The sequence below is a fragment of the Tubulanus polymorphus genome, chromosome 5, assembly GCF_964204645.1.
Source record: "Tubulanus polymorphus chromosome 5, tnTubPoly1.2, whole genome shotgun sequence".
Taxonomy (NCBI): domain Eukaryota; kingdom Metazoa; phylum Nemertea; class Palaeonemertea; order Tubulaniformes; family Tubulanidae; genus Tubulanus; species Tubulanus polymorphus.
In genome coordinates this window covers 1,487,150-1,728,630 of record NC_134029.1, presented here as the reverse complement: position 1 = coordinate 1,728,630, position 241,481 = coordinate 1,487,150, and the positions used below count along the sequence as shown (strand labels likewise).

General features: G+C 37.1%; 35 protein-coding genes and 3 non-coding genes across 51 annotated transcripts; 20 read left to right on the top strand and 18 right to left on the bottom strand.

Moving 5' to 3' along the window:
- The first annotated feature begins 6,773 nt into the window (after window positions 1-6,773).
- On the top strand, window positions 6,774-12,247 carry LOC141906516 (serine/threonine-protein kinase ULK3-like). Of its 3 annotated transcripts, none has more exons than XM_074795844.1 (16): window positions 6,774-6,925; window positions 7,022-7,165; window positions 7,269-7,389; window positions 7,505-7,609; window positions 7,684-7,827; window positions 7,906-7,988; window positions 8,064-8,219; window positions 8,354-8,459; window positions 8,560-8,600; window positions 9,086-9,191; window positions 9,274-9,341; window positions 9,446-9,521; window positions 9,639-9,679; window positions 9,783-9,909; window positions 10,024-10,064; window positions 12,075-12,247. In XM_074795844.1, exons 1-15 carry the CDS (start codon window positions 6,854-6,856, stop codon window positions 10,041-10,043), a joined length of 1,410 nt encoding a protein of 469 aa, XP_074651945.1. In that variant the 5' UTR covers window positions 6,774-6,853; the 3' UTR covers window positions 10,044-10,064; window positions 12,075-12,247. The 3 variants fall into 3 exon arrangements, with proteins under 3 accessions (XP_074651945.1, XP_074651943.1, XP_074651946.1); XM_074795842.1 differs by having other exon boundaries at window positions 7,245-7,389; XM_074795845.1 differs by having other exon boundaries at window positions 6,814-6,925; window positions 7,005-7,165; window positions 7,245-7,389.
- A 1,158-nt stretch (window positions 12,248-13,405) lies between these two features.
- On the top strand, window positions 13,406-13,487 carry Trnas-cga (transfer RNA serine (anticodon CGA)). The gene has a single exon. It is a non-coding gene; the product is annotated as a tRNA-Ser (tRNA).
- Window positions 13,488-15,836: 2,349 nt separating this feature from the next.
- Window positions 15,837-16,409, top strand: LOC141905304 (growth arrest-specific protein 1-like). The gene has a single exon (XM_074794140.1). The coding sequence runs from the start codon at window positions 15,837-15,839 to the stop codon at window positions 16,407-16,409; it is 573 nt and encodes a 190-aa protein (XP_074650241.1).
- A 4,753-nt stretch (window positions 16,410-21,162) lies between these two features.
- On the top strand, window positions 21,163-24,430 carry LOC141906520 (uncharacterized). Its single transcript, XM_074795849.1, has 2 exons — window positions 21,163-21,268; window positions 22,513-24,430. Exons 1-2 carry the CDS (start codon window positions 21,176-21,178, stop codon window positions 23,533-23,535), a joined length of 1,116 nt encoding a protein of 371 aa, XP_074651950.1. The 5' UTR covers window positions 21,163-21,175; the 3' UTR covers window positions 23,536-24,430.
- Window positions 24,344-25,818, bottom strand: LOC141906529 (anaphase-promoting complex subunit 10-like). The gene is made up of 3 exons (XM_074795860.1): window positions 25,636-25,818; window positions 25,100-25,262; window positions 24,344-24,885 (listed from the first exon to the last, which is right to left on the bottom strand). Exons 1-3 carry the CDS (start codon window positions 25,748-25,750, stop codon window positions 24,606-24,608), a joined length of 558 nt encoding a protein of 185 aa, XP_074651961.1. The 5' UTR covers window positions 25,751-25,818; the 3' UTR covers window positions 24,344-24,605.
- A 122-nt stretch (window positions 25,819-25,940) lies between these two features.
- On the top strand, window positions 25,941-28,334 carry LOC141906511 (xaa-Pro aminopeptidase 3-like). The gene is made up of 7 exons (XM_074795838.1): window positions 25,941-26,020; window positions 26,225-26,964; window positions 27,158-27,245; window positions 27,327-27,461; window positions 27,664-27,851; window positions 27,938-28,058; window positions 28,139-28,334. The coding sequence occupies exons 1-7, from the start codon at window positions 25,948-25,950 to the stop codon at window positions 28,297-28,299; spliced, it is 1,506 nt and encodes a 501-aa protein (XP_074651939.1). The 5' UTR covers window positions 25,941-25,947; the 3' UTR covers window positions 28,300-28,334.
- Window positions 28,335-28,446: 112 nt separating this feature from the next.
- Window positions 28,447-32,076, bottom strand: LOC141906510 (amidophosphoribosyltransferase-like). Its single transcript, XM_074795837.1, has 11 exons — window positions 31,892-32,076; window positions 31,269-31,405; window positions 31,018-31,151; window positions 30,761-30,873; window positions 30,409-30,551; window positions 30,196-30,315; window positions 29,985-30,116; window positions 29,635-29,762; window positions 29,332-29,553; window positions 29,135-29,255; window positions 28,447-28,941 (listed from the first exon to the last, which is right to left on the bottom strand). The coding sequence occupies exons 1-11, from the start codon at window positions 32,014-32,016 to the stop codon at window positions 28,802-28,804; spliced, it is 1,515 nt and encodes a 504-aa protein (XP_074651938.1). The 5' UTR covers window positions 32,017-32,076; the 3' UTR covers window positions 28,447-28,801.
- Window positions 32,077-32,260: 184 nt separating this feature from the next.
- On the top strand, window positions 32,261-35,094 carry LOC141906518 (multifunctional protein ADE2-like). The gene is made up of 8 exons (XM_074795847.1): window positions 32,261-32,387; window positions 32,571-32,765; window positions 33,051-33,229; window positions 33,301-33,508; window positions 33,735-33,904; window positions 34,034-34,211; window positions 34,295-34,453; window positions 34,705-35,094. Exons 1-8 carry the CDS (start codon window positions 32,378-32,380, stop codon window positions 34,899-34,901), a joined length of 1,296 nt encoding a protein of 431 aa, XP_074651948.1. The 5' UTR covers window positions 32,261-32,377; the 3' UTR covers window positions 34,902-35,094.
- A 993-nt stretch (window positions 35,095-36,087) lies between these two features.
- LOC141906503 (serine/threonine-protein kinase DCLK1-like) lies at window positions 36,088-46,167 on the bottom strand. The gene is made up of 14 exons (XM_074795828.1): window positions 46,062-46,167; window positions 45,173-45,875; window positions 43,335-43,431; window positions 41,616-41,735; window positions 39,625-39,707; window positions 39,464-39,539; window positions 38,948-39,111; window positions 38,738-38,857; window positions 38,371-38,517; window positions 38,068-38,279; window positions 37,890-37,986; window positions 37,726-37,806; window positions 37,549-37,659; window positions 36,088-37,465 (listed from the first exon to the last, which is right to left on the bottom strand). The coding sequence occupies exons 2-14, from the start codon at window positions 45,851-45,853 to the stop codon at window positions 37,370-37,372; spliced, it is 2,085 nt and encodes a 694-aa protein (XP_074651929.1). The 5' UTR covers window positions 45,854-45,875; window positions 46,062-46,167; the 3' UTR covers window positions 36,088-37,369.
- Window positions 46,168-47,030: 863 nt separating this feature from the next.
- LOC141906496 (uncharacterized) lies at window positions 47,031-57,126 on the bottom strand. The gene is made up of 9 exons (XM_074795816.1): window positions 56,006-57,126; window positions 55,414-55,910; window positions 55,178-55,315; window positions 55,034-55,092; window positions 52,307-54,947; window positions 52,049-52,158; window positions 51,427-51,523; window positions 51,240-51,351; window positions 47,031-51,153 (listed from the first exon to the last, which is right to left on the bottom strand). Exons 1-9 carry the CDS (start codon window positions 57,084-57,086, stop codon window positions 47,771-47,773), a joined length of 8,118 nt encoding a protein of 2,705 aa, XP_074651917.1. The 5' UTR covers window positions 57,087-57,126; the 3' UTR covers window positions 47,031-47,770.
- Window positions 57,127-63,076: 5,950 nt separating this feature from the next.
- Window positions 63,077-64,570, bottom strand: LOC141906530 (malignant T-cell-amplified sequence 1-like). The gene is made up of 7 exons (XM_074795861.1): window positions 64,448-64,570; window positions 64,250-64,351; window positions 63,991-64,143; window positions 63,732-63,832; window positions 63,516-63,649; window positions 63,319-63,386; window positions 63,077-63,216 (listed from the first exon to the last, which is right to left on the bottom strand). The coding sequence occupies exons 2-7, from the start codon at window positions 64,258-64,260 to the stop codon at window positions 63,135-63,137; spliced, it is 549 nt and encodes a 182-aa protein (XP_074651962.1). The 5' UTR covers window positions 64,261-64,351; window positions 64,448-64,570; the 3' UTR covers window positions 63,077-63,134.
- LOC141906523 (sodium/bile acid cotransporter 7-B-like) lies at window positions 64,452-67,100 on the top strand. 2 transcript variants are annotated; one of them, XM_074795853.1, is made up of 11 exons: window positions 64,452-64,944; window positions 65,052-65,134; window positions 65,208-65,344; window positions 65,427-65,502; window positions 65,582-65,620; window positions 65,700-65,735; window positions 65,815-65,963; window positions 66,045-66,157; window positions 66,439-66,564; window positions 66,872-66,940; window positions 67,016-67,100. In XM_074795853.1, exons 1-10 carry the CDS (start codon window positions 64,851-64,853, stop codon window positions 66,919-66,921), a joined length of 903 nt encoding a protein of 300 aa, XP_074651954.1. In that variant the 5' UTR covers window positions 64,452-64,850; the 3' UTR covers window positions 66,922-66,940; window positions 67,016-67,100. The 2 variants fall into 2 exon arrangements, with proteins under 2 accessions (XP_074651954.1, XP_074651953.1); XM_074795852.1 differs by having other exon boundaries at window positions 66,790-66,940.
- Window positions 67,101-67,454: 354 nt separating this feature from the next.
- Window positions 67,455-78,234, top strand: LOC141906499 (cytoplasmic FMR1-interacting protein 2-like). 3 transcript variants are annotated; one of them, XM_074795823.1, is made up of 28 exons: window positions 67,455-67,544; window positions 68,032-68,297; window positions 68,472-68,549; window positions 68,682-68,783; window positions 68,866-69,047; window positions 69,143-69,368; window positions 69,794-69,937; window positions 70,099-70,302; window positions 70,528-70,644; window positions 70,728-70,805; window positions 70,898-71,112; window positions 71,206-71,353; window positions 71,438-71,588; window positions 71,751-71,907; window positions 72,019-72,115; window positions 72,199-72,275; window positions 72,421-72,529; window positions 72,611-72,730; window positions 72,812-73,011; window positions 73,103-73,190; window positions 73,383-73,526; window positions 73,611-73,701; window positions 73,933-74,063; window positions 74,139-74,217; window positions 74,491-74,606; window positions 75,200-75,447; window positions 75,748-75,883; window positions 76,771-78,234. In XM_074795823.1, the coding sequence occupies exons 2-28, from the start codon at window positions 68,088-68,090 to the stop codon at window positions 76,936-76,938; spliced, it is 3,816 nt and encodes a 1,271-aa protein (XP_074651924.1). In that variant the 5' UTR covers window positions 67,455-67,544; window positions 68,032-68,087; the 3' UTR covers window positions 76,939-78,234. The 3 variants fall into 3 exon arrangements, with proteins under 3 accessions (XP_074651924.1, XP_074651923.1, XP_074651925.1); XM_074795822.1 differs by having other exon boundaries at window positions 75,748-75,895; XM_074795824.1 differs by lacking the exons at window positions 75,748-75,883; window positions 76,771-78,234 and adding an exon at window positions 74,685-74,702 and having other exon boundaries at window positions 75,200-75,300.
- Window positions 78,235-78,527: 293 nt separating this feature from the next.
- Window positions 78,528-81,299, bottom strand: LOC141906509 (glutamyl-tRNA(Gln) amidotransferase subunit B, mitochondrial-like). The gene is made up of 12 exons (XM_074795836.1): window positions 81,185-81,299; window positions 80,828-80,981; window positions 80,632-80,745; window positions 80,307-80,502; window positions 80,107-80,229; window positions 79,912-80,025; window positions 79,746-79,830; window positions 79,435-79,669; window positions 79,196-79,335; window positions 79,037-79,115; window positions 78,818-78,952; window positions 78,528-78,742 (listed from the first exon to the last, which is right to left on the bottom strand). Exons 1-12 carry the CDS (start codon window positions 81,289-81,291, stop codon window positions 78,614-78,616), a joined length of 1,611 nt encoding a protein of 536 aa, XP_074651937.1. The 5' UTR covers window positions 81,292-81,299; the 3' UTR covers window positions 78,528-78,613.
- Window positions 81,300-81,409: 110 nt separating this feature from the next.
- LOC141906517 (snurportin-1-like) lies at window positions 81,410-84,567 on the bottom strand. The gene is made up of 9 exons (XM_074795846.1): window positions 84,489-84,567; window positions 84,151-84,322; window positions 83,588-83,726; window positions 83,392-83,496; window positions 83,054-83,156; window positions 82,807-82,904; window positions 82,649-82,726; window positions 82,423-82,503; window positions 81,410-82,344 (listed from the first exon to the last, which is right to left on the bottom strand). Exons 2-9 carry the CDS (start codon window positions 84,309-84,311, stop codon window positions 81,727-81,729), a joined length of 1,383 nt encoding a protein of 460 aa, XP_074651947.1. The 5' UTR covers window positions 84,312-84,322; window positions 84,489-84,567; the 3' UTR covers window positions 81,410-81,726.
- A 335-nt stretch (window positions 84,568-84,902) lies between these two features.
- Window positions 84,903-88,333, bottom strand: LOC141906506 (uncharacterized). The gene is made up of 10 exons (XM_074795832.1): window positions 88,029-88,333; window positions 87,827-87,938; window positions 87,558-87,684; window positions 87,241-87,477; window positions 86,656-87,033; window positions 86,187-86,336; window positions 86,018-86,110; window positions 85,783-85,942; window positions 85,576-85,698; window positions 84,903-85,485 (listed from the first exon to the last, which is right to left on the bottom strand). The coding sequence occupies exons 1-10, from the start codon at window positions 88,057-88,059 to the stop codon at window positions 85,085-85,087; spliced, it is 1,812 nt and encodes a 603-aa protein (XP_074651933.1). The 5' UTR covers window positions 88,060-88,333; the 3' UTR covers window positions 84,903-85,084.
- A 627-nt stretch (window positions 88,334-88,960) lies between these two features.
- Window positions 88,961-93,531, top strand: LOC141906504 (ankyrin repeat and LEM domain-containing protein 2-like). Its single transcript, XM_074795829.1, has 9 exons — window positions 88,961-89,181; window positions 89,268-89,404; window positions 89,489-89,674; window positions 90,053-90,241; window positions 90,553-90,909; window positions 91,185-91,297; window positions 91,418-92,062; window positions 92,539-92,670; window positions 92,756-93,531. The coding sequence occupies exons 1-9, from the start codon at window positions 89,103-89,105 to the stop codon at window positions 92,889-92,891; spliced, it is 1,974 nt and encodes a 657-aa protein (XP_074651930.1). The 5' UTR covers window positions 88,961-89,102; the 3' UTR covers window positions 92,892-93,531.
- A 373-nt stretch (window positions 93,532-93,904) lies between these two features.
- Window positions 93,905-106,308, top strand: LOC141906514 (RING finger protein 150-like). The gene is made up of 6 exons (XM_074795840.1): window positions 93,905-94,561; window positions 99,296-99,549; window positions 100,751-100,822; window positions 101,907-101,989; window positions 102,314-102,410; window positions 102,941-106,308. Exons 1-6 carry the CDS (start codon window positions 94,048-94,050, stop codon window positions 103,373-103,375), a joined length of 1,455 nt encoding a protein of 484 aa, XP_074651941.1. The 5' UTR covers window positions 93,905-94,047; the 3' UTR covers window positions 103,376-106,308.
- Window positions 106,309-106,949: 641 nt separating this feature from the next.
- On the bottom strand, window positions 106,950-109,440 carry LOC141906528 (UPF0462 protein C4orf33 homolog). Its single transcript, XM_074795859.1, has 6 exons — window positions 109,318-109,440; window positions 108,885-109,081; window positions 108,720-108,777; window positions 108,586-108,637; window positions 108,277-108,467; window positions 106,950-108,039 (listed from the first exon to the last, which is right to left on the bottom strand). Exons 1-6 carry the CDS (start codon window positions 109,323-109,325, stop codon window positions 107,949-107,951), a joined length of 597 nt encoding a protein of 198 aa, XP_074651960.1. The 5' UTR covers window positions 109,326-109,440; the 3' UTR covers window positions 106,950-107,948.
- Window positions 109,441-109,552: 112 nt separating this feature from the next.
- Window positions 109,553-123,294, top strand: LOC141906507 (uncharacterized). Of its 2 annotated transcripts, XM_074795834.1 has the most exons (9): window positions 109,553-109,661; window positions 112,036-112,138; window positions 112,355-112,568; window positions 112,973-113,129; window positions 119,088-119,216; window positions 119,304-119,433; window positions 119,582-119,703; window positions 120,197-121,036; window positions 121,515-123,294. In XM_074795834.1, the coding sequence occupies exons 2-9, from the start codon at window positions 112,063-112,065 to the stop codon at window positions 121,629-121,631; spliced, it is 1,785 nt and encodes a 594-aa protein (XP_074651935.1). In that variant the 5' UTR covers window positions 109,553-109,661; window positions 112,036-112,062; the 3' UTR covers window positions 121,632-123,294. The 2 variants fall into 2 exon arrangements, with proteins under 2 accessions (XP_074651935.1, XP_074651934.1); XM_074795833.1 differs by lacking the exons at window positions 109,553-109,661; window positions 112,036-112,138; window positions 112,355-112,568; window positions 112,973-113,129 and adding an exon at window positions 113,793-114,606.
- A 580-nt stretch (window positions 123,295-123,874) lies between these two features.
- Window positions 123,875-134,245, bottom strand: LOC141905302 (multidrug and toxin extrusion protein 1-like). Its single transcript, XM_074794138.1, has 21 exons — window positions 134,189-134,245; window positions 132,625-133,926; window positions 131,371-131,506; window positions 130,541-130,656; window positions 130,318-130,419; window positions 130,156-130,224; window positions 129,875-129,923; window positions 129,665-129,764; window positions 129,531-129,573; window positions 129,401-129,445; window positions 129,221-129,318; window positions 128,983-129,080; window positions 128,588-128,701; window positions 128,091-128,158; window positions 127,520-127,628; window positions 127,353-127,428; window positions 127,196-127,268; window positions 126,987-127,119; window positions 126,797-126,891; window positions 126,584-126,662; window positions 123,875-124,204 (listed from the first exon to the last, which is right to left on the bottom strand). Exons 2-21 carry the CDS (start codon window positions 133,903-133,905, stop codon window positions 123,915-123,917), a joined length of 3,174 nt encoding a protein of 1,057 aa, XP_074650239.1. The 5' UTR covers window positions 133,906-133,926; window positions 134,189-134,245; the 3' UTR covers window positions 123,875-123,914.
- On the top strand, window positions 131,827-131,899 carry Trnar-ucg (transfer RNA arginine (anticodon UCG)). The gene has a single exon. It is a non-coding gene; the product is annotated as a tRNA-Arg (tRNA).
- A 1,466-nt stretch (window positions 134,246-135,711) lies between the features above and the next one.
- Window positions 135,712-139,729, bottom strand: LOC141906505 (protein Lines homolog 1-like). The gene is made up of 9 exons (XM_074795830.1): window positions 139,636-139,729; window positions 139,115-139,156; window positions 138,875-139,026; window positions 138,667-138,785; window positions 138,503-138,586; window positions 138,295-138,418; window positions 137,417-137,995; window positions 137,021-137,204; window positions 135,712-136,528 (listed from the first exon to the last, which is right to left on the bottom strand). Exons 3-9 carry the CDS (start codon window positions 138,978-138,980, stop codon window positions 135,907-135,909), a joined length of 1,818 nt encoding a protein of 605 aa, XP_074651931.1. The 5' UTR covers window positions 138,981-139,026; window positions 139,115-139,156; window positions 139,636-139,729; the 3' UTR covers window positions 135,712-135,906.
- A 1,438-nt stretch (window positions 139,730-141,167) lies between these two features.
- LOC141906524 (G kinase-anchoring protein 1-like) lies at window positions 141,168-144,541 on the top strand. 2 transcript variants are annotated; one of them, XR_012619349.1, is made up of 11 exons: window positions 141,168-141,423; window positions 141,545-141,628; window positions 141,719-141,796; window positions 142,003-142,168; window positions 142,306-142,424; window positions 142,501-142,602; window positions 142,673-142,736; window positions 143,015-143,085; window positions 143,165-143,242; window positions 143,324-143,790; window positions 143,992-144,541. XR_012619349.1 is itself a non-coding variant. In XM_074795854.1 (10 exons), the coding sequence occupies exons 1-10, from the start codon at window positions 141,202-141,204 to the stop codon at window positions 143,369-143,371; spliced, it is 1,032 nt and encodes a 343-aa protein (XP_074651955.1). In that variant the 5' UTR covers window positions 141,168-141,201; the 3' UTR covers window positions 143,372-144,540. The 2 variants fall into 2 exon arrangements, 1 of the variants encoding a protein (XP_074651955.1); XM_074795854.1 differs by having other exon boundaries at window positions 143,324-144,540.
- Window positions 144,542-144,793: 252 nt separating this feature from the next.
- LOC141906512 (cytochrome P450 4c3-like) lies at window positions 144,794-149,200 on the bottom strand. Its single transcript, XM_074795839.1, has 11 exons — window positions 148,970-149,200; window positions 148,630-148,828; window positions 148,030-148,223; window positions 147,589-147,658; window positions 147,228-147,354; window positions 146,976-147,140; window positions 146,593-146,695; window positions 146,270-146,337; window positions 146,129-146,195; window positions 145,743-145,922; window positions 144,794-145,500 (listed from the first exon to the last, which is right to left on the bottom strand). Exons 1-11 carry the CDS (start codon window positions 149,127-149,129, stop codon window positions 145,337-145,339), a joined length of 1,497 nt encoding a protein of 498 aa, XP_074651940.1. The 5' UTR covers window positions 149,130-149,200; the 3' UTR covers window positions 144,794-145,336.
- Window positions 149,201-149,393: 193 nt separating this feature from the next.
- LOC141906515 (WD repeat-containing protein 41-like) lies at window positions 149,394-156,119 on the top strand. The gene is made up of 13 exons (XM_074795841.1): window positions 149,394-149,498; window positions 149,748-149,938; window positions 152,608-152,769; window positions 153,393-153,521; window positions 153,792-153,854; window positions 153,936-154,050; window positions 154,123-154,188; window positions 154,271-154,390; window positions 154,676-154,830; window positions 154,903-155,027; window positions 155,261-155,386; window positions 155,661-155,820; window positions 155,903-156,119. The coding sequence occupies exons 2-13, from the start codon at window positions 149,789-149,791 to the stop codon at window positions 155,972-155,974; spliced, it is 1,443 nt and encodes a 480-aa protein (XP_074651942.1). The 5' UTR covers window positions 149,394-149,498; window positions 149,748-149,788; the 3' UTR covers window positions 155,975-156,119.
- LOC141906519 (beta-1,3-galactosyltransferase 5-like) lies at window positions 149,972-152,172 on the bottom strand. The gene is made up of 2 exons (XM_074795848.1): window positions 152,026-152,172; window positions 149,972-151,559 (listed from the first exon to the last, which is right to left on the bottom strand). The coding sequence occupies exons 1-2, from the start codon at window positions 152,090-152,092 to the stop codon at window positions 150,340-150,342; spliced, it is 1,287 nt and encodes a 428-aa protein (XP_074651949.1). The 5' UTR covers window positions 152,093-152,172; the 3' UTR covers window positions 149,972-150,339.
- A 303-nt stretch (window positions 156,120-156,422) lies between the features above and the next one.
- Window positions 156,423-161,735, top strand: LOC141906527 (large ribosomal subunit protein uL24m-like). Its single transcript, XM_074795858.1, has 6 exons — window positions 156,423-156,559; window positions 156,701-156,964; window positions 160,722-160,817; window positions 161,022-161,128; window positions 161,208-161,344; window positions 161,573-161,735. The coding sequence occupies exons 2-6, from the start codon at window positions 156,701-156,703 to the stop codon at window positions 161,707-161,709; spliced, it is 741 nt and encodes a 246-aa protein (XP_074651959.1). The 5' UTR covers window positions 156,423-156,559; the 3' UTR covers window positions 161,710-161,735.
- On the bottom strand, window positions 157,244-159,714 carry LOC141906521 (uncharacterized). 2 transcript variants are annotated; one of them, XM_074795851.1, is made up of 2 exons: window positions 159,604-159,714; window positions 157,244-158,747 (listed from the first exon to the last, which is right to left on the bottom strand). In XM_074795851.1, the coding sequence occupies exon 2, from the start codon at window positions 158,725-158,727 to the stop codon at window positions 157,654-157,656; it is 1,074 nt and encodes a 357-aa protein (XP_074651952.1). In that variant the 5' UTR covers window positions 158,728-158,747; window positions 159,604-159,714; the 3' UTR covers window positions 157,244-157,653. The 2 variants fall into 2 exon arrangements, with proteins under 2 accessions (XP_074651952.1, XP_074651951.1); XM_074795850.1 differs by lacking the exon at window positions 159,604-159,714 and adding an exon at window positions 158,999-159,122.
- A 135-nt stretch (window positions 161,736-161,870) lies between the features above and the next one.
- LOC141906526 (TM2 domain-containing protein 3-like) lies at window positions 161,871-169,076 on the bottom strand. Its single transcript, XM_074795857.1, has 5 exons — window positions 169,000-169,076; window positions 163,126-163,442; window positions 162,886-163,045; window positions 162,387-162,462; window positions 161,871-162,310 (listed from the first exon to the last, which is right to left on the bottom strand). The coding sequence occupies exons 1-5, from the start codon at window positions 169,052-169,054 to the stop codon at window positions 162,142-162,144; spliced, it is 777 nt and encodes a 258-aa protein (XP_074651958.1). The 5' UTR covers window positions 169,055-169,076; the 3' UTR covers window positions 161,871-162,141.
- On the top strand, window positions 164,143-166,583 carry LOC141906525 (2-acylglycerol O-acyltransferase 1-like). The gene is made up of 4 exons (XM_074795856.1): window positions 164,143-164,718; window positions 165,159-165,333; window positions 165,609-165,790; window positions 166,372-166,583. Exons 1-4 carry the CDS (start codon window positions 164,250-164,252, stop codon window positions 166,524-166,526), a joined length of 981 nt encoding a protein of 326 aa, XP_074651957.1. The 5' UTR covers window positions 164,143-164,249; the 3' UTR covers window positions 166,527-166,583.
- Window positions 169,077-172,492: 3,416 nt separating the features above from the next.
- LOC141906501 (kinesin-like protein KIF13A) lies at window positions 172,493-180,195 on the bottom strand. Its single transcript, XM_074795827.1, has 20 exons — window positions 180,029-180,195; window positions 179,655-179,771; window positions 179,523-179,570; window positions 179,230-179,313; window positions 178,572-178,634; window positions 178,422-178,496; window positions 178,259-178,338; window positions 177,764-177,883; window positions 177,149-177,386; window positions 176,871-177,008; window positions 176,695-176,802; window positions 176,479-176,583; window positions 175,876-175,965; window positions 175,700-175,796; window positions 175,385-175,527; window positions 175,142-175,303; window positions 174,962-175,063; window positions 174,785-174,889; window positions 174,147-174,297; window positions 172,493-173,310 (listed from the first exon to the last, which is right to left on the bottom strand). The coding sequence occupies exons 1-20, from the start codon at window positions 180,029-180,031 to the stop codon at window positions 173,237-173,239; spliced, it is 2,103 nt and encodes a 700-aa protein (XP_074651928.1). The 5' UTR covers window positions 180,032-180,195; the 3' UTR covers window positions 172,493-173,236.
- Window positions 180,196-180,354: 159 nt separating this feature from the next.
- On the top strand, window positions 180,355-194,148 carry LOC141906498 (multidrug resistance-associated protein 1-like). Of its 2 annotated transcripts, none has more exons than XM_074795821.1 (29): window positions 180,355-180,497; window positions 181,000-181,176; window positions 181,954-182,079; window positions 182,569-182,706; window positions 182,800-182,919; window positions 183,176-183,237; window positions 183,334-183,471; window positions 183,874-184,206; window positions 184,302-184,479; window positions 184,853-185,107; window positions 185,207-185,272; window positions 185,459-185,596; window positions 186,769-186,909; window positions 187,078-187,229; window positions 187,320-187,446; window positions 187,559-187,735; window positions 188,096-188,263; window positions 188,602-188,791; window positions 188,877-188,982; window positions 189,195-189,327; window positions 189,401-189,635; window positions 189,876-190,186; window positions 190,595-190,794; window positions 190,999-191,125; window positions 191,208-191,309; window positions 191,478-191,624; window positions 192,034-192,359; window positions 192,724-192,918; window positions 193,230-194,148. In XM_074795821.1, the coding sequence occupies exons 1-29, from the start codon at window positions 180,462-180,464 to the stop codon at window positions 193,339-193,341; spliced, it is 4,716 nt and encodes a 1,571-aa protein (XP_074651922.1). In that variant the 5' UTR covers window positions 180,355-180,461; the 3' UTR covers window positions 193,342-194,148. The 2 variants fall into 2 exon arrangements, with proteins under 2 accessions (XP_074651922.1, XP_074651921.1); XM_074795820.1 differs by lacking the exon at window positions 186,769-186,909 and adding an exon at window positions 185,985-186,131.
- A 238-nt stretch (window positions 194,149-194,386) lies between these two features.
- Window positions 194,387-197,706, bottom strand: LOC141905892 (uncharacterized). Its single transcript, XM_074794975.1, has 4 exons — window positions 197,598-197,706; window positions 197,050-197,222; window positions 196,462-196,580; window positions 194,387-195,942 (listed from the first exon to the last, which is right to left on the bottom strand). The coding sequence occupies exons 2-4, from the start codon at window positions 197,106-197,108 to the stop codon at window positions 194,651-194,653; spliced, it is 1,470 nt and encodes a 489-aa protein (XP_074651076.1). The 5' UTR covers window positions 197,109-197,222; window positions 197,598-197,706; the 3' UTR covers window positions 194,387-194,650.
- A 1,867-nt stretch (window positions 197,707-199,573) lies between these two features.
- LOC141905300 (transcription factor AP-4-like) lies at window positions 199,574-209,746 on the top strand. Its single transcript, XM_074794136.1, has 6 exons — window positions 199,574-199,793; window positions 202,425-202,593; window positions 203,575-203,734; window positions 204,120-204,279; window positions 204,331-204,412; window positions 204,681-209,746. Exons 1-6 carry the CDS (start codon window positions 199,693-199,695, stop codon window positions 205,182-205,184), a joined length of 1,176 nt encoding a protein of 391 aa, XP_074650237.1. The 5' UTR covers window positions 199,574-199,692; the 3' UTR covers window positions 205,185-209,746.
- On the top strand, window positions 200,426-200,498 carry Trnak-uuu (transfer RNA lysine (anticodon UUU)). The gene has a single exon. It is a non-coding gene; the product is annotated as a tRNA-Lys (tRNA).
- A 6,160-nt stretch (window positions 209,747-215,906) lies between the features above and the next one.
- On the top strand, window positions 215,907-220,696 carry LOC141905914 (uncharacterized). Its single transcript, XM_074795017.1, has 2 exons — window positions 215,907-216,642; window positions 220,373-220,696. The coding sequence occupies exons 1-2, from the start codon at window positions 216,028-216,030 to the stop codon at window positions 220,523-220,525; spliced, it is 768 nt and encodes a 255-aa protein (XP_074651118.1). The 5' UTR covers window positions 215,907-216,027; the 3' UTR covers window positions 220,526-220,696.
- A 2,844-nt stretch (window positions 220,697-223,540) lies between these two features.
- Window positions 223,541-234,596, bottom strand: LOC141905787 (uncharacterized). 5 transcript variants are annotated; one of them, XM_074794815.1, is made up of 15 exons: window positions 234,360-234,596; window positions 233,033-233,146; window positions 232,136-232,303; window positions 230,725-230,903; window positions 230,380-230,482; window positions 229,377-229,522; window positions 228,925-229,068; window positions 228,754-228,835; window positions 228,505-228,630; window positions 227,182-227,386; window positions 227,000-227,064; window positions 226,515-226,692; window positions 225,966-226,197; window positions 225,507-225,635; window positions 223,541-225,028 (listed from the first exon to the last, which is right to left on the bottom strand). In XM_074794815.1, the coding sequence occupies exons 1-15, from the start codon at window positions 234,459-234,461 to the stop codon at window positions 224,185-224,187; spliced, it is 2,817 nt and encodes a 938-aa protein (XP_074650916.1). In that variant the 5' UTR covers window positions 234,462-234,596; the 3' UTR covers window positions 223,541-224,184. The 5 variants fall into 5 exon arrangements, with proteins under 5 accessions (XP_074650916.1, XP_074650917.1, XP_074650918.1 ...); XM_074794816.1 differs by lacking the exon at window positions 228,505-228,630; XM_074794817.1 differs by lacking the exon at window positions 232,136-232,303.
- Window positions 234,597-241,481: the final 6,885 nt, after the last annotated feature.

Sequence of the window (241,481 nt, the reverse complement as noted above, 5' to 3'; positions counted from 1 at the left end):
TCACTTCAAATTTAGCTATCAGTGATACCAGTGTCAATAGAATGATAAGGAACTAGAAAAAATGAAGTGCCTTTTTTGAAATAAAAACAGGACATGTCCGAGTACAATTCTAATGATTTATCAGTTTCAATCTGGTCTAATTCAAGGCCACTAGTGTGAACTTATTTATGTAGTAGTTATTTTATGTAATGTTCTGCATAAATGGTTCGATTTCAATCAATTTACCTTCATTCAAATTTTGAATATATTTTTACCGTTGATTTGTTTGTACTCGTATTAGACGGAAGTCCTTTATACACTCAATGGCACTTTTTCAAAATATAGTAATTTTGAGGTAAAATTCATATTGATGATTCAATATCATTTATTTAAGGCTGTTTTATGTTTTTTTGTGTAGAGTTCTGTTAATATCATTAGGTTAGAGATAAAATAAATGAGTGGCGAGGTGTCGTTTTGGGACTTCTCCGAGTACAAATTTACAATCCAACATTTCACCATTCTTTATTTGTTAAGTCAGTGTAACCGGTCAAAAAGGACCACCGCGAACTCATTCATGTCTTATACATAATGGTTTGCCTCATTCAATTTAACACATGTTTCTATTTTCAGCGTGCTCGTATTAGATGAAAGTCCCGATTCATTTGTGGCATTCTCTCCACTCTCATTTGCATAATCATTATATTTGTTTTAATCACATGTATTCAATTCACATGTATCTGAATGTCATCAGTTAAAATGTGAAAGAGTTTCTCAAAATTATTTGGTGATTTCTATGTTTGTTTGGTGCTGCTGCTTCTGGTGCTGCTGCTGCTGCGCTACTCCTTAAGTTTGAATTCAGAAAACCAGACAAATAATTTTTGAGAGATGAAACCTGCATGAATAATGATTGTCGCTATTTCATCTGTAACTTGAAATACAAAATTACTGTATCACTTAACATTGAGTTTTTCATTTTGACGGAAAAACTTCAATTATGTTTTTTCTATTTGACGGAAAAAACTCATTAGAATTTTTGTGTTTTTCTTATTGACTGAAAACCACTGTAGTATATCGAGAATTTCAAAGCCAGTCCTCTGATAATATCATCCATGAAAAAGAATTTGAGAAACCTTTGATGTGAAATTATGAATGTTAGTTGCTAATTACTGTGTCACTTCTATCAGTATTTTGACATATCATCAATTAGTAGATATTGATATATCAAGTGTAGTCAGTGAATCTTTGTTACTAGATTCTCAATATCAAGAGTTTTGACAATATTTGAAATGTCTTCTTACTGAAGGCTCAATCTTTGTTTGTAGAATCTCAATTTCAAAAAGAGTCATTTCAAGATCGCTTTCAATCAAAGCTTTACTTTTTGATGACATGTTGATATTTTCATATGATTTACTGATATTTAGTGCACACTGGTTTAAAAGTTCTGGATTTCCAGTAAAAGTGTTCTGTCACATTTTGTGCCTCTTGAAATGCATTAATAAGAAGTTGGTTTCATCCATGAGACTGTAATTACTTATCACAATGAGTTGTGTTTGACTTGACACTTGGCCACTTGTGGTAGCCACGCATTCAGCCTTATCAGAAACAAAGAGTAGACCATTCCTGAGCAATAGGTGGTGCTACCATCCTCTCACTCTCTCCCAAAATCACTTAAACCATACAATCAGAGCTTTGGGTAAGTGTGCGGAGATGATGGTGTCCGAGCAATAGGTGGCGCTACCAGCCTTCCTATAGCTCTTAAATCTCAAAAACTCCCCTAAAACTAAAAATACATTAAACTTTGATCAGAGCATCGGGTAAGTGCACAGAGACTATGGTGCCTGAGCAATAATAGGTGGCGCTACCAGCCTTCCTATAGCTCCCAACTCTCAGTGCTAAAGGTAGGATGGTGACGAGCGATAGGTGGCGTTACCAGTCGCCTAGAACTCGCACATCCACCTTTTAGTACTGTCTATTCCTATCAGAGCGCAGAGACTAAAAGGCCTGAGCAATAGGTGGCGTAACCAGTCTCTCTATTAGCTCCCAACTTAACAAACTCCAATTAGTCCTTTTCCCGCCTAATCAAAGAAAATCGTCTTAGAATAGACAGCCCCGAAAAATGTCAAAAGAAAATCAAAACTCCTCGGACAATGAGGTTCAGTAGGATCTCAATGTCTTTTTAAAGACACTGCGGACTTTGTATAAAATCAACGTTAACTGATCTTGTATCAGAGAAATCTACGTTAATGATCACTGTCTTAAATAGTGATTAACTAACGCTACTAATACTAATCAATCGGGGGGTTTATTGACAATGACTGATCAAATAATACAATTATTGCAATTGTAAACGACAAGGACGGATTTTAACTTCTCCATGTAAAATAATAAGATGTTTGAATGGATTGTACACCTCAAAAATATCATTTCTTTCCAGCTGAATGTTTCAAAATGAAGCCATGAGATGAGTTGACCAGACAATAACTGATGACGAATATCGCAGCTGTGATGACAACAGAAAATCCCAAAATGTAACCAGCAGAGTTCCAGATGGTAAGCAGAGTTGCAGTGATGTTCAGTAATGGCAGAATTGAGTTTAGGAGCAGCAGAGACAATAGTGTAACCACAATTAGATGGAAAGAAGGTTATCGGTTTCTAGTTAATTCTATGGTAAGAAATTTCGATTTCATTATTAGATTAAATGTTTTATCCAAGCAGTGATATCTCATCAAATTATACAGTACTTTTACAAACAATTTTATTGAGTCATTGTGCATCATCATTTTTAGAGTTCGACAGTGGAGAGTCTACTACCAGCCGAGAGTCTACTACCAGCCGAGAGTCTACTACCAGCCGAGAGTCTACTACCAGCCGAGAGTCTACTACCAGCCGAGAGTCTACCACCAGCCGAGAGTCTACCACCAGCCGAGAGTCTACCACCAGCCGAGAGTCTACTACCAGCCGAGAGTCTACTACCAGCCGAGAGTCTACTACCAGCCGAGAGTCTACCACCAGCCGAGAGTCTACCACCAGCCGAGAGTCTACCACCAGCCGAGAGTCTACTACCAGTCGAGAGTCTACTACCAGCCGAGAGTCTACCGCCAGCCGCGAGTCTACCGCCAGCTGAGAGTCTACCGCCAGCCGAGAGTTTACTACCAGCCAAGAGTCTACTAACCAGCAACAATCGAAGGAGCAGCAAAGTTAACAAACAATATATCGCGGGATTAGCCTAGTTTACAAACATTATATCTAAGGAGCAGCAGAGGTTATGAACTATATTTCCAAGGAGCAGCAGTGATCAGTGAACAATTGTTTAGTATAGTGCGCATTTCTAAAAAGGGGCCCCAAAATTCACAATGAAAAAGATGCAGTATGATGCAAATGGAGGTGGTGTAAGGTAGGCGTGATTGTAATACGTGTATTTGTTGGTCATGTGTGAATCTGTGTGTGAATCTGTGTGTAAATCTGTGTGTGAATTTGTGTGTTATGTATGAGTCCTATTTGCATCATCTGGTATCTTTTTCTAGTGAAATCAAAATAAGTTTTCCTTTCATTCATAAAACGTCTCCCCTTAAACTATTCAATTCACTTTCATCAATATTTTACTTGATCTTTTAAGTGTTTATTTAAGCATCCTAGGCACAAAGCGCAAAGCGTATTAACAAACCCTTTTATTTTTTTAAACTAACAAGCCCGGTGGTGGTAGCACGATAGGATGAGCGTAATAAACGATTAAAGATCAAGTTTCCTTTAAACCCCCTCTCCCATTCACTTAATGTGAATATTCATTGTTTTGTGGATGATGGAAAATTTAGAAAAAAAAAAAATTGTAATAATTTTTAATTAAAAGAAAAATTATGTAAAACTTAGTTTCTCAAGTAGTAATAATATCAATGTAGAAAAAAATGAAAAAAAATATATAAAACTTAGTTTTTCAAGTAGTAATAATAATAATGTAGAAAAATGAATTAAATTAGTTATAAATTGTTTACCTTGCGCTTTCCAGAGTGAACTTAGCGTTGAGGGTTGTCTCTGGTTTTAGTGCGGAGGATTTTAGTAGGATGGCACGCAGAATTCAGGAAACTGAGCAGTTTTCTTTGCGGTTGTCCTCAACTAAGTGTTATACCATACACTCTTCGATTTTGGAGTCAGTGTTTTTTTAATGGACGACTTGTATCTAGTTTTTCGCGCCCATGGTTTAATTAAACTTTTTTCAATAGATAATGTAATATTTGACGATTCATAGAATACCGATTCGGTAAATACCCTGTTGGAAATAGAGAGGGGCAGTTTATAATTGACTGAGGATAATGTCGTCTGCAGTGTACGAGCCTCCAGTCGGTCAGGACCTTGACCGTGATGTTATTTCAGCATTCTATCAGCTCAACTACAGATAAACAATTAAACACTTAAAACTTAAATACACAATGAAATACAAACACTGAAAACACAAAAATACTTAAACAAAAAACAACTACTTAAGATATGATAGAATGTTGGATACTTCATGGAATATAATTAAGTTTCATCAAGTTTAATTTGATAATAATGACTTCAATACAATCAAGTTTCCTCTTATACTGTTTTCAAAGTTGGGTATTTCGGTGTTTTTGGTTTTTTATGAGTCGTGTTAATAAGGAATTAGTGTTTTTAGCTGCAATACTTTCTAATTTGCCGATTAAAATTGTTGTTACCTGAAACATTATGCTGAAAAATAAATTCCACTGTACAATTATCTTATATTGTTAGAGAATTATTGAATTGATTATAAGTTAGAAGTGTTTTTCCGATATATGAAATACCGCTTTCTGTTGAAAATGGAAGAGCAGTCTCTGGCAACTGAGGACTGTACGTACGGTAAGCAGTGACTTGGATCTCTTTGTGTCAATCGCTTAGAAGCATTCTATGGACTCAATTAATGAATAACAAACACTAAACCAAATAAAATCAAACACACAATTAAAAAAAATCCATCAACTTCAAAAATGAATGATTGATATCATAGAATGCTCGATTGATGATTTGATTAAGATAGTCTGTCATTGTTAATAAAGATCAAGAGGGTCATTTCTTGATCTTGAAATTCTCGCATCAGATTTGTGGTATTTCCTGAATCGGAGACATTGTTCGTATTGTAGCGTACTACGCTGTATTCTAAGTAGTATTTGTGTGAATCATAGTATCAAATGATACAATTTGTATAATGAAACATTTAATTAAAGTTATTAAAGTAAGTTGAAAATATCTTTGTTTAATATAACATTTTTAAAGTTGTAATTGTAGTTTTCACTAAGAGGGTCGGATGTTGGGTGGAGTCTAGTATCAATACTTTTTTGTATGATGTAACACTTTAAGTAAAGTAAGTTATGAAAGTTTAGTTAGTGTTTAGTAGTATTTGTTTAAGTCTGATGTTTTTATAAAGAGCGTCAAATGTCTTTTTTGATTTTATTATCAATACATGTATAATTATTTTAATGATCTAATACTTTGTTAGTTGAATTTATCTTATCATTTGTTGTTGATTAATTTGATTAGTCTTGATTTTATTACAGTGATTTATCGAGTGTCCGGCTCTGTTTGTTTGTTTTCTTCAAAGCGAGTTTTACTTATGATATTGGTTTAAACCTGATGTTTTTGATAATAAAATCCTGTTCAAGTGCTTGTAGTTGTTTCATATCGACCAATTGACTTGGCCAGTAATTTGGGCAAGAGTCCATTCCCCACTGACCACGTATTAGATAGAATCTTTTATAATTGAATCTCCTCAAAAGAGATGAACACTGATGAGATTAATACAAGATCAATCTACAGCCTATCAACCCGTCGGCCTAAACCCTGCCAACCCTCTCAGCCTGTACCCTCTCAGCCGTAACCCTGCCAACCCTCTCGGCCTGAACCCTGCCAACCCTCTTAGCCGGCCTGACTGGAAGTGGATGTATTTGTTAATATCCATCAGAGATCACATTTATTGTTGCACAAGATCCCCTCAACAATTCTAATTATTTTCCATTGAAGTGTTGTTTCCCTAAACTTAACCACATTACATGAAGTTAAAGACATCAACGGACACAAAAAAGCTACAACTAAAATACTTCGTGTTTTATGGTCATGTGTTTCTGTAAACTGGTTTTCTTCCATATACCAACACCATGGAAATGGTTTATAGCGTAATTACATCTTTTCAACATGTTACTTCTAGTAAGATAACTCTGCTAAGGCAATCATTCCAAATCCACAGTCACAAATGTAATCGTTGGCGTAATACGATTTGAAACTGAGGATGTGTTGTCGTCTGCAGTGTACGAGCCTCCAGTCGGTCAGGACCTGACCGTGATGTTATTTCAGCATTCTATCAGCTCAACTACACATAAACAAACACTTAAAATGTGCATAAATGAATATAGTTATGAAGTAAAAACGGGATATATTTTTCTTTCAAACTGGTTGCACTGCCCTCAGATGAATACTTCAAAATAACCTGTAAATTTGTGGGTACTTTGCCGGTATTGTGTATAAATTTAGACAATAAATTAAAAGAATTAGAATTAAATAGATATTTATTTCACATTAACATACCGGTACTTGAAATTATATCATTCAGGTTTTACACGCCGTATCGGGCTTAAAAACGTGGTCCGTTCGATGCGAACATATATCTTCGTTCCGCGTAAAGTACATATAGTCTGCATTCTACTCGGGGCTTGTAACACCATATCAGATATGGCATGACAAGCCCCGAGGCCTGTGACGCCATGTTCTGCTGATTCTTAAGATTGACTTCACTCGTCAAATCTGACAATTGAACCCGGAAGTAAATGGATTAATACGTACAAAATGTCAAAAATATTGATAATTGACTCATAATTTCACTTTAACGATGAAAGATTACGTCTTTGCAGAAAAGCTCGGTTCAGGGACTTACGCTACAGTTTACAAAGCGTTTAGAAAGGTTAGAAATTACTGTCATTCGATTCAGAAAAACTCACTTCGTGAGTCCCGATCAATTCAATGACAATGTACACGATTAGTTGATCTATGTTTTCAGGATCTATCCAGAAGAGAAGTCGTCGCTGTAAAATGCGTCGAAAAAAGTAGCCTTACGAAATCATCAACTGAAAATTTGTTGACAGAAATCGAAATCCTGAAAAAATTAAAACATGCGAATATCGTACAGCTCATTGACTTTCAGGTACCTTTTAATTCTAGACCACCTGTGAACACAATCTTATTTCTTACGTTCGTTTGATAACCTTTTTTAAAAATCTAAGATGAATTTTCTACCTGTTTTTCAGTGGGATGATAAGTATATTTATTTGATAATGGAGTATTGTAGCGGAGGTGATTTATCGAAGTTCATTCGATTAAAAAGAGCTCTCCCTGAACATCTAGTCAAACGTTTTTTACAACAGTTAGGTACGCAACACAGTCCCCCGGGGCGGTGTGGGTCAGATACAATGGAAATATTCTTACATTGTATTCAAATTTTTCGCTTAAATTGTAACGTAAAGTTTTTGATTTAATCTTACAGCTTTAGCGATGCAGTTTTTAAGATCTGAAAACATATCACACATGGATTTAAAACCACAGAATATATTATTATTATCAACTGACCAACCTGTTCTCAAATTAGCTGGTAAGATTTGATCTCACATACCTGCGAATGTTCCTAAATTCTGGTTTAATATGCTGTGCCGGTTTTTGTTTCAGATTTTGGATTTGCTCAATATCTATGCGATGATATGGAAACTCATACTTTGCGTGGATCTCCGCTTTACATGGCTCCAGAAATTATAGTTAAACGACAGTATAATCCTAAAGCTGATCTCTGGTCTATCGGTGTTCTTATGTACGGTAAGCACTTCTTTATCCACTGAGATTCATTATTTATTTTGAATTTCTCTTAAAGCGATTTCAAATTATAATTCTTAGAATGTTTATTTGGAAGAGCTCCATTTGCGTCGAAAACATATAAAGAATTACAAGAAAAAGTTCTGGATTCAAAGCCAATCGAGGTAAAGAACAATCCATGAAAAAGGAAATTTTGAAATATGAATTATTGAGTAGGTAATAATAGTTTATTTCGATAGATTCCAGTAGGCATTGAGATAACAGATAACTGCCGAGATTTAGTTCTACGATTACTTCAACGAGATCCTGATGTTAGAATTGATTTTGATGATTTCTTTCAACATCCTTTTATCAACCTCGATTGTCTCCCATCGGCCTTCTCTTTCTCAAAAGCGGTAAGTTGATGATCTAGTATGATAGATGGCAGCCAAGTTTTATACTGACTTGTTTAGTCTAGTTATTTACTATAAGGTACCAATTGGTAGAAACTTCAATTATTCCCTCAGCTTTTGTTTAATATTCTATTCAGGCATCTATCGTTGGAGATGCCGTGAAAAAGGATTTGGAAAAAAATTACAAAGAAGCTCATCAACTTTATGTTGAAGCCTTAGAACATTTTGTGGCAGCTATTCATCGTAAGTTGTCTGCAGTTTTAATCATATCTTAATCACGATGCTGAAATGCCTCCAGCTAACTACAGTTCAACGTATATTCAAAACTGATTGTTTTTTTTAGATGAAACCGACCCACTGAAAAAGAACGCTCTGAGACAAAAGGTTAGAATAAAAAACGCGAATTTGATATCGTATTATGTTGTAAATTAATCAGACAAAAATCTCATGAAAAAAAACCCCAGAAAATCAAAATTGCTCACAAAATCCTACGCATTGCACCCCCTCGAGCACTGCTGGGTTTTCATCAATTTCCTGATGGAATTATAGTTGAGAAACACTGCAGTAAGATGATGTAGTTTTGAGCCAGCAGGCATATTTTATTAGATGTGTTCACAATCTGAATTAATTCACCCACCTCTTAATTAACTGACATTTATCGAAATTTTACACGCTGCTCCGAAGGATGCACGTCTCTAAATGATTATCATCCAGACACAATCAAATGAATTTGTTTGTGTCGTATAAACATGATTCTAAATTGTTGATGCCGTAGACGTTTATTATTATTGTAATTCAGATTTGAAATAGTGCGCTGTTTGATTGAATTAAGTTCGGTCCGTTAAACAGTAGATGTTAATTATTTCCAGGTGAAAGAGTATATGACTAGAGCTGAACAGATTAAACAAAGTTTAAGACCTGAGTTGAAGCGAACTCCATCGAGAGGTCTTTACACGTGCGATTTAGAGGAATTAGGTAGAAATATTCACGAAAATACTTTTTAAGAAAGTAGAAGAAAAAACGTTTCATATCATATAAGATTTGTTTTTATTTGAAGTGAGTCTTTCGAAGGGAAATGAAGATTTAGAGAGCGGTCTTTTAAGGGTAAAAAAAGCGATGTATCAGGTATTCACAGCACGATCATAATTAAGATTCAATTATCACATTCAATCAGCTCAACCAAAAACAGTCATGAGATTTGAGATAATTGATTTCGTCTCGAATTCTAGGAGGAACTAGACAATTTTCGCGAAGCTGAAAAACTGTACGAATTAGCTTTGGATAAACTGATTAAAGTTATACAAGGTAAAAATATAACCAACGCAAAACTTTGGTATAGTCGCACATATCTCATTGAAGTCGAATTAAACATTCTTTTCCATGTGAACCGTAGATGGCTGAATCATATTTGAATTTTTTCAGTGGAACCTAAAGGAAGGCGCAAAGATTTGTTACATAATGAGGTATAGAGGTCTTTATGAATGACATCCAAAATGCATTAAGACTAGTCTTTTTGAATTTTTGATGGCATCAATTCATCATTTCAATGTGGTTTCTAATTTCTAGATCAGTAGATGGATGACTCGAGCTGAAGGCATCAAATCATATTTATCCGTGATCAACGTTGAAAAGAAATCCTGTTTATCCGAGAAAGAAGAAGCAGCTCAAGAAGAGGAGCAAAATCGATTCATCAGTAAGTTTTAAAATCTGTTTGAATCCATCATCAAAATATGTGGATTTATTTTCCTTTTCTGCAGGGTTTTTACCGGTATCTAAAATTTCATATTTGTTTTTTAATGTTTTATAGAACAATGCAGTATTCAATGAAAGACAATGGGAAGAGCTAAGGTAAAAAAAGGCACAAAGTATCGGTAAAAATTACAATGTTAAAAGCAGTTGAAATATGTGCTGATAGATTCTCTAATAACATCGTCGCTGTTTAAAGCTTGGTGTAATTTGAATTCAAGAGTTGCATGCGTGTATATAGAGTAAAACCTCCTCGTTGTATAAAACAATTCACCGGATATGACACGGGTAGATCCAGGGACCACTGTTGATGGTAGCACAACCTATGAAAGAAGGGGCATAATCCATGAAAATTTAGAAAATTGAGTGCTTCTCGGTGCAATTTCCATACAGTAATAAGATGAAATAGAGCACAAAAATTAAGCGACGGTAAGCGCGTTATGGTGCAACCGTCTGATTGGCGTCTGTATAACGAACATATCCTATACATTCATCACACATAAGCCTTTGAAAATAGAATTAATTTCTACACTGGATTCAACAAATTATCGGTTAAAACGAATAGATTTTCTGGTGCCCTGATGTTCGTTATAACGAGGTTCCGCTGTAGCTCTGGTATCTCTTGCACTCCAATGCTTTCGCTCTCTCTCTCTGTTTCTCCCTGTATTATGTGTCTCCTGTGTTTTTCTTAAATTTGTAACCTTCAAAAGCCAGAGTTTCCTTACGCAAACACGGTGGTGTCTGTATTTGTTTTGCTGCAGGTGAAATCAGCTTTTATTCCGCTGTGAAAATGTCAATATCAGCAGCGCGACCAGTGACGTCGAGAGCTGCTTTTGTCGTATTTCATCAGTCTCAAATGCTTCGTCTCATACACAATTCCCCGGTGTAGAATGGAGCACTAAAAACTAAACATGATATTTTTAATCTGACAACAGTTTGTTGGTTGAAACTTATACCATTTACAGCCAACAACCGATATACTGCGCCCACCTCAGTGATTGGGATTTCGGCGGTATAGGGGTACGTTTTCCTGGCGTTATAAGCTAGGTGACAGTTTTTCGGGAGGCGGTATATCGAGGGATGAATCTTCACATTCATTACATAATGAAGAACTTGTCGTTGCTGCCGAGATCCATCCTCATTGCTGTCGAGTTTACCTCGCGAATCTCTGAGTGGAAACACCAAACCATGTTCTATTTCTGATTGATCGGTTGATAAATTTCAAATCGCTGTAAACAGACGCGAGAGAAACCTCAAAATGAATCGGTGTATCGTTTTTATTGAGTGAAAAGTATAAATAATTTTGAGTGGAAAATCAGATCGCGTTACGAGAATAAACACGGGATAGTCGAGTCGAATGTTTTTCAGTGTTTTATCTTGTCGGTTACTCTGATTAGGACCACTTCAGTATATTCTTGACTTTTCAGGCGTAGTGATGATGTTTTATCATCAGTCTCCGCGATGGCTCTGAACCTGATCCTTTAAATACTCTAAACGCCGCCTTCGCGTCGTCAGTTCTAAGATTTCGTATGACACTTCATCGAGGCACCGGATACAAATGATTTGCTTGATTAATAATAATGGTTCATGTATCGGGCGAGGGGATGTTGGTGGCTGCTACGGACTAGGATTTTTGGTTTTTCCCACCAAACCTTCTCAATCATATGGTCGACCAGGGGCGGTTCCAAGGGGAGGGTGTAGGGGTAGCGCATCCCCTCCTAAAAATGTAAAGTTGCCCTGAAATTTGACAGGAAAGCGAAAAATATTAAACCGATCAAAAAAAGTTCTAAAAAATGAGTTAATGTTTTCTGATGAGCTTTCTTTTCTGGTGGCCTTTTAATTATATGTTATGCCCTATTTTTGGGTGTACCCCACCCTTTAGATCCACCTTTGCTTTTTAATGATTTGATGCTTTTTAAACAGTTAAAGAGTCCATGAATCAATATATTGTAGAGATTATAGGTTTATTGTTAAATCATCTGTTAATAGAAAATACGCACATGACGTCACCAAGCGCAAACCGCTATTAACTGAGGTTAAAAGCTATGCAATTGACGGCCAAGTTCAGAATGCGCGCTGAATTATTCGTAAACGGGTTTTTCTGTTTTGTAGGTGCCGTTTGCCGAGTCAGCAGATAAGAACATCAAAACGGAGAAATAAAAAGAAGTTCAAAAATGCATTTAAGACTTCACACAGGACGGAATATCATCATCATCATCATCCCGATCATCGATTGACGCAAAATCCTGTCTCGCGTGTTTTAATACAGATACAGAACTGACGACGAGGAGGAGGAGGAGGAGAAGGAGGAGGAGGAGGAGGAGGAGGAGGAGGAGGAGGGGGGGAGGAGGAGGGGGGAGGAGGGAGGAGGAGGAGGAGGAGGAGGAGAAGGAGGAGGAGGAGGAGGAGGGGGGAGGAGGAGGGGGGGGAGGGGGGAGGAGGAGGAGGAGGAGGAGGAGGGGGGAGGAGGAGGGGGGAGGAGGGGGGAGGAGGAGGAGGAGGAGGAGGAGGAGGAGGAGGAGGAGATAATAACGGTTTATTGAAAGTTACGTGCAATATTTCATGTACCGGTATCTCTTAAGTATAGATTAAATCATTATTTTCACTAATTTATTAATCAAGTAATTAATTAATATACGTAAATACGCTCTGGGCATTGTTAATAAGTTAGTTCTAAAATACATGTATTTCTATACACAAATCATTGCTGCGGTCAGTAACGGTGACAAAGTTTTATTTCATGTTCATATAAATCAACGATGCACTATATCTTACCGTGCTATTATGTAAAATATCAAATTTTTGTTGCGAGAAAATACATTTTATTTATTTAAGATACACGATCGTTTGTCTTATAGCATACATTCAAAGCCGCAGAAACATGGTGCACAGCTACTAGTATCTGATTTTCTTTTACCCAGACATGTACAAGTCTTCCTCTCAAATACGTAAAACAAAGACGGGAACTGTAGGTGGGGTCTAACTATCTTATCAAATGACCCTGACTTTTCCATGGTGTTAAGCCTTTCTACAAAATTCCGACTAAAGAAGTGAACGTTGACTTTCCTGATTTCCAGGTAGCCTATGTACGGTAAGTGTCCACTGTAAGATGTGCATTGGGATCGGGGGCGTTATATATATAGCGAGCTTCTCGAGGTTTTGCGTGGAATATCCGCTCAGAATACAGTACAATGTAGAAAGGTTTCCGATGTCCCTGGATGTCTGAAATAAATCGACTGATGGTGACTGCGACATTAGTGAGTGAGCAGGAAGTGCATAATCAGGGAGTTGGTGAAATGCGATCAACCGTCTTAATGAACGTCACAAATTATCTAATCATCATACGAAGAAAGATCCGAATTAACTTCGTTACCACGATCACTGACAATTATCGCTAAGTTAAAAAAATTCAAATTTGGGCTCTAATTTGAACCTCGTGTATAGCTGCGATGGCCGAGTGGTTAAGGCGTTGGACTCGAAATCCAATGGGATATTCCCGCGTAGGTTCGAACCCTACTCGCAGCGTGTTGCTTTTGACACACATTATAGCTATATATCTCCCATTTCTAGGGCTTCTTTTATTCGAGAACATAACTATAAATGCCTTGTAATGCCACGTTCTTACCAATCATATCTCAATTATGAATCACTTATACAATACTACCAATACAATTATTTCATTATCTCGAGTAACCCGATCTGCAACGAATCGAATAGCTTAGAAATAATAGCATTTGACGGCGGCTGAGTTTTACGCTGAAAGTACTTCCTATTAGTTTCCCTTTTCCAAATTTCGTCGCAGAAACAACGCGCTATTATTGTTGTTCAATCTGCAACAACCTGGGTGATAGAAATGTAATAGGATACGTTAGATAGGCGGTTACCATACATCCACACCTCATGTACAATCAGCCATTCATTGGGAATAATCGAAAAAAACTACATTATTCATGATAGAAAGCAAAAAATGAAATATCAAAGCTACGCGATGTCACCATCCTGATACCATGATACTTTTTGGCATGCCGTTTTGAAATTGAGAAAATTCGCATAATTTGCGAGATTCTAGATGTTACGTTTCTCCAGTCCAAACTCTTGCATATTTTTCAGACCGATGATACCTATAGTCAAAAACCTACAATGACGTCCGGGGCTCAATTACATCCTCGCTGACCGAGTCTCATTTCCGCCTAAATTCCTTATGATGATCATCCACGTGTCGGATCGGGGATGACCTTGTCGTCGTCAGAGGCCCGACAATTAGCGCGCAGATTGAGTCTCCTGTTCGGAAGTTATCTTTAGTCTATCGCTAATGACTAACCGGAATTTCGTCCGATAAATCATCATTTGTCTGGATTTATGACGCGATCTACGTGTTTCACATCAGATCTTTCTTCCCGACCTCTTTTTTTACTATTATTACATTCACGTCACAGTTTTTGGACATTTTCGTAATCAATACTCATAAGACTAATAAGAATTTGTAGTTGTATAGGTTAAAGTTGACAATCTTACTTCGATTTGATTACGGCATACGTAGAATCATGATTTTAAGTCGAGTCAGTTTTATAGTTCCGACGACGGCTTCTTGAGACTGGTGATTTTGAAACAATATCAAACATAGAGCAATACAATATTCTACAATTTAAATGCAGTATAAACATCATTATGTGCATCATTGCAGAAGTGAATTAAAACAACAAAGAAGTGGGTTATAAAAATCAAATACCGCATTCGAAGAATGTAGCTACATTTGGAAACTCGCTGTCAACCTGACAGATGCACTTAGGTATTTAAACTAAACCAGTGATTGGCTTTTTTCAAAAGATGAACGTGTAAAATATGTCTCCGATATAGACCGGCTGCTTTCTATTCGTCTGGATCACGTCAAATGGGTATTAGGCAATAAAAAGTGGTCTCATGAAAGGATAGAGTATAATAAAGAGGCTGGATGGATGTAGATGGCGGGACATGCGGCGCAAGGAGATTTAATATAAAAGTAGGGGGGATGTAAAGTGAAATCACCTGTGCGCGGTACGAGCTCTCAGGATGGTGACAGTGTGTCGTATGGCTGCACCCGATGAAAGGTTAGTGTTGATTATTTATCGCAAACGAATGTTAAGTGTTTTATCAGTAATCTTCAATATACACAACCGTAGCCTGTCATTCAACATTATATACGTTATTGGCAGCCTCTTATAAACGAATGAAAATTGCTCTGGTTTTTACCTTGCTGCCGAGAGGAGTGTGCTGTATTAGTGTCGACCGGTTCGATATAGCCAAGTTTTTCACTAACTATTCAACGTTTTTCTCTCCCCAGCATATAATGAATAGCCAAGTCTAGAATCAAGCAACGCGCATTCCTAAAGATCTATGTCACCCGGGTACAGCGGAAAGAAAAGGCAACCGCTGCTCCTTTAGAACGCATAAAATTAGGGAAATATTATATTGACGGATGGGATAGGAAGTTGGAAGATTTATCTTCGATTTACAGCTGGTTGGCAGGCTGGAACGTTCGTTTGAAAACCAGTTTGTGAGATGTGATGCTGTGGAAGTTCCGTTCGTTATAAAGTCTGTGTTGCATTTTTAGCTTCACTATTCTTTACACGTTTTTGTGTAGCACATCAGACGGATACGTTTACATAGTCGGCTCATTCATAAACTTAAGTTCTTGAACTGGTGATACTTGAGACGAGAGGCGATATGTGTGTAAGTGTATATCAAATAGATTTGATTCTTTGTTGTTTTTGTTGTTTGACGTACGTATCAATGGTTAAAAGCATATCGTGTATGGAAGCTACGAGAAACTGTCAAATTCAAATCGGTTGCGGAATAGCTTTGCATCATTTTCGTACATTTTGTAATTTAGAGTCTATGGACGGTTGTACGACTCAATGTCGCGAAGTTTTGTTGTCGCTTTTAACTTCGGGAGGTCAAGCTAATGATATGATGCATTGTACGTGCGACGGAGATGCGTATTGTATCAGACAACGCCTTGCAGTCGAACCGTGCAGAGACCAGGTTCTCTCCGCGATTAACAGCGTAAAAGATCCGCAATCTATACTCAAATGTTCGCTAGCTAAACTAATTTGCGAAGCGGACACGTCATGTCTCACCGCCCTGAGATACTATTCCGATCTTTGCGTTGATATGTTTAAAGGAAACCGATGTTCGAAAGAGTGCAATAATAGCTTGACGGTTCTTCATCAGCAAAAACAAGCTCAGAAATTGACGACTTGTACCTGCGATAAACAGACGAACTACGAGAACGATTGCGAAACGGTACGACGCAACACGATGCGTTTATGCTTGAATAACAACGCAAGTTCATACACGAAACATCAGTGGTTTAATACTTCTAATCAGGCGATAGTTATTAATGCACGACTGGCGGCCTTCCTTGCTTTGATCGTTTCTATCATACATTTGTGTAACCAGTTCAAATGACAATGACGTCACGCGCACATGATCTAACGAAAATATATCGGTAAAAATCAGCAAGAACAACAAGAATTCAAATTTTTAAATCTAGATCACCCACACATTTTTGAAGCCATGTCGTAAAAATGGTGTGTTCCCATAACTGGAGATTGTGAAAATGAAGTGTCTTGACCACGGATTGCTGACAATCAGTAGATTAGCTGACGATCAGTAATCAGCTGACCATCAGTGATCAGCTGGCCACCAGTAATCTGGTGGCCATCAGTCTTCAGCTGACCATCAGTAATCGCAGCTCGTTAAGGTGAATTAATGATTTGCTAAACTCCGCTAGGAAGGAAGACTCCACCATTAGATTCTGACTGCTTTCGTCGTAAGGTTTAATGGAATATCAACATTTTCACGACTTCGTGCAATCATCATCCGACCGGGTGAGAATGATTACTGATGAGAAGAACGAACATAGTCCAGATGTTAAACGTATGGTTGATGATCGGTTATATAGTCTCTACTATAGAGCAGCAAACAGCGACTCTTTTTGAAGCATAACAATTATATTCATATGTCGATGTCCCTTCCCTTCCCATATACATTGATCAATTTACATTCGATGTATTTGTAGATATGTAATTAGATTCAATCAGGGTTTTCTTGATACGATACGTATATTGAATATATTGTGATATACAATATACATTCCAGCAAAAATACAGCGACACCTGCAGCAAAAAACTGACACTAAAATCAGTCCCCTGATTGTTTCTAGAATATATTATTATTATGTATTATATATCATGCGAGTGTTCTGTGATTTTTATTCTAAACAGTCAGAGTGAGGATTAAGTGGAATTATAGGGACCGTTTATAAAGTACGTGTAAAAGTAAGATGTACGCGAGGTATCGTGTTCATGGGGAGCAAGGGCTTGATTTCACACCCTCCACCGATGGATATCAATTTTACGTACTTTATGAAGGCCTCTTATGGTTAATGTGAATATTATAGCTATCAAGTCACTTGATCGAGTTGTTTTTGTTTTCATCATGAATTCGTGAAAATAACAGCGTATTTATAAATGTCAGATAAAATGCCATATGAAATGTAATTATGATGATTGTTTCTTGTCAGTTTATGTTATTGTAAATTAAATTGAAGATTGTATAGTATGAAAACAATGTTGAAAGATGTTAATCTGAATATAATGTGAAACTGTTCTAATTAATAATAAACCATATCATTATTTGACGTATTTGTATTTAATGTTCGGTGGGTTCTGTGAGTTAATTAAATAATTCAAGGTTTATCTCGACTTGTTATGCAAATTTCAAATATAACCATTATAGGGCCCACCCATGTGAGAGAGTTAACCTAGATAACTAGCCCGAAAATTACTAATTCATTTCAAAATATGAAAGGTCATACAGAATATGTGATGGGGTGATGTCAATAAACCTCTATAGCGGAATTTTGATGCATCGATTACATGTGGACATCAATATGGAAAACATGAAAATACAATCATACTCATGTGGGCAGTTCGAAAACGGATAGTTTCGAAGCAACATGGGAGGGAGATGGTCGACAGTAATACCACAAACAACATGGACAAATAATTTCTATCACAGTAGAAACATGGTATGAAGGGGGTGAATTTTGTTCAGACTCGGTAAAGGTAATTCGTATGACGTCACACGAAAGCCAATTTAAGCAATAACCGTGACGTCAGTGAAAAAGTAGAAGCTTCACAGTTAAACAATACAGATGTAGCAGAACAAACGACACACCAGTAGTAGTGTGGATGAATTAAATGGCACATAATGGCACTGTGTTCGGATTTCTTCATGTGACATATCACAACTTAAGTGTGAACAGTTTTATCAGTGACTGAGGGATTTCACTTCAGAATGAAATGTCCTTTTTGTAATTGTCAATCCAGCGAACTCTCATTGTCTTTATATATTTCTATGTTTCCATTTCATCATATTTTTACATCATGTTTTACATCATATTTATTTTGTTGTTTCTTCGTGTCGAATCACGTCTTCGTGTCAGGTTTGTATATTCCCATACAGGGATTCAAACGGCACCGGTATCATTTTCCTTCACACGTATATCTAAATGTTTTATATGTTTACACATAAGAAAACGTTTTTTAGCGTTGCTTCTTTTCAACGGTAAACGTTGCATTCCAGACTGACTTACATCAGACGCCAGTGAACTAATTATCTATAGCAATTAGACACTTCACAAATTACTGCAAGAGCTTAAAGCACATTACATCTTATAATTATTATTATTTCAGCCGCATTTCCATTATAAATTGATGATGTTCACGTGGATTTATTGTGTGGTCGAGGTGAGTTCGGTATAGCGCCCGAGGAGCAGAGTTTCTCGATAATCATCCGAAATCCTCGATATTCTTTCGGTACGTAAATACTCATTAATACAAACAGGTATAAACAGCTCTGGTCGACTGGGATAACATTTCACATACTGTCATAATGACCGTTATAACGTCACACATTTTGAATGCCACTGCTCGCTTTACTAATGGTAGCATTTTCCGAATCCGAATATGCCAAAGTCAGAATCATATGAAAATACTATTCTTTGATCTCCAAATTTAGAATTCCAAATTTTTCGTGGCCCTTTGGCGTTACGAACAAACTTGGACTGTTTGTTCCTCTTCTATTAAGCCATGCCTTTTTGTAAGTCCGATGCTTTTATGGACCAATTTTTGCAAGATGCAGAATAACCTGTCAAAGAGTCGCTTGAGATGTAATTTCCCCAGTGGTAGGCGTTCGCGCGCCCCCGATGTTGCTCCACTTTCGACAATCTGATTACTGAAGCTCTGAGATCAAATACTATAGGAAACAAACATGTGAAAAACTTGTTCGTCACATTGATTAACAACGCATGACTTCATAATGATGATCTTACACGAAAACATGCTCCGTGCACCGTTTACCGGGAACACCAAAAAAATACTGCGTAGAATGAAACGCGTATCTGGTCTGGATTTTTTTCATGGATGGCTTGAAGCGTCACTGATTCGAATCACTGGTGCGATCGAGCCAGTGCGGGGAAAAATACTGTCAGGTGGCAGACGATGTGGTGGAGGGGACAGCGGTAAGCGAGTGGGTCTATTTCATGTAGATATTAATGTATAATTCGCGGGCCTGAAGCGAGAATCCAACAAAATACTATATAATTATTGCGAAACCATAGAACAGAGTCTCGTTCACCGTTTACTGAAACAGGAAATGACGTGATCTACCGAACCAGACACGCTATTTGCGTCAATTTAACGCGAGAGTCGTCTGAGTGAGAGGTCTCGCAAAAACGGACATCAACACTATCACAATTGAATTACCGCGTCTTTTTGTGATTGTGACATGTGCGTCCACGTCTAAACAAAATAAACCATCATCCAGATCCTTACACGGAAATTTGTGTATTTTATCCACAACCCAAAACGTGATCGTGAATATAAACTAATCTTCTTCATTTTCAACTAAACGTTGTTGCATAATTCAATCAAACTACGGGAGCTACTGGCAGACGCCACATTATTGGGCGTTTAAACGGAAGTCACAGTGACGCGTTTACTGAAATGAAGATTGATGGACGACGGTCATGTGTCCTTCCCCTCGTTAAACTGCGCACCGGCGAAAAGGTAAAGTGTCTTAAACTGTCCCAATAATTCAAACTTTTTGACTCGTAGACTGCACTGAATACTTTTTGTTCTGTTTATACCTTTGACTTCGAGTTAATAAGTAAAAAACCATCACGTATGATGATTAGAATGTTTATTGTCTGACATTCGCAGTTTATCTAAACTTCATCATCTGAGATCATAAATCCTTTATGTGTTTATGATTTCAGATTTCAGCAGCACTGATCAGTTTCGAATCCAAACAAATTTCGTCTATACGTGAATATAGCCATGTATATAAACGAATTTAATAAAGCGAACATCAACTTCCTGTTTCGGTGTCCTTTTGCACAGTGTATCTGTTTTCACGAATAACAAATTACACGCAAAGTACAATTTATAAATACGTAGATTTCAATGAATTTTGATATCATCAGGACATTTTTAGTGTTGTAATTTTTCATCTAATATTTGTAAGAAATTCGCAATTTATATGACGGAAAATGGTAGATTAGTGTGTAATTAACCACAGCGATTAGCCGTCTCTGACTCGCGTCTCTACTAACTTGAATTAATTGATTCATTCATAACTTTGAAGTAAATAGAAATTAAGCAACGACGCCCACGTCAGCCGTATCAATTACTATTTACATGTACTATACACAACGGATCGAGTTTACATCGTGACCCGAGCTGTGTACGAGTAAATATAAACCGCATGACCATTGACTGAAATTCAAATACTTACTTATCATAGCTCTTATCGGCGTGTTCTAAATACAGGACAAACATATCGGCCAATACTAAACACTTAACGGGACCGCGGATACTGTCTATTTTATTCATGAACACTTCTTACCGCCGACGAGTAACCATAGCGTCGAACCCGGGACATCATCACCGAGATTCGAGCCCGTGACTTACAGCGCGTATAGGAGTGTCGACCCAGATAAATATAGCTTCTCTAAGTGTTACACAAGATCAGCTGATGTGATTTAGTACAACTTCTCAAGTGGAGACTAGAGTTTGTTTATTGAGAGCATTTATTCTGACTATACAGCTACAACTACTACTGAGCTTTAGATGCACCAGCGCTGTTCTTGATGATGCTACTTCTCAGCGATGTTCGTCCCGAAATTCAGAATGATTCGTCGACAGAGTTTGGTGATTTTGGTTGTTCTGCTGCTGACGGCAATTGTGACTGTTATATACGTGGTGAGTCTCAAGTTAAAACTGCTCATATAATAATGAGTTTCCCGTTGTAGTTTGATATCACAATGTAACCTTAATGTATCTTGCGCGTAATTAATTTCTATCATGCATATAATACATGCATGTAGTACGTGTACTGGTGGTTTTTTCTTGGTTTAGTCATAATAACCTAAAACTATGTGTGTATATATACATGTACATACTAACTGAGATTAAGAGGCGAAAGTATGTGCGCTTTGCTTCATTATTAACTTAAATCATTCAAAATGTTTAAAAATTAACCTGTATACAATTTCTGCACAGCGAGGGGGAAGAATTTACTTTTCTTTCATATCCGTCTCGGTTGAGGAGTTTTTTACTACACTACGAATTGAAATAATTAGTTTGTTTTAATAGATGTAGGATTGGAGGGAGAGAAAACGAGCTGTTATCATCATATCCGCCATTAATGTAACACAGGAAATCGTGCACTTATATACTATACATATATTATGCATTGTTACAATATCAATCTATTGTTATATTATATCACCAGTAAGATACGTCGCCTCTGTAGAAGCAAACCGTAATCCAAACTAAATATGATCCCCGAGTAGGATTAAGAACTTGAGCCAAGTCAAGAGTCTTTAAATCTATATGCTATGCTCAAAGATTACCAAGGTCGACTCTGCTTCATTTTTACGAGGGTAAAATGAAAAATGAAGCACCGTCCTGGTTATACGAATGGGTGCGGGTGGGGATATGTATGTGTTATACATATATATATATATATATATATATATATATATATATATATATATATATATATATATATATATATATATATATATATATATATATATATATATATATATATATATATATATATATATATATATATATATATATATATATATATATATATATATATATATATATATATACTCTGAAAGATTACGTATATACATATATAATATAACAAAGCTTATACTTCTTCTCAACATCAGAGACTCGACTGTTTAAAAACGCAGAGGTCTCATAAAAACTGATGGAGAAAAATGTATCACCCTCACGGGAATCCAATCAGTGTTGGAAAATGGTTTTTCGAAAGATGTTATCTCTTCGTATTGAATGTTTCAATCATAGAAATGCTAAATGAAGGGATAGTCGACAGTTTATGACTGACATTCTGACTTTGTTTATTCATTCCGATACGTACATGTATGCGTTTTGATGATTATTTATGATGTAAATCTACTTTTTTGCAGGGCAATAAATCGAATCCGAGGAAAAGAAACGAGAGAGGATCTTCAATGATAGAAGAGTTCCGTGTTGATAAACGCGAGTTCATTTATACACAGAAACCGGTTCGTGAAGATACGCGCGTGACAACTCGGAAAATACAGAAAAGAAAACTGACAAATTACTCGATGAAACAAATTCAACCGAATGAATCTGATAATATCACAATCGTGACGGCGTTCTTCGATATCGGTGTCATTTCTAAATGGGGAGGAATCTGGAGATCACCGGAGACTTATAGAAACTGGATGTGGTCATTTAGACGCATTGATAATCCCGTTATCGCCTACTTCGACAGCCCGTATCACGCGTTCCATTTCAAGAAAGTTCGCTCCTATTTACCGAGCAATTTGACTAAGATCGTTATCATGAAGCGTCGATTTCTAAAAAGCTTTTCATTCGAGAATCAGATTCGAAATATAATTCATCGCGCCGATTACTCGACGGCAATTCGACAAACTCTTAAATCTCAATATCCGTGCGTTATGCATTCAAAATACGAACTAATGGAACGAGCCGTTATAAACAACGTTTTTAAAACTGAATATTTTGCGTGGATTGATATCGGATTATTCCGTGATCTCACAGGACAAGATCAGTTTAAATTGGCTTTACCGCCGAATTTCGACGAAACTAGGATATCCTACGATCAGGTTTCAAACGTGACGATGGACGCGACACTTAGTGATATATTCCATAACGCCAGCACGTGGGTCTGCGGTTGTATATTCATAGGAAAACAAGATCTGATGTTGAGATGGACGAGATTGTATATGAAATATGTTCAGATGTTTTTAGATATGGGATACGCGGGTACCGATGAACAAGTGTTATTCGCTATGTATTCAAATAGTATGAAAGTAAAACCGGCTATACGTGTGCAGGCACATCTACCAATCCCGAAATACGGTGCATGGTTTAGTTTAGGGTATTTGTGTAAAGATCAATGGATAAAAACTCATAAGAAAACCAAGCATTTAAATGTTTAATGATAAGAATAGTAACTATTTTGAATCGTTATATCAAAAGAAATTATCGAGTTTCGAGTTTAAAAATGAAAACATTCCTATTTGTTATTTTGCCTGGAAATATAATACATGTCTATAATTGTTTCCCCCGAGTCTTAAACAATTCATTATTCCTGGTTGAAAATGACAGTTATTCGAACCCATTTTCAATTAAAATTCCTTTCAATCAAACTGAAGTTCGTCTTTTCACCAGTAATTACAAACGCAGTCGGAGCTACACTGACTCATTGTGTTTATAGGTGTTTTTCCGGTTTTTTTTTTTAACTGACGTTACGTAACCACGCCATGCATCGTCAGATATAGTTTATCTAGATATTTTGAGAAGCAACTGACGCTCTTCGCGAAGTGTAGAAAAAATCAGTTAGATAAACCGCAGATTAGTGGTTTAAACAATCACAGCGTTGTCAATCAAAACACAACTCAACCGGTTACATGCACTGCGAGATACGTAACGTTGTTATTTCTCTTCCCGACAACAGACGAGTTGAGTACAAACCATATTGTGAAAGTACATTCGCAAAAAATAACACTGATTTTCAAACTCTCTGTGGCGATATGGGTGACAATATTTGGCCCCCTCCCCGACGAAATGTACGCAACCAGATTAAAACCAACTATATACAAATCTAAAAGACAAACCACGAAATAGAGTTAAAATAAAATTGACTTCAACTTTTGATAACTGTTGATTTTGTTTCGTAAAAACAATTGGATTCTCAAGAAACCACCGTCAGGTGTTTATTTCTTGATAAATTTCGTTTCTAATCTTTTGAATTTGTATGTATTGGATTTTCATCTGTTCTCCGTGTTTTTAAGTGTGGCCTATTTCTACTACGATGCTTACGTACTTTATAAATGTCCCTTTATGAACGCAATCCTGCTGCATTTCTTTTATAATCTCAATTTATTGTTAACATATACAACTCATCCATTATCATGTTTAGTGCCAAATTAAATGGATGCTGAGTCAATCCTTGCTTTTATCGACACTTTCTAATAAATAAATATATTTCCATGAATATAAATCTGTTTCATCTTATTGTCGCGTATTGTCTACAATCCACAGTCACTAAATTCGGCATTTTTGCTAGAGACATGTCCTGCACTGGCGAGTGGACTTTAATCTGTCTCATATGCGTATCGCGTCCGTTTTGATGGTTCGATAAAACTGCTATTTGTAACATGAAAGTCCTCAGCGGTTTCGAAGTGACGTCTTTCAGAGGTACGTTCACCCAACCGGACGGTTCGCTTAATTCTACTTGTTCGATTTCGCTGAGATCGTTGAAATGATTTCCAGCTCGAACCGAGATTCTACAAACAAGACAAATTTAAAATGAATCAATGTCATAATCGATAACAGATTTTATTCTGATATAAGGGAGCATCAACTTATCCATCTTCAGTCAATTATTGACTACATATTTCTGGATCCAGGTTAGTTAGAAAATATTTGCAAACATTCTAATCGAATTGATAGACCCTAGATTTACCCCTGGTAAGTGATGACTATATTATTTTAATTTACCTGTTTGGTGTGTAACTTTCATCCGCTTTATAATCCGCGTATATACAAATATCCTGTATTGTAGTTTTCTTTTTGAATTGAATATTAACAAGATGAGGTTGAGGTCCGTCCGATTGCCAGTACGTATCTAATGATTCATCTCTCAACTGATCAACACCAAATCCTACAACACAAAACATCAAATGAAATAAAATGAGGTTTTTCCATCACTTCTCAGTTCATTGGTATCATTGGCATTACTTGGAGCAGATTGTGTGGATGACGGCGACTGATTGCGATGAAGCGATGCTCACTGACATTATTGGAAACAGAATTACAGTCGATTGAAGTTTCAAGTGGAGAGGTCATTTTCAGATTAATTGCCTGTTGGTGTTTTTTCATCATACAGGGATACTGAGGTTGGTCATTGATACTAATTAGTTTTATTCATTCACAATCAATTGTAACAAGTCCCTGTGCTGTGCAGCACACATTGGGACAAGCATTGCCAGCCACTCGTCTCAGACTCAGCAGAGTGAGTAGTTTTAGTTACCAACCTGGTTTACACGAAGATAAAGACCAAACCGCTTGTTTACCAACTTCTCTCAGTTTCCCTTCTCGTTCACCCTTATAAGGATCGATATCTTGACTGCCAGTTATTTTAGTAGCCATCACACACGCGAAAATAACAGCAATTTATCAGAAAATCAGAATTTCTACGTTTAAATTTTTTGTGAAGCAAATATGTTTATCACCGGCTGTAATGATTATCTGAAGTTGGACTGCGGACCGGAAATAAAACAGGATGCATGTACCGGACGCAAGGTCCGTGTCTTAGTCATCTTTCTGTGGAGTCACGTGATTTAAAGATGGCGGCCGCCATGAAATTTTACAAAAAAATTAATTTTTCTGTTTTTACTCGTATTTTACGCAATAAACGGGGTATGTAATAAAATCTGAATATTTCAATAATTAGATCTATCAGATTCAGGGAGGAGGATTTCATATCTTACAGATGCAACTATCAGGAGGCACCTGTCAAATTGAATTGGGCCTACACTAGTTACTAATTAGTACTACTTACTTGTGATCCCTGCGCCTTCGGCTTCAATAATGACTTTAAGTACAATGTGATTTATATTTCAGGTTTAATAACTCCACGTTTTAAATCGACCGTTACCAAACCGATTGAAACAAAGGATTTGAAATATTACGGACAGCCTTCGTTTCAGAGTCACCCGCATTTAATCAGTAAACACGACGACGTAACTCGAGGAATCAGTAAACATGAATTTAAACAAAGACGAAATCTACTCCTGAAACGTATCATCAATAATTCACCGGGTTCCGAACATTTACTGATTCTTCCTTCCGCCCCTAGATACTACATGACTACAAGTGTTCCTTATAAATACAGACAGAATACAGATTTCCTATATTTAAGTGGATTCCTAGAAGCCGATAGTATTCTGGTATTGTACACAAGTAAACAAGGTACGCAGCTTAACGAAGCTATTTTCGTACCTGATAAGAATGAGAGAAGGGAACTGTGGGAAGGAACTATCACTGGACCTCGCGATGCTGTTCAGTTATTAGGAATTGATAACGCTTACGGTATTAAAGATTTCAACAGTTTTTTGATAAGATTCGTGCAAGATTTATCGTCGGACAAATACGTGCTGTGGTACAACGTACAGCAACCGGTAGCAATAAACAGCATCGATGATTTGATTCGCGCCAACAAACATTCAACGATTCAGAATCCGATTCCTCATTTACATCATCTCAGACTCTTCAAATCGAAACCAGAAATTGCATTACTGGAGCAATGTAACAGGATAACGGCAGAAAGCTTTAAACAAGTAATGAAATTTACGAAACCAGGGGTAAGTGATCACTGCAGAGTCCCACTATTTCATTATAATATAGACTAGTCTTGCCTAGGATTTCGCAGGACTGTCCAATTACCGAATTCCTGGGCAGGCCGATACTTTATAATAAATTGAAGTAAAAACTGTGTCCGAGTCTACAAAATGTTTTTAAGTCTCATTAAAATTCAATGATGATTATTTTTTTAAGATGAGTGAAGCACATTTAGATGCTCGTATGGAATATGAATGTAGATTAAGAGGAGCTGATTATCTGGCTTATATTCCTGTAGTGGCAGGTGAGTATATCAATATCTCTTTCTCCCTCTCACAGTGAAATGATGTAACAAACTAACGTGTATTAATTATAATTATTTCAGGTGGAAATCGAGCTTGTACGATTCATTACGTTAGAAATAATCAAATAATGAACGACGGCGAACTGGTTTTAGTCGACGCTGGTGCTGAATACCACGGTTATTGTAGCGATGTTACGAGGACTTGGCCAGTCTCAGGTATACTATTCACCGGGCAATGAAATCACTTCGAGTCAAACTCCTATAAGTCATTATCGAATAAGTCATTATGTTTCTCCATTGTTGTGTCCTACAGTGTTCGTTATATAGACCTCAGCTATAAAAATTATTTGGTTATTGTTTTGATTGTTACATTTACAACGAGCGCGATTTGTACGATTAATATTAATTCTATGTTTAGGCAGATTTTCAGCGGCTCAAAGGGAAATCTATGACGCCGTACTGCGTATTCAGAAAGTGTGTTTAGACATGTGTCAACCTGGATTTACATTAGACAACATTTACCTGATGATGCTCAATCATATTCAATTAGAACTAGAGAAACTAGAATTAATTCCGAATCATCTTTCTAAAGAAAACAAATCGAAGGTATCAAATCAACTCAAATCATTCATCAATTTATCAAAAAGTTTCAAAGACTTCATTTTAAGATGACGTATTCTATTTTTTTCCAGTTGGTCAGAGAGATTTGTCCACATCATGTCGGTCATTATTTCGGGATGGATATCCATGATTCCGGTTCATCATCGCAAACTCTTCCATTTCAACCTGGAATGGCTATCACAGTCGAACCAGGTACAACCTATAGATTCCCTCCACTGTAAAAACTCATCCACTTCAAATTATCGGTAATCATTTCGTTGTATATATTTCAGCTATTTATATACCGGAATCGAGAACTGATTTTCCAACGCGATATCGAGGTATTGGTATACGCATTGAAGACGATGTACTCATTACTTCAGATGGACATATCAATCTAACAGAAAACTGCCCTAAACATCCAGATGAAATAGAATCATTGATGTGTAGCTGAGCTAATTTGTTGTGGCTATAATTAGGTAGTAACAATTTGTCAATAAATGTTTTTAGTTCAGTTAACACCTAGTGTGAATGAGTTTTACTTCGGTTTGAGAAGAGGAATAAGGAGCTTTTTACAATTACTAAGTTCATAGGAATATTTTATTTCATTCATAAAAGCAAATAATCAAAATACTTCATTCTTTACAAAACTCTCAGAAATTTTGTCTTTTCACTCGGATACTTTTTTCAAACAATATTTTATTACAGCTTTCAGCTGAAGAATTTCTAACTCATTATTATTTTACTAAATGTCAAAGACACAATAAAAATCACAATTTGAATACCACGGGTATTTTACTCATTGTTTTTAACAATGATTTGACAGTTTTACAAGTGAACAAGAGTTACATAAATAATAAGTAAGTTACCGAGATATGTACGCGAAATAGAAACGGGGATGAGATGTATATCGACGACACGAAATTCAGATCCAAAATAAGCCATATATACAGAATTCACCAGTCTAACTGCACAGGATAACGTCCAGTTAGACACGCTGTACAATGTCCGATCTTATGTTGATCCAGACCTGCAATCCCCTCTTCAACCGCGGACACTAATCCATCTACTGATAAATACTGCACGCTATCAGCACCTATAATACAAACACATTTCATTATATACCGGTACAATAGAATCCCACAATAAAAAAGAGTCCAAAAGTTTCCTTCATCTTATTATCATTACAACACAGACTCGGAGGGTTTCATCAAGATAACAAACACATTCAGCCTATAAATCTCGAACAGATGATTGAATGAGTAAAACGAGTAAATCGAAAAACTAACCAAGGAATTTCGGGAGACTTTCGAGTGACATCTGATTCGCAATTAGTTCTTCTTTAGTAGGAATATTAATACCCATATAACAGGGATGTGTTATCGGTGGAGACGCAATTCTGATGTGAACCTGATATCGAAAGATTATTTTAAATACATTTTTCTATAGATTTGCTGGAAATTTCAATTAATTTCTAGAAATTCACCTCTTTAGCTCCGGAGTTCTTTAATAATCTGATGATAGGTTGCATCGTGTTTCCTCGAACGATTGAATCGTCGATCAGAATGATTCGTTTATCTTTAAAACCGTCAGTTAAAGCGCCAAATTTCTTGGCGACAGCGAGTTGTCTCAGTCGTTTACTCGGCTGAATAAACGTACGTCCAATGTATCGATTCTTACATAATACTTCAACATACGGAATTCCTGTCTGTGACAAAACAATCAAATATTAATCAGGGAGAAATAATCCCCGACGTGAATTAATGTGTACATTCTTTATGAATCGTACCTGTTGTGAATAACCGAATGCAGCGGGAGTTGCAGACTCTGGTACTGTACTCACTAAATCAGCATCGACCCAGGCTTCGATACCTAACTGACGCCCACATCGTTTACGTACTGTATAAACCATCTGACCTGTAACACAACACAATGGTAAGTTTCTGAAGACGTGTCAAATCATAATTGTATAAAATAAAACCACGAACTATGAAGACAGTAGAAACATTTCGACTCAATTAGTCATTTCCAAAACTGATCTTAGCTCTTCCTCATAATAGTGGGTCTTTTCTTTTATTACACAAAACGTTTATTATCAGTTTAAACTTGAAACAGGACTGAGGAGCACTAGACTCTTACCTTCTAATATAGAGTCAGGTCGCGCAAAATAGACGTATTCAAATATACAAAACGCTGAATATGAATTTTCAACAGGACGAGGAATTATTCCTAATGATTTGATTCCGTACTTTGACACTGCAACAATTTCACCTACAAATGTTTAATGTTTATTAAGTTTCAAATGTAGAAAGAAAACTTAATTCAAATGTGCAAATGACGTAAGTTGTACCCGGTAAAACTTCTCTGTAAAAACGAGCACCAATCGCTTGAAATGAACAGGATTCAGAAGAGATGACCCAACCTTGGTTATAATCAGAATCACTATCACTACTGTCACCACTCCGCGAATCTATAAATTACATGAATCCTCAGTATCATACTAAATTACAATATCTGACCTATCATATTCACAATAATTGGAAAAGAATTCTTAGTATTTTACCTGATAATACAGACAAGTTACTGATAAGAGAACCGATACACAATGGTCTATTACCATACGGATCTCGTACTGCGTATATCGTCTCATCGTGCATTACAACCAGTGAATAAGCTGTAGGAGTTTCATTCATTACTCCACGAATTCTACAAATATAAACATTAGTCACACTACAAAACCTAATTCCACAGCTGTAAGTTAACATTTGATTCTAAAATTAATTAATTCAAAATTAACTAATTAATAACTCCACAGTCAAATTTAATCAAGAACTTTGGAATGGTCAAAAGCATCAGAATTTATAATTGGATGAGTTGTTGAAACTGGTGATGGATAAATTCAGTTGTCGTAGTACCTTGCTGGCCAGTCAACTCCATTAGGTTCACCACAGTCGGGAGACAAGGATAAGAGTTGAGTTAACAATTCACTATCAGTTCCAGTAGATAAACCAACTCCATGCGCTAATACCTATAAATAATACATCTCTAAATCAGAATTAAGCACTATTTTTGTTATTCATATCATTATCTAATTCGTCATCATAAAAATAACAAAATTGGATGCATAGTAATTTTGTGATGATGTTGAATATTTTGACGTTTTAATAAACACCTTTTTTTTGAGTGATTTAGCATTGATTAATTCACCGTTGTGAGCCACTGATATCAGACCGTGTAATGTTTCCACGACAAACGGTTGACAATTGATGGTTTCCGAGCAACCAGATGTAGAGTATCGCGTATGGCCTACAACAACAGAAATATCAACTCTTTAACATGTTACAACTTGATAATTACATTTACAAGTCGTAACTTGTATGTTATATATACATGTACAGCTGCCTATTATAAGATCTAACTCACCTATACCAAGATTGCCTTTTAATTTACAAAGATTATCCTCATTGAATATTTGATTCACTTGTCCCATTCCTTTATGTACGTGAAACTTTGATCCTTTCTTTCCATCAGTTGTCACAATACCGGCACTTTCTTGACCCCTGAAAAATACCATTTATAAATATTTGTATTCAGTTAAGCCTAAGTGACACAAATCCGTGCTTAAGATTATTATGTAATTTGAAATACAAACACCTGTGCTCTAACATGAATATAGGCTATGTATGTATGGAACATACAAATATTATCAATTAGCAAACATTATTTTCAGATTATGAAATAAATTCGTTAATCTGAGTAAGCACATATAGCTTATATGGGGCTATCTCTGGTTGACAAAATCAACAAGCCTGCTCAGGCATAAAATCTTCGATTTTTATTAGCATATCAGCAAAGTGAGAAAACTGAATACCAGCAGATCTTACGCCAAGTAACGCCTCTCCATCGGGAACCTACATACATGGGCAGTAATTATTACACTTGACTATAGGCTCATATATCATCATGTACCAAGTCGATAGTAAACCAAGGAATCAATCATCATGTAAAAATAAAAAAAATTCATCATTTCAAAATCGTATTCGTACCTGTGTTGTAAGCCGACCAAACCCAAGCATATTATATTGGCAACATCCATCTGAGTAGGCCAGTCCCCAGATGAAACACAGCCGAATACACCACAAGCCTCTCGCAGTTCATCGCAGTCGTCCATCGCTCTCAGTACTGTATGTACCCTGAAATCGGCTTTCAGAACTACCGGCAATTCGGCATTTCCGGGAATCCCTAAAGAAAATGTCTAAATCCGCGAAAATATGAATCATTTCATAATGTTTATTTGTTAACAAAATTCAAATTCTCAGCTTACATTGTTATAATTTTCAAGGACTTTGAAAAAATTTTATAAATTGATTACATAAAACAGAAATTAGATTGGAGGTACCGTACGAACTATTTCTGGTGGTGGTAAACACGCCAGGCGCTGCGCTACGGTCACACGTTTTTGCGGCTTGACCAGATTTTCTGTGTTCACTTCAAATTTCGTCCCATTTGCTTCGTTAGAAACCAAATTCACGATGTCTGGAGGTAATTTATTAGATTTTCAAATAGTTCATATCGTATTTCAATAATGACACGTCGTGTTTTATTCGTAATAAGCAATTTTTGTGCAAAATATTTTACAAACTGGCGGTATTGACGCTAGGTGGCAGCAGTAGACGGTATGTAGAAGTTTCGGCGTGCCTAATGTCTCGTCGTTATTTCTTACAGATTACAAAGTCGGTAAAGTTTTAAACGAAGGAAAAACGAAGATAATTCATGAATTACCAGGAACAGCTCACGTACTGATTGAATCCAAAGATCGAATCACAGCAAACAATGCGGCTAAAGTGAATGAATTGGAAGGAAAAGCTGCCATCTCAACTTCAACAACTTGCAAAATTTTCGAAATATTAGAAGCCGCAGGTCAGAATTTTTATTGAATTCATCGGTAAGATTCAAGAATAGGGGACTAGTGGTTAGGATTAGGGTTAGGGTTAGGTTTAGTTCCCTAATCATCATTAATTACTATATACATTACTATCATTATATATCATCATTATCAATTACTAATATTATTACTTAATTGATTACTATCACTACATATATATTGCTATAGTCCCCTATTCTTGAATCGCACCGAATTCATTTCACTAATTAAGTTTACGACCCTTTAAGCAAGATTTAATTTCTATAATTTTCTAACTTCAGGTGTGAAGACTCATCTGATCGCTCGTCATGGAGATAAAGGGATAATAGCCGAATCGTGTGATATGATACCGATAGAATGGGTCACCAGGAGAGTTGCTACTGGATCGTTCTTGAGACGAAATCCCGGAGTGAAAGAAGGATATCGATTCTGTCCACCAAAACTGGAAACTTTCTTCAAGGTAAAAAATGAATGAGAATTTTTTTTTTGAATCTTCCGATTTTTAAGTTTGAATTATTAATTCTACGTTAGGACGATGCTAATGATGACCCCCAATGGTCGAATGAACAATTAATCGAGGCTAAACTCGAGATCGGAGGTCAACTGATCGGTCAACATGAGGTCGATTTGATGGGTCGAATGACCGTTTGCATTTTCGAGATTCTGGAGAAAATTTGGTCCAAGTTGGAATGCAGTTTGATCGATATGAAAATCGAATTTGGTGTCAGCAAGAAAACAGGTTTATACACGTTTCAGAACATTTGTGACTTAAGTTTTCTGAGCGAGGTTTAACAGATCATGGAAAATGAGAAAATTCTGACTGTTCTTAAAAACTCAGGGAAAATATCTTGCGAATTATCAGAATTTTCCAGGAAATATCAGAATTTTAGATCGCCTGATCCTGTAAGAACCCTATCTTAAGGAAGATTTATCATTTCATTAATCTATGCTTGATCTTATTTTAGGTGAAATAGTGTTAGCCGATGTGATTGATAGTGATTCGTGGAGATTGTGGCCATCAGGTGATAAGCGTTTGATGAAAGATAAGCAGGTTTATCGTAATCTAGAAGTGGTGACCCCAGAAGCTTTAGATACTGTGAAACGGAACTTCCAATGGGTGGCCGATAGACTAGAGGTAAAAATTTAATTTCAATCAAGTCTTAAATGATATAAAATAATCTTTTAAACATTATGATTAAAAAAGCTCGATTGAAGTATGCATTGACCTATGAATGAGATAATGGAATTTTGATGTGAATTTCAGACGTTGCCTAGTAAGCCTGGCTGTCGGGCGGTGATATTCATGGGATCACCATCAGACATGGATTACTGCCAGAAGATTGAGAAACAGCTGACTAAATTAGGAGTTCCCTCTGAATTACGTATTTGTTCGGCTCATAAAGAAACATCCGAAACATTGAGACTTCTAGCACAATACGAAGGTCAGTTCGAACTCAAGAAGAAAACTTAAATCTGTTAAATCAATTGCAGTTAGTTTATATGAGTGTATTTGATGTATTTGTAGGTGCTGGAATACCGACAGTATTTATAGCAGTAGCTGGTCGTAGTAACGGATTAGGTCCGGTACTCGCTGGTAACTCCTCCTGGCCAGTCATTAATGCTCCTCCTCTTACTTCTGATTGGGCAGCTGAAGATATCTGGTCATCGCTCAGGTTACCATCAGGTAATTAATTACAATTTACTGTTTATAACTCTAAATGGAATGGATATTATAGACTCATGTTGCCTGTCAAATGCTCCTATTTGCTGTGATCCAGTTTTCAGTGGTGACATAAATTCAAAAGTGATCACAAATCCTAAGTGTCTCGTCGAAAGTTGTTTGATTGGCTATATAGAACGTAGAATAGTCTCATCGATTCTAAACTCTATTTCTGTATTATCTGAATTGATAATTGATGTTGGTGATGATTTCAGGTTTGGGATGTGGAACAGTGATCACTCCGGATGCTGCTGCAACAGCCGCTGCTCAAATCCTTGCTCTCAATGATTGTTTAATCTGGTCGAAAATCCGCGCGAAACAACTTCAAACTTGGCTATCGTTGAAAGAATCTGATCGTGAATTAATGAAGAAAATCAGTGCTGAGAACGGGGCTAATGGTGCTGTTCATTGATAATATCAACCACGTGGAAATAATCGTTTCTAAAATGAAAATAACTAAAAAATTTTGTCTGACTCTGGCTTATTCTGCTGATTAATCTCAAATAATTCTTTAAAAAGATAATGTTGTCAATTAAGCATTTATAAAATGATGATTTGTTCCGAGAACTTTAAATACATGTAGAATTAGATTTTTCCAAATAAAAGTTGAAATTAAATTTTCGAAAACAAGCTTAATCTTAGTCATGGTTTGTAACAAGTCTGTTCAAGTGCTACTTTTTGGAGAAGTTTCAAGGCCCTTTTCCAAGAATCTGACAAGTTTTCGTCGGCATTCATTATTGCGATAAGTGTTGAAATTTATTGGTCACGTGAGATCTCTGATAATCCGGCCCGCTGATCGTTAAATAGTTTGTCCATTACGCCCGTTCAAAGACTCTGGCGAGTGAGTATTATGTTAGTTCACATTTTCCCCGCTATCGTTGTAGATAGGGGCAGCATTAGACGGTCGAGATCTGACCGCTATTTTACTGTGGCGGGCGTTTCAATCGTCAATTGATTCATTAATCAAGACGACTTTCTAAATAGAAATGATTATCAATTTGTTTTCTTAATTTTTGATTTTGGTTAAACAGATTTAGTCGTGTGTACAGGGTTAATCTGTGTCCACATACGTAGGTAATTGTTATGTTTGAAATGACGTGCACATAAAATGTCTATGGGCAATTTGTTATAAAAATGCTACTTTTCTTTTCCGCACTAAAAGTGCTAAAAAGCACTTACTTACTGGTACGGAGAGGACCCTGTCCATCGACGTGCTTTGCAAAATTTTTTTGCTTTGAAAAAAATAACTTCTATTTTAGAAAATATCGTCACATTTGATTGACGTCAAACGTATTGTTCAGACATTCAGACAGATATTAGTCAGTTATATTGGCTAATATTAATATCAGTTCAGCTGTCAAAAACTACGTGCCTACGTCAGTTGCTGGACATCCTCCCTCGGCGGGGATAAAGACTCAGATAAGATTCAGACACGATGGCATAGAGACTGCCATTTCCTGCCGTGGCCGAGTCTCTCGATGCTACCAGGTTCGAAGCCCAGATAGGATGCTATGGGCTATTAGAGAACAAAAGACATTCGTCGCGAACTGGGCAAATCCATCAAGGAAAAAACATAATGAAATTGCTACAACATCGAGTTTATTGGAGTGAAACAACGTAGCTTGTTTTACATAGGCAGCAGTTTACTGAAATTTACACACAATTCGACTGCACTGAAAATGAATCATCCATTGCACAAGACTCAAACATTCACCAATAATCAGAACCTAATCGATACCTTAACCGGTATAGAAATAATCACAGCTGATGAATCAATCTTTGCGATGAAATATGCTCTAATTAAAAACGCTGCACCATCGATCACAATTTTTTAAATGCATAATTAGTTAAATACAATGTAATGAGTTACACTAAAACGACATCTTTGTTTATTTATGGAAGTAATTAAGGAAGCTATAGCTAAAGAGTTCTAACAGGGCAGTGATGAGTTTTATTTACCCAATAACAATCTATTTCACATGAAACATTATAGTCTATTTACACCATTGATGCGCAACGCTTATCATTTTACTCAAAATATTACAGAATATTTTTAAAATCCGTACAAAAAATGACTTGAAGAAGAAAGGCGGGCTACGAGTTCCTCTCATCGCATCGGTGATACATTGTTACTATGTACACTTTCATTGTTGCAATGTAAAATCTTTAAAACAAAATTCATCCATGCGTTATGCGTTATATATGCAAGTATAGAAAAGAGGAAAATATACTAAGTCGAAAAAATATCAATTTGTGTCTCAAAGGCAACACAGTTGTATATTCAAATATACGTATATTTCACAAAAAGCACCTTTTATTTAAAAAGAAGCGTCGTTTAAAAAAGTTTAACTGAGCATTTTCATTTGGGCAATTAATAAATGATATTTAAAATGGCATGCATTGATATTGAAGAGAAGAAAAGAGATAATCTGAAAAAACGCTGAATTCCTCATACATTTATTATATAGACCTATATATCACATTTATTTGATTGTAAAACGACACGAACCCCAAACATGACACCATGCATGAAATATTTACAAATAATGAGTTTCATTGAAAATCCTCCTCGCTGCCAGAAATTCTGTAAGCCATTTTCGACATCATATTGCCAAATGATGGATACGTCTTTAAGCCATTCCTATATGAAAGTCGATGTTTAGAACTATTCTGGCTCACCAAAAGCATCTGCATATATTACACGATGAACAATTAACACGAATATTTACAATTCAGTTAGCGATGACGTAACCCTTGTTTTAGTATTCTTTTTACATGAATATTTTACTGGCGCCTGATCTCAAACAGACTCCGGTAATTGCAGGCAGTGTCTCAGAAAATTATCAGATTTTTGTAGTGTATAAATTATTCATAAATGCTTCAAAAGACCTCATCGGTATCCTGGTCATAGACTGCCACTGGCATTTGGTTCTTCGGCCCTTGAAAAAATCGCGATCCTTTGTCCAAAGCGGTCGACTGAAGTATAAGAAAACGAAAACTTCCGTGTTACAGATCTCAAATAGACTCCGTCATCTATTTTAGGTTTCAAATATACTTACAGCAATAATAGAAACACCGGCTGGTCCTCCGAATTTCCTTTTCCTCTCAAAGTTTGCGGTGATTTTATCGTGAATAGTTTCATGGAAATCATTATCTTGCGCAGTATCATCCTGTAACGAATAGAAAAGTTAGACACTCAGATAGATGAAACCTAGTTCCAAACACACCGTACTTACCGAAACCCAAGGATGTTCTAAAACCTGTCCCGCTGTAAATCGCCTATCTGGATCTACTTGAAGCATGTTTGCGATCAATTCCTGAAATACAGAAACATCGAAATTCTCTTTATACCAAACTGAGTCCCTTATCACAAACTTTCAATGCTGAAAAATTCAAATACCTTGGCAGAGTCAGACATTCCGTTCCAATATGGCTTTCTGAACTCAAATTCTCCAGACATGATCTTCTTGAACAATTCATCCTGATCATTCTTTGTACTACAAAAACAAGGATAATTCATCTGTAATTTCAAGAACCATCAAAAATATCTGTGAATAGTTATCAGAGTTTGGTGCTACCTGACAAATGGTGGAAATCCACACAATAGAATATATGTGATAACTCCTGCTGCCCAAACGTCCACTTTCAATCCATAGCCAGTCTCCTCCAATATTTCTGGAGCCACGTAAGTTGGAGTGCCGCACACAACGTATAAAGGCTCCCTCACTACAGTTGCCAGACCGAAATCACCAAGTTTAAGCGATTTAGTTCCATCTTCATGATCATAAACCTGAAAACAAAAAAGGCAATCACACCAGGAACTCTCGACCGCCGTAGAGCAATTTAACACTCGAGCAAGCATTGTAATTGGATAAACCTACCAATAGGTTTTCGGGTTTGACATCTCTGTGAACGATATTCTGCGAATGTAAATATTTCAAGGCACACGACAAGTTATACAACATTCCACTGGCATCTTTCTCCGTGTATTTAGTAGCTGCGGAAATAGCGTCGAACAAATCACCTCCCTGTAAAATATATCATAAAATATCATCGGAACCACTCTGGGCAGTGGTAGGGCCGTAACAAGTATATATTTGAATTTTGTTTTGGGAGACAGAGAAACCCGAAAAAGGGCAGTTCTAACAAAAATATTTGCAAAAAGGAAATTCTTCCAAAATTTCTGGGCCCTGCTAAATACGGCTCTGATTGGTCTATATTTTCATCAATTCTGTGATGGTAACTTACCCCAACTAGTTCCATGACAAGATACAATTCATTATGAGAGTCAAATTCTTCAATAAGAGTTACAATATTCGAGTGTTGAATTCTTCTTAGAATTGAAACTTCATTTTCGATCATTTTCTCCTGTAGATTATACACAATACACAATGTAACAATCTTATGCAAATCAAGAAATCCGAAAGTCTGAACATTTCTTCAATGATTTACACGCACCTTTCCCTTGCATTTCTTTTTGTCAATAATCTTCAGAGCGAAATCTTTTCCGGTAGATTTCTCTCTGCATTCTTTAACGACTGCGAAATTGCCTTCTCCGATCAACTTCAGTATTTCATACTTCGAAATCAAGGGACTCGGAGTTCCTTCTGATAAAATGCCGTCTAAACAAGATATATGAGGTTGAATTAGGAGACGAGTCTCAAACACTCAAACGGAAAAGTTTTAAAACATTAAAAGCGTATTATAATCTCCATTTTTGGTTTTCAACTGAAGATTTCATTCCTTGAAAATTTATTTTTAGTTGAAAATCGAAAATTCGGGAGTTTCTCATACATTTTGTCGATGTTTTAAAACTATTTGGTTTTTGCTTCGTGGTTTTGATACTCATGAAATCCACCGTTCGGTGAAAGAATTTTGTAAGAAAATATCAATTAACATTTCATATGTTTCTGATGGTGCATATGAATGAAATGTCCTGTTTTGAGTAGATGTGATGGAGAACCGTTAACTTACTGGTGCAGGGATGACCATCAGGAGTTGTACGTTCATCGCTCGTTACTTTATTATTTAATTGCGTCGGACGCTTTACCTGTAAAATGTACGCAAAACTACTTGAGAAAAAGTTGAGAAATAGAGAACTATTACACACTTATTGCATCAAAATTGAAACTGACCCTCATCGGCGACCGAGGACTAGTAAAAGTTCTCCGTACGAATCTAGGTGATGTCGGTGCACTTCTACTAAAATCAAAATTACCTGCAATAAATTCGAGAATCCAGATTATTCTCAACAATCAAACGAACATTAAATTCTAATCAATTCTCATTTAATTATCATATTGCTGGTCATTCGAATGATTGTTCATTACATTAGCGATATAGATAATTAGCTTTAGGCTCATTAGCCTCATCGAATAAAGATAACTGATGTTTACAATCATACTACATCGTTGTTCTCTGATTTTGAGATCTGGAAAATCAATCCATGGCTTTGGCTGAAAAAATGCAGTTAAATCACTGGTAGGGAGAACAAAGAGATTCGACTCAATTAACCTGGTGTACTACAAGGGGATAATAAAACTGAACAACACCACGTGACTGGATCGAAGTTTTGTTCACATCACGAACCAGACTCCAGACAGACGATCCAGACAGTTACCATGGTTACTGCATCCTCACATAACTCGGTATCCTGCAGTTTTCTCCGCTTTCTATAGCTGTCGCCGAATTGAAGCCGGGAGAACGGCGAGAGAATGGATGGATGACTCGGCAACTGAATTCAGCAACAAATGAGAGATTCAGACATAATCATTATTCACTGATTTCCGCAGGATTCAGAGAACATCATGAAAATAAATTGACTCGTTTTATCTATGTATGTCGGTTAAGGACGGACGGTTTGTAAGTCATCACTTTGATATGACATCATTTTCATTCTTAAAAAAAATCAAGCTGAAGTGGCATTCAATTATTAACGGTGCATCATTGTAGATCCTCTGGCGCTGGCCCACATATTCATGATGTTGTGTGTTAGCGAAGGACAATCACATCGTTTTGGAGCTTATGCATTTTGGAACCAATACCGTGGCCGCGCATTTGGAGTCGATCTTGAATGTTTTCCAATCGTTTTGGCATAAAAGATCTGTCAGTGAAAAGAACTCGTACCAAGTCAGGCGGAATCTAAATTGGCTATGGCCCATGGATTTAGTCCACGCTTGACTGGCACTCTATGATCGGCTTGACGCCATATTGAGACTGCGACATCTCTTCAACAGGACTCATCTGCACACTCTTACAACTCACTTTACCGATGCTCATATCATCGTCAGAGATATGTATACTTAATCAATACGTAAACGAGTAGAGATATATCATCCCCGAGGGAGTTTCAGCTACAAACGTCACCAATATTATCATTAGAATATACACTGTTTACTATGAAACATGACTCAGTGATAGGTCATATAATTTAATGCTTGAATTATCCTTGACTCTCACTCTCTCTCCCTTCTCCGAGGACTGTTTAACCCCTACGACACGTCTATGATGTCATCTAGTTTTTCCCGATGGTTTCACGACTGTAGCGGCCCTTACTTACGGCTGAATGCTGGCGCAGTAGTGACTAATCACATCACAACCAGGTCGCAAAGGTCGGAGACATGTTGCATAACAATTTGAATATTTCCCTCGTTGCCCCTTTACTACTCAAATGGTAAACAAACCAATTATTTTCGTAGCTTGAAGTTTGATATTTGAGTTTCAAAAAGTCGATTAGAACTGTGGAATTTATGGAAAAAGTAAATTTTCGAGAGCATCTGTTGAACGACTGAAGGATGTCACACACCACCGCCGCGGTGGAGATTGACTCGTGAACGAACACGGATTCACATTTATCATCGGTTTATAGCTGATAAAATCACGACTGAAGGCGTTTAATATTTACTACATGACCTGAGAATGGCCCCTACTTTGAGTGTAAGAGATGTTTTACGAGCTGATAGTATCTTCCGTTTAACATCTCGCGATGCAATTCCCTAATCTGCGCCATGACGACAGCACGGAATGAGACGAGATTCCTGCGACGACAAAACGGTTTCAGCATCGTCAAAACTCTGTCTCCGTAATAAAAATCTCTATTGCTTCATAAAACGCGTAGATACACTACCTTCATTAAGACTTCTCGAAGATGCAGTCATTTGTCTACGTTGCGCTTTAGGGGATTTATTACCAAGTGTTACTCGATCTTTCTGTGTTCCTGGACGATACGCGCTGACGTATTTCACTTCTGAAAAATCATTAATGAATTCTCTTCAACTCTCGTAATAAATACAAAAAAGGATTTCAGACGATATTGTTATATGCATTCTAAATTATTGGTTATTAGTCAAATCAGTAGTTTTTTTGTACGCATATTATAACAGCAGCATATGGAGTCATTATTCTGTATGAATTGTTCTCACACAACCACTGATGACTCATATACCGCCCTCTCGGAGAACTGCAGATTTTTTTTTATCGGAAACAAATAATAAAAAGGACACGAGATTTAGAATAAATATATGCGTAATAAATGCTGCAGAGTTTGATGAAGGAGGTGTTTGTGTCGCCTCACTGCTTCGATGCTGAACTAACAAATGATCCATCATCAGTAAATTCCGTTTAAAATAATTACTGCTATATTTACTCGGGGTTTTACCTCTACTGATAAGAAACTGATAAATAGAGACCGATCGCTTAGGGATTTAAGAGATTTTAACTATAATCCAGTCAGATCATCCGTTCTTTTTGGATTAATGCAGTTTACAAAATTATCAACGAATTATCAATTTCGAACGAGAATCAGGAAAATTGACAAGATTTTGATTTTCAAATACCATAAATTGGGATTGTGAATAGAGTTGGATGTGTCACCGTTAATGCAGACATATGGCGAATGACACGATGTTTAGATGTTTAGATGTCACTAGAGATATTCTAGATTAAACATAATTGATGTTCGACTCAGAGAAATGTCCAGTAAATAGAACTGGTCAATGACCATCTGTGTCACTCAACACGATATATATTACAATATGAATACTCACTCTTCCATCTACGAAATATATTTTGGATAGAATTTCAATTTTATGGAAAATATAGTCTGAATACGACACTGATTAACAATTGCGGTTTGAAAGGAATTGATTTTGCTCGGTTTTTACAAGACGCGCGTTTTTAAATCAATCTAAAACGATGCGCTCCATATCAACATCAAACACTTTGTGAGCAGAAGATTGAGAAAAGACAATTTTATGAGTAATCCCCTCAGGATATTAGACTAGACTAGAAGAGGAGCAGGAGGTATAGCAAAAATTATATCACATTATGTGATGTATATTGATGAATCATCAACAAATTCAGTTTACACGAAATCTCAGATAATCTGTGTTGATATTGGCTGATTAGAGACGGCGCACTGTCGTGAGGTGTAAGATTCTTGGAAAATCACTGATCAGTATATATCGATCAGTTGATTGATCAGTGGTTAAAATGACTGACTGATTGATCACAGCGGTTATTTTCAGGTTTTCTATAATCAATTCTCATGTGTCAGCGGTAGCTAATCGTCAGTATCGGATGTAATAAACTGTGGCTAACGGTGTTTACAGTAATGACCGGAATTGAAGTGACCAGTGGAGCGGAGCTGGGGCTGGACGCTGAGTCATTGATATTTTACCTACTCAGAACATAGTATGCTCAGATAGTATTCAATTGCATGTATGTTATTCTCAAAACCAATAGTGAAGACATAACATTGTAGAAATCATCTTTGGCTTAATAAAGCGGGGTCACAAAATAAACATTTTTTCTTGTTTGAAGCAATAAGAGACAACATTTTCTTTACCATTATCATCTAGATCGAAGTCATCCAGTGAAAATCTCTCTTGACCGTAAGCGATGAAAACGCTTTCATCTTGGAAAAAATCCATCAGATTCGACACCTGAAAATGGAACATAGCTGATTGAAGAATAAGGTCAAATTCTGATTTAAATCCTAAATTATTCAGTTGAAAACTGAAAGTGGTAAAATGTTTTATGCTTAAAATCGAGAATTCATCATCGAAAGAATATGAAATAATGGCACATATAGCGGTGGCTATAGAAGAGTGCACCAAATTTAAACTTGAGTGTATTTGCTTTTTATAAATAAACGTATGTATCTAATAATGTATAAATATGACGTTTGGAGAGTGCTGTGGGAACCTGTTGGTTTATAGAGGATTACGCATTAAGTCGTCGCATGATTGATCAGTTTTCTGAGCTGAGAGAGGAAGGAGTCATCAAGTGGTTTAATGACTCACCCTCCTATACTACAACAGTGTCACAGGCAGAATACTGAATCACAGATACACCACAAATAATTATATATGTGTAGATGCAATTAGACGACCATTTCTGATGGTATTAGTCGACTTATTCAAAATCTTCAAATATAACTTGCTTAACCCCGAGAAAAAAGAATTTTAATTCTGATCCCGATAGACTTCGAACTTGCATAACCCTGAGGTCTGTAAGGTGACATTGTTTTGCCTTTATTTCCAATTCAATATCAGCCGAAACTAATATAGGCTATATATGTATATATACATATATACAAAAAGTTTTTTCATTTTTTAGTTTTCTCAACATTAGAAATTTAGTCAATGTGAATCTGTCAGTTATTTCTGTGTTTATAAAGAAATAAAGAACTGGTTTACTGCTTCAATACGTCATATTCTTACAGGTTCGTGTGTCTCAATCCATACGTATCTGTGTTCCATTATGGAAATCAATATGATGTGACAAAAACCCTTTTCTCCCATTAGAAAATGTTTAATACAGCGACACAACGTAAGTCAGGTGGCAATTAACGTCCCATATTTCAGAGATACAAAACATTTTACGGTAGAATTAGTAATAATGAGTTCACGACTGGAGGGATAATGTGAAACCCAATGGAGATTATTTCTCAAACGAAAGTGAAAACCATGGTGAAATGTTTTGCCTCGCAATAAGCAAAACCTAGGTTCATTGTTTCACAGATATTTTATATGTTCCCTATGTCTATGAATGTAGATTTGAAATAAGTATTTTTTTTTGGTGCAAAATGTCATTAATCTGTTCAGCAATTGAAAAAGAATGAGAATTCATTAAGCGTTGTAAAATGCTGTCTCTAAATAAGACAAGTAAAAACCATTTCTTGAGAGTGGAAACTAAAAACAGACACGATGTAAATATATTGGATTAACTCTCGAGATTATTGGATTTACAACTAGGATCAGCGAATTAGGCATTGAGAGTGGATTTACAAGACGTAGTAAAATCACTCTTTGATTAGGTTAGCAGTGTCGAATCATGCAATATTCTCTATTCATTTAGTGTTTTATGACCTGGTCCACATTTATGGCTCCGTTTAGCTAAATTCTTTATTTACACTTCAGAAGTCAAGAAATAAAAACTAGATTACGCGTGAAAGCCTGAACCAACAAATCATTATACATAAATTCCGCAAAGTAAAGAGAATTTGATCTATATCTTAAATATACTATAAATACTTCTAAAGCGAGAAGTTTATATTTTCACTTCAGCTTTTGGAACTTCTTATAATTTCAAAATTATGAATCGCTGTAATGAATGCAATCAAAATCTTCGAAAACGTGAGTTCACTACTCTAGTGAATGTCATTATATTTGTTTCACTTACCGGTTTCCCGTCCAAGGTGAATATTTTACGGACGGCTCCCGAATCTAATTTGATCGCGTTTGTGATATCAGTCAGAACTTGGTCGAATGATTTGGCAGTTTTTCTGTTCAGTAGAATTCTGACGGCCTTGCGCGGTTTCATTCCGTTACGAATTACTGTCACTAGTTTAGGTTTAATAACATCTCTACCAAGATCGAAATTATTTTGAGATAACGAAGTTGTGAATCCTTCTTGCGTATCGAAAGTTTTTACATTCGGATTCCAAGTGGGATTCCGGCTTTTTTGATATTCAGCTTTTTTGAATATTTCTCCCGATGCGCAGACGTAACTTTCACCGTCTTCGAGTTGTTCTAAATCCGATATTTTCCTGGTGCCGTCCAAGCTGAACACGGCCCGGACTCCATTCGGTAAAACCACTCTGTTACATAAAGGGCTGGAAGTTAGTTCAGCTAAAAGTGATTCAAATGTTCTGAATCTATCCGGGGACACGGCATAAACGAGTCCTTTATAAAACCGATCTCCGTTTCGGTAAAATCGTACTTTTTTCGCACGTCGCCCGTCGACCACGTTCATCATACTTCTAGCTCTAGCCGGACTGCTCGATCCGTTTCTACTGTAAGATCGTCCATCATCGCTTTGAAAATGTTCGTTCAACCCATAACCGTTAGTTTCAGTTGCCATTTTAGCAGTTACGTTTAAAAACCTGAAATAGAATGACGAATATTTCTAGTTTCGGGTAACGTCCAAATACAGACGGATCCTCTTCGTGTTGAAGGTCTGTTTAAAATACATACATCATCTCTAATTATCTAAAGCCTATTTCAATCAGTGCGAATATTAAATGTTTATATATAAATATCTGTATCAATAAATCAAGTATTATACTGACCGGTAAATGTTTTTTTTTCTATACCATTCAAGACTAGTTTAGTTTCGCTTCAATCTCGTTCACATCGCCTCTCGTTGTCTCAGACAGAACCGAACACTATCGGTCGTGCGACAGTACTGGCGCGACTTGACACAGCACTACAGTCGCGATTCCTGAAATATCCTGCAGATGACGACACTGTACGAATGGATTGCAGCTTACCGCAGTCCTGGACTATCACTGCTTGTGTACATATCTGCAGCTGACCCCGCACCCCAGAGATCAGAAGGCTTTCAAAAAATCATCTGAATTTCATTGAACATTATCTGAAGGATGAGATTGATAACCCAGGTCCACAAGAATCCTCCAAAGCCTCAAAACTCAGCGAAGATAGATATTCTAATTGTCTTGTGTCAGAAGCGGGTCCTCGAATTATATAATTCTGATATATCAGGAAGCAATCGCTAATCTTTTGCATATTATTCTGGTTTTATCTAAGAGAATGATAACACGTGACTCGGGGTAAAATAGGTTGTTTCAACTAAGGAGCCGTTAGTTATAAACAACGTTTTGTTTAGAGTATTGCATTTCGAGTTACTCACCACGGGCAAATGGTGAGCACCTACTGACTAGACACACCAAGCCAGTTCAGTGGTGCAGTGGTTAGTGTTCAGATGTAGTGCTCTGAAGGCCTGGGTTCGAATCCGGCAAAGGAAATGGACTGTAATTAGGGCTTTACGGGCGTGCCTTCTTTTTTTGGAAGGGATATCTATGGCTACAGCTGTCTTCCTGTCACTCAGGTGGGGTTTACATGTATTTCTTTTCCTTCTATCCTCAGTATTGTAGATAAATACATACATCCCTCTTTGTTTTCCTCAGGTTTTGTTAAAGATTCAATAAATCCCCGTTTCCTCGACAAAACAGACAACATAACTCGTACATGAACTTGCATATACAGTGAAAGACTTTATTCTTTTTTTGTGTACAAATACTTATACTCTTACCTGAAATTAATTTACATCATAATATGCGCAAAGATATTGTTTAGAAGCAAATAGGCCGACAAAAATATTTGACATTTCACTAAAAAAATTGGTTTTACTATTACAGTGAAACTCGCGTAGTCTATACCTAGTATATTGAATTGGAAATACAACACATTGGCACTAAAAACAAGACGATAATGTAACGAATTTACATTCGATAACAACTAAAGCGAGTTCAATGCATTCCCAGCAACAAAGCGAATAGCAGCCGACAATAGACAATATCCTTGCACTAACTTTATATATAATACGTCACTTGATGACAAATCTACTATACATGTGATTTATTTACAGATACAAAATCAATCAACTCAATGTTGCTAGTGATGAGATGGCTTCAACAATCAAATCAATCACTACAAATTAAAATGTTAAATATAAACCGCACCTTTTGAGTAAGAGATCGCACACACGCAATGTTGTACAAAGCACACATAGCACACACGCCACTTTCATAAATCTTATACATTGTGCGTGACACACACATACGCACGCACGCACACACGCACGCATAGTCTTGGACAGCGCACATTTACGGCTGCATATATAGTTTATGGAAAAAACATCGATGTTATAATGAATGATGAAATGCATGATTAAAAAAAATCAACGTCTTAAAAAGGAAAACTAAACTTCATATCATTCCATGATTTAAGACAGATTATTTACATCTGTACATCCGGGTTACTCGCCGCCAGTTTCTGGTTCGTCCAACTTTCTAATAAATTTATACAGCTCTTTTACAGTTGGTTGGGACGTTGATGGCGATTGTGACGTAATCGTCACCGACTGAACTGTCGAATCTTTACCAACAGTTTTTGTCACATTTTGTTTCTGCCATGACAGATAGGTTTTAGCGGCATTGATCGCAGTTTGAAGTTGAGATGGAGTCAATGGATCTTTGGAATTATCGCCAATACCATGGATTTTAACTTCAATGGCACATTTGTCCGTTACAACAGTAGCTTTACCTCCATTCTGTTTAACAACTGTGAACGCCGCATCACTTTTAATAGGTCTCATAATTTTGTTACCGACATTTTGTGAATTTGTGGTAGATTTAACAATTTGATTGATAAGTTCAATTTTATCTCTCTTACTTTCTACATACATTTGATCTTTAGCTTCATCAACTACTAAAACATCTCGACGCTTCGTTTCATCCAAAGAGATTGTCTGACCTATGATAGACTTGTCTTCAGACGTTCTTCTAGTAGTAACTAAAGACGGTTTAAATTCTGTTAAGGCAGTAGAATTCCCTACATTGGGCTTAAATCCAATTGGAACTGAAGTAGAAGCGATAACATTTGGCTTAGTTCCAGGAGAAACAGGAATAATGGAAGCCACTATTGTTGGTTTTAACCCAGGAGTACCTACTGTAGATGCCACTACAGATTGCTTCATTACAGAAGTGCCTACAACAGAAGCCACTACAGTTGGCTTTGTTCCAGAAGTACCAGAAGTTGAAGTCACGGTAGAATGCTTCATCCCAGACGTGCTTACAGTAGCAGCAGACATGGCTGACCTAACCCCAGAAGTACCTACAGTAAATGCCACAACAGACTGCTTACTTCCAGAAGTAGCTACAGTAGAAGCCACTACACATGGCTTCATCCCAGGATTACCTGAAGGGGCAACTCCTATAGCCAACTTTGTTGCAGGATTAAATGGAGAAGTAGTCAATACAGACTTTGTTCCAGGAGTAACAGATTTACTTAATGGATTAGGAAGTAAACTCAGTGGTTGCAGCAATAACTGATTTGTTGGACTAGTTGTACTTATGAATACCTTACTCGCAGATGAAGTTGGTGGTTTTACTGGTAATAACAACGACTGCGTCCCAGAAGTTCCAAATGATTTAAATAAGTTTCCTCCCTGCTTTGCAAGATCAGATTTACTGGATGGTTTTCTATCACTTGGAAGAGTCTGCGTCAACTGTAGTATCTGACCGCCCTTCACGACTGCGAGAACCCGAGGGGTAGTAAGCACACTAGCAGATGTTACTGTAGCACCAGTTGATTTAGAAATTGTATTATCCATTGACTGACGATTTATCACCAGATTACCAGTTTCACTTACAGCAATATTACAACCAACAGCATTCTCATCAGTATTTATAGGCGGTTCCGTTACTTTACATCGATCAACATCACCTTCGGTGTCGGGTTTCACATCATCCCTTACAGTTGCCTCAATATTCTTAGTTTGTGAAATGATTTTCTTGATACACTTTTCGGCGATTCTATTCAAATTGTCTTGCAACTGACCACTGCAGATAGAACGAACTTCCTCATCACTTTTACTAGAACATGAAGTATCTTCAGAGGTGCATATCCTATTTTCAGTTTGAGTCAACATTTTATCTGATTTCGTTACCAGCTCAGGAGGTTTGGTATTGGTATGTTCAGCATATTGAGGCGATTTTGTATCAAACGCTGGTGAAGTTTCTTCCACATTATTCGGAACATCTTCTAGGAATGGCTTGGCTACTGCTTCAGCTGTAGACACTGGAGATGTTCCCTCAGCCAATATTTCCTTTGAGAGTAAGGTTTCTGCGTCGGGTGCAGCAGATATCCCGCTTACATCTTCATTCTCAGTGTTAATACTGGCTACAACCTTGTCAATGATTGGTTCTGCAGAGGATTCTGATGTATTCTTGATTAACTCCACCAAACTTTCAGCAGGATTTTCAATAGAAGTTGATACAAGACTCTCTTCTTCAACACTTTCATCATTACTCATATTAATTTCTTCCCAGCAACTAGTTACATCATTGTCAATGACTGGTTCTGCAGCAGGTCCTGATGTATTCTTCAGTAAATGTCCCAAACTTTCAGCAGGATTCCCAAGAGAAGTTGACGCTGTACTTTCATCATTATTCATATTCATTTTTTCCTGAACGCCGCTTACATTCGGTTCTGCAGAAGATTCTGATGTATTCCTCCGTAACTCGTCTGCACTTTCAGCAGGATTTTTAATAGAAGTCGATACCAGACTCTCCTCTCCAACACTTTCATCATTACTTATATTCATTTCTTCCCCGCAACCAGTTACAACGCTGTCAATGTTTGGTTCTGCGGAGGATTCTGATATATTCTTCAGTAACTCGACCGTACTTTTAGCAGGATTTTCGATAGAAGTTAGACTCTCTCCTGCTAGACTCTCTTCTTCAAAACTATCATTATAACTGATATTCAATTCTTTCCCGACACTTGTTTTCACTTGTGCGATATCATAATATTTATTATTTTCACAATTTTCCTCATTACTTTCAATCTGGGTCTCAGAATCCTCTGAACATTCTATCTGAACAGATGATATACTACTGCATTCCTTACTGTTATCAACCACATTCTCACTTGATTCAATAACTTCTGTTAGATCCTCACTTGTGCTACTAGTATCTAGTGGCAGTTCTAGATCTTCAGCTATTGCCGCAAGTGCTGAACTTACAGATTCCAGCTTTCCTTGTTTCAAATCTTCAAGATTGATGTTAAAAATCGATTGACCCTTGGTTTCAGAATCATTCACATCGTTTACTTTACTGCTGGTATCTGGTATAACATCATCAGCATTTACGACATTATCATCATCATCAATATCAACATCATCAGCTACTTTGAAAATCTCTTTCATCACACAGACCTCTTCATCTTCAGGATTTTTAGATAAAGACATTTGAGTTTTAGAAACTATATTGGAGCACAATGAGCCATCAGGTGTGGATTCATTTCTATCAGGGGAAACTGGTATCAGTAACGGTAATGTCATTGATGACACGGGCGGTTGTGTAGAAGGGCGTTTTTCCAGTGGATCTTTCACTAATTGTTCTGTAGGTTGATTACCTGTTGATTTGGCACGAGGTTTAGCAGAAAGCCTTATCTCTGAATTTTCTGAAAATGGTTTCATTACACAATCCAATTTTCCCTGGTTCATCATCTCTTCTTGATATTCTTTGTCGAAGCTATCACTTTTCAACATTTCTAAAGCACAATTACCCAGTATTTCTTTCGTGTATAAGATTGTTTCGGAAAATGTGATTCTTTTGCTGGAATCAGTCTGATCACCTGCAATTGATAAGTTTTCAGAATCTCAGATTTACCTCGAATAAAAGAAATAATGATTAAGTTAAAGGGCATTCAGGAAAATGTACCTATCAAATGTCTTAATTTTGTGACAAGATGTACAGTTGTAATCTTCTGCTTTGCCAATTCTCTCCGCAGCGAGGCATCCTGTAGTTGGAGTTGCTTAACCCTTTTCACAGCCTAAAAAAGAATTCAGTTTGATGAAACTACTTTTAACATTCTAAAAAATAACTACATTTACAACTGAATCAATACCTTCTCCAATAGATTTTGTTTACCACCATTTCTTTCTCCAAGACATTCAGCTAAGTCAGAAAATCTCTTCGCCAAGTCTTTTCTCCTTTCTCGCTCCCTGAAGACAAGAAAAAATTTAAGAATTATAATACCAGTACCGACGACATTCCAATGAAAACATAAACAAAACATGGGTTTTCTAAGCTAACAGAAACAAATAATTACAACAATAAACCCAAAAATGTTGAAAAACTTGGCAACGAAACTAAAAGCAACATGAATAATGTACAGTGAACTTTGCTCAGTGATGGCACAACATAATCTATCAAAGCAATTTTGATCCGTAAGTATTCATTCAAGCAAAATTCCCTGTCATAAATAATTTAATTAGATTGTCAAAATTACCAAATTATCAAAGCTGGATCAATTGGATATCTATAAAAGGAAAAGGATATCAAACACTGTAACCCCAGTCATCTTTCTATATATCAGTGTCACAACTGTGAGTTTAGAGTATTTCCAGTGAGTGACTTGAGTCAAAGAATCAAATCAATTTTATGAGACTAAGGTTCATTAAAGGTGACCATGCTAAAAACTGAAATATACCGTAGGTAAAATAGGTTGGAAACCGAAAATTATTTACCGAAAATTATGTCCCTCTCTTGGATTTTCATCTCGATTACTTTGTGGTACTGATTTGGAAACATGATCTTTGAATACAATTTTTTGGAAACCACCAGACTCTGCGTTGATCTTGCAAAAAACAACCAAATCACAAGGTAAGTAAAATGTAAATAAGCACCAGGACTATGTCAAATTCAATTCAACACCTAACTCATCAAGAAGAATTGATGATTATACAAATTTGCAGCAACATCGTAAATGCCAATGAAAAACTCACCTGGTTTTTGGAAGGTGCATTACCAATGAGAGCAGCTCTGAGATGAGATGAATGTTTCGCATTAGAAAGCGCTTTATCCTTCCCATCATCACTCGAGTTACATATATCCACGTCGGAATCTATATAATCATCAATTGATTTCTCACCAATAGAAGGTGCAGGACTGGCGGAAGTAGCAGATTTTTGTGATAATTTAAGCTTCTTACACGGCGGTGGAAGGCAGCTGCTTTTGACGCTATTTTGTTGATTAAGAACATCGTCATATCTAACAACAACAGTTTTTGGGTTTATTTCCTCATCATAAAGAGATGGTTTTAACCATGGACGTTTCTTTCGTTGGATAACCTGTATAACTTTGTGAAGTGTGCACGAAGATGATACATTAGAGTCAACTGAGGAATCATCTTTAGCAATTTTGACCTCTTCTTTAAACTTCTTAACAAGTGGTTCATTACAGGACTCTTCTAAATCCAAACCTTCAATATCAACATCGATATCCTCAGTCTCATGTGAAACCATCTGCACATACATATCTCGTTGGAAGAATTTTTTAATCTTTTTCTCAAGCACAAGATTCGTATGAACATCAATTGGCATTTCACTTCCAACAGCCGATCCGAGATCATCATCATCAGTAACGAAATGTCGAACTGCCAATTTCTCTTTTCTCTTAGATTTCGTTCCTTTCTGTGGAACAACAGGAGGAGCTGGTTGTGATTCTAAAGTCGCAAATGTTGGTCCAATAAGTGAAATTCTCTTCAACGCACTTCTATTGATAGGCGGCAAAATCGGTTGAAACGTTGCTGGTTTTTGGTTGCCCAAAACTTCATTGCTGATCTGAGAAAGAGCAGAACTTAATGAGTCTCTGGCTGATGTTAATTTCTTTGATTCTTGTTCCTTTCCCATGGCATTACTGTCAACTATCTGGCCACCACAAATCCTAAATCTGTAATTACCCAAATTATCAGCAGCACTGTTGATGTTGTTGGAGGTATTACCGGTACTATTGTTTTCTTGAGAACTGGTATTGAAGAGTTTCTGTGATGCTGACATTGCCGCTGTATTAGATATAGATGAAGCAGACGCAGACGCATCAGAACTGATTGTAGTTGAGGATGACTGAATTGAATGATGAACTAAAGCAAGTCCTTTTACCATATCAGGAGTAAATGTCTTATTGGTGATTTTCTCATCAGGATTCCGAACTTTCACTAAAGCCAGTAAATCATTTACATGTGTCCCCGGTGGTAAGACATTTCCCATTTGCGACTTCAAAACACATTTTATATGAAGAGGCAAATTCACGAACGCCATCGTTTTGATAAATGGCTGATCAGAATTGAGTTGCTGCTGAAGATGGGGCACAAGTGTAGAAGGAACATCATCCACACTCGTCGCTGACGTAGAAGGAGTCGGGAAAAATGAACCTTGCATCGTCAAAAGCTGTTTCTGTTTGTTAAATATTCCAGGTTGAATGAGAGACTTCGTAACAATGTTCAATTTTTTAATTGATTTCCCAGTTGAATCCGATGCATTTGCTGCAGATAAAATATTGAGAGAAGTTGTTGTTGGAGTAGATGTTGTTGTTGGTGTACTGCTAGCAGAGTCGGCTGGTGGAGATAAAGTTTGTTCAAGAGCCTCACTAGATGGATGTGCTTTATCATCTTTACGACCTCTCTCATTAAGCTCTTTTAACAACTCGATGCTAATTTTGATCTGTTTTTCATCATTATTTTCGCCTTCAATCTCTTCTACTTTTTGACTCAAATCCTTCGCATCTTTAATCTTATTTTCCATCTTGATATCTACTTGTTTTCTTTCAGTAGATTTACTATTGTCTACATCCATATTCTCAGGTTTTGTTGGACTGTTGGAATCACATTCATTTTCAAGTGTTGCAGCACCTCCAACTGTGTCATTAGCATCATCATTTTTAGACTTTGGGATATTTGGGCTTTCAGTAGCTGGATATGAGGTTGTTAATTCAGATTTTACACGAAGAGCGCTGTAGCCTATTTTAGCTGATACACTTGTTGCCTCTCGTACTAACAGCCGGATAGCAAACATTTTTTTTGGTAACGTCGAGCGAAGATGAGGTGGAATTTTAGTTGGTTTCACCGATTTAGGGAGCACATCTATGAGATAATTATTGTAACTGATTTTTGCCGTTTGAGGGTAGATCCTTCCGCGAACTTGTTGAGCCACATAGCTAAGAAGGTGAGAGCGTATCTTGTCCCATTGACAGTTACTGAGTATTTCCAGTAAATGAGGTTCGCTATTCATCAATGGTTCCCCAGTCGCTTGTCGTTGCTTCGGTTGTAAAAGCATCATTTGTCTGGAGAATCCAGGTGGTAAATATTCCTTTTTTATTTCACTCTTATTAAAATGATCGGTAAAATCAGAGCTGTTCTCCTCAGAAGACATTTTGATTTCAAGTTCACTGTCAGTTGGTTTTGAAGCCGATATTGCAACGTTATCTTGCACTGGTTCGGATTCTTTTGTTTCTTCTATTACAGTTGACTCTCTCTCCGGCTCCAGTTCAGGCGGATTATCCTCAGTTGCTACTTGTTGTTGCCGATGGTCACGTTTACAACTTCCATCAACTCCATGATTACGACAAGTACATTGCAACACAAAGTCCCTACAAGAGGATAAAATCATTCATAAGGTTGACAGAAAGACAACATTTTCTCAACAGACAATATTATATGCTCATTTATTTTGTACCTTGCTTTACGTCTATAATAATGCACTCTAGCACATGTGTAGTATGATGGATTATCGTCCTGGAAAATAATAAATAATATAACAGCAAAACAATAATAAGCAAAACAATACAAGACTCTTTATTTGTTTGCTGAATACACATACCATAATGGGTTCCTCAATATTTGTAGTTATTTGACTTTTTCTCTGCATTTTTGGCTTGAAACTTGGGGCTTCCATTTCTGTTACCAGGGTTGACATTGTGGAGGTCAATGGTGAAGTCGAAGAACCCTGCGTAAGTAACTACAAAAAAGAAATATTGAATATCTTAAAGATTCCACTTTTGAACCAGCAAAAAAATGGTAAATAGATGAAAATGGAGATCGATTTGTTGATCGTACCTTTTTCTTCTTCCATGAAGCGTGCATTATTTCGTATTTGACCATCTCATCGTAGTAGATGAGATCTCTCTTCTTCGATGTGAGGCGTCGTTCTCGTTTCAATCCAGAATACCGCTGCTGGTCGCCCTCGTCTTCGATACCTTGCGCTTTTCGTTGACATCGCAGGAATCGATCATAATCTTCGCTGTCCTCGTTTTTGTAAGATTGTCGCGGTCGACGCAGATGAGTCGAATCTTTATCCTGAATGTCGTTTGAATTTTCGCCTGTAAATTCTGGATTGAACATGTCGTTTACGTTGCACTTACAACGGAATCGACATTCGCGCTTTGAGCAAACTGAGCCAAATTTCTTCGTAGAACTAGCGAACAAACTGTCACAAATACATCCCAACCTGCAATATTCTTTGTCGCAATTCTCTTTCTTTAAAGGTGGTGGAATGTCTGCGGTCGCTAATGTATTTTCTTCACTTACTTTGCAAACACAACCTGATGAACAACCTGAAAATCAAACCAAATTGGAATTGCCATGAACAAATCGTTTCAATTTTGATTTATTGTACGGTGGTATATTTCATGATAAGATTCAAACTGACCTGGTTTATCACACATCAAGAGATTCAATGGTTCAAGCGAAACTTCCTTTGTTAAATTTGGAGGCGATGGACTCTGGTTGTCGGATATCTCGTTATTACTCTCATCATCACCAGTATGAAAATTGACTGAATTGTCTAATTTCCTTCTTTTGACTGCTTGATGTGCTGACCCCACTGCTGATGGACACTCCAAGGCTGTCAGAGCTTTCATAGACATTGTCTCTGTTAAGGTTACCATTTCCATGCGATCAATGTGCCATAGATTTGGAAATTTATGAGATAAATAATCTGTGACAACTGGTTCAACTACTGGTTCAAGCGCTGGTTCAAGCACTGGTTCAACCAAGGCTTCCACCACAGGTTCGAAAATAGGTTGAACTACAGCTTCAGCACAAGTTACGCTTAGTTGACTTTGTAACTTGGAACGAGCGGATGCAAGTTTTTCCTTGAACATCAAAACATCCTGGAGCTGTTTTTGTTTCTTTTCATCGAGTTCAGTAGAAAGTGTATGAGAAACTACGAGATTGGGTTGATTTTCACTGATTGGTTCTGTGCCATGATCTTGCTCAGCATTGACAATTTCATCGTCAGATAGAATAACATCTTCCGGTAAAATGGGTCTATTATCATCCTCGATTTTGACTCCATCTTTGAGAAAATCAAAAAGCCATCGTGAGGGGGCAAGTGGTTTCTTCACAACCATATCTGAACTGGACACATCATCAGATCTATCATCTTCTACCAGATTTAAATATTTGAATGGCGGATACTTCCTCTGTGCCTTCTTTTCTAGTAACTCTTCAGTTGCTGGTTTTAAACGTGTTTCATACAACTGAAAGGTGTCACCCAGTGAAGAACTATCAATGACTCGATTTTTCCAAGCTTTGACTTTAGTTATCTCAGGATCTTTTCCTTTTGCCGAACCTCTACGTCTTTGTTTACCGGTACTTTTTACAATTTTTTCAAGCTCTTGTATTAGATGTTTCTCATACTTGTGCATTCTCTTTTTATGAACCATATCAGTCTTTTTTATTGTTTTATTAACAAAGTCAAACGTTTTTCTTTTCTTCTTACGGTTCATATATCTACTTATACTGATACTTATGTCTCTTTCACGACCACATAGGTCTCTGTTCTTTTCAATGTTGACATGAGCAGCTAACACATCTTCTGTCGCAAATGACATAAACATCACATCATCAACTAGGTCCAAATCAGGTATAACATTATTCGTGTTTATGAATATATCTTGTCCAACGCAAAAACGAGATGGTGGCTCTACACATTTCATCTTCCTTTGTAGAAGATCAGATTTTAATTCAGCATTTTTTTCCAAATATCTATCCAAGTCTCCACTACTGAATGCACAAACTGGAGCTGGAACTGGTCTTTCGAAAGACTGCAACAACAAAGATTCATCATATTCAGTTTTAACTTTACGAACTGGTGGCATCTCCAATGTCAGCTGTGGAGGTGATTTACTACAATTCATCATATCATTTTGATTAGTTTCATTATCGACTGCATGAAGCGTTGGTGGTTCACTATTATCTGATTCTTCTAACTCTGCTTTCACTTCTTCCTTGATTTTTCCGACGAGTCCTCCACAAGTTTGACACTTACAATGACCAGAACCTGTCAAACTACCAGCATCTGGCACATCAGTTAAGTCAACACATGTCACTGTGCTCGAAACCTCTGTATTTCCATAACTGTCTTCATTTGGTTCAGCTTTTAGAATCACTTTCAACCCACATTGCTCACAATTATCTGAACCACTTAAATCCTGTACAGTTTCAGGCTGGTTGTCTGTTTCCTGATGATGTTCTATGACAGGAGGTCGTAATTCCTCAGGCTCTGATACTGTTGAGTCAACTGATTTATTAGAATTTGTAACATCTGCATGATTCTCAGCTGTAACATTTGTTGAATCATCATTTTCACTGGAAATGTCTTCCTCCTCACTGGAATCAGAGGAACTGGTTTCATCATCTTCATCACCATCACTACTATCATCTTCATCGCTTTCTTTTTCATCCCCATTAATATCAAAATTTTCCGGAACGGGTTGTGAAACTCTAGTTTGCATCCTCTGAATAAGTTTAGCTAGAGGGCCATCCTCATTTGATTTCTTCTGAAAGATGTCTATCACAGGTCCGGGAACTTCATCATTTTGGGAATCATCCAATTTTGTTTGTTCTAAAACATCATCGATAGAACACCGAAGAGATCGTTTACGCATATTATCAACTTCTTCTGCTGAATGATTATTTGATGTCTCCATATCTGATTTCTCACTCATGAAATCACCCCACATGTCATCACCTTCCATAACAGCTGAACTGACATCAGTAGTTGGCACACTAGATATATTGGAAAATGATTTTGAAAGGGAAGGAACGGTTCGTGCACCAATTGACAATGAATCCATACTTTCAATTTCATTACCAGCATGTTCTAGTTCTCCGGGTTCAGACATCAGATCATTTGCGTCCCCAATATCTGATATAGAAGGCGTGCAATCGTTGTCAATATTAAACCCAAATTCTGAAAAATCATCACTAACCCCTTCATATTCACAAGGTTCTTGATCCTGTAAAACAGCGGTGCGGGTTAGTTTCATTTTTACACTTCCCGAACGTCGCTTTTTAGGACTTTTTCTTTTAATGCTCGCAGAACTCATATTACTATTACTGTCACTTTCATCAATTTGCAAAACAGCTTTATAAATCATGTTTTCACAAGATGGCAGCTTCTGTTTACCCTGTCTCATTTTTGGAGACAGATTCAAATGGCGTATTGAATCAATAAGGTTAGATGAATTTTTGGTAACTTTTGGAACAGATCCAGATGGTCTTATTTTAGGATTATTCTTTGATCGTGAAGAACTTGCCATTTCATACACAGTTCCAGGAATTTGCGATTCAATATCCTCGCTTTCCAAAAAATCTAACTTGCGTGAGGTTGGAGAGGCAGATGATCCAAGGCATATGATTGGTACTTTAGGAGATGTTGCCACCTCATTTGGTAAATTCTTCATCAAGTCCTTTACGTTGGAATAAATCCTAACATCACTCTCAGATTTCTGTGCAGTGGTTGATTCATCGGTTGTTGAAATTGTGCAGTTTTTTCCTGGTAAAGACTCAATTTTCTCTAGTGAAATCGTCAAATCCATTGGTTTAAAACCAGGCGGGGTTGAAACAGCAGATCGACGTACCCTGTTCATACCAGTCGATTGACAAGAAACTAATTCTGCATCATTGTCTTTACCTTTAGTGAGACACATAGCTTGATTAGCGTCATTCTTCTTTTTTATGGGTTCACCACAGCAGGCACAATTCTTTTTGCGAGGGGCAGATGTTCGACCAGCCTTTTTTATTCCATATGCAAATGTTTTATAGAAATTCCTAGTACGAGGACTACATTGAAGACTTTTCAGTTTGTCTGGAGTTTTAGGAAGTAAACTGGTCGATACTAGATTTTCTTTTGCTTGAGACTTCATCAGTTTGCTAAGGGAAATATCATCATCGTCATCATCAGGTACTGCTTGAGATTTTAACAGATTGCTAAGGGAGATATCATCATTATCATCATCATCATCATCATAAGATACTGCCTGAGATTTCCTCAGATTGCTAAGGGAGATATCATCATCGTCATCATCAGATACAAGAACTACTTTCTTGGATAATGTTGCTGTATCAGTACCTTGGAAATGATGATTTGGGGAAGTACTGCGAGTTTGTCTCTGACGACTTCCTCGAGTACTGACCATTGAAGTCTGGTCATTTACTGTTTTCTTCAGTTTCACTTCGCATTTTGACATGTTTGTAATAATCGACGGTCCAATTTTCATTGGGGATAAGTTCACAGAACGTCTCGTCGTCAGCTTTTGAGGTTGATTTTCTTCTACTTTAGATTTTGCGAGCTTAACCTTAAGGTTTTTCAGAGCAACTTCAATCTGATTACTTGAAACTGATTTAGCCTTTGCGAGTTTATCAGTGAATTCATCATGCTCAGTTTGCTCATGGTTAACCTCAGTATCTAGTTCTTCTATAATTTCTTTCAGCGATTCTATTGCTGTTGTCTCATTACCGACTGACCTATAATTCTCCTCAATGAACTGTTTACTTCTCGTTTTACGTTTTTGAGCCAATTCTTTATCAGGGCTAGCTTCCTGACCTTCCAGACTAGGAACATTATAACTAGTACTAGGAGATTCACCTACCGTTGTACTGTGAATAGATGGATTTGGTGTAGATTTACGATTCGCACTAGATCTACTTTTAGTAGGACTCACAGAAGGGTAAATATAATCCGAAGATAATGTTTTAGATGGTATTCGTGGTCTCGGGGATCTGGTATTCATCCCTTCATCGGACGTGCTACTGCTAGACACTATCTTCTCATCATTTCCCGGTGATGACGTTTCTTCTTTTGATAATCCTCTAGTTTTCATAGTCAAAAGCCTAAAACAAAAACACAGGAAATTTGTTTGGTCAAAATTGACAATAAGAATATATGTGCGTGTGATTGATGAAACAATTAAGGATGACAGTTATATTAGTGTTCTGGTATAAAACAGCCAATACATAACTATGGTATTCCTATTGCATTTCACAGGAAGTGAAATCTATTTTCAAGATGGCTGCTATTCATCAGAGTTAGATCAAAAAACCTCTGTCATCCTTTTTAAGAGGCATTTGGAATGACACCTATAGGCCCAATTAGAATTCTGATATAATGACTTAAGCCTATAAATAACTGCAGCAGTTCTATCAACAGGAAGTGACAAATTCAAGATGGCTGCTATTGTAATATCTATCATAAACATTATCAAGACCAATGTAAAGAAGCATTAAGAATGACATCTACCAGTAAATTAGAATTCTGATACAACCACTAAAGCCGATCATAACTGTAAGCATAGACAGTGACAAATTCAAGATGGCCGCTATTGTGATATCTATCATAAACATCATCAAGACCAATGTCAAGAAGCATTAAGAATGGCATCTACCAGTAAACTAGAATTCTGATACAAACACTATAGCCGATAAATACATAACTGTAAGCATAGACAGTGACAAATTCAAGATGGCCGCTATTTGTAATCTATCATAAACCTTGTCAACAATCAATACCATCCGTTCGCAAGAAGCATTTAGAATGAAATCTATATATTAGAATTCTGATACAAATGCTAGCCAATTTATTACCGCAGTTATTTCTATAGGCCTAGTAGGAAGTGACAAATTCACAAACATGATCAAAACCAACTTCACCCTTTCTCAATAAGCATTTAGAATGACAATTTTATAGAATGTGTATTAGAATTCTGATTTAAACACACAGCCTTAATTGCTGTCACAGGAAGTGACAAATTCAGACATAGGAAGTTACACATTCATCAGACACAGGAAGTGACAGATTCAAGATGGCTGCTATTTGTACTAACTATCAGAAATCAATAATCTCCAAGAGGGAAAAGAAGGTAGACCTTCCCTGTAGCGCATACTCGTAGACATGACCAGCCCTAATCAGCTAAGACTACATATGACTTGCCTTTAACGACCACAATATTTAAGACTTGACAAATGTGTAATAATAAGACCTACTTGACTAAAAATATTTTCAATGTTTATGGATCATAGGACCTCATAGACCATGATAGGCCTTACATATAGACCAACGAAGCCTAGGCTAACTACAGGTCAGAAGTCTACAAAATATTTCATTTATTCTAAAATCTATTGTATTAGCCTATATGAGTTAATTTAGATGCAACTGTAACCTACATGTTTTATTCAAATCTCAATTAATTTATGAGAATTCTGAATGAATTTCATTAATTCAAAACCAAAATCAAGTTGTTAACGTTACATTTTAATATATAAGTTAATTAAATATCATTCTAAGTAAGAAATATGGACTTTTAAAGGAAATTCTTGTATCCTAATCAGGCAACCTAAATAGGAAACTTCTAAGAGTCTGTTGTCTATTCTACTATTTCATAGCTACAATCATTTTAGGAATGATAATATAATGATATAATGAAATATAATGATTTTCGTTTGAAACAGAATAGTGATGATAGGCAAGACAGCTGCCCCGTGTTAGTGTATACACACTAGATACGGGTCACTCACGTCACAAGTACGCACGCCTCCCGCTCGCCCTCCCTGGAGCCGACCCTTTCTATCTATGCTACCTTGGATTCAGTATTCTTCAAATCAAAGACAAAACGCGCTACAAATCATAATAAATCAACTAACACGTTTAAACGACAACAGATTTTTAATCACATTACATCAGAAAATATTTTCGTATTTTTGAATTTAATGGCGAACGTGCGTTTACGCAGTATCATACGGGTATTACTGGCGGGGTTACGTGCGTGTGCCTCACACACCACGCACACGCCAATTGAAAATCCCTCAATCCGTACAGCATAACGTGTTCAGTATTCGCGCATCAAAACATATCATGGTTCATTCTTACCCTAATTCGATCAGGCGTCGTATATTTATGGGCCATGAAAACGTTCGACAAAGCAGATATGAGACGAGTAAATATTATCCATAAACTTTTAAACGGCCATGTTTTGCTCTCACACGGCGGCGGCAGTATACATACATAGAGCTGACGCAAAACAGGAATTGTGGGTATGCGCGCATTAATACATAAGTGATTAGACTGGTTACCGGTACTCCGCTAACAATGGCTCCAGCGAAACCAGTCTACTACACGTGGTGCCGAACCACTCACTAAACGAGATCGTTGACGACGATATTTTTGAATTTGTTAGATATTAAACGTCATTTCATAGACTTACGGCACAATTGTATCTTATTTTCATCAGATAAAATTTTCAATAGATTAGAAGCCAACGCCAATCAACTTTAACCCTTTTCCCGGCGCTGCCTAACCATTCGTGCGCGAGATTCGAATCCCAGATATCGCGTATTCTACACGTAGCAAATAAATAGGGAAGGGAAATCACGGCGAAATGCTATTTAAAGTTTTATCCAGGTGATAATGAGAAATTCGAAAAATGCAAACAATCATGACATATTTATTTAATGCAAATTTTACATATATAATACAATATTATATTTTAAAGTCCTCGTTATTTCACAGGTGCCATACTCCATAACTGATCATTCAGATAGTGAATATTGTCCACTCCTATTCCTTTATTAGTTGATAAGCTGAAATGATAAAACATCAATGATTTTTTACACTGTAAAAAATTTATTGCCAAAACATTACTAAGTAAAGTTTTTATTGATTTTCAAGGAGTGAAAACTTACATATCTGCTGAAGACATTTTGGTGTATCCAATCCCTAACGCATGTTGCTTGCCTTCTGCCATTACAGCCTGGTTAGGAAATCAGTTAAAGAAGATGAATTCAATGGATTTCTACCTTTAAAATTTTTCTAAACCCACCCCTGACATCACCGTGGAAATAGATAAGATTTAAACCAGTGATAGTTTGATAAAGGATACAACCACACTGTCAGTGGGAACATCAGACATTTTCGCTCCAGGTGAAGTCAAACCAGGACACATTATATTAGCACCACTTAGTACAAACTTTATAGCTCCTTTATCTACCTGCATTAGAGGTAAAATAAATGGATCTGAAAATTAAAATAAACATCTTGACAAAATGAGTTTGGGTGTAAAGGTAAGTTATAAGGCAATGTTAGTCTGAATTCTTACATTTGTGAAGTAATTTTAAAGTTGGCATATAAGGACCGTCTCTTTGTCGGAAAAAGCGAAGTTCTCCACTAGAATTGGCTACTATTTCAATATGATCGCGACTGAAAATAAAGATTTTAGAATATTTTGTAGGATACAGCATCAATTACAGATTTCAAAAGCATTGTTGAAAATAAGTTCTTCAGTAAAAACGGTAGCTGTTTGACCCAAAAAGATCGATCAGGTGTCATCTGTACTTTATGGATGGCCCCATGCTTACCATTTGACAGCTTTCAGAGGTTCCTTTTTAGGTAATATTTCGTCTATGTGATCAGCAATGTTCGGGAACTGCTCCAGAATTTTATTTCTTAATCCTCTTTGGGCAGAGGACTTCATAGCATTCACACTAGTCACATCTGTCTTCTCGTTGAATCTGTAAAACAAAATTAAAACGTATTTCAATGACCGAATACGGATAACGTCGCGCAATAAAAATAATTGACATTTTACTTTAGAATACTTTTCACGAATTAACTTACTTTTTAAACATATTTGATTCAGTTTAGTGCGCTGGTTATAGTATCAGATTAATTCCTTTTTAGTTCATCATCGTATTTCGGTTAGAAAATGCAAATAAACCACTGAAATCGAGATGAAATGGAAGCAGATCGGGAAACAGCTGCAGCTGGAAAATCTGTCCGAGTTAAAATTAGTTTAATTAAAAACAAGCAACATACAGTGGGAATATCTTGAAAACCTGACTATAATAGGATGCATGGAATAAATTAGATGATAAATTTGAAGGAATTAGATGAATATTTAAATGTCGTAAAATCCATGCCGGTGTCAACGTCAGGTCGTTCCTTCCGGTTGTCAGAATCCACGAAATTTCAAACGCGATTTCTATGAATTTTGTAAATTTCACGAATGTGATTAATATAACACGATACGCATTTGTCGCTGATAGTGAATTGTCTTCATTAAGACTCAGTGAAACTAACTAAAGATTATTCAGAAGCTGACAGTGCGTAAAATAGATGCTGGAACTCAACACTCACCCGTCGTACTAATTACCAAGTGTAACCGAAAGACTGATCTGGTCGCTGTTGGCTATCTTCATTTCAGTTGTAATAACGCCAAATGATTCACATCATCAAAAAGAATTGGTTTCTCATTGGAATTGTTTTATCAATTTTGTTAGCTAGATTGTATCCTCCTTTTGGGACTAAGGGAGGTAAGTCAATCACTGACACTGCAACTTACATTACAAGACCTCGGCTCAAGGTTATTTTTTTATTCTCAATATTAAGAAGTTGTTATTTATGTCTGTTGTTTCGATAGGATTCCTGAAACCAGAATGGACTGTCAAGTACTTAGCAGTTTGTATTATATTTTTTAACAGCGGGCTATCCCTGAAAACACAGGTTAGAGATTTTGAAATAAGTGCATTCATAATTCAGGTCTTTCAGCTTCTAATTTGAAAACTTTTATTTTCAGGATTTGAAGAAAGCATTTTTCCAGTATCGTATACATATATTTATACAAGTTTTCACTCTAGTGCTTGTACCAGTTTTCATGTATATATTGGTTTCACTACTTGAAAACAGTCCAATTGAAGACTTGCTGTTAAAAGGGTATATATGCAATGATTTTATTACAGTACAATGTAGTGTACATATTGTACGTGTATGAATTGTGTTCAATGATTCATTTCAGGTTACAAGTTGTATCATGTATGCCACCTCCAGTTTCATCTGCGGTCATTTTAACAAAAGCTATTGGTGGAAATGAGGTAAAATAAATCAATCATGTTGCATCAATGCAAATTATCTATTCATCAAATTTCAAAGTTCTTTTTGTTTTAATTTCAGGCAGCTGCGATATTTAATTCAGCGCTAGGAAGTTTTCTGGTAACTTCAAAATGATCCTTCATTCAATTCTTCGGGCATTTTTGGAAAGTTTATAACTTTATTTATTTGTATTTTTTAGGGAATACTTGTTACTCCTATGCTGCTTTATTTCGTGGTAGGAAAATGAAAATATTTAGTTTTTTGACTCGGTTGAATTTGATAGAAATGTGAATAACTCGTTTCCTGTTTTCTAGCTTGGTTCCGAGACCTCAGTCGGCTTTACTTCTGTATTTATTCAGCTATCGTTAACAGTTCTCATTCCGATATTAGTTGGTCAGTTCTTTCGTAAGCATGTTCGACTTTGGCTGGAAAGAAATCGTATTCCTTTTGGAGAAATAAGCAGGTATCGAATTCTACTTTTCTCTAGATTACACTTTTATCAAACTCGGTGTGAAGAGTCTCAGTTGAATGTTTTATGTTTCAGTGCAATGTTGTTATTGATAATTTACACTACGTTTTGTGATACATTTTCTATGAAAAATAATCTACATCATGTAGAAATAGATGAACTTAGTCTCTTAATCGTGGCCTTTTTAGGTGAGTGCATTTATCATTATCAAATGATTATGTATCATTCGATACATTGCATTGATAGTCAATCATATAATTATTTACCATCAAAGAAGGCCAGCCTATGTACAGATAGCCTCATTAATCTATTCTAGATACTTAATTTCGAAATCATTTTCTTTTGATATACCAAGGGTAAAAAAAAGAAAAAAAAAGGAGTCTGATATGTTTACTCAATGTTTTGACTCTTAAGCTTGGGATTTTATTTGAGTGTTTTATTGAACAGTTATTATTTTCTCTTATTACAGTTGTGATTATTCAAGTAGTTTTATTGCTGTTTACATTCTGGTTGTCATCTCAACCTCTCCTTAGATTTCAACCAGCTGATACAGTCGCTATTCTATTCTGCTCAACGCACAAATCATTGACCTTAGGTCAGTAAGTAATATTGGTAACTTTACAAAGTCTAGTTGGGACGTTCATTATTTTGACGAGTTACAATTAGTAGATTGAATAGGAAATACAAATTCGGACCCAAAAAGATGATTTCAGTGATGTGACGATTTATCCTAATGACGACTTCGCTGAGTTTTTTACTGTAACTGTAATAACATTAATATCAACGTTCTTTCAGTCGTCTATTGACTCATTGTTTTCAGGTATACCGATGTTAAAGATATTGTATAACGGAAAACCAGAGCTATCAGTAATCTCTATACCGTTACTGATTTATCATCCTAGTCAGATTTTACTCGGAGGACTTCTCATTCCGTTCGTTAGAAGTTGGATGAATACAGCAGAAAACTTTAGGTAAAAACTCTCTAACATTCACTAGGATGCTATTCAAGTCTAAGATCAAATAACTTTTCTATTTATATATTTCAGGATACATCGTTTTGCATCGAGACCATCTTACGCCTATTCGAGGAATATATTCAGTGATATTTGAATTGTGTGTTAGTCTAGTACCTAGCCGTTGTTCCTCAAACAAGGAAACCGGAACCGTAACAACAACGACTGGTATTCAGACTAATTGTGTGTATATTTACTGTCAGTATTACTATTAATAAAATAAAACTCTTCCAAGAGAATTACTGTGGTTCTGGTTTGTAAATGTATTGTACGTGGTATAGTTGAATGATTCGCTTATATCATTGAGGAAAGACTGCTGACAAATGGTAAGAGGACAGATTGACTACGCGTGCCAGTCATTGGATCGCCATGGCTCGCCGAGTAACGCGCGCACTCGGTGGGATTTTGTGGGGTTCGAACCCGATCGACGCCGAGCACCAGATGGCGATACCAGCCGATACCCGTATTAATGGAGGAAGGAGTGGTGACAAATAAATCGGAATATACCCAGAAATAATGACTAATTATGCGCCTCTGAGGAGATTCTAGAGTCTATGCATCCGTAAGACATGTTTAACAATCTGATAGTATTTGTTAAGAATCAGTATCTAATCGATAAAATGGCTATAAATGTGTTGAATTGATCGATGTTCGTCGTGGTGTAAAATGATGTTGTTTTTTGATCGATGGAACCTCCTTCATTCATTCTCACTAAACTAGCTCTAATTAACTGATCTGTGTCATCCTAACCATTAATTAATGAGCTGCTTTATTCTGTAATACAACATTCAGAATATCAGCAAGCTGCTAACACATCCACCTAACATTGACATACTGACCCAACACTGTCAATAATTAATGAAGGATGACAGGAGCCAGGAGGGGTCAGGGAAGAGTAGGCCTGTATTGTGCCTCACCCCTCATTCTGCCCATAACCCTGATCCAGCTTAGTACCCCTAATAAACTGAAGTTTTACCAATAATGAGGGTTTTATGCTTTCATACAAAGAATTGTCTTTTTGGGTAATCAATGTCACATTCTATTTTTAGATTAAGTGATGATCTTTCGATAATAGACTATAACTCGCTTTATAATAATAAACGCTATGGCGACTGAGAAAATCACATTACCCGATGCGGTCCAGAACGTGGACGTGTTGGATGAACTTCCATTACCGGATCAGCAGCCCTGTCTCGAGGCGCCATCTACGTCGATCTGTTATTCCTGTAATACGGATACGAACTTCGAAGATAGAAATGCTTTTGTTACGGGAGTGGCGAAATATATAGAAGAAGCCACTGTTCACGCTGACCTGGTATGAATTTATTATCATTAAATGCAAATCTCAATTACGCATTTGTGAGTTAGAAATAAGTTCATTTCCCACGTTGAGTCAAATCTTAACTCACAACTGAGGAACTGGGTCCCGATTTGTAGGCTACAAACCGGAAAAACAGTGACAGATGAATCTTGACTTGTTTGATTTTAGAATGAAATTTTAGAAGAAGGACATGAATATGCAGTGATGCTTTATACGTGGAGATGTTGTTCTAGAGCATTACCTCAGGTAAAAACCACACATTCACAGTAATCTTAGGTCTAGGAGAAATCGAGATCGAATTCTCAAATATTATCTCTAGATTTAATCAAAATTTCAATCACTTTGAACGTGTTGATTGAGTTCTGATTCTAATTTCAGGTGAAATCTAATGAACAACCAAACAGAGTTGAGATTTACGAAAAAATAGTCGAAGTTTTAGATCCTCAGGTTCATAAACTGACAAACTTCATGTATTTCCAGGTATTTGAATTGCCGATTGTTAAAAACTGTCTTTTAGTCGTGATGATATTTCGTTCTATTATTGAATACTTCGTTTTTCTAGAAAAAAGCTAATGAAAGATTCTGTAATGAGGTGAAGCGTCTTTGTCACAAAGAAAAGAAAAATGATTTTGTATCGGAAGCTTACATCGTGACATTAGCGAAATTTCTGAATATGTTCGCCGTGTTGGACGAATTAAAAAACATGAAAGCAAGCGTGAAGAATGATTACGCCGCGTATCGACGGTAGGAGGATATTTCTGCATTCTGTGACAAATTTGTTAATTTGTAGGGAGCCTGTATGAAACTGAGTTCATTTCGTTTTATGTATTTCTCTATAGAGCTGCTCAGTTTCTGAAGGTAATGTCCGATATGCAGGCGATTCAGGAATCTCAAAGTTTATCGATGTTGTTAGCGACACAGAATAAAGTACGCGATTCGTTGAAGGAGAATTTACAGCAGATCACCGGATACGAGGAATTATTAGCCGACATCGTTAATCAATGCGTTATCATGTTCGAAAATAAAATCTATTTGCTCCCCGAAGAGAAACATATGCTAGTCAAGGTACGTGCTATTTATTAAGCGAACTCCTGGTGCTGGTTCCATAGTCGTGACTTAAGTCCAAAAGTGGTCTTAAATCTTAAGACTGGTCTTAAGCTGTTAGATAAGCTATAGAACTAAGATAGTCTTAGACTGGTCTTAAGTCTAAGCCATGACTATGCAACCGGCCCCTGATTCCACAGGTCGTCAAATCTCATTGATACGACGGAGATGGATCTCATGGTACATTTAACCCAAAAACTAAAAAATACTTGATTTTATTAACAATTTATTCTGACAGTTTTGAAATTTTGAATAAATTGTTGAATCATCAACTGCAGGTTTTGGTCATTAACTAAAGAATACTGAGAGCAATATCAGTCTTCAAGTTATTTTCATTTATTTATCTTCGGAAACTCAATTAATGGATTGTGATTTTTGGTGAACAGGTTTTGGGTTTTGCCTGTTTTCTAATGGACGGCGTGCCGCCTAAAGACACGAAGGGTAAAGAAACCACAATCAGAGAAACAAATATCAATAAAATGGACACGAAAAAGAGAATCAACCTCGGACGAATTGATAAGATACTCAAGGTAAAACCCTCAATCGAAATTTTGCCGATTCTTAACTTCATCCCCTTTGTATCCATGTACGTAGGAAAATTGGGCAGTTTTGACCCCCTTCCCAAGGATGAAATGGAATAGATCTAAACAGTTGAATTTGTTGATGAAATTGTGTAATTTCTATTTGACAGCAATTAGAAGTAGTGCCTTTGTTCGGTGACATGCAGATAGCTCCGTTTAACTATATAAAGAAGAGTCCACATTACGACCCGTCAAAATGGCCGGCGTGTTCCGGTAATGCGGCTTCAACTCAGTGTAATCTATTAGAACAAATCGGTTCAATGAGAGAAGAACATACAAGATTCGTCAGTGAATTAGCTCGATATAGTAACGAGGTACGACGCATCAAATTGCTTGAATTAATTCCTCGTTGAATGAAAACACGGTGACCTGGAAAACTCAGGCAATCAGAGAAAAAATTAATAAGGAAAACTTGGAATTTGTATTTACTGTTGGTCACACGTTTCTTCATCAATACTTGATTTATGAAAAAAATTATTCATTGTAACATTATCTGCCCCTGGAAACGGAAATATTAAGATTGAGTTTGATGTTAATAGGTCACTACAACGCAACGAGATTACGCAAGATCGGATGCTGAAAATAAGGAAATCTGTGATTTAGCTCTGAAAGGTTTACAAAATCTATCTCTGTGGACGCTGCAAGTCATGGAAGTTGTGAGTATTCAAAATGTATATTCCTATTGAGATGACAAATATCAGTAATATATAGCAATTAATCTGTACTTACTGGATTGTAGTATTCATGGAAACTAGCCAATCACACGGACCCGCATCAGAATTCTGATTGTCCTCCTGATGCTGAGGAATATGAGAGGGTATGTAACTTACTGATACACCATGTTTTATATAGATAACTGTCTATATGATTGTAGATAGATTAATGAACATTAATGAATTCTGATTGTAGGCGACGAGATATAATTACAGCAGCGAAGAGAAGTTTGCAATGATTGAAGTGATAGCGATGATTAAAGGTTTACAGTTATTGATGCATCGAATGGAAGGAGTTTTCCTCGAATCGATTCATCGTAATATGTTCGCAGAGTTACAAGATTTCGTTCAGTTAACGCTACGCGAACCTCTGCGTAAAGCTATCAAAAAACAGAAAGAAGTCGTACGAAGGTCAGTGAGACAGAAGAGAAAATTTATGAACGTTTCTAGAATTTCATAAACTCTTAGAAAATGAGATTAATATTATATAATGATTATTTGTAGCATAATAATGTCGGTAAAGGATACTTGTGCTGATTGGTTGAGAGGCGTCGAACCGAAAGATGATCCGGCGATGAAAGGAAAGAAAGATCCGGACGATGGATTCAATATTAAAGTACCTCGACGTAATGTCGGTCCTTCGAGTACACAGGTAGGTAGTGTCAATAAACTGAGGGTTGATTGCAGCTCGTCGAGTTTAATTTGAAGTTTGTTGTATATTATTGTTGTTTTGTAGTTATATATGGTGCGTACGATGTTGGAATCCCTAATCGATAAACACTGCGGCAAAAAAACCCTGAGAAAAGACATCGACTTCCAGAATCTCGTCACCATCGATAATTTCCATCGAAATTCATTTTTCTGGAGTTATTTACTGAATTTCAGCGGTAAGTAGTATTACCCCCACACGTGTGCAGTATTCCCCCACACGTGTGCAGTATTCCCCCCACACGTGTGTAGTATTCCCCCCACACGTGTGCCGTACAACTACACAGTTGTATCAGTGAATGATGCCTACGATGTGTGTGGTCTGTATTGAATTATTTCAGAGGTTCTACAGTCGTGTTGTGATTTATCTCAGTTGTGGTATCGTGAATTCTTTCTCGAGATGACTATGGGTAAACGTATACAGTTCCCGATTGAAATGTCGATGCCTTGGATTCTTACCGATCACATACTGGAAACAAGAGAACCTTCAATGATGGAGTAAGTATAATGAGAGAAGGGAGAGCGACGGAGAGAATAGGGTGATATAGAGGAGAGAGGGAGGAGCGGAGAGAAGTATTAAAAACTGTATAATATATTGTATATTTGTAGGTATATTCTCTACCCGTTAGACCTGTATAATGACAGCGCTAATTACGCTTTAACTGTATTCCGTAAACAGTTTCTATTTGATGAAGTTGAAGCTGAGGTTTGTATCGCTAGTAACACCTTTTTCTACCCCCGCGTCGTAGCTGCTGTGCTGTAAATTAATTTACGCTCATTTATTTTCAGGTGAATTTATGTTTTGATCAGTTCGTGTATAAACTCAGCGATCAATTGTTTGCGTATTATAAGCATTTAGCGGGAAGGTGAGATATAAGATTTAGTTGTCAGTTCAGTTTTGCTCTGTTTTACTTACGAGTCAAATTTCAACCAAGAAATGTGGAACCAGATCTTTAATTATGTAGGGTAAATTACTGAATATATTATTGATATCAATTGATCGTTTTATAGCATAATGTTGGATAAAAGATTCAGAGTTGAATGTATGCATTACGGAACGAAAATAAACTTCCCTCCAGCGAATAAATACGAGGCTTTACTGAAACAAAGACATGTTCAGGTCGGTGTTCGAATCTCTTTAATTCATCGAACTACCATCAGGTATAGATGATTAATACTGTGTTTATTATTGTTAATTCAGCTGTTAGGAAGATCAATAGATCTGAATAGACTCATCAGTCAACGAGTTACAGTCGCTTTACAGAAATCATTAGACGTAGCGATCAGCCGGTTTGAATCGGGAGATATCACCGGAATCATGGTCAGTTTTACGATTCATTTTCATTACTGAATCTATACGAACAAACTCAATTTGAAGTAAAATGCGACGTATGTTTTCTAGGAATTGGAAGCCTTAATCGAGTGCAATAAATTAGTTCATAAACTGCTCAGTAAACACCTTACGTTGAATGAATTTGATGGAATGTTTAAAGAGGCGAACCACAACGTTTCCGCTCCTTACGGAAGAATTACCCTTCACGTATTCTGGGAGCTGAATTACGACTTTCTACCGAATTATTGCTATAACATGGCTACAAATAGGTCGGTGTCTCTTCACTGTATGATTCAAACGAATTCTCTGTAAGAAGATACAGAATGTATTCATTAGAAATCTCTTGTGTAATTGATATAGATTTGTGAAGACTCAATATTCATTGAATCAACCAGTACAGCGAGATAGACCTCCTAGTGTATTACCCCATTATCTCTGGGGTACTAAGGTCAGTCTCCACTTGTATTTATTTTATTCAGAAACCACCTAGACCCAGTTCCACAGTGACGAGTTCAATTTGAATCTAGACTCAAATCTTAACTCCTAACTATAGAACTGGGTCCTGGATCTTGTTCTTTACAAACTCACTCAGTGCTCTATGGTGATAGATTTTGCGATATTTTGTTGTATATTTGTACAGGTTTTAACGACGTCGTTCAATACGATATTTAGTTTATATCATCATTTCGTCGGTTATCCTCATATGAGAGCGATGTGTCGAATGTTAGGATATCAGGGAATCGCTGTAGTAATCGAGGAATTATTGAAAGTCGTCAAATCCTTGGTCAGTATTCGGTCGGAGACGAGGACTTAATAATAAATCTATGTCTAGTGAACTAATCTAATGTATATCGTTTCTTTATTTCAGTGTCAGAATACTATAACTCAATATGTACATACATTATCACGAGTGATGCCTAAAACATGTAAATTATTGCGTTATGAATATGGATCACCAGGTATCAATCAATCGCTACAGTTAATGAACAAAAACCACTGTTGATGATTTAACAACAATTTATTCAAACAATTTCGAAATTATAGAATGAATTGTTGTTAAATCAACTACTGTGGGTTTTGCTCATTAATCTGAAATACTGAGATGAACATTATTCTACCACTATATATAGTCTTTATAACGTGGTTCATTAGATTCACTAGTTTGATTTAAACTGTTCGTTTTATCGTAGGGATTCTCGGTTATTTTCACGCTCAACTGAAAGATTTAATCCAATATCCCGACTTGAAAACGGACGTCTTCCAAACATTCAGGGAAATCGGAAATATCATTTTATTCTGTCTCATCGTAGAACAAAACTTGGTAAGCAATCGATCGTATCTCATCATCGTGATGAAATCTCGATTCAGGATTTTCATATTTCGATGTGTTTTTCAGTCATTGGAAGAAGCATCAGATCTGAAACATGCGAATCCTTTCCAGAATATAGTACCGAAACCATACATACCGATGAAAGGTAATAAGAACTCGATTTATCTAACAAGGTGGCCACTGAGCTTGAAAAACTGGAAGACTCGGGGAATCAGAAAATATAGAAAAAGTCTGGGGAAAATCTGACAAAATTTTTGTGGAAAGCTTTTAAAATGAGCTTAAGTGGTTACCATTGTCTACCAGTGTCTAATATTCATGACCAGTAAGGTTTAAACAGATTGATAAGTCATTGACAGGACATGCGTTGAACTGGGTTCTGGTATCCAGTATTCATTGATATCAATTTGTATCTTTAAAGAAGGCGACAATAAAAAAGAAAAGGAACAGGAAATGAAAATGATGATGAAAAGATTAGAAGCGAAATATGCAGCTTTACAAGTCGTACCGGTTATAACTAAACTAGGCACATCTAAGGTAGGAATTTAGAGAATCTATCTTACAAAGTCTGACTTACAACATTTTAAAAATTCAGTTTCTCTTCATTTGAAGCAGTAAATAGGTCACTGTAAGGTATTTCATTGTTTCTGTCAAATATATATTTATTCAAGACATGTTTACTTTATGAAAGAACTTATAGAACAAGAAGAGTTTCTCAATACCTTATTCCTCTACCCGGTACTTATTGCTGAAGTAGCGAGGCTTTTGATCTCCTAAAAATACACAAAATTAAGCATAATTTTGGCATAATCTTCTATTTTTCTTAGGAGCTAAATTTATTCCAAAGCAATTATCAACATCGATAGAATATTAACATTCTTTCTCGAAAGGCAGCAGAGATTTTATGAAGTGTGGCTGATTTTCAGAGGGTGGATGTAAAAGGGATGGCTGACCATCTAAAACGAACCTGTCGTGGAGAACATTGAATTGGCGACCTGTGTCATATGAATAACATTTATTATTTATCATTATTGATGTATTTAAACAAGACTCAAGTAAACCTATATTTGACACAGGTAAAAGAAGTTATTGATTTCGATGTCTGAGATGTGATACGTGTATATTTACAGCAAGCTGATATAGCTGCTGAGGGTGATTTACTCACGAGGGAACGATTGTGCTGCGGTTTATCGATGTTTGAAATAGTTCTAACGAGGATCAAGTCGTATCTGGAGGACGTTGATATGATGATATGGAACGGAGCTCCTCCGTCTAACGGAGTTATGAATATTGATGAATGTACTGAATTTCATCGTCTTTGGAGCGCTATACAGTTTGTGTACTGTATGCCTGTATCGGAAACGCAATTCACTGTCGAGTAAGTATTCATCGTTGAAAGTCAATCTAGGGTGTTTGTTACTAGACAATACTGGATCCTGGGCGTTTAATGCAGATAGCATTCTTTTCAATGACATGCAAGGGACAATCAGATCTTGAAAAAGGTACACTTGTATCCCTGTCAAGTCGAGAACTGGAGACTGTCGAGTCCTGTCCCTGAAAATTTTGGAAATTCAAGCCGCATTTGCTGGGAATTTTAGGGTTCAAATGGGTAGTTTTACCTCAACATTACAACTAAAATCTAGGAGCTCTTACCCAACAGAATGCTGTTCACTTTCAGACAACTATTTGGAGAAGGATTAAACTGGGCTGGCTGTGCTTTAATCGTGCTACTCGGGCAGCAGAGAAGATTTGAAACGTTAGACATATGTTATCATATATTACGCGTAAATCGAGTTGATCAGAAATCTGAGATTGTGAGTGGTATTGTAAGTAACTGTTATAATCATATATATACAGACTATAAGCATGAGTTGATATTGTTCACTGATGTCATGAATATAGTCTGTTTTACATCTTACATCATCACCCCCTACCACCCCCCCCCCACCAGAAACTTACCCTGAACATCCTTGCTTTAATCATTAAATTTTCAATTAAACCTCTAAATCACATTTGGCTTATTCCAACACCGTAGAATCGGCTTAGTTTGGATCACTTGGGAAATCCAGATTAAACATCATGTTTTGCATACACCTGTGTATAGTTGGACGACTGTAGATATCTGGATTAGATGATGTGAATTAAGCGGGTTTCATTCTATTTAATTGAAGCGTTGTTCTTCAGATTGATGATTTGGGATGTAACAGAACCTGGTTGCGTTGACTAATAATTATTCACACAGTTTTCAGATTTTTTGAAGCACTTTACACTATTGTCAATGATCTAGAATGATTGCAGCAACTTGGTACTGTGTTTTATATAACATCACTTTCCTTTATATTGCACTATATCACATTATACCAGTTAGATTCTATTTCTAATCGTGTTTAGTGATGTATTTTAGTTCTATGTTGTAATGCTTGCTTTGCTTATGCTGTAATTAATGATTCAATGATTCTTAGGCAGGTTTTTTTGATCGGAATATGCTCTACCTATTCCGGAATATGATGATCTGTAAACCTGATTGAAGTGCCTGGTCGAGTTTGTAATCCAGAATTGATATTCCGACGCTGAATACATTCTATTGAAACCTGTCTAAGTGAGATTATGTACCCGCTTAATCCGCTGAGCCAAAACCTATTTATAACTATTCTCAAACCTGATCATTCAATCTCTTATTTCATATGTCTCTTTGTTGTAGCCTCTGAAACGTATGGTCGACAGAGTGAGAAAGTTTCAGATTCTCAATAACCAGATTTTTGCCGTGCTAAATAAATTCCTGAAGTCGAGCGAAGCAGATAACGTACCTGTCGAACATGTCAGGTGCTTCCAACCTCCGATGCATCACAGCGGAACCAGTAACGTCTGAATTCATAATTCATCAGTTTAATTTATCTTCTGGGGCTAGTTGCACTGTCAAGGCTTAGATTTAACTAGCTTAGGAGCATCTTAGTTCCATAGCCAATCCAACAGCTTAAGACCAGTCTTAAGATTTAAGACCACTTTTGGACTCAGGAACGACAATGCAACCGGGCCCTGGATCCAGATGCACAATTGTCAGCTTAGTTTGAATCTAAAGTTTAAAATAGTTCATTTTCGATGTTTTTAACCAGTTACTGTAGAACTGTAGAACTGAAGTCTATAGATGTACAGAAATCTATCGTATGAATTTGTTATGAACTATAAAGAATTTCCTGGTCAGAAATATGGTGTTCATTGTGAAGTGAAATATCCTAGCATAATTTAGTCTTTCATCTTATAGATGTTTGATCTGTTGTATCATCATTCAATCATGGATTCTCTTATTACGAATTGTTACTGATTATTGATTAATTATGGCAGCATGGTTTATATAATTATGATTATTAAAACAATCATGTATAGAGAAGAAATCTGTTGTGCGAATCCTGGCCTAATTTCTAGGAAGGTTTTGATCAGTTTGAAAACATTAGAGAAATAGTTTGACAAATGTTCGAAATAGATGCAGAAATTCTGTGTTACCAGAATAAATATAAACTGATCAAGTATTGTCTGATACTACTGAATGAAATGACTGAATCAATTTGCATTTATTTGAACTGTATAATAACGTTGGTTTAATTTAGAACGGCTATTTGTAAATAAAGTTGTAAATATTTAGAACCGTGTGTTGTGTATTGACTCTGCCATTCTCTAGTCAGTAATGAAAGGCACACATACATGTAGTTAATCCTGACTTGTGAAATTTATGCTTTTCTGGGAAAATTTTTTAGGGATTTATTTTTGGAATCATGTAGTTTGAAGTCGACCACATTTTTGCTCTTTTGAAACTTAGATTTAGAACGACCGCTTGAATTTAACGGTATTCGATGCTTTCAACGAAATTTTCTCAAAATTTGAGAGATTTTGAGCAGTCGGGGGAAATTGTTTGTATTGATTGATAGCGAGTGACCTTAGTGTGTGAAACCCTTCCATTACATATTTATACCTGTCAATAATAGTACATTTTAGTCATGAAATCCTTCCCTATCTTTCATGCATGAATACAGTGTTGCTGTGGTCAGATCAGATCTGCCACCAGTATAAAAGGGTTAATCATTTAAATATCCTCCAATCCTATCTTTTGTAACTTGTGTTTTTTTTAATTCATTATTTATAACAATTTGTGTATATATTAAACTTACAGCAAGCAAATAAAAATCCTAAACCCTTAAAATTCAGCCTTTTAAATCCTCGTTTGTTTTTAAAGTTTTTGATGCAATGCTGTCCGGTTGAATGGAGAATATTCCAATTTAGACTTCACGTCACACCCAAGCGACTGACTGAAGTAATTCGTCCCAGTTTGCTGCCCCCATTTCGACTGCCAATGACACACAATGACATGGCCAACAGACCTGACATAGTAAGTGACTTTTGCAAAGTGTAAATGGATACTACATGAATGAACGAACCTGACCGAGGGCTTCACATATTACAAATAATTTATTATCACTTGGTACAAAAAATCTGAAGTAAAGCAATGCTGATATCTCTGTATTTGACCGAAGATGAAATGAATTTTCCCATCAAGTTTGCAACTTGTCTTTGAGGACTTTTATCACATATTGTGGATCAGCTCTAAACTCTGTCGCTTTTTGAGCTTGTCCGATCAAAAAATTAAATGCTTTCGTCTTTCCTTTCTTGAAATCTGTAACCTGACATAAAACGTGTAAGATTAAGAATAAATTCATGAAAATAAGATCAGTCAAATGATAATCAATGTTTCTTACTGCTTTAGTATTTTCTGCAAGAATCTGCTCAATACGTTTTTCAATTTGTTGAGTATCGGTGAGTTTACTCCAGTTTTTAGAAGCGATGATTTCATTCGGAGTTTGATGAGGATTCGACAATAATTCTGCCAATACCTGTTGAAAACAAACATCACTTACAAAATGCAAGACCAGTAACTTGAAAATAAACTCGCACAGTAATAGTTAAGATAATCTTACCATTTTTCCTATCGTCACAGTTATTGATTGTTTCTGGACTAAATTCACTAATTTTCCAAAATTCTCACTGGATATCGTACTGAAATAGAATATAAAAGATCAATTTAATTGTGAACTTCATTCCACATTAAATAATACAGAAACTTGGATGATTCCTACTTTTGAGATAAAGTCCAATCTAATTTGTGCAGTTCAGTTAAAAGGTTCATTGTTAACCAGTTTGCTAATAATTTAGGGTCGCAATGATCTTTGTCTGCATTGAGTATTTCCTCAAAATATTCCAGAAGTCCATCTTCTCCCTGCATTCAATGAATATGATACCAATTTATCAATTCAACAAGTTTATGGAATCAAAACCCTTCTTAGTGAAGTTGGCTACTGATTTGATATGTCCTCACCATAAGAACAACAACTTGATGTCTCGTAATTCCATATTTGTTCATCAGATTTTGTCTCTTAGCCTCCGGTAATTCGGGCAGCGTTTCTTTCAGTTTGTCGATATTTATAGCGTTGATATTCCTCAAATCCTCAGTCATAGTTTGATGATTATAAACTCTCAATGGGGGGAGATTCGGCTCTGGAAGGAAACGGTAGTCTTGGACGCGTTCTTTATCTCTCATAGCAACTGTTATTCTAAAAATAGACCAATTTGACTGAATTCAGAATATTGTATAAGTAATTCTAACCATTGAGCAGTTAAGATATTTACCCAAGTTCGGAGTCAAATGATCGAGTTTGATTGACTATCTCATTTCCAGCTTCTAATTCATCTATTTGTCGTTTTATTTCATAATCTAAATTTCAAATTAAGGAATTAATAAAGTCTTACGTATGTTGTGTCTAAAACTTATATGAGATATAAACCAATGACTTACTGATAGCTTTGTTAATATTCCTAACACTGTTTATATTTTTCACTTCAGTTCTAGTTCCTAACGGTTTCCCGGGTTGATTTATAGAAATATTGGCATCAACTCTTAATGAACCCTCTACAATATAGAGACATTCAAAATATTGTAACAAACAAGTGATAATTAAGAGGATTTAATGAAAGATTTCATTGTTACCACCTTCCATTTTTCCATCACAAGCTCCAATACATTTCAAAACGAGTTGTAACTCTTTGATAAATGCTGACACCTCTTCACCATGATTGAATACAGGATCAGTTACTATTTCCATCAATCCTACACCTGAAATCAAAACATCCCATCAACTCAAATAGTATTCTATCACAACATAAAGGACTCAACTGGGACCGAAATCTCACCAGCTCTATTCAAATCTATCAAACTCTTATTTTCATCCTCATCATGAATACTCTTCCCGCTATCCTGTTCTAACTGTATCTGTTTGATAATGACACGTTTTTTCACCGGATCTTTCCCCGGACTAGTGACAAGGTTATATTCAACCTCTCCATCTACAGCTATTGGCAGCCTCTGTTGCGTTATCTGATAACCCGTCTATTGAGAGAGATAGCGAAAACATTCTATAATAATCAATCGAAGACCTCTAAATACGATAATGTCAAATTTGTTTGGAAAGTCATAAACTCAATGATTTATAAAACGACATATTGAATCGATAGTTACCGGCAGATCAGCGTAGAAATAATGTTTCCTGTCAAATTTAGAAACCAAGTTAACACGACAATTTAAAGCAAATGCCGTCTGAATAGCAGCTTCTACGCAACGTCGATTTAATACCTAAAATACAATCGAAATATGTTCAGAAATATTAGAGTGTTTGAGAATTTTTATTTTTTTTTAAATTGTCAGTTTGACTCACTGGTAGTGTTCCTGGAAGAGATGCATCAAAAAATGATACTTGATTGTTGATTAATTCAGCAAATTCCGTCCCTGATGCAGAAAATAGCTTTGATTCGGACGCAATTTGAGCGTGAACTTCTATACCAATTACACTTTGCCACTTCTTTGATGATCTAATTCAAATAAAAATAATGACAGTTATTCATTTTGTAAAGTTATATCACGCCGGGTACAATTAGACAGCCCGCCTGGAAGGACAAATCTACCCTAACCGGCTGGTGCTGCCACCATTCCGATGAAAATCGAACATATACACGTAATGCACAATTTTAGGTGTTTCAGAATTTTGAATAATCAAACAAATGAGGTCGCATACTTAGCAATTTTTAGAGAATTATCTGAGAATCTTCGAACAGCAAACTTATAACCACATAATACATAATTTGACCATAAATTACGACTCCTTAGCAGACCAGTCGCCATGGCAGATTAGTTCGCCATCTATCGAGAAATACGAAACCTCGCTTACCACACCAACTTCATCTTGCAGCAAACACAATAACAAATCGGCTTGTCGTTAATAACAGACTTTATTTCATTATTATTATAATAAAAATGATCATTCCATTCATCATAACTCTGAACCTTTTATTGAAACAAAAAACAATCCATCAATTTGCAATCCTCTGGACCCTGCATTCCTTAGTTAGTCTAACAGCCTGGACTGTGCAGTCATTCAGATATGTGATACACAAGGATTTCTTGTGAAAATTGAATGGTCATCTGAATGGTTGTGGGTCCAGGGCTACAGACGATAGGACAAAACTCTTGTAAACCTACTGCAGTTAGGGTAGGGTCTACTACAGAGCAAAACATAAAGAACACAATTTGTGGTATTTCACAGAATAATCCGACCATTCAATACGTATCCATACCTGAACCTCTCCCACCTCTACCCCCTTTACCCCCACCACGAGCCATCATTCTAGCGTCTCCTGATCCTGATTGTCCTGCTGTAAACTGTGAAGCTGCATCGAGTGAATAACCACCTGTCCAACCGGTGAAATTATAATCTGTATATACACTATCATACGTGGTAAACTGTTGTTTATTAGTAATAGGCTTACCACGTCCATAAGTCTTACAACTACGAGCTGGTTGAACCCTTCCTTCCATTTTAGCCGGTGTTTGCGTGCTCATATTTTTAGATTTGTTCGCTGTTTTTGTTATTTCTGTTTGTTGAGATTGTTTCTGATTTCCGCTAACTTCCATCGGCTCTTTTTTATTCGCCGATTTCGCTTGTTTTCTCTCGCTGTATTTTCGCTGTTTTTTCTCCTTTTCTTTCGCTTCCTTTTCTTCGAATTTTTTAATAAATTCCGATTGGTTGACGTAGTTACTCGGAATGCGTTTCATCTGTTCGTCAGTCGCAGGTACTCCCAGTATCTCCGGTAACATGTACGGTTTCAACCACAAAACGAGAGGAGTTGAGCCGAACGTATATCGCGCCTTTTTGTGGTAAAATAACAAACCGTCGAGCTGGAAAATTAAGACGAAAACTACTTCAGTTTAAAGGGTTTAACTTCGGAGAAAAATTGAAGCTAGATTGAAACTTACCGCGACTAACATAGGTTGTGCTACTGCCTCAGCCATAGCAGACTTCGTACACGCGATTTGGGGCAAAGCTATAAACTTATACTGAAAATACGCAGACAATCATCATGGTTATAGCAGCTGAATATCTTTCGATCCTTCATTTGGGCGTAGATTGAATTGGGATTTATTTTGCCGGTCTCGGTTCGTCGAAATTTAGGCAAGGTTTTCTGTGAATAGCACAACTTACTGGATTGTATTTTGATTTGACGTCTAATTCGGGATATTCTTCCATTTTCGACAACAACCAGAAAAACCGAAATTCTGTCTAAAAATGTATCGAATTTGATTTCATTTTCACAAGTTTCGCATCAAAATAAAACCGTCTTAAACTGGAAATTAACAAACCTCAGAATCATAAACAGGATGTCCATTCCAACACATCAGATCTAATATATAATACGTCTGAGTGACGTCGTTATAAATACAATCTAAAATCGTGCTCTCTGTAAAATAAAAAAAAATCACTAGAGGTCGTCTTAATAACCGCATCAATTCATCAAGAGCGTAAAAATAGGTCACATCTCCTTAAGATTGTTGCCCCAAACAGATAAAACATAAATTTTTCAACCTCTCAATCAGAACTAATCAATACCTTCTTCTGTATATTTGACACCTTTGCGTTTGCTTCCACCAGGTAAATTAGACGGGAAACTATTTATATACAACCCACTTTTAGCGTAAGCTATCGTTTGACCCTGAAAATAAAAACCCGTTACATTTTTAGAACAGTTTTGAAAAAGTCAAAGAATTAACGAGTATGATAACAGTGTTTTTTTACTGTATTTGGTACCTTATGCTGAATGAAAAGTAAATACTGACTGCTCTTATGCACCTGATATAACACGATTATTCCTCAAATAATTTGGCCTGACATTCTAAAGTTTTTGACCAAAAACCCTTAATAGTTATTACTAGGGGATGAGCACATACTCTGGTAGTTATGACTAGACAACGCTTGCCGATAGGACACATCTCCATAATCCATTCAGTTTCTAGATCCTCGGGTACCTCCACTAGCCATTCAGATAACATCAACTATAAAAATAACGTTTACAATATCATAGTTCAATCTCATATCAACTTATTGAGTAAATTTGACTGTAGATTTTTCTGGTGAAATCTCTACCTGATTTTTATAGTTTTTTCCTGGTCTTGTATGACGTATATAGTTATCCACTTCCATAGAATCATCGTCATGATCGGGCATATCATCCCACTTACCCTGAGCTAGTCTACGTACATGCACCAGGGAATCAAACCTATTCCTACATTAAACAATAGAGATAAGTGAATTCATCTTGAAATTCTTAATCGGTTGCGAAGCAGCCAATGTTCATCCACACATCGGTATGGAACGTCGATACAGTAGGTACAAAATATTGAATATGAACCCTCCACGCTCGGTATATTGCCTGCCGAAGTCTGTGGTTTAGTTTCAAGATCAGATATTTTCACAAATCACATATTGGCGTAAGTATGGTATGCACTGATCAGATCATAAAAGCTTACCATCACCGTGACCAATGTCTAATAAGGCAAATTTACCTTATCATTAGTCTATTTGACAGGTCACAGGTCTGAGACTGAATAATTTCCCAATGCATGCATGCAATTTTAAACATCTTGGACATAGGGTGTGAGGAGAGGAGACCGTCATGTAATGGTGCATGCCTTGATGATGCTACTTACTGTTTTTGTATTTCTAATATACGTTTTCTCCTCTCCTTCTGCGAAGATCCGGTGATTTTAGATTTATATTGTGAATATCTCGGGTGAGGTGCGTTCACATCATTCTCTATATTATTCACTTTAAACGCACCCCCGAACGCGTCAGCTAGTTCATCCATCATGGAACGTTCACCTAGCGAATAAAGTAACTGAACGGATGAAATACAGACTACACATACGATGAAACTTGATAAAAAATCCGAAATTTTCAAGTTTTACACATAAAACACTATTTGACATCGCGAGTAGCATGAAGTAAATTATACCATCTATAAATACAGAACCTTTGTTATATTTACCTTCACTCCAATCTTTATCTAATTAGGCCGGTAGTGTTTTAAAAATTATTTCCTACTAATCACAGCAATTAAATTCAGTTTTATTGCTTCCATCCTAGGTGGCGCTAGGTGACGGCAATAGTTAGTGCGCGCGGCGTTTCACACCGGGTCGAATCCCAATTAATCACCAAATTAAGATAACTTGAGCACTGGTGATATAGGTAGTTCGTTACTTCGACTAATCAAAATATTCTTATCCTTTCTTCTTCGCGGCTTGTTGGAAGAGGTGTTTCGACAAGCACGAGAGAGGATGTGGATACAATCTCCACCCAGTTAGACTCACTACACGTTGCGGAGTGGAAAGAAGGAATTCAAACAACAATGAATTTCAACAAAATGTATAATTTTTTTATTCAAATGTGTCATAGCACACACAATACTAAATTATATTAAGCCTAGTTAGAAAAAATTATATCCTCCACAAACTCTGACACCAATTTATACTATCTACACTACCACTAACAATGGTGTTTCACGGCTTAGTGAGAGACCACTAATACCAATACAGTGTATACTATAAAATTGCAACATCGTAGACAGCCACGTATGCATCATTCTCAGAGGCAGTCATCAGTAAAAACAATACTATCAGATGACAAATTCAGATTGTCATAGAAACCGTTGTTTCTACCGGCGGTCACGTCATCTCCGATTGTGAACGATGATTTCGAGCTGAAATCATCAAACGTATAAACGCCGGGTTCAAGGTCGTAATCATCACTCGAGCAGACAGAATCACCATCACTACCTCGGTAATGGTCACCACGGCCCCCGCTATTTAACGTAGATAATCCTAGAGATAGTGCTGAATATAGATGTTCTCCAAGAGAAGGAGAGGAGTAAGATGTAGATAGTGTACTAGTCACTGGTTTATGTAGTGTTGTATCAGACGGACTGTGACGAATATTAGTTTTAATTCTCTTCATTTCAGCGCAATCATCTATCGTTTTGTATCTCTCTGTAAAATAGAAACAATCAATCTCAGTTCCAGATGATAAAGAGAATGGCTTTTTTCTTAATGCGCAATAATCAATTTTCATACTCTCACCGGCCCAGATCTGTAGAGATTCAACCGCCAATATTCGATTTAGTGAATGTTTTGCTTGTTGATGATTTGAATCTGCTGCTTTTTGATATAACTCTTTAGCAGAGGCGACATCCTCGGGTAAACCTGCAAATAAACATTAACAATCATCGCGTTCTAATGAATTCCGTTTTTCGATTTGAATGACTCGTTTAAGAAGACTCCACTAACCTCCTAATCCTTGCTCGAAATATGAAGCTAAGGTAAACTGAGCATCTGGATGTCCAGCATTCGCAGCTTGTGAGAAATATTTTGCAGCTTTACACAAATTTTCAGCCGTTCCCCAACCATTTTGATAACACAAACCCACATAATACAGTCCATCCTCAACCTAAAAATACATACATCATTCCTCAACATGTTGACGGATATAGAGAATATCTAGAGGAAAGTGGATGAATTTTACCTGCTGTTCAGCAGCTGATAAGAAATTTGGAAATGCTTTTTCATGATCGCAGTAAGGTTCATCTAGATACATTAAACCTAGTTGAACTTTCGCCTGAAAATTGACATTTACTAAAACAATTGAAAATTATTGATAAATTGAATTAGAATCTATTTTCAGAATGACGCACTTGTTTTAAGCCTTTTTCAGCAGCTGAATTCAGTAATGAGTAAATCTCCTCTCGATTGTCGGTTAAAGATTCATTTTTCAATAGAATAGCCAAATTGAACATAGCTTCTTTATGACCTTTCTCTGCAGCTGATCGATAGAAAACCATTGCCTAGAAAATATTCACTCCAGACATATACAAACTTAAGTAAATTACTGTACTGAGTTCCATTATAATAAGACTCGATATCGATCGATCAAGTCAGTGAATTTTCATTACTTAGGTTTATTTGGTAGAAATTTCAATTTCCCTAATTCTCAACTCATTATCCGGTCAACTTGGTACTAACTCTACCCAGTAAAGCTGAGTCAACTGTAGATCTGGGTTAAGTGTAACCCAATGGTAAGGGTTAGTTTGTAATTCTTATAAACATTTAAGTCGAATTCCACCTCAGAACTGTGGAACTGGCTCCTGGAAGACAAAAAATCACCTTTTCAGGATCTACATCAGTTCCTCTTCCGTTCTCTAGCGAAATGCCAAGGTTGAATTCAGCTTTCGCGTATCCTAAACTGGCAGCTTTCTCCCAGCAAGCGATGGCGCTTACGAAATCTTTCGTTTGTGCGTATTTCAAAGCCTCGATATTGTGTTGCATAGCGTTATAATGATTGAATAAACGACCGAGATAATCTATCGCATTTTCGAATTCACTATCAATCCGAGGAGATTGAATTGTTGGCTGCGGTTTTTCTGGAGTAAATCTCGCTCGGATTGCTTCACCGCTGCTGCTGCTGCTCGATGCATGAGTAAACTCAGACGCCCGAGAGTTCGAAGACAGGTCTGAACCAAGATCGGTAACTTTCACAAAACTCTGCAAACAAATTCCACAAATTCATATCACATTTGTTTACTTTGACAATGCAATAAAAATGTTTCAATTATTATTCAGATGACATAAGAATAATTCCAGAAAAGTATCTACATAACAAAGCACATCAAATATCTAAACGAAGAGGCTGTCTGTATATAAGGCTATTGCCTTCTTTGATCGTAAATAATATGACATGATATAACTTACTTCATTTTTGGATTTTTGTTTCAATGTCGCTAAATTCGAATGAGAATCTTCTAAATCGAAACTGTATTCATGATTGTTTGAAGAGTTATCAGTTCTCTGTTGTGGCAGAACCGAGCGCGCTGTTCGATAATTTGGCGAGAAGAAATGATTGTAAAGACACCGGAACTTTTTCTTGCGGTTTTGATCATTTCCATTAGCAATATATGATAGATGGTAACCTAATACTACAACTGCACCCTGAAATATAGAGAACACCATGTTAAGATATAGGGATAGAAAATCAATATATTTGAATGATGCTGTATTTAAATACTTACCCATCCTATGACATCAAATATAGCATTATGATGTTTGAGAGGGTTCCATGTGTTATTAGTATTTCTGTACCATTGCTCTTTTCCTGATGTATTAGTTGAGTAATGACAAACTGCTCTCGTCTCTTGCCTAATATACATAAACAAATATATACATTTGACCTGTGCAAGACTGTGCGAAGATTCGGAAATTTAGCTGTAGCCTAGTATCTAGCTGTTGTTCCTCTGTAGGGGATTGAACAGCGTCTGGTATTCAGACTAGGGATACTGACCCAATTGAATGTTTATCACACTGTTCAGATAACGTAGATTTACAGCTTGTCTTTTCATTCTCATTATGAACCTGTGTAGATCTGGCACTCCAATGTATGTTTTGCCGGACAACTGAAATGGTCAATTTTTGTACAGGCGAATTCCAGCTAAATGATGTCAAATACCAAGCAGTGGCATGATGAATGATAAATAAATTCTTACCTCTAGGGAATGATGTAATTATTCGCCACATGTTTCAGTAGTTTCTAATCAGGTTTGATGTGGAAACTCATACATTCATTAAGCATTTTTCTCATGTAATGTGTAACTCTTCTACATGAGAGACGCCATTTTCTATGAGTGGGGAATCCCAGCTTGTGAGGCGACTCTGGCACGCGTGGCTCGAGAAGTGCGATTTTTTGATAAAACGTTGAAATCTGAAACAGATACACGACTTAAAATACGATAAGCACGATGAATATTGTTGTAATAAATCCCATCAAACCATGTAGAGGTAAAATGGTAACCGGGTGTGTTGTTTGTAGGACAACACTTAGACTGGTTGCCGGTCTCTACATTCACTGCGCAGAATTGGACAGGCGACCAGTCTATACAAGACTAGACTGGTTACCGGTCTAGGACAATCCCGGCACCCGAGTCGATTTAGACTTTGGCATGCGAGTCACGGTGCCAACATCGCAAATTGTTGAAATGTGGAACCATCCGAGTGCCATGATTTTGAAAATGACGCGCATCTTTTTTTAATTCTACTGATAAATTCACTGCATTCCAGTGTCACTACGTTAGTTCTGATGATATAGATTACTATATTCTTTCTAAACATTGACTACTTATAAATTCAAAATATCACTACTGTCCTAATCCTTCACTATCAGCATCAAAAAATAGTAAACACGAATAACCCTTTTCTCTTTTGCCCCTTCCCCATTCCAATCCAGTGGCAGTGGCTTTTTGGGTCTTGCGCGATAAATGTGATAAATTCTGCTGGCCTAACCCTTGGGCCTTTGCCTTGGCCTTGGCCTTGCTTACATTTAAATACTTATTCTACTTTCATTTTCAGTCACTCACTATCAGTATTATTTAATCAGATATGACCGATAATAGGGTCAAGTCGCATTATCATGGATTTCAGAATCAAAACCAACTTCATATTCTTTGGACATATGACATTTGTGTTTTTAGTGTGCCTTTGCTGAGTGAGGATACAAAATTCAAGCCATGTCTCATAAGATTAATTTGAAATAGTCCAGAAAAGTGAAATCATTTGATCTAAAAATGGAGAATGATGGAAAGATAGAAAACTCTGTTTATTATGGGGTCAACATACCTCTGGATGAGCAAAAGTCTAGACCTGGTCAGTAGTAGTATGATTTCAATGATAATTTCATCAGGAAGTTAGAACTTTATCACCAAAGATTAAATGCACGCAATTTTTTACAGAAAGTGAACTGGTTTTCACTGAAATGTCGGAAGTTTTGAAATTCTTGAAAACGGCAAAAGGTTCACGATTTAAAACTTTTAAAACACGAGATGAAGCTCTGAACTTTGCCCTGTCTTCGGCTGAAAGCTTAATTCAGGTAAGAAATCAATCCATTTGAAATGAAAAAGCGGAGTATGTTGTCCATTTCGAAGGTGTTTACTGGTAATTGGTTTGTTTCCAGGAGGATGATTCTGAAAAGAAAGCAAAAGTTTATGATGAGAAATCGCCTTTTAAAGGCCCGAAACCTCAGGATATGACTATTTTGAGGAAACACATTGAGAATGGTGAAATTGATGATGTTTACAGAATCATCTGGAATAATCCAAGATTCCTGATCAGTAGTGGAGATACACCTACAATTCTACAGGTCAGGGTGAAATAAATGGAATTCTTACAGGGTCCAAGAACCCACAGGGGTTCGGGAAGCTGTGTTAAAGTTTAAGAATTTTTATTTCAAACTATCCAGTGTCCATTAACTGCTTATGTTATGAACAAATGTGAAATATCCCGGTATTTTGTGGTGAAGAATGCAAATTGTTAGGATGTGAACTTATGTGAAAATTCCAAGATTTAATCAATCTGAGAAGGTTCAAGCAAGGTTCAAGCAAAGGTTCAAGCAAAGACGCTACATGATTGACGACATTTTTTAGGTTGACATTTCAACGACATTCAACATTTACTTTGAGCCCTTGTACATCCTCACCACAGCTCAAATTTATTGATATTGATGGTTTGTGTTTTTTAGGAAGCGTTCCGCTATAATGCATTACATATTTGTGCCAAAAGTAACAAAGCGAATATTTGTAAAATGATTTTGGAAACATTGCAAGACGATCGGTTCATGAAGTTGATGTATCCCGACGATTCACGCGAAATTCGAACTCAACGACAAAGTTTCATCACCGATCTTTATCTAAATATGCCGGACAAAAAGGTACCGTAATTCTAATCATTCCAAGGGACACTCAAAATGCCGATTTTTTAACCGAAGGCATGAACTACAGAGATGATTTCCTATGGACTATAGCGTGCTCCAGATGAAATATGTAAAAAAATGTTGCTACTCCAATTCAAGCGATGACCACCCATTATCACTTTAACTGCCCCCCGGTATCCAATAAGTACGTCAGATATGATTTATTGGTCCCATCAGATTCAAGGCAAGCATGTAAAGGAAGAGATGTAGACAATATCTGACCTCCTCCATGAATGTATAATGTGCTTCATGAATATTCATTATTTCAGCCTCTGGAAAGTCCACTTCATCTGGCGTGTAAATTTGGTTATTGTGAAGTCGTCGAGGTTCTCTCTTTACATCCGATGATCGATAAAACTACGAGGAATAAATTCAACGAAACTCCGTACGACATCATTCTACAGAGATCTCGAATCAACGATGGAAAATCTGAACTTCGTCGCAAAATCGAGAATATTCTTGACTCGTCTCATTACGTACCGCTTTATCGATCGTACGACGATACAGCTCCTCCGTCTGTCGGTAATCCGTCTGCTGGGTTACCACTGTCTCCTGTCGCCGCTAGCAACCCTAAATATCCAGAATTACACGTGCGAGCATTTGCTGGACCAATGTCTCCTAGTCAGGTAGAGACATTTTTTTATGATGAGTGGCACAATGAACCATTTAGAAATAAAGCAGACTCTCATGATTTAGGTAGGGCGGCCACTGACCTAAAAAATCTGGAAAGCTTGAAAAACTAAGGGAATTCGACAAATTTTACCAAAAACCTGGAAAATTCAGAGAAATTTGTAAATGGGCAGAAAGTGGCCGTCCTGTTAGAGAATATTTGGGGAATATGAGATTTTTAGATTCTGAATTTTTGACATCTGTAAGAATGTAGTGTGTGATAATATTTCAGGCTGAGAAGTTTCAGAATCAGTTATCGCGAGGTCCTTTAGACAGTTCAATACGTCGCAGATATTTCCAATGGAGAAGATCGGATATTGATAAAGGTCTAGAACGTTATGGAAGGTATATTTTAAGGAAGCATTTATGATTCATGAAGTACTGTTTTACACAAGATAAATCGAGCAAATTTACAGTTGTAGTGTGGGCTACTTGGATGAACTTATTTCTGGTTTGTTTTTACAGACAGCTGGCAGAAGACATGAGAGTTCCGTGGAAAGAATACTGGCTGTTTCTGAAAAGCTTCGTCGATTTTAAATCGGAAAATGGACTCGATAAATTAGAGAAGTATCTAGAATCAATCGCCACGACGATTGAGGGACAATGTACTACGCGCATCCATACAGCGCCACCTGGCGACAAATATAGACACAATAACAATAGTTTTGATTTATCGGAAGATGAGGATAATACTTCGTTCAGTCCAGAAATGAGGTCACCGTCGTGTTATACGTGCGTTAATCAGAGTTCAGACTCGAGTTTTGATAGTTTAATCGAGAGAATGGATCAATTGAAATTAAACGATTCTATCGATAACTATGATATCGATAATGATAATGATAATATCGAGGAATGGAAAGACGCCGTCGATAGTTTAGATAATATTCTATGCGATGATGATAGCGATGAGGAGGGCGAGGATGAATTTTATGATAGTCTGTGTGAATTCTCTCAAGATGTTCAGGACAATGTTTATATTTCGACACCTGTGAATAATAAGAATCTGGTGAAGCTACGTATGAATCCAGTTGCATGCTCGACGCCGGACAATCCGCAGACGAAACCGATCCAGTCCATTGGCGCGTCTCAGAAAAAACTATTTATCGAAGGGTAAGGTTTTGATATGTGGCTGTTCAAGCATAAAAAAATTAGCTTATTATCAAGAATGGCTCCTATTTCCGTGGTATCGTAACGAACCCTACAGCAGACTCCGATTGCCTTGCATCCTGTGACACCTATAGATTTTCAAAGGCAATCTGAGAGGGTCGTCATCATATCGACTACAGTAGGAAAACTGTAAACATTTTGATTTCATCATCTATGGCATGCGATTAGTTGAGGCAATCACCCTGAGGCAAACGTAGTCTACTCAGCCCTATAGTCACTTTACTGCCGGGGTGCACACCTCACCTCCAAAAATGTCAACTTGCCCAGACATTTTATGGCAAAATGAAATTTTTTTAACTGATGCCTAAACAAGTTTAAATCTTTTCTCTAATATGCCCTTTTTTGGGCGTGCACCCATTCCTGAATCAGACCCTAGATCCACCTATAAAATATGGAAGATATTTTCATCTTTTTGACAGAAAAACGCCGACTAAACTGGATGTAGATGTGATGAGAGCTGTTCATTTAGAACAAATAACTGCTGACAAATATCCATTCATAGAACGATGGAAGATGAGTGTGACTTCTTACAGCGAACAGGAGATGAATAGGTCAGTAATCATTGTAGACTTTTTATTCTATTTATGACAATAACAGTTTCTTTGAGAGTTAAATCTGTTATATTTTTTCCCACAGTTGGCCGAGTCCTGCTAATGTAAAACGAGCTTTGAGTCGATACAAGGCCACAAATGAACTGGAAACATCTCCGAAGAAGAATTTGATGGAATCTTTTCTTTCTAATGAAGAGGCATCAGTTGGTAGTGAAAGTTGAAGTTGAAGTATCTGGGTTGTTTGACTAGATTCAGTAGTCTCTGGTCCACTTGCCTCAGATTTTCGGAACCAATTAATTATTAGTTCTTGATTAGCTATTTATTGGCGGAGCACATGTTGTCGTCTCTGTGGCAAGCAGCTTCCAGTCAGGGCACTTGATAATCAGAGGGTAAACATAGTTTACTGCACATATACGATTTTAGCTCCAGGGCTGGGTTTCATAGATGTGGCCGAAAAATAGTCCCTGGGAACATTTTAAAATTTGTCAGTTATAACCATGGTTTCTCATTGTTACTATGGTGGTTGTTACCCAAATTGAGGATTTACCCCTAGGGATAACTTTGATACTCAGTCTATGAAACCGAGCCCTGGTGTTTGCTTGTATTAGAAATAATTTCTGCCTAGGATTCACCCACTTGGGACTTTAGTGGGCATGGTATCTTTGGACCCCCAGTTCTTGTCAATGGTTTTTCAACTTATAAGTATTTTATACTGTACTTACTGTAAACCAAGAAGGTGATTCAGATGTGTTACTGGGTCTAATTGTTATCGTTGAATGTTTATCTGATTGGTGCAATGATCAAAAAGCAAATTTGCTTAAATGTCATTTATTACACACATTCTTTTCTAATAAAATGGTTTAGTAGTCAATATTTGAACTAATAGTTTATTCTGATGATTGTTGGGTTGAATGTGGAAATGGATCTTAGTTTACAAGTGGAATACCTGGTATCAATATTATGGTGGCAAGGAATAATCGGGAATAATCACAAAAAGGACATCAGAGTTCCTAATAGATAATTAGACAACAAGTGTTCACTCGAAGGGCTCAGCTTTGAACAGAATTCCATCAAATATGATTCTTTAGTTCTAAGAATAAATATTACATGTTATTCTTGGCCCGATAAGGTGACGTGCCTACAAAATAACCTTCTGGTGGCGCCCTCTACAGGTTACGAGAGGGCCATGAATGAATGCGGTCACGTGGTACAAATGACGTCACGGATCAAAACATATCGTTGTATGTAAAGACGTATCGAGAGATGTCGGGAGTAAAATGAGTCGTGATATTTACTGAGATAGCGCTGTTTATCGGTTTACGAGCGGCGGTAAAGAGGTATCTGTGAATTCAGCAAGGTTTTCAGATTATTTTAAACATGAATTTATTGCGTAGCTTCTGTTCGATGGGTCGATTAATCTTAAATACGTTCACGATCCTGTTTATATCTCATCATACAAGATGGTGGACTTTGATGTTGTGGTGTTTGATGCTGTGGCAGAATTTAGCCGTAGAATTTTATTGTCGCGCTGAGAGTGAAAATATGCCTAAGGAAATAACAGTGGCGCACATCAATATAACGTGGCACGATAGTCAAACGGGCAAAATCACGTACCACGTGCGCAAGGACGGGATATTCGGTACGAATGGTAAATTAGCGGACGATTACGGAATGTTGGTGCACGTTCGTAACGGGAATAAATCGGACGGATGTACACCTCCGAGTAACATCCCGTCGAGCGGACGTTGGATCGCGTTAATCGAACGCGGCGATTGTCGATTTCACGTGAAAATAAACAACGCGGCGAAAATAGCGAACGCTTCGGCTGTGATTATTTACGATAACGTAACGGATCATAGTTTACATAATCCGACCATCATGGAACACGACGGTAAGATTCAACTATTCATTTATCATTTACTGCTTTTTACTTTAGTTTTAGGTTTGGAAGTGGATTTTGAGCCGATGCGGTATTGTTACCCCCCCCCCCCCCCCTCTCCCTATGGATATAAATAGGGAAAGTGCATATGCGCATTTGTACAGGTTAGGATAATGCTGATATTAGGCGTATACTGTAAAATGAATTGGGGTTAGGGAACAATAATTTGCGCTTGACAAAGGTCTATATGATGTGTAATATTTTGTTCTTGTAAACACTATTTTGCCCTGATTGGTTACAGGCATCACAGGATTAGATAATTCGAGAAAGCGTCAAATCAGATTAGTGATAAAATGGGATTTGAACCCAGCATGCAGTACTGTGCGCTAGTGTACTGTTCTACCACTAGACGACAATCAGGGTTCACCCCGCAAATATTTCAGCTCAAAACGGTTAAGCAGAAGATTTGATAAGATTTGTTTATGATTCTGAACCCAGGTCTGACTCCCAGAGTAATACAGACATTTCAAACAGGCCCGTAATTAAAGGTCAGAGCATTTACTTGAATACTAGAATAATGCCCAATCGGCATAATATCCTCTTCCTTAAAGGTTTAACGCAATTTGTCTTTTCATTTTATTGTTTTGTAAAGTATCGCCCCCTTGCGACTTAATCATGCATGAATCAGTACGACATTCAGTTTGTACCCTACTCTATGTATTTGGTTGGTTCCCTTACTGTATACTGCAAACATGTTGGTTCTCCTAGAGGAAGAACCCCCTACTATTTTACATCTTATCCCTCTTTTACGTCCTCTCCCACTCTTAAGTTTCTGATATTTAGTATTTTTGCTATTTCTATTTCATTCGGTTTTCTATCAGAATTACTGCATCAAATGTTTCCCCCTGGAGTCGATGATTATTTTGCTGATTCTTTCAATTATCAAAATCATCGTATTCATTCCACATCTCATAGAGGTGAGTTTATTCAATAGTAGACGCACAGTATACACCGGTAGCCAGGGCCCGGACCAGCGACCGCAGTATACACCGGTAGCCAGGGCCCGGACCAGCGACCGCAGTATACAACGGTAGCCAGGGCCCGGACCAGCGACCGCAGTATACACCGGTAGCCAGGACCCGGACCAGCGACCGCAGTATACACCGGTAGCCAGGGCCCGGACCAGCGACCGCAGTATACACCGGTAGCCAGGGCCCGGACCCGGACCAGCGACCGCAGTATACACCGGTAGCCAGGGCCCGGACCAGCGACCGCAGTATACAACGGTAGCCAGGGCCCGGACCACCGACCGCAGTATACACCGGTAGCCAGGGCCCGGACCAGCGACCGCAGTATACACCGGTAGCCAGGGCCCGGACCAGCGACTGCACTATACAATGGTAGCCAGGGCCCGGACCAGCGACCGCAGTATACACCGGTAGCCAGGGCCCGGACCCGGACCAGCGACCGCAGTATACACCGGTAGCCAGGGCCCGGACCAGCGACCGCAGTATACACCGGTAGCCAGGGCCCGGACCAGCGACCGCAGTATACAACGGTAGCCAGTGCCCGGACCACCGACCGCAGTATACACCGGTAGCCAGGGCCCGGACCAGCGACCGCAGTATACACCGGTAGCCAGGGCCCGGACCAGCGACTGCACTATACAATGGTAGCCAGGGCCCGGACCAGCGACCGCAGTATACACCGGTAGCCAGGGCCCGGACCAGCGACCGCAGTATACACCGGTAGCCAGGGCCCGGACCAGCGACCGCAGTATACACCGGTAGCCAGGGCCCGGACCAGCGACCGCAGTATACACCGGTAGCCAGGGCCCGGACCAGCGACCGCAGTATACACCGGTAGCCAGGGCCCGGACCAGCGACCGCAGTATACACCGGTAGCCAGGGCCCGGACCCGGACCAGCGACCGCAGTATACACCGGTAGCCAGGGCCCGGACCAGCGACCGCAGTATACAATGGTAGCCAGGGCCCGGACCACCGACCGCAGTATACACCAGTAGCCAGGGCCCGGACCAGCGACCGCAGTATACAATGGTAGCCAGGGCCCGGACCACCGACCGCAGTATACACCAGTAGCCAGGGCCCGGACCAGCGACCGCAGTATACACCGGTAGCCAGGGCCCGGACCAGCGACTGCACTATACAATGGTAGCCAGGGCCCGAACCAGCGACCGCAGTATACACCGGTAGCCAGGGCCCGGACCAGCGACCGCAGTATACACCGGTAGCCAGGGCCCGGACCAGCGACCGCAGTATTCACCGGTAGCCAGGGCCCGGACCAGCGACCGCAGTATACACCGGTAGCCAGGGCCCGGACCAGGGACCGCAGTATACACCGGTAGCCAGGGCCCGGACCAGCGACCTGGAATTTAGTTAAAACTGGGCCCTGTATGTCACAGGTTTCCGCGTGGGCAATATTTGATTACCCGTTCAGAACTCCTGAAATTATTGAGTCATTCATTATCGCCTCATCTCTAGCCAGCGCCCACCTGTCTTCAACATCTCTCACAACTTGTATTTAAGGTGCTAATTAGCTTTATTTGAGTTAATTGTAACATGAATATATGCATCAAATCTGTAGGTGAAAAATAACTGTCCCTCCCCAACTGAACAGGCATCATGGAGGTTTAGACAATGATAACTTGAGGAGATCGTATATAGTTGATACTAGAACTGCTACGCCGGAAACCGCTATGTTTCGATGTTCGTTGTTAAATATTTCGGGCTTCAAGTGAAAATTCACGCGTAAAGCAATAGAGCAGCATGCTTCAAACAAAACAATATCAAGATTAATCGTTTTAAAATTCAGCAGATTTTCGCGGGAATGATTCCACGGTTTTTTTTTCTCTTAAGTCGTAGAAAGTACATGAAAATTAGTGGGCAAACAATTTTTTCCTGTCTATTTTGTTGCAGCTATAATATCAGTACGTGGTCGAATGCATATACATCCTAAACTGGGGTCCCAATCTATTTATGGTATGTCTCTTTCGTGTGTATTCGTAACATCATTATTATAGATTCGTGATTTTGTTTCTATCCAGTAGTATTTAAGGACAGCTGTATTATATATAGTTTAACCTACCCCCAAGTTCTCGCTTAATTCAAAGAGAATTATAAATTACCTCCACGAACAATTAGACATTATATTTATATACCCTTCTTGGCGCTTTTCATCGGTCAGTGTTTATTGATGCATGTTTTGTAGTGAATTGATTATATGTTGTTTATTTGGAGCCGCGTGTACTATTTGGGACCCTGGTCCCCCCTCGTGTGTATCCAGCTATATCAACATTCATAAACAGTGTGCTTTGAATAGTAACTTTACTACAAGGGGGTTTTGATTATATAGGGATAATTGAGACTGTTACACGCGTCAAGTGTTCATAACTTACCTCCCTAAGCAGCTACACACTCTACTCTACTAGCCTCGTTGCTTTTAGTTATAGCCGTGATGTAATATTTTCACTCTCTCTACTGTGAACTACTTTCGACGTTGTTTGTTTTTTAACACGAATCTCTACATGACCGTAAACACGTTGTTATTCATTCGTTATATTTAAAAAAAACAAGAGAAATGAATACCGCCGGTAATACCGATATTCATTTCGTAAATAGTTGATAAAACTTTGAAACGAAAAAAATAATGTTTGTTGTTTATGGATGAAGTTCGACCTTCCGTCGGTAATTATTCAATGATAACTATATTTATTGTTTATGTAGGCCCTATAATTTCGCCAGAGTTCTCGCTAGGATCCGAGGGTATGTATAGATTTATGTAAGCCCACTGCAGGACACACTTATCTTCGTTATCTGGAATTTGATTCAGTTATTTTTATTTATAACTGATATAACCTGACTGGTTATCTAAACCGCTGATGATATGATATATTCACGCGGAGTGTGTCCTATGTAAGCTGTTGTTTATTTGTGTGCCTGTATTTCTTTTTGTCGTCAGTTTTTCCACATTTCGGGTTTTATTTCGTCGATACCGTGGACTTGCGACTGCTGCTATTTAGGTAGATATAATTACGTTCAATTATGTTTTTTGAATTCGAAGTTGTTCTTTTAACAGATTTGTAGGTAGAGTTTTTAGTAAGGTTAATGTTGAATTGATAATTCAGTCAGTCAGGAAAGTTGTTAGTGTTTGCTGTTTCTTTGTACAGTGTCAGATATTCTAAGATTCAATAGTGTGTGTTTGTCAGTTGTTGTACGGTCCATCCCCCTCTCTCTTCGTTCCATCCATTCCATTGTTTTTCTATTTTTTTTTTTTATTCCCAGGGAAACGATTGAACAATTTTACAAGCGATATTCCGTTTTGATTCGATTTCATTGATTTGAGATATCTCCAAAGTTTTGGTTAAATTGTCATATTTAAGTTATATTCGAGCTCTCACTCCATGGTGCCTGTATCATCAAAATTGTGACGACGAAATTCGCCCACCTCACTCAAATATGAATTATCTGAATTGTGTCTAGTATTGCCAGGGTTCTCAGGGAATTTCAGATCGCAGAATTCTGACTCTTGTCAGGAAAATAATGGACAAGTCGGGGATTTGAGTCTCTTCATTGTTGTTGTTGCTGGTGAAGAGTGACGCGAGGAACCTCTCGATAAGAAACAACCCTCACCGAGGATATCTTATAATTCATCGATGGAATTTTTGGTTGAATGAAATATTAGAGAATTATGAAATGTATTTAGATTCGTTATTGATATATTTTCAGTGGATGATGTCGTCTCTGTTTTCATCTCGAGAGAATCTGGTTTATTCATGACGAGTGTGATGGCTAATAATACTAAAGTGACAGTTTATATAACGCGTGGTAAATCGCACCCTTTACCTCCGACTAGTATCAATAAGACGTCGGTTTTATTCGTGTCAATTTCGTTCATCGTTCTGATGATTATATCTCTTGCCTGGCTCGTGTTTTACTATATTCAAAGATTCCGGTACGCCCACGCGAAAGAACGACTTTCGGTAAGTTAAACTTCCAATACGTAGTTTGTTTAGGAAACGTGCTTGCAAAATTTACCTGAAAATACTCGGCGTTGCGTCTATGACATGTGTCGATCCAGGAGCAACAGTTTCGAGGTCTTTTTTTAAATATTCCAAAAACTGAATAGATAATTTAAAATGGTGTTCTGGTTCAGTGTCCTTAAGAAAAGAAAATAATTTTCCTGAAATAATTGCACTATTGTTCTAAATACATTAACGATATTTTTGATATTGCCCTTGAAGTCGTTAAGGGCTGCTCTAAGTATTGCGGGTTGTACGTACTTCATGATGAAACACCCTCCCCCCCCCCAAACTCGAGGATTTCTAACGTGTCCTCTAAATAGCAAACTACGATGATTAAAACGCTGCTTCAGTTGTAGCTGCTGCATACAGACAGACAGAGAGCCAGTTGACCGCAGCAGCAGCAGCAGCTATCTATCAGTGTCTACTACTCGTACTACTACAACAGGTTGCGAGAAAATGTGCTATTTTTGTTACCATGGTAACTGGTGTGCCGTCTGTTCGATGAATATATTATTGAGATGATTGTTGAGAGTAAACTGTGTCGCTTCGAGCCTCGATCCTAGTTAGGTAGTTGTATACTATACCCTCTACTTCACAAACAGATCTGGGCACCATTTTAAAGCCCCACTAGCTGTATTTAAGCCCCAGTCAATGTCAGACAAGGGGTTTATCTATGAACTCATGGTGCAGTGAAGAGCTTCAATGATTGAAGCTGGAATTTCTTTATTTTCTCAGTCGATTGACCGATTCGGATCCCCATTTTTGTCAGACATCACGTATTTATACATATATAACTATTTTGCGGTCAAAAATGTGTTTTGGGTTCTTCCCTTCTCAAACCAGTCAGTTACCTAACTTCTACGTGAATTCAGTTAATCATCAATTGATTCGAGCCTCGGAGCTTGTTAGATATAAACACCGAACAGATATACTGTTTTGGGTTGTAAGCGGTGTTCAGAAACTTGAAACTGTGAACAAAAGTCACAAAACGAGCCAGAAAATTGTAACTGATTATTGCTATGGGTTTCGTCTTGCTGTATCTCTTGTTTTCCCAGGAAAAAGTCGAGTAAATTGTGTTGTTCAATATTTCTACATACAGTGTGCAGTATATATATATGTGTGTACATAATTACAGTTAGTTCATATTTTCTTCTTGTAGAGACGACTGGCAAGTGCTGCGAAGAAAGCCATAACTAAAATACCTCTGCGCGCCGTTAAAAATGGAGATAAGGTATTCATGCCGCTGCTGTTCTTACCGAGCATGATGTCACTAGTATACCATTATACCATTATACGTACCCCTCTTACTCCAAACCCCGATAAATACACTTTTTAAAAGTCTAGACTAGCTGCTGCGTATGTGCCGCAATCATATAGCTATCTATACTACATACATGATGATTAGCATATAACATCAATCTACGCGTAAATATCATGATATTTTCTGAGCCTCCATCGATTTCAATAGAGAGAATATTGATATAATCTTTCTGCGATATGCGTACATGTTGGATATATCCTCACACATTCTTCTCATATCTGATAATGATTTCCGATATTTTCGCGAACTGCTTACGCAATCGACAAAAATTCTGCTTTTTGAAATGGATTCATTTAAAAAAAAAAAAACGCGTCCAATAATAAGATGAGTCAAAACATGCGTTTGTGAGTAATAAGCCTATTGAGTTAAGGCCGGGAATGTTCAGTGCTGCAGGTGTGTTCGCTGATCTTTTTTACCTGAATTCAGCAGTAACACTATTCAATAGTAATACAGAGAAGAATATGTGTTTTACCTATAGAGAGTTTTGTAACCAGCTTGAACGAATCAAGTTGAACTCTAGTGCGTCGTGTGCGCGTGCTCTAAAAACTCGAATAAAGGTTATCAAATTTCGGCTTATTTTCAATTAAGAAGACTATCTATGTCATAATGAATGGAGCCTATTGTATCTAGAATGAAATGTTTTAAGAATTTTGGCATGAATCCAGAAGTCGTCATCTCGTGACTGGCTCTCCCATCATACTCTCCTCTCTCATTGGAATTTCAAACACGCGATCCATTCCTACAGACATATTATATCAGCTTTACGCCTTAGCAAATTATTGATTTCTGATCAATCAATTGATCTATGTTAAAAAAAACAGTCCTCTCTCTCTTTCCCTCTCACTTCTCTCACTCTTTATTACATAAATCATATTCAGTAATATTTATATAAATCTCTATAGCGTGTGGTGTAGTTTTCTCACTGTTTTATGTGATATTCAAATGTTGTAGAAATGAATCATCATTGAACGCTTGTATTAAATTATATTTTTAGGAGACAACCCCAGACTTTGATCCATGCGCAGTTTGTATTGAGGGCTATAAAACACATGATGTAGTACGCATATTGCCGTGCAAGTAAGTATGAACGCACTCCTGCTGCCCTCTACTGGTATGATCTAGATTTATTAATTAGACTTTAACCAAAAATACATGAAGAGGTTTGTAATGATAATGTTATTTCCACTAACTCTGTTTCATATTGCATTAATTCAAATGAATCAACTAGGCATCAGTCGACAGGATGATGACCTTGTTTTGAATAGCCTTTAATGGACCAGTTTGTGACCAGTTTGTGGCTCGCTGACCAAGTTCTGGTCAGTCGGTGTCTGTTTATTGGCCTGTCAGACATGTTTGTGCGTTTGTGTTTGGTTTTGATGAAATATTTGTTCATATTTTTAGACATGTATTTCACAAATCTTGCGTCGATCCATGGCTGTTAGAACAGAGAAGTTGTCCTATGTGTAAAATGGATATTTTAAAAGCTTATGGCTTCCATGTAAGTAAATAATGCCCTCAGAATCGAATATCATTTAGAACCAGTTGAGATGTCCTTCAGCATCCCTAACCTAAGTAACACCAGCTGATGAGAGGTGTAGCCAGGATCGGAAAATGTAATAACCGATGTACCAAATGATTTTAAGTAACGAATAGCCAACGATGATGGCGTGCCCCGGGCAACGACCCATCCCTGCCCCGACTGCCCTGGAGTTAGTGTCAGACGTCTCGGTGAGATTTGATTGGTTTTCATGAAATCTTGAGGCAAGCGCTTTTTAGAACGATTGCGAACTCTCCACTTTTAGATAAGTCTGTCAAAACCAGTTGCGCTGGTGAAAGTCAATTGTTCTCATAGTAAAAAATTCATCGCGATGAAGTCTATATTGATTAAACATCCTGGATCCAGTTCCACAGTTGTGTAACTTCATTAGTTCATTTTCAATGAGTTAACTCTAAACTCACAACTGTGGAACTGGGTCGTATATTTGATCCGACGCGTTCATTGACAGTATTGAATTATTCTGTACGCAGGTTAACGGAAGTTGTGAAAGTGTGAATAATCGCGGCAGTAACAATCGAGTTGTGGACGTCGTCGCCGATACGAACGATGTAGAAACAGTAGTCGCAAATACTCAAACGACTCTTACAACTGATCATTCATCGGCGACTCCGACGAGAGCGATGCTCCGAGACAATGACATCATAGACAATGATGATTCCGATACACACATTCAAGTATTACATTTAGAACCTCCCGATATCGAGTGTCACGATACGACGACGCGAGGAGCCGTTTGTTTATTATCCGATCAACCGGACGACGATGAAGAGACCGTTTTAGAAAGCGCGCGTTCGAGCGAATCCGACTACTGTAACGAGATGCAGTCGTTGATGTCGTCGTCGGATACCGGTAACAATGTCGCTGGCATTCACGGACAACAGCAACAAACCTTGTCGAAAGTGTGAAAAATAATTCGCGCGGAAAAAAGCCGGCGGGTTTAACTTACTGCCACGCGAGTGAGGATGAATAATTCACCCGCTGCATCTAGAGTCGCAGAGAATCAGACCTCAGCGTTTAAAGCAACCTTACAGTGTTATTTCGGTGTTATTATTATGTGTTAACGGATTCGAAAAGTAAGATTTACGTTTTAGCGCACTTAAGCCGAGTGTAGGTGAACTAGCGACTGTCAGTGACGCGATCAGTTGTATCTGGTCACAAATGAACGTGATCGCCAGACTAGTCAATCATGAGAAGAGTTAAGGTCGGTTGTGATTGAGAGACAGTTGTGTCGCGTTGCAGAAAGTACAACTCATGTGTAGGGAATTTCCGCAATGATAATGAAAAAATGATATAAAATCCAAAAATGTTTCATGAGGTAGTATTTTATTCGACGTTTCGACTAATAGTCTCGTCAGCGAATAAACTACTACCTCGAGATACATTTTCGGACATGATATGATATTATTTTTTTGTTATTATTGTGAGATTCTCTATAGACTATCGTCACAATGCGGATATAGTGTTTTATCAATGTATTACATGTCAGCGGATCATCGCCGGTGGTCGCGGAGAATATCGCATTGCACCGAGTCGCTGACAGTCACAGGGCTGACCTACATCCGGATTTTCAGAGAGTGATCATCGGTGACCAGTCAAACAAAATAGATGATTGGAATACGCGAACGATGGCGGATAAACAGAGCAGCAGCTGCGGGATCGAAATATATCTCGGTGCGGACTGCTCCAGCGAATTCCTAATTCTTATTTTACTTGGAATATGATTAAAGCTTGTAAAGCATCTATCGCAATTCATTGCGGCTTCGGGTGCAGATAATCATCACTTCAAACTTAAACAACGTAACATTATCGATTAATGAAATCATTCGGCAAATTATTAACCGTATTCCTCGCCATTTCTTCTCGTTACGGTAGAATCATCATTCATCGATTCCTGTTTAAAAGATATCAATCATCGCGATGAAGAACGATAAAAAACGCTGTACTTCGTTCGCTGCATCCCCTTCAATGAAATCATTTTACTAATAATTAGCTTATTCACTTTCATTGCATTTATTAGTATGAAACCGTTAAATCGTTACTACTGACTTTTGCTGCTCAGATTTGAGATGAAAAAAAAACAGGACTCCGTTCCACAGATTTGACTATGAGTTAAATACAGTTAAACTCGAACCTAAATCGTTTATTTGTGACAATCATTATGTTGATGACTTATCAAAATAACGAGTTACAAGTCAAATAATTGAATTAGAAATGCGAATTGGGAGTCCAGAGTGATATGAAGACATATCCCAATGATGACTTACACTTAGACAATTGCATTGTATACACAAATTAGTACTCAAAATACTGAGGACTTTTGTGATGTAATTATCGTAAGTTTGAATGTAATTGAAATTTAACTCGATGCGTTGCGTACTAACTAAACTTGCAAATGTGGAACAGAGTCCTGAACAAACTGGAATAGAAGTCTTAAGTTGATTATTAGTATTTCATTTCAATCTGAATCTGTTTTTGATTTACTGATGTAAATTATGAGACTAGTCCAAAATGACCTGCCATATCTGTTAGACTGTGGAGTATCCAGTCCATGGATAAATCATAAATAGAACCCTAACTTTTAGTTTAACCAGTTCACGACTGGATACATTAATATCGGTAGTTTCTTCAGTAGTATCAGTTGTTTTGCTCCCTATACTTATTTATCCATTTATGAACTTGTATCTCTCTCTCTCTCTCCTCTTTCCGTGTAGAGCTGTGTCAACTTCTTTCTTTTTTATTAAAAAAAAATCTTTAAAGAAAAAACTCTGCCATGAATTCTGTAAAAATGTGTCAGTACAACATTAGTCAGTTTTATCATCATTGTAAATATGTCATTTCATGTTCTGTACAGCTAAATGTATTATTATTACTATTATTAATTATTATTATTAACAGTATGATTGATATTATTATTTTATTATGTGAAAAATAATTTTAACATGCAAGGTATATGAACGAGATAAACGTTGACCTGCTCAAAATGTGCTATAACGAAGAAATTATTTATAATAGTTTAATGTCGACGGAATTGATTTTGTTCAATGCGGCGTATTTCAATTATTCGTTGTTAAAGATTGTTTTCATCGAAAATTCAAATCATGATTAATCTTTTACTCTCATGTGTTCAACTGATGGTTTATTTTAAAAAGAAAAACTTTGAGCAAAGTTTTTGATAATGTGTGTAATCAATGGCAGGTATCAATCCTCAGTCCTGGGCCCATTTTTATAAAAGATTTTACTATTAAATTGACTTAATTTCTTCTTAATTCAATTTATGTTTAATCAATGAAATTGCAAGAATGGTGATAAAGTATTGAAAGTGTGAGGAGGTGTAGACACCAGGGCTCAGTTGCATAGACGTTGGAGCAAAATATCCTTGAAGCATTTTGAAATTTTATCAGTTATTACCATGGTTTTCATTGTTATTATGATGTTTAATTTACCTCTAGGGGTAGCTTTGATACCCAGTCTATGAGACCCGGCCCAGATTGATACCTGTTTTAGGTTCAGCCTTTATTGTTAGTTATGGCTACAATGTAATAGAAATACACTACATCATTCATTCAACGTTGCCCCATTCAATATTACATGTTTACAGTGTATCTCTAATTGTTAATTGGTAATTAATATTTCTAATATATTTATGTTTGAGGTGCCTCTTCATACGACGAGTTCATGTAGAACCTGATTAAACTGCGTAAGAATATTTCCTGATAATGTCCTCCTCTTCCCGAACTGTCCAATCACTGTCTGGACAGTGTTCAAATCATTCATGTTTCATTCTTAAAAACAAATTTTTTTAACACAAAACTAAATTATGTCACGCATCAATACAAATTGTTATATATATACACGTATAGTTGTTATTGTCTGTATCCTACACCTCGCCGGCTGGGACCCTTCTGATCAATTTTTTAGGTAGGTACCGCTAATTCTCCGATCTAATTAATCGAACGGAAATTACCTGAACGTGTTTTTCACAGTCTCTGGCCCGAAGTTCATGATTACAATTTTAAAAATCTATTTCCTGTGTCCGTCTGCGGCGCGAGGAGAGACAGACGACGTCAACCCGTCTGCTTAAACCGACGACGACGACGATGGATGTAGAATCTGTTACCATGGTAACAGTTAACCGATATAGAGTATTATAACGATGGCGTGGAGACATCATCTCACTGATTTACCGCTAATCATTGTGAGTAGCAGCGAGTTAAAACTCGCGTGAAAACTAGAGTGGAGTTTATAGATTCAAACACTGCCTCGTTGATATTCTAAATCGAAAACAATGAGCGCAGATTACGACTGTCTTAGATTACCAGTCTCTCACTCACACCGAGTACAATGAGTAATCTGTGTGTGTCTGTCTGTGTGTCTATTTGACTCCACCCAAATATCAATAATGATATTTATATTCATCACTTAATCGAAATACTGAACAAATCGAATGAATTGACAACATTTCCAAATAGATTATGGATTCATTTTATTGTGAAGAATGCATAAACCGGCACTAGCAATGAGGGTCTTACTGAAATAATAATTCTTCAGTAAATATTATGATGAATTTCGGGACCCGGTTCCACAGTTTTGAGTTAAGATAAGTTCATTATTTTCATTAACTCTGAACTCACAACTGTGGAATTGGATCGAATTGATATTGATTTGTCCAGAAAAGAGACAGATTTATTAAAATGTCGTGCACCTGATCCCAGGATTTGATATTGATAAAAGCTGCTAGACTTTTCACGAAATTCATCTATTTTATTTTACCATTCGGTGGTCACCCTGATTATGCCCGGGAATGAGCTCGTCATTTATGAATTTTTGATTTCATATGGAAAATGAATGAAAATCCTGGGAATATCAACCAAACCATCTGATGTTTATGTGTTAATAATTCATCTTTCAAACGGCAGCAAATTTAGATTACGTAAGAATATGAAATAATATGATTATTAGTGCATGAAGTGATGCACATGTCTCCCATTAGTCAGTAAAACTAGGAAATTTATTACTCTCTTGATAATTGATCAAATCTATTTATTCCGGTATGAAAAATAACTTGCTACAGTTCTGGAAATATTTAACAAATATTTTGTAAATTATGTCTGACAAGTCGTGGTAATTAGCACCGGTATTTTACAGTGTCCTAGAAAACTGACGGTAAACAGTGATTAGTGTTCGTATTATCTCCCAGATGGCAGCACATCCCGATTCTTTACGCAAGATGTGGTTATTCAACGATATTATACAAGACATTCTTATTCGACTAGAAATACACTTCCAAACAAGGACACAGCTGAAAAGTTCAAGGACTCATTAAAGAGCAATAGAACATCGGATAAAACGATTTATCGGATACTAGAAACAAATTTTCTGGTCCCCTGAAGTTTGTTGTAATGAGCTTCCACTGTTATTAATATCCTTCACTTGAATGTCCTCATTTCCTTATTAGTCGATCATTCATTGATGAATTAACTATGTTATATTCTTCCAGTAGTCTGATCGGTTTTGTGTCGAAGGCACCAAATTCTTAAAGTCTATAGACTGGAAATATTCTAACCGATGACTGAAATAAAAAATAAGAAACAAAATATCAGCAGGAGCCAGTCCTAACCATAGTTCACGGTTTGAATTTGATTCACCATTATGGAAATTCAAACTTAACCGTTTTAGGCTGAAACTGGACTTAAGAGTGAAACTTAACATTTGTTGGTCCAGCTCTATTTTTGAATTTTCACAATTCAATTTACTGATTATAATTCATGATTTGGATAAGTTTTCAACGTAATAATGATCTACTTACAAATCTGGCTGTGAAAATAGATCCTTCGGTACCGGATACAACGCTTCATATTGTCTGTTATTTCCACTACCGTAAATCGCGTACGCATTTAACTTGCTGACGTTGGGTGGAAAATAATCAGCTGGTAAAACAGCTTCACCGGACCACTGAGTACCATCTATCCGAGCGGTGTACTTTAAACTGAGCTGATCCTGAAATTAAATCAGTGTCAAACACTAAAAATCAGGATCCACTCAAATTGTAATCAAGAAATGTGGAACCATATCCCAACTTGATAATGTGGACTACAAATGAGAAAAAATTCTTTACCTTAAAACATTTTCTGCATCCATTCAGTAACAGCACTAGATGTTGCCCGTGTCTACAACAACAAAAACGGCTTATAGTATTCATTCATTTACTTGGAAGAAATGAGGTTTTCTCTGACAATGTCGTAAACTTACGGAGAAAGTTCAACTTCCAAATATTTTTCATCATCTCCGAGGAAAAATACTTCAACAACTGAAATCGAAATGAAGAAAAAATGAATATCTTTTCCTGAATAATTGAAGTAGATATTGCATACTGTACCGGTAGTTGATTATTGGTCAAGTGGTCTAATATGATACCTTCATAATCCCAGAGCTGTGGGAAAGGTTCTCCCGGTTCACCATCAGGTCTGGCGGGATCATCGAAGAAAGGAGCTGTGATTTTAATGATCAGCGAACCACTGTTGTTATCTGTCGAAGGTTCTAATGATATTTCAACTCGTTTATCGTGATTAACATCTGTAGAATCCCACTGTTTATCAATTGTAAACTTAAAACTGAAAAGGAAATTATCATTTCCATAATTTCTTACTATTCAAATATACCATTAATCATTTCTTTCGGCAAAACATTAAATAAACATTCAGCGGAGATGAATGCGTTAATTCTGAAAAATAAAATTGATTGAGCGTTTAATTGAAACGGCAGTAAAATGCATTGAATTGAATTGGTCGATATTTTTTGTAATTCTACATCAATTAGAGGAATATAAACATCAATCTATTTTTGCTACCTGCTCATTGTGTGTTTATTTTAACAGGGGCGATGGTTAAAACGCTTGTCAATCGATTTTAAGTCTAAAAAAGAAGTTTAGAGATAATTTTCTTCTTTTCTACGCAAACACGGAAGTAAATTTAGCTATGACTAAAGGTAGTACGTCGGTGGCCGTTTTCGCTATCTTACTCAGCGTGGAATCGAAAGTGACGTGCGCCGAATCAGGGTCAGGGTTATGCGATTTAATATCGATTCGTGTGCATAGAAATGTCAAAACAAACGAACAGATGATTATTTTTTGAATAATGATGGGTCTAACATTAACAGGATCGCACGCGAGAATTACATGTGAAATAAATACAGGTATAGAAACCAAGAAATTAACAACTTGACAAACAATTATTTTCAGGGTTTTAATTTAAAGTGACTTACTACCAATCATTCAATGGTTCATTGATTGATAGACTAAATGGTTGTTTGTCCGTGCGTGCGTTGAAGCACGGACCTAGGTTCAGCCATGGGGAAAACTTTCATTCAATTTAACCATGAATGGGCTCCTCTTGAATATATAGATAATTCTGCATTCCTAAAACGTAGTCCAAAAATTTAGATCTAACAGGTGGATTGCTTCCAAAGTGTTTCTATCCTAGACAGTATTTAACAGCTCAAGCCCTAAACTGCTGAATGCTGAAATAAAACCCTTAGTCCTGATTGTCATCAATGATACCCGAATGACACACATTTTTAATGTATTTTCGTTGTGTATATCATTTAGGGTGTGAACTTACATTGAACTAATGAAACAATGACTGGCTGTATTTTTTAAATTTATTTGTGCTGGGTATATAGATATGTGCTGTTGTGCAGTGGAGTTATTTTGAATATTGGATAGATATGAATTTATTTCAAACACTCTTAACACAGTATATCAGTAAGGATTTGACACACTTTTAGAACCAGGTAGATCTTTTGACGTCAGTAATAAGTGTATAATGATAATGATAATAGTAATAATATTTATTCCATCATCAATTAGGCCTAAAGAGAATATTAAATCACAAATGGAATAGGGCCTACATGGAACTTACAAAATTAGTAAATTGATGACATATGTTTAATTTCAATTAATTGGAACATAGTTTGTAATTAACAATTTACCTAAAACCTAAATGAACATGAACTGTTCATATAGGCCTTCTATAAATGATCAGATTCGCTCTTAGTCAAATCTTTTGGTAGCAGGACCTACTGTGAATGTGAGGAAGGTTATGATTTTCATGGGCCCCGTTTGTTCGTAAATGAAACATTATTCTGGATAGTATTGTTATAATCTATTTGAAGATTTTTAATAAGTAAGAATAGAATATGAATAGGTGTTATCGTAACCTGATACTGCAGCGTGTTATTCAATACAGTATCGTGTTATTCAATACAGTATCTACAGTAATATGTCATGTTTATAATGAACAGTACTGGGTCTATAGTGTAACAGTGTCTCGTACACAGTGATATTCAATTAATTTTTATCACGCAATCTCAATGTTCAGTGAATTCCTAGCAACAACTCACTCCTGTGCGTGGATGTGTGACTGCGTGTAAAATCATGTCTTATTAATACATTCACTGCAACGGTCACTGCTGGTTGCTACAGGTAAATAACCTCATCTATTGCGTAGCTAGAAAATTCATCATTGAAACTATTGGCACTGAACTTTGAAATGAACTTTTTCTTTCTCACATTTTTTGACTGATTAATTTTTTGCTATTCATATTTTCATCAACGATATTAAACCATTAGCATATTTTTGAGGGCTCTTTGATATTTGTCTTACATACAGAATAATAATCAATTCATGATTCTCCAGACATAAAACATGGCACAGTTTTTATTGTAAAGTCCTGTTTGACAGTTGACGTATATTAGAAATAGCGGGGGTTTATTTATTGTATTCATGACTTTCTGAAATTGTTTCGACAGGAGTTCAGTATTATGTGTGAATTCATGCTGATGTAGTTTCAGGGATGAATGAATTACTTTTCACTGGAAAAAACAGTTTTAATCAGGTATTATTTGTTTATAGGTAACCAGGTCTACTACAATCTGTCTGTTCCTGTACTTTTTAAAACAAATGTAGACTAGATAAAGGTTGTTGTGTATGGACTATAGAAACGTATCCTTGAAAAAAGCAAAATCTGATATTTGACTGAAAATCTTTCTCGAAATTCAAAATGTATATTGGGACCTAACATTTGGCTGTTTTCTAACAGCCATCATTGAATGCAATGATGACCATTTATAAGTTGATTATTCAAGCTTTTGAATTTTAAGTGTTTAATTGTCAGATTTCGCTTCAATGAAATAATCTGCACCAAACTGTATATAATTCTGTGACCTGAGTTTTGTATTTCATGTGGTTGTAATTAATTATACCTATGAAAATCTACAAGCTTCTTATAATACGCTATTCAAACTAGAATAAAGATCTAATGTGTTAGGAAAATAACCGAGACAAGAGCCGTCAAATTGACACCATTTTAAATATCCAGAGAATGTTAAATCTATAGTAATTTCTGAAAGAATTTAATCTTGACCTATTATAGAATTACTATATATTCAGTAAGTTGTCGGGAGGCATTCAGCTTAGATCTGCTGTCAATTCTCTGGAAGGAATTGCCTGAAATATTTAGATAAATGCAAAATTATCTATAAATAGTGGGGATTTTTATGTATTTTTAGAAATCGTTTAAATGTAAATAAGGAAAAATGAAAGACAAATTAAGAGTTACGACATCGACGTCATCAGCATCGTCTGCTGATATGATCACGTATGATCAAGAAGGTATGTGTTAGAATATACGAATTAGATGATCATTTTGATTGTGATTGAGAAATTTGCATCTTGTCATTTATTTTAAGTAGCGAGAAATAAACAGATGAATGTATTAAAATTCTATGTTGATGCGAACTTTTATCCGGCCGCGCTGATAATTCTCCTTGTTATCTTTGCATAATGATCTAAATTTCTTTTGGTTTCAACTTTTTTGTTGTTTTTCAGAAGTGGGCGTTCACGAGAAAAGAAAGAAATTTAAAGGATTACGAGGATTACGTCGTTTATTCACGTTTCGTGGTCGTAAATCCCGTTTGCCGAGTAAAGATGATCCGGCGAACGAATCATCACAAATCGTTCCGGTATCCGTCCGTCCGAAATCAACATCGGATCTCATTAAACACGACGATCATAAACAACATTCATTTAAACCATTTTCAAGGTACGAAAACTATTCAAATATTGCTCTATTTTATAATAAACTGAAATCCTATTGTTAAAATGTTAAGATAAAAACTGAAAGTTAATTGATTATTTCGGTTGAAAGATCATTTATTAGCATAGATTTACAGCAGAACCAACACAAACTTCAACAAACTTCAGGAGACCAGAAAATCTGTGCGTTGTCACTATGAAAGAGAATCTGCTTAGATCGGTCATTTTGAATGGTCCTCTGTGTATGAAGTAACTTAAACACTTTCAGTTTGACCCCTGGCTTGCAATTGTATAGTGGCGCACCATAAAGCGTAATGGCAACATGCAGACTCACCCTCAGCCCTCCGGAAAAGAGCTTTCCCATTTTCTAGTTAGTTCATATAAACTAATATGAAATGTTTTTTAATTTAGATTACGTAAATCGAGTAAGAAGCAGCCTACACGGTGTATGTCAGCTGATAGTGTATTTGTATCTACTGCTGCTCAGGTTTCTAACGATCCCGCCGTCATCAATAAACCTAATGAAACTTCTGTCTCAATGGAAACCGTCCATATTCGAACATTCCAGGTTGGTTTTTAATGTGTCTATTTCGAGACATTGTTTTCAGATTCAATGTACGCGAGATTGATGATCTTAACGTTGGTTGTCATAGTTTTCGCGTCAAACGTTAAGCGATATTTCAGGGGAAGTTTTGCTAATCGAAGGTATCTATGATAGACCTGGTTCAATCTCCGGGTTCTTTATAACGTCAATAACATCTCATCGATGAATATTCAGCTGATTTTCAATGAGATGACGATAGACGCCTCTTTAATGACACTGATTTGTCTGAGCTTCAGTCTCCGTTGAAATGAAGAGGTCAATAGTTACGTTCAAACAATAAACTGGTGTTTTACATGACATTAACAGCACTCCACATATTGATATTTTTCCTATGATTCTGAATTTAATGAGAGAGTTAGAGAGAGAGAGAGGGGACGTAAGGGCAGATAGATATTTTGTCTAGACATTCGATGAGAATCTGAGTCATCTTACAAGTTTTCTATATCATAACTTATAGATATCTAAATTCTCTAAATCATGATGAACTAAACATCGATGATGTTTATTGAGTTCAATCGTAGTTTGTATATTAGATTCTGTGTAAATTGTTTGGACGCATAGTTTAACATTCAGGAAGTGATTCGAGGAATTTGATAATATTCGCCACACGGTGTTGGGATAGTTTATATCTGGTACAGCAGCAGCAGCAGTAAGGATGCTGTCATATTTCATCCCGTTTTTATCCTTATTCGTTAATTACGCAAAGAAAACTTCAGCGATTGTTGAGAGTTGTTGAGTTTGATTCAGTGGAAACACAACATATTAATCACTGATCTCTCAATATAACAAAAACTACAGTGAACATTTCTATGGATATGACTGAACGTCATTCCTACAGATGAGGAATTGAGAAACTTTCGAGTTAATGAATGTATGTTTAAACCTTTATCAGGATTAAACATCAAATCGATTTTGGGATTACAGTATTGGATACACATATATTGACATTTTAAGCTGCGTTTAAAAACATCTCTCGTTCACAATGGGCTGCTTATGGTCATCGAAACCGAACCAATACATTCAGGTTCAACAAACTGAATTTCAAGCAACTGGCGTTCAGATTGACGAAGTCCAAGAGACTGAGGTTTTAGAAACAGTGGTCTGTGAAACTGAAGTTCTAGAGAATGAGGTTCAAGAAAAGGTTCGAGGAACTGAGCTTCAACAAACTGGACTTCAGCGAACTGAAGTTCAGGAATCTAAAACTCTAGAAACTGAAGTTCACGAATCTAAAGTTCTGGAAAATGAAGTTCATGAATCTAAAGTTCTAGAAAATGAAGTTCACGAATCTAAATTTCTAGAAAATGAAGTTCACGAATCTAAAGTTCTAGAAACTGAAGTTCACGAATCTAAAGTTCTAGAAACTGAAGTTCACGAATCTAAAGTTCTAGAAACAGAAGTTCTAGAAACTAAGGTTCAGGAAAATGCAGTACAGGGAACTGAGGTAAGAAGTTTTACAGAATATGTAGTAAGTGATAAATTCTTCAGAACTAGACATCTATTGGTTTATAGAATTGAATGTTCATATCATATCAAATCTGAATTAACATCTATGAAGTTTATATTGTGATATGGTATTCATGTAGAACGAGCAAAAAGAATTTAAAAGCTTATACCTGAACTCGGTAATCTGTTGTGCTGAATTTGGTCGTAAATTATTTTTCAAAGATAATTTGTTATGAATATAGGTAGACTGTTCTACTGCCGCTGCTGCTGCTGCTGCTGCTACTGTGAGGCTGGCTGTTATTACTGCTGTAATTATTGTGACAAATCACAGTAAATAAGATTCATGTTAAATATAGATATTATAGGTTAATTATAGAGACTTGACCCAAAATGTCGACATGTCTGACGACGACTACGACAGACGTGTATTTGAATATATTTACTTATCATTTATATGTTTGATATGCAATGTACACACACACACAGGCAATATGAATTCTATACCAGAATTTCAAGTGAGTTGAGTTTTAAGGGTTTAATTGCAAATAATTCTGACACATTTATGATGATTGTTTTTCTAGTATACCGGTTTAACCCAGAGATGAATATTAGATGCAAAAGGCATTGAATTTTGTACAATGGAATTTGTTATTCATTAGATTGTTTATTCAGAGCTACATCTAGACTGCAGCGGTACTTATACTCAAATGGATAAAGTCATCCACAATTCAATATTTGATATATTTCAGCTGGAGTAGAAATTTCTAGAATGTGTATTGAAAATTATGTGGTGATATTGATGATACAAGATGATCTTTGTCCAATTCATCATCACATACCTCACAATCTTATTTCATTTCATTTTATTGTAACTTTGTCCAACTTTGTACAAAGTATAGTGGATCATGTAACACAAAATATGATAGCTGTAATAATGATGATGTAGTGATTTTGTGGTATAGTCGGATACAGAGGTTCAAAAGCTTCTTTCAGGAATTTACGTAGTTTGACCGTATCGAGTATATAAGGTTTGATACAGTGACTGGGTCTAGTTAAACAGAAATATGGTATATCATGAATAGATTTTACTAATCTAGCTGTGAGCTCGTTCTGTCTATTGCTGCATTTGAAATCCTTATTCATTTCACAGGTCAAATCTTTACATAGATTAAACTCGAGTTGATTCCGCTATTTGCTTCAGGCAATATTAACAAGTACAGATGTATGATTGAACTTTGTCTTGATTCAAAATGCCGTTTTTAAAGAGGAAAAATCAATTCAATGCGGTGAATCTTTCATTCAAAGCAAAAGTGTTTTTGTTTTCAATAACAGTTTCGGCTGTGTCAGTTTTAAGGTCTTCGACAGTTCAGGGACAAACAACAATAGTACGTACAATCTTACAGCTTGGAGTAGTACTCCTAGGTAGGCCTACAATATATATTCAATAATTTTCAGTAGAAGTTATTTTACAAATCAATGATTTATGAGTAGGAAGATTTCTTATTAAAAGGAGTATTTGGATTCAGAATTATAAAGTGTTTTTATCATCAGTCCTTTTTTAGTCGTAATTTCATGATTGGAGAAAATGAAAACTTTAAGAAGTGTTACTATCCATCTTTTGTTTACCAGACTTCAAGTATTTTAAGTACATTTATTCAGAGACAGTCAAAATAAACTCATAATCGATCGAATTTCATATAGTTATATAAATTTAGTAATCACTCGACCCTGGGTGTGGCGTCTTTTCATTTAACGGCAGTTTTGTTTCTATGGTAACCACGTGTCACATGATAATCGCTAGTGTTGGTTGCGTGCGTTATAAGGAAACAGAACGCTGAGAAAAACAAGTCGTTTTAACTCATCAAATTCAGGATATATTCTATATAGCGGTGTGGGATATATATATGTATTTCAGTAGATGAAGTTTTCATATTGTTCATTATCTGATAAAGCAGGTATGTACACTGATAACATTCTACTATATTTGATAATCTATTGCAGAAAACCCACAAATTGAAAAACAGGAAAGTTTTAGTCAGTTTTAAATGGAATTAGATTATGCTGTTTTATGTTGTTGATCCAGTTGTTTAGATACTATATTCCGTGTTAGAACTAATTTCAGGGAAGTATTTGTATTTAGTCAGAGGTTGAATATCTGTATATTATCAGACTAGGGAAAATAAAGAAATAATATACATTCTTATCTTATCTCAACAGTGTGATTGTTATATATCGAATAAAATTCTCTATTTTGAATAAACTTTATCTTTGATCAATATTGTAGAACTGACATTAAGCGCTAAGCGTGATCATTTTTAACATTACTGATTGATTGGTAAATATTATTCTCTCAAAAAAACATCCTGTTCGTTTCGATGCGTTAGTTTAGAAAATGATCATCAGGAAATTCCAGACATTTCTCTGAAGTCTGTTCAATATATTTGTATATAACGTCTGTTGTATGACTACAGTCTATCAGTGACAGATGCCACCCAACCCCCAGACAACTAAAGCTTCAATTCCATGAATTCAAATGCTTCGGGCTGTTGATAATTCTTTTTTCACTGAAAACCGACAAAAAGCCCTTGTTTTTTTTTACAGCAGTTTCGCAGCATCATCGAATTTGTCACAATACTCTTTGTTCTTTTGTGCTCCTTATAAACGACTATCCGCGACTATCTTTGTTTCTATGACTACATGCTTTGTTTCTATGAGGAATCTCTTTGTTTCTATGGAGATGATGATGATGATGATGCAATCGTCTGGATAATTTCACGTGCGATGTTGTTAGGTCATTGTTGTCTTTGTGGTGGCGCAGTTTGAAATATGTATAAAACTGTCAATCATTTGTCAGAGAAAACACTTCCAACTTTCTCTTCAGGGATTCATACCATCGTGATAATGATGACAAGAAGCCAGCGATGGATTACTGTAAATTGTCTGTCATTCAGAATGCTTTTAGTTTATTATATGCTGCTACAATACTGTGAAAAGTAGTTTCTACATGGCTAAAATTGGATCTCATTTCGTCTGAAATGAATGATTGTTATGGTATATTTCTCTGAATGGATTTTATTTCTACTGCTGCTGCTGCTGCTGCTGCTGCTGCAACCGGTGCTGCTGCTGGTGCTGGTGTTTTAATGTGTATCTCAGGGATGAGTGAAAACTGCTGTTCATGGTTCATTGATCAATGACTAATATTTCTATGCATAAAAGAAAATATTCTCTCTCGATAAAACACCGGCTCTCTTCCCCCAACTCTTCTCATTCATCTTGTCTATGCCTCTCTCCCTCTCTTCTCTCTCTTCTCTGTTCTCTCTCTGCCTCTCTTCGTTCCCTCCCTGCCTCTCTCTCCTCTCTTCTCACCCAACCGTGCACAATTTCCATCATCAAACATCAAACATCATTCATCAATTTATCGTTGAATTATTTTCATCAGTTTTTCATCAATTTTCAATCAGTCTTTCATTTTTCATTAGTGTCTCATCACATCTACGAGCGTCATTAGCGTATAATCACATCTACAAGCTTCATTACGAGTTTCTAGGCTGATAATTATAGATATTCTTTAGTTTCTGAAGCCCCCTGGTCGATCACTGCGTAAATCGCGCTGTCACTGTTACTGTGAGGGAAATAAGCTGAAATGTCACTGCTGATTATTCTATAGAAAGAATACACTTAAAGTGGATGAATCTGCTGTTTATTTCAGGTATAATTTGATCAGTTTTCAGCAGTCACACTGAACTGTCATTCTAATCATGTAGTTTTTACAGATTATTTGCACGTGACATGTTAAACTATAAAACAGCTTCAGTTTGTTATTGGAATGTATTCCACTGCTCTCTATTCTCCAGCGCTGTTCATGTATTTCTATATACACCGATACCGATCAATAGAATTATTGATTATTGATCGAACAAAAACAACAGCAGATGACATTAAAAAGATTATCATCCGATTAATGCTTAATACACGGTTAATCTATATACAAACATCGGGACACATTCCATTCGCTTGCCGCAGTAACATTTTCAATTGATTAGGGTATACTAATGTGAAATGATGATGGTTTCATGTGAGCCTTTCATATATATGTGTGTGTGTGTTATAGATATTTTAATATGTAGCTTCTCCTTATTAATTAGATACACAGTGAAACTCGCTGCTTAAGTCATTGTAGTCGGGACTAGCAATCGTTATGTTGACAATTTACGTTTAGTAAATTAGATTGGAAATACAAATAGGGAATTTTAAATAGACACGATTTCAGTGACGACTTTTCGAAATGCCAACTCTGTCTTTGTCGAGTTGGACGGTAGATATCAGAATCGGTTGAATAGATCGCGGTTAAGTTTGAACTGTAGGATTGATCGCTATAAATTGATACGCAAATTGTAGGACTGAAAATAGTGACGACTGAAGCAATGTATGTGACGATAATCCATCAGTTGATGAGTTTGTTTTTGGTTCTATTTCTAGGATGAATTATTCAAGAAGATTAAGAATCGAAACAGTTCACAGTCTGAAGAGGATGATGGTTATCCGCAAAGTCCAACGTCGAGTACCCCTACAGCTGATAACAGTTACATCGAACACGCTATAACCATGGTACAGTCAACCTTACTAATTCCTATATACTCATACTTACCACGGTATACGCAAAGTTTACACGGTTTTTCTTTCTTTCAATTACAGTCAAGACGAAATGAATCTGGTTGTGAAAGTTTGAATAGTGTAAATAGTTCAGAGATGGAATACGATTTAACTAGTCGACAACAATCAGGATTCAACCGCAAATCTAAATCTCAATCTATGTCTTCTGTCGGTGAGTTTTGAACTTCTATGGCACGAGATATCATTCTGACTTCGAGATATCATTCTGGACCCAGCAGCCCGTTGCTCAGTCAAGATTTAGATGATTTAAGAACGTATGGGTCTTATGAGTAACATTGATTTTGTTTTATCGATTATAGATTCGTCAGATTTTGAAGGCATCGAACTTTCAGAAAGTTTGGATAGTTCAATACTCAGACATAAAATACAAGTTCGACCGAAATCACGTCGTAAATCGAGTAACATGAGAAGAGCAGCTTCTGTAAGTATTGTTCACTTGTGTAAACAGGAAGCGATCTAGGGGGTGATTCGAGAGCGTCGGACTCCAGCCTTCCCATTGAGCTCATTGCCCTATTTGTCATGATGACAGTGATATGCGAGACTCATCCTCTCAGAAATTTTATCGTTTTTTTAATGTTTTTCTGCAAAGATTTCAAACACTGAGGCGGCGGAATCCCGCTTGCAGCCTTCGACACGACTGCTTTATACCCAGAAGACCCTCGCCATCCAATATTCCTAGATCCCGTAGCTGCCCAAAGATCCTAACTATAAAATATACGGTTGCTGTTATTACTCAGTAAATTGTCTCAACTCTAGTCTGGTTCAGTCAGTCTCGGATCATGTTTGAAAAATCTTATACTATTATGATTTCCAGTGCATCAAGCAGTGATACTTATCAGAAATTTATAATTTTATAATGCATATTTTTTCTTTAATCAGAGAGATTTGTTAAATGTCTAAACTCTATTTTTCAGTTGTCTCAATCTAATTTGGATACATTAGATGAAGAGACTGGGAGCGCGACGGTGACATCAACGGCTAAAATAACACAAGACGCTTCACTGGATGACAGTGTATTCATGAGTAGATCACTGGAGGAAAAGAGAAATCCTGAGGATGAGAAAACAATGACAACGACTCCTCCTCCTCCTCCTGCCGCGAGAGAATCTGTGGAAAAAATGGATGAATCAAATAACAACAAAAACACGGAGAAAATAGCGAAAAATCACAATCAGTTCGTGAAAGCTACGGACAATAAAATAGAGACCGATTCCGAGTCCGTCATCGATGAGCCTAAACGACCGATACGTAAAATTGGGTTACCCGCTTGTTTTCAGCAAGAACGTCAAATAGCGGCTCAACCGATCGAAAAGCCTCGATCTAAAACTGTACCGGTAAACCCAGACGTCGAACCGGAACTGACTGATAGACCTAAGAGTTTCTCCGGACCTGCAACCGCCGCGGCGCCCCCTGTCGTTAAATCATCACCGACGAATCAAATCGATAATAAACCGACGACGACGAAATCATCGTTCAGCGTCGAATCGGGAAATAATAACAACAATGAACCGTCGTGGATCGCGCTCGCTCGTAAAAAACAACCCAGCACCAATAGACGAGATGAGATGATAACGGATTCTTTACAGAACGAACCGAAATTAGAGAATACAGCAGCTACTGCAGCTACCGCAGCTACCGTAGCTCCTCCAGCTGTGAAAGTATCCACGGCAAAATTAGCAGCAAAATTTCAAATGATGTCGACAACCAATCAACCAGCGGCAGCTGTAGTGACGAGAAGAGACGACAAGAAAGAGGTTCGTATTTATTTTCATAAAAAAGAAACGTTTTTAAATGACAATTACCTGGATAAGTTTGATTATTGAAGTAACAACCATTTTAGGTTAAACCCCACGACCCGACCGATTCCAAACTTATGAGTCTGGATTTGACCTCATTGAACTAATTTTAACTCACAACTGCAGAACTGAATTTTGGGCCCCGTTGCATAGTTGAGATTCAAGTCCAAAAGTGATCTTAAAGACTGGTCTCAAATTGTTAGATTGAATATAGAACTAAAATTTTCTTTAAATCTAGTGTAAGGCATGAACTATGGCTGTGTAACTGGATCCTTGACCAGTTCTATAGTTGTAGGTTACTCAACAGTTGAAATCAGTTCATTTCCAGTTTTTTAGCTCCAAGAGTCAAATCTGGACTGCAGGGTCCTGATAACTGTAATATTCACGCACGTGCTGAAATTCTCATATCGTGTCTTTATGTATTTTTTAATTTCAGATTTCATCGGTACCGAAACCTATTCCCAGTAACCTGGAACCCACTGATTCATCTTCATGTAACAATCGTAAAGTTCTGGATTTAGTGAAAAACTATCAGAAATTACAAGTGAACTGAAGGCGACGTATTAAAGTCTGAATTCGCGGAAATACAACTATTTGTGCCCTTAATTTATACGAACTATTGCTGCAATGAAGTGCACTTTTCATTAATTTGCCTTTTATCGTTTTACAGTGAGATACTCTTTCAAGTTAATTAAAGTGATTGTTTATTATCTTCGCTATAAACTAAATTATTTTAACTAATCCATTGTCATTATTATTGATACATTCGTAATCATTTATTTAATCTAGACAATTCAAATCATTGAAAAATGTATGATGTTTTGTTTAACACTGTATTAATGATATATTCTGATTCTAATTCTCATCCAGTTTTTTTGTAATATTTAAATGTCTTTTCTTAGTTATGTTTTAAATTCTAGGAACCATTTCAATCTATAAAGCTATTCATATTTCAAACAGTCTATAACTAAAGTATTGGTTGTAATTTCTAGGATTATTTCTTGGATACGATGGAATTTTCCATCCTAATTTATTCAGATGAATAGGTATTGATTAGATAGAAACATAACCGAGATGTTCTTACATACATGAATGAATTTTTGTTCTTTTCACTTGGGGATACATATTTCACCCTGTTATATTGATAAAGTTGTGATAGAAAACGCTGATCCAAATGCGTTTGAATTGTAAATGAAATGTATGATTGTAAATAGCTATATTTATTTTATGTTGTAAGACGAAGTGCCTGGTTTTATCAGAAATCCTTTCACCCACTTTCACAGATTCCACCAAAATATTTCTTTATGAGCATAATTTCATTGCAATGAGATATCAGAAATGTGATGTATGATTTCAAAGTTTGTTCAATAGGTGACGCAATAGGCAGCAGGGGTTAAAATACCCGTCATTCTTTCCTATTATAGATACATGATTAGATTTTTACCTTCTGAAAAATGGAATTAGTTGATCGGTTCATCTTTACAAACAGACAAGGGTAATATTTCATAAAAACTCAAAATTTTTGCTTTAATTGCTGTTGGTTGCTTCATATTTTCAATTGGGATTACAATTCAAACTTAACAGCTTTAAGCTTTATCGTTTTAATGAAACTGAACCCAGTTGAACTTTACTAGTTACAGATAAACAATAGACTGCAGAAGTGAATATGTCTTATAACGCTAATTCCTGTGTATATAACTAAATTATTACCCGACACAGACTTTAAGAAAAATGGCTTTGTGTGAATTATTACAAACATTTCAATGAAATTTGTATGTAACACATTTTTCTGTAGTGAATTGAATACATTTAACTGGAAAAAAGGTGCTTTTTTGTAAAATATATGGTTTTTGTAGCATAGTGTAAATAGTAAAAGGGTGTCTTCGATACAGGAAACATCCTGTGAAGGTTCACAAGAAAATGAAACAAGTTCGAAAGAAAGATTAGAAAAATCCATGTAAATATTAGAGATTTCAGTTATTTTATAAAGATTCTGGATCACTTTATTGTAATATAACAATTCGATGTGTCTCATCAGGTCCACCATAGATATTGTGATATATTTGGGCATTTTTCACGATCGTATGAAATGAAACAGTGATATCGGTAAGGCCTCAGTATGATCAGGATTTATTATTTGAAGGATGAACTATGGATACTTGTGGCTTTGTAAAATTGCATGTAATAAAATTCACTGTTAATTGTAAGAAAAAATTTAGTGTACGTTTTATGCTATCGTGGTTTGTATTAATGCAATCTATATGCTGCTTATACATCGACGACGTTCTTCAAGTTTCGTCCACACTTCACTTGTGACTTGGAGATATATTTTCAATTGGAAAGGATTTTATCGGCACATTTCACATGTGTTGAGGAGGACATCATCTGCAGTATTATCAATTGGAAAAAAACTACTAACAAGACATTTTGTCAGCGTGTAGTTCATAAATTCGACCAATTATTTCAGACATAGAAAAATAGAATCGCGATGAAATCAACTCGAAAACCTGCATTTTTTAACTGAATGAATATTTTCATAGCCTTACAATGCAATTCGAAGCGTTCGCGGACAACGCCAGACCTGTATCGGGAATCTAACCCCACAGCCTGAAACCTTGGCTTCAAGCGCGACTGGATGATCCGGAACAGGAAATTGTCATTTTCAATTCAACCCGGTGACAAAGTTTCGCCTTAAACCTCAAGTGTCGAGCCAGGGATCCCGTATCTCAAACACAGAGAACAACTATTAAAAACAGTTCATTGCAAATGATAATTTATTATAACGAAAATACATCTTCTTTATGCAATCGGATGAAGCGGCCGCTTGAGAACGATCTTAACTTAGACAATGAGGAAATATAGAATCGGGGTAAGTTCCGTTTGAGAAAGGCTGTACACACTCGACTGGGAATACGATGTGTAAATAAACTCCAATAGCTAATACGACTAGTAAAATGATCAGCAACAAACCACGGCGACATATCAACTCCTGAGTTGTCAACCGATTCTCCGAGTAGTTTATAACGACGCTTTGTTTACGGGTAAACCCACGTGATATTTTCCGTTCGAACTTTTGTTCGTAGTTGGGATTGTAAATGCCAGCGTCGTTACCTTCGGTCAATAACCCTGAAAAAATCGAAATCAAAGAAAACTGAAATATAATACAGCAGACTCGACCAAAACCGATACCGGTCTATCTAAAATCAAAAGAAGCTACACTGTCTTAAAATACATCCGCTTTATCCGGTTTAATTTTTGACTTCATTTCCGTTTATTCTGTGCCTAAACCGATAAACCGTAACGGCTGTTCGCCTATGCTATCTTTGGTGATTCGGCAGAAATACTACCGGTAAAAATGCCACCAGTGATTATGACAGTAGGAAAAAATGCCATCCATGGTTTTAACAAAGACTTTTTACGCTTCTTAGACATTTAAACCAGCAAGGCAGAAAGCTGTCATCGCTGCTTTGCAGCTGTTTTTATCAGTATTATTATTATCTTATTCACACTACAATTTACTGAAAGAAACTAAGGGAAATTTACTCCATACATTTCTGTGTTAGGGTACGTTGTTTAATGTGAATAATACAGTTTGTCAAGAAGCAACATCGACAACTCATGTTCCGTGAATCTCCCAGGTCTTTTTTCGAACAAAATCATCCGTGAAATCGTAGGCGAACCGCATGATGACGTGGCCTTTTTACTCCATTTTATCATATATATATTTCTATTCTTTTTTTCTAAAGAAATTCACGAAAACGGCTCTGACTTCCTTCCCCAGTAAAAGATATATGTAGAAATTCATGCTGTAATTACAGCTTTGCAGAAGTGAAAGTACGGCGTGAAGATTCCCCTGAAGGTTGCTGGGCATCGGAATCAATGACGTCAGTGTAGATGGCAAGGTAGTAACAATAAACGCCCCGGTGACCGTTACTAACATTATAGTCGTCTGGCGTGTTTTGGCCGACTTACTTCCAACGTTGGTATTCGTACCAAAATTACGATTTGCGACTAATTTTATGATAATCGTCAAGTTAAAAACTGCCGTCACTATTATCGGGGCACCGAATAGGTAGATTGCCCCGAAAACAAAGACGATGAAGTTGTGGCTGAATTCTGAATAGTGGCATCCATCGCGTACGGAATAACGCATGAAAATAACACTCTGAAGGCTACAAGCCCCACAGTTGATCAACACCAGTGCAATGACTATAATGCGCGCCATTTTGGGCGTGCAGATTTTTCGGGCGGCAAATGGGAACAACACGACTATTTGTCGCTCGAACCCGATCACAACTACCAGCCACGAACTGCAAAACACGCACAACGAAAAACAGAATTCGTAAAGTGAACAAAGAGCCAAATTGGATAGATCGACAGCTGAGGTTCTGTCGCCCCTAGTCATAGATACATAATACACAACTGGTAATAGGCAAAACCCGATTGACGTTCCGCAGTCGGTAATAGCTAACACGGCTAGATAATTCGAATAAGACAAGTGTCTGAATCGTTTACTGCTCGTCATTATTAAAAAACTTAGAATATTTCCAACAGCTCCTAATACGAATATAATGATAGATGTGACCAGCCAAATACTCGGACTTCCGGGTCGATTCGAGATACTCGTGAGAACTATGGATGAAACATAGGCGGGAAATACGACTGCGACCGTCTCCGTGACAGACGAATTCATCTGGTGCAGAATTCACAATGACTTGAATATCACCTTGATTTAATTAATGACTTCACTAGTGAGGATTGTATAGTTTACCAACTTTACCATTGGTCGACATGTAAAATGAAAATTCATTTCAGTTTTATTAAACGTCCCGATGGAATCATCACAAGTCTATTCAGCGTTTCATTTTAGCTAGTGGAAAATCGATGTGAACACATAACAAGAATATAGCTGTGGAGTTATCATTCAAGATAATAGTGTGTCGAAATAGAATTCACATTTCTTCAATAGACATATACGTTTGTATTCAAAACTGGATCATAGACATTTTTCAGCGTGAACCTGGTCATATAAGTAAAGAAGACTTTGAAAAGTTTGAGAAGTATTTGAACTAAAGCTTTTACTTTCAAAATTGAATTTATCATTGGATGATAATACACGGGAAAGCGTGTATTAGACGATTGTATGGTCATTCGTAGTCGGTGCCTATCATCGGTCACCACAGTCGCTTGTCATTGATAGCGCAATATGGGTCAGCGAAACTTGTGGGCTGCTGATATTAGACTCTTTATTTAGATACGATGTAGCCCGTGCCTGGTTATTTTTCAACACATTTTCATCTATATCCACTGATGTCATCGAGGGATTTCTATGAAAATTGATTTACCTGATATCAAAATACTAAGAAACTCCTAACGCAATTAGTTCTTAATATTACAACTATACACTTAATCAACTTCTGTATATACCTGTATAATCAAACATTCTTGCTGAAAGTCAATAGCATCGAAAACTTTCAATCGTGAGATCTGATGTGATATATTTACCCGTAGTTTCATCCGGTCTAGGATTTTCTCTTTTAAGTGCAGAGTTTGACACCTCTTTAGTTCCAGCTATTTCCTGGGCCTGTAATATTAACAGTCATATCGGATCACTGATTCACTCATTACCAGATTCACTCATTACTGATTCGCTAATTTCTGATTCACACTTTACTTTTATTAGCGGAAAGTGAATTACAATACAAATCACACACGTACTTTTATGACGAAATAATCCCAGTCAGTTCGAATAATGAGTATTGCAAAACTACAAGTTTCTACGAACAATCCGATATTTAAACCGATCCAAATTCCTAGAGAATATGAAAAATTGGAATAAATGCAGGTAACCATTGATGAAACACTCTAACGTTGTAGCGATGAAATTTTAAACGCCTGATTTACAAACCTTGAGATTGTAGATCAGTTAGGAACATGAGAGGGATGCCTGTTGGTAATGCAATAACACAATATGTTATGAAGATGAATACGGCTCCGATTTGTTGCCTTCCACAACCACGCAATATTCCAGCACAAACTCCCTGTAAATATGACAATATACCATTTGTTGGAACTGCTGGTAGTCAAAGGGTTAACAACTAGAAGCATCGGACTTACCTGTATACTGTCCAATATCAAATACGAGGCTACAACAGGCATCAGTACATTAGCCGAATAGTCTATCACCTCACTGAAAAATTCAACGTTGTAAAAATTGTGAGTGTCCATTCTATAGAACTTGTATAGGTTGATGATCGAAGGGTATGAGTTGTACCTATCGTCAGTAAAGATCTTCGGTAATTCATTTCGAAGACTTATTACAACAATACTCATTATTGTAGCAGTTATACCTAAAAAATAAAGGTCAGGATTTGTAAATGTGAGTTTTCCTTTATTAATAAAACTGAAGATAACGAATCAAAGGATAAACGGGCAACTCACATACGATTGAGACAGCGGTTCGTCCAGCTCGTTTGGCAGATAACGCATCGCCTTTTCCGAGAAACTGGCCAATTCTAATACTGGTAGATATAGAAAATCCAAGTGGTATCTGAAATTATATAAATCAGGGCTGATAATATACGATACATGGGAGAGGAGGATTTCTGACAAATAATTCATAGATAAATACGTAGCAAGTTTGGCTTCAATTAGAATAACGAAAACAGAAGAATCAATTAGAGAAATAATTAATCAAGATTTAGTGTGAAATATAATAAATATGAATCACTTGAAATCACAATTTCATTGATGTAGTAATCCCACTACTCAGATTTGACTAAATAGTATTTTAGTTTTGTTACAAATGGAATCCATGTTTTATGATTAATTTGTAAATCAAAAGGATGCATGGTATATGGACGATAAGCGAATAGACCACAGGGGCCGTTTCACAGACTGTGATATACATCAATGAAATATCATTTAAATCTCATATTGTAATCATATAACTAATTAGATTGAAGTGATTCCGTGAAATGTACCCCGGATCAGGTATGCATGGTATACGTACCATCCACGTCAATGTAGCAACTTGAAATAGAATAGACTGCGCATCTAGCTGTACGACGCTTATCACTCCTATTAGAAGACGTTAAATTGTATATCTCAAATTTGTAAGATTCCGAATATTTCTCTCCTTCGAATATAGATTACGTACGAAATTTCTTGGATATATAACATAGAATATATATTTGAAAGTGTTCCAGATGAAAAATATTTCACTTTGGCTTCGTTTATCGTCCAAATACATTGATTCGTATTAAGGTTTATTCTATAATAACGATGAGTTCACGAGTCCTATATAGCAGCGAATTCTTACCATATAGATTATAGTATCAAACTGAAACATGATGGCCTGTGCATCCAGCTGTATGGTATTTATCAAACCTGATAAATTCAGTCGTATCATATCAACATCTATCTAAACTATAACTATCCTCAAAGCTATGAATACCTTAAGAAATTGAGAAATTCAGAAATAGTGTCCTATGGTATATATAACGTTACCTGTTAGAATAGTTCCCACTTCGAATGATCCCCATTCTATGAATATCATCAGTAAACCAGGAATCGCAATTCGACAAAATTCTCCCCAACACTGGAATGCTTCCATAGAGAAACCTAGAAAATCAAGAAAATATTTCAGGTGGATTCAAATTGGTATTTGGGTGCAGGCTCTGTGCTCCACTAATGATACCACCACTAAGCTCCGTGCTCCATGTGATACCAATAGGGCTTATAATCGACATGTTTACTAATTTTGTTTTCTCTGGGGGTCGTGTCATTTGTTTCAAACATCAGGGTATCATTAAGAATTATGTTATTTGCTACTGACTGGCTTCGATTTGTTTATCAATCTCACGATGATTTCACACGTGATATAAAATATGTATCTTACGTACCTGACCAGGTTTCCTCGTATATACCGGACCACACGATATATACCAGTATACATACTAACATCGAAAAAAACGCCATCGCCTGACAAACTGCGGAACCACTGAAGAAAATTTAGATATTCAACTTTCGTACCAACATATATATTCTAGTTGAGAGGTTACGCATTTGTTTTTCAAATTTGACGAAACTTTCTACCGTGAATGAAGAAATGCTTGCGAATTGTAATCATACGTAACTTACTTGGTGCCGTAATCATAAACTATTAACAGAATCACGTGAGATACTACATTCACAATCGTTCCGATTACTCCAAATATAATTGTAGGAATCACCACATTCTGCAATGAATAAATATCTCTTAGTGACAGTGATTATATTTGTGTTAGAAATAACGATGTGGACGGTGCTAATTTCACTTACTTGATTGTAGAGATATTTTTGAAGTACTTGATAAATGTAGTTAAACTGAAACAAACAAACAATCAAAACCCATTTGAAAAATCTACGTATGATTTTGATAGCATCTGTTTATGTATTTTCTGATACTTACAAACAGCCCAGGCATGAAATATACAACATAGTCCGCGGCTATTCTGTAGATGATTATAAGAAATAAAAATTCAATTGATTCATCCGTCAAAATATATGATTGATAATTCGATAGATTTAGGCACCTATACTTACGCGGAAACCTTCGGATCCTGACCAATGAGAACGAATATTGATCCTATGTTGAGATGCACGGCCCAGCATGGTAATATCAATAAACTTACTAACAGCAAAGCTTGAAATACATTTGAAAAAATAAAGAACATTCTGAATTATGTCTTTGACATTTTTGACCTGAAATATCAATGCGATTAATTGTGAATCCTACAGATTATCGTATGTTACCTCTTTGTAAATAAATGCCAACTTTCTTCTTGTTTGAGCTTCCGTACGTCTGAAATAACACCCACAACCAAATCAAATTACAACGAAATGGTTTACAATACTTTCTGGCAGTTATCATTCTTATTAAAAGTAGGAGCTTTCGAGATCAGTTTCAACAGGCAACTGATTCGACACCAGGTTAACGCGGTTCATCCACAACACTCTACCCTTAATTCTAATGGGAATATTCTATATACATAAAATTTCTATTGAGATTTATATCGAAATTCAAAGTTATTTACCTGAGAGAAAAGCGTATCCGCTGCAGTTGCCATACCCGATGCAGGAGCAATACCGAATACATTTATCACCTAAACAAATGATGAATGAGTAATGACAGATCTATTCATGATCCCTCTGCAGAACTTGAAAGTTTTTTATACTCCATAGATTATTATAGATACCGTGTTTGCTAATGCTGCACCGCCGAGTTCATCTGTACTCAACATACCACAAAATATCAAACTGATCGGACCCATCAAAAAGTTGAAAAGTGAGGTGAACACCTTTTTTTGTAAAAATCAAAATATATATAGACCAATTGGATTGATAACACTATTGATTTGCGGGACTGGTGTCCCGGGTTTGATTCAATTTTGGTCGGTTAGAACCTAAAGTACGACGTACCATCGGTAAGGCAAGTTTCGTCAAGGCTTTTGCTTCTTCTTTGTACCAATGTGGCAAAAACCTACAGCATTTACAACTTGAATTCTCTTCATTGTAATCAGTGACGACAAATTCGTCTGTAATTGTAAAATTTAGGCGTCCAGAAATTGAATCAAATTAATTCAAAATGAGATAATTGAGTATGAAATGTAATGACAGGTAAAAAAAGAATTACTGTTGCCTGAAACAAGTCTATCCCATTGAAAATCAGGAAGCTGGAAGACAAATATCACAAGTGAAAAAAGTGGTTCAATCTCTAAGTAAGTTCTGTATAGGTTTTTCACTGAATTTAGAAATGGAATTTTACTGCGGTAATTCATCGAATGAAAAAAAAAGATTAACGTCATTGAAACCACTTGACTATTGTATATATAAAATTCGAATAGTAGTTTAGGGTTTATCTAATCTGTGTACGCGGTACGCATTCTTATTGACTTGTGCGATGATCACTTATGATCAATCTATTCCTCATATCAAAAATTCATAAAGACTATGAATTTTTGCTCATATCTAATAATATAAAACGTTTTTACAATTTTTAAAACGAAGAAACAAACATGACCCAGTTCCACAGTTTGAGTTAAATTTGAATAGTGAAAATGAACTTAGAGTTAACTATTTCTCACGACTGTGGAACTGGGCCCAGGATTTGATTGTTTGAGTTAAGGAATTGATTGTTTGAGTGAGGTAGATTAATCCATCATTCTATAAAAAAATAATTCAGTATATTGAAACGATTGTGCAAATTTTGATCCTCTTTACAATTGCAGAGAAAACTGTAATATACTGGCCTCCTTCTAATTTGATTGCACCATAATCAATTCCGGTATTCGCTGTATTAGTGTGATTATCAGTTTTTCCATCGAGTATTGTCTCCTCTTCATCTCTATAGTCACTTCCCATTGTTTCTTTTAGTCTCTTAAAACACTATGCAAAATGCGTTGCCTAAACAATAATTTAAATCCAGTGGAATATTTCAACCGACTTTCGACGTGAAACGTGATTTCACTGCGTCACTTCGAAAACTAGATATAACTGGTCAAAGATTGAGGTCAAAATTAAGATAACGAATTAAAACTAAGATAACACGTGCTGATAATATCTATTCAGCCATTAATCATCAACTCATAAATGTTTATTTTTTAATTTCTTCCCTTTGAGAAAGTGAAAGTCTAGCGCAGCGACTGAATAATGCAAATCGGATAATTTTGGGATTTGAACCGAATCGACGACCATCAATACCAGTTGTCCGCGTGGCCTAATGGATAAGGCGTCTGACTTCGAATCAGAAGATTGCAGGTTCGAGTCCTGTCGCGGACGATTGACATCAAATTTTTTTTCAAGTTTTATATAGTTTAGTATGCAGTGTATTGCGAAAAGTATCCATGATGATTATTATTTTTCCCAGTTGGTGCGATTCTTCGTGGAAATAACAAAACAATCGAATAACTATAATTCATATTTTCTATATGGGTAAATTGATTAAACATTTTATTCTCTTATGATCTTTACATACTTAAGAACATTATAAAAATATACATTTCATATTCAATGTTAATCATTAGAAACAATAAGCGGTATACAAAACTAAATTGCATAAGCCTAATTAAAGTCATCGCGAACACCAAGCTGATATGAGTTCTAACTATTTACCTAAAAATATAATCTTTATAAGAATACATAGCAATGTTTCAGTGAATATAAAGCATTTTAATCATAATTCAGCTTTTTTGAATAATTTGCAGCAGAATCATCATTATAAATACTGATACTGAATTTTAATCATAATCAGACTCGCGTAAGTCGACATAGCTGAGACTATCATTATGTTGACACAATTAACGACTTAGTATATTGAACTAGAAATACAAAGGACTCAAACCATCTAACGACTTATTGATGATGACTCAACTGAGGTCAAATGTACTTTACAATACATCAGTCACCAAAAACCAGGACCCACTTAAAGTGCTTTTAGTCTAACCTTAAAGTCAGATTATTTGCTGTGAATTTTGGGACTACGCGTAAAATGCCTGCTGCGTTTAAAGTTCATCATGTTTTTGTTTTTCCGCGTGTAAATTGTAACCGTACAATTCGTCTAAACCGGCAGACAACAACGTATTAGAATGAAACACGTCTTTTCGAAGGTTGCGCACGATTTCTTTAATTTCTCGTTTGAAATTCGCGTTTTTCATCGCTTTCTCGTAGAACTGAACGGTTTGTCGAACGGCGTCTTCAAGCGACGTCGGTTTCCAGTTTAATTTCCGCCGCGCTTTAGCTATATCGATCGGGCCTTTCGTCACCGACGGATACAAATAAAACTCCTTCTCTACGTCTTCGTCGTAAATGAATTTAGTTTGCGTTTCTACGAGATTGTCTCGGATCATTTCGAGCAGTTGTTCTAAAGACACCGTCTCGTCGAACGCTAGGTTATACGCCTCGTTATAAACGGTTTTATCTCGGGTCGAGACGATCCCTGCGATGCACCGCGCTACGTCGTTTACGTAAACGAAACTAAGCGGTTCCCCGGACACGGACCGCGGCAATCGCACCGGTTCACGCGTGTACGCCGATAGCTTTATCCACAGTTGATAGATCCACCAGCGATCGGTCGAGTCGCGTGGACCGATCACATCGGGTAAGCGTAAAAACACGTATGCAGGACCATCGTTCGCCCGCATTTTCAACAGAACCTCTTCGCCTTCAAGTTTTCGATGCCCGTAAGAATCGAATAAATTCAGTCGTTCTCGTTCTGCCGCGTTCTCCGGTCGTACGGCGTCAGTCTCAATCGACGGATTCTCGTGAGTTTTATTACAAACCTCGTAAACCGAATCGGAACTGATGTAGATATAAACTCCGACCGGTTTACGGGTTAATAATTTCACCGCGTCGACGATGACTCGACTCTCGTACGCGCTGAAATCGACCACCGCATGAATCGAGTCGATTGAATCGACCAGTTTAACCAGTTCCGGACACACATAGCCGATCGAACCCTCACCGTAACGGTCGCAGTTAATATGTCTAACATGGGGTTTAATATTGTCTCGTGAATCCCAGTTCCAACTGCCACGATTCACGATTGTTACGTCGTATTTTGAACTCGCGATTAACTGTCGCACGGTGGCGCCACCTATAAATCCATTTCCACCGAAAACGATAACATTTTTCAACTTTTTCGAGATATTTTCAGCGCCCGAGGTTGAGCTGGTCGCCATATTGCTTAATAAACTAGCCGATATTAGTGATGATAGTATAAATGAATATCCAGTGTTCATTCGACTGATTATTCTTGTATAAGCTCGATTCCGAGGCACCAGAAGCATTTTTGTTCACAATCACAGATCCTGCAAGTGAAATTATGTTTGAAAGACGAGTACTGAGTAGGCTAGCAGAGTAGGGCCTAGTTAGTTACCTATTCGTTGGTGGTTAGCTTTTTATATTCGGATGGGCTTATACCAACTTGTGGTTTGTGAAAATATCCGATCGTGAAACTTAACCACAGTCAGGTTACTGACTAAGTAGGCCGACTAAATAAGTAGGGCCGCGGCGGATGAGAGTAGGCCTAATTCTAATTAATAGAATCTTGATATGAGATAAATTACAAACAAATATTTATCTAAATTCTTTATATATTACGACTGCAACTGAGTAGACACTGAATTGATACTGGCTTCATGCCGTGTCGTAAAATATATTTTATTTAGTTCATACAAACTTGTTTTATTTTTGTACTAGAGACATTTACGGTATTCTTAAGAACCGCTGTACATGGCGTGACAAGCCCCGATGCATGTCATGTCATATCGGGGGCCTGACACGCCATGTGGTTAACATAAAATGAAAATCGATTGCTATGCGGGAAATGCACAAGGGCTATATTTGAAGTTTGTGGGTGAACTGTAGATTAGATCTGCTTAGTCTAATACCTTGCCGTCGTTCTACAAACGTAGGGAACCGGTAACAACGACTGGTATTCAGACTAAATCCTAGCGCACATCAACAAAGCGACTGGAGACAACTAGTTGCTAGTGAGCAAGTACCCTGCGCACATCGAAAATTTAGTAAAAACCAGCAACTAATCATGAAAGTTACGAAATATGCCCATCATTGCCTGCGAGTATTAGCGGAGTTAGGACGTTATCCTGTATATATTGGGGTAAAGCGTAGAATGATTAATTTTTGGGTTGAAACGATTTCGTGCAAACAAACTAAACTTAGATCAATTCTCTATAAAATATTTTTTAATTTGTATTTCAATGATATGTTTATGCGCCAGCTCTGGTTGTTATTTATTAAGATGATTTTTGATGACTGCGGTCTTTCGTCTTAAACTGATTTTTTGGTCATTGTTCGGAAGGTTGACCAAATTTCACCTGGGTTTGCATGCAGAGTATTCAAATTTGTCTGCCCAGGCTTTCTCAGCGTTTTGAATACTTAATTGGTGGTTTCCGCAGACTTTAAGGCAAGGAGATTGTCGATGGAGTTTCTTTGTTTGTACCTCTCGCTGCAAAAGTTAAGATAGCTCTTTTGTATCGTGGTTAGCCCAGCATGGATGTTTCAGTCTGGTGGTTATTTTTATATATAGTACCTAGGATACTGGGTCAAAAAACATTTTGTGTCAGGCCCCTGTGGCCGATAGTTTCGTATTCCAATCGTGATTAATAGCGCGTGCGAATGATATCAATAACTCTGAAAAACCGCAATTGTGTCTCTCTATTCTAGAGAACTAGTTTATACGTCCATGAGTTTATCGAGTGTTCGATTGCCGGGTTGAATACGCGCCTGTAGCCAGCTGAACAATATCAAATTCCAACTCCGAGTCACTGCAGTCAGTCACGTCTTAACGGTCCCTGATCTAACCAGAGTGGAGTCTAGTGCATGATCGAAGAATAAAACCCCGGCAATAGGCAGATTTTCATAAAAACTCATATAAATAGAGGCAGCACTTAACGGTGTCGGCAATAGGACTTTTACTTGAGTTAACTCTAACTGGATCCTGAAGCAATGAAAAATATCTAGGCAGGGTTCCTACGGATCAGTCAAGTAGATGACATCAAGATAATCGTACGAAAACATAACACCACGACAAAAAAATGATTTGTATTGAGATAAAATAATTTATTGATGCCAGAAAAATCATAATTATGGTATTATCAATTTTGTATTACATGCCTAAAATCATATATATTTACAAACATTTGATATTCTCCAGTTTTCTTATTCAACATTCACTATATACACATTGTGGAGATAAGATCTAAATGGTAGAATAGAACCATACACAAATAGTTGAATAGTCTGAGAACAAGTGCAGAAAAATTCTATTATTGCTCATAAAGATGTTCACATTTCTCAATAAGTTTAATGAGTGGTTTTACATTAAATGGCACTAAATCATGCGAATTTAGATTCCCTAATTTCATACGTAATCTTATCAAACAAGTCATCGTATCGTCAGCCGGATGTTTGACTATTTCCTCGTCGTCATCAGAGCTAGAACTTTCATAGGCTTCTAGATGTAATAAATTCGACACACTCTCAGACTGTACACCGTTTAAAACACTAGACTCAGTTTCCTGTGCCTTGTTACTGTCATCTTCACATTTCAATGAAGATGGATCGAAGTCTCTATCACGGCAAACACGTTTTACAAGATTAAAACTTTCATCGTCTGATTCCGAAGAATCATCGGTTTTATGAGAATTCGGATTATTCTCCGATGAATGAATTTCTGTATCCGATGAATTTGTTTTCTTACACGTTTTATGAAAATCAACGAAATTGTACCAATCAGTGATAGCATAGCGCAGATACCTGACTAAATATTCCAGAAAACTTGTTTCGGGAGATGTCACAAAATCTAACAATACCGATTGATCGTACAGTATTATCTTTAGAAATTTGATGAATATTCCGTGAGGATTCAGGTGTTTGAGTTCATCCGGTCTGAAAAACAAAATAAAATCCATCAAAACTACTATCATTATTATCAGGAATAAGTTTCACAATTGTGAGTTCTCATTTGACTTTTCAACTTAACCCTTTCAGTGCGTCTACACCGCCATGCGTCTACACCGCAGTGCAGTGTATGAATTGGTGATGGATTTTGCTAGTACGCACTATAGTGGTATGCCCATTATTCAACACACTATGGCGGAATTTTTCAAAATTTTCAAATTATCTCCAGCACTATAGGGTATTGATTAGTCAGCACTGTAAGGGTTAACAAGCTAATTTCAACTCATAGCCAAATTCAAAAAACAACAACAACTGTAGAAATGAGTCTTGAAGACCCAGGTAAAAAGCCTGAAAACAACCCAGTGACTGACCCCTGTTCAATATTTTAAAGTTTGACTCTTAAGGTCTCATGTATAAACGTTTGAGTTGACACCAAACTGTGTTTTGGAGGTATATTCTGGAATATCCTCTAATACTGACCGTGCTGTAGTAATTTTAATGTGTAGATCAAGTAGAATCAACATACAATCAATCAAAGCATTATCTTGATCAGCGAATACACGCAGCAGATTCGTCTGGAAATCTTCATCGTTTCTCACTTTGGTTTTCAACAACATTTCGAGCCGATTCAGACATTTAGATACGAGACTCGAGTCGCCAGAAACTAGAAATGAAATACAGAAATAAGTTTACATAAAATGATAAATATAGGTTTTTAACTAAAGCAGGACAGCCAGTTTCCACCCACTTACTAATTCCATTTTTTCACACTCACTGATCTCCAGTTTTTGGCAAAATTTGTCAAATTCCCCGAGTTTTCCCAGATTTCTACAGGTCAATGGCGCCACCCTGTTAAGAGATGTATAAAAGACTGACCTGATTTTGTCAGTTGTAGTTGCGAGCTTCGTAGAACTAACAGACAAACTTTCCTCAACAGCTGTGAATCCGGTTTCCACTCCGTATCCCTACTACACTGACTGCCACCGAATCCGATAAATCCGCTGTGGTACGGTAAATCCATAAAACCACGTTCCTCATCGTTACAAATCTCAACGACTTTCGACGACAGATCGAGATAATCTCGATCGTGATCCGATTCGACGTAAGATTTCGCCGCGATATCGAAGTATAACAGTAAGACATTCATTACGTTAAAACACAACATCCTGTCATCAGACGTCAGTAAAATATTCAATAACGTCTCTCGTCGTTTATACGGAAACCGAACTAAATCGATAAAACAACTATTTACACTTTCACAAGAATCCGCTTCATTGTTTTTAACGGTAGTTTTTAAATGCGCCTCTATTTTGAAGCCTGTTTTACAGGCTTTCATCCACAGTTTCATGAAGATCAGTCGAGTATACGAATTTGATATAGTTTGATCCAAGAGAGAAGAATTAACAACACGATTCCAGTTCGTCACTAACACATCGATGAAACCTTTCTGAAAAACTGCAAAAAAGAAATATTTCTTAGATGGAATTTTGGGGGCTGTAAAAGCCGGCTAGTTTGGGCAATGAATTCATTAAGTTTTTTGTTAATTAATAGAAGCATTAATAGAAGCTTTGCTGCTATAATACAGTCAAACTCACTTCGCCATCATATAAGTCATCCCACCAGTCTCTCCGTTTATATTTCCAAATCAATCAACAAGTGTTAGTCGTCATTTGGATTTATGGCATCAACATAAAGATAGGCTCAAATCGGATGACTTAAAAAGAGTTTGGAACCACGACAATATTTCAACGCACCTTCGTTTTTGAAATCAGATGACAAGAATTTCACAGCCAGATCTAACTGTATTTGAATACTGGTCGTAGTTGATTGTGCAGTAAACTGACATACAGTAGTCACCACTCTGCTGATTTGATCCTTCTAAATAAACAACAAAACATTCTCTAAATTACCTTCATTTTATATGAAAAGCGAGAACATAAAATGGAGGTGATTTCTACTTACTTCTGATAAGATTTGACATAAACACACTAAAGCTTTACAAGCGCTGTATGATATAAATTTATCACTGTTTTCTAATTCAGTTACCTGAAAAAACAACAACATTTCATTAATCTCAAAATATTACTTCATAAAACATAAGAAATAGTTGTCAGCACAAAACTCACCAGAAATGTCAAAACTTCAGGAGCAGAAATGAATCCTTGAACTAAAGTAGACTCAGATTCAAATACCTCCATTAATGTTGTCAGGAATAATAAACTAAATTTTCTGTTTACTAAAATTCCTGTTTAAAAAGAAATAAAAATTGATGAATTTTCATATTTTTACAACCATACAACTGCACAACTGCCTACGATTCTTTATCAATTTTACCTTCAACCGATTTGCTGCAAACTGTTTTTAGAAATCGAAGGTTTTCGTCGTTGATTCTTCCCTCACTGATATCGTTATAAACCTCCCTCAACTGATCCTCATTCATTGTTACTGATGAAGTTTTTCTGTTTTTATAACCAGCGTTTGTCCGACTAGATAAAAAAAATTCAGAAATCACAATCGATTCAAGATACATTCAAATATCTTTATAGATTGAGTTCAAATTTATGATGTACTCACATTCTCCGGGTTCACGCTTTAATTCTAAACAAAAAAGAGTGTCTGCAAAATATAGAGTATGATATTAATAAAACTGAAAGCACATTTCAGTTCCACAGTTCTCCAATTCAACGTTTAAGTGACAACATTGTTGAACTGGGGTCTGCATCTAACTAGAATTCATGATTGATTCAATGTCTCGTGTTTGGATTGACTGGGATCCTCTTTCCTAATCCGAAATCTAATTCCATAGTTCTTGATAAATGAGCCCATTTTGAATGTTCTGACTCTACTAAACTTCCGAATATAAAATGGATGGTGGCTGAATTTCTAAAGGTTCCCAGTTGGTATAGAATGACTAAGATTGCCCAATGACACAAAATGCTATGGTAGATTCCTCCACACTTGTTTGCTTAAGACATGAAGATGATGTAACCTTTTGCCAACATCTACGTATCTAAGTAGGATTCATGATTGGTCTCGCTTTTATAGTTTTCTCAACTGATAATCTGTAAAACCGGGGGGTCGTGTGTGATCTATACCTGATGGATGAGTTTGTTCCTGGTCACTTCCATTCGCTGTTTCATCCTCGTTAAACACCTCAGCTACATCCTCAAATGTTGCATTCTCCGGTTCTTGATCAATAATTGTTGTGAGGTTCCTCAGAAAAAGCTTCAATGAAAAAGACAATTAAAGTATAACACGTTATTGAATCCTTGAATTAGTCAAATTTTTCTCTCTCCTTAGATAATACAAAATCTCACACTAGGAAGGAATAAGAGTTTGAATAGTTTTCTTGACCTGTTGAATGAACTATTAGCTCGAGAAACATTTCAGACTTTTTCGTTTTAAGCATGGGATTTTTAAATCATTGCTAAAACAGAGTTAAAGAAAGCTTTCGATTTGTTCCTATTTCGGAATATCACAATCTGTTAACCAGAGAGAAGGCTGGTAGAGTTTGTGATCCCTTAACCAGAATACGTTCAATCAAAACCTGCCTGTTTCATCAATTGGTTAATAATACCTCTGGTAGAGATTTGGACAGAAAGCGACGTCCTGATTGTGAGAAGAGTTTTTCGACGCCTCCTGTTTCGCGCCAGCGCATCAACTTCTTAGTCGGTGGAGCAAGATCTAATGAGCTTACAATATCCGATCGATCGTTCATCTGTAACGTCATCACATCTCCAGGAATATCTATCAATTCATCTATTACCGGTTTGCGTCTTTTACGATACTGTCGACCTATAAAAATTTAATAATCCAAATCACATACCATCCACGTAGGCATCTCATTCAAACTACTAATAAAAGTTTAATTTAACAGATCAGAATTGTTTATTCAGTTATGGCCATTTTGGGGCTATGATAATATGGCATCTAAATCAAACTAACTCATATTAATTCAAACGTTTTATAAAACGAGCTAATTCACGAAATCAGACAAAGCCATCTGGTGCTGCCATCTACTGACAGCGTTCGGCGATATTGCTATGGACCAGGGGCATTTAAGAGCGTTTTAAACGAAATCTGCTTAAAATATCGGCTCTATTTTGTAGATTTACACACAAAGATTACATCAAATGAAATTCGATACTTAAAATCAGACACAAAATGAGATATTAGGAGTTATAAATAAGGTAATTTTCTGTTCGCCGATAGATGGCGAAATAGTCGCAGACTGCGTCGCGATTCAAACGCGTATTTCAACTAAAATAAATGTTTAATCCATCGTTATTTTTATTAGGCCATTCTTGAAATAATCCGGAAATCATTGTTGGATGATTTTTACATTCGATCAATTCAGAATTTGATATTAAAAAGCGAAAACTTGCCTCCTGGCATTTTCAAATCGTAGATCTAGAAACCGAGAAAAGCGCAAGAGTGGTCTGGAATTGACCACAACATTTTGAAAAAGATATAAAATATTTCTATAAAAACTGTTAGAAAGGGATTAATATCCATTAAAATAGCTAGAATAATTAATACTTCGGAAAAATAATTAGTTATGATTTAAATAGTTTGATATTGGATATGAAATAATTACACTCACCGTAAACAATTTCGTCATATTTGAGAAATCGCGTAGCGAAAGTGAAAATCAGTGAACCATGGCGAATATCGCGTGTGCCTCGCGTTTTGCGCTGCTGAAAATAGAAGATGACGGCGATAAGGATGACGTGAAGAATATCCGGTTGAAGAAAAAAGCGACTGGAAGCGCTGGTGCTGATAAAACTAAAACTACCCAACAACAAATGTCAGCGAGCGCTAAGAAAAGGCAGAAGAGAAAGAACAAAAAAGAGCAACAATCTCAAAACGTGGAAGGTGATGAGGTAGGAAAATGAGGCTGTCAGTGTGTTTTTAATTTTTGCCATCATCGCGTAAAAACGGGGCATTCTTAGCCAGGTGCCACTTTTCAATTCTGAAAATTCAGCCGCATGATAAATGTTTCAGTTTGGTGGAACGAAAGAAAGAAACCATAATGACAATGCAAAAACGAAGGCTCAGTGGGAACAATGGAAGAAATTAGATTCAGAGGTTAGCGAAGATATATACGCAGTGGTGTACTGTATCGTTATGTGGCAATTTGTTAATTTGAAACTGCTTCTATTTGATGTGTATTTTTAGTACACGGATGATGCTTATGAAAGAGACTTACAACAAGCTTTATTACTGAGTAAGATCGAAGTGGAACAAAAACAACAGGTTAGAGAATCATCGCCTAGTTCCTCCACAGTTCTTCATTAAGTATTGACTTAAAGAGTCAAGTTTAACCCACAGCTGTCGATCTGAGTCGTGTTTTGAGTTTGCTCTAGTGGTGCCTTGCCAGATATGCTATAAAATCACTAATTAACTTCAGGAATTTAGCGTAAATTGATATTTCAGTGATATACACAGGAATTCTTTTGTAGACACTAGAAACCGCTACTGCTGAAAACAACCATCAACCCGAAGTTAAAGACAAGAAAAAAAAGAAGAAAGATAAATCGATGACTTTAAGTTTAGATCAGTTTAATCAGTTAGATTCAGTAGATGAAGCGGGACATCATCAATCAGGCCGTGCTCGTACACAGTCCAGTAAGTGTGCGAATACTGATTGATAAACCCTGCACTGTTTCATTTTCAATTGAATTAAAGATAATACCGGTCTATAAACGGGGACCTGCGATATTGAGGTGCTCATTGTCTTTATTTTATCGTTATTTCGTCGTTAGGTTCCGATGAACAACACGGCGCGAAAATTGTTCAATCAGATGATAAGTTCTTCGACAACGTGGAGAAAGATGTGTCGAAAATAATCTTGAAAGAAAAAATACAAGAAGAATATACAAAGGTAAACCACGAAACTTTCAGTGAATTAATTTATCTTGAAATCTCGATTTGAGTGTAACGTAATATTTCTATTTCAGCAATATATCGCCGAAAATGCCAGAGCTGCGCATTATGAAAAAGAATTAACCAAAAAAGATAAGGAAATTGAATTTTTAAGAGCAACTGTTAGTAAACTGGAAGTAAGTAGATTCATTGTTTGAATAGAAGTGTTATCGAGACACGGTAGTTTTATTTGTCTGTCTGTTTTAGGATGAATTGAAACAAGTGAAAAAGAGAAATAAACAATTGTGTGTTATATTAGCGCAAGGAGAAAGTAAGTACATAAACATCTGGGTGAAATTGTTCATAAGTTGGTTATATTGAGCTGGTAGATGAATTTAGTAGTTACAGTTGAAACTGCATTCCATCAATGGTAATTCATCGACAGGTTAACTTAACCAATTTTTTTAGCGATCGGCCCCTAAGTGTTCAGAGCACAGTTCGACAGATCTGTGTTTGACTCTACTGTCAACTAATTTTAACTAACAACCTCAGAACTGGATGTTGTATTCTTTCAAGTGAATTCTGTATGAATTATTGATATTTTTGTAGTGAGAGATAAAGCTGAAGTTCTCATGCAGGTCGATGAATTAACCCAGGTTAAAGATGAACTGACGGAGCAGGTGAGTTTTTGAATTCATTTTTCCTCTGATCTTCCTGACAATATCAATAACACGGAATACTGTAATGTTTATTTTAAAGGTCGGTCTCTTAACTGCTGATTTGGAGAAAGAACGTTCTAAAGTGCATGGGTTAAAAACTGAACTAGATAAATACAAAGTAAGTAACGAATATTGATTTCAGTATTGTGGAGTGTGATCTAAAGAGAATATAGTTAAACGTGTATCTATCCATTTACAGTCATCAGGAGGTCATGGTCATTCTCATTCCGGAAAACATCACAAGTAAATTACTGAAGCCCGGTGCTTTATGAAAAACTGTCACATTTCTTGTTGAATATTGCTATAGAGATCGCAGTTCGTTTATTCTCGTTGAATATTGCTATAGAGATCGCAGTTCGTTTATCCACTGTCGTCTGTCGTCTTCTATATCATCGTTTTTGCTTCGTTTTCAACATCAGCGAAAAATCATTGGGATTCAAACATTGGTTTGAAATGTAAAATGTGAATTTTTAATCTCAAATGTTGGTTACGGTATTTCATTTATTTTTTGTAACACTGATATCATGTATTTGTTCTGGGTTCGGGGGAGAAGGTACTCCTATAGATTTGGTGGATGAAAAAAGAAAAATCAGTGACCGAATTGAATACAGAAATTAGTGCTATAACAATGTGATACGTATAATGATACAGTAGCAATAAATAGAGGTAATTCGATGTCTCAGCAATGCTTGGATTTAGTTCTGGTTTATGCAGTTGCAGAATTTATTTTGTTGAAAAAACTTGATTAACTGCATGTTTCATGGTATAGAAATCACCGTGATGTTTGTATGTACCATATGTATTTTTGTAAGTTCACGTTTTATGCTCCTTTCATCGATGTGACTGGAAATATTGTTATATTTAAAGACCATTGGTTGAAATCCTGCGGATTTTCCTGATAATGCCTTACTGACGACTTCGTATTGTATCATATGACTGAATAACTCAGGTACAGAAATAAACAATAATCGTCTCATAGATAGAAATGTTATCAATTCCAAAGTTGAGCTTCATCATTAACATTAATTCAAATTATAAAAATGTTCTTTTAAGACGCAATATCATGAACACCTTAGTGCCACCAAATATGCGTGAAGCCGATCACCAGTTCTGCATTTAATCGATTTATAAAGATAAAATCCTTAATTATAATATGACGGTAGTTTGTCAACTGCAATGATGTGCGATATGTCACATTCCAGTTACCCAGCAGCAGGTCGTGGTGGCTTTACTCCTTTGACTGATTGTGAACTATCACGTTAAAATGCTTCTAGTGTCTGTTGTAATTCATTCTCTTATTTTCATGATTTGTTCTCGATTGACACAAGTATGTCCCATTATTTTACATTTTATTTGTCCATCCAAAACCGACATTTCATTTCTACCAGGTAGTTACAATGTATTAATAAAGATAAATAAATTTGATATTTTATGAGATAAATTCTGTGTTTTTGTGTTAATTCAAGGAAGTGAGAATCATTTTCTTCATGTCACTGAAGGAACAACTACCTGTAAGATCATCTTTTCAGGATGTCTAAGGAGTGGATCCAAGCTGCAGATTGGAAGTGGAAACCTTTCGATAAAAAGTATTACGATTTACAGTCATAAAATAGTAAAAGAAAAAAAAGTTTAAAACTAAAATTGATATTTATTTAAGTCACTGCACCATATTAATTAATCACTGATAAAGCACCACAATAACACAAGTCTATAGACTACATATAAATAAAATATCTAAGGGAAACTTTTGGAACATATGTAAAATAGATCCTATTGCATCTTTTCATTAATAGAAATCCCTGAGGATCGTCTTTATTTTGTATCTTGTGAATAGAATCAGACTTAGAATAAATACAAGAATTCATTACATGTGTAAACATGGTTACGTCATCATAGGTAAAGTAAAGTACATTCCATTTAATCTCATAGATATAAGTGTCTGCTGTATTAACAGGGTTTCAAACGTAATAATTCATTTTTCTATGAATCATGATAAAGAAACGTGTGGTCAATAACATATTGAAATTCCGTGTATTTTTCAGTTTTTTTTGCAAAATTTGTAAAATTCTTTCGTTTTCCCCAATTTTTCAGATTCTCTGACTTTACCAGGTTTACAAAAACCTTTGGAAAGAATCTATCTTTTCAAGAGAGTAAAGCACGGTTCAATCGCTATAAGCAAACATTAATAGTTAATACTGAAATAATTAGTAGTTCAACACAAGGATCGATGAGTTAATTTCACCTGAACACTTTCTGCACGTAAAATCAGTTCAGCTGTTGGATGGAGTTCCGCTTCTGTTTGAATAGCTTCGATTTGAAACCTTCTTAAAATGGACGAAAGAACAACTTTCTCTTCCATCAACGCGAACTTCTGACCTGAAAATAACCAACAGAACTACAGGTTTATGAATATACAATAGAGTCCGATGTTTTGCACTTTGAAAATATAGTCTTGTTTAGTTGAGAGTGATATCCTTGTTAGACTGTATAATAAATAATGTAAAGTGTCTGAAATTTCTTATTTCATGGTTTGCATTTGTTTCAGTTTTAAATTTAATCATGATTTTAACCTAGATGGACAATTCACAGGGTAAATTAATTAAAGTGGTGCTACTAACCGATACAGTTCCTCGGACCAGCAGAAAAAGGAACATAAGAATACGGATGGCGTCCGGTAGCGTTCTCCAGTAGAAATCTATCCGGATTGAAAGTCAACGGATCGGGAAAATGTTGTGGATCTCGGTGCACGAACGGGGCTAATACGTAAATATTCGTATCTTTCGGGATTATTATACCATCTGTAAATACAACCAACAGAATGATCAATGTTTTACACAATTCGCACATGAAATTTCTAGCTTATTTTCAAACGGTTTCGGATCTGATGATTAGATTTAGAGGCCTAATTACAAAACTGTTCGACAATAACCATAATATTTCATGAATCGTGGGATTTTAGTTTTAACTAGTGACTGTTACTTTATGAGATTCTTATTGCTTTTACCTAAATCTAGATCATCCATTAGTTTACGTCCAAAAATAGGAACAGATGGGTAAAGCCTTAACGATTCCTAGAAATGAAACATATGCCGTAAGTAAACTGTTTTACACTGTAAGTAGAGAAGACAGTTGACAAATTGGTTACCTTAATAACACATTCCAAGTATTTCATATTTCGTAAATCATCAGATGAAGCCGGACGGTCGTCACCATCTGCAAACATTGTGATAGATAAAAGATATCTAAAATGTACTGTACATGTTTTTATGAACCGAGATCAGTCATTGCTTTAGTCCATAAGTGGTCCGCGGACAAGATTCTCATACGACTGGTCTTCATGCACCGGTTAAAGAAACCAGGATGAGCTTTAGTTCGTTCCACAGTTGTGAGTTTTATTACAACTTTTAAAACTCTCGGTGTCAACAGCAGAGTCAAGTCTCCCTGGACTGAAAAGTCAAGTATTTTTACCATAAATTTCATCCAGTTCTTCGTGTATTTTTCTTTGAACATCGGGATAACGTCCTATGAAGTAAATCGCCCAATTCATGGCGGTTGATGTCGTATCGTGACCCTACAGTTAGAATATCAATAATTATAGATACTTACAACTCAAATATATAATAGTTAAATGAAGTTATGCCTCCCTTAACATACTGTTTAATATCGTATTGAGTAGTTAGTTATGTACATATTTCATTCCTAATTGACTTAATTAATCGGAAATAAGAGACACCAAAAATTCAAATCTTTCCACAGTAAACATTTTGCCTTGAACTAAAGCTAATGTGTTTGTAGTAAAATGAGCTTCTACTGTGAGATGATGATCTGATGGGGAAATATTTCAACTCTACCTCAAACATGAACGTGTCGACTTCTTCACGGATATTCTCATCTGAAAACTCGTAAGAATTCTGTAACATCATATCGAGGAAAGCTAGTTTACGTTTTATACCATCATCTCGTACCATTTCATCATTACTTCTACTCTCTAAAACAGCTCTTCTCTTTTGGATTACCTGCACAATGAAACACGCAAAAAAATAACATTTTGTAAATTGAAAATCTAATTATTTTTCATTAGTATGCATAAAATACAAATAAACCTGGTTTGTGAATGAATGTAAGATGTCCAGATGTTTCTTTGCATCTTTTCCACGACTGGTGAAGTTGTAGATAATATCGGGCCATAGCCAGGGAGATTTTTGACGTTGTTGAAGTAATTCTCCAGTCCTAGAAAACAATTTCATAAGTGCACTTCAAGCGACACAGAAATATCGGACTCAGATGCACAAGAGACCAGGACCGAGTTCCACGGTTCTTAGTTTAGATTGACTCTAGCCGTTAAAACAGTTCATTTTCGATGTTAAAGAGTCAAATCTAAACAGACAACTGTGGAACTCGGTCCTGGTCTCTTGATGGGGTTTCGACTGAATTTAACTAGCAGTATTTCGATTATTACGGTACCTGGCAATAGCTTTCACATAAGTTGATTCGTCATTTTGTTGGGAATTAACTTTTTCCCCCATAGCTGTTTCTACAATTACGACAGATAGAAAGTAAATTAGGCCTATAATACATTAAAACACGTTCGCTGCCACTCAAGACACTGGTGCTGCCCCCTGATGTTACTACAAGTTGTCTCGGAGTTGGCAATAGAGCGATTACATAGTCATGTATTAATCAATGATTGTAACATCAGGCCCTATGAGCAAAACCCACAGTTTATTATTCTGACAGTTTCAAAGTTTTGTTTCTCTGATAATTAAGTTTTGAATAAACCTTGAAACTGTCAGAATAAATTGTTAAATCATCAACTGGTAGATTTTGCTTATTACTTCTAGAATGCCGAGATCAATACCAATCTACCAATCATAGGCCCCTAAATCAATATCAAATAAAACATACCACAAATGATATCCAAGGCACATCGAGTAATAAGTGGATATATATCAAATATTTCTCCAGTGTCAGCTCGCATGTCTAAATATTCATTCAAAATCATTGCTTGTTCATTGAATACAGTTAGAAAATCTTCTAATATTTTGAAGTGAAAAGTCGGAGTCAGCAATTTTCGATTTCTTTTCCATTTATTGTTTGTACTGAAATAAATTATAAATATCGAGTCATGTATTGAAATGAGTCGCATCGATCTTATATTATGAGATTGAAATCTGCAGTTTCACGGTTGAGGTCTCTACTCTGTTCTGACGATACTTCGAGTGGTGCTCAGCGGGTTGAGGGTAAAAGAAGCTTTGTTCCCGTCAGAGGGTCAGTCAGTAATCTCAGTGTGGCTTAGTTTCGTGATATTGGATCTTATCACTAATCACAAAAAAGTTGGCAGGCCTATAAGCTTACCACCAACAATTAGGTAATAAACTAGGTTGAGGGCTGCCTGACTGTATCAATCTGGACTGAATCGTCGAACAAGTATCATTTCACCATCATTTCACCGTCGTCTTGTCGCAAGTCGTCACAGTTCGACGTACAGATGGCGTAGATATCTACCTGGTCAGTAAACCTGTACCGAGCCACGGATGAAGGAACTCATAATCATACGCTTTCGTCAGTTGAGTATTACTGTGCAGTAGTTTCTCTATGTAATACGGTGATGTCAGTAATATACGAGGAGTCGTCCCGAGCCAAAATCGAAATAATCCACGACGACCGTACGTTGCCGCAAAATCCATCACTTGCATATAAAATACTGAAAATCAATAAATCGGTAGTTAGTGTACATCTCATTTTTCCTCCTTTACCCTAAAACCCCAAGGCATTGAGATAATAGTGAAAGTTCTTGAACGACTACAAACAGTGAAATAGTGAACTGGTGAGTTTTTGAACTTACAGTGAGGATTTTGGTCAAATTGTAAAGCATTGCCGATAATTGGAAGTGGTTTCGGTCCATCTATCTGATCAAATCTCTCAGTTATTCTCTTCCAATAATAAAGAGAAGCAGATATTATAACTGCGGGCAGAAGAACGGCCACAAACAACAGAAAAATCATCTTCCAAAACTTCAAATGTCTTCAAATGTCTTACAGTCGTCGCGCACTACTAACTTACCACTTACACCCAACCTGACAACCTACCGGTCGGGTAATACGCGGGTTCGAATCCATTATTAATTGCACAAGTAAACAACTCTGTAAACTAATTAGTTGGCCGAACTGATAGCAATCCTATTACAAAACTAGAATTTTGTCTAATAATGGATTCATTTTTTCAAGTTTTTCAAAGTTTCAAAAAGGTGCAAAGTTAGTGGACGAAAGTGTGAATTGGATTGAATTGAATATTGGTTTTTGGAAATATGCACTCAAAGAAATTGACTTAAAGAACACTTCTCCAGGATTCTGGTTAAAATAACCACAATCGAGGTAAGAGTAATTGCTCCATAAACTATACGACTTATTTCGTAAGATATTTAGCGCTTGTTTCAGCGGTTGAGAGACATTGAATGTAGAGTATTCATATGATATTTTTCCTAGGAGAGTTTAGGACAAACAACCAGATTCCTGCGTTTTCTAGGATAAAAAGCACCATTCCCTAAATAAACCATAGAATGTAGTTTTCGTTTTCATAATTTCATTTCTGTTTTATAAAATATATGTATTCTATGTTTGTAGGATTGTTTTGATACCTCTGCAGGGTGTGTTGATTGAAGAAAATGTCGATGTTTCAAAGATTATGGAATTCTCAATCGGAACCTGCTGCTTCAGGTGGTAGTATGCAAATACAAATCAGCACCACCAGTACTAACAGCAATCATCATAGTTTAACGACTGGCAACAAGAGAATCCAAAAAGAAAGACGACTGGTAGGAATTTATCAATCAGTTTGATTCTGGATTTATAGTTTTATTGCAGAATATAAATATATATAAGAAAATCATTTTTGGCAGTAGAAGTAATCAACAGTTTATCAATCTTCGGTAAATAGCAACGGTGGATCTGGGGTGTTTCAAACGAATCCAGGTACCCCTTCCTATATTCCAAAGGGTCAGTACTGAAACCAACTCAGTTCTATAGTTAATTTACAACCTCATGATCAGTCTTATTTATGATATGAGAGGTTCACATTAGTGCATGTGAACTGGTTGACTTTCTGTGATGGAAATACAATTTGTGATCTTGAGAATGCGTCTTTTATTCTGGAGAATAAATGGCATAAATTTTATTCTGGCATTTTATTATTAACAGGGCCCTACATGTTGTTGTCCTAGATCTGTCCTTGAATTGACCTCTTAAAACATCGTTTAAAATTATGTTTTTGAGTCGAACAAACGAGAAAACAAAAAATGATCAATAATCCGATCATAACAAACTCATAACTGATGCCTTCAGTTATTAACGAAGAGAGAATGTTCTCATCATCGGGCATCGCTGTCGGGATGGTGATCTTCTCTTCCCAAACCCACAGCGAAGATGAGTTCATTTTATCGGAATGATGTCGCAGAATCATCCGCCAAAAATATCGAATCATTTCCGCTTCACGATTCGGGAAATCGTAATCTAACACGCCGATCATCACCGGCGACGACAGGTAATGAGTGTTATTAAAATCCCGGAGTACGGTCGGTTTATTACTGATACCTGTGAATGATTTATACGTATCTTCCAGCGAGATCTCGGCTTTCTCGGCTAAAACACCGATCCACGCATCGTCGGGCATAAACATCGGTGTATCGACTGACGCGGAGAGCAGACGCTCGATTACGGCGGTCGGTGCTATATACGCCGTACCGGAACAATACTGCGGATACGCCGCACCCGGATACTTCTTCCTCGACGCGCTGTATTTGTATTGACGCGATCGATGCACCCGCGTGCAACACGGGAATAAATAACAAACGGCGATTCGTTTGAGGAATCGCTTCGGATTCGTTTCGCGCAGCGCGTACGTCTGTAAATACGGCACGAGTTTAAACATATCGACGACGATCTCGTCGCTGCCGATCATCGCGAATTGAGCGTGCGCGCAGAACGTGTAAACCCATTTAAACGCGAGTTGATCTTTAATGGGTAAAGTCGAATACGAGTCGGTGAACGTCTGCTGAACGATGTCTTTATAAATTTCGTGTTCCTCGACTAACGCGATCTGGTCTCTCCAATCTTTCACCGTTCCGAAAATGAACACGATTTTGATGTTGAGTTTCGGGAATAGTTTTTGATTTGCCCACGTGTCGCGTATCGCTTGACGTCGATCTCTCTGATTGAACACGCTACGTACAACCATCACTAGAAATATATCCGATTCATTCGAACAGATTTCGTCGTTTATGATCAGATATTCGTAGTTCGGGTCGTTGACGTTCGATTCTCCGGCGTAAAGCTGAATGGGAATCGCCGAATTACGAGCCATCGGTCCCGGTATCAGGTGCTTCACCGCACGTTGCCACCATAACATTTGATCCGGCATTTTAAACACCGTTTTGGACCCTGAAAATGTTATTAAACAAATCATTTCAGGTGTAAAGCCTGCATGATGGGTCTACAACTTCATTTGGCTTGTCATACATCCAGCTACAACTGTAAAATTGTCATTCAGAAATTGATATCCATCGACCTATTGCACCTAGTGATGATGGAGAAACTGCTCAACCAATTTTGTGGTCTCAATTAAATTTCAATTCGTTTAAACATATCCTTTTCACGGATAAATATGTTTAAATAAGTTGTAAAAATTTCTAGCAGTTTATTGAACAGATTGTAAAGCTTATTTTACTAAACTATGCCTAACAATAAGGCCCTTATACCGGTGAAATAAATGATAGGTGTGGGCAGTACACTGTTACATGTTTATAGCCTATATAGTACCATATCAAACTATTACAATTCGATATATTGTATTTTGACATGAAAACACCAGCGATCTCAACGATGTTCCTTGTTTGTAGATTCTTACCGTAAACATTTAAACAGCAGTCTGTAACGAGAATCATGAGAATTACGTGTAGTACACTGGACGGCATTATTGATATACATTTGCGCAGCTAGGCGTATAGAGGGACTGTGTGCGTGTGTGTTTGTTTGAGACCTCGCGCGACTTAAACTAAACATTAACATGTACAATATAGGTAGCGCATTACAATGACAAAAGACACAAGCGTTTTATTGATAGCTAGTTTATGTATTGATATATGTCATTATCGGAATGTCAATACAACTCAAGGACAGGACAGAGGTATCCCGTGATACCTGAACGATTCAATATGGATAGTAATCGTGTTTCATATCAGGGATAATTCCCTGATTGTAATAATCTATTGATGGATTGGACTTACTTATTTTCGCTTAATGCTGAAAGCACTGATAAAAGAAATAAATATACCGTTAAGGTGAATCATTGTTTATCGCATTTAAACAATTATTTCTCTATTTTTTGCTTCGAATTCGATAGTTTTTTGCTCGTTTCATAAGAAAATATATTGAAAATAATACTTTAAAAGTGCATATTTTCACGGTGAATTCTTCATTACTTTTCCAGCATGAAGTTGAAATGATCAAAGATGATCAAGCGTTAAATCCGTACACAGAGATACAGATCCTACAGAAACATACCGATATCGTGCGTCATTTATTACAGATTGATGATGAACGTTGTGTATCAGCCGGTGATGATGGTATCGCTACTGTCTGGGACCTCAGGGTTTGTAAATACTTTCTTCTCAAAATTCCATTCAAATTCAACTCTTTCCTTCATTGAGATGTCTAAGATAGTCTATGACCAAAAGCAATGAAAGCAACAATTTGAGTACAACTTTTTCATGAAACTGGGGCCCAGTACTCGGTTCCACTGTTCTGAGTAAAAGTTTTACTCAACAGTTTTTGTGAAATAATTTAAAACTCAGAGTGGAACTGCCACTCCTGACTGTTGAACCGGGTCCTGGTCTCGGGCCTGGTCTCCTGACTGTTGAACTGGGTCCTGGTCTCCTGACTGTTAAACCAGGTCCTGGTCTGAGGCCTGGTCTCCTGAATGTTGAACCGGGTCCTGGTCTGGGGCCTGGTCTCCTGAATGTTGAACCAGGTCCTGGTCTCCTGACCGTTGAACCGGGTCCTGGTCTGGGGCCTGGTCTCCTGACTGTTGAACCGGGTCCTGTGGTCTGTTGGGGCCTGGTCTCCTGAATGTTGAACCTGGTCCTGGTCCGGGGCCTGGTCTCCTGACTGTTGAACCGGGTCCTGTGGTCTGTTGGGGCCTGGTCTCCTGAATGTTGAACCGGGTCCTGGTCTGTACTTGTGACTTGCATGTTTTAACGATGTATTTTCTAACAGTTTGGACGACGTATTTGCGTACTTCAAGGTCACACGAGACCTATAACATGTATGTTAGTAATGGAAAGAGCTATCGGATATTATGACGATCCATATTTATTAACAGCTGCTTCTGATAAAACTATGAAGGTAAGAAAACCTACTCGGAAACCCGTTTATCTTATCTCATGTCTCTGTTTATCAGTGATTAAGTCTCCAGACATTTGGACCCAGTTCCACAGTCGTGAGTTAGAGTTAACTCTGAGCTAAAGTTAGTTCATTTTCAATTAGTTAACTCGAGAGTTAAATCTTAACTCATAAATGTGGAGCTGGACCCTGAAGATTAAGTTTCTATGAAATCATCAGAAGAGAACACGATTTTGAGATTCAAATGTTTTGATTTTGTCATCAATCTTTTAGGTTTGGGATATAGAAAAAGGAGAATGTTTACAAACACTGACAGAACATCAAACTTCTGTAAAGGTATGTTCGCCGCAGATTTCCACATATTTGTGTATTAATGTGTTTCAGATGTTGATTGACTGATTTCTATTTGATGATTAGAGTTTAGTTTTAATGTGGGATGGTGAATTAGTTTGTTCAGCCGGTGAGAATATCTGCGTCTGGGATAGAAAGGGTCGACTATTGTGTACTCAGGAACAGTTACAGTTATGTAACAGTAAGTATCAAATTTTACCCTAAATACTTTTTAAATTCGTTAAATTCTGATTTGACTTCTTTTTTTTTCCAGCCGACATTCATTTGATGATCAGTATCAAACATGATAAACTGGTGGCCGCTTCGGAAAAACAACTGTGTCAGTTTTCACTTTATTCTCCGCATTCTCTATTGAATTAATCATCGACTCGTTAGTAAAGTTATAATCGATTGTTTAATAGTTGTTTATGCGTTAACCGATGAAATGGATGAGAATCAGCCGAATCGAAGATGTAATATCAGTTTCACGAAGAAATTACCGCCACATCGAGAACTAATACGCTGTCTTATAAATGTCTCGGGTACGTGTCACCCTTACACCACGACCTGGTCGCACAGTTCTTGGACTGAAGAATTGAAATATTTGGAATAAACTAATTTTAGATCATAGTCAAACTGTATCAACAACTGTGCAACTGGATCCTGGATCCTCTGGGGCCAGTTACATAGTTAAGGCTTAGACCATTTCAGCTTTATAGCCAATCTAACAACTCAAAACAGTGTGAAGATAAGACAACTTTTGAATATAAGTTATAACTGGTCCCAGCAGGTGCTTGCATTTCAGTAATATGTTGACTTTATTTCAGATACATTATTTGCTAGTGGATCTCTAGATGGAACTGTCGTATTATGGACGACTCATACAATTTCCCCTACGCGATATTTCAATACGGTCAATGAATATAAAGGCATTGAAAAGACATATCCTTTCAGTATACAACATATGCTTATCACCGATGAGGTAAATACACTGATGATAATTCAGTTTAGATGATTTTCTGATGCTAAGTCAATCCTGATGATGATTTTGTAGAAGTACATGTTCGCAGCCGTTGGAACTGGATTTTGTGTTTATGATGTCATCGCTGGAAAACTTCTGGCTGAAAAATTGTGCGCGCATTACTCAAAGATAACATACGCTGAATTCCTGTACAATGGGTAAGAGAGAGAAAGAGGGGGTGAAGAAGAGGGGGAGGAGAGGGAAAAGGGGAGTGGTTTGAGGGAGGGGAGAGAGAAGAGAGACGGGTGGGAGAGTGGGATTTAGGAAAGGTTGACAAACACCTTCAAACAAATTGCCCTGTTTTTCTGATATCGTGAAGGTTTTATGAATTAAGGGAATAGTTTGAAATAGATGTTTAAATGATTGAAGTAGGGTACTGTATAATTTGTAGCACATTCCTAGCGACATGTTCTGAAGATGGTTCAATACGACTGTGGGGCAGTCGCGCTAGATTTGAAAGTCGAGTTGATGATAATACTGATGAGATAGCTCCTATTGAACGATTCCTCGGTGTCAGGTAAAGTTTAAATCAATTCACTCTCAATTCTTGATATGGATACATACCGGTAGTATGATATGAGAATCCAAGACACTTTGAATGAAAAATATGGATTATATCTCATAAATCTCATATTTTTGTAAACTCGAATAGACAAATAGCGAAACATTCCGGACTTTATTTTTCATTCATGGTGTGTGATTTGATATTATCCTTAAACATGGACTCAGATTGTTTCATCATTGGTTTAAGGTACATATTAAAGTCGAGTTCATTTTTTGAATTTTCGCAGTAAGGAGAAGTTGAGAATAATGTCAACTGATGAACCGTTACTCGAACCAGATTTATTAGGTGAATGTTTGGCACATTCCGGAGCTGTACATAAACTGGTTGATTTCGGCGCGGAGGGTTTTGTCTCGTGTGGAATGGATAGTTTAGTCATTTCATGGAAAGTAAGTTATTGAATCAGGTCGGAGATGATTCGATCTCGTAAGAAGTAAACTTATAACGAGTACCCGGTATTTCAAATTTTAGGATGGTGTATTACAGAGTCTAAAGCGTACAGAGATAGCTCGAGAGATGGTTTTAGGGGTCGGTGATGCTTGATTTGCAACTTCAGATTTGTGTTCTTCAGTTTATTGCTAAAATCAGAAGTTTCAGGAAGAATTGTTGTATATTTTTGTTTTCCATGTGGAATAGATGTTTATTTCTGAATTGGTGCTATTTGTTAAAGAGTAATTTGATTTTTATCGCAAAATAAAATTTTTCTTGTTTGTAATGAATTCTCTTTGTTATTCGAATTCAGGTGGAGTTCCAAGTGTAAATAATCCGATCTATTTCGTGGCCGAGAAAAACCACCTCGCCTTTTGCAGTAGTAGTATAAAGATCTGTAAAGATTCGAACCAAAATCATACAAAATGCCTACTGCGGCAAGTGAATTGTACGGATAACAGCAAACCCGCTATCCTATGAAAATGCTTACTGTGGCAAGTAATTTTTTTGAGAGGGCAGCACATTATGGCTAGTATCGTGAAGTGTTACTGTGGCAAGTGATTTTATTGAGAGGGCAGCACGTTACGGCTAAATTCCCGGCGGCCGATCAATTGCTGCGCTTCTAACATAATTTTTTGCCTTAAAACGTTTATTAATGGATAAAAAAGGATCAATTGGATACAGCACAAGATTCTAAATGTGAGTTTTAATGTTGAGTATTTTGTTTACTGTGACATGAACAAACTTACGAAAAAATACGGTCTATGTGAGAGGTTGTCTTGGTCTGTGTTGTGTGTAGTTCGTTAAGATTCAGTGTCGGGTGTAATTTTATGATTTCAGATGGTGAACTTAACTCGAGTTTTACTTCGTTCCACGAAGAAGATGAAATACTGGGAACGATACGTGAATAATGAAATGTTTGGAGGATATGTAGTGAAACGAACATTAGCTGGTCCGGTCGTTATGAATTATAATCTCATCTATAAATTCTCCGAACATCGGCCGTGGACCGAGGAAGCAAAACGAATCAACGCAGCAGGAAAACGATGGAAGAGAGATTATATTGAACCGATTAAAGAATGGACAATTTTATTAGGAGATCGGGTGAGTAATCGTCATTTACCTGACTTAGTAGTAATCAGACTGCTGCTTAGTCAGTTACTGTACTAACTGTACTGGTAGTGCAGATTAGCAGCAACCATACTATTCAGTGGTTTAGTGGTTCAATAACTGGACTATACTTTAGTCCATTTACTGGACTGCTGATTCCCTAGTAACTGCAGTGTTTATTCAGTCTAGTTATGACTGCACTATCCTTGTCCAGATTGCCTTCAAATCTAATTGGAGAAAATTATTAAAGATCTTTGTGGTGAAAATATCACTTTATTTATTTGAAAAAAAGGCCCAACATGATCAATGGTGAAAACTGTTGTGAATAAAAAGCTGAACAAATAGTTACACAAAAATATTTCAAGCAACAATTTAGCGAAGTTAGTAACATATACAGTTAAACTCAGATTAAAATCTCAGTTCCATCTGTTCAGTTTAACTGTCTGTAGTGTTAGTTTATTTCCAATGTTTTAACTCTATAAGTTTAAACTGAGATAGATCAGTTATTTAGTCAGATTTCTTTTCGGTATAAACCCAGGAAAGTCGCGACTGGTAAAGGTTTTACGGTATTCAACGTCCAGTCTCATGAAAATAGTTAAAACTTAAATTATTGCCTTCGTTGAAAACATCAAAAGTTTAAACTCATTCATGAAACTGGACCGAGCAGTAGCAGATGCACAGAGTTATTTAAAATCTGGTTTTTCCGGATAATTGCATCCGTAGTATTTAATAACGACCGAAGCTGCGTAATTCGCGCAGCGTAAACATTCCTCGATCGGTTTACCCTGAACGAGTTGAGACAGGAATCCTCCGAGGAACGAGTCTCCGCAGCCGTTCGTGTCTTTGATTTCGCTCGGGTCAATTTTCAACGACGGATGCTCGAATACCTTGCCGTCGTGATAGACGACCGCCGGGTGGCGCCCGTGCGTGAAAATAACCGTGCGTTTACGTTTTGTATTTTTCTTCGGTAGTTCGGCGGCTTTTATCGCGATCTCTTTCAAATCGTCGGTCTCGAAACCGTATTTATGGGCGAACGTCGCGGCTTCCACTTCATTCCCGACGAGAATATCGATATGTTCCATAATCGAGATTTCCGGATCTTTGAAATAGTAGCAGAGAAACGGCGCCGATAGATTCATGATTAGCGTTTTACCTTTCTCCGTCGAGTGACGAGCTATTTTCAATATGGCGTCCTCGCTGACGGTGAATACGAATCCTCCGATGTAATAAAACTGCGCCTGTTCGACCTGCTGCCAGACGGTCGCGTCGTCGAAGAACTTATCGGTGAAAGTAGTCGCCGCTCCTAATTCGGTGACCAACGAACGATCTTGTTTATGAATCAACGCGGCGCAGATTCCCGTTTTGAATCGTTCTCGGATCTGATAGCAGACGTTCACTCCGACTTCTTTCGCTTTTTTCGTCAGAATTTTGCCGTTCTCGTCGGCTCCGATCGCTCCGACGAAAGTGGTCGCGTTCTGTCGACCGAGCAGCCATTGAGCGACGCGTATCGTGTTCTGAGTGGCGCCACCTGCGACGTATTCGCGCTCGTATTTGTCGTCTAAGATCTCTTTAAAGATGCCGTCGTGTCTCTCGTCGGCGATGATAGCGTTGTTCGCGATCAATCCGTATTTCTTCAAGAAAGCGTCGTCGACGCGGACGGTGATATCTAACAGCGGGTTCCCGAGACCGAGTAGAATCTTCTCCGGGATCTTCGCCACCGCGGTTCCACCAGGGGGCGCTGCTTTCGACTTGCTCATACTCGCGACGAAGTGTAATCCTACAATGGACAATGATATATGAGTCTAAATAACTACAACCCTCGATTTTGTATCCTAGATCAAAAAAATTCATACAGTAAAATGGGGCAGTCATCCGTAATGAATTTAATCAAAATATCTATCTTGGTGTGAGATGCCCTCATAACCTAAATAAAAAAATGCCTCTACCATTATTGTAGGTTCTGGTTATCTATAGAACTATGTTCCCATATGATAAACCATTTTAATGAATTTCAATTGAAATATTTACCTCTGAGTAACGTAATCATTTTGATGTGTTATTTTTATTTGAACGTCTAAGGCTGCTATAGTATTTTTTCTACACGTATATACACCCTCACTGCACCCCTCACTACTACTCGGACAAATGCATTGATCGACTGAGTGTGAATTTATATGCAATGCTATTAAATGCAATGAATGATCAGGTTGTGAACACAGTTGGATTGACAGTCACTCTGGCAGTATGCCACAAGCCCTGAACGCTATATTAGTTTTCTGAGAAAAACTCATTCTGGTTTTTCAGTTCGTTTGGAATTGCTTTCTCTGATTATAGCTTTTTAGCCGCAATTTGACTCTCAACCTCGAGTTTAAGTGTCGATACGTGAATATTCAGTCTTAAAAAAGATTCGAATTAATAATGTTGATTATAGCTGATAATATGATATTCTTGAGTGATAATATATTTGAACCTGAATGGTCTCACATGGCTTTGATAATTTTATACGTATTTTTTACTTAACTAATAAAATAATTTAGGACTTAAGATATTTTCTTCACTGAATGTTTTTGAAATTCAATTTTTCTGAATATTTTTCCATCAATGAATATACAGTGAAACCTAACACGACTCACCCGGTTATACGGCATATATTCCTTTTACTAGCGCGGCAGTGTCTATGGATGAGTGGGAGGGAGCTCTCTAGACTCCCCTCTCTCTCTCTTTCTGTGCTGTTGCTGCTCCGGGGATCAGATATTAAACCTACATACCTTCCTCTTCAGACCTTCGCTTGTGTAGCTTTCTTTGTATCATTTTTTATTGTATCATAAAATTCCAGGGTTCTGTATCTTGAAAGCTGCTACAGCCTAATACATGTTTAATTACTACTTAGAGTGTTTGTACGAATATGAAATTGATTCGATTTTATTCTCATAATTTCATATTCCTATTTTAATAATACTTTCACTGAGATTTTGAAACGCAAAATCTATTGTTCAATGATTAGATTTATGTTGAAGTAAACGTATGGTTTCTGTGAGAGTAAAATTGTGATTAATCCGATATATTAAGCTTTGAGAAAGTGTGAGAGTCAAAGGGAACAATTTCGGATCATTCCGTTACGGATTTAGATCATGTTCGTAAGGTTTCTTTTTGAGATGGCCCCTTTAAAAACAGTAGCAGAAATAGTGCTAAGATAAATATAATATCTTACTCAGTATATATACAAACTTACCCTCATCCAGCACACACTGACTGCATTTACAGAGAGTAGACACTTGAATATATAGAACCTTATTATGTGTAATAATGGCCCTTAAAATAGACTGATCCTTACTTGAACATCAGATTTTGTCCTTATATTATACCGGACCTCCTGCACATCATTGCGAGGGTATACAGAGTCGGCTTGTCCATCCATATCGTCCATCCAGCACAGACAACTCCTCCCTAGGTATAAAGTTGTGTTTTAATGAAACTATGTACAACTATAATTGTGCCCCTCAGTTCATTTTTGGAAAAATCAAAGAATGCCGACTGCCTGCGTTTTGGCTTCTATTTAAGAAGTGAATTTTGCTCAGACGACTTCTCTTTAGCAGTTTCAAACTGTACCACATTTGCAGGAGGTATTCCTCTGTCCAATCCAGGCTTTTCTAGTTAGCATCATCAATTGTGATATTTAGGCAGAATTTGAATATGACGTCAATGAGTTATTCCAATATAAAAAGCCTAAAATGCTAATATCTGATTGCAGGTTGAGGTATTGGTTGGTCCTGATAAAGGTAAACAAGGTTTTGTAGGAATGACAGTGAAAGAACGTAATTGGGTTTACGTAGAAGGGTTGAATTGCGTAAGTATCAGAGATCACAAACTAACAGTAACTTGAATACCTTGAAATGAGTGAATGACAACTCTACGTTTGAATGTGCCGAGTGGGGATCCATCCACCGAGGACATCATAGAGATAAATTACATATCTATATATTGTAAAATCGTTCTTCTGTTAATAAAGCTAATCAAAATGATTGTAAAAAATATTTTGCTATTAATACAGGAATACAAGGTTATCAAACCTCATCCCGATTTACTGGGAATGATGTCAAAAGTAGAAACACCTCTGACTTTACCTCATGAAGTGAAACTAGTCGATCCTAGCGATAAGTAAGTCATCCTAATGAATCTCGGGACCCACAACTGTATAAGTGTGAGATTGAATCTTACTGGATGTTGTGTATTACAGTAAAGTAACTGATGCTGAATGGAGATATACTGAAGAGGGTGATTTGGTGCGTGTATCGTTAAGAACTGGTCGTATTTTACCATTCTCGCATAGAGCCAAACAATTAGACGATTACGTCAACCCAGCAGATTATAAAGGTATGCTAATAATTAATTACTTGTAGTTGCTTTTCAAGTGAATATTTCTCAGATTTAGTCCTGAACACACGTGAAATGTGGACGATCAGTTTTTGAGTGCGTGTAGCATCCAGGCTGATGGAGGTGCAGGGTACAGGTGGAGGGGGTTGATTACGGGCTCCGGGCTGCAGATTGATGCCAAAATATCTCGCTCTCGGAAATCAATAAGATTCTTTTACTGTTTTTCAGAACAAGTGAAAGATACGGATAAAAACGAAGTGACAAAAGTGACTTTTAAACCGGCGCTGAAATCAACACAACAGGAATTAATGGATCATTTCGGTATTAAAGAAGAACGAAAGAAAACTGAGTTATATTGGTATTAATTTCATCATTGAGCTGTAGTTATTATAGGTAAATAAAATATTTTATAGTTTGAATATTTTTGTCCTGGCCTAGTGTTTGTGGTGGATTATCCTCAGTTCTTCGAATAAAGAAAAGATCAACGAAGATTAACTTAACGTATTAAACATTTATTTACGTTCTATACATCTTGAATATATTTACAATGAACACAATTTTACTAATACGACTGTGGATTTACAGTGGACCCTCTAAACTCACGGGGGTCGAAGTTTCACTGTTCTTGGTTTCATCAAACGGAAACAAGGATTGTGGCACTGGATCCTGAGAGTAGCAACATTACATTTCAACATGAATCCAGTTCTAATCGTTGACAATTCATTGAGTTCAAATAAATAATAAGTACGAGTTTTGTGGAAAAGATCAGTTTGTTAAATAGATTAAACAAGGATGGATTAATAGATGTACAATGATCCATCTTCAGGACCGATATATCCAGCTGCTATCAGTATCACATCGACCAATGTCCAAACGCCTAAACCACCGAAACTAAACAGCTTTCCAATTCCTTCTCGCCATAAGCCCAAATAAAAACGATCAACACCGAATCCTCCCATAGTTATACTGTAACAAAGACAGTCAATATCAGTCAATATTCTATCTCTTATTAGTGTAGAGTTTGATTTCACAGATAACCTACCTGAGTAATAGTGCAGTAGACCACCGGTATCCTCTAGTCCAGTTACATAATTCCATTTTGTTGAAAGTTCTTCTGCCTAAAAGTACAGAGCGAACCTAGGGGATCATTCATTTATTACGTACGCATAAAATTTGAAATTTCCAACCCCCCTCCCCCTCTGTACGCAAAATCGGCCATTTTTTCATATACATTAAGCATTACAGTACGCAATTGCACTGACCCCCTCCCCCTCCCTTAATGCTTACGTAATAAATGAATGACCCCTAGGTAAAATAGGGTATAAAGTCTACATCAAAACTTCTATACTCTACATAGTAGTTTAGTAGAGTTGTAGAGGAATAACTTGATATTGCATTAATAGGTAGTCACAGCCAAACCCCAGCTGACCATAAACCTTGGTAGTCAATGATGGGTGATGAGACGAGTGATCAGCTGCTATCACTATCATAGCCTTGATCCCCGTGTCATGAGAACTTAATAAGAATGATTTGATTCTTACCCATACAAAGTATATTATCATTGACGGTACAGTTAGTGTAGTAAAACTCTCTAGGTGCGCTCACTGTTTTACACGTATTCTGAGCTATACATTTATAATCACTAGCATCTAACTGGTAACAAAATCTGCATCCAAACTTCCTCGTAAAATTCTTTACACCCTTAAATATAATAAATGAAAAAATTGATCGATTTTCAGTCGTCAATCGTGGAATGGTGTTTGATTCTCTAATAAACTTACATGGCAATTAATATCTGGTTTAGGGAAACATGAAACATCTGTTTCCTGTCCATAAACGCATGAAACGCTGAAGTGACATTGAATACAAACTGCTCCTAATTTCGAACATTGTAAATTTTCCGGACATCGGTTCAGATATTCAGTATTATTATAACTATCGGAGACCGGATCAGAACGGATCGAACTCGAGTTTAATTCTACGGAATGTTGAGATTTCACTGTTGAGTTTATCGTCGTTATTTCCGTTGATTGTTGCTGATGTGCGTCTGGCGTCGTAGAAACATCATGTGACGTAGAAACTGGATCCGATACTAAACCTACAAATATTAGAAACAGTTTTTACGCAAAAATCTTGGTAAATTTAAATTTTCATTGGGGGCCATTTTATATAGCGTGGAATTCATCTAACCAGTGGAGGCAGCAGTTGCTGGAAAGTAGTTTAAAAAAACCGGTGGATAAATACTACACTTAACTATGAACTTTTTATGGTAACTATCTAACTATCCACTGGTTAACTCTAACCAACCTTGCAGCACCTGCAGCCCCTTGATCACTCAATCAGGGTTTGTAGCGAGTTTGATATACATGTAAATTTTTCTTCTTATTTTATGGCTTCAAATCATTGATTTGGAAAAATGCCGGGAACTCATTGATGAGTTTTTCATCTGAGGAAAAACTGCTGACTTTTGACTAAAAAAGTCTGCCGACCTCTAACTATAAATAGAGCAGAATTCGCTAAAAACCCTAACAATGAGTTTTGATACCGTATAATAATGAAACCGTGATCCAATTCACCATCAGAATACAATACATTTATAAAGATGTAAAACTAGGTTAGTTTTATACAATTTGGGAGATATTTCCCGTAACCGTTATGTAGTTTTTACTTGGTAAATTACGGATAATGATTGAAATATGACAACAGACCAGGAAGAGAAATGAGTAATTATATAGACTCTCGGGGATTATATTTTACGCTGATGTTATTTATATATAAATCAATGAATGAAGCCAGGCACGAACAGTAGTGTAGCAGCAGCAGCAGCAGCAGGAATAGTTGAACCGAGAGACTGCTCACTGAGAATACATAATTCTAGAAGCTTCAGATTTCAACTGAAATAACAATGAGTGATTTGAGCGCAGGTGAGATCGTTGCCTGGTTTCATTTGTCGTTTTTGATGTCGATTGTAATATTTATGATGACTGCTACGTATTACACTCTGTATAGACTGTTATTTATGCACGACTGGCACATTTCAATCATTACATTTCTCTACTGTTTCCTGTATCTATACTGCGATCGGGTACGGGCTAGTCGAGGAGACAGATTGTGGCCCTGGTTTAGAAGGAACTTCCTATTAGCGAAATGGGTGACCAGTTTACTACCGGTTCGTTTGATTAAAACCACAGAGTTGGATGTAAATAAGAATTATATATTTGGAGTTCATCCTCACGGGACGATCGGACTGATGAGCACATTTTTAACGGATGCAGCCGGATTCGACCGGCTGTTCCCGGGAATAAAGCCACACATGGTTGTTATGAAGATGTTTTTCGCGGTGCCGATTCTGAAAGAGATCTGTATGCTTTGTGGTTAGTATATATCCTATTAGAAACTATACAGTACCAGGGTCCGATCTAAGGAATGAAAGTCACTTGCCCTGGAGGCAAGCACATCTGAAATTTCGCTTGCCCCCCACCAAAAGCTACTTGCCCTACACAGGCAGTCCGATTGGTGGCACTATCATCCATTGTATCGAATGGGAAATAAGCTTTGTGATATAAAATTGCACTAGCCCGGGGGACAAGTGATAATGATAATCTACTTGCCCTGATGAGAATATACTTGTCCCGGGCAATGGGAAAAGAGCTTAGATCGGACCCTGCAGTACACCTTGACTAACTCTGATGAATTGATGTTGGTGATATCCTATGATTAGCACCTCTGGAGTCGGGTCAGGTTTAATGTAATTGCAGAAAGATCTAAATCAAGCAATTTGTAGCTCGAATTAATTCTTCAAATTCATTTTAAGGTGCGATAAGTTTAGAATCGGAATTTCTTCATTACGTACTCGATAAAAACCAGAGAGGTACAGCAGTAATAATAGCGGTCGGAGGGGCGTATGAGGTGCTCGACGCGCACCCAGGAACTATGATTCTTACATTACAGAAACGAAAAGGGTTTATAAAGATAGCGCTGAAACAAGGGTAAGATCAACTCAAATCATACGGGACAAATCCAGTGATTATAAGTGATGATTTTAGTCAGAAAATAGAATTCAATTCACATTCTGTTGCAATTCTAACATTGTGTAGAGTTTAGAAGCAATAGAGAAATTTACTGTATTACATAACATCACTAACTTACAACACAAATAACTGAAATATTTCAATTTTTGTGATTGCAATTCGGGCAAATGGGTCAAACTGACAAACAATTGATGCAAGAAATAAGATAAATTTCCCTCATACATTGTTTTTAGAGCGAGTTTAGTTCCCGTTTTAAATTACGGCGACAATGATCAACTGGAACAGTTCTCGAATCCGCCAGGATCGACGTTAAGAAGAATACAGGATGCTATGTATTCGGTAGCGCGTACAGCTCCAACCTGGTTATACGGAACCAAATACGGCCTCGCTGATTATAAACCTATTAATACTGTCGGTACGTTGAAACCTACGTGAAGCGGGTGTTTCAGATTTTACACCCTGTACAGCAGACTCCTCTTAAAGACAACTTTCCACTATCTGCAGTTTTCCACCCAAAGTTTGTATCACTGATTACAAAAATTAATAAGCATATACAGGGTCCGATCTAAGGAATGAAAGCCACTTGCCCGGGGGGCAAGCATATCTGAAATTTCGCTTGCCCCCTCCAAAAACTACTTGCCCTACACAGGCAGTCCGATTGGTGGCACTATCATCCGTTGTATCGAGTGGGAAAAAAACTTAGTGACATAAAATTGCACTAGCCCGGGGGACACGTGATAATGATAACCTACTTGCCCTGATGAGAATATACTTGTCCCGGGCAATCGGACAAGTGCTTAGATCGGACCCTGATATATTATTATCAATAGAACAACGGATGAAATTAATCTATTTATGAGAAATTTGAATAAAAAATTGTATTTTACCTACATTCATATTCAGTTGGACGGTAAATAATAGATCCAGATTAGATGATTTCGATTATTAAGCAGATTTCACTTTACGTTAAATGATTTTCCTTTTTTGTTTTTTTAGTTGGTAAACCAATCGATGTTGAGAAAGTTGAAAACCCGTCAGAAGATCAGATCAATGAACTCCATGCCGAATACATCCGAGCTCTAAATGAATTATTCACAGAAACAAAGGACGAATATTCTAATTACAAAGATATCACTCTTGAAATCAGATAGGAAAATATTCTTCATACCAGGGGGAGGGGCACGAATATCACTGACTGTAAACATTGACTGCAACATTCATAGGGGGGGGGGGGGTGGGAGGGTACAAAAAATCACTATTATGTTATGTTATGTATTTACTGCAAGATGCTTAGCTATAAATTTTGATACTCAAAGGTATTGAATCAGAAAAGATATAGTATTCTCATATTACATGTAAAATATCAATAAATAAATATATATATATATATATGTAGATGACTTGTTTAATGATTTTCAGTCATTTTAACAACAATTCCATTACTTTCCATGTCTGGCATTTGACATTTCAATTTGATAAGAACTCCATGACAGATATGAACCCTTCTCTGAACAAAAATTTATATTTTCCTTAAAAATAGCCTATATTTGATCTCCGTCACAGGGTAGGCCTTTTATAGAGGAATGAATTATTGCAGAGGATTTGTAATGATATTCTAGCGAAAGGAATCTTAGAATCGACTGAGCAGAATTCTACGAAAGATCTTCGAGGTCCATAAATACAGATAGAAATTAACAGCCGAATTGATATTCATACACGCCGCCGACACCCAATAGATGGCGTTTGAAGTTGTGCGGTGTGAATCGACTATAATTCCTAATTTGAATATCAATATGTACATAAGTCTGGGGAAATGCAAAATAACAAACACGAAAGAAACAGTGATTAACATCTTTGTGAGATTTTTTTCTTGCGGGGAGGAATTTTTCACCGATGTCTTCAGCGATGAGGTTGTCATGATTCGTCGGACTTTCAGCTGTATTTCAAGAGCGACGAGGATCGCTAAATTACACGTTACTATGACGACAATCGGAATCCAGAACTGTACGATATTCTGCGCTATGTCCATATTGACGGCAACGATCGCGCTGATTCGCTGACAGTCGCGGCCGCCGTCTGCTCCTATAAATGCCTTTACAAACATCACCTGAGAGATGCCTCGCATCATTTGAAATAGCAACAAAATCGCTAGGCAAATTTTAGCTTTCCGAGGCGTACAACGAACCCCGGCTTGAAACGGAAAAGTCACAACGATCATTCTATCAATACTCATCAGAGATAGGGCTAAATTTGACGATGACGAACATGTAAAACTAAAATATAAATAAACGCGACAAAATATCTTTGTTAGAACTTGTTGTTGAAAGACTATACGAACGAATAAAATCGGTAACCAAATCAGTATAACGCATGTGTCAAATAGTTGAAGGGCGATCATATAAACACCGGTAGAAATCTTCCAGTAGGACGCGTGCGTCAGTACTAACAACGCTAACACGTTACCACAGAATCCAATAACAAACGTGACCGGTAAAACAACGTAGGCTACAGCTTGTTTTACCAGACCGACCCACGAAAATATCAATATATCGCTAGCTGTTGAGTTATCATTCATTTCATCGGTCAAGTTGTGAGACCAGAATGAACCCGCCGACAGAACAGCCAATCAGAGTGAAAACCAAAACTGCAATGTTACTGAATTTTTAAAATCCAATTATCGTAAATTTTCTGTTATCTGATCTATTCAGTGAAAAAAATTCGGAACGGCTCCAATCTCTTTCAATTTCTGATTTTTTTTATGCATTTGATAAAAATTATTACGAGCCTGGTAGGATACTATTTCATTACATTTACCAACAAAAATATCTGATATGATGCAATGCCTTAAGGCTTATAATAGGCTATAAGACTCCAGCACGTTCAAGTCTTACTGGTAAGAATAGCAGAAGTCAAGATGAGTAGGCCTATCTAGCCAGGACTACTCAAACGGCGCCTTGGTTTTTAATTCAAATGCCAACATTTTTTCCCCAGCACTATAGGCCTACCCTAGTAATTGTAGGATATACCAGGAGATGGTTACTTTAATACTAGGGCTTAAAAAGATAGTTAGTTAGGCCCTACCTAATCGTTTGTGGTAAGCTTTTATAATCGGAGTGAAAATATGCGATCGTGAAACTAAAACACAGACAGATTGTACGGACTACTTTAAAGAATGCATCAGGCCCCTGTGAGGACAAGGCTCAAGAGGAGTTACCGTTAAAATGAGAGACTGGTTACATCGTCTGATATTGAGGATGTGGACCATCATATTGCTTATGATAGGGATACAGTTGAGATTTGTAGCGTCATGGCTAAGGGATCACAATACATCCGCTAGGAATAACCTAATATCTCATTTTTTTCTGGCTTATTTCTCCTTATCGCAATTATCTTGTATTTTCTTGTTTGTTTATATTTGTATAATTGTCTCATTCATTGACTTAAACTGACATGTGTATGACAGGTTCATAATCATAAAGTTAGGTATCAATAAATTTTAAATTTTGTCTTTTAAAAGTTTTATAAAAGGCCACTGCCAAAAACCAAATTAGCCACGGATCTTCCACGAATTAGCCTATTGAATTTTATTTGATAATGAATTTAGTAATCTATAGGAGTACCTACCATAACCATAACTGAGCGTCTGATAGAGAAATAATACGACTCTCACAACATTCATTTTCAATTTGGCAGCTCCACAATAAAGAAAAGTTGTTGACTTATTTATGATAACTATAACGGCCAGTAGATAGAGTAGGTTCGAATCCCAAGCAATATTTTAATTAATGCATATACGCGGCGGCGCGTGCCGGCCTTGGCCATCCTCGCTTGCCAGGGGTCCGGTCGCTAAGGTCGGTATCGATCCCAGTTAGTTACCTACTGAAGAGGCTGGCCTTCTTTCTAAATGAAGTATAACGCCCCGCTGAGATCTTTTACTCTATTCGCGAATAACCGGTAACCGGTCTAATTGAAGATAGAGACCGGTATCCAGTCTACATAATGTTTGAACGCTAACAGGGAAGCGCTCCGGGTTGGAGCTTCTTGTCAATACTAACCTAATGGCTTTGCTCCATTGACTAGAAATACATGAAGTAGCCTTTTCCTTCCACTTGTAATTCTCACACGCTAGACATTTTTTCGCAAATAAATATTTTAATCAGTTTAAAGCCGTGAACGCATTCGCTTCCATGTGACACGGAGCATGACTGACAAGTAGGTGCAATGGACAATTCTACTATGGAAAAACGCCTAAAAACAGGCGGCGCTAAATTCGGAGAGTAGTTGTTGAGGAGAATCAAGTAATTTATCTCCAGTGGCCTTAAAGTTCTACGATATTGTTCAGCTGGCTACTGGCCATGCTGGCGCGTGTTCTTGTAGATACTTTAGCAATCAGTTATTTGTAATTTACCAAGCTATATTCATATGGAAAGTTGAACAATATCTATATCATGATACTCAATATATCTTAATTAAAAAACCTTCAAAATACTTTTCATTAAACGAAACAATGTGGAGAAAATAACGTTGATAATGTTTGAAAATCTCAGTCAAAGTTGGCAAAACTCTAGTTATCTTGTAAAATAATGTTAATGAAAATAAAGATTGATTAGTTGATTAGTTAATCTCAAGCTTTCCAGAGTGAATCTGTTGGTTTTATCTATGGTTTTAATTTGTTTATGTTTTTCGAATACAGTTCACCCATTTGTTGATGAAGAACTTACATGATAATTCCTTGAATACAAAGCAAAGTTTGCAAAATTTCAGTTTTCTTGTAAAAATAATGTTAATGAAATGAAATCAGAGATTGATTATTTGAGCGAGTGAATTTGTTTTATGTCCAGTTTTAATGTTTATATGTTGAAGATATGTTATGCAGTTTTTTTTGTAAAACAGAATATCTTAAATCTCTCTTACATTGTCATTTGAATAGTTGATATGATTGAATGCTTCATATTTCATGAAATAACCAAGTGTCACTTATGCCCAGTGACTTCATGAATTGTCAAATTAATAGTCTTAGACATTCAGACTAGTCCTAATTGTTGGTGTTTTATGGATCAAGGTTTACAATTTCTGTGTGTAATTTTGTTATTTTCCTATTGATTCAAATCGTATGAATCAGTTGCAGTGGAAATGTTTTTGGCGAATAAAACCTTGAAATACCTTCCATGATGTAGCATATGTGATATTAAAAGCTAGTAATCTTATATTTTGGATAATCTTAGTCATTAAAAGGCTAATGATAATACCTTGTTTTTCCTGATCGGCCGGGTCATTTCATAAATAAATGAAATTTGTAATCAGTTAATTTCTATCTGCCGCGTCTGTTATGGTTAGCTTGATCATGATTTTTAAAAAAGTAATGTAAGGTCTAAGGTAGATAGGCGGCCGGCCAGGTAAACGATTTATTAAATCGTACGCTTTCCAGGGTATTCGGCCAGGTTTATCTCTGGTTTTAGTGCGGGGAGCCATGCACTCTCACAGTTTAGAGTCCATGGTGGTGTGCTATAGACGTTTCTCTTTTAGAGTCTATGCTTGGACCATGGACGTATAAACTCTAGTTTATAGTGTATACGTCCATGGTTGGACTGTTTTTGAAATACAGTCCACGTGTTTGAGGATCTTAAGTTATAATTCCTCGAGCACACCTGGCATTTCGTATAATTGTTGTATGAGAGTAAATATAATTGTTAGAAACTCTTTGTTTGTTTAGTTAATTAGCTACTCTTAACTTAATTAGTTCGCTAGTCAGTGGTTGTGATGCTATGTTCTGCCGATTCTTAAGATTCACTATGCTTGGATTTGCATAAACTAACACGAACTGACTCTGGCAGTAGACTCTTGGTTGCCAGAGACAATTCACATTAGTGTATGAAAAATCTGCTAATCCACGGTACATCCTTTATCCAGCATCTGGACCACTCTGAATCAGTATCAGTAATTACTGGGTTCGAACCCGGGACACCCCTGTACATCCTTTATTCAGCATCTGGACCACTCTGAATCATTGTCAGTAATTACTGGGTTTCAAACCCGGGACACCCCTGTACATCCTCTATTCAGCATCTGGACCACTCTGAATCAGTATCAGTAATTACTGGGTTCGAACCCGGGACAACCCTGTACATCCTCTATTTAGCATCAGGACCACTCTGAATCAGTGTCAGTAATTACTGGGTTTGAACCCGGGACACCCCTGTACATCCTCTATTCAGCATCTGGACCACTCTGAATCATTATCAGTAATTACTGGGTTCGAACCCGGGACACCCCTGTACATCATCTAATCAGCATCAGGACCACTCTGAATCAGTGTCAGTAATTACTAGGTTTCAAACCCGGGACACCCCTAGTGTACATCCTCTATTCAGCAGTAAATCACCCATGATTCCAACCTTCCAGTTAATCACCCCATAGCCCGACCCTACCAGTAAATTACCCATAGCCCGACCCTGCCAGTCGCCCCTGACCTGCAAATTTTGCTCTCCTACGCTCAGAATACGTTCATTTGATGAATCTGGTTATGAACAAAATATAAGATGTTGTGCTTCATTGATGTATCGTTTGTTGGATTTACACGCTGAAATCACGAGCTCTTCACTTGAAGTTGAAAAGTAGAGGATTTTTGCCCATCCTCCCCCAGGGAGGGATTCGAACCTGATGGCATCGAGATTGCCACGGTATAGACTGGTTGCCTGTCCCATTCAATATGAAATCTATCCAATAAAACTGCGAATTTGGTTTTTTCTAAAGCGAAAGATCTGGCTTTAGACATGGCTATATTATCATCTTGTGACCACGTAATCATGTCGTCTGGTACATTCGGTTGGTGGGCGGCCTGGTTAGCTAATGGCACTATACAAGGATTAGCCACGCAACTTATGTCAGGCATGAGGATTACTTCCCGCCACATTGGATCAGTTTATTGGGATGAACTATAATATATATATACTATACTTCAATATCTTAAGTCATCTTAAAATCCATGGAAAAAACTTGTTTCAAGACCCCTGCTTTTTCAGTTGAAAAATATCCCTTTTGGAATGAAGAACAGGCAATAAAAATGGCCACTTAAAAAACAGATTTAACGAAGAACGAATCTTTTACTAATGTGATATACTTTTTATTTAAATTAACGATTGATTAGATAAATATATTAATTATTAAATCATGATCCAGCATGAAACATTGTGTTTAAGTTATAAACATATTATTTAGGTAAATAATTATTATTTGATTTATCGTGATACAGTAAATAAACACTGACCGGCAGTGAATGAACAATTATCAAGAATTTTAGAAAAACGTCACGACTGAAAATAAATCAACGACCTTCATCATCTTTATAATTACAGTTTCAAATGATCAATTGATTGAAAACCGGTATGAACAATTCATTATAGATTGCGAGATCACGTATTATTGCACTATGTCATCAATCTGTTATTCAAACAGAAATTAGACTTATGTAGGTTATAAATCATATTCTGATTGTAGTGAATTAATACTGAGATAATCTACTGTGTGCGAGTCACAGACTTATTCAAAGCTACTTGAAACTCATTCTACAGTTAACCTCGCCTATACTTGGACTTTTGACTAATTCAGAAAACATTTTCTGATACTCTATCTTTGATCCTAAACCTTGACTGATTAAGTGGTTCCAGTTTGCCCGGAGATAGATGAGGTTTACTGCAGATTACTGCTATTTCTATTATCTAAAATAAATATTGATATACATGTAGTGAATGGAATAAATAAACACCTCCTTATAACAGAACCATTTTCAAATGTTATCGATTTGGATAAGACATCGTTCTACTCGAAAATACAGAGCAATGCTGAGTAAACTGGAATGATTTTAGACGGTACTATCTCCAATGATCGGTACACGACCACCCAGTTGACTTATTTGATCTTTCATTACTGCCAATTCTAAAAATAGAAAACCACAGTGAAATGATAATGAGATTATTTTCTTCCAGTCCCAGACAACAGAACATTGAAAGAGATCCAGCTGGTCTCTACTGGTGCTGTTCACGTAAGTCGCGATCACACAACCTTTTTCGACCCAGGACAACAAGTCACACTGGCGCTATAAATGGGTCCGTGCCAGTTTGAAGGGGGCCAAATTTGGCCAAAATAAAAACGTCAGACCAGGCCAGTGCCAAATTCTAGCATAGGTGAAATTATTCCGTGGGGGTGCTAGTCGGTTCTGGAAGTGACTCTCCTCACAGGCCATGGCATTGTTTTGATGTCATTTATGTATGAACGCGCTCTCTTATTGAACATGGGCAAAATTCATTCACTTGGGTTTGTTTCGGGCCACTTTAACCCGAGCCAAATCATCTCTGTGTGATCGTGACTAAACAGTCAAATAGATATTGATAATGGAATGAACTTGGTTAAAGTCGCCGTAGTTGAGATCATCGTTCTATTTAACGACTTTCCCAAATGACGATTCACACATTTAGTAAATTGAATTGAGATTCAAGAATAGAGATGACTTCAGCAATGTGATGAGTAATCTTATGGCAGAATTTGAAAAGACATATAACAGGATTGTATTAATATTATACTTGTGTTTAACTTCATGTCCAATCATTCCGCAGGGCATTAGACTTTTTTCATTAAAAGTATACCCCCTTTTTGTCCTTTTTCTTTACTATGGTTTACAGTGTAGAAGTACTCTTTAGTAAAGAAATAAACTTATATTATTATTATTATTATATTATTATAGTGTACACAGTGTATGTGGAGTTAACGCTTACGTTGTTTGAGATCGATATTTTCCTGCGTGAGTTCATTGTTTCTAGTTGAGAGAAATATCGCGTCCTGTATCGAATCGTTGAGTAAATTACGATAACGTTGTTCAATCGTCGCTTTCTGCTCCTCGAACATTTCACGATAATTTCTGAAAGTCTGATTAAAAATGAAACGAGTATCAATGAAAGGAACTGGAAATCTGAAGAATCGCCGAAGCGCTGGGATCGTTTAATAACGTGAAGATTCATAGCACTTAATGTAGATTCTATCAAAAACACAAGCTAGCACTGCTAGCAAAAATACATGAAGAGGATTCTTATTTATTTATTTTTGCTGCTAGTGCATAGTACGTGTAGAGCTTCATCAGGGTCCAGTTCCACAGTTCTGAGTTAAGATTTGACTCTGGGTTAAAACATTGAAAATGAACTAACTTTAACTCAGAGTTAACTCTAACTCACGACTGTAGAACTGGGTCCTGGTAAATAAATCACACTCATCTACTATCTGATGAAGATACTACACTCTAGTAGCGAAAGCTCGTATTTTTAACGAAATCAAGTGAACCTACAACGTACTGCGACTTATCAGATTTACTGATTTCACACCAGGCTAATGCAGCTCGTCTTCAATCTGTTTTCTTTACCTGGAAATGTTGTAATTGTTGAATTTCAAGTTCCTCTTTTTGTTGTTTGTAAACTTCATTCAGTTCCTTCAACAAATGTTCTTTTTCCTTTTGTATCACTTCCAACTGATATAAAAACACGAATACATTTATTCAAGACAATGTGTTTAATTGTTCAAATCATTTTATCGAACAAACCTGTAATGTAATCACGCTTCTTTCAGCTTTCAGATCAACCAGATCCATCTGTAAGGCCGACCCTTCCTCAGTGGAATATTTTTTCCCTTCCGCAGCCAAAAGCTGAATAAAAGCAAACACATTTACATGAAAATCTCACAATACAAACCGACTGTATCTCTGACCCTTTAGTCTATATACCTGAATTTCAGCTTTTTCATTATCAACTTCAAGTTTCATCCTCTCTAATTCTTCTGCTACCAGCAGTTTATTCTCTTTTTCGAATCGTAGTCTTTCTTCTTCCATCACTTTCTGTCTCAGTTCCATGTTACCTTTCAACAGAACATTCTGACTGTTTGCATCCTACAAAAACGTCGGACATTCGCATCAAAAAACTCTTCTGATATTTTAGGCAAGGAATACCGGTAATCGAGCAGCGCGTACGTCTTTCTCAGCTCGTTGTTTTTCTTGTATTTCACGCAGACGATGTTTCATCAGTTTTATATCTTCCGTTTCGTTGCGTAATTTCTCCTTCAATTCGTGAATTGTAGCTACTTTCTGTTTCGTTTCTTTTTCGGATGCTTTGCCTGAAATTTCAATACATATCTGAAACCGGTTCCTCTGGCGCCGTTGGTTTAAGTATTACTTATTGTGGTAGCAATAACGTTTCATGCTAGTTTGTTATCCACTGTATAACTCAAACAAGCTTTTGAGCAATGAACCGTTGATATGTAGATTTAATCAGAATAATTTTCTTACCACTTTCCGTAAGTTTGGAATAATCTGTAATCTTTTTTTGCAGGTCGTCCTTCATTTCATCGAGTTCTTTACGTTTTTCCTTATAGGCCAACGTCAACTAAAATTTCAATGAATTGTCCCAGAGTTAGCTGTTGTCAACTGCAGAGTCGTCTACGTTACTGATGCACTATTTTTACCTGATCTTTTTCTTTCTGTAGTAATAGCAGTTTTTCCTGTAGTTCTTTATTTCCTTTGTTCATCGAATCCATCACCCATTCTAATATTCCCTGTCGTTGACACAAGCCGTTAATCAGTACAAATAACACAACATTCATAAAGTTGATACAGTGAAACCTCAATTCAACATCACGATTGATAGAACATTATCTCCGTGTTAACGCGATGTAGAGAGAATCCCACAATGATAAGGAAAAAGTCCGAAAATGAAACTTCGAGATAGTAGTTTATTCAACGTTTAGATTATATCCTAATAGTCATCTTCAGGAATAATGCCTGAAGATGACTATTACTAATAATTAGGATATAATTGAAACGTTGAATAAACTACTATCTCAAAGTTACATTTTCGGAGTTTTTCCTTAACATTGTGGGATTCTCTCTACCTCAATTCAACAAATGAAAACATATTCGTTGAAACCGGTAGTTTGTTATATCCAGGATAAAATCATCAAAATTTCGGACAAAATTCTAGGTTTGTAATAACCGATAAATCGTTACATCCAAGGTCAATAAATCGGGGTTCTACTGTATAAGAATATCACAATAGTATCTATTTTTACCCGATTGGCAAGATTTGTTTTCCTTTCTTCTTCGAACTGTTCAGACAGTTTCTCTTTCTCCTCCCAAGTTTGACGTTTGGCAATTTGTAAATCTTGAATCATGTCCTGCAAATAGAACTAAATTGAGAGAATTGGACTCTGATCGATAATTAACAGGATCTAGTTGCACAGTTGTGAGTTGGGTTTGACGAGCTGTGTCCTGGTAGCCTACCATACCTCAAGAGTCAGAACGTCATCTTTAGTCATCGTCGCTGAATTATTGAGTTTATTTCGAAGACGCGTGATTTCTTCTCTTAAACTGTGAATTATATGTTCAACTTCGCTCTAAAATAGAAACCAGCGATCAGCGACAATCATACAGCAGTTATATTCAATATTAGCAATATTCTTACTAGGTTCACTTTCGGTGAATTCTTGATGTTTCTGGTGAATTGAGCGAACTGCAGCGTGTTGAGAGACTCCTGATAGCTGAGACTTGCAGGAGATAACATCGCAAACATCAACGTTAACGCATTTCCACCAAACGAATCCTATAATAACAATTCAACAATCATTACGAACAAGACTCAGTTCCGGAGCACAGAATTAAAATTAGTTAATTTCTGATGTTGTAACACTACAGTTTAATTTTTACTGTAGGGCCAAATTTAGAAAGCTAAGTCTACTGTACCTGCAGAAGTCTAGTGATACAGGAATTCCTGTAAGGTATATGTCCACCCTTTTTCTTTGGATCTCCGAGACATTTGATAACATCGAGCATCACTCCCATACTGTTAGCGTCGTCGGGACTGTCAGCGTCAGTATTCTCTATTCCTGCCAGATCAACCAGTCGAATTACTGACTTCACACCTACTTTACTGCTTCTTACATCCCGCTGTTCAACTGTTATACTAAACACAGCTTGTGATCTAAACAATCAAAATATTACAAATCAGCAGTTTAAACGCTGATTAAAATTCCACAAAAAAATATGTTTCTACTGAAAACAGAAGCATAAAGACACGAAAAGGGCAAAGTTAAATGGCAATTTGTATCCACGCAGAGCAATTATGCACAAACCAAAACGGGGATCTGGGAAGTTATGAAATCCTTATGCAATCTCCAGCCACTTGGCTGACAGTAAAGAGAATGTAGGCAGTGGCATACAAGCCCAAATCTCATGCTGCTCTTTTAGTTGCGTGTGGAAAAGTTGCCCTAAAAATTGCCATAGTTTTTCAGAAGACCAAAGGAAAATATTCTTTTCATAAGGCTGAGTGTCCCTCATATTGAGAGTGGTTGATTTTACCTTTGTTTGTGAGAGCGGATATCCGGAGCTCCCATCTTTCTAGCTCGGTTTCCCTGTTGATAAAGCCTCGAAATATCGTCTTCACTTCGAACTACCAGTTCACACAGTCCATCTACAAATCTACAACACAGATTAATTGTACAATCCAGAAGATACACAATACTCGTGTAAGATGAATACATGAGAAATCCTACAATAATTCAACCAGTGTTAAGTTCTTGAGTACTCATCAGTACGCCTGATGATGGCTGTTATTCCTTTCATGAACTTAACATCTTTGGCCGAGTTATTGTGGGATTTCAGTTGTTGTACTGTCAAACTCGCTTTAATCAAGTCAACACATTGTGAAAGTTATCTCTATTTTTGAGTCATAATTTGTGTAAGTCATCATAGATAAGTTGTCAACAAAATGATCATCACAATCACAACAACTTTATAGCAGAAAGTTTCACTGATAGACACTGTATACATATCGTATAGAAGAGAATATCTTACATTCCCAGTTGAGCGTGTTCACGTAGTTTCATTATATTGGTATGTGGATTCAACAAATCAGTCATTTTATTTTCGAGTATCTGAAATTATCCAAGAGAAATCTTCATTTCACATCTGATTTAGTTTCAGATTTCATTTTTTATGAAAAAGAATAAAAGATTACCTCAACAAACGAGATTGTAACGAAAAATTGTTTTGACGAAGTTCCATCGATCGATTTGAACAAACTTTGATTCAACTGTAAGAGAATGTGTGCAGATTGTGAGTTAATTGAGAATAACTGTATGTAGTTTCACTGCTGTTGTAGACTTACTGATGGAATAATTCCTGGATTTTCTTCAGTTCCGTGCAACAGAACACTTTTACCACTTCCTGTCTGAATTTAAACAAACAATAGACACTAAGATCCAGTTTGATAGTCGTCAGTTAAGATTTGAAGATATAATGTTTTGATAAATGATTATGATAATAGGCATTTACATCTAAATGCAGTTTACAATAAAAGTTAGGCTGCAAAAACACATTGAAATAGATAATAAAAATGTTCTTTTTTAAGATGAGATAAATCATCTATCTAATCATTACAGTTCTGAAGATTAATAGGTAGATTGGATTTTAAAAACCTTGAGTCAAATCTTAACCAAAACTGGTGAAGATAAAGGGTCTTTTTGTGGTTGATGCCGAGTTCTTGGGAAAGTTTGACAGTTAAAACATTTGAACTTTCTAACACATTAGTCAAACTTAGGCCTAACCTGAGTTAACATTCCATTTCCCTAATTTCAAATATTGCAACAAGGGACCATTCACAAACCACATGTACATACAAAATTTTTAAGCTTGAAATTACAGGTTCTTGCAATTCTAAAATCAACGAAATTTTATATACACACAACAACTGTACGAATGGCTCCTAAAAGTTCACATTACATTTTATATTTGAATTATTAGAATGGGTTTAAAAAAGAACGTACTGCACCGAAAGCAACTATTGTCACATTATTTCCATCTAAAGCTTTTAGAACCAATGGTTCACAACATTCCTTGAAAATTTGACCCTGAAAAAAAAACAACTTTGAGAGTAAAATGTTTTTTAACTGGAAATGACTCAAATGAAAATAGATAATTATAATAATAATATTTTAAGAATAATTTTCATTAAAAGTCAGTTTTTTTCATACAAAAACATCTCAACAGACTTTCCAGATAGTAATAGAATAAAACAGAGGGCAAATAGAATATTGATTATATTATACATTGAACTTACCAATTTTGCATCCCAGGAGTATCCACCATCTAAAGCGAATGTTTGTTCCTAAAAGAAGAGAATTGAATCAGTGTCACTGGATGTTGTATATACTTGAAGAAAGTAATAAAGACTTTTGAATCGAATAGTGACCTTTCCACCGAATTCAACGGTTGTTTTATCACCGGATATTTTTACAGCTCGTTTCGCTGCTTTATTCTCTTCAGCTTCTGTGAACGGTCGAACCACGGAGACAACTTTAATCGATGGCTAAAAAAATAGAACATTTTTTTACGTTCTGAATGACAATGCTGAGGTTCAGTTTCATGAAAAAGTCTAAGCGTAGTAGGGCAATTGTTTGAATTGTTATCCTTAAATTCATGCTGAGTGGGTCCGTGGAGAAAGAGCAGGAAGAGTATATCATTGACATTGTTTTTTTTCATCAATAATTTAAAAAAAAATTTTTTGTTTATGTTGTCAGTCTGACAGTGTCGTCATTATTTTGACTTGTTTGAGGTGGTATTTACCATAATGTCCAGTCGGTCTATATTCGTGAAACGACCGATAGATCTACTGAATTGAGCGGTGTTACTCTGCTGCTGCTGCTGCTACCCTGATTAATTAACAGTAATTAATTTAACGGGATAATCGGATAATCTTTATAATCCGATGTTATTGGACCGGAAGTTTAGTGTCCGCCATTTGTAAACAAATAAGCGCCCTCAGGTGAATAAAAGCGATATTCACCCGACGCGACATGCGGGCGGCTCCGAATGGATTCTGTGGGTTTGGTATATTGGGAGCCATCCTTAGTCAATTTAGAAGTTTGACAGTTCAGTACGCGGTGCTGGTTGGTAATTTCACGGGTGTGTGTTTTACGCTGGTTCAGTAAATGTCAGCTCTCAGTGATGTGACTGAACACGTTCAATAACTATAAATACGCTGTTTGATATCAACAAGATGAGTTTTGAAGGATTTTGTGGTTCAGAATTTTGGGTAAGTTTTAACGTCAAAAGCTAGAATCGAGTCCAATCATTCAAAAAAACCTGGTGTGTCATTCTATTCGGTACAGTTTTCGGCTCGGGGTGAATTGAAATGAATGACCTATTTATTGACACCAGGCATTAAACTGGCCTGTAAGGCCTGCTTTGACGACAATATAATCAGTTCATAAAGGCAGCCCTCAATAACATTTTTTATTTTACTTTAGCTGGTTCTAAGATCCAATCTAGTCTCTAGAAATGTCCCCTCTAAGAAACTGAACTGCGCCTTATGTGTCCCTATGGTTATGTAGGCCTACATTACACTATCCCCTCATAGTGGGAGGTGACGAAGTAAACTGCATTAGTGACACCCTGGCCAGTTCCCTATCTGAACTTCAAATTAAAACTTTTTGGAATGCTGGATCTCTTGAATTAGCAATAAAAATATTGAGTGACTGAGTAACTGTTTAGTCTCTGAAATGAATTGAATGTAGATTTTGAATTTTTTATCTCAGAATGTGACACTCACTTGGAATACGACTCAGCCAGATTTTACGTCTTGTTTCAAGGAAACCATTTTAAAATGGGTTCCGTGTGGTTTCCTATGGATTGTTTTACCCGTATATCTTTACATTCTGAAGTCATCAAAACTGCCAGTTGTATACCTCAGTAACCTGAGCATTGCCAAAACAGTAAGTCAAAATATTTGTTTGAACAATTTATTTCTAAAATCTAGACTCCGCATAAGTCTGGATGACGAAGATTCGAGTGATCTTGAGTTGGATAGTACAGAAGACTCCGCTCTAGTCAGATCTTTATGCTTGAGTGATATCTCGTTTGGATGTTATCAAAAGTAGCCTACATCCTCTTCATGTATTTTTGATGTTATGCATCTCAGTTAAACAGTGATCTCAAGTTGATCCGATTGATTAAAATAGCTTTTTGAATTGGGTCACATATTATGTCATAGCCTATATCGTAATAAGTGGTAATTGTTGTGCAATAAAAGATCAAAACCAGAGTGACTATTTATCATGTTGAACTCTGATAAATGATAGTGTTTCTATTTCTGCCCAACTTGTAAATTTATCTGTAGTTTTGTAATAAATAGTATTGAGTTCAATCAATATTTGTGGCGCAATACTTCCTTCACCCCCACCCCCACACTTCGGCTGATTTTTCCTCGATCTACGGTGACCTTATTACATACCGGTAATTCATGTTCAAGTATCAATCACCGTCATAAATGATAATTCCATCGAGATTATTGTCGAAAAGATGAATTCATTAATTTTCAATATGAAAAGTTCAAGGTAATCTTAAGATGATAATAATTCTTTTATAATAGTTTTATAATTGACTTAAGTTTGACTAATATTTTTCATCAATATTTTAATTCTCATGTCTAAAATTGAAATATATATACTTAAGATGATTTTATTCAACTGAAAATGTTATATGATTTTCAGATTGTTGGTATATTTATATGTTTTGCCGTGCTGTTGGATCTTTTAAAAGCTATAAGTGAATATGCATCGGGCGATGATCCAGCTAGTGTCTATTTTGTTACTCCTACTATACAACTGTTGACTTATGTAAGTACACATACACCAAGCGTCGTACTGAATTCTGCATTTAAGTTGTGACCTTTTTGAACTGTTGAATTAGTGATTTCATTGAAATAACACAATTAAAGAATATGTTAGGTTTATTCAATGATTCATTCATTAGAATACCTGTATTCTTAAGAACTGCACTGACCAGACTATATGTGTCATTACTCACAAGTGGTGTGTCTACAGTTTTGTTGTAGATTTGACCAGACAAGTCAAATAAATAATCTTTTTAACAACCTTTATTTAATGACCATCTACTAATCTTTTTCCACGGGGCTATTGAGCAGGTTGTCTTTGTTTCGTGTCCCCTTATCCCTTCATATGATATTTCATGATGTAGCCATAATCGCTATGATCTGTACGTGTGTGTATGATAAAAGATCAATGAATCTAAAATGTTTCATTTTGTAAATGTCTCACGATATTGTAAACCTTCGTTCATCCTGTTTTCTTGCTACTCCCTGACAGATTGCAGCTATTGGACTCATGCAATACGAACGAATCAAAGGATACATCACTTCTGGCGTCATGTTCCTATTTTGGGTGCTTCAAATTGTAACTGCGATAGTGCCATTTTATTCCAAAATAGTATCAGCCCAAAATAAGGTAGGTTTTCTAGATAATATCCTAATTTAAAGAAGATCTTTGAAGTTGCTTTGTATTTGTATGAACTATGGACATGTTTGTCTTATTTTTTAGGGTATAACTGATATGTTTCGGTTTGTGACGTTTTATATGTATTTTACGTTACTATTGATCGAGATTGTGTTATCGTCGTTCGCTGAAAAGTTATCTAGAATTGGTATCTATCAAGATCCGGTAAGTATTTGGGGGTCGAGAACTGAAAACTAGTCAAGGTTTTCTCCGAAGTATGACGCTTTCTAATCGGAAAAAAATGCTGAAAAAAATATTTCTATATTGAAGAATAAAAATCACGATTACGAAGTAAAACTGATAGAGCTTTAACCCTTTCAGTGCATTAACCATTGTATAATCTACCCACCCTGAATTTTGCTTACCGTGCAGTAGTTCACCGTATTTATAAAAACTCAACTCTTGTTTCATCTAATTTCAGAATCTCTGTCCCGAAGTAAAATCATCATTTTTATCGAGAATCACATTCTGGTGGATGAACAGGTAAAGAATCGACAAAAACTTGATCCAAACAAATTGAACAAATAAAAACATTTATTATGTTTGTTAATTTGTTAATTTGGAAATTGTTAATTTCAGTGTTATAATCACTGGTTATAAGAAACCTCTAGAAGAGTCAGATATGTGGAGTTTGAATCCACGTGATTTAACAGTCACTAACGCTCCTGTGTTGGATAAAGCTTGGAACGCTGAACTCTCAAAATTCCGGAAACATCGGTAAGACAAAATCTCCCAATGATAGGCCAGGGTCCAGTTGCAAAGTCCTAAGTCTAAAAGTGGATGTAAATCTTAATCTGAAGTTGTTAGATTGGCTAAAGAACATAGTCGGCCTTAGACCTAAGCTACAACTGAAATAGGACCCTAGTGCTAAAATCTTGGCTGTAAATCACTACGGGGCTCATAGGGGCCTCAGTTGAGTGAACTCCGAGGGACTGGTTGCTCACCAGTGCATAGTTGACATAGTGACAATTAAAAGTTCATTTTTACTATGGTATTTATCAGCTAGTTAGCTTTAACCGCCTTTTGAGCAACTGGCCCCGGGTTTAAGTAAATGCCAGTCTATAAAACCGGTTTCATCAGCTAATCGCATTCTACAACAAGGGTGTGATTTGGTTTCAGTAAGATAGTTTTGGAACGAAGAAGATCGGAGGTGAACGGAGATGTTGCGTTCAGTCGCGATGAACGCCGAAGAACGTCGAGTAATAACATGAAGATCAGTGAAGATGAACGTACTCCGTTATTAACGAGCACCAGTAGCAGAGGCAGCAGTAGACAAGGGTACGACGGTGAACGGGTGGACGTAAAGATCGAGGATGGCAAAACGAAGAAAGAAGAATTGCATCCGTCGTTGGTTAAAGTGATGGTGAAATGTTACGGACCGACGATGCTTAAAGCTCACTTGTGTAAACTCATTTATGATTTCATGACATTTGTGAACCCTCTACTTCTCAAGTGAGTTGCGTGGCTTGTAGTGAAATTTTGCACGTGCCTGATCCGGCATTTTTTGGGCCAAAAACAGAGCTGATTGTTTATTTCTATATTCGTAGGTTACTGATTGGATATACCGAAGATTTAGGAATGCAACAATGGAAAGGATTCCTTTACGCATTTCTGTTCTTTTTCAACGCGATCATTCAATCGTTTTTCTTTCATCAGTTATTCCATATCGGTATGACTCTCGGAATGCGTGTGAAATCTGCTGTCATCGCTGCCATCTATAAAAAGGTTGGTACTTTTTCTGATAGGTGTCATTGAGATTTAACTCAATTGAAAAGAAAAAACCCACACTTACAAATAAGTAACAGCTGTTGAAAGAATATACTAAGGTTATGATGTTCTGCCTGTAACAGCTAGAATATAATCAGTGAGTTGTTGATTTTAAATTCTAGCTTCATTGTAACCTTGGTACGTGTATATTTTATTTTGAAAATGGATTGAAGCATTTTTGAAACCTCAATCCTCTATTAGTGCTAATTTTAATTATGAGTTTTTGCTGAAAAATACTAATTTTTCTACACAGTCGCTAGTCTATGGAAACCAACAGTAACTCTAGATATTTGTGAAGTATTTATGAATTGATTTGTTGTTATTCATTCAGGCTTTAACGATGAGTAACGAAGCTCGTAAAACCTCGACCGTCGGAGAGATCGTCAATTTAATGTCGGTCGACGCTCAGAGATTACAAGACGTAGCCGGATATTTGTGGATGGTTTGGTCGTGTCCGCTACAGATCACTCTGGCAGTTTGGCAGCTATGGAATGAATTAGGTCCGTCCGTACTCGCCGGTGTTGCTGTTATGGTTCTATTGCTGCCCCTAAACGGTGTGATAGCAACTAAACAACGAAGTCTACAGGTTTGTTTATGTTTGTGTTTTAATCGTGAATTCGGTTCGGGTCAGAAGTGTGTAAAATATTGACTGAAAAAATTATGTGTTATATCTCTGTTATTTCAGTTAACGCAAATGCAGTTGAAAGACAGTAGAATCAAATTGATGAATGAGGTTCTGAATGGTATAAAGGTAAGTCTAAATAACAGGATCCGATTCCACTGTTGTTGATTGAATTTTGACTAAAGTTTTAAAGAATTTGGAATAAACTAATCATAGCTCAAATAAGATTCAAACTTTACCGAGAACTGAGGAATTGAGTCATATAAACTATCAATGAAATTGCTTTCTATTCTTCTTGTGTAATGTTTATTTTAGGTTTTGAAGCTTTATGCTTGGGAAGAATCATTCCAGAACAAAGTATCCGAAATTCGTGATAAAGAGTTGATCAACTTACGTAAGACTCAGTATCTCAGTGCATTCACTACATTTGTCTGGACCTGTGCTCCTTACATTGTAAGTATCTACGTAGTTTTAGCCATGAGTACCATTTAAAAAAACAAGAGAAAAACTAATGCCGATTTTCACACTTACAAACATTGTTGAAAAATCATTCATATATCCCAGTACGAGTTATGGCTCTTGTTCTGCTTATGTTCCCTTCCTTCATCCTGTTGACCCTATTGGGTTCACCTGGAGCCCACCACCTTTCAGAGTCAAACACCTAACCCACCGGGCCATGAAGAGAGGACAGAGACAAATAACTGACGAGATAACCGCATAGAGACAAATAAGAGCAGCTTGGAAAAATCCCCTAAAAAATCCTAAGGTCTTGTTATAGGTAGATTTGAAGGATTGTGTTTGCCGATGATTTTACAGTTTGTTCTATGTTAATTATGTATAGGTGATGCTGGCGTCATTTGTCACGTATCTCCTCGTGAATCCTGATAAACAGTTGTCTCCTGATATCGCCTTCGTTTCGATTTCTCTGTTCAATATTTTACGATTTCCCCTCAATTTGTTGCCTATGATCATCACGTATCTGGTTACTGTAAGTCTAAGCGATAGATTAGAGAACTTCATGTTTTACGCTTGTTCTAACCTCAATAACAGCAGATTCAATACAGATATCATCTCTTTGTATCGATAGTAATTTTGATGGTACTTTTGTTGCGACAAAATACTCGTATTGTATTGTTGCGACAAAATACTCGTATTAACCTCAAACCTTTTATGGTTTATGTATCTATTCATCTATAAGGTGAAGTTAGATGTATTCTATCTGCTGGCTGATTTATTAATTAGCTGTGGAAGCATGTGTGGTAAACTAAATATGGTACATGTATTTTGTTGTGGTTAAAGGTAACATGCTTTCAAACTTTATTTAGATCTATTCAGGGTTCTCATATGATCAGGAAAAATCACGGAATTCTGATATCTTTTTCTTGAAATTCGAAGAAAAGGAATTTGAATTTTTGGTGTCTTGTCGTTGTTGCTGGCGACGAGTGACATAAGGAACCTCTTTGAGAAGAATCAATGAGGATGATATCTTGAAATAATTGATGCGAAGGAATTTTGAATTCCATGATCTGTAAGAACTCTGCTCGAACTATTTTGCTACACTTGGGTCGAACTAACGCTTTCTGAATATTGTAATATTTAGCACGCATGTTTTATTCCACTTCTAGGTGACTCTAACGAGTTTTGTTGCGTATTTGCTTAGTGGGAATGTTTTAACTGCTGAAAACGCTTTTGTTTCGTTGTCATTATTTAACATTCTTCGTTTTCCTATGAATTTACTGCCTGCTATTATAACATACCTCGTCATGGTGAGTATCGGCTTCATTGAGATTTATTTCACTTTGCCATGCGGTGTTCAGTTAGTCAAATTTGTTGAAACTATTCATATCTTTTGTGCTGTGATTTTCATGAATTAAATCCTATTTTCTGAAATTTTGAAGAATTCTCGGCTGTAGCGTGTGATATTCTGTTTGTAGGCTAGTGTCTCGATCAAACGTGTAAATAGATTCCTAGAGAACGATGATATAAACGAAGACGACGTATTTCACAATCCTCTCGCTGAAGATCCGGTTAAAATTGCTGACGGTTTTTTCAGCTGGGGAAAAGATGATCCGGAAGTCCTGAAAAAGTAAGTTCAGAAATCATAGTAATTCTGACGTAGAATCTTATTGTTGTTTATCTCTTCTGATCTGATACGTCGGAATTTATTGTTTTATAGCATAAACATTAAGATACCTGATGGTTGTCTGTGCGCTGTTATTGGTCAGGTTGGAGCCGGAAAATCATCGTTAATATCTGCACTGCTCGGTGAAATGAATAAAATCGACGGTTTCGTCAACGTTCGCGTGAGTTCATTTGTAAACTTTTTTCGAGACAAATTTGCATGATTAACATAATTCAGTAAACATGAAGACCTTAACAATAAGATATTTAGAGATTGACTGTAATTTGTTTCAGGGTAAAGTGGCGTATGTCGCTCAACAGGCTTGGATTCAAAATGAAACCGTTCGTAATAATATATTATTCGGGAATGAAGTCGATTGTAATAAATACGACCGGGTAGTTCAGGCCTGTGCTCTTGAACAAGACCTAAAGATATTACCGGGTGGAGACCAAACGGAAATTGGTGAAAAGGTAAGTATCGCTAGATTCCAGGGTGGATCGATCTAAGGAATAAAAACCACTTGCCCGGGGGCAAGTATATCTGAAATTTTATTTGCCCCCTCAAATATCTGCTTGCCTAACACAAGCAGTCCAACTGTTGTATCTATTGGGAAATGGCTTTGAGCTATAAAAATGCACTAGCCTGGAGGACAAGTGATAATGATAACCTACTTGCCCTAATGATACTTGTCCCGGGCAATCGGACAAGTGCTTAGATCGGACCCTGCTTTAGACAAGATCTGAATTTCATGGAAATCCTTAATTGACAATTGGTAAGACCCTCAGATCTGGATATTATTTATTTCTATATTGGTCTCGTGTTGTTTAAAGGGTATAAATCTAAGCGGTGGACAGAAACAACGAGTGAATTTAGCTCGAGCCGTTTACGACGACGCTGATCTCTATCTGTTAGACGATCCTCTCTCAGCCGTCGACTCACACGTCGGTAAACACATCTTCGATGAAGTCATCGGTAAAACTGGTTTACTCGCTAAAAAGGTTAGTAGACTAAACTTTGCCTAAATCGACAGAATGTAACCAGCATAAGTGGTTTGCGGTTATGCCTTGAAAATACGTAAGAAGTCGGAAAAGGATTTCGTTTTTGATAGAAACTGAAGGTTCTTCCAAAATATATTTTAGTTAAATTTTTCATGTCTGAATATGAATATGAATTTATTTTCACTTCAGATAACAATTATATACAATACAAAGATTACGTTAGATTACATTTATATACATTGAATATCTTGTTAAAGAAGAGTCTTTACACTACTGTACATACATGATTATTGTCTCTTTATTCTACTAACGTTGATAATAAGTTCTTGTTTTTCTAGACGCGTATCTTAGTAACGCATGGATTACACTGGCTGCCGAAAGTCGATTTAATCATCTGTTTGAAAAATGGCGAGATCCGAGAAATGGGAACGTACAGCGATCTTGTTTCACAGAATGGTGAATGCGCTCAGTTATTGAGACAGTATCTGATTCAGGAGGACCCAGATTCCGAGGATGAGGAAGAAGAAAGTATGTCGTCTTTGAGAAATTTCATAAAAACTTGAGAAATTGTAGATTTCCTTCGATGAACTTGTTTTCGAATTGTATTTTGCAGTCGCTGCTTTGAAAGATGATATTTTCAAGAAAGTTGAAAGCGCCGATGAGACAATGACAGAGGTAACAACTGAAGATGAGGCAGGAGAGAATCCTATTAGACGCAGGTCAGTAGAGCTATGCCCTGAAAACACTAAAATACAAGGATATCAATTTCCAGCCCTGAACCACCCCCTTCCCAAAATCTGCAGCCTGGAATCTGCAACTTTTTTTTAGACAATCAGCAGCCCTGAACTACAATCTGCTGCCCGGAATCACCCCTTCCGACTATCAGCGGCCTGGAATCAGTCTGGAACGATCCCTCTGTTTTTGTTTGCAGACGTAAGCTATCTCGTTCGTTGAGTCGTCGTAAATCGATTGAAGATCCACCTAAAAAGATCGATTGCAATGATAAATATGGAGCGGAGAAAAAGGATAAACTCATCGAAGATGAAAAATCCGAAACTGGAAAAGTAAGTTATTGATGGAGCTTTGTGAGAACTGATATTTGTGAATATCCGGTGATATTTGATGTTTGATTTTCAGGTGAGATGGATTGTGTTTTTGACATATTTGAAAGCTCTTCAATACCGACTGATTTTACCGAGTTTGGTTTTCTTCCTGGGCTATCAAGCGTGCGCGCTCTATAGTAATGTTTGGCTCTCTATGTGGACTGAAGACCCGATTCTAACTAATGGAACTTACGCGACTAATTCCTCGTTATATTTATCGACTAGAGATCTATATCTGGGAGTCTACGGCGGCCTCGGTGCCGGTCAAGGTGCGTCATATCTTACATTAGAGTTGCTACATTTTGAATTCAAAAATTATCAATTTGTCTTTAGTACTGAGTTCATGATCCTTACTGATCAGGAAATTAGGGAATTCCCAATTAATTTTTCCCTGTCGGGGGAAAACAGGGAATTCTGACTCTTCTTCCACTTTTGGACTTCAGTAATGACTATTACTGGACCCAGAACCCGGTGAGGTTTAACTGATATTCATTGATTCTGTTTTGTAGCTGCGTTTGTATTGGTCTACGCGATGGGCACGGCTTACTGCACGGTTCTCGCTTCAAAGACTCTACATCTAAACATGTTAAAGAACATCCTGCGTTCGCCGATGTCGTTCTTCGATACGACTCCGATCGGTCGAATCGTTAACCGATTCTCGAGAGATATCGAAACGATCGATAATCTGCTGCCGCAGGTTTTCAGACAGTTCCTCACGACGCTGTTTACAGTTATCAGTACTCTGATTATAATTGTTTTCAGTACTCCGTTGTTCGCTTCTGTTATCGTTCCACTCGGAATATTTTATTATATGGTTCAGGTAAAAAAGCTCTTCATCGCTGATAAAAGATCTTAAGATTAATTTATTTTCAATTAGTTAATTGCATTCAAAATGTACAGTCAATGCTATAATATTTAACCCTGGTTTTCCGCCGAAATTTTGAAAACACAATTACAAAAATTAAGATCATTCTCAATTGCATTGATGTTCACTTATTCATCAACAAAATACAGTACCAACAGAGGTACCCGGTAGTCACCAAATAGTGGCGATTGGTGACTACCGGGTACCTCTGTTGGTGGTTGGAGGGTTTTAATTTGGTACAACAATGGTACAGGGGATGAGGGAGATATCAAACATTTTGAGGTTGATACTTATTGAATGCTCCTTTACTGGAAACTATGATGTAAATGGATGTAACAATTGAAATGGATTTCGATGTTTCAGAGATTTTATATCCCTACGTCTCGTCAGTTGAAACGTGTTGAATCAACGACCCGGTCTCCGATATACGTGAATTTCAGCGAAACAATCACCGGAGCAAGTACGATCAGAGCGTACAGTCGTCAAGAAGCATTCCAATTAGAATCAGCTCGACGAGTCGATAAGAATCTGATATTCTATTTCGCTGGAATCGCCTCAAACAGGTTCAGTGAATTTCAATCATTCCATTAGTAAAATACTCTACTAGTCAACTAGAATTTCAATAGATAGGGAACTGTCTGTGTACGTGTATCTCTGTGTGCGTCTGTCCGTCTGTCCGTCTGTGTGTGTCTGAATGTGCACCTATCTGTCCGTCTGCCTGAAGGGTAGTATGGTTAATATAAAGAGGTTGTATTCTATCTATGTAGGTGGCTGGGATATCGTTTAGAATTTGTCGGTAGTTTGATTGTATTATCTGCAGCTCTATTTGCTGTCATCGGTCGTGGCTCAATCAGTGGTGGACTCGTCGGTCTATCCATCTCTTACGCTCTTCAGGTATTTAGATCATAGCTATTCCTCATCAGGTGCGCTGCTGCCATTTTCGCATTTTGATTATGACTTATTTGAATATCTACAGATAACAAGTTCTCTGAATTGGATGGTGCGAATGTCTAGTGATCTAGAAACTAATGTCGTATCGGTTGAAAGAGTGAAAGAATATGCTGAAACTCCTACTGAGGTATGTGTAATATCTTCATTGGGAAAACTGACTTCAGTTTGCGGGTTTTGTTATAAATTTACACATTGTTCCCACTGTGACATAATTTAAGAATTGCAATCTTTTTTCCAAGTATTTCATGTGTGATTTTTCAATTTTCCTGAATGGTATATCTATACGTTATTGTAGGCTGATTGGTATGAACCGTCTGCAAACCTGGATCCTGAGTGGCCAGAAGAAGGTCAAGTTGCGTTCGACGGATATAAAACTCGATACAGAGAAGGTTTGGAACTTGTTCTACATGGAATTAATCTACGCATCAATGGTGGAGAAAAGGTAAATACAACGGTAGCGCCTAATTCTGAACTCATGGAAGCAATGATTGTCCTAGGTGCAGATTTAAGACCACTTGTCGACATGAGTCTCAACTGAAACTGGGTCTAGTTGCTCACATAACATACTGCTTTTACTAAGTCTAGCAGGTCTAACTGCTGAATCTGTTCTGGGTTCTGTTGGTGGCCTTTTATCCCCTGGATCTAGTTCCACAATTGTGAGTTAAGATTTGACTCTTTGAACTCTTTTTACTCATTGAAAATGACTTATCTCTACTCAAGAGTTAACACGAAACTGTGGAACTGGTAAAATGATCTCTAAGCTTTAGCTTCCAAAGTTAGAATCCACACTGGCTGTAGAGAAAACCTCACAACAAGTTTGATAGCTGTTGAATAGAAAGTCTTAATTATAGGTTGGAATAGTTGGAAGAACCGGAGCCGGGAAATCATCGATGACGCTGTGTTTATTCCGGATGATAGAAGCAGCCGAAGGTTCAATATTAATCGACGGAATCAACATCGCTTCAATCGGTTTACATCAACTACGCACGAAACTGACCATTTTACCGCAAGATCCCGTTCTATTCTCCGGATCGCTGCGTATGAATTTAGATCCGTTTGATGAATTCTCCGATGATCAGTTGTGGAATTCTCTGGAACACGCTCATCTGAAGACATTCGTACAGAGTTTGAGCGAACGGCTCGAGTATGAATGCGGGGAAGGAGGTCAGAATTTGAGGTAAATAGTAATTACATTATACATTGTATATGACAGCATTCTCAATATGCTGGATTTTTAAAGGGGCTTCATTCGTAGTGGCTGCCGAAGTAGAACACATAGATCCCCTGGAATATTTAAGGTTATTTTTTGGTGTATTCTTCTATTTTTCACAGTAGCTCAATATATTTCAAAGCAATTATCAACATTGATAGAATATTGATATCCTCTCTGGAAGGGGCAGCAGATATTTTATAAGGGGTGGCTGATTTTTAGAGGGATGGATGTAAAAACGAAGGGGGTGGCTACCCCTCTTAAACGTGTAACGGTTAGTTAAGGGCGGTAATATATCTGTGGCTTAATGATACACATTTCTGTTGTTTAGTATTGGTCAGAGACAACTGGTTTGTTTAGCGCGAACTTTACTGCACAAAACTAAGATATTAGTATTAGACGAAGCGACTGCAGCCGTTGACTTAGAAACTGATGATTTAATACAGCAAACAATAAGAAAAGAGTTCGCTGATTGTACTATACTGACCATCGCTCATAGACTCAATACTATCATGGATAACGACAGGTAAGTAATTTGAAAAATCCTTCTTTGCTAATTTCATCGGAATGTTTACCTGTATTTAGACCCAGTTATAGGAGAATTTAGAGAGATTAATCACTGAGCTATATGGTGCCTTTTGTTTCTATTTCACTAAGTAGCTACTGGGAAGTGTCTTAAATTATCATCGAGTTTTTGATGTTTGTCTCGTCTTGTGCCCTTTTTCTTAAGAGATGGGCGACCCCAGCCCTTTCAGCAATTCTGTATCCGCCCCTGTTGAACTGGTTACTGGTTATGATTTGTAGCTAGGTATTATCGGTATTTAATCCTGTTTTCAGAGTTCTCGTGCTTGATTACGGAAACGTGAAAGAGTTCGATTCGCCGACAGAATTGTTGAAAGACAAGAATAGTATGTTCTACAAGATGGCTAAAGATGCAGGTTTGGTGTAACACGCTGTTTGAATGTTACGTGCTCGACCAGTATTCGTCAGATCCTCCTCACAATTTCTGCATCCAGAAATATATTTCATTCTTAAAGAGTGTCTGAAAGAACTGTTAGATATTTTGAACTTTCTTCGTCATAATTCCATAGAGGTTTGTTAAACACTCGAGAGCTTTATGTGATATAGTAAATATGTACAGTAGACTCCGCTTGCCTTAGATCTCTTAGGATCAATAAATTCTCTTTAAAGGAACGTGAATTACGGGGAGTCAGAGCAGGGATGGGTTGTTATCACGATGAATTATGAAAAATTGTAATAATCTGAGGCAATTGACTGCGGGGTAAATGCAGTCTCCTGTAGTTTAGACCAGGTCAGTTGTTATTTGAACTTCTACACTACTAGTTTTTGTACATGAATATTTCGAAGCCGAGGTCAGTACATTGGAACCTAAACTATTCATATCAATGATTCACTGAATGAGGAATGTGCCAAATTCTTTCGCAATGCCAAATAATGAGAGCCTATTTTATAAACCCTCCATAAGATCAAAAATACTTGTGATGAATTTTATAGTTTAGGTTGATAAATATTTTGTCATATATAATCTTTAATTATGAACTATTCTATTTTTACATGAATTCGAATGATTAGAATAGTAGATTTTTTGTAACTAACTCACTGGATTTTTGTCCTATTTTTGAGTACCGTAGTGTTAGTGTTTTTTCTTGTCCGAGCACCAATGACATCAATTTTGTAAAATATAAACATAATTCTATATATATTCTGTATAATTATCTATTTATAAATGTATTGCAGTAGTATATAATATATTATATAATTGTATTGAAAATTGAGAATAAAACAAAGTGATTTTCTCAAACAATGGCTTTTAGTTTAACTATCGACCAGTCTTTACTCTTAAGTCTCTTAAATCTCAAAACGTCATTTAGATAAGAACATATGATAATCAAAAATATGATTTAATTAAGTACTAAGATTTTCTTTATTTTCATTAACAACAATATAAACTTATAATCATAATAGATCCATTGTAGAATAACACAACGCGACCCCTACCTTCCATGTTTACAACGCCTGCCATGTTTACAACGCCTGCCCGAGAGCGTGAAACTGTTGAGATTGCTACATCACAGATATACAAACAGTTTTCATCTATGTCTTATATAATTGACTGTGTTAAATGATTGGATTCTTAGCAGATTAAGTCTGGGAAAACAACGTGCATGTCAGGGAATAGTCCGGGAAAACAACATACATGTCGGGGACAAAGCAAATCAAAAGTGAACACGATTGAATTAAGTAAAATCCTCAGCTAACTGCTGAGTTAAATCTAACGGTATTTCCTGACATTTATCCTCATCGAGGGACGGTGAAGATTTATCCTCATTTCGACAAGTTGTCGTCGTCGATTCTAAACTATTTTCTGGATCCGATTCAGAATTCAAAAGGAATATTCCGGGTAGCGGAGAACCGGGCAATGAACCGGGCAGAGAACCAGGTAACGATGACGAACCCATGAATGTGTGTAACGATTTCAGAATAGCATGAACGGTTAACGACTCGCCACTAGTCGACGACTCGCCGGTCGACGACTCGTTCTGTGATATCACTGAACTGTTATTCGAATTCTCCGACGTAAACATCGTTCTCATGATCGATCTAATTGTTAACTCGTCGCCACGGTTACCCCCGCTTGACGTATTAAACAACATCGGCGACGATTCTCTCGTCGTCGTTGCCGGGTAACAACAACTGATTGTATTGTTGTCGACGACCGGGTTGAATAATGATTTCATCACCGATTGCACGGTGCTCGTATCTGTATCGGTGTCCGTATTCAGGCGCGAGTTTAATAGCGACCTGATCGCTGTCCGTACTTTACTCTTACCCGTCTGCTCCGTCGTTGCAAGTGACGATGATGATTGCGATGATGAAAACGATGATGACTCGTTACGAGTATTCACAAACGGTTTTTGTTCGATTTTTTCGACTTTGACAACTTCGTTTGTCAGATTTGGCGGTGTGTTCGTAGTGCCGTCGGTTAACACTATAAACGTCGGACTGAGCACCTGAGGTTCGGCGATTTTACCCGATTCGGTCGCGATGATTCTCGAATTACAACGAGACGACGTCAGTTTACGAACGAAATCAGTTTTATTTTCGTCGCTAGTTTTTGAAGAAGCGTTCGTTTCGAGAATGTGATCACGTCTCGTTCTACTAATAGATGGCGCTGTTAAGAGCGGTGTAAAATCCTTGTGTCTCGTATTGAAACCCGAACCGAAAGACGAATTATCGACAGTCATTAATTGTTGAGCGATTTGAGAAGCCGGTAAGATCGGTATCTCTGCTCCGATGAGACGCGGTCGTTTAGGCGGGGATTCCCCGATTTCCGGTCGCGTTGTATAGTGTTTATGAGCTCGTACGTGTTTCCTCAACGTGCTCGGGTCGGTGTAACGTTTATTACAACCGGGCATCTTACAGCAGTATGGCTGCTGTAGAGCGTGAGTACGTACGTGTTTAAATCGGTCGCTCGAGTTCGCGTACGCTTTCATACATCCTTCATACGGACAAACATACGGCTTTTCACCTGTAATACATTTAACACCTATCAGTCAAATTACTTCCAAAAACTTCGCAATGACGATTATTAATCATCAAACTGAAAATTCAGGGCCCAATTGCTCAAATGTTGATTTCTAGATGACCGCTGGATAAATACCAGCAGTGTGGCTTGTGGAGCAGTGTGGCTTAGTGGTAGAGTGCTCGCCCCCCAATCGGGAGGTTGTGTGTTCGAACCCCGGCTGTGCTGTAGTGTCCTTAGGCAAGGCATTAATTCACAATTGCTACTGGCTGACGACGCCTTGATCACTCTGCAGCGTATCGGTGTTGCATCTCCCCAGGGAGAGTAAGAATGTACTGGATTGGTAACAGAAGCTGGGTAATAATTGAGTGACAGCGCTTTGAGCATTCATTGGAAAGGCGCTATATAAGCACTAATTATTATTATTATTATTAATACCATAGTAACAATGAACTTTTAATTATCGCTATGTAACCAGCTTCTAAGTACCTGTGACCTGCCCGAGTGAGGAAATACAGCACATACCTGTGTGACAACGATTATGAATTTTCAGATTTTCAACTCTGGTGAAAGTCTTCTTACATATTTCACATTGATGCGGTCTTTCATTAGTGTGTATTCGCAAATGTACTAGAATCTTATACCTACAAAATACAATTCATTCTTAATTAATAGAACGATAACCACACTCAAACGTGGTGAACGGATAATAAGATAAAATCCCATTATTTACAGATTAAAAGAATTTAAAAACAAGAATTTATTTATTAAATCTAAAATATTTAAAAGACACGACGTTTCGATCTCACCCTAGAGATCATCGTCAGGTGTGAGAAATAGACTTAAAACAGGGGTATATAAACAGAGGAGGACAGGTTAATTGAGTAAGTATATATACCCCTGTTTTAAGCCTATTTCTCACACCTGACGATGATCTTTAGGGTGAGATCGAAACGTCGTGTCTTTTAAATATTTTAGATTTAATAAATAAATTCTTGTTTTTAAATTCTTTTAATCTGTAAATAGTGGGATTTTATCTTATCATTCTTAATTAGTTCAAATTCTACAATTAATTCGAAATTAAGAGAAGGTGGAATAAATACTTGGACAAACCTGGCGTTAAAACCTTTACGCTTCCTCGTACAACCGTCCCACATACAAACATACTCCATGTTTGAATCTAGTTTCACATGGGCAGTCGTCACGTGATAAACTAATTCTTCTAATTTCTCGAAGAATAAACGACATCCTTCCCAGAAACAAGTGTGTAAAACAAGAGGACGAATCTGAAATACAAAACTAACGCGATATTCATTGCGTCTCAGGACTTTCTGATCCTTGAATCAATTTGTAAAAATCTTGGGCAAGTTTCTTCTTTACAGGGGTGGATCAAAGGGGAGGGTGCAGGGGTGGACACCATCTCCTTATAATGTTGAGTTGTAATTTTATGGGAAAATGACAAATATTAAATTGGCACCTAAGATACGTAAGCTGCTTCTCTGTATTTCCAAAAAATGAGTTAATTCTTTCCGATGAGTTTTCTTTGTGGATGCCCTTCCAATTATATATGTGGCTGCCCTATTTTAGCGGTGCACCCCTATCTGAAGCAGACCGTAGATCTGCCCCTGTTAAAGAAGATAATTTGATTCAACGCATCGAACCTGAATATTTTGATCTGCTGCTGGTTGCGATGCTGCCAGTGACTGATGATCTATAGTTGAACAGTTATTATTCTGCTGTTGTTTATGACAGTGATGATACTGCTGCTGGTGCTGCTGCTGCTGCTGCTGGTGGTGGTATGATTGAATACTGTCCCCGATATCGATGTCTGAAATACTGCCTAACGACGGTAGACGTAGTTTATTTTCGTTACTGTTCAGAGTTTGTAAACCGCTGTTCAACGAAACTTTATCGTCGGTCGATACGAAAACAGCATCGGCGCCGCATTCTTCTGAAAAATATCACAACAACATTAATGGATCGAGTTCATAATTCCTCGGTTAGTTTAACTCAGTTGTCTCCAGTTGAGTTTGTCGGTTTATTTTGATAGGTCATTCGAATGTTGGTTCCCCGAGACTAAGTGTACCGGTACCCCATAGTGGACTGTTCATTGAGTCTGTGACAAGACCACAGTGTTTGAAGTAATACTCGCACACTGTTAGCAGCCTACTACTAGTAGTTGGTGCATTGAAAGCCGAATTGAGTTATTCTGTGGGTTCAAATGGATTGTCTTCATAGTTAGTTGTAACCTAATCGTTGGTGGTAAGCTGATATAATCGAATGGGCTAATACTTTTGTGGTTTGGAAAACTCGACCACAGACAGGTTACTGACTATTATTACATACATACCTAATACAATATGATCTGCTGTTTGCACATACAGATCCGCTCCGATACAACTTAGATTGTTGATATCAACTGATTGATTAGTCAAACAACAACCATCACCAGTTCTATCATCATCACCAATATCCATCATTTTACACTAAACTAAAAACAACATTGTAAGCAAAAGGTGAATTTAATTATTTTTCTTTTGCCTTTTTTAGTTGTTACTTGTACTTACGTAATAAGTCAGAATGCTTTTACTGAAACAATGACTAGAATTAACTGATATCTACCAGGTAAATGTGAGTATAGTTTGGGTTTACTCTAAGGACAAGAATTTATCGCGTAAAAAACAATCATATCAATATAGACACGACCTCTGTCAGCTGTTCAGGATTCGGGCTAATGGACCGGACTGATCGCCCTTTCCTAATCCGTGGCCACAAACTTACGCGCCGTCACGGGACTGGAGACAGTTCTAAATCCCTAAGGCAAAAAGGACCAGGGAAAACGGCTTAATAACTTTTTCAGGACCGTTTACAAAATAGTTTCCGTGCATGTTATTATGAACAAAATAATCATGTGACTATTGGAAAAAGATTTTGAAACCGGGTTGAATTGAGAAGCCCAGTAAAATTAATTTACTTTGAAGAACGTAATGGGCGATAGACAAGGTACGAATTCAACATCCTTAAACCGAACACAAATCATCACTTCAAATTGTTGCATTTTCAGGGATGTTGATAAACAAACCGCAATTTATAGAATGAAAGTGGGCGTCATCTACTCTAAGTATGATTGACGTGGGAGCGTCGATCGTGGCTACATTCCAGACATTGTAGTATAGTGTGGAGAATTGAATAGCATAGAAATCTAAAATCTCACTCACTACACGAATAGAGAAGCATTTTCATTCTAAAATACATTTCATAAATCAGGTTTCATTTATCTGTCTATTTGCGTGATTGAACTCATAAAGAAAGTTAGATTTCGTTCGTAACGCGATAATAATCGAATGAATATTATAAATTCTCTTTCTCGCAGTCTCTCACGAGACGCGCGTTAACCCGCCTGATTACATGCGTCCTACTTAAAGCGCATGAGCGACACATATATAGTTCTCGCTGTTTCATATAGTTGCGCTAAATCTAAAATATCCCGATGGTAACTGATTGAAATTTAGAATCGCGTTAAGGTATTTGGTTCATGGAAATATGTGAAAAAGGATAACAATACGGACAGTGTAAAATTGAATGTATTTATTAATGAGCGTATTTATACAATTCGCGCCATTGACCTCTCAGCTGTTTCCCGCCAAATACTACACCGTACCGTCGCGTACTCCTCTAAAATACCGGCTTCACCTACAAATTTACCTACTCAAATTAGGATTATCGGATTGTGGATATTCTTGTCCGTGCATTGGTATGCCGTATGACAGCGCAAATATGGATAAACATCACAGACTGTCTGAGTTTTGTCGCCTGATTGCTGAAGAATCTGATCGCCGGACCGGCACTGCTGACAGGTACGCGCCAGCCATGTGTGTGTGACTGATTGATTGAAAATTCCGGCTTAATTTGTTAATTCCTCACCTTGATGTCGCTTTTTAATTAAGGGTTTTATGCGTGCTTTCTATTTTACTGATAAATCGGTTGTTTGTGGTAAATTCGTGGTTTTTAGAAGAGTCTATTTAGGGCGTGTCAATCATGTGTTGTTTACTTGTTGAGGAGTAGTGATCAGCTGTTTTGTGTAGTCTAGTTATTTCGCCCGTTTTATCAATGTATTCGGCCCCGAAATACACTAAGCTTAATCTCTATGTTACCTAATATCGTAGTATTACTTTTGCAATAACAGAAACAAAAGAATAGATTTGCTATTTAGCTAAAATAATCGGCAGTCTGGTCTGGCTTGCATTGCTGGCACCGTGCCAAGATCGGTAATGCATGGTAGTTCGAACGAAGAGGACATCATAGTTTTACTCTATTAGAATTGATTTAGGAGCTTGGGATGATACAATAGGTGGATTAAAAGTTGAATAAGGTCATACTGTGATATCCTGTGGTATCTAAGTATTACCGTGGGTCGCGTTTCTCTTTCGGTATATCAAATAGCTTTTGTACGAATGGCTCGGGAGAATCATATCGTTATTACACATGAGCCCGGTTAGCTCAGTCGGTAGAGCATCAGGCTTTTAACCTGAGGGTCCTGGGTTCGAGTCCCATACCGGGCGGCAAAAATCTTTTTTTCGACTGAGACAAACTCTTTGCATGCTCGAAAAAGATATTTTGATTTCGTTTTGGGAAACAGAAATGTAGATATATACTTGTAGCGAGCAGACTTAGCGATGACTGATCAATGTGACTTATAGAGAATCTATCGGAGCTGTTCATAGGCCTAATTAGTGTAAACGTCTCCTCTTCGAATTGTTAAAAGCCGGGCGCTTCATTCATTTTATTTTCTATTTTTGGTTAAGTGGTGATGCCGGAGTCACATCTTTTAGGCTGTTTATTTTTTTTCTTCAACCACGATTTCATTGAATACGTTGACAAGACGCCACTCATATTTATGTAACGAGCCCCACTCATATTTATGTAACAAGCTGGAACCAAACATGGAGGGAGGTTGTTGAATTGATCTGGACCGAAAATTGTCCCATTCATTACATTTTGAAGGAATGTAATATTTTTACTTAGTTCACATTTCGTGGTAACTTGATATGAATTCGATATTACTCAGTTCAAATGATGTTAGTTACTAAAATGCTATGGATGTGGGGATCCTGTTGCAGTCGATGTTAGTCTGCACCATCAGCTGTTTGGAACGACGCCAAATTATTATCATAATCGATGTTTGTTTTGTTATCATCAGGAAGTACTACGATTTTCAAGGCTAGTCAGCCGCGCCGGTATCTAAATATAGATGTTTGATCATTGTCCCGTGACCGGGGCAAAACACTTCAACGCTACATTCATGAATGCTCAGAAAATAGTTGGGGATTTTTTACGGGAATGTTAGTGCGGGCGCAGGCAATGAGGGTCTTTACGAATTGAGGATTTTTTAAAGGGAGCTAATTTATGTACAGTTATTTAATGCTCCTTGAATACGTGCTGTTGTGATTTTCAGTAATGTCAGCTGGCCTGCCTGACTGCCTGCCCTCCTTTACCTGCAGAAAAAGTAGTTCCTGGCAAGCGTGGCTGACTCACACCTAGTTGGCACCGTGCCAGCTAGTCAGCTGTTTAATAGTCTATCTTGGCGAGTAGTTGTAATTTATGCCATATTATGTATCAACTGATAGAAACGCGCATTGCATGGAGCCAAGTGACGAAATATGATCTCACCAAATATTTTAGCGTATCTCTAGGATGAAGTTGGACTTGATCATGAACCGGTAGACTATAGTCCATACATGAACGAACCCAATTAAGCCCATATTTAAAAATGCAGACCTACGTAGAGTTAGATTGATATGGAACTGGATCCAATGGAACAAATTTATGAAAGGACCTCAAAATCCCAAACAGTGTCCTATGTTAATAGGTTAAAAACTGAAATTTGCATTCAATGTACTTTAAAATACATTTAAAACTGATAACAATTTTCACATGTAGATAAGGGCAAAATGTTCATGAAAACAAACAGAAATTCGCAATGTATCGTGAATAGACGCGAGTGTCAAGACCACGATGAAAAAATGGGGTGATTAAAAACATTGGAAAATTGGAAATTTGTCAAGAACTCTGAAATTTAGCAGTCCTTGAAAATGTTTTTTGGTTAAAATCTAAAGTTCACAATCATAGATTAATTAGTCAATGCATTGAAACTACGCACAATCGATTAAGCTTGGATCAGGATTTGTTTTTACCTGTTCGGCAGTTACAGCATTAAAAACCGAATTTTGGGAAGTGTATAGGATAAAAGTTTGCTAAACAAAACCTCCAAATTAATGGTTTAAAAGAAAATTAATGGTTAAAGAAAAGAAAATACCAATTCTGGGGGAGTCTACTGAAATTTGGTTATGAACGTGAAATTTGCTCCTTGAAAACTCATTATATTCAGGAATGACTGACAGGAATGACTGATATGTATGGACCCTGTCTCATGATGATGATGATAATATTAATTATTATTATTATTATTATTATTATTACTATTACAGCGATACGTCTTCATCGTCTCCAAAATGTCACGTCGTCGTCGATCAAGAGAAACGTGTTCGTCGTGAGATAGCGAACAGTAACGAACGCAGACGTATGCAGAGTATCAACGCAGGATTCCAGGCTCTGAGGAGTTTATTACCTCAACACGAGGGTGATAAACTCAGTAAAGTAAGTCTGATTCCTGTGTGCACTGAACAGCGAGTTCATTTCTGAAAATGATGTATTGTGAATTTTGCCCAAACTCCTCTCCCCCTCCCCTCTCCCTCTCCCCCCTCTCCCTCTCCCCCCCTCCATTAGACTAAATAGAAATTGTCTTTCAACAGTATAAAACTAAATGAGTTTTACTGGTTGAAAGTTTAAACAGTGTATGAACTCCTTATCATAAAACTTCCTTGTGAAAATATCTGCTCACGAAACAAAAATACAAAGTCGAATGAACCTCTCAAAATACCTCAAAAAAATGATAGGTAACCTTTGATTTGATATTTTAACCTAGATGCTCGATATTCACCTTTGGACCCGGTGAAATGTAGAGCATAAAAATCATTGTCTGCTTTTGTTTGTAAATAAATTCAATAGGATCTCTGACTACTGGTTCCGTGTATAATGCTCTACTTTATCCTAGTGCAGTGTATAAGTGTATCATGTGTCACTACGTGAATGGTTAAATCATTGTACGCCGAACACGCACTACTTTCTTGTTTGAGCGTGTCCTCATTTACCCACTACACACAACCCGCGCCGGTTCATTCTATACTGACCTTGAATCTCCTCTCATGAAAAATTACTCTCTCAAAACTCCTTGAAACACCTTCATTTAAAAACTCCCCAAAGCAAAAATCAGTAAAGTACCTATGGACCGCAAATTTGTAATAAGTCGATATTACGATTGAAAACCTCTTTGAATTTTGGTATTTTCTCCCTGAGATAACACAGGGTATTGTAAAAGTATGACCATTGAAGGGTATGCGACCAGGGTATAGGTATTGGTACGGTCTTAGGCGGGAGGCCATTAAACTCTAGCAAGCGAGGATGTCAAATCTAGGGGGTGACCCTAACATCAACTGTTCAGACTAGATTCTTGTTATTGAGCGAGTATGTTTGTTTTTCGGAGTGAAAGGGTTAATTTGATGTAATTGTATTTTATAGGCTGCCATTCTACAACAAACAACTGATTATGTTCACAATCTAGAAAGGGATCGGTCACAATTAATGAATGAAAACACTAAACTGCGGCAGTTACTAACTGAATTAGGACATCCGTACGAGAGTAGTTCCCCGCCTCCTAAACGCAAAAAAACTGAAACGGGTATGTATCTATTCGCTTCACATCGAATCTATTCAACCCTTAGAAATAAGATTAAGTAAAGTGTAGAGAGAATCCCACAATGATAAGGAAAAAGTCTGAAAATGTAACTTTGAGATAGTAGTTTATTCAACGTTTCGACTATAGTCATCTTCATTATTCCTGAAGATGACTATTAGGATAAAGGATCTCAAAGTTACATTTTCGGACTTTTTCCTTATAATTGTGGGATTCTCTCTACATCGCGTCAACACGGATATAATGTTCTATCAATCGTGAAGATTAAGTAAATTTCGCCCGAAAGAATGTTGTCATTTATAACATTGCGATCCACATGTGATTATGTAGTTCTGAGAAATTTCTAAGAAAATGTTCGTTAATTTTTCAGTGTCGTTTTCAGAATCGTCGGATGAAGGAATCAGTATGAATTACGAGGACCAGACGATCGAACAGTTGAGATGGGAACTGGCGGAATCTCGGTGTCAGTTCGAACGCGAGCGCCGAATACGTACGATATTCGAGGAACGAGTTCACGCGATGGAAACCCAGCAACAGCAACAGCAGCAGCAGCAACAGCAGCAGCAGCAGCAGCAGCAGCAGCAGCAGCAGCAGCAGCATCAACATCTTAGAGAAAATATCATGACAACTTTAAATATAAAGAGAGAACAGCAAATAGCAATGGTATGTACCGTAGTCCGTCTCCCCTCACATACAAAACGAACACCTCCGCACTCTTTTCATAAAGTACCCATGCACAAAATCTGAATTTTACTGATTTCTCTCGCCATGCAATTTAATAGCTGTATGTACACTTAGGGGAAGTCACCAATTGTTACTGATTATCATTTAAGTTAGCTGAGAAATATATGTTTAAATTGGGAAGGCACCGGCGCCACTGAAGAGGGTCTTACGCGGCATAAATGACAAGTGTATTTTATTTGGTTTTTAGCCCGAAAATGGTCAACACTTAGAAATAGAGCCGGTTCCGCAGCCAACAGCAGCAGCCGAAGCAGCAGCAGCTGCTGTGGGAGTAGAAGTCATCAAAACTGAAGTCAATCCAGTCATCATTCCAAATCACGTTGTTACTGATCACGCGATGGAAACTTCGATGTCGCGACGAAACCTGGAAACAATCGTCGAAGCGATTCGACATCTCGAGGGCGAGAGCGCGCTCGAAAAACCGTCGACGACGACGACCAACAATCGAGCGGTAGACGACAGCGAGGATACAAACACTGCGAGTAGCGACCCCGACGAGGATCAATCCGAGGAAAGTTCCGGACGCGATTCGCCGATGTTTTTTCGGCCGAAAACCGTTCAGACAGTTTTAACGAATTCGGAGAGATATCCGGTGGCGTTGCGTCTGTTACACCGTCCTACGATCAGTCACGAGCAGTTTATTCATCATCATCGACCGAATACCGTTATTATTCATAATACCGCCTCATCGTAAACTTCAATGTTTATCCATTTCATTAAAAACTGCTCGAATTCATCAAGAGAGAGATGACAGAGGAGGGAGGCAGGATTCTGAACTAGTCAGATGTTACTTTTGTCGCATCGTTTCGAAATATGATAAAAAAATCGTTTGTGTTTTTGATCAAAATTCTTTCTATATGAGGAGAAGGTTCTTTAACCGAGATTCCAGGGGTTTTTCTGGGTATTTTTTGTGTGAATAATTGTGGATTTAGATATGAAGATAACCGGACCCAGTTCCGCTATGAAAATGAACTGATTTCGACGGAAGAGTTCACCCACAACTGTGGAACTGGGACCTACTTTATTGATTGAGTTCTTGTTTGTATTTTGATCAAAATGCTTCTATAAGAAGTTAAGGGACGTTGTTTGTATTTTTGTGAACAATTTTGTAAACAACGTCAGGTACGGAGATACCTGGATCCAGTTCTCGGTATAACTTTTAATTCTCTGGATAATTCTCTGTGAACTGTGGCACTAGATCCTGCTTTATCATTGCTTGAACAAATTTTAGTTAGTATTTTGGTCAAAATGTTTACTAAAGTTCGCTAATTGAGGTTGTACGACAAAATTCTGTTTTTCTTGGAGGGGGATGTTGCCGCCAACTTGCTATTTAAATGCTTGAACAAGCCGTCATAACTGAAAAATTCTTTAGTCTGTAGATTTTTACGTAGTATTAAGTAGCAAATTTTAAGTTTTGTTGCAGGATCATATCTTTATTTGTTGGGCATTTTGAGTAAAGGATTTCGGTTTCCGAGAGGCGGAAGTTGAATTTGTCTCGGTAAGGAATAAAGTTGCTGAAATTATGATGTATATTTTGTTTTGGCTGAAAACTAATGATTTCTTGATGTTGTTTGACATAGATATGTCTGAAAACAGCTGTTATTTTCAAAGAAATGAGAATTAAAACTTCATAAAGTTGTTGTTCCTGGTTATTGATGTGTAAATTAACAGTAAAATGAATAACATGATTATTACGATTATTATTATTGTCGCGTTTGTACTTTGAGAAATTTTTTCACATATAGCGATTTTTAACACGGTTAAAAAAATATCGATAATCGAAAAATACCCGGATTTCATACTAAGCAGTTATCAATGCAAGGTCTATTGAACCGATTGTACAAAAAAATGTGGTCATTTGTGACTCGAACTGACGATAAGTTGATGTAAAAAGAAGCTATTAATCTTAACGTTTATAAAATTTAATAATTGTGTTTTTGTAAGTGAATATTCGATGTAGGTATAACCTACCTGCAATTATAGGTGTAACCTATTCTATATTCAGATGTTATTTTATACATCTCAGATCAACCACATTCGACTACTGTATCTTTGAATAGTATTCAGTTGACTCTGCTCAACTCTATCTTGATGTAATTAGGCAGGGCCAGATCCAGGCTGGGTTAGTAGTGACAGTATTTTCACCCAATAACGGGCAAGAGTTTTCCATTTTTGTACCTGACAGCAAATACCAGAGACCCAAAATATAAACACTAGAGTGTGGAGTCCTGCCTCAGAAAATTCTAAGTCAAGTGCTTTGGTGACTTGTTGACTGAGTTGAAAACGTGTTCAGTTTTATACCTCTGTATTTTCGAAGGGCTCTAGTAAATCGATGTCGCAATGATACCCAATATGGTCTGGATCTGACACTGAAATAGAATTTGCTAATTTGAAAAATCTCAAGTTTCATGGAGATATTTGGCTGGTTGTGAGTTGAGGAGTTGTTTCTGTATGTGTTGGTTAAACATCGGTATAGATTTTGATGTTTTATACATTAAATGTGCTCTGCTTTTACTGAAACATGCTAAATGTGCTATCAATGTCGTAGTAGTGTTTTGTCTACGGTTTCATAGTCAGAAAAATATTTGAACAAATTCATCACAAACAGCTTTGAAGTTGTCATTTTGTGTTAATATTCCAGTTAAAAGGATTTATTTGTAGTTTAAGTTAAGTTGCTTATTGAAAAACCGGTTGTGATGTGATATACGGTACCTGGATCTAGTTGCACAGTCAAAGCTTACATTTCGGTCTTGCCTAAATTTAGACAAATTCTACAGCCAATCTAACTGCGTAAGATCAGTATTATGAGCTTGTTTTTCGGCCTCGGCCAAATTACTATGCTGTGTGCAATTGGGACCAGCATTCTTAGTTGATTTAACTTGTAACTAACACTAAGCAAGAATTGGATTTAGAATTAAAGCGATTTTCTTGGCTCGAAGCCACGACTGTGCAACAATACCTCGGTGAAAACAGGAAAAATAGTTTAAGTTCACTAGGCTTCTTGCCTCTATAGGTATTTTGTTTGTTAGAACCAAGGTCAAAAGCTAATCCGGCATTTTGTCAATGCTACCATATATATTGGCCATTAGTAACAGTTGTGTGAACTGGTACAATATGACACACCTCTCGACTCTGTTTGATATAGCTCTACTATATTCACTCATCGTCATAATTTAAAACAAATCTTATTCCAGTCATCATCATTCATATCAATAGTATTTGTGTTTATATCTGTTTTACATGGAATTTATTTACCATTTCGATACAGCTCTTTAGATAAAACTTACACGGGATCCAGTTTCACAGTTGCCAGTGTGATCCACGTTCACAGTTGCCAGTTGTAATTCTTAGAATAAACTTTCGGGGCTTGAGATTTGAAAATCTATTAACATTTCGAATGATTTCAAAGACAATTTCGTCAATAGATAGTTCATGAAGTTCACACTCACAATTTTGTGGATTTTCATCTCGCCCGTGTTGGGTATGCTATATATAAACATTATGAACATACATATGTTATTATGTGTGTTTTGTCTTCCGCGTGTCAAGTTGAACCTCGTTACAGTGAACATCAAATCTAATTCGATATTGTTCGATGGTTCATTATATCCAGTATTGAAATTGTTTGAATATTCTTGTTAGGAATGACATCCTATGTTCATTGTAACGAGGTCCCAATGACTGTGAAACTGGATCCTGTTAAAACAGCGTATATGTTACAATGTACAGCGTTCATCACTTTATATCTACTAACTAATCAGATAATAACAATAACTTAAACTAACGACGATTCTGTACATATTCGATGTAATGCCTAATTTATACGCTTATAGTGTTTGTTGTAAATGAAAAACTGAAAGTAGATCTAAACACAGATTGTATTATATACCTTTAATCTACACGAAGTTTGTACTCGAAACATTAACAAACGAATTACATTTATTATAATTTATTTAATTTAATTAATATTCGAAATATTAATTATTTCATTAACGATAATAGCGATGATATAGTGAGAATATTATCGTTGTACGACGACTCGGAAAAGAACAATTTTGAAAAGAAAATTAAATTACTGAAAAAAAAAGAAGTTTTATTACCACAATTTAATGAAAGAGATATTTAGAAATTTGTTCATTTTGACGATCATTTTGAATGTATGTATGTTTTACATATGAATAGTTGGTTATGCGTTGATTATTATTATTGAGATGTTGAATTGGAGCTTGTATAAAATGTATAAGGAAAAGTTCAGAGAACGTATATAGAAATTATATATATATACATGTATAAAGAGACAAAAAACAGCTAATACAGTGGAACCTAGGGTTCAGCGCATCTACATCTGAAAAAGGAGTTTCATTGATTCTTTTTTAACTCCAAGTCAAATTATCACTTTTGAGTAAAGTTTTGAACTATAGCCGAGAACTATGGAACTGTATCCTGTGGAGAAAAAGGTTTCTTCGATTCTCTAATTTTATACTTGCTTCGATTTCAAAGTCGTCGTCGTCGTCGTTTGACCTTTCCTGACCGGTGTCGACCTGTTTACTATACGACTGATACTCGCTGAATTAAAGCTGTATTTTTAATCGTATTTGAATTAGGAAATGGTACGGAACGTCGCCTTCATCGTGTCTTATATCCTCGTTACTTAATGAAACAAGTTCAATCAACCATCAACATATCTTCGGTTAATTTGTTAACTTAAGAGAAAAAATCCGATTACCTTGAGACCGCTAAAAAGCTTTGTAAATTTTTCCTGTTGAAATAGGTCTGGGGCCAGTTGCTCATAAGTTGGTTATAGTTAACCAGTGGATAGTTGATATGGTGACAATTGAAATTTTATTGTTACTATGGTATTTAACGGCCAGTTATCTTTAACCAACTTTTGGGCAACTGGCCCCTGGATTTGAAAGGATTTTGTAATTCTGTTTTCCTGTTTGAAATTTGACACTATGGTTAAAAAACATTGGAAATTAGTAGTATAGTGTCAAACTTAACCGTGGATATCACTGTGGAACTGGACAAAAAAATGAAAATTCCATCAGTCCTTTGCTATGTCATACACAGAATGTATGTAAATGTAATTAATTTATTTTCTAACTTGAGCATCTGATGTCGAGTTTCTATTTTCAACACTTGTAACTTTGATTAAGTTCTGAGGATTTATCGCACTAACTTGTGACTGTAATATAAATCTTTTTGTTCACTATTGTTTTTGCAGTTTGTAAGTTTTACGTGGACTTATTGAAATAAACTTGCGTCTTATGTCATTGTATTTGATTCTTTTCTTGTGTAAGTTTTTTTTCTGATTTTTCACTGTTTGAAACATCATCAGAACAATGTTTGATTCGGCCAATATTTGGCATCTAGGGCAACAGAATGAGGGAGTGAGTTACATTGGATGGAGGTGGAGTTTGTCTAAAAACTGTAAGGAACTGTTCAGCTGGAAGAGCGGGATCAAACCATAGCAATTCTTTACTGAACATGATCAGACGTTGGTGCTTTGCAGCGAGGAGACCAACGGCTGGCGCTTATGAGCATCGATGCATGTGAAATTTTAACCGTCCAGTGCTGCCTCTATACACATAGTTGACGGTGAATGTGCGAACTAACTTATTACCCACATGCCACAGTAGGAATATAATGATAGTCGAGTTAGTTCACATTTTCACCGCTTATTACGTATATAGGGGCAGCAGTTATTGGTCAAATTCAATTGGAACGGTAGTTTCGCTAAAGCAAAAAAATTTCTCTATGATAAAGCTATGAAAGCTATGTTTTCTATTATTCAAAAGGGCAGACGTTTGAAACTTCCAGTAGATGTAATGTTTAAACTATTTGACATGTGCGTCGCTCCTATCGCGTTGTACGGTTGCGAAATCTGGGGATATGAAAACCTTGACTTATTAGAAAACCTCCACTGTTTATTTTGTAAAATTATCATGAAAGTTACAAAATATTCCCATAACCTTCAAGTATTAGCGGAGTTAGGACGTTATCCTATGTATATAAGCGTAAAGCGTAGAATGATTAATTTTTGGGTCAAAACGATAGAGTGCAAACAAAGTAAACTTAGTTCAATTCTCTATAAGATATCTTATAATTTATATCTGAATGATAGGTTTAAGAGCCCCTGGCTGTTATTTATTAAGAAGACTTTTGATGACTGTGGCCTTTCGTATATATGGACACAACAATCTATGGTAAACTCTAGGACTTCTCCAAAACAATTACACCGTTTACTCCGTGATCAGCATGTGCAAGAGACAGAATTTAGGCTAAATAATAACCCGTTATACATTAATTTTAGACAATATAAGAAGGATATCAAATTTGAAAACTATATAAATCGGCTTGATGACGACTTAGTGACCAGCTTATTCCAGTTCAGGATTGGGTCTTATCTCCTACCTGTAAATAAATTGTCAAATCTCCATCCACCGAGAACCGATAGATTATGCCCCACCTGTAACGTTTTAGGCGACGAACTACATTTCATTTTTGACTGTAAATTACTTACCGTATTCCGTGAAAGCTACCTAAATTCAAATACCTTTCGGAATCTTGATGTTTTAAAAAATCCAACTTTTAAACTTGCTAAATTTATCAAATTAGGTCTGGATGTATATAGATCCCTCCGGTAGTGTGTGTAAATAGTATGTTGTATATAACGTTTGTTATGTTTCAAAGTGCTTTTATCTACTGTTTTTGTAAATAATTGTAAATACTGTTTTTTTTCCTCCATATACCATGGAAATGGTTGGAGTGTAATAAATATTCGTATTCGTATTCGTATTCGTACTCACCAATAATAACACCAGTAATGGCGTGCCGGACCGGACCGGACCCCCTGGAAAAATTCTTGAAACACTACAGAAACTATAAAACCTGGTCATCATTTGTTCAACTATTCCTCTTTTTAACAATCGAAAAAGAAAATTTGCTAATTAGTTTATTATGTTAGAGATATGTATTATAGGGGTCAAAGCACCTCCTTAGTTTTGTTGGCGTGTATTTACATATGAGTCTCTAAAAACATCTTATAATAACCATCGATTACCCGGTAGATCATTCAAAACAATCTTATACTGTTTTTAACAATGTAGCTTAAGCTATAATCGAAAGGTGGCGACTCGATCGCGCTTGTAATATAAGTTACGTTCGGTTCCACTAGATGCCGACACTATCGGCTTATCTTGTGCTGCGAGCCGAAATCGGATGCGGTTGAATTATTGCTCAAAGTTAGATTAACCGAATAATTATTATCAGCCAGTAGCGGAAATAAATGAAGTGGACAGAAAGCAGCGGAAATCTGGTCAGCGATTGTGGCTACTGGAACAGGTCATCTGTCGTCTGTCAAAGCGTCTGCCACGAACCAGATTATTTTTCGATGGAAATCAGCAGTTTATCAGTATTGTTTATGATGGGAAATAGATGGCTATTGTTACCAGCGATTCCTTCCTCTGATTGGGTTACGGTAGAAACTGGAGATCATCCCTCCAGAGAACATCACGCAATCGTTTAGTCCGGTTATTTTGTGGTCTATTAATTTTCCTATCGGTTGCCATTGATTTATTCCTCGACGTCTCAAGAAATCGATTCGGAAAGATAACACAGGTGAAATAGACATGCGAAGGATAAAATCGTAAAATATCGTTTGTCTGTAATGATGATAATGTAGCTTTCACCATGTGATCGTGTGAATTTTGATATTTCGCAGTAAGAGTAAAAAATCAGGAGCGGTAGCCTACTCGATGAAGTGAATTCGAGCGAAGCTCAAGTATGATAAGATTCCTTATTTCGGATTTGTTGGAAATTGAATTTTACCTTCCCTCAGACGCCAAGATTGCAGATCGGTATTTCAAGATCTCAGGCCACAGACTGGGTAGGACTCACTGCGCAGTAGCCGGGAACTAAGGCTGGATCCAAATTAACGCGTAAAATGGATATTATGTTAGTTAATTCTCTTTAGGGCTTCTACAGTTTTATACGTTTAGAAACTGTAGTAATAGACACTGATTCTTATCACTCAAATTGTAAGAGTCTGGAATCGAATTACTACAAATCTGAGAACGGAGATAAAACTTTCACCTTGGAAGGTATAAATAAACTACATAGAGATTTCAACTATACAGAAAATCATCATCTATTTACAAGATTACGGATTAATTCCGTATTTCAAGCGATCGCAATAGTTTCCCATTCAGTTTCTTTCGATTATCGTCAGAAAAATCGACATTTCCGCCGTCATTCCCACAGATCAGGCATAAATGTTTAGGATAAAGCGATATCGCAATCGTTTCAGAAACTTGGTGTAGACTTTCATGTTCGAAGATATCAGTAGATAGATAATGACTATTTACCAGGTGATCAGCGCTCGGGCCGCATCTATATAGAGCTCAATTAGCGTTCATTCAGCGATAACCCGCACCGGGGTTCAAACATTAATCCTAATCTCATATCCAGGTGTCCTAAACATACAGAAACTCATAACTGCCACAAACTGATGAATAGATAAAATACATGTTGTTTTGAGTTTAGTTTCGGAGATTGATTGCAATTTAAGAGTCAGTACTATCCAGGGTTCCAGTTTCACTATTATGAGGTTACCCGAAGCCCCTGACCGAAGTTTAGCGTTTATCGTCCACAATGTTACACCCCTCCAAAATCCCGTATGGGGAACAGTGGGAATGGAATGTTCCTAATGATCACGAACTGTGTCATGAAGGATTTATCAAATAGGTAAAGAAAGTTTGTTTAGGTGACACAGGCTAAAACGGTCGAAACTGGTCCATTCTTTCGTGACCCTCAAATTCAAACAAAGGATCGTTCTGAATGTGAAGATTACGGGTGACTGTTGATCTAATCCGGATTGGAGGCTGACTGCTGCTAAAGTTGAATGATTTATAATCTGGGAATCGTTCTTCCCACGATCTGATCGAGTTCAAGTAAATTCTGTGTGATAAACTATTAGAGGTCACCTCTCTATTAGATAAATTCTCCCATGAGGATTAAATTCACTCAAAAGCCTTTATCGAACCATCCCACCACTTGAGGTTATCTCTTATCCTTAACAGAAAGGAGGTGACAATCCCTTCCCTGGCCCTATATATTAAAGTGGATTTTTCTTTTTATTTTGAAGGATTCGATAATCATTATTCATTAGATTGAATGCGTCTTTAAAAGTAAAAAGTTACTGAAATGAACGATTGTATTCTAATTTCTTATTTAACGCATGACATCGCTTCATTGAACAAAGGATTGGTGAAATTCACTCAAATGTGACATTTTAAAATTGCACTGACAGTTGTTTAAATTGTTTTAAAAAATTGTGTTTTCTAAAGATAGATAATCTAATTATTCTTTAATTCTATAATTCTTTATTCGATTATATTCGTTTTAACGCGTCTAAAAATGCGAGTCGACCGCGGGATTCGAACCCGCTGGGCAAAATCGCTCGTGGATTAAAAAAGAAACAGACGAATCCGTCTAATATTATGCGGCGTTATGAAAACAGTTATTGCTCGAAATGATAACATTTATTCTGTAGTCATAACAAGAGCGAACGCGCGTGAAGCATTTCTGGCACCATCAATTTCAAAAACGATTAAGTGCCACACGTAAACATTTACAGCATAGCTACCTTCTGTTTACATCATATCAACCGCCGTCTTTTAACGAGATTTTAAAAAATCCTCCTCCACTCTATAAAGCTCTTCAAACAGGGTTCAGGTAATGAATAAATTGTTCAAAGATGATTTCGCTGCCGAGTGCCACCCTCTGCGAAAGCTATGTAACTGAGATAAAGACTTAGAGAGAAAAACTTATTGCGTGAAAAATTACGTATATACAAAAAGTTACATAAATCTATTCTAGGAATTTCAAACATCATGAGATGAGTCTGAGATGTAAAGTTTCCCGCCAAAATTGATATATCTCTTTCAGCAATAAGCCTTTCAGCGGGACCCCCGCCAAACCCAGTTACGTAATATAGACGCACTGGCACACGCACGTGGGCTGCACATCAAAAGTTACGTCAAATGGCACAAGATGCGTTTGAATAAAGTGTTGACAAATCCTGAATCGAAACTGCAAATCTTATTTATTGTAATTAAAGTATTTGATATCTAAATTTAGTGGCATTCTCAATCCTCACTGCGCATCACGAGAACGCCATAGGCTCTACCACATTTTTCCAGTGACAAATGATCTTACCGCTTCCCCCCATAGTGGAAGGGAACGCGATCTCTGGCACCACGCTTCAAAAATGACAAATAGATTATTGGTTATAATGAAGACTGACGGTGAAAAGTGTTGGGATAAATTGTTGAGCTGTCAGGAATATAAACCTGCTTAACTATTTCTAACATGTGTTTGGCCTTAATTAGTTAAGTAAACGATAAACATATAGAATAACGAATACATTCACGAGTTGCTACTGCGTCGAGATACAAAAATGAGAAGATCTTTGCGAGTGAGACCTATACGCAGCTCAACCTGAGAAATGTACAGTTACCAGAGGCATTAAAAACTGTGATGAAAGCTCATTAGAAAAACCAGTGGAAACTGACGGCCGTTTTTAGTCCACAACATCAAACTTTATAACAATTCATTCCCAGTTTTATATCTTACTAGGATGAAATGTGCCAATGTGGGAGACCGCCTGCTAAACCAAGGAGAACTCAGATCAGATAGCTCAAGTTGTTAAACTATACAAAATATGTAGTTATTTAAGGACAAATAATATATTCCATTTGCAGAAGTTGAACTTCAAGTCTTCCGACTGCCAAGTGTCCTCGGGCGACAGTGACGTCATGCCTTCGCAGTTCCGTTTCATCCCGCGTCGATATATATTGAATACGCGCTTTTTCTTTGGAATGCTATAACGTAAAAAAATGATAATTGCTTTACGACGTAATTTATCTAATTTGTGTGTTTTTTTTCCCGGAGACTGTGGAGTTTGAATTGTTATGATTGAATTGTAAATTCTGTTTGTAATTCAAATGATTTAACGGCCCCGGAAGTTATCGTTTATTGGCCCTTATCGCGCGATGTGATCTCCGAAGTTCGTGGTCTTCGGTGCGCGGTTTGATGAATGAATTCTAAAGGACGACGAACGATAACCCCGTAGGCGTCAGTACAGTCATTATAAACCAAAACAATTTACATAAAACCGTCGACTGTGCGGCGCAAATAAATAAACAACCTAACCACAAGCCCCGCCCAGTAGCTCAGCCGAGGGAGCTAATTGGTCGTTATCGATTGCAGACCTTCCGTTTAGCGTTCAACAGCGCGAGACAGATTATTTTTTTCGAAGCAAACTGCCTCTAAATCTGGATAGTATTTTAAAATCAGTTTGGCGTCGTCTGAGCCTGGCAATTTACTCGGTGGTGTCAAAGTGTGATGATATCGGACTACTTGCAGTTGGGACCACTTTGTACCTCGTTCAATAGTATAATAGCAGTCTCGGTTATAGCTGTCAGACGCGGTTGTGTTTTAGTTATCAAACTCTAAACTCTGGTTTGTGTTCAAAGATGAATTTAGTCGGTAGTTATCCGCTGCCTCACCAGCACAATCAGCAGCAACAACAACAGCAGACTTTTTATACCGGTTCCAGCAGTGACTCTCCGCCGTTATACAGCTCGCAGACGTATTTCCAACAACAGTATTATGATCACCATCAATATCAACAGCACCATCAGTCACATTCCCCGCAACAAAACTGGATTTTTAGCGGACAAACGGACGTTTTGACGAGCGAGAGCGGCTACACGTACGCCATGCCTTCGCCGACAACGGTGACGCCCGATTTCACGAACGTCGATTTCAGCCCGTACGACACGACAAATTTCCAAGGATTCTCTGCCGTAAAGCGCCCGGTAGTAAAAAACACTGCGAATAAAAAAGAGCGTAAACGAACGCAGAGTATAAATACGGCTTTTGCCCAGCTGAGGGGTTGTATTCCTAACGTTCCTTCGGACACAAAACTGTCCAAAATAAAGACTCTCCGACTGGCGACGAGTTATATCTCGTATTTGATGGATGTATTGTCGAAAGAAGACGCCGGTACGGTCACGTTAGACGGTTTTAAAGTTGATATCTCGAAGAAGTTGGACGCCGCAAGAGCCGAGAAAAGAAAAGCCGAATTGGTAAGAATGCTTAAATCTTATAAATAACTGTATGATTTAAATGGGGAAAATTCATAACAATTGTTTCTTCTTGTTGAAAACATGTGGAAAATGTGGCAAGTGTGACTGACTAACTGACCTTAAATTTATAATATATAAAATACATGATATAATGGTCGAACAAAACCCTAATATTTTAGCGAAAATGTTCTAAGATACTAATCACATTCCAGAATTATCAGGAAGAAATTCTATATCTTTTATGCGCGAATTGGTTGTGAAACTTTTCATTCATTGTATTTCTTCACACCAATTTCGCTGTGATTTCTATTTCCAAGCTTCGAACCGAGGATAGATATTGTTTGTTATCTCTTGGCTAATCGCTCTGCGGCCAGGAAGTTTTGAAAGAATCGTCTTCATTCCCTCGGGCTGTTCTAAGTTACACAATGCCCAGTGTGACCTCTTGTGACAAAAGGTGCGCGTCCTTCAATCTTTGAAATTTCGCTTACAAAGCCAATTATAAACAAACAAATCTTGAGGCGCGATAATTCAGAAACTCCAGATGTTAAATCCAAATCTGATGTCACAAACACTGTCTATTGTGAAATGATGTTTTGTCCCAACCGCCGGATGTTGGGCCATGTGCGCGATCCCCGGGGACTGTCGAAACGCCACATTTCCAGGTTCGGCACTCTTTACAAATTAATTTGTGGTTCCTGTGAATGCTTGTTGCTGGGATAATTTGATGATCTGTTTGTTATTTTAAATTCGGTAATTCGCATCACGTATGATTCAATCGAGGCGTGTCAATTCGCCATCCGCGCATTCTGAAAATACGGGTTCGAAAATACACTAATTCAAAACTTATTCAATCTGATAAACATTCAAGGAATCCATGGCCACTGTTACGAAACATTGTGTCTTTAGATTTTGATTTTTGATTTTAGACATAATTTGTTTTTTTTTTCATGATAAAATAGGGAATTGTCCTTTGACCGAACCGACCAGAGGAAGACGAAAGAGAGGGTTTGGGATTAAATTGTATCTTTGAATTTGTGTATGTAGGGTTTTGATTCTATAATTCATCACATGTCCGAATCTGGCTTTTCTAAAAACAACAAAGCCCTCGTGATGATCGGTTTCGATTTAAGTTCTGTCATAAATATAATTTCTCATCTAAGGTTTCTACCGTAACGGCCTGACGCCAGTAGTATCACCCTGGTGCTATATATATATATATATATATATATATATATATATATATATATATATATATATATATATATATATATATATATATATATATATATATATATATATATATATATATATATATATATATATATATATATATATATATATATATATATATATATATATATATATATATATATATATATATATATATATATATATATATATATATATATATATATATATATATATATATATATATATATATAAACAAAACATATGCATGGTACCTAAAGGATACTGGGGATAAAAATGGCGCCATGCCCCGCGTTCACCTGTTTTCTCTACGAGGACAAGATGCCATCGTTCTCAGTTGCGATGGACTTCGTCGTCAACATCTACATACTCTACACACTTCCTGTTTATATTAGACGTTTGTTAGTAAATTTAGTTCAGATGTTGTCTGGCTCCAGACTGTCGCTTAGAACAGGTGTCTTTAACGCTACCATCTATATAGAATTCCCACCAATCGCTGTGAAACTAATTACACTGAAATTCCACGTATAAATACGTGATATTTTTTCAACAGTTTCGATATTTTTATTGTGGAATGTTTTAGAATAAGTTATTTATGCAAGAACGTTAAAATCGATCTAATTATCAATTTTTAGATAATACAGAAGCCGATGTTTTGATATTTCTTATTTTCTGCAGTCAGAATTTTATTCCTTCGACACTTTTTAATCAAGCACCTTCGTGCGAAAATCATTCTGAAAAGTTTTTTAAATGGAACATCGAACAGTTTTCCTGAATCTATGAATAATCTTGAATTTAAATATATTTTTTGATTTGGAAAAAAATGATAACAAATCCTTCCATTCGTGGACATTTTTTTGTCTCATCAATGTTCATACAAAGTAGGATGATTTGTTTCAAAGGCAGATGATTTTTTAAAGTAATTTTCGAGCAGACGCCGATGAGAAAGTAATAATAGAAACTACTGTCTAAGTAGCTAAGAGTCACTTTGATCGTTATCGTAAGATATCATCATAAACCAATGAATATTGGCGCTTTTAGGTATACAACTACGAAAGTGTATTCAATCATGGACTCTAAAACGAAAGAGTCCATGATTCAATCGAGCAATTTGTGTTGGTGGTGAAACATTGAGTCTCTCGACATGGAATTTCATATCTATCAAAATTAAGGCGGGCCCGTGACGTCTGAAATTGTGTCGCCAGCCCGGGCCGCCTCGATTCATCGTCACATTGTGTCAGTATTGTAAAGCAATCACCATTTCGCTTCGTCACCAAATAAAGACAGCGTAGTTTTTATACGTATTTCAATAGATTTAAATAGACAAGATTGATAAGAGACAGTAAGCATCTAATAGTCAACGTTGGAGGTCTCAATTCAGCCTTCTTCGGGTCGTTACAAAAATCGTTCATTAATTAAATATTCAGTATTCGTATATTTGAAAGATATGATAGATATATGCACATGAAAAGTATATCCAAGCATGAAAGTACCTGTTATTGCCCGGTAATAGTAAAGCCTGGGATTGCGGATCCCCGGAATTTGTAGAGGCTTGGCGGAATCTCTAAGGAATTCCGATTGCCCCTGGCCCTCGTAGAAGACTTGATTTGCAATGTATATTCGGAATGATATCTCTTCACTTTACAAGTAGAATATTATCTAAAATTGATAGAAATATAGGGGAAATTCGTCAGATTGGAAGATATGAAAATTCCTCCATGTCTTTACAGGAGGTTTGACTAAATAGTTTTGTGAATAGTCGACAGAACATGATTCGAGTGACGAATTAGTATTATGACTCGTGTCTGTTAACAAAATAACAAATTAAACTCCTGCACGTGCCTGTTGTTTCCAAACTGGCCAATTTGCGAACATAATGCGATTCGGTGAAACCACAATTAACTACGATTAAGGCTAGTTTATAGAAAATTTATACCGGCGATCGCGCTACCGTATCTAGTGAAATCTAATAATCACCCGAACCGAACGTCGCTATAATTATTGACGATTAGATAAAGCTGAGTAGATAAACGACTAGCTTTCAAAAGCAATTAGCCAATCATGAGGACACACAAGACAGGACAGATTGCAGAAAACTGCTACTCGCAACCACCGATTTCGCAGTTTTTCCACCCGCGTCGCCTGTTCCGAAAGTTTACCATGCAACCAAACTATTACAGTCGCGTGCTGGTTTTCCCTAAAGTGATCTATTTATTCTATCCTGCTGGGAATTTTGTACTTGAAAATCAGTAGAATAGTCGGGAATTTGAATTGTTTGTCGTTCTTGAAGATTAGGTGTGGTCAAGGAACCAACCTCTTGCAATGTGAAGAAACAGCGCTATTATTGTTTAACCAGGAAACTTTTAAACGATGTTAAGGGATATAGATATCTAGGAATTATGGATTCCCTGACCTGTAAGAACTCCGGTCTTAACATTGAGTGACTACAAATGCATGAATTTTTGTATGCGAATGTATTTTTAATGAGATTCCATCACAACTGTTATTTTTATCTTTGTAGCAAGCGATATTGGCCGGTAATATAAGTACGAACGGTGGCTCCGACGGTGAAGACAGAAGTAGCCCGAAAATGACGGGATCATCGGAACCAAAACGCAGTAGAGGTCGGACTGGCTGGCCACAGGATGTCTGGGCAGCTGAACTAAAAACCTGATGATACCGAAATTAATCAACTCTTTTTAATGTGTCGCTTTCGGTGGGGATGAGTGGGTTTTCGGATTTCGGGTATAACAAGGTCGCGTGGAGAAAGCGTGGACCTTACCTTCTGAGATTAGAGCAAGCAATTTTTCTAATACATCTTTATCTGCTGGTTGTATCGTATACAAAAACAATTCCTTAGACTGAAAAGTAATTCTAATTCGTAATATTTTATTGAATAGTCTTTTCTTCAAAACACTATCTTCGAATTGAAAACTGATGATAAGAATTCAATGTTCGTCGATGTTTATTATGTCTGCTGTCAATATATTATAATAATACATGTATAAATCGTTTATTTTCTTTATTGTGATCAAACTGGTTGTAAGGACCAGAAATGTATAATATTATAAATAGGCAAAAAATATAAATATATTATATATATTCTATTGTAAAAAATAAAACATACAAATGTCGAAATATATTCACAGTTTTGTATTAATATCTTTTTATAATTGGCAATATTTTTTTTTCGAACTGAAAGAACGGGATCTTCGACTATTGTTTAGAATGGAATACATCCAAACACGCTTCTCAAGCACTGATTTTAGTAGATGCTTGGAGTAATCATCTTCGACAAGTTGATTACATTGATTATTATTGAAAATATGGTCAAACATGGCCGTGGATCTCGGGGTGGCAGAAATCCATCTCGATGATACGACTCTAAAAATGACGTGCCATGGTGTTTATAGATACGGTGCCATGTAGAAATTGTGGCGATAGTATGGATTCCATCCGCGAGGAACTACGTAAACCTGTACACTGCTGAGACTGAAAGAAGGAAGTTATAGTGAATTATTATTGGTTGTTAATAGATGTTGAGAGAGGGAGGAGAGGAGAGGAGAATGAGAGGGGAGGGGTCGGATGAGATTAAAGATATCGTGATTAATTTTTCAATTTGTGGCGTCGATGTCATCGCTCATGAATCGATTATCTCAGATGAATTGAGTTGATTTTCCGGTGAGTGATTCGATGATTAAAACTACTGCATCATCTCTCACTGAAACTACGTGAATCAGAAGCCATCGCTGATTTACCTTTATATACCGTTTGATAAATGAAGGAGTCATAGATGATTTTTGTGTTTGTCAACAGCCGTAACGTTGTGGTTTCATTTTTAGAAATTCTACCGTTTTGAAATGTGATGTCTTCATTTATCTGCAGTTTACACGAATTGGAGTGTTTTATTCGACTTACTCTTTCATCTTTGAGACGATTGGTGGCAAAAATAGTCAATCAAAGCGTGTTAGGATTGAATCCCGGTTTCATTTCACAGTCTATTGAGTTCCAAACTTTTGAAATTAACTAGCGAGAGCTTCATGCGAACTCAATGGCTCTGGGATCTGAAAATGTTAACGGGAACAGCGGTCTGAAGTCATTTTGTCACCATATCGGCCAACGCTATACAACGCACATACCGTTTTAATAATCTAGTTTCAAAATCCACAAAAATGACAGAACGGCTTGATCCGTCTGGTGTCACCCATCGGCACGAGTTGCGACACTCGTAAAATCCAGACCATCTGTTTGTAGCGAGCGAACAATAGCTTGAAAAATCTAAGCGCAATTCATCGAAAAGTTAGTCTTTTTTTCTGATCCCCGATTCCGATACGATCTAAATCGCCCGCTTTTAGAAGCTTATCAGATAAACCGTCTCGTGGGCGGCAATACTTATGGTATTTTGACATAGATTTCAGGTCACAAGTAAAGGATGACGATAACTACGAAGTATCAGTGGTTGGTTCCCACGTCCATAGTTCAATTAAAAACTTCAGTAGAGAAACTAAGAGAGTAGTGACGTTTAGACTCAATGCTATGAGACATTTTCAAAACTAAGAGAGTAGTGACGTTTAGACTCAATTCTATGAGCCATTTTCAAAACTAAGAGAGCAGTGACGTTTAGACTCAATTCTATGAGCCATTCTCAAAACTAAGAGAGTAGTGACGTTTTGACTACGATTGTGACTTCATTTTCTTCGTATTGTGCGGTTTTCTTCAATTTCATCATTGTCAGAGTCGACGGCGTGACCGATCGATCGATCGTTGGGCAGACGGTTTCGTGGAACCACTGCGTATTTCCTGTAGTTCCGATTTTTCTATTTACAATTAACACAATAGAGTCGCCAGTAATCACAAATAATAGAACGTTTTCGAATGAAATCATTGAATGAAATCGTTGCCGTTTTTTGCCGTCGACGGAAATTATTTCGTTTTTTGCTGGATGACGGTGACACGCGTTGTTGTAGTTGTTATCTTCATACTACAGACAGCGAGTCGCCAGTGCGCGATACGGACTGCGAAACCGTAAGGAAATCTAACGTCCCCACTGGCGCGAATACACTCGTATTATTTACTAACATAAGTAGGTTTTTTGTTAGAGCATTTTGCGTAGATAAGATATACATGAAGGATGGCACGGTAAAATATAGCGAGTCGAGAGTGATAGAGATAGGGCTTATATAGTTTACTGTTATACCGACCGCGTTATGTTAGTAATAACGTGTATTTCGTGTTTACCCTCATTCATCATACCCCCCACACACACACCTGTGGGCCTACCCCACCTCCCACACACCTGTGGGCCTACCCCACCTCCCATACACACCTGTGGGCAGCCTTACACTAGCCCCCACTATTACACGCACCCCTAAAAATGCCAGGAAAATCAGCACCAATTCATTTGAGCGCATACAGTCATAAAACATCAAAATCCCCGGGCTCCATCGAATTTTCCTCGGGGAAAGATCCCTGACGCACTGTCCGCCAATGACACTGGACCATGCATCAGTCCACTCCTGGATCCGCCCCTCAGTTCATCAATTAGTTTTGGATCACTGGAAAAACGACTGGAATTCGAAAATGAAACTAAGCTGTGGAAATAGATCCTGAACTGCATTCTGACCTCTGTTGATTGATAACTTTCTAACTTAGATAAAAACAACTTTTTACTGATAATGATTCGAATTATTTCATTTATTCAATTCTTTATATATCGTTTAGATTTTCGTATTTTAATATTTTGCACAGGATATTGAATAATTAAATATAGAATATTTTCTAATTAACGGATTCTATATACACTGTATCTCAGTCTCTCCTCGACTGAATACATTTAAATTAAGTCGAATAAATGCTGTATTTTTTCTATGTTCAGAGCAGGAAAGATAGGTTTCAAAGGTAAAGATAAAACATTTAACATGGATTTATTGTACAATGTCATGGAATGTAATTCTGTACATCTATTAGTTACACCTTTCGCTGCAAGGTGACAGCACGTTTCAGAGATATGCCCACAGCGTAATTGCAAGGATTCACACAGATGGCAGGATGTTGCACTCAAAACCTACGGTCGTTTCTTTCGATGTGAGGCGACGTTTCATCCTCCTTCGGCGGGGATTCGAACCTGATGGCATCGAGACTCGTTGAGTGTAGCGACGCCTCCGGTTCGAATCCTAGTCGGGAGAGGGATAGTGACGTTCATTCATTGATTTCTGCTGGCAATCGATGTTTCGCATCCTCGCTTACCAGAGGCTGGTTACATCCACCGAAGCTCGCGCCAATTTGTGTATAAACCGAGCTCCTATAAGCGGGGGAGGCTTAAGACTCGTCCAATTAATTTTTGAGTAAACAAAGTTTATCATCTGAACAATCTAGAAAGTCATCTTCACCGTCTGACGGCGAATCAGACGTCACTGGAATATCGTGAATATCCCCGGCGGTAACATTTCTAATCGAATCCGACTCGATTTCAATCGGTTTTACGTCATTAATTACCGTCGCTTTCTCACTCGTCGAAACGTCAGATAAACTCGAAACCGATGACGGACTGAATTCGTTACTATCCCGTAACGATAACGGGCCCTCGTAACCTCGAATACGCGCGCGGGCATCCTCGAAAATATCATCATTCAAAACGTCCTCGTAATTAGAGCCGCTCTGTTCGGAAGATGTCGACAAGTGCACGGCCGCCGGATTCACGTCAGAAACTGCTGAAGTCAATTCAGAAAATGTCTCATTATTCCCGTTCACATCTTTGAATATCGAATCACAGTTATTGCATTTTTCAGCGACGGCTTCCAGAATCTCTTCCAACAAACCCCTGACGATATCATCAGCGCCACCATCGTCGCTCGAGACAACGGCCTCTTCTTCCGAATTAACGATATCGAAAAGATCGAACATGATTTCGGTGTCTGGTTTCGGCTTAAACATACTCTCGTAATCGTCCAGAATAGCTTTACTCGCTAGAATAATAGCGCTGATAGTGGTAGGAGACAGTTGATCCTGACCTCCATCAACGTCACTCTGTTCACCCTCCTCTACTAGTATTTCATTTGTCTCTAGTTTTTGTAACAAATCCTCCATCACATCAACGATTTCCTGTTCTACTTCAATACGTATTTCACCAGTTCGTATTAACTTTTGTAGCCTATCCTCTATCAACACGGATAGGATTCTGAAAAGTATAGAAACGACACGATAAAGAAACGCCATACTCTAATATAGCAGCACCAGACCATCGTGTTATAGGGGTCTATTTAGTAGTCGACCAAATGATCTCATAAAGTTTCATTAGTATTGCGTTATTGCGATGATTAATGGCGCCTCAGACCGCTGTCGTTCTGTAAAACAGCCCCTCCCAAAATTCTTAATCTATTATATATTAGTGTCGCAAACCCAGGAACGAAACGTATGGCTTTCAAACACTATATACATTGATATCCCCGATTAAATGAGTAACATGTAGTACTTGTAGGGTTAACTTGATTCTATTAGAAATCACAGGCTTTCACTACTAGTGCAGTAGCTTCATAAGGTAAATAATTGACCTGAAATTTACCAGATCAAGCTAACGATTTCATGTTATTCAAAAGCGACTCTCCGTTACAACTCTTAGATAATTCTAATATTTCCAAATTTCTAATAAAACCTACTTGATTAACTTGTCGTTGTGCTCGGACGTTTCTTGCATATCGATTTGACGTTTCGTTAATAAATTCGGTGCGAAACAGATCGCTACGTTTCTCGGTCCCATCGAATTCTTCTCGATCTTCGAACAAACTCTGTCAAATGAAATGAATAATTCGTCAAGAATATGTGCTTAGAATGACATTGTGAACACCATGATAAGCATCGCATAAGTCCCTTTTGTAACGAGGATATTCAACCCTAAGATAGAAAGTCAGGCTCCAAAAGAGGTCGTTGACATTATGAATGATACGATGTTTCGACTTTATAGCAATAGTCATCATAAGGAATTCATACTTATTCATCTTCAGGAATCCCGATGAAGATGATAGTCGAAACGGCGAATTAACTTCTAGCCCAAGGAAACTTTTCGAATTCTTTATTCTTCCTTAGTCGAGATTTCATGTTACGGATATTCAACTTACTTCGCTAAATGAGTCAAAAGATGGTCGAGAATTTTTCGATTCGTTTCTGGCAATTTGTTCATCACAATTGTAAGGCATAAAGCCTGCTGATCGGACTCAGCCTCGGCCGTCGTGATGAACTCGTCGTACAGATCGTCTGTCAACAGCGTTTCCGGTAAATCGTGAAGGAAAGATTTCAGAATCGAAGTGAGAACCGTCACTGAATATTCATCGTATTCTACAGTCGAAAAATCTACAAACAAAAATGATTATCGCTTTGATGCTTGGTTCTTGTCCGTTGCACCACGAGCCCGTGAACTCTGAGCTCGGTTGCATGACTTAAGGAGTCAAATGTTACGTAGTCTTAAATTCGAAGACTGGTCTTAAATTGTTAGATTCGTTATAGAACCACAATATAAGGCTTAAGTAAGTCTTAAATCTAAGCATTGGCTGTCCTGCAAATGACCCATGAACCTAGATCCACAGCAATTGAGATTGGAAACATAGAACCTGTGTAACTGAGTCCTAGTTTGAAGAAAGACCTCATGATTAACGCATTGAAACACGCACCTTCTTCAATAAGAGCCCTCAGTTTTTTCACGACGGGCATAGCGCCCCCTATACGGTAGATACCGTGACTTTCTAACCCTTCTGTACTGTTTTCAATAGCGTCGATCAGTTTGATGAATACACCGTATACATCTCCACACTGTTCTATCTGATCACATAACCGCGCGCCAAATATTTTCTGTAATAATAGAATGAAGAGAACGTAGCGTTAATATCTTTTGGATTATCGCATTCCTGAAATGTTGTCAATCCGAGTCATTATTACATGAGATCCAGTTCCACAGTGTGAGCTAGAGTCAACTGTGAACTTATTATCCAATTCCAGTTACAATCAACTAACTATTGAGCGGAAATTTGTACATTTTCGTTGATTTAACTCTCAGTAAAATCTTAACTCACAGCTGTGGAACTGGATTCTGAACTGCGGAACTGGATTCTGAACTGTGGAACTGTATCCCACGTGGTTGTAAAGGCCGAACACTTACCCCTGGTTTCGTTTCAGTTGGGGAATACGAATTGAAAGTTTGTTTAGGCAATTGACCAGAGTGCTCTGAAAAATCAAATGCGATCAAAGTTAATCAGGTTAAAATAATTCATATCATATCAGACAAAATGTCAATCAAATTTGTAACTAACTGATCGATGTCAACAGTTAACTTCGACGTACTTCGACGTATAGATTTGTTCCACCATTCCTGAGTTTTAAACTGCATCAGCCGCGTGTTTGAGAACAGTAATCTCTTACTCTTTTTACGTTTCAGTCCGCTGTGATGATGTCCTTCGTTTCCACTTTCAGCTTCGTCGATATCGTCCAAACTTTCTAAACTTTGATCGGGCGTCTTCGGTTCTTCGTCCAGTGCGGAGCTGGTCGCCTGTTGAACAAAGGAAATTCAAAGAAATCTTAAAGGCAGGTTTTGATTGGTCTCTAGCGATTCTGGAATTCTCTTCTGATTTTGACCAGAATACGCTTTAAACCTATAAACCCGATAGAAGCGGCCGGTAGAGAGTTTGTGATCCGGAATTGATATTCCTAAACCAGAATAAAAGTTAAAGGGTAAGGTTTAAGGTTGGGGGACATTGCATGAATACGAAAACAGTACCGAGGCTCCCAGTCGCAAACACCATATAAACACAGGCCCTGAACTCATCATGATTGTCGTGTAACAAATTCGGGTCCGACGTCGTTCAAAATCGAGATTTAAGTCTAAATCTAAAGACTGAGTTGAATTCTATTTTTAAATCAAGTCTCTTAACTAGGTATTGCCACGATATGTACGTACCTCATCCTCGTAAACATCTGACATTTCAAATATAATTCCTACGCGTATTTGAATCTATGCAGTTTTGTCACAGCTATATCTATCTACGTCGGTGGTAATATATGGTTATCTCGTTTATAGAGATGCGTTTTTATATTCCGGGTTGAATATAATTTGTTGTATAATATGTGGGTAAATAAATGCATTTCGCATTACGACATAAAAATGACCCACGTTCAACCCTGATCTGAAAGACTCCAGCGATAAATCATACCCGAATCATCAGAATTTACTCGCTCTGAATGCAAATTCTGAGATGAAAGTTCTCATTGTCAATGTCAGTTTTGTTTTTCGGGAGCAAAGGGTTTAAATAAATATATATCTGTTCAACCAAAACAATATTATTGTATTTTGTATATTGTATTTTGACGTTGTCTCTGACAGTGGACTTCGCAGTTTACGCTCACGGTGTTTTCTTGAGTCGTGCCAGTGTTGCATTGTTCTTAAGCGAACTTTTTCCAAACGGAAGCGAATGACATTTCAATCTCCGGAGATTGAAAGGTGCGGTGGAGAGAGGTGTGGATAATGGGGGGACGGACGGAGGGGAGAGGAAGGGAGGAGAGAAAGTTGGAGATGATGGAGAGAGAAGAGCAAGTGTCCAAATAAATATAGTACGTCGTTTCATTGTAAATGAATAAGTTTCTCTATAGTCAGTTGTTTGATAGACTTACTAGGTCTAGCAGATTGCTGGTAGATGCACTGTATACTTTAGTGATTGTAATATCAGGAGGAGGCTCCTGTTGTAAAGGAGCCACGACCCTCCTCGCTCCTATTCGGGAGCTGATCTTACGTCGTCTCTGTAAAGTAACAAATAAACATTAACATCCTTATCTTTCTAATTGAAACAAAGACGAATTTCTAGAATTTAGCATTAGGTGACCGTGTATATCGGTCTACGGTAAGGGTTTATAGAAACTAACTTGTAAATGTTGACGGTTTGGTAATTCGTCGTCATTGTCTGCAACACCTCGAAACAGATCAGTAACACTCTGCGACCGCTCCCTGTTATATTCAAACATTGACAAAAATTAGTTTTCACCGCAGGGGCGAGAAATCGACTTTCAAATCTACAGGTTTTTTAGGAGACTTACTTGCGTCGTTTGATGATTGGTCTCGGTACGTCATCCGTAAACAAAAATTTCACTTTCTCTGGGTTGATTTTAGGTGCCGATGTGTCCAGTTCGTTGACGGGACTGCTCCGAGCATCGGGGACGAATACATCACTCTGACAACTCCTAGGATTGACAAGTATAGAATTGTTTAGTTGTTTATCAATAGTTATCGACCCACGAGTCTTGTGACCAACATTTTCTAAGATATAAATGCGATATTAGGCTGGCGACCGCTTGCAGCTGGTCGTATGCAAAAAATAGAGTCAAGAAAAAGTTTCCTTGAGCTAGAGTTCAGTCAACTTTTCATTTCATTCTTAGTGCTAGATTCTAGTTACAGATTTGGAGCAGATTTTGGAAATGAATTCTTTGTGTACCCGTTGAAAGAGCTGTACGTTTGGGAACGTACCCGGCCTATCTGAATCTATACTTACTCGTAAGACTCGTGTGTTTTGATACTGTCTCGATCCTGGTCGTCCACTGATGAATAGGTTGACGACGAGTTATCGGTCGTCGCGGCGACTGGATCCGAGAATTTCGTACCGACTGTACTACGACGCATCGTCACCATTGCACTATCCTAGAAATTCATAATATTCATAGACATTTTATGATATTCATTAGAATCGAAAAACACTCATTTCAATCTGTACAAATATTTCGAACTAACAGAGAATGATAAATAATTAGTTATATTTTCCTCATTAGAATTGATTCTGCTACGTCTGAATTTTCGTTCCATACTTTTTGAATCAGTCAATCCGCTCTCCGTCGGGAACGATTCGACCTTGACCCTTTCACTGATAATCTCATCAGAGATCGTGTGTCGAAGTGTCAGATACTGACTAAAAAAAATGTCAACTTGGCGGATGGAATTTCGTCGAATTTCGAGATTAAAATAATAGGATTGAACTACGAGGATGAATTCGACTCAGTTCCAGGCGTGATATTTTCGAGGGGTGCTCGCACTTCAGACTGTCATAAAAAAGCTCATCGTTTTAAGTATTTCTCCACATCGGGATTCGGTTCCACGGTTGTGAGATATGATTTGACTCTGAGTGAAAATTAAGTGATTTTATTTCAACTATTAACTCGATTAACTAAAACAGCGGAACAGGACCCCAACGATGGTCTTAAGGTCATCATTTATCTCACTTCAGTAAAGGTAGAAAACAGGTAGTTCTTTTTAGTTAACCTTAACTTTAATAACAAGCTTTATAGTAACTAGTGCATTGTAGCTTCATCGTGTAAATGATGTAGCTTCGTCACTTTACCGGATGAAGCTACAATGCACTAGCAGCGAAAGCTCTTCTTACCAAAAATAAAATCAAGTTAACCTTCACAGTACGACCTGTTTTCACGTGTAATGATTTGACACCGGGTTGATTAAAACAGCTCCTCGAATAATTCCTCTCAGTTCTATCACTGATTACTTACATTCACGTCATCATTCTCGTCGTGGTTTGCGGTTGAGTTGTTCTGGTTTTGATATTTAACGCTGCGGCGATTTTTTACAGCATCTGTGGCTCCACGAAGCAATCTACAGACGAGAGGCCGAATACACAATAAATGAATCATTTTACAACGCCTTAAATAACGAACCTTCCTTCGCGTAGGAAAACAACATTAAATTGCGATTATTTCTATAGAAATATGCGCGCGGATTCGCTCTGATCGATGATTCATTATTTGATAGTAAAACATATCGAATCTACGAATCGATTTTATGGGATTTTATTTCATTAAATCTCGTTTGTGAATTCTTGTTCGTTTTTGATTTACCTCTCGTCGGAAACGCTACCGGTCGGAAAAATATCGGAGTTATCTTCGGAATGCGGGCTTCGTCGGGTGTAGTGCGTGAAGATCTTCTTACTCGCTTCTTTCATCCGTAACTTTTCCGATTCCGTCGAAGAATCGTCTTCGTCGTTGAATTCGTCATCGACGTAAATCATTTCACCGTTCTGCAAATTGAAATTAAAGACGAATCGAGCTGTAATAAACTTTCGGTAGTGAGTTAAAAGATTTGTAAAACCAGAAAAACAATCACAACGATTAATAACTTAATCGTTGAATAATCCAAAATTTGATATTACGATCGAATTTCGCTGAATTCAAAATTCCCCGTTCCTCATCAGGTCTAATATATAAACGCTATAGTACGTATAACGAGCTATGTAATATTAATAATCAAATCTCAATCAAAACAAGAACAAACTGGAAACAAACATTAAGACAAACAAACAGCGAGTACTTGTGAAAATACGACACCTATTAAGTATCTATCCATTGTTTGGGTGTGAGTATCTGACACCATTAGTAATTAAGACAACGACACTAATTAGATAGGACTCGATCTCACGTGTTCGGGACAATTTTCGGGACAGCAGCGTGTTCGATTTCTGTTGTAAAATCACGGCAAAAACTAACAACAAAGGAATTCTCTAAATTCACCGAGGATCATAAAGTACGCATTAAGCAGTACAAAAACTGCTACGCAGTTCGTTCGTATATATCGACTATCTATCTATGTACAATGATATTATATAAAGATAAGCGTTACACAAAACATTGTGGACAGTTTTTTTTATCGTGATTTATGGTATAGACTTAAAGCGATTTTACAGACAGCGCGAGGTCGGGGAATCGGCGTATGACAGATTTCAGATATTAGTCAGGTTTTAATCACCCAACAGAAAAGTAGACACTGCTAAAATTCAATTTCAATATCAATGTATATGAACATGAATATTGGATCTATTTACTGTTTTTCATAGCGATAGCGCAACTACTCATATGACATTCATAATGTTAGTAATTATAAAACAATGATACACAACATTTCAACGTTACCCGTCAGCAAGAAACCGCTACTTTTCGAAGATGTTTCCCTGTTCTTATGATCATATTGTGTGAGCTAATGCTCAATAGATCTGTGAATTTGAATAGGGAGGGATTCGACCTGAAATATTCTTTGAGTAAACGCGTTTCTTGTCGAGACGTATCGCGTACAGCGAGTATTATAGGATTCATCCTCGATGTCTATCGTAAATTCTATGGTTTAATAGTTGTATTCACAATGATAATGTATTATGTTATTGATACAGTAAAATCAGATAATGTCGCTTAGAAAGAATACGCCTCCCTCCATTCTGGGATAAAATCAGGCGAGGTATCTAAACTAACCGACACTTACCTTAAACACAGAGCGTCCTCCTGTAGAACTTAGCGACGACGGTGTTTTTAGTTTCTCTCGGCGTATGTATTTCCTAACAGCTCGCTGTATCGTGATAGCATTTCGTTCGGTCAATTCTAATAACGCTTTATCGAGGTATAGTTTGTCATCGTCGCTTATCGCTATGACCTGGGAACACGAATGACACGACCGTCGTCGTCGACGTATTAGTAAACCATAAATAATACAATGACGTCGTCGAAATAATAGCAAAGTTTAACCTATTTAAGAGTACGATTAATTACGTCTAAATTAACTATTCATTGTTTAACTAATTACGATCGATGTGTTAACCGTTTCACTATCAGTAAAGCAATAGGTTACATTTTATATACTATAGGTCTAACACTGATACTGTATATAGTATTCGGTATAAGTATTTGTAAGTGATTGACATTCTTTCATTTGATCAACAAGAATTCATTTCGCAATGTCTAGAAATTCATCCGGAAACAATGCGTGATAGAAGAAGATAGCGTTCAGCAGAACACAATTCCACAGTCGTCGATTGACTCTGCCCATTCAGAATTAGTTCGTTTCGTTCGTTTTTTTATATAGTTTTCGCGTCATTAGGATTCTGGTTCCCCCAAGATTTTTTTTTTTTTTATGAGACTGATGTCAAGAACGCCTGAACGCAAGCCAGAACGCCTGCGGGCACAGTGTAAGCAGACTGGGGACACTGAGAGCTACTGCTTCTTTTCGATGTGTTACTTTATTTAACCCTACAGTCAAAATCTGTGAACAGAGAACTGTGGAACTGGGCCTCAGAATTTTCACAATTTCTAAACGGAACCTCATGCGTATGAGCAGATATAAACTAGTACCGATGAGTTCAGTATATCATCCACGATTAGTTACCTCACGATTAGTTACGATCGGAATGATGTTTCCAACATGAGAACACAACTCCTCGGGTGAACTTCTATAACGACGCCGCGCCGGTAAAAGTAATCCGTATTTCTCAATGAATTCCTGCGGTTTGAAAAACGAACACGTATATATATTTATATATATTTCATATTATGAAGAGCGCTCGAATATAGGACGATTTGTAAAGGGCAAACACATATCCGTAAATATACACTTATGTCAAACTCTTATGACGTTTTTTTATTGGTAGCCACGTAGTTCGTGGCGGGTTGGAGTTCTCCAAGGTCGCGCCGTCACAAAGAGATGATTGTTTTGGGAATAGTTCACTATGTTGGGTTTTCCTCCCGCACGTGACAAACTATGCAAACATCATTTTAATGATTTCAAAAGTCCCGACCACATATTCTATATATAAACCCACGGCTTTCCCGTCCACTTTCACTTTTATCTACGGACGAATACAATTACCAGGTCGCCAGCTGTCATTTAACTCATTTACGTTAATTGATTATTTACTTAAAAAATTCAATTTTCGACTTCGTACATACAGCTTATATTCACATACATAAAGAGTCCTTCGTATTTGTGTCTCATAGATACAAAATAATTAGATAATTGTATATGTTTGGTTCATTGATCGGCAGCTGATTTCTTAAGTTATGTATGTATCAGGAATTTTTTGGAATGCAATGTGCGTATATAGGAAAGATATTCATATACCGTCAACACGGATAACATGACATATCGGTGGTCATGAGAGTAGTAAAATATGTTTGCCATAATATTTATCGAGAGGTGTTATTTAAAGCAGTAAAACAGAACTGGGGCCCGAAATCCGTGATTAAAATCTGATATATTTCTTTTGAATGAGATTATAAGCCCTCTTCGCGCAATCTTTCACCTAAATTCGAGATAAATAAAAAGTCAGCCTCAAGAGTTGTTAACTACCAAACTACCAAAAAACCTTCAATAATTACCTGAATTGTAGGCCTTAATGCATCACCAGGCCTTTAATCACGGACTTTCGCTTTGGAGTCCATGTTGTAAACATGGCCCCTCACTTGTCCAAGTTTGTACCGACGATGTACTGGCAGAATATAAGCATCAGGGGTCCGTTTCCAAAGGATGACTTAAGCTTCGTTAAAGTTACATTATATGGGTTATCATGACTTGATTCTTTAAACCGTCTTTGTGAAACGGCCCCTGGCCACAACGGATCTGAATGATGGTACTATAGTATATACGGTCGTTTCAGCACTGTATATATATATACATATATCAGATCTCTATCTCCCACCTCCCTTAAAATGCAAACCTTAGGTTTCCAACTGTGAGTTTTGTCGCTTTCGAAATCAGTCTCTTCATCTTCAGCGTCGCATTGTTCGTGATTCGTGTTTGGTAAAGCCATGTCACACATTGCATTAACACACGACGACGTCCGTCGTAGCAGTTTGTAAATAGAAAACTCCTATATCGTTATATACAGAATATATATATATATATATCCTTACACTCAGTACTTACAGTACGCGTGTGTGTGTGTGTGAGTGAGTGTAGCTACTACAATCAAACTGTTGACAATAAATGTGTGTGTGCGAAAAATTAGAACACAGACCTGTTTTTCGAGAACGCACGTTGATTAAATACCTTATACAAAAATCGGCGGGAAAATCCCGACTTTTAAGAGAGATGAATACTTATATCCGGCTCGGCATCACAAGGCATCGCTAGTTAAGAACTAGATAAATGAATTCAGGTTCCTCGATTCGGTCGCATTCAGTTCGAGTGGCGAAATCCTCGAATATAAAAATGGAATTATTCTGAGTGGACCTGTTGAATCCCCCTAAAAAATCCGTTCTTGTTGCTTTATTTATGGTGAATGCCTGCGAGGGAAATGTATGCGGTAACATTTCCGTTTGACCACACTTTTTGTGTGTAGTCTTATATACATTTCAGTCTCTGCAGATTTTTTTTTTATTCATTTGCACTTAGCCTAAATGAAACATTTATAGCGCGCGTCTATCTCACGATGTCCGTTCAAGTTGTTTGTGACGATTGAACTAATGTCAATGACATTCACCACGTCTACGTGTGTATACAGTCAGTCAACGACTTAAAAACAACAATTCTATTAAACCTCGCCTCGTGAACTGTAAACAGCTCTTACTGATTCCACTTACACTTTGCAGTTCTAACGATAAATGCTACACATAATCACCGGTCTTTAAATCCACCTAGTTCTCCCTCGAGATCTACCGGAATAACACATAGGTCGGAGGTGGGTGTATCATTATATCTTGACTTGAGGATGGATAGATGAATTAATAGATGGGTAGCGTCCAATTCTAGATCAACATTGAACTATATATAGTTCTAACACAAACCAAGCGCACGTAGGGGAAAAACTTCCTGCAAAAAAGCGTCATTTAAAAGTCGTTGACAGATATCGAATTTCCACTCGTCACAACTTGATCTCACAGCGTCTTGCGCAACTCGAATTCCTTATTTCACCATCATCAAATATCGAATACGAGTATCTTATATATAAAATTAGGCTGAAATAAAAGTATACCTTGTTTTTCCTAATCGACTGGGTTATTGTCTAAACTGCGATAAAATTTGTAATCAGTTGATTTCTATAACTGCCGGGTTAGCTTGATCATGATTCAAAAAAAGAACTATTGTACAGGGTAGATAGGCGGCCAGCCGGGTCAACTTATAAGTTCAGCAGAAATAAGAAACAAGGTATAATCTTAAGCCTTAAAATGAAAGCAGATTGCCAGTATTAGTTGACTCTTCAGAAGAGAAACGCAGAGAATTATTGGTTTAGTTGTTTATTATTCATACATTGTACTACACGTCCCCGCACACCGGCTTATGAATATTAATCAACAGGGTATGATTAGTTGTCGTTCAAGATTGTGACTGAACGGTTCAAATTCATCAATAAGTTATCGAAGAGATGACACTTAGCAAATCGATTTAATTGTTATGATATGAGAGAGATGCAAATATACAGCGATCGTCGAGTGTGGCTCTCGTCAACAAGATATTCAGGAACGCAGAGGTGTTCATATTTCTCCCTGCAGCACTCCACCAGTTGTCCTGTATTAAACAGTCATTGAAACTCAGTTAGGAATTCTATACCGTTTGTTTGTTATCAAAAGATCACCGCATTAGAGAATTTTCCCGTGTGATCGTTCGCCCTTTCTAATCTCGAATCCCAAAGGCCAGCAAAAACAGTCTGAATTTTGTACTGGCTGCAGTTAAACCTTTCCGCTGTCGGCTGATTTTCCGGACTAGTTCCCTAGACTGCCACGCATATTGGAGTCATTTTCAACTTCAATATTTCTATTGACATCGAAAAGCAACATTTATGCAGGCAACACTTTAAAGGCCGCGGTCCTGCAGTGAGGTTAAATGAACTTGCTAAATAACTGTGCCGACATCGTCAATCGCTAATCGTCAATCGTTAATCACGGTGCTGTATCCGTACAAACTGATTTTTAAGCTTTTCGGCATGCAACAACGACCTTGGTTAATATGGCATCTGAAAATATGTCACTTCACTTAACCGAAACTTGTCGAATCTGGCACTGGTTCTCTTCAGATGTGAATAGCATGATATTTCAACTTTCAAGTAGACATCGATGAACGATGGATCAGTAAATTGATGGGGAAATCAAGAGTGTAAATGGACCTCTTACTACGGGTGGGGTAAAGACGACAGAGAGTAAATGTAAATGGCAATAATTAAATGTAGAGATCACATTAGCAGGGGCGTATCCAGGGCCAGTTCCAGGCTGTATTTGAAGGAAAAATAAGGGCATTTCTACATTTTGAGAAGAACCAGAACGCGGTTTCATAATCATGGCTCAGAACACCACTCAAAGACTATCTTAGTAGTTCCAAAACCAATCTAACAACTTAAAAGACTAGTCTTAGGATTTGAAAATTATTTCTGCGTATTTCTGACAGCAATTTACCCCGACCAGAGATATGGCACCAGTTTGATGATGAATCAGCAGAATCTCTTGCCGACTTTCGAAAGGACACCCAATAGATTCGACCTTTTTTTTAAAAACCCGGAAAATTCTGCCTGGATCCTCCCCTGATTAGTTATTTCATTGGCATCAGATTTAATGCAACGAAGTAAAATGGAGTTCCCGGCGTGTCCGAAAAACGGAAAAAAATGCACAGTCGATATTCATTGAAAGAAATTTCATTAAAATATAGTTTTATTTCCGTATGATTTCAGCTGTAGGCTGTGTGTGTGTGTATTAGAATTTCAAAACATTTACTACGACAATTATCATTATTTGACAGTCTTTTTTCTAAGTTTTCTCCAACACGATATTAACCAAACTGACGTCTACACGTCGTGTGACGTATATGTACTGTTAAAATGACGACGATTCAAATACACGAAATGAATCGAAATATCTAGGCACAAATTTGAGTTAATCTCTACGTTGTCTATAAATAGTCGGTACCTTAACATGTAGGCACTTCCTTTATCAATTCAGATTCATTACCAACAATGTTCTGGAGTAATAACAATAGTTTTGGAGCGATTTATAGACATTTAATGTAACTAACTTGTTTTTGCTTTAAATTATAAAATTCTCACGTCAAAAATGTACTCCTTAAATTCCATTCAGTCGAAGCTATTCATATTTTGACAGAATTTAGCCAATACAGTAAATGTACATGTATGTTTACTCTGTGCATATTTATAGGTGTATTTTACTATGGATAACCAACGTTTCTGCGTAAATTCATCATATTTATATATTCTTCTATGGACGACGGTGTCCGAAAAGTCTTATTATCATTATTATGATATAGAGATTATAGAGGTTTTTTTAAGACGGACAAAATTGAAAACTAAAATTTTTGATATGAAACTATATTCATCATTATTCACATAATGTTTGTGATAGATTTTAGTTTGATCTACACATCGTGCAGCAATATTCACTGCCAGTTGTCAGACAGCATCTACAGTCCCCGTCACGATTCACTCCGTGATGACTCGACCTACCGAAATGCCAACCACGTTTTAACATGTCACCCGCTGCGACTGAACGCCCGAAACGCTTATAGAAACTGTCATTATAACAAGTATTACAGCAGCCGTATTCTCCTCGTGCGTAACAACACAAACACTGGAAATACAAACTGCGTTTGGACGTTTCGACTATTTCAGAAGAAGATGATGATTTCACAGGAGATGATTGAGCGCTCGATTCTGCCGATTCCGTCGTCGGTTTCGCGCGCTTTCCGAACAGATTATAAAGCGACGAATAGTCGTTGACACTCGGGCGGCAGCGATCGCAGCAATCAGCGTCTGGCCTGGCGTAACAACAGTCACAGTCAGGGTTTATACGATAGGCGCGTTTATTAGTAACTTGAGGATAGTCGTATGCATAGTCATAGATAGTCGCCAGGGTACAGCAGCTAAACACGAGGAATAGAGCACACGTCATCAACGTACGATCCATCTGAAAATTGAAGAAAAAAAAAATAATTAATTAATTCGTGTAAGAGAAATCGGTGTGAGATAAGTGACGTCTCGATATCTTCAAAAGCGCAGCGCTTTTTAGATTTCAGATCGAAATAAAGAAAAAAACCCGTTTGCTGCTAAAATGTTCTTGGAAATCAGTCTACATCGCCTGACACGTAAGTGTAGGGGACAGTTCCACAATTCTGATTAACATTTAAATAGTTGAAAATAAACTAATGAACGCTGAAGTTGAATATTTTATCTCAGCGTGAGCGTGAGCGTGAGTTAATTATTTGTCTATGGAAATAAGAAAGCGAGTTTATAGTTGTATGCTGGTTGATCATCTGTACTGTGGTTAGGCGTGGTAATCAAGTAAAGCGTTTTGATGAATAACGGTTATTAACCATTGATGAATCGTCTGTCATCAATCAGACTTTGTTTAGACGAGGAAATTAGTATAAATGCCTGTCTTCCTCTGCGCGCATAATGTTGAATATCGAGTCCCGTAAAAGGTGACGAACATTAACTTCTAATCAACAGCTAGATGTGATGTAAATTGCGCAAGATCAACAATTGTTGTATATATGATTTATTCAGTACGGAATATGAGAGTATGTATTGTTGGATCTTAGCCTCAGGTGTTTTATTTGTCAGTAGGTTTTCAATAAGACGTCAACCGCGTTAAAAGTTTCCGTAGGAAGCAAAACAACTGAACTGCGGGAAACTGGAAATAATGGATTACTACTTTCATGCAGCGGATATTCAGATTTAGAGATTAATCGACATTAACTGATTCTCTCCTCCTGACGATGGTCTCTAGACGGGCAGAGTCTGAATCGTCGTGTATTTTCTAATTTTTTTGTATCTTAAAAGTAAATTTCTTATTCAGAATTAATTCTAATCATTCTAAAATTGTAGCGGGTGTTTTATTTTCTATTTTGTTTCAATTCTCAAACAAGGTTTCACTGTTCGAGCTAACCAAATAACCAGCACGCCCGGAAACCATGCGGACGACATACATAGAATATTTAAAAAAAAACTATTTTTATCATTGCATAAATTCGTTCAATCTCGTCAACAAACCATTGAAATTGAATGGAAAACATCTCAAATCGAATTTCAAGAATCGATGAAGAATTCGAATAGCGCTTTCTAGAGACATTTACTTGCTCGACGTCAAAACTCGAGTGAGACGCTACGTGGAGATTACCGAATGCGGTTCAGTAAACCGTCGCTCTCTCTCTCTCGTTCTATACCTCCGATTATGGCGACACAGAAGATGTATTGATAGTTTATCGTGATCTTTCCCGATGAAACATAGTTGTAATGGACGTTATAATGATAAATAATCGCCGATTGTTGAGAGACACAGACTGCACAGATCTCCGTCCTCCAGCGATCTCATAGAAGGTCCTCGAATGTCGCTAACGAGCCGCGGTTCGGTTGGATATGAAATAAGTGGCTGCCGAACAGGTATCCGATCCACCAAGAACAGATCCCCGGAGTTTGAGTTAGGAAACTGTGGTACCAGTTCCTGAACCATCATCAATCGTATTCTTAGAAAAGAGCTTATTCTTATAGTCGTGGCGGGCGGCGAAGGTGCGAAGCGCTCGTAGGGAGTTCTTTTGAAAAGTTTGAATTTTAAAAAATTTTGAAAATTAAGGTTAATTTTTCATGCAAGTTTAATGAACAAAGGAATGGACTTTCGTCATAGATCAATGTCTGGTGGAATCTTTCACCTGGTAAATTGGGATTCGAGCCCCCGAATTAACCCTCCGGATCCGCGCCTGTTCTAGATTCATAATTCTTCGACTTAATTTACAACACACGACATGAATTAATGAATTAAGAATCGAAACAGATCGTTAATTTGATGCTTGATTAGCTGGAGAGTTTAGAGAGAGATTCTGTCCATTTTAAACTCCGCATGACATTTACTTGAACTGTATTAAGTCAATACTAGAACTTAATCCTATTATTTACTTTGCACGACGCCCATCGACCGCGTGTAAATCAATTAAGCGACATCCATTTTGTCCGGTTGACCGCACCTCTATATCGACCTCATTTCTGAAATAACCGGATGTTAGAAATTTGAATAGTTCGTCATGTTCAATCCATCAACTGTATAATCGAAATACACACGAAACCAGAGAGAATGAAATAGGAAACAAACATCGTGGAATCTTAAATTCATATACGGACTGCTCCGGACGGTGGAGGAGTCCGCATATGGACACAGACATGGAGGTCACAATGAAGCCCGTATTTCATTAATTACCAATATGTCCTCCTCAGGTTCTCCACTTCTTTCGTTCGTAATCAACGGCTTCATCGTCGAATTACAAATCAGAAAATATACCTACATTTGTTTGTTTGTAGTCTAGACTAGTTTTTGCACCTCAGTGGCATGGTCAAGGTCATTTAAACAAAAAAAAAGTATCGAAGGAAAGGTCGAATCAATGTGTAATTTAGAATTAGGGATTCTGTCGCGCCGTCCTGGTAGAATCAAACCAAACTACAAAACGTTCAATGAATATAAGATTCTTTCGTTGCTGTAGTCGAAAACCTTAGGTTTTTAGAAGATCGAGTAGATTCTTATAATGAGTAGCAATTGAAGTAGTTAGTAAATAATTGCGAAGTCGCCGGAAAAGTTATCCAGCACTTCTACACGTCAAATACGATTTATTAGACTTTGATGAAGAGTTTTATTCTAGGCGTCGACAACTTGATTCATCAGTTCATACGCGACATTAGAAACCGGGCTTTCAATATGAAGATTTTATTTTGATGATTGTTTTCATTTTTCCCCAATATAATCTGAACTCAGATTTTCGCAGTTCTTGCCAATTCGTCTTTAGAGACGAAAACTTAAAAAAATGAACTAATTAACTAATTCATTCTTGGAGTCGATTGTGTGAGGTAAATTAG

Bases quoted from the DNA above. Each gene is read 5' to 3' on its own strand.
- LOC141906525 (XM_074795856.1), top strand. From the start codon at position 164,250: ATGAGTGATTTGAGCGCAGGTGAGATCGTTGCCTGGTTTCATTTGTCG. The intron at 164,719-165,158 runs GTTAGTATATAT...ATTCATTTTAAG, and splicing joins AGAGATCTGTATGCTTTGTG to GTGCGATAAGTTTAGAATCG. The intron at 165,791-166,371 runs GTACGTTGAAAC...TTGTTTTTTTAG, and splicing joins TAAACCTATTAATACTGTCG to TTGGTAAACCAATCGATGTT.
- LOC141906496 (XM_074795816.1), bottom strand. From the start codon at position 57,086: ATGAACCGTAAGAAGAAAAGAAAAACGTTTGACTTTGTTAATAAAACA. The intron at 55,093-55,177 runs GTATGTGTATTC...ATTATTTTCCAG, and splicing joins ATATTGAGGAACCCATTATG to GACGATAATCCATCATACTA. The intron at 51,352-51,426 runs GTATTGATTCAG...ATTCTTTTTTAG, and splicing joins AACAAAATCTATTGGAGAAG to GCTGTGAAAAGGGTTAAGCA.
- LOC141906529 (XM_074795860.1), bottom strand. From the start codon at position 25,750: ATGGCTACTAAAATAACTGGCAGTCAAGATATCGATCCTTATAAGGGT. The intron at 25,263-25,635 runs GTTGGTAACTAA...TTTGTGTTGTAG, and splicing joins TTTATCTTCGTGTAAACCAG to GATTTGGTGTTGATCAGTTG. The intron at 24,886-25,099 runs GTAAATTAAAAT...TCTTGTTTGTAG, and splicing joins GAAAGTTACACACCAAACAG to AATCTCGGTTCGAGCTGGAA.
- LOC141906515 (XM_074795841.1), top strand. From the start codon at position 149,789: ATGTCGATGTTTCAAAGATTATGGAATTCTCAATCGGAACCTGCTGCT. The intron at 153,855-153,935 runs GTATGTTCGCCG...TTTGATGATTAG, and splicing joins AACATCAAACTTCTGTAAAG to AGTTTAGTTTTAATGTGGGA. The intron at 154,391-154,675 runs GTACGTGTCACC...ACTTTATTTCAG, and splicing joins CTGTCTTATAAATGTCTCGG to ATACATTATTTGCTAGTGGA.
- LOC141906524 (XM_074795854.1), top strand. From the start codon at position 141,202: ATGGCGAATATCGCGTGTGCCTCGCGTTTTGCGCTGCTGAAAATAGAA. The intron at 143,086-143,164 runs GTGAGTTTTTGA...TTTATTTTAAAG, and splicing joins AAGATGAACTGACGGAGCAG to GTCGGTCTCTTAACTGCTGA. The intron at 143,243-143,323 runs GTAAGTAACGAA...ATCCATTTACAG, and splicing joins CTGAACTAGATAAATACAAA to TCATCAGGAGGTCATGGTCA.
- LOC141906505 (XM_074795830.1), bottom strand. From the start codon at position 138,980: ATGAATGAGGATCAGTTGAGGGAGGTTTATAACGATATCAGTGAGGGA. The intron at 138,419-138,502 runs GTAAGTAGAAAT...TTGTTTATTTAG, and splicing joins TATGTCAAATCTTATCAGAA to AAGGATCAAATCAGCAGAGT. The intron at 137,205-137,416 runs GTCAGTCTTTTA...TTTCATTTCTAG, and splicing joins ACTACAACTGACAAAATCAG to TTTCTGGCGACTCGAGTCTC.
- LOC141906520 (XM_074795849.1), top strand. From the start codon at position 21,176: ATGTTCGTCCCGAAATTCAGAATGATTCGTCGACAGAGTTTGGTGATT. The intron at 21,269-22,512 runs GTGAGTCTCAAG...ACTTTTTTGCAG, and splicing joins TTGTGACTGTTATATACGTG to GGCAATAAATCGAATCCGAG.
- LOC141906501 (XM_074795827.1), bottom strand. The intron at 179,314-179,522 runs GTAAGTTCAATG...TTTTTTTTTCAG, and splicing joins ACTCCTGGGATGCAAAATTG to GGTCAAATTTTCAAGGAATG. The intron at 178,339-178,421 runs GTAATCTTTTAT...GGATAATTTCAG, and splicing joins TTACAATCTCGTTTGTTGAG to ATACTCGAAAATAAAATGAC.
- LOC141906523 (XM_074795852.1), top strand. From the start codon at position 64,851: ATGATTCACATCATCAAAAAGAATTGGTTTCTCATTGGAATTGTTTTA. The intron at 65,345-65,426 runs GTATATATGCAA...GATTCATTTCAG, and splicing joins GAAGACTTGCTGTTAAAAGG to GTTACAAGTTGTATCATGTA. The intron at 65,621-65,699 runs GTAACTTCAAAA...TGTATTTTTTAG, and splicing joins CAGCGCTAGGAAGTTTTCTG to GGAATACTTGTTACTCCTAT.
- LOC141906499 (XM_074795822.1), top strand. From the start codon at position 68,088: ATGGCGACTGAGAAAATCACATTACCCGATGCGGTCCAGAACGTGGAC. The intron at 69,048-69,142 runs GTAGGAGGATAT...ATTTCTCTATAG, and splicing joins GATTACGCCGCGTATCGACG to AGCTGCTCAGTTTCTGAAGG. The intron at 74,064-74,138 runs GTAAGCAATCGA...TGTGTTTTTCAG, and splicing joins TCATCGTAGAACAAAACTTG to TCATTGGAAGAAGCATCAGA.
- LOC141906530 (XM_074795861.1), bottom strand. The intron at 63,650-63,731 runs GTAAGAATTCAG...TTTAATTTTCAG, and splicing joins TTTAAAATTACTTCACAAAT to ATCCATTTATTTTACCTCTA. The intron at 63,217-63,318 runs GTAAGTTTTCAC...TTATCATTTCAG, and splicing joins AAAATGTCTTCAGCAGATAT to CTTATCAACTAATAAAGGAA.
- LOC141905304 (XM_074794140.1), top strand. From the start codon at position 15,837: ATGGACGGTTGTACGACTCAATGTCGCGAAGTTTTGTTGTCGCTTTTA.
- LOC141906498 (XM_074795820.1), top strand. From the start codon at position 180,462: ATGAGTTTTGAAGGATTTTGTGGTTCAGAATTTTGG. The intron at 180,498-180,999 runs GTAAGTTTTAAC...TTTTTATCTCAG, and splicing joins TTTGTGGTTCAGAATTTTGG to AATGTGACACTCACTTGGAA. The intron at 185,108-185,206 runs GTTTGTTTATGT...CTGTTATTTCAG, and splicing joins CTAAACAACGAAGTCTACAG to TTAACGCAAATGCAGTTGAA.
- LOC141905914 (XM_074795017.1), top strand. From the start codon at position 216,028: ATGAATTTAGTCGGTAGTTATCCGCTGCCTCACCAGCACAATCAGCAG. The intron at 216,643-220,372 runs GTAAGAATGCTT...TTATCTTTGTAG, and splicing joins AGAAAAGAAAAGCCGAATTG to CAAGCGATATTGGCCGGTAA.
- LOC141906527 (XM_074795858.1), top strand. From the start codon at position 156,701: ATGGTGAACTTAACTCGAGTTTTACTTCGTTCCACGAAGAAGATGAAA. The intron at 161,129-161,207 runs GTAAGTCATCCT...TGTGTATTACAG, and splicing joins CTAGTCGATCCTAGCGATAA to TAAAGTAACTGATGCTGAAT. The intron at 161,345-161,572 runs GTATGCTAATAA...ACTGTTTTTCAG, and splicing joins CAACCCAGCAGATTATAAAG to AACAAGTGAAAGATACGGAT.
- LOC141906509 (XM_074795836.1), bottom strand. From the start codon at position 81,291: ATGGCGACTGGTCTGCTAAGGAGTCGTAATTTATGGTCAAATTATGTA. The intron at 80,746-80,827 runs GTGAGTCAAACT...ATTGTATTTTAG, and splicing joins CTCTTCCAGGAACACTACCA to GTATTAAATCGACGTTGCGT. The intron at 80,503-80,631 runs GTAACTATCGAT...CTCTCTCAATAG, and splicing joins ATTTCTACGCTGATCTGCCG to ACGGGTTATCAGATAACGCA.
- LOC141906503 (XM_074795828.1), bottom strand. From the start codon at position 45,853: ATGGCAACTGAAACTAACGGTTATGGGTTGAACGAACATTTTCAAAGC. The intron at 41,736-43,334 runs GTAAAGAAAATG...ATGATTTTTCAG, and splicing joins CTTCGATCTAGATGATAATG to AAGTGAAATACGTCAGCGCG. The intron at 39,708-41,615 runs GTAGTGTATCTA...AATTTATTGCAG, and splicing joins TTCGAGAAGTCTTAATGAAG to GTAATTTTGATTTTAGTAGA.
- LOC141906518 (XM_074795847.1), top strand. The intron at 33,509-33,734 runs GTTTATACACGT...ATCTTATTTTAG, and splicing joins TGGTGTCAGCAAGAAAACAG to GTGAAATAGTGTTAGCCGAT. The intron at 34,454-34,704 runs GTAATTAATTAC...TGATGATTTCAG, and splicing joins ATCGCTCAGGTTACCATCAG to GTTTGGGATGTGGAACAGTG.
- LOC141906526 (XM_074795857.1), bottom strand. From the start codon at position 169,054: ATGAATGTTGTGAGAGTCGTATTATTTCTCTATCAGACGCTCAGTTAT. The intron at 163,443-168,999 runs GTAGGTACTCCT...TAATATTTGTAG, and splicing joins GACGCTCAGTTATGGTTATG to GTTTAGTATCGGATCCAGTT. The intron at 162,311-162,386 runs GTAGGTTATCTG...TCTTTGTTACAG, and splicing joins TCTACTGCACTATTACTCAG to TATAACTATGGGAGGATTCG.
- LOC141906519 (XM_074795848.1), bottom strand. From the start codon at position 152,092: ATGCCGTCCAGTGTACTACACGTAATTCTCATGATTCTCGTTACAGAC. The intron at 151,560-152,025 runs GTAAGAATCTAC...TAACATTTTCAG, and splicing joins CTGCTGTTTAAATGTTTACG to GGTCCAAAACGGTGTTTAAA.
- LOC141906516 (XM_074795842.1), top strand. From the start codon at position 6,854: ATGAAAGATTACGTCTTTGCAGAAAAGCTCGGTTCAGGGACTTACGCT. The intron at 6,926-7,021 runs GTTAGAAATTAC...CTATGTTTTCAG, and splicing joins TTTACAAAGCGTTTAGAAAG to GATCTATCCAGAAGAGAAGT. The intron at 9,910-10,023 runs GTAAGTTTTAAA...AATGTTTTATAG, and splicing joins GGAGCAAAATCGATTCATCA to AACAATGCAGTATTCAATGA.
- LOC141906506 (XM_074795832.1), bottom strand. From the start codon at position 88,059: ATGTGGCGAATAATTACATCATTCCCTAGAG. The intron at 87,478-87,557 runs GTAAGTATTTAA...TCTATATTTCAG, and splicing joins TATTTGATGTCATAGGATGG to GGTGCAGTTGTAGTATTAGG. The intron at 86,111-86,186 runs GTGCGTCATTCT...GTCAATTTTCAG, and splicing joins CTGAAAAAGGCTTAAAACAA to GCGAAAGTTCAACTAGGTTT.
- LOC141905892 (XM_074794975.1), bottom strand. From the start codon at position 197,108: ATGGAGTATGTTTGTATGTGGGACGGTTGTACGAGGAAGCGTAAAGGT. The intron at 196,581-197,049 runs GTTTGTCCAAGT...TGTATTTTGTAG, and splicing joins CGTAAAGGTTTTAACGCCAG to GTATAAGATTCTAGTACATT. The intron at 195,943-196,461 runs GTATGTGCTGTA...AATGTATTACAG, and splicing joins TCATAATCGTTGTCACACAG to GTGAAAAGCCGTATGTTTGT.
- LOC141906510 (XM_074795837.1), bottom strand. From the start codon at position 32,016: ATGGACGACTGCGATGAACTGCGAGAGGCTTGTGGTGTATTCGGCTGT. The intron at 31,406-31,891 runs GTACGAATACGA...GGTATTTTTCAG, and splicing joins TTGGTCGGCTTACAACACAG to GGGTCAAGAAAGTGCCGGTA. The intron at 30,316-30,408 runs GTAAAATACTAA...TGTAATTTATAG, and splicing joins TAACTTGTCTGTATTATCAG to ATTCGCGGAGTGGTGACAGT.
- LOC141906514 (XM_074795840.1), top strand. From the start codon at position 94,048: ATGAATTTATTGCGTAGCTTCTGTTCGATGGGTCGATTAATCTTAAAT. The intron at 94,562-99,295 runs GTAAGATTCAAC...ATATATTTTCAG, and splicing joins GACCATCATGGAACACGACG to TGGATGATGTCGTCTCTGTT. The intron at 100,823-101,906 runs GTATTCATGCCG...TTATATTTTTAG, and splicing joins CCGTTAAAAATGGAGATAAG to GAGACAACCCCAGACTTTGA.
- LOC141906528 (XM_074795859.1), bottom strand. The intron at 108,778-108,884 runs GTATCATATTAG...TTTCGATTTCAG, and splicing joins ACAGCTCTGGGATTATGAAG to TTGTTGAAGTATTTTTCCTC. The intron at 108,638-108,719 runs GTAAGTTTACGA...TTGTTGTTGTAG, and splicing joins TTGGAAGTTGAACTTTCTCC to ACACGGGCAACATCTAGTGC.
- LOC141905300 (XM_074794136.1), top strand. From the start codon at position 199,693: ATGCCGTATGACAGCGCAAATATGGATAAACATCACAGACTGTCTGAG. The intron at 202,594-203,574 runs GTAAGTCTGATT...TGTATTTTATAG, and splicing joins AGGGTGATAAACTCAGTAAA to GCTGCCATTCTACAACAAAC. The intron at 204,280-204,330 runs GCAACAGCAACA...GCAGCAGCAGCA, and splicing joins GTTCACGCGATGGAAACCCA to GCAGCAGCAGCAGCAGCATC.
- LOC141905302 (XM_074794138.1), bottom strand. From the start codon at position 133,905: ATGCTTCTGGTGCCTCGGAATCGAGCTTATACAAGAATAATCAGTCGA. The intron at 126,663-126,796 runs GTACGTGTGTGA...TTAATATTACAG, and splicing joins GGGATTATTTCGTCATAAAA to GCCCAGGAAATAGCTGGAAC. The intron at 124,205-126,583 runs GTAAATATATCA...CGATTTTTTCAG, and splicing joins TAGACCGGATGAAACTACGG to GGTTATTGACCGAAGGTAAC.
- LOC141905787 (XM_074794815.1), bottom strand. From the start codon at position 234,461: ATGTGTGACATGGCTTTACCAAACACGAATCACGAACAATGCGACGCT. The intron at 230,483-230,724 runs GTAAATCAAAAA...TCTCGTCTGTAG, and splicing joins GGTAGCGTTTCCGACGAGAG to ATTGCTTCGTGGAGCCACAG. The intron at 229,069-229,376 runs GTAAGTATAGAT...TGTCAATCCTAG, and splicing joins AAAACACACGAGTCTTACGA to GAGTTGTCAGAGTGATGTAT.
- LOC141906507 (XM_074795833.1), top strand. From the start codon at position 114,148: ATGGGCTGCTTATGGTCATCGAAACCGAACCAATACATTCAGGTTCAA. The intron at 119,217-119,303 runs GTACAGTCAACC...TTTCAATTACAG, and splicing joins TCGAACACGCTATAACCATG to TCAAGACGAAATGAATCTGG. The intron at 119,434-119,581 runs GTGAGTTTTGAA...TATCGATTATAG, and splicing joins TCAATCTATGTCTTCTGTCG to ATTCGTCAGATTTTGAAGGC.
- LOC141906504 (XM_074795829.1), top strand. From the start codon at position 89,103: ATGGAGAATGATGGAAAGATAGAAAACTCTGTTTATTATGGGGTCAAC. The intron at 89,182-89,267 runs GTCAGTAGTAGT...AATTTTTTACAG, and splicing joins TGAGCAAAAGTCTAGACCTG to AAAGTGAACTGGTTTTCACT. The intron at 92,063-92,538 runs GTAAGGTTTTGA...TCTTTTTGACAG, and splicing joins AAAAAACTATTTATCGAAGG to AAAAACGCCGACTAAACTGG.
- LOC141906517 (XM_074795846.1), bottom strand. From the start codon at position 84,311: ATGATGGATGAACTAGCTGACGCGTTCGGGGGTGCGTTTAAAGTGAAT. The intron at 83,727-84,150 runs GTAAGTAGCATC...TGTTTAATGTAG, and splicing joins ATATTAGAAATACAAAAACA to GAATAGGTTTGATTCCCTGG. The intron at 83,497-83,587 runs GTAGAGATTTCA...TTATTTTTATAG, and splicing joins GAAAAAACTATAAAAATCAG to TTGATGTTATCTGAATGGCT.
- LOC141906511 (XM_074795838.1), top strand. From the start codon at position 25,948: ATGGCGGCCGCCATGAAATTTTACAAAAAAATTAATTTTTCTGTTTTT. The intron at 26,021-26,224 runs GTATGTAATAAA...TTTATATTTCAG, and splicing joins TATTTTACGCAATAAACGGG to GTTTAATAACTCCACGTTTT. The intron at 27,852-27,937 runs GTATCAAATCAA...ATTTTTTTCCAG, and splicing joins CTAAAGAAAACAAATCGAAG to TTGGTCAGAGAGATTTGTCC.
- LOC141906512 (XM_074795839.1), bottom strand. From the start codon at position 149,129: ATGATTTTTCTGTTGTTTGTGGCCGTTCTTCTGCCCGCAGTTATAATA. The intron at 146,338-146,592 runs GTAAAAATACTT...CAATGTTTGCAG, and splicing joins AGAACTGGATGAAATTTATG to ATGGTGACGACCGTCCGGCT. The intron at 146,196-146,269 runs GTAACCAATTTG...TTTCATTTCTAG, and splicing joins ACTTGGAATGTGTTATTAAG to GAATCGTTAAGGCTTTACCC.